The sequence below is a fragment of the Tympanuchus pallidicinctus genome, unplaced genomic scaffold (assembly GCF_026119805.1).
Source record: "Tympanuchus pallidicinctus isolate F22 unplaced genomic scaffold, pur_lepc_1.0 scaffold22, whole genome shotgun sequence".
In the NCBI taxonomy this organism is placed as follows: Eukaryota; Metazoa; Chordata; class Aves; order Galliformes; family Phasianidae; genus Tympanuchus; species Tympanuchus pallidicinctus.
The window spans coordinates 27515240-27777558 of record NW_026294739.1 but is presented as its reverse complement, the minus strand read 5'-3'; the positions used below and the strand labels follow the sequence as shown (position 1 = coordinate 27777558).

The following is a 262319-nucleotide window of genomic DNA, read 5'->3' as shown; positions in this document are numbered from 1 at the left end:
CCAGCTCAGCACTGCTGTGGTCAGCAGCACTGAACCATTCTGTGCAATCGAGCATTCAGCTGCCAAACCCCATGCTAGAATGGAAACAACAGTCTGTCCTCTTTGCAGGAGGGCAAAGAGGGGCTCTCATAGCAGGAAACTAGGAGATATATGAATAGTAATTATTTTATTGCACAAAAAATAAGAGTTTCAGTTTTCTAGTGCTGAAGGGCCACTTGGTCCAGGAGGAGGGTTTCTAAGCCTGGTGTATATTGAGCACTAACTGTGGTAGAGCTGCTTCTGTAGGGAGCACACACTCTTTCCTCCAGTGGCGATGCAGAGTTGAGGCTATTTAACTGTCAGCTAGGTGAAGCTTAAGGACTCTTCCAAATACGCTTCTTCTGACATCAGAATGACTGCCTGTTCTTCCTTACAGCTCTTCACTTGCACAGGCATAGGTAGGAAGGAGGAGGAGCTGGCTGTGCCAACTGTGAAGTCTCTTTTCAAGACTTAGATTCTGTATCAGAAATACAACTTTAGATCACACAGGATCACATGTGGATGAGGTGATCCTTGTGACCACAATATGGAAAGTAGACAGATTCCTTCCAAGGCATTAAACATCTTCTTTCTACGTTGGCTAACATATTTACCAAGCAGCCTGATTTAAGAAATGCTCCTTAGTCTAATGGAAGGCAGACAAAAAACATTTCAGTTGTAGCTGAGCTGACTTTGCCTTGGTAGCTGTAGCACAAGTGGGGCAGTTGGAACAGGCAGGAATGGCCAAGAATACTGAGTTCTCTGTCATTTTCTCTTGATCCAGCCCCCTGCAGTGAAGAAGGGAGAGGGTGATGGCTGAAAGCAGAAGTACACACGGGTTGCAAGTGCTAACTCATCCTCCTAGCTTGTGGATTGATTTTCATGGCTAGAGAAAGGTAGAAGTGCTGTACCTCCATTAAAATAGCCTCTGAGAGAAAGCCACTCAATAGCATGAATAATTGAACACTATAAACAAATGACAAATAAAACAGCCTGATAGCAGGGGATGTTGGATGCTTGTACCGCATTAAAATAGGTTGGGTCTGAAGTGACTGAATTATGCTTTGTCAGGAAGAGAGGGATATCAATATTGTAAGGGAAAGTATCAGTGCAGATACCACAGACTGCATTCCCCTGCCAAGGAGCTTCCCTAGGACTGTGTCCCAAGCAGCCTGGGGAAAGTGCAGCAGAATCACACTGAGGACACTCCTAGGCTGCTCTTACAGTTCATCTCTGGCTCGTGCCATCTAGAAAATTGTGTGCAGGCTTACTGAGCAGGCTGCTGTTGGCTTAGTGGGAGCCATCACACTTGGAACTTGGTATAAAATTGCAGACTCAGGCTAAATGCCTCACCTCAACAATCTGACAAGGGTGGCAGGATGATGGGCAAGATAAAATGAGTGGTACAGTTCTGTGAGGACTGCCTGTAAACATTTCCAGTGACAATTTTCAATATTTCGATGTGTTTTCAGGCCTTGAAGTTGCCCTAGGGAGCCGGCAGCTGAGTCACTGCGGTACCCGGCCGCTTGCACGGCTCCGTTGCTCCATCTCTAACGTGCTGAGCGCCACCGCGTGGGTGAATTATACAACTCCTCCTTTGAGAACGATAAGATTGAGATTGCCCTGTAGCCGTCTGATAGCCTGGAACGCTCCGTTCCACCTGCTGGACAAACTGTGCTACCATTCCATTAGGCACCATTCTTAGGCTTCCTTCTCTTCACCCACGTTAGCAATGCAGGTGCTGATGTTTCCATTGGCTCTTGCACTGCAACAGAAAAGCCTCGTGTCTTTAGTTGAAGAGCTGAGGGTCGCTCTGGAACACTTATTGGTGCAGTGCTGAGGAACCAGCCTACAGAAAGATCCCAATTCCTGACCCATCAGTACAAAGCAGCAGCAAAGAGACTCCTGACTCACTGACTGCAGAACAGCAGCTCTCTGGAAACCCCAGTTAAGGGGAGCATTAGAAACTGAGATCTGCCACTCTCCTAATCTAATCACGAAAGGCTTAGGTAATTGTCCTACAGCTAATTTAATGGCAGTGAAGTTCACATTGTCCTTATTTTGTGTTCAAAACAGGCTCCTGACAAATTAGAATGATATTTTCATACAAACATGTTTCCAGCTCTTAGGTTAGCATTATACCTAGCATACTATTTAACCTTTCATCATTACTAAATTAGATGATAGCTTGCTAACAATGCATAATAGTGCTTTGTACTCCTGTTTAACATGGCGTGATCAAAAGTCACATTAACAATCTACACAGACAGCAGTACTGGAATGTCACCACCTCAAAACACCTATTATTATTATTTATTATTTATTATTATTTAAGTGGTCTTGTTTTTCCAGCTTAATACCATTTGCTTGTATTTTTCTCTCTGTTCAGAGTAACAGATAATTTGCACTCATATGCACAATGGGTCACGATTCAGATGGAGAGGCAGCAATTCACTGTGGAAAAAAAGCAAATTTTGAGATATGCAGTCTTTTCAGATAAAAGCCTTCCAAAGTAAATATGGATTGAAAAAAAATCCAAGTTGAACTTATATGATAGTGCTAGATAATCTGAGAGAGAAAGGGGTTGGTATTTGTGAAGCAGAAAGGAGATATGATGACATAATTTACTCCTATGATATAAAGAGACATAATTATTAGTTGTGGGAGAAACATGGAAATCATGATTTCCCATAAAAGTCATCTTTTCAATGGGCCTGTAATATTTAGTATCCAGTACTTATGAGTGCTAAGTTCTGAGGATCAGGACATAAAAAGCCATGTTTCTGTAGGAACATGCTGGTAAGCATGTTTAATTTCTCCCTCAATTTGCACAGCATTTAGTCATAGTTTAAATCTAAAATACACTCACCTCATTTTATTTTGAAGAAAGGCATTCATTACAGATCTATGCTGGCAAACTTTGAATTTATGCTGCTGCAGTTGGGCTCCAACCAGTGCCTGCTGGCCTAACTGAAGCTTCTTCCTGATGATGGATGCAGCAAGGTTGTGGGATGACTTGAAAGCTAGGAACTCTGCTTGAGTAGCATACATCAAACCTCCAACAGAATTCCACCTGTGTCACCCTGTGTGGATTAATATCCCCCTACTTCCCTTCAGAGCAACTAAGAGGCACTTGGTTTTCTCTCCTGATTTGTGCTTGGCTTCTGATCACCGTTTTAAAATCATGTTTTAAAAAAAAGCTGTACTCCAAACCTCTGCTGTGCTATTATGGTTTTGTAAGACACAGGTCTGCACCACTCAAACTTACCTTTAGACGTCACATCAACATCGACTACGTGATTGTGGAGCCATTAAGGTCAAGTCTAACATAATTAGTTTACTGGTTTGCAAAACAAAAGTTTTAGTTTCATTCATTCAGTGTCTGTCCTCATGACAGCAGCATGCCTCCATGATCTCAAAGGCACACATGACATGACATGGCATTATTTACTGAAGTGTTACTGATCACACGATAGGCACGTGGTGTAGAATTCCCTGTGACACATGCAGTGTTCACTTAGTCCAGACAAAAGAAAATACAGCCTAAACAGTGCACTCAAGAACCTAGCTAAATGATCAGTGCATGAGTTTTGCGTGGTAAGAAAGCGCAGTAAGTCAGAAAACAAGGAGCATACCTTTGTAAAGGCAGAATTATTTGAATTTATTAGTTCTTTATGTTTTCCTTCTTTGTTTTACTATGTAAAGAAGTAAAAAAAACAACATAATCATGCAAAGAGGTAGTTGGTGGTAGTTTTTTTGGCATAATTCTTGCAACTATAACTAGGTCAAAGTATTAGGAGGTTAGGGAGGCACTGGGTTTTTCTGTATCCCAAAGTTATTTAAAAATCAAGCAGTCTAGAATAAAAATCCCTTACAAGTGTGCACATGTTAAACATTTTATCACTGCAATTATTTATGGCATGTGTATGTGAACATAAGTGATACTTTTCAGCTTGCCAAAACTCAATATTCTCTACTTCAGTGATCGATGACAGACTACAGTGAAATATTTTATATGGGTTTATTTCATTATTCCAGCTCAGTCCTCAATGGATTTTATGTATTTCTCATAAGCATCTTCACTCATCAGTTCATCAAGTTCAGCAGGCTTTTCCACAGTCATCTTGATAAGCCAACCTGCAGTTTGGAAGTTAAAAAGAACAACAGTTGCAAACAGCCTGCACCAAGGGTTCATCCACGACAGCGCCGAGGAACAGCAGTCCAACCCTCATACAGAGCTCTGTCACTGTTAGAATTAAGGGCACCTCCTCTGCAGCAGAACAGCATTGCAATACTTTAAAAGCAAACACAACAACAAAACCAAACAAATAACCTGAAGGTGCCTCCTGAGTCAGAAGGGTTAGTTCAGCACTGCCTCTGACAGTGGCTTTAGGAAGGGACTGTCAAGGAAAAGAGCCTGACCACCCAGGATCATGAGTTGTTGCAGAATCAAGAATGAAAAATATCACAAGGGAAAGAGATTTAAACTAAACCTCAGTACCTTTGGAAAGAACACACTGCAATGAAGTTGTCAGCAAAGGCAAGACTACAATACTATTATTATGCTATAAATTTTATTGGGCTTGAACTATATTCAACATATTCAATTTTAAACCTCCATACCGTTAAATTTGAAGAACTAGGAATGACAGACCTATCTGTGATCACAAGCAACACTGCCAGCATCCAGGTGGCACTCTGTGTTAAAAGATAAAAACAACATCTTACCATCTTGATAACAAGATTTATTGACGAGCCCTGGGTTGTCTGCAAGGGCAGCATTAATGTCAGTCACTTCTCCTGTGAGAGGAGAGTAGAGTTCACTAGCAGCTTTCACACTTTCCAGTGCCCCAAACTCATCTGAAATACAGAATAAGATTTCACACTTTTAAGAGGAATTCACAAAGCACTCGAGTTTCAATCAGACATTGCAGCGATGACCTGTCTGTGCAGCAGTGCCTTTACACTGAGGGAGGAAAGCTATCAAAGAGTGGAAGTCGCCAACTCAGTATCACTGAGCAGCAGCACTGAGTCCTGCAGGGCGGTGGCATAGCACTGGCTAGCTGGCTATTACAGGAGGAACGGAAATTTCTTGTTTGGCTAATTCATTGGCTACAGCCCTACAGCATGGTCTGACGCAGGGTTAGAAGGAATCCCATTCAACTATTGCTGCGAGACTTCTAAATAAGCTTTCTATTTACAATGTAGACCTTTTTAATGCCAAATCTGGTTACAAAATAGACCTTGAGGAGCTGGCTTGTTCTTCAGCAGCACTATCAGCTGCTACATTGCACTCACTGGAAAACACTCATTAGTATTCAGAAGCAGGGTGCCGGAACCACCCAGCTGCTCTGCTCTCCTTTCTATTTCATATGCAGTTATGGAAACAGGGCCCGGAGCAGCATTAGACAAGAGCAGCTCTAAACCATAAACAAACAAAGAGGCTGGGCAACGTGGAGCAGTCAGAACAGCAGAGAGGAGACAGAGAACAGCACGTTCTGGGAAAGCCTGGGATCAGAGTAGTGCTGCAAGTGGTAGAAAAGAGAAGTGGAAATGAAGTTCCTTCAGATAACGCTACAAGTTGGTTAATTAGAACCCTAAACAGAAAACTTCTGTAAAGCATTCACCATTCAGTGTGACAGTAACAGCTGTGGCCTCAGCAGCCTGATGCAGAAGGATGGGAAGAAAAACTGCTGCTTCACCTCAGTATGTTTACACTCTCGTTCTGCAATGCCTGAAGCTAATAACAATCTTTTCTCAGTGCTCTGTGTATAAACAGGGACAGGTTTTTCCTTTCTACCCGTTGATGTTCACACCTCTTTAACACAGAAAATTACCTACCTGAATGATTAAGAGGGCAATAATTGGTAAGTTGGATTGATACAGCTGATACACAGAAATTACTGAGCGTATGTTCATGGAAAAGTTAGAGCTTGGTATCAGTTAAATTTCATTGTTTTACAACATGAAATACGTAACTGCAAAATCACAAGTAAGCCAGCCTCAACACTGCTAAGTCCAATCTAAGCATAAATGTGTTTTAAAGCAGCATATAGGTATTACAAAAAACATATCTAAAAATGTTTGATTTTAAATAAAGATCTTGAAAAGTAGATACTTCCTGCTATCATGCATGGTAGCATGCATTCAGAGACTTCGAAACGAAAGCTGTCATCTCTATTCATAGAAATATCTGCTTTTATTTTGCATCCAGATGTGTAATGGTGTTAACAAACATAAAGATTACTTAATAAAATTCAACTTTGATAAGAAGCTAGAAGTAGAACTAGAGCTGAAACTTACCATCTTTATTCAATTTTGTCCCAATTTCTGGAAGACTACAATAAACAACGTCTCCTAATGCTTCCTTAAAAGAAAAACAAATGCATCAAAGCTTACAATAAAGAAACTGTAGGTAGGAGTTATCTGACACAGTAACTCTAGAAGCAATGCAAACAAGTCACCTCCCTGTGTAAATGCAGATGTTATTTAAAGATTGTGCATTTTTCACTTTTTAAACACTTAACTTGAAAGAAAACCAAAATGTTAGGTTAGAGTGACCCAAATGGCAAATTAATTGCTATCTATTATGATGTTAATAACCCTCAGGCTGTGCTGCAAGGCATGTATCTACAGATTTATTCAGGCAGAACAAGAGGAGCATCTGCTTATTTTCTCAGCGCCAGCCAGCACAGCCGTGTTGTGATGGACAAAGTTCCCAACAATTTTAGGGAATTATCCCTCTGGCACAAGGCACAGAAACGTCACTTGAAATCAAATGCAGCGATTCCTCTCCAGTGTCAGCTCAAGAGCTGTAAGCATACAGCCTGTCCTTCCTGACTGAACAGGAGCCTTACCACCAGAAGAATCAGCTCGACTGGAACAGGCTCCTGCCTCTTCAGTGGCAAAGGTACCATATTTCACAAGAGCCCACAGATCTGATGGAGCAGTGGTGGCATTTACAGAAAGCAGATTACAGGAAATGCTGCTTGTCCTAACGCTAATTCCACTTCATTGCTAACTTCCCATGCTAGAAGTTTCACATGCAGTAAATCTCCATCCTGAATTTACCTGTGGCTACTCCAAATCACATGCTTGCACCAGACCAAAACAAAACTCCAAAGGGTCCCCCTACCTCCACTATTTTATACTGAGAAATATACACTGTGTTACACTTCTGTTTGGAATAGCTTTTTAGCCAAAGGAATTGCACCACAGTCACGTTCAAGTGGAATCTGACCTGAAAAGTGCACGGCAGCCTCTTACTACAGCCACACACTCCCAAGGCCTACAGAACTGTGGTAATAAATGCAGTTTTAAATTCAGCTGACCATTAAGTTTCCATCACACTCAGCTTTCCACAGGCTTGATCTAAACCGATTAAGAATCTATCAGAATGCTGAAACAACGTGCACTTCTCAAATAACGTGACAGTGCCAAGTCCAAAAATCTCATCCTGTGTGTATAGCATATGCAATTACAACAATAAAACAACAGCAGCTATCCAAAGAGCAAGGACAAGAGTATGGGTAAGTAAACATTGCAGGCTTGGGTAGGAAAAGAGAGGGTTGATCAATACCTGTGCAAAATTGCTGATTCCTACTGTTCCAATGCCATTTTCAACTGATATCCATTCATGCTTGTCTGTGAATTTGCGGGCTACAATGAAACAAACTTGAAACTTCAGAAATAAGTGGCAAGTTGCTGGCTTAAATGCAGTACATTGAAGTTACAAACTGCTGGTTTGCTTTGCTTTCCCCTGAGGTTGGTGCTTTGTTTCCCCACACCCCCCTTGGAAAATACTCTAAACAGCAAATGCAATTTGCAGAAGCACTTTGTTCTGCTCAGGACACACGTAGTGACACAGCAGCAGCTCACTGTGGGGTTCTGCCTGACAGCCTTCCTGGTTCCCGTGCAATCATCCAGAGACTGATCAACCACGGGGGAAGTGAATAGTTCTCATTCAAATGTAAAATACTAATCCAAAGCATACATGTTTACTTCACTCACAGTAACAAGCTTTTCTATGATGCCTTCAGGTCTTTCCCAGCGTATTTTGTGCTTCTTTCCCAGGAATAACGAAGCTGCTGGCAGAAGGCCAGCGTTAATGACAGTTAAATAGTGTCAGCATTGCAGCATCTCATTCAACACATGAAACAAAGCCACCAGGTGAAGCTGCAGCCTGTCTGCTCCGGGCAGCTGAGTCCCTTCCCTGCCCTGACATCTCCTCTACAGTCTATTCCCATTTCATGTCATCACTGATATATATAATATCAGGCACAATAAGTATAGGTGAAATTAATAGGGCCATTCAAACAGGAAACAGTTACCTAAGAGAATTTGCTGTTAATACTATTAGAACAACACTCATTCTGAATAGTTCTAACATGTGTGTATGTAAGACTGTTAAATCTTTTCCACAGCAATCTTGCAATTCTGCATACAGTGTAGGTCTGTAGGACTCAGGGCTGCTCATACTGTATTTTACCAGCAGCAGTTATTTTTATATTCAAAAGAAGAAATTGAAACAGTTTTCTTCCTGATACATCACACCAAGAGCTTCCAGCCTGCTTTGTCTTTTTCCTCACATGCAGTTTTCCTCAGCAGTTCTTCGGGTTTTCTTCAGTTTTTAAATTTCTTCTCCATGTTCCCTTCTTGCACCCCTCCAATCACACAGGGGATGTTCCACAAGTTGGGGAAGAACTTAAACAGAGTTTCCTGGGAGATAAGTGCCAAAGCTGGGCCCTCTTTTCGGGTCCCAAATCCTCTTGGGCTCCTTGCACCTCCTAAAGAAATTCAACTTCCAGAAAGCCTTATTTCTTAGGCTTGCATATGACAAAAAGCAGAAATCCTCACTTCAGGTGTGTTAAAATCCTCACGCTAAGTCAGTACCATTCTGAGATGTTTCACTTATAGTGATCCATTCACAAGAGCTGAATGTGTGGAAGAGGTAAAATGGTCTCTCTCCTATGGCAGCTCAAGTTTTACATTTGTATTTATTGTGGCAGCACAATATACAGAAGCAGAGCACACAAAACAGACTGAGTAAAATGCTAATAATGCATTTTCCCATGCAGCATCGCTCAAATAATAATAAAAAGACCACAGAATTTCATCTAGCGTTATTAATATCTACATAAATCTCTCTGGACATGTTTTAATGAACAGAAGAAACCGAATCACTTTAGGTCAATGCATTAACCCCCAAGTAATAGGGATTTGATTGGAAATGAGTAATGAACCATGAGAACAGAGAAGAACGCAGAACCTCAAGCCCCCACTGAACATTAACATTATGCACATCACAGTGGAGCCAGCCAGCACCTTTCTATGAGGGACAATAATATTGTGTAAGATTTGTTTTCAAGGGCAAGATTACAGGGAAGAAAAAGACAAGAGATAAAAATTTCACTGCTTTGTTAGAAATTGACACGTTCTTAGCCGTCCGAAATGCATGTATGCTTCTTGTAGGATATTTTTCACAAAGAAAAAGGTTAAAATGAGAAATTCTAACCATGCGGCAAAACCCATGGTAAATAAAGTTCAGGTCAAATGAGAAAGAGTTAATAAGTAATCTCAAAATTTGAACTTTGAGCTTACGTGACTGGCACGTGAAAGAAATCAAAATAGGTGAATATATATATCATATAGGAATACGCTCATATATATTCATAAATAATGTCAGAGCACAGCAAATCTCTTCCGCGAGCGTTCTTTGCCACAAGAGCATCTCCTCGTACTCCAGCTTCATTCATTTCAGCACGGCTTTGGTTTCAGCTTAACGAGCACATCCTAAATTCAGACCTGCCTCTATTTCGGCAACGGACACCTGCGAGACACCACCTGCTGCACAAGTGCACGAACACAGCACAGCAGCTCACGGCACACGCACACCTCCACACCTCAGCGGCTGCACTCGAGCGCTCAGACCGATCCCGGCTTCCCTTCCGGCACGGCTCAGCTCTGCTGCCCGCTGAGGGATCGCTCCTCTTTGCGCACCGGGAATCGGGAGCGCATCAGCAGCTCAGCGCGGAGGTTCTGCCAGAAGCACGGCACAGCACTGCTGCTTCCAGCCATCTTGAGGCACCCTGCCCGGGCAGCTCTGCCCTTCCCGCCTGCACGAGGCAGCTAAAACACAACACAAAGCGCTTCTGTGCACGGTGTCCTTGCAGGCCCGCTATTTAAACGCGCCGCGCCGGGACAGAGGAGCCCCGGCAGACCTCGCGCCCGGCCGCAGCGCTCAGCGGTAACGCGCAGCTGCGCGCCCGGGGCAGCCAGGGGCACCCGCAGGATTTGCCTCCGCTCCTCACAGAGCGCCGAGTTGCGCCGCGCGAGGACGAGCGGCACCTCCCCGCGGCCGCCGGGCCCACGCCGGCGCTCCCGCACTCACCGGACAGCAGCAGCGAGCCGGTGCCCAGCCTCCGCGCCGCAGGGACCCGCGGCCGTAACGAGAGGCGCGAGCAGCGCGGCGCCAGGGCCGGCCCGAGCCGCCGCAACGCCAACCACGCCATCTTTGCCGGCGGCCTCGGGCGGGGGCGGCGCCGCGCCGAGCTCCCGCCTCACGGCGGAGGCGGCCGTTGGAGCCCCGCGGCGGGCGGGGCCGCCGTGTCGGTGCGGCGCGGAGCCGTTCGGCTGCAGCGAGCGGGGTGGGATCGAGCCCCCCGTGCGCCCTGCTGCCGGCCCTGCGCTGCCCTGGGAGATAACGGCCCCGGGGGCCGGCACCGGGCTGCACAGCCATCTTCCAAGGGTGCTGGGCAGAAAGCGAGCGCCGTGAGCCGAGCGATGCGACGCACGCTCGGTGTTGAATCACTACAGGTGCCAAGCCCGCAGGCGGTGCGCATGGGATGCTTTATTTCACGTTTCGTGCGAGTTTTTAGCTACAAAGCATCAGTCTGCAAGAGTTTGTTGAAGGCTACGTACAGCGTTCTAGTCAGAAGCACAACAGCCAAGTGGCCGTTGCAGCTGGCAGTTACAAAGTACGATCTTTTGCACGCTAACAAAGCAGCTTTTCGTTATGGTTGTCCACTAATTGCTGACGGGTTGCTTTGGCTGATCGTTACAGCCCGTCTTCTCTTCCTGCTTACATTTAATCCCAAAGAAACCGAAAAGTTTCATGAGCATTAAGTCCACGATTTCCTCCTCTTCTGAAGCCTGAAATAAGGACAAGAGATCAGTCAACAGGCAGGCAGGCCAGGAGCAGATGCAGCTCCTGCTGGAGGTAGAGAGAGTTGCAGGACTAGATCTGCACTCCGTACCATAGAGATCAATTTTTACTCTAGGCAGAGCACAGATCGCTGCCAAAGCCAAACACCATTCAGCTGCATTCACCAAACAGTCTCAGGTAGCCTGAGGGTGTGCATGCTGCTGAAGAAATATTGACTCTGTCAAAGGCTGTGAAAATGTTGCTACTGGAGCCTGGAGTTCACTAGCTGACTGCCGTGCAGGTCATAGAATCACAGAGTCATTAAGGTCAAAGAAGGCCACCAAGATCAACCCACCCCTACCTGCCCATTGCCCACGTCCCTCAGTGCCCAATCCCCATGGTTCTTTAACACCTCCAGGGATGCTGACTGCCCAACCTCATGGGGCAGCTGTGGCACTGCATCACCACTCCTTCTGAGAAGAAATGTTTCCTTATACCCAACCTGGATTTCACAGAATGCTATCAATACCTGAACAGATCAGGAGCTTGGTGATGTTGTTAAAATGAGCTGTAAAGTCCTTATCAATTCTGTAGCTGGTACTGATTCCAATGGAGCTGGGGCTCTGGATTTAGTATGTGAATGCCAGGCTACAGTTCTTAAAGTCTGAACAGAGACTCATCTGAACAGGAATGGACAGTGTAATTCTGGAAAATCTGAAGCATGCTTTATGAGTAAATGTTGACTTCTTAAAAGTAGGACCGAGTTTACATAGTTTCATCGGGTGGTGGAATACCTACACCATGAGTAAGCTCTGCACAACAAATGTTAAAGAACAGCAGGAGAGCTGAGATGAACACACCTGGTAGTGCTTCTGCTCCTCACTGAAAGCAACCAGAATCACTGAAATGAAGAGATTCAGCACCACGAACGTCATGAAAACAATGCAGGATCCAATTAAGAAGGAACCTAAAATCGGATTGTAGTCCAAGATCTGTAGGATTAATAAGGTAAGACATGACATTCTGATTTTTAAAAAGGAGCATATGTACAAGCGGCTATCACACAGTTTGGAGTTTGTCCCGTTGAAAGTCCTTGTGGGTAATAAATAACACTATAGTTATATATCATATGTATGTAGATAAACTTTCTCCTTTTACTTTAGGGCTTTAATACAGTATTGTACAAAGGAGATGAAATATTTCATACATATGAAACATTAATATGGGCAGTCTCTGTTTTTTGCTGCTGTTTTAAGTGTTTGCATTTGAATGCACTGGTATGGAAATTTGAGTTGAAAGCTGACAAACCTGGAAATTTGTTTAGCCACGTAAGTACCAGCTGCAGCTCGGTCAAGTCCCAGCTTTCAAAGCAGAAATAAAATCCCTGTGTGCTTTTATTTAAAATGTCATTACACAGAAGTCCAGTCAGACTGTCACGGAACGTATCAAGTAAGGGTTGCATAGGAATTAAAAAACATAGGAGTATATTTTTGGGATTAACTACTTGAATGGATGTAGAGCTGAAAAGCGTTATGCCCAATTACTGATTTTACCCTGCTCGATTTGTGGTCTGAAAACATAGAGAGTCATTCCAAGGATATTTGAAAGAACCCAGTGAAAAAGTCAGTAGTAACAAATTATATGTAATGAAGATCCCTTGTGGAAGGTGTTGTCTTTCTTGAGAAGTGATGGGTGCGTGTTCAGAGTAAATGCCAGGACATCACTCACATATTTATATCTCTGTAGTGCTCTAAGGAAAACTGCTCAAAACTTCATCTGTAGTCAGTAATAACATACCCAGTTAAAATGTAAGCAGCTTTCTCAATGAAATATTCGTTATGAATCTACCAATGTTTAGGGTGGGATGGGAGATATATTTCACTGCTTTTTTTATTGCTTGAACGAGTAATGAGGGCTCCTTCAGGAGGCTGTGGCACTTGCAAAATACGATTCACGTCTAGCACTAACCAAGAGTCCTTCTATTTGCTGATTCAAAGCATATATGAAAACTGAGGTGTTAATTGCACTGTGATGAACTTTTCAAAATCAAGAGGGAGTACCTCCTCGTAGTTGAAGATTCCCAGCTGAAGGCTGACCATGGTCTCTGCTGAATCAGAGAGAGTTTTGTAAGAGCAGAGCTTCCAGCCGAATATCAAGTTTGTCTGCAAAGGAAAGAAGGCATATCTTGCATCATAATCAGAGTCCTTGCTGCAAATCAGCTGATGACTGATAATTGAGAGAAAGCTCTTCCAGTCTGTCGTCAGCCATGAAGCTTTTTTGTCTCTTTGCTCTATTGGATTTTTTTTTTCTCTATTTGTTTGTTTGCTTTGTCTACGGAGGTGTGCATGAGCTGTAAGACATTTTATCCTGGATTTAAGAATTATAGAATTATTTATGTTGGGAAAAAAAACTTTTAAAAAGACCAATAATTATTTAATCTCATTAGAATGAAAATAATATTTTATTTGCATCTTGAGTTTTACTATGATAGGCATAAAAATAATTATTTCCCATCTAAAAAGAAGACAAACAGAAAATCATACTTTGTGCACTCTTCCCAGTTTGAGCTTTACTCAAAAAATTACTTTTCCTGTACTTTGCTGTGTCCTTTACACCTGTTACACACAGAAAATCCTTTCTTGTTTGTTTGTTTGTTGTCTCCATCTTTGATTTTTGTACTGAATTTCAGAATTTCAGTTTGCAAAGAAAGAAGCAGGTGGATATTTTAACTGCCTTCACATATATGGAAGAATTAGAATCCAGTCTTCTAACGTAAGGTTTAGATGGGCAGCTTTGTTCAGTTTTACCTTTCAAAGACACGTTGCTCTCCCCATTCAGAAACAATTCATTTAACCTGGCAGTGCCTCAGTGCAGACTGAAGACAAGAGAAACCACAGTCATACTCACAGCAATGGAATAGGCGAGAAACATGATTGCAATAACAGTGATGAATCCAGAGATATCACCCCATGCTCTCCTTAGAGTGGAGGTGATCATGTGTAACTTAGGGTTGAGCCTCAGTAGATGCCACAGTTTCACTGTGGAGAGAAGCACGAGGAAAGCGATCAGGTAGCCAAGAACTGCATCGGCTCTTGCTGTTTCATTAAAGCTTACAGAGCTGTTAGAAACAGAGAAAAGATGTATCAGACCATCACACAGAAGCCTGGGAATGCATACATTCTGGAAAAGCCAGTCACTCTGAACTTGTTTTCAGTGGAGAGCGAACTTGAGTTTTTGCTTGGCTGTTTCTGTCTCTGCTCCCTGCTGTGTGCACACAAAAAGCTCAGCTGTACATGACTGTGCTTTGTTTCCCTAAATTATCCTGTGATTCTCTGAGCTTGCTCTTCTATGGCCATTTTCTAGCAGATGCTATTATTTTCCATTCGTGTTAAATATTGCTGTCCTCTGCCCTATGTTTCTTGATGGTAAAGAATAAAGCAGATGATTTACTAGCTTGGATGTCCTGTAGCAGCCAGGGACCTAGAAGCTCAGTTAGTTCTTCCTAGGGTTATTGCTTACTCCTCTTTGTGCTCCTGGTAGTAGCTGATGTCTCGGCTCCCAAGGATTGTCCTCTTCACAAACACTGACAGGGCACTCCAACTAATCAGTATAATGGCCACCTCCAGGAGATTCCACTTGCTGTGGAAATATCTCCATTTCAGAGTCTTCATCAGTTTTCCCTGTGAAAACAGAGCCTTACTTTTGCAGCCCAACACTGTATCACACAGTAAACTTCTCAAGATTAGGTCTCTGTCCTCCACAATAAAGCAGACTTCTGCACATCATAATTTCTCATCATCTTTGACATTCCTGCCAAACAAAATGTCATCCTCTTGCTTTTTAATGAAGATACACGATCTGATTCAGTCTTCCACTGGTGTGAGTCAGCAGCAGCACTACTGAAATCAACTACTGAGCTAAAGCTTTCACAAATGAAAGACAAAAGGTAATGCTGTCAGCAGGATTTTCCAGTGTATCTCACCTGAACGATCATGTAGTACCCGATAAAGAGGAAATAAATTACTTCTGCAGCAACAACAAAAATGTGAAGACTGTTGGTGTACGGGTAGAGCCGGACACTCTGCAGCACTGCACTTGTGAAAAAGGCCCCTGGAAAATAACAGTGGTCAGCTCAGTGCTGTAATAATTACATCCTTCAGTTTTCATTCAAACAATTTAGTTCATTAAGAAGAGCTCCATATGCACATTCACATCAGCGTCAGTCCGAATCCAGTTATACTGAGATTTAAGCCCGACTGTAGGAGTAGCCCTGTAAATGTTCTTTGAAAGTTTCTTCAAATTTCGGACAGTCAGTGGCTTTTGAGATGCTAATGCCCTTCTGTGTGGCAGTATGATATTAAGCCCAGCAAGACTGAGTTTGGATTAGACTACAGATGTTAACTGAAATAGGAAGGACTGCAGATATAAATCTGAATCTCATTCTGAAAAGAAAATGAGCCCAGTTTTGTGGTTTGATATGGGCATAGGTTCTCACCTAAAGCGTTGGTTTCAAACATCAGGCTTACAATGCAGAACAGGTTCACATTGGCATTGTAGACTGTAAATTCAACAAACACTGCTCTTGTGAAGGTGTCCAGCCAAACGTTGTTGAAAAGGTACTGGAGAATTCTGCCAAAAAATGTATAGCCAGTGAGATAACTCATACAGTATCATGCACTGTCTCACACGGAGGGTAGAAGTGCATCATTTCATAGAGAAGCAGCACACCCAAGGTAAGATGTTTACTATTTCTTTAGCATTATGTATTTCTGCAGCTATGTGAATATGGAATCCACACATGCAATTAGGAAAAACAGGTTATAATTTTTGATCTGGTTGTTATCTAACATGGAAAAAGATTATAAGAATATAAAGTACACTGAAGTCATCACAGTAATATCTTCAATATTCAGCATAATCCACAGTAGCAAAATTCAGAATGCAATCTGAGATGAATCCTAAATAGAACAGAGAAAAGAGCACCATTATCACTACAGCACATTCACTAATATTTTACCAGGATGCAAGCTTTACCTGGAGGCATTCTGAGGATCAGTTCCCAGGTGAATCACATATCCCCCTCCCCCATAGAAGGCCAGTTTGCCCCAGACGGGCTGCCCTCTCAATTTGGTCTGGCTCTGATAGTGCCAGGCTGAGCTCAAGTCTGAGGAGATATCAAAGACCGAAGTGTTCCAGTGTTCTCCATAGTCTGATGTGTCTTCTGTTTGTAGGGAGTATGGAGCATGGCATTCCTGAATCACACGCTGGAGGATGGCTGAAATAGGGCAGGTGTCTCTCTTCACTCTCACTTGGCGAATTCGAGCACTGCCCACCAGCTTGGAGTTCCCATCTGTAATGAACCCTAAATGGGAAATGGAAAAGACAGAACTATGATTAATATTTCTTCTTTTCATTTATCCTTCTGATATGCATTAACATTTTCCTATAGATTAAAAACAAAAACAAAAACCACAACAATACTGTAAGCAAAATAGTGCTTGCGTTGATATAAACTGAATTCTTGGAGAACATCCATAGACAACAGTTTAGTATCATTACCTGTCTGACTTTATAGAGAAGGAAACAGAGGTCTGCAGGAGAAAAGAGACCTGCCTGGAGCAGAGTACCCATGTGCAGTGCTCACACTTGATCACAGCTGGTAGTGCCATGTCCAAGAGTGAACCATGCCATTGTATGCTCATAGGTGCTCTAAAATGTGAGCTTGAACATGGCTCATATTTGTTCATGGGTATGGACAGATGGAAACATAGTGATGTTGTATAATTATCCTTCACAGTGACCTAAGACAGAGTGCAGAGCTCTCCTGATGGAAAGCTTTATAGTGCCATCTATCTGCCATTCTGCTTTTTTTCTTAGCGGTGGAAAGAAGCTTAATTGAAACTGAGACATGTACCTGGAATGGGTAATGTAAAATGTGAAAAATTAAAAAACTCAGTGCAAAACTTGAGTTTTGTATTAAAGATAATGAAAATGTCAGGGCAGGTGGTACTTGGGGTCTGGATGTGGGGCTTTTGTTATCCACTAGTATTCAGTTTATGAAAATTCACATTAGTCTTACGCAGTCACAGTGTCTTCCTCCAGTCAAATATGCATGTACAAGTTGGAGATAGATATAAAAGATAATGTTTCAGAAGCTGGCAAGCTGAAGTGAATCAAGGTGATATCAAAACTGTCTCTGCACCTTTATATGATCCATAAAGATTTTTTACTAAAGTAGTTTTTGCCCATGTGAAAAAATCCTCATAACTGTAGACATCACGGAATCCTTCTGAAAAACTGCTCTCAATATGCTTGTTTAAATAGTAGGAATTGGGATCTCTTTGCCCATAGGCAACCAGTAACAGCATCCATAAAAACCCCAGATAGGCTGGAAAAAAAAACAACAAACACAAGAAGAGTCAGTACATGTGATCTCAGAATTTTGAACTGCTGTTCAAAATAGATTGTGTGAATGATTACTGCTGTCACCACTTATTAGGTTAAAGAGATGCTTTGCAAGAATCTGACTGACTAGTGCTAATGAATTTACACAAGTTATGTCAAAGGGCTGCAGTTTCAGCATATCACATCTGAAACACAAGTAGGAATCTGGGAAGTGATTGAGAAAATAAGCATGGAGGCTGGCTGAACATTAGCAATAATGACAGCTCTAAACAGAATGAGTAGCTTAATTTTGTGTTTAATGTTTTCACTGATGTAAAAGTCCTGATGAATACGGCTGAATAAAACAAGATAAACTACATATGAGTAATACCCAGGATTTCTCTGATTATGGCAAATGCCTTCTGCTCCTTCATGCAGTTGATTTTCATTTTCTCAACATCAGCTGCAGGAGGTGGCTGGTAAATATTGCTTCTGCTGTCCCGTCGGGCTCCAAAGAGAGGATTTGAGTCGCCTGTGGGTGCGAGCAATAATACCTGGAATCAGTCAATAGATCATTTGTATCCTGCTTTTCACTTTGGCCACTGTAAGGGAATACTTCTACTTAATGCTTTCCCGTAGGAATTCAGGTGATGTCACTTCAAGAAGCAGTATGGTAAGGCACACTGGGGAATGACTGAGGTCCTGAGCAGCATGTCAGGTTTAGGTACAGGTGTCTTTCTCTGCCCATTCGGGTGTATAAAGGTAACCAGTGAATTCCTCACTATGAATCACATACTGGTGCATAAAGCATTCAAAAATCTAAGAGAACATTTCACTTTTTTAAATAATTTCTCACTTTACAGACAGTTACCTGGTGTAGGTAAAGGTCCATCAATGGCAGTGTTTTCTTCATCCTCATGTTCCACCTTCTTCAGAACCAGAGCAAAAAAAGCAGCAAATCCCAGCACCTGCAAGAATTAGCTGTAGACTCATGGCATGCCCATTAATATACGAAGCTCAGGGTTTGGCACACACCATTTTGGGTACAGCTACTGTAGAAGAACAACTGTCCTTTGGCTTTGTGCAACTTGTGCAGCTGAAGCTTATAAACAGTGCACAAACCCTAACTCAACTGCTTTTGTTGTATGACATATCTTCTTTGGTCACCTCGTCTACTATTAAACTCTACCAAAATGAGAGATGAAACTAATGTAATGCCAACAAATGACAACAGAACTCTGTAATACATGTTAGCTTTTGTTTTAAGGGCAAAACGACTTCAATTTCAGATGTTAAATCCTGTGGTTCTTTTAAAGGTACTATTTTCCTGTAATGATAGCAGAATGAGTTCATATTGGCCAGTGGTTCCATTTCTGAGGATCTCACCTTTAAGGGCTGAGTGATGAAAAGACTTTCAAAGAAGGAGATGGCCATGGAGATCAGCCATTTGATGGAGTTCTCCTTACCATAATGCAGCCCATAGAGCATGGTAAAGAACCCAGATACACCACTGGTGGCTGCAACAAGGAACCAAGCAATGAACACAAACCACCAGGGCAGCCATTTTGAAGAAGAACTTTTCTTTTCATCACCAGAGAAGCTCGGAGTAAGTGACCACCTTCAGAATCAACCAGAAGAGAAAAAATCATTCAGCACTGGAACAGAAACCAAAATCACGTTCTTCAGGTTCTGTGACTATAGGCAACATTTTGTGATTTAAATTCTTTTAGCTATTTTCTTCTTTGAGCTAATGTAACTACACAGAATATATGGATGGCAAAAAGTACAGCAGGCAAAGATACGAGAAAGTGTGCAGACACCAGCGAAAATAAAAAGAAATACAATGGTCTTATTTGCTTCTCATGCGTTATTGAAACTCCAGTAGAAATGTTGACCAAAGAAAACCAACCATGAGTGCCTTTAGGTGCTGGATGCATCTCATGATCACCACAAAGGTCAGAAAGATAATTAGTGGTATTGTTTTCAATTCTTTCTGCTTAATTATCAGGTTTCCCATTGCCTGCTTATTCATTTTATTTTCCCCATGCTTTATTAGAGACCAGAGAGACTTCCAAAGCTCAGTGATTATCTTCAGCACTTCACAGCCATGTAGCACTGCACTGTGACATTCAGTTTTGAAAGCAAAAGTGACAGAGAGTGAGGATCTGTCATTACTGCTTTTATGTGTAGTTCACTGCATTGAAATTTCTTTGTTGCTCCTACAATAGAATAATAGTAAGGCATGTTTCTACAGCTATTATAATGATTATCTACAACATATTAAGTAGTAATTATTTTCAACTCACCGCTTTTGAATTCATGACCTGAATTTACTTACACCGAAAATGGAATGAGAATTAGGTTACCTCTCAGTGATGGATGCTGACGTGCAAATCTGGTTCTGCAGGAGGTTCTTCATGTGCTGAACCTGCCGAACTGCTTGAGTATAACTCTGAGGTATCTGAAATTTATGGGGCCCCAGTAATTCGAGCTCCATCTCTACCTGCTGGAGTTGCATGTACAAGCAACGGCTGTAATCGCTGCACTTGAGTCGCTCACACATTCCCTTTTCAGGACTCGGGCTTCTTGTTTTTTCTGCAGGAAAAGAATTTACCTGTGAACTCTCCATCCTTGAATGATCATGGAAAAGACAAAAAGAAGTAGGTCTTCGTGAAATCAGTGGGACCAATGCCTAAGTTAAAGTTGGACTGAAAGGAACAGCAGCAGCACAGGGCCAAGAAGAAAATAAACAGGACAAAAAAACTGATATTTGTGGGTCTTGATAATATATAGTTAATAATTAGATACTAATAAGGCTATTAGCTAACATTTCATTCTACAGCAAAAGAAATAGAGATTTCAGTGTATTTACTTGAGTGGTAGAAGGTGCACAGTGAAAGGAGAAGGCAATGGGCACAAATTGAAACTTAGGAAATTCCATCTGAACACAAGAATAACTTTTGTATTGGTGTGATTGGACACCATGGAGGGGTTGCTCTGAGAAGCTATGGATTTTCCATCCTTGGATACTCAACATTCAACTGGATGCAATCTTGGGCAATCTGTTCCAGTTCACTCTGCTGGAGGATCCCTTCCAACCTCAACTGTTCTGTGATTCTGTAATTGACTTTGAGTCAGAATGTAAAAGCTTGGCTCATCCCATCCAGAGTCACCATCAATTTCAATTCAAAGGTTTCAGTAAGCGTGTCACATTAGGCTGTTTACCTTGTATATCCATAGGACCTAGTGTGACAGTTACAAGGTCATCCTTCTTTTTGTTTTCATCATAAAACTCTTGCCCAGCTCTATTCTGCTGGCAAATGACATCTTCAACCAACGCCAAAAGCATGTTGATGTTAGTTGATTTTCCGAGACCTGATACTGAGGTCAGTGATGGAGCCTTCAAAGCTTTAAAGAGCGAGTTAGCAATTCTTCTTATGTCCTAGAAAAGACAGCAGCAATATGACAGTGACTCAGACTGCAGTGACTTAAGCTGATGTGGTCAGGAGGTGCCACTGGCTGGGAGCTGCATCTATTGCTAAAATGGCTAAGGATGGCATATCCTACAGGGCTGGATAGAACAGCTGGATATGACTGCTAGATTTCAATGAGTTCAGCAATTCAGTTTTCAGGATTCAGTAATGCAGCTGACCTGTCTGTGGGCCTAAGCTGGGGAAGACAGGGTCTATGATACCTTTTCTCTTCATTGTCTTGCTTGATGTTTGCTTTGAACTCAGTGAACACAGTGGTTTTAATCACTGTGCAAGGGGATGAAATGTACATAGGCTAATCTTGCTGAAGTTGAGGATTCCCTACATGTGGAATATACTGTGAAAGTGGATAACCCTTTGCTCATCCCATGGCAGTATAGGTGAGTAACTGAGCGTTCTGCACCAAAGCACATTTGGCTCATCGTGCCGGACAATTTGAAAGTCTTCTGGCAGGGAAGATTTCTGCTCTTAAACTGGAGGCGTCGAGTAGCGCAGGACAGCAGAGGGCAGTGCAGGACCCACCGGGAAGCAGCCACAGGCGCTTACCTTTGTTACAGCCTCTGGAGTGAGCGAGATGGCTGGGGTGACCTGTGGGGCGGGAGATAGGCTTGGGGACACTCGGACATTCTTCCCTGGCTTCTTCTCTGTGCCCTGCATGGCTGGCCGGGGTCGTGTGTTCCTGAAAATCTGCACGATGAGCAGGTTGATGGGGAACATGAGGAGGGAGCTTTCAAAGCCGATCATCACTTCCTGCCATGTGAACTCAATCTTACCTGTCAAGATCAAACAGGCCAAAGGAATAAAAATAACCTCAGCAACCATCAGATCTGTCTCGTGAAAAAGTCCATTTGCTCAACTGTTCCTCTTCTAGATTCTGCTGTCTCTCTATTTTCCTGTGCAAGTAATGAAAACAATTGTTACCCAAATCCATTTTCTGCTCAGCTGGATCCTTTGGCACTCCCCAGAACATGATGCTGGTCAGCATGGTGCAGAGCAGCAGTGAGAAGCAGCATGACACGCGCTGGGCTCGTGTGAAGGAGCTTCGTGGGGAGCGGCTGAAAACTGAGTACCAAATGTGCCCATCCTGGAAACCCTTGGAGGTCTTCATGAAAAACAGGTTGCTGGGAAGGAAGAGGGGGAAATTAAATGAATGCTTAGGAAGGAGAGGAAAGAATAAAGCTGTATTTCAGGGTCCTGGCCTGTTCATGCTAGGCACAGTCAGAAGACATATTAACTAAGAAAAAAAAATCAAATATCATGGCTTGATTTACATAGAATGGTCATAGCTTCTTATGTACTTTCTTTCTGGCCACACCACAGTGGTGAAGATAATCACGAGCAGTTTCTATATACATTTTTAGGGAAATTACACTGAAGACAAGATGCTTGGGTTTCCACATGTCTCATTAAAGCACTCTTTAACATCAGTATTTCCAGTCTGATGTAACCGTTAGGGTAATAGCCAGGTACTGTTAATCATCTTTCTTCTTCTCCTCATTCAGAGCCCTTTCAGAGCAGTGGAAACACCCCACTGTTTTCTTTTTGTCTAGAGAGTTAGTGTTTGCATACTCGCTTCTCTAGATTGATTGCTATTAGGAGTAAAAAAGCATAAAATAGAACTTACCTGAACTGCTTCATGTCTTGCTCTGTAGCTACTGGGAACACTTTATCTAGGACACATTCTCCAATATCAACTGCTAGCCAGGAATTACACAGGAAGTACCATTTCTGGTCCCATGCAAGGTCATGTACCAATACTCGATTCACATACCTGGTGGGAAAACATACAGGGCACAGTCATGTTAACTGAGTGGTATGAAATTCAGGACTCAGCAGAACTATGGAGGACAAAGTCTGACCTCTGACTTCATTGGCTGTGTCTGAATGGTGAGGCACAGAACACACATCAGAGTGCCCTAAAATAAAGTTTTTCTGAATACTTAGGTTGGTGACCTGATCCAGAGCACGTTACAGCTCCCATCTGATCACTGTGCCTTCGTTTCATGCAATATTTTCTATAGTATGTTTGATGAAAGTCTTGCACTAACTCAGAATCAACTTGTAGTATAAACTGCATATGGGAAGTATTCCTTGTCCTGCAGTTTAGACCATGATGTGATCTATTCATCTAGGGAAAAAAATAAAGGCGAAACTAGTCCTTACTTTCTAGAACTGTAGAAAGAATAACTTCAAGTGCTAGGAAAGGAAAGCAGTTGTCATTGTAAACATATTTTTGAATCTTTATTATTGCCTTGTATGCACTTACCAGGATGGATTGTCCCCTGAATTATCATGCCACAGTCGAATACTCTGCAATTCCCCTAGAGGAAAGAGGGTACAGAGTAGGAAAACATCCACTCCTCCACGTTCAAACACTGGTGTCTCAGGATCAGTTAGATGATGTGGCTCACTCTCTCCTTCTAGTCCATAGAGAGTGAGTGTCACCTGCAGAGTAAGATAGCGAAATGAAGGATCACTCATCTCAGAATCCTATATGTGATTATTCCTCTGACACACTCTGCCCACTGTCTAGCTTAGAAGTTGCATTTGAGCTGTGCTGTTCAATAGCTTGGGTGCTCCTTTATTGCTCCAGTTCTCTAAATGAGTGCAAAGCTCTCTTACTACACAGTACAGCTGATACCTTGGAGGTTGTGGCTGCCCCACGGCGATGTCCTGTGAAAACTGTCACAAGATAACGATACTGAGCAAATGGATCATTGTCTTCCAGCACTGTGATTTTTGCCTGCAGAGTGACATGATACAAACAGGGCATTAGCAGCTCTGTAAGTATAGATACTTTAAAGCTGTGGGTAGGAACATATCATCTTCTGAACAGTGTGAATGGGTTAGGGTTAGATGAAGACTTGTGTTAAAGCAGGACAGTCAAAAAGGTAATTGGCCTACATAGTTTCAGTCTTTATTAATGCAAGACTTACTTTAGCATCATCCTGGATGTCTTTCCTTCGGGCCCAAATAACTACAATCACATATATCAGAAAGATACATCCTACTGTGGTCACCACGATGGGGTTGTCCACAAATGTACCAAATAGCTGTGCAGTTCTGCTAACATCAACAGCATTAGGCATGACAAAGAAGGAGCTCCCAAAGAAGGTCAGATGGTTGCAGAGACATTGTGTGCTTCTAGAATTTGTTTTTGGTCCTACCTGAAAACCAGAAAAAAATTCTGGATAGAAGATTTTGTTTCAAAGTATTGGATAACTTACCAAACAAATGAAGACAGTGCTGAGAATGGTGAGTTAGTACAGAGAACTGCTGTACAGGAACAAGTTGTTATTAGGTATATTAATTCTGATGTCCAGCCAGAAAAAGGCATTAATAATATGATACAAACTTGTCTGAACTGCTCTGGTTCTCTTTATGTAGGAGTGCATCCCAAGAAGTGTAATGGGAATGCAATTTGAAATTTAGTCATAGTGGATTAAATCTCACTTCTTCATTTTACTAAAACGTCTGAGAATTATGTTATTTTGTGGTATGAATTCAATGGGGATCACGGGGGCTGGCTTTGGCATATATAATATAAAGATTTCTTTATTTCTCTCTACTTACCTGACATCCATAGCTGTTCCAGTTCCCTTGCTGCTCATCCCAAAATACACAGCGGGATGCAAAGCAAGTGACAGCTATAGCTAGCCCGTCATAGACAGTGGAATCCATTCCCACGTCTTGTGAAACCATCAAGTAGTAAGTTCCCTCTCCAAAAATGAGTTCTTCAGGGCTAAGAACCCAGGTGTTTGTTTCACCTCGAACAAAAATATTTATTTTCAATGTACATGTGGAAATGTGTATTTTGAATACAGCTATATTGCATATAATAAATAAACTGAACAAAATAAAAGAAACAGGTACCAAATAATCCTTTGCAACTCATTGTTCAAAGCATCCCACTCTTTGCTCCTGAAGCACAATAAATTGAAACTCCTTTGAGAAGTTTCTTTCCAATTAGATGTCGGGCTCATTCTGCAAATTTGTGGTCATAATGACCCCATAAATTTGTCTGTGAGCACTCCATGATATCCGTACTGAACGCCCTCAACTTCCCAGTAGTGAACATGTACAGGGCTAAGTCTTTTGGCTACATAAGCCCAGAATGCAAAAGTTAACTCATCACTAACATGCTGTCTTACCTCCAGTAGTTTTCTTATAGAACAGATGACTTTTCATGTCATAGTTAGTTTCATTTGGCCGATAACCATATCCTAAGTAGAGTATTAGTGGAATGTCTTGTTCACATTCCAGCTGAATCACTATTGATGTGTTTTCTGAGGTGATGTTTACTTGGAAAATGCTAAAATTGCTCAGGTTCAACTGAATTTTATCTTCCTGGGGTGCAGAATGCCTTGGTAATATTATCTGGTTTTAAACAGAAAGACAAATACAAATAGAGTCCAGCATCTTACTTCTCTATAAGCACTGTGAGTTTCTATAGGTACAGCCACACACTAGATAATCTTTTCTATAAGTATGGCTGTCAGAAATATTTTCTTTGAAATTTTTTTCATGATACTGTCAGCTAACTTCTGAAAAGTCTTTTTCCAACCTCTTATTGTGATTTTTCATCACAAAATTGGTGATCTTCAGTGCATTTTTTGACAGAAAGCTGAGATTATTACTGAAATAGTGGTCACATGAAGTACATAAATGAATTGCCTAGATGTCAGTTTATAATGGGCTAGGAATGCCAAACGTAAGCAATATGAGCATGCAGTTGTTGGGTATTGAATCAGACATTACTTTGTGTTTCAAGGTCACTGTAATCTGGAATGGTTTTCCCCAACCGTTATCGTTGTCACAACCATTTAATTGAATATCATCTCTTTTCTAAGAAATATCTGACATTTTCTTCTTCATATCACAAAAATAACTCCATCACAAATGCACACACCCGTTATATATTGAAGTGAATACAGTTCCACCATTTGTAGTCAAAGAAGACAGTAATATACAAGACAGCCTGTAAACAGAAGGAAGAGAGAAGAGGGATAGAAAATAGTGAGTTTACCTCAATGTTTTCTTTAAGATTGCTGACTGGTATGATCAAGCCATCCAGACCAGTAAGACTTAGACCTCCCACTGTTCCACTGATGTCAAAACTGGTGTCACTGGAGAAAAAGGGATTCATGGCAAAGCTCACCATCTGTTAGCAAGACATTAATAACAATCTCTGAGTTACTGTTAGTATTTCACTATCTTAAAAATTAAATTGGGGAATAGACCAAATAAATTTCTCGACCTCAGACTTAAACAGTACTCAAAAGAAGCCCAAGTCCAGTTTTAAATACATGCCTAATTTCTGTGATAGGCCAAACAACTCCAGAAGTGATTTTGATTCTGAAATGCAGTTTGTATACAACAGTGTGAGGTTCCATTCACTGGAACTGTTTTGTTTTTCAGGTATCAGATATCAAAATGCAATTGCACAAGCCTTTCTGAAAGAAACTCCATCAAACCTGTGTCACTCCTCTTGGAATTAGAAACAAAAAATCTGTTTTTACTATGATAGCAATGCGTGGAATTGTGTGTCAGAGTCATTATTTCAATAAGAGGATTCACAAGCCTCTCCTAACACTCAGGTGGATATATTGCTGTTGTTATAAGGAGGTTCTGGTCGTTTTTTGACAGAACTGGAAAAGACACAATGAAAAAAAATTTTTTACAAGTATTATAGGAGTTTCACGAGAGTGTGAAATTAATCTGAGAACCCTTTGAAAATTTCTTATAAAAACACCACAGTATTATGCAATCCATTGCTCTGAGGGTTAAAAACAAAATCTCCTAACTCGGATCACAGTTGTGCTATGATCAAGACACTTGCAGACCTTCTGTCTCCTGCAGGATCTGAGTGCCTCAGAATCGTTTGCTTCTAGCTGGGATGAAAAAGGTCTGCTGCCTGTTAGTTTGAATGTTGAAGGGACTCTGAGCTGTTACGTACCCCTCAGAGCATTAGATGTAAACAAAAATAAGTTTTTAGCATTGATTCCATCACCTTCTCTAACCATGCAAGTTTAAAGCAAGAGTGCATTTGAGGGGCTGAGGGGATGGGGAATTTAAGTTTGCTCAGCCAGCTTCCTGCAATTAAGATAAGTGAAAGCTTCTTTGAGCAAAAATGACTGGAGGGATGACTTGTGTGCTTGCACACTCATTGTAAAAGGAGAAAGGACTCTAAAATTGCTTGACCAAGAATGTAAGTTGGAGGTCAGATTGAGTCAGATTAAAGCTGTTTACTTGCCCTTATATCCACTGTTTCATCATCAACTTCTGAAATGCCAAGAGAGGAAGCAGTTGGGAGAGTAAAACTGGCAGAGCTGGAAGTGGAGATATTAATGGATGTACCATCCATATTTTCTGTTTGTAATCTATCCAGTCCAGTTGGACACAAATGAAACAGAAAAAAAGAGAAAGAAAATAAAAACTCAGAAAACAAACAAACATACAGACAGTCAATAGTATGAACTTCAAATACAGAGAAAAAGCTCTCTCAAAAAGCATTCTTTGTGAGTATAGTTTATCTGGAAAATTATTTCTGACTCTGCCAACAACTACCTTAGCACACTGTCTCTGATGTAGTAGTCCACATAACACTACCACACAGTGTATATATCAGGAAAAGGGGTGGAATTGGCATATCTGTTTTTTGTACCCAATTAGATGTACTTATGCAAAAGGTCCACCTGCTCCAGGCGTGAACATGATTTCTACACACAGTTAAATGTGAATGAAAATCAGACTCTCAGGGATGACTGCTGGGAGTGGAGAATGCTCATCAGGCTCCTTATGATTATATTTGCTCTTGTCAATCTAGTTACAGTTTCATATATCATGTATTATTGGCAGCTTGGCCACTTGGAAAATAACAAAGAACTTACCTTTTAAAGGCAAGCAGCTGCTAGTAAGTTCTTCTTTGGTCGAAGAAAGCACGACATGAGAATTTTTAAGATGATGTTACTGAAGTTAATTGGGGTCCAAGCTGTTCTTACAATTAATTAGCAACTTCATCATGCTGTTGAAGTTATCATTATGCTGCAGCATTAATTTGAGTGGTAGGGGAGTTTCAAGGATAATGCGATGACTATTTGAGGAAAGTCTGGGTGCCTATCAGGAGCTTGGGGGGGTGGTTGGGGAAGGTAGAGAGACAGACAGACAGACATTTGTTACTGTTACCTGTTTATATACATTGTGGCAGAATGAGTGGTAAGGACCATGGGTTCATCATCTGGTTCCTTCCCAAACAGAAGTGCGCTCTGCAGATTTTCAACTGTATTCAGGAGTTGGTGGAACACCAAACTCTAGACGAGCATTAGAGGAGGGAACATGTAACAGAGCTGCTCAGAATCAGTAAGTTGCTCATTATTGGCCCTTAGTTCCTTTTATGATGAAATATTGTTTTCACTGTGTCTTATAAAATTGCCAAACTCAGTGATGTTTTTGTGAATCTCAGAGAAAGTTATACTTGTCAGCAATTCAAGTTCTGTAAGTCTCATGAAAACATAACATACTGCAAATAAATGTCTTACAGTAAGTGGAAATCTAATATTTAGAACTTCTGTGCACTGAAATTTGAAGACTACAAACATGATACCATTTTCACACAAGACATTTATGTGTTTGTGTATGCTAATGCCCTTTCACTGCACTTTTTAGTGTCTGAAAAGCAAGAGCTAATTACCTGCTAGCTGTGTTACTGTTGTGTTATCCTGGGGGAGTCTGAACACTTTGTAGCATTTTATTCAGGTTAGATTTATATCATACTCCTTTGCAGGACTGACAGCTAAAGTGTATTCAGTCCAGGAATTACACAAAGGGAAACAATTCGCGTATAAATAGGAAGGCTTAGGACAAAAGAAACACATTGCTTAATTCTGAATAGAAAATCAGAGTGGGCTTTCTGAAAAAAATGTAAGCAGAAACCTGAACAGATTTCAATTCTGAAGTAATGAAACAAGTCATGAATACTGAATACCTGAGTCTTCCTTGAACTGAGGGGAATTTGAAAAAGGAGGGGATAGAACCAAATCTGGAAAAAAAATTTATTGCAATCCATCTACTTGTCATCCCATAGAGGCCTTAACACTGATCCTGTCTTCTACAGTGCACTGTCCTGTGCCCCACCTGATGCCAGTTTAAAAATGTGAGGCAGCAAAACTCTTTAAAATCTTCTGAAGCAAGTAGGTGTTCAGCCACAGTCTTCTATAAACAGGGGTGAATCAAAATTACCTGCTCTGCCTCAGACACTGTAGTGTTCGTGGCTCTGTTTTGTGTGGAGGCTTGAAGGACATTGCTCACTGCATTAAATAAGTAGCTGGCTGCATCCGTTAGTTTCTGATCATCTCTGCTGTCCTCTGTGTTTACAGTGAGCAAGGATGCGCTGACATCCTTCAGTGTATTGCTGGCTTCCACCTGCATGGGAAGTAAGTGGAGAAGCGTCTGTTTTATTACTACCAGTGACAAAAGCAACACATTGTGCCATGGAGTCTTTTACTGAGTATTGCAACATAAGTAATCCCATGGGACTATTTGTGGCTAAGGCTGTTTTACTGTAATTACTTGTGCTGAACTAACACTTCAAACACTAATAAACATGGTATACTATACTAGATAACATACTAATGTGTAATACAGACCTGAAAACGCAGCCTGCTTCCGCAGATTCACCCCATAAAAACAAGGTGAATAATATTTGAAAGAGGCTTATCATTCAAACCCTGGGCCAGGGTACATTTCAGATGTACAGTAACGTAGTAAATCAGGTTACATTTCAGAGTGACGAGTCCAAAAGATAACCACACTCAAATGCATGTGCATTTCAATCTTAATTCCCATATAGCCTGCTGGATCATCAGCAAGTAATACCTTTGGCCTTGTGCTATGCTAAATGCCTAACGAGAATGAATCTTACAGTTTTTATTTTGTGCCCAAGCAAAGCTAATGATTGCTTTGTGATTGCGAAAGCACTGGCCAGCATAATAGCCCAGGGTGAGAGAGCCAAGCAAATTCAGTGCAAGCTCGTACACGTCCATTCCCACAGTCTGCAAATGCATAGCAGCCTCCTGTACAATGAATGCTGAATCTGAGCTATATTCTTGTCCTGCTGAAATTAAACACATACTGCTGAAATGCTCCCAGGCCATTGTCTGGCTATAGCTGTATAATGTATCAGAAATCAGGACAACTCTCATTGCCAGTTTATTTGTAAAATTTCCACAGTGACAGTTTATTCTGCTCTTCCATGTGCTTACTTTTTACTCCTTAAACACAAATAGCATTATCTGCTAATGTCATATTGTATTCAAGACTCAAGGAACACTTTTGCAAGGCCAATCTTAACATTTGTGCTTGGTTCCTCTGTTTGTGCTGCCATGTTCCTGCCATGCTGCCTGCTCACTGGAAGTTAAGGTTTCCATCTTAAAGATGTATCAGAGAATGTAACTGGCTGGCCAGACATAGCCAGCCAGTTATAGGATATAACCATAGGATTGTAGTGGCTGCTGAGTCAGTGTTTGTGGTTCCAAATTTGCTTACTCAAAACAGTAAAATGTATTCCCTGCTGGTCAAGACATACATGCTGGTACAGTTATAAAAAGAAATGAGCAAAGAACAGATAACTGTAAGGCACTGACATTCTTCCAAGGTTAAAAGGGTTCAAAAGAGTCTGTACTTCTAGTATGTGGAGACAGAGGACGAATTGCTTCTTACCTGTGCTGAGACAGACAGCTCTTCAGTCCTGTAAGTGATTTCTTTCAGTACTTCTGACATCTTAAGAGCAGTTTGTACTGATGTTACGTTAACAGCAGAGAGAGTTGCCAGCATTAGCCCTCGGAGCTTGGAATGGAAAGGGGTAATTAGGTGAAAGATTAAGATGCTAATTAAGACCGTGCAAATAGTGCTATATATTGACAGCCAGCCTTGCTGTGAAATATGTGGTAGAATAGCACTCCTCAAGGATCTTGTGAAAGGATGTTAGGTCTGCTGAGAAGGTACCACTTGCCTTAGTAGCTGTGTAACCACATGAGTTTTGTGTTTCCTTCCAACACAGAGAATTTTTACATTTAACATAGATCAGGAGTGAGCAATTTTTACTTCTCAGATGCGTGTGAATTACCACATAAATTCCACTTCCTGAGAAAGCAGAGCCATGTTCAAATAATAAATCATAACTGAAGGATACGTTGCATTTATCTAGATCTTTTCACCTGAGCATGCAAAGCACAGTGCAAATATAAGCTTGTATCTGAAACATAAGCTTGTAGCTGAAAGGAATAAACTAAAATTACTTGCTGCCTAGAGCTCCAGGGGAAATTTTTAGAGGAAAGGCAATTTATTAATTTTTTTTCAAAATCAAATTAACTGTAAGTTTAAAAAGACTTTTCCAAATTAGTTTAAGTGATTGCAGTAAGAATTGTGAATGTGTTCCTTTACTGATGGATGATAAAACAAATTTTTTGCTTGGGCAAGTAGTGATTAACAGCCGAAACCCATGCCAAACACTGAGATGGATACCAGAAACTTGAAACCTCCGTTGATTTAAGGAGCTGATATATGAGGTTTTTGTTACTGAAGAGTTGCCAAAGAATATGAAGAGTCCATTATAATGCACTGTACTGCAAGAAAACAAGTGTCTGGCTCACCTCTTTTCGTGTGTCTGTCTGTAAAGATATGTTAAAGTTTTCCTCTTGGGTTTCATGATTAAGGACTGAAGTCACTGACTTAAACAGCTGGAAAAGACTCATGCTGTTGTTCCCATCTTTTAGGATGGTGTTTGCCTTCTCAGATACAATGGTCTGCAGGGTCAGGTTCCCATCGATTGTATCTGCTTGTATAACCTGATGAGGAAATCAGATACGCTCTTAACATCACTAACAATTGTAGTTGTCATTGAACAGTTTCTGCAATCATGTCATTGGCAGCCTAGTCAGCATGGGACAGAAAACTATGTTACTGGGGTTTTTTTGTGTGTTTTATTTTGTATTAAATTCTCCAGACAGCTTTGCTGTCTTCTTGGGTCCTTTGACTAAGTGCTGAAGTCATGGACTTGCACAGACGGAACAGATTCATGCTGTTGTTAAAACCCTATAGAATGTTTTTTGCTTTCTAAAATACAATGGGACATCTTTAGAAATGTCCAAATGTAGGAAAACACCCAGTTCTCAATCTATGACAAATTTCTGTCATTTTAAGATGTGAAGCATGGGGAAAAGCATAGACTTCTACCAGCCTGATAGGAATCTGCTGGGCAGGCAAAAGCAGGAGTTTTCTGGGACCTACTAGAGAATAACTCCAGACTCTCTAAATACAGCTTTTGTTACCCAATGTCCAAATAGGTCATCTTTTAAAACTCTGTCCTAGAAAAAGAACAGTGGAAGTGTCTCAACTACTTTGAGTCCACTGAGAATAGCCTCAATTAGACAGGGAAATGGCGATTATTGTACAGTCACAGACATATAATAAATACAAAATAGGAAGAAGTTCCAAAAGCGATTCACAGGTTAACATCAACTTGGAACACCTTGAAATAAAGTATTTTTTGTGTGTACCTTCACCGAAGCATTGGTGTGAACCGTATCACCAAAACTGTTGCTAATAGTAATTGTCACGTGTAAAATGAAATTATTTTCCTCTTCTCCAAGTGGGAGATAAACTGGGAAGAGTTCAGGGTCTGGGCCACAGTGAAGGAGAGAATCTGAAATAGGAAAGATGTTGTTACGTAACAGACATCACACAGACACCTCCTGCTATCTACGAACAGGGCTTTGTGGGTTTGCATTGTGCAGACCTGACTGGCTTATATGTAGACAAAGAGCAGAAGCTGGCTGTGCCTTTGCTCTTACTAACAGCAGTAACAGTGCTTGCCAGAAATGTGAAGAAGCACTTAGTCAAACAGTTCACCTCAGGACTTACTTGAGTTCAGATAGAAGCAGTAGTTGAGCTGTGTGCTATGACTTGATTGGCACGAATCCACAGAGCATGGAGTGCTGCAGGAGACTGTGAAAGTGGTGAGCACAGATCCCTGCTTGGGAGACACAGCACAGCTGGGGACCTGGGGCGGAGGCACGGTGCTGACAAGGTAGGTTTGTTCCCCGTAAGCACGCTGAGTCAGTGCTGGGAGGGGAGGGAGCACAACATCAGCAGTGATCGTGCTGCGGCAGCACTGATCTGTAGACATCTTACCTATCATGGCAATGATGTGGTTTGTTCAGGCTCCACAAACCTAATAGTGGGCCTAATCAGAAGTGGAATCCCACTACTGAATCAGCCATAAGAAGAGAAGAACTGTTAAGAGCACAGTAGTTTTTGCATTGTAACTAAAATTCCATTATTTGATCAAGTATTCAACATAATGTTATTTTCAGATGAGCCTTAACAAAATTATTAACAGCTTGGAGAGAGAGAATGGAATTTGTCCTGCCATGTAACAGCCCAGAAAAAACTGAATTATTTTAAGGAACCCATAAGTAAAGTAATAGCTCTAAACTTGTAGAATTGCTTGTCAGCGAGGCTACCTGTATGTAACATCTGTATGATGTCATGGTGGCAGAGACTATCTCAAAGCAGTCTAACAAACCCTGCTTGCCCCTACCTGTTACTTTAATCTGAAAAGCTTCTCCATGCGTCTGCAAGAAGGAGCTGTTCATTATCAACGTGGATGTGTTGCTTTGAAGCAAATTCAAAGAGTTCTGACGGAAACCAGTCAGGCTGCAGGCTGGAGGGAGGGGTGCAGACTGGAAAGCCAGACAGAAAAGAAAACATGACAGGAGAGGCTCTTTGCTGTGATTTCTATTGCAGCTGGGCTGCAGAAGTGGAGTGGCAATTTGATGCTATTATAACCGCTCCCAAACACGGCACCACAATGCCTTGGTCTTCCCTGATTTCCAAAGCTCCCCTGTGACAAAGCACCACTCTGAGGCTGTGTGGCTTTTCCTCTCAATGGATGCTTATTGGTAGTATTTCTGACAAATCTGTTGCTCTCACCTTGCTTTGGAACGTGTTATCTAAGTACCAGTTATAGTACATGTCCTGGGAGTCCTTCTGTCCAGACACACTCAGAACAACTTCCTCACTAGCATTCACTGGCTTGCAGTTTGCCTCACACCTGTAGGGAAGTAAGACAGTAGCTACAAGTAGTAACTGGATGAGAACTTGATGTCAGTTGTTTTAACCTTGTTTAATGAACATCTGCAAAATCCCCATGATAAATATACAAGTGACTCACAAATAGTGAAATACTTCATTTTGCAGCAAGAGTTTTAGAAACCTTCATTTTTATTTTCAGCACTGACTGAAGAGCAGAATCCACACACTCTTTATGTTCATTCAAGCTCTCAAGTAAATCCTAGCTCTATTTAACCTCCTGAAAGGATTATGTTAACAAATCATTGAAATGCCATTGATCTTCAGTGAGGCCCCAGATTCCCAAGGACCAGATTTTTTAAAGCATTATTGTGTCTCTGGGTGTCTAGTAGGAATTTCATACCTATTTTTTACTTCTATTTCCATCATTTCAATTAAGTTTGCATATGGAAACCTCCAAAGCTGATAAAAGGTAGAGGGGGTTAAAATGCCAAAGTGGTTTGGGGAGGAATATTATTCAGTTTATAAAGGGATTATGTGCAGAAATGCAGCCTGGAAAAATGCAGCTAGGCCCATTATCTTTAATTCCTTCGATGGTAATAAATAAATTTGTAATAATCAATAAATTATCATAATTGTAATTAATAATGATACATGTGGTCCTGCACTAGGTTTGTGTAGTGATATTAAGTAGTGAATGCTCAAGTTTGAAAACAGACCTGATTTCTAGGTGTAGATCTTGTTTTGCAGTCACATAGAGGCATTGCTCGTCCTGCCTCTCTTCATTCCCGTGGCTTCGCACTGTGACCCTCACAGTCACTGCTGACTTCGGAGGAGGAAGGCAGGAAGGTGGGATTTGCACCTCTTGTTGGCTGGTAAGGATTATCCGGTGCTGCACACATTCATCCCATTCAGGCCAGCAAGCTCCTGCATGAACATTTCTTTTATAGCTTGAACAGTTATAACATCCCATGTCACTTATAAGGGTCTTACCTGGTACAGGTTTCAAAGACCTTTATAGAACCACAGGTTTCCTTAACCCAGTTTATAGAGGGGGTAACCAAAGTTCAGACTGATTTATTTGTAACTATATAAGAGATCAAGGAAAAATGTGAGGACAGAACACGGGCGCTCTAAATCCAGTTTTCAGCCATAAATGTTTTTGCATCATGTTTGTTGCCAACTATTGCTGTTCTATTGAGACATATACCTTTCAAATACCTGACTATGTAAGTCCCTTGGAATTAACTCTTGGCTGTGAGAGTAAAGGCTTAGGATGGGTAGATCTTGTCAAATTCAAACCTCGGATCTATCTTTGGGAAAAAAACAGAACTGCGTACCGTGCAGCATTATATAACATGATTAGTTGGGTGTTAAAGCCAGAATAAGGTACAGGGGCATTCTTCATGCACAGTGAATGGCAAACTTTTAATGCCAGGCAGAAACTAAGCCATCAGTCAGAATATCACAACTTGATCTGGCCTGACAGTAAGTTTGTCACTCATGAAATAAAAATTGGTGGAAAAACTTCAGGAAATTCACATACCACAGGACCAGAGGAAACTGGAATTATCATTGTTATCTGGCCAGCCAAGAGTAATAGTTGTGAAAGGATCCACGTGGCGGCTCGGTTTAATATGTATTTTGTTTTTTCTTTGGTGACCCTAAAAAATAAGTAAATATACCAGCTAGGACAATGGCATGTATAAACACATACATTATTTCATAAATAAATGAAAAAGGTCTGAAAATTTAGACACCGGATCACTCTGTGTGCATCTGTGGTTTAAATGCTCTTTCCTTAACCAGTCGTAGCGTGTATCTGCTGTAGGAATTTCAACAGATGGCATAGAAGAATGACACGTGGCTAAATATTCCCAAACTCTTATGTAATGCATTTCAATTTTAAGGAAAGATCTTTAAATAATACTTACTTTGGTCATTTGGGTATTTGTTTTAGAGGTGTCTTTTTCCTTTGCAGGATCTGTTACAAAAAACAGTCATTGTGATAAGCAATTTAGTTTCAGTAGGTGAAACTCTAACTAGGTAGTCACATACTGTAAGTAAGATCATTGCTATTCTTCAGTCATAATGGTGTAAATGAAATTCACATGAGGTGATGAAATTTAACTGATGTACAAAGAAGAAATGAGGGAAAGTACTGTAAAGGTTTCAATGGGATTAATTCTAAAGTCACTTTATTCCTGGTGTATTCTGCTTTTGTAAATGTAAGGACTTGCCATCTGGAGATGTTTACTGACAGCAACTGATGTGATTTGCTGTGATACAGATATTTCCTAAGTATATCCCAAGACACGCACTGCACTAATTAAACTTGAGGACAAACAGCAAATGTGCAATGTGTAATACATAGAGAGTAGTGCTAATTAATGAGCACTTCAAAGCCTGGGAATTTGCTGTCATCAGGAAGAAGCCTCCTCAAAAGTTTCAGCACTGTTGCTGGAAAGGAAGAAATTACTAGATGCAAACCATAAACACTCCATGAAGTGCTCTGATTGCAAAAAGACGTGTGGTCAAAACCAGCACTGTCAGATTAACGCAATTACCTTCTTTATGAGAACTGTTTGCCAGCACATTGATGAACCCAATATCCAGACTCACATTTGAGAAAGCATTCATGGCCACCACTTTCACTAGGAAAGTACCTAGGAAAGACAAATGTCCAAACTAGTATGTCAATGGACCGTACCATCACGTTTATGATATAAAGCTCATAAAGAAAATTCTATTATTTTCTCTGGTTAATTTTGTTTGTTTGTTGATGAGTTTTCCACTTAGGAAAGCAGCTGTCTTGTTTGAGATTTTCTACCTGAGGGGATGGGATGTTCAAATGGGTATAAGGAGGCCCAAGAAAGCTTCTAATGTTGAAAATCTTAAAACATAAAACAAAATCATAATTAGCTTCTGGTGTGCCAGCTTTTGCATGGAATTTGAATAATTCATTGAAGGAGATTTTTTTTTTGTCTTCTGCCAGTGAATTATCTCTTTAAGACAATCTTGCTAGTCCTATGTTTTAAAGGCTTTGATTGTTTAATAATGGGAAGAAAAAATGCTAAAAAGCTCATTCCTAAGTCCAATAAAAACTATGTGCTGGAGACTGATGTAGGTGAGGATGGAGCTCCCTTTTTTTTTCTTAGCACTCCTCTCCTTCTGAGGAGTGCTAAGAACTCCTCAGAATTTCTATCATAATAGTGTGAAATGAGGTATAAACTTGGAAAGTTATATATATGAACAAAAAGGAACATCTTAGAAACACACAAGTCAGCATCCTGTACCTTCAGAGTGCATGGGAATGATGTATGTTTGAGGTTCCCCTTGAGGGCAGTCTTCCTGGTGAGCATGAGTTTCATTTGATCCAACCACTTCAAACCTCATCTTAGCTGGGGCACCATGAGACACAGAGACATTTATCTCCAAATTCTCCCCCAGCTGCAGCGTGTGAGAAGCTAATACAGCCTGAAGACCAGACACTGGCTCAACTAAGTGAACAGCGATGCTCTCCGAGATCTCTGGTGCAGTTGTGTTGCTGGACACTCGGATTTCCAGCTGATGTACCCCAGGGCCTAGCAGCTCTTGAGCAGCACTGTCAAGTGTCAGGTTGTGAGGGGCAATTCCTTCCTCTGCACTGGACTCAATAAGAGTCATGTTATTTGCTATTACATTGTAGGTCACTCCGCTACCTGTAAAAAGACAGTTCAAAATTTCTCACAGCTTGCATAATAGGCAATCCCATTCTGTTTCATACAAAATGTAAGCATTTCTAGAGTCATAACAATACTGCAGCAATGCAGTTATTTTGGATAAAGTCACTTTCAAGTGTTTTTGTGCCCATCTAGGCTCGCTATGGAAGTCTGTCACATTTTCTGCTGTGAGCATGAAGGCAGTCAAGAGAATTCAAATGTTACTGAATTTAACTTTTTAAACATGCAAATTCCAGGAGCCCAACGTGAGAACAAAATATACAATAGCAAATATGACCTGCTTAGTGTGAAATCCTCTTACCCTCAGTTGGAGAGGCATTTCTGTGGATTCCTAACTTCAAATGCAGAAATATTACTACTGGCTCCATGTCGATTCATGTGACTAAAGTCGAGGTCATGCTTTGTTGGATTTGTGGAGAGGGAAAAAGGTTTATGTTTATGTTCAAAGTGGTGTAATCCCTCTGGGAAAGAATCCCTCCAATAGTGCTTGGAGCATTCAGTCGCAGAAAGGCAACAATTAGAGGGGGAAAAAAAGAGTGTTTTCTGTAATGAAAATCCTACTTCCATTCCATGGTTAGGTTAGTATCTAGGTTGCTATTTAAACCACACAGACTAATTACCCTTACCTCCATTGAGTTCAACTTGAATCCACAACAACTCTCCATACAGCGTTCGGCAGTGAGAGCCGTTCCCAGACTCGTGGTGGCTGTAGCAGCCAGTAATGCTTAGTTCATCCATCTTGTCCTGAACCATCACCCGCTTCTGTGCTGCCACATGCCACTCGCTGGTGCTGCATTCCACAAAAACAACAAACTCCCCAGGAGATGCATATCTATGTGTGACACTGCTGAGCAGTCTAGAACAGAAAGAGAATGGCCACTTGTGGAAAACTGTCCTGGCAAGTCTCCAGCCTTATGTGGCAGCAGTAGTCACAGCTGTCAAATTTCTGACCTGACTCATGTCTCCTGCACTCAGGAGGTGGATGAGGCTCTTCACACTAAAACAACGCCCTTAATTTTTCTGTTCTATCCAGGGAATTTGTCTGATGATGTATAAAGGATATATCTTACGTTAGAGGGTAGTAAGGATCCACAGTGTGGCCATCTCCAGTGCTAATGATGCAGGAAAGGTTGCCAGAGTATGGAGAGAGCAGCCAGTTCAAAGTGATTGTGATGTTTTCAAAGATAAAACATGTGTCTGTTACAATCAGCTGCAGACCTGTAAAACACGACAGAATTCACTGCCATTTTGTCTACATTTCTTGCTTAAATCAGTTGATTTTCATGCATTGGTGAGAACTGGCCTTCTTCAAATTAGAGTTGACACTGCTGTCAATTTGAATGCATTAGTGGAGTGATCAGGAGCTGATTCTTCTCCGTATCAGCTGGTCAATATTCATGTTGGAATACAATTTTATTTGTGTATTTTATGTGTATGGATTTCCTGGCTTTTTATCCTATCAAAAACCCTCTAGAGCTGTCTGTAAGAACAGAGAAATTACATTGTTATGTCTTCAATATTTTGAGTGTTCAAGGAAGAACATTCCAGGCTGGAGGATGGAGCAGAGATTTTTGAGAAAAATATTACACTCATAGTGTTACAGCCTAGTGAAGAGCAGGTATTGATACTGACAGCCCTCTCACACTTACCCTCCTTGCAGTGGTACTGAATGGACAAGTAGTTGCCAGAAGCTGGACACGGATCTCCAAAGAAAGTGCCATCTGCTGCCACCTGGCAGGCCTGGAGACCATGACACTGTCCTGGAAGGAAGTTTATATGGTTTAGTGTTTTTCTCTGTAGCCATCATAATTTAGGTGAGAGACAATCACAGAAACAAAGGTAGAAATGCATTAGTATCTTGTTCCTGAGTTCCAGACAAAATCCCACAGCAAACCTCCATGCCATAAGACACTACCTGCCACTTCTTCTTTGACACTGATCCAGCTACATTCTTCCTTCGTGTCATTCTGGGGAGGAGTCTCCAATACACAGTAGTGAGGGGTCTTCCTTCCGTAGGATGACTCTCCAATCTGAATAACTTCTCCTGATCCACACTGTATGGTGGCGTTGTAATTATCGCAAGCAATGCTCTGGCCATTTTCTAATAGGGAAAAAAAATCTGATTTCACTTTCTGAATTTCAAAAACAAAATCTTACGGAGTTCTCCTGCATATTCTTTTTTTTCCCCTTTTGTTTCTCTTTCTCTCCTTCTCTCCCTCTTAAATTAAGCAATACTGAAAGTGGAAAAAAGAAGAAAGCATCAAATACTTCTCCATTTTTAAAATCCAAAAGAATAGATTTATGCTTTTTACCACCTTAAACAAAAATTTGGTAACATTTTTAATAAAAGAAAATATTGCCATTGAAAAGAGTAAATACACATTTGTGAAAAACATGTAGCATTTGTTTGACCTGCAGTACTGGCAGGTTTCTGATCACATCTTACTTCAGAAAGCCTTGTGGCAGTGTGTGATTTGCATGATATTCAGGTAATTGCATCAGAAAAGTGTTTGCATATAAAGTACAGGACCTGATCCCATTTCTGTTACAAAGACATCTTTATTCCTTTCTGATATTCAATGGACTCCATTCAGCAGAACTGTTCAAATGAGTAAGGTCATATTTCTAAAAGCAAACACCTCATTCTTGGGTTATTCTGTGGCAGTTAATTACCCTTCAGATTTCTTGGGATCCTTTAGCAATCAGGGTATGTAGTACCTGAAGAGGAGGATGAAAAGCTCTTACATGAGAGTGTTGCAAAAGAATGTTTTTGTTTCAGCTGTCTCAGGATTAAAGACATTGTCCTCCAACTGCTGTTTTGATCATTCCCCTTAAGCACCTTGATTAACAGAGCCAGTATTTGCACACTGCAGTAATTGTTGCTCCTGTTATTTAAAGCTAAATCTAAGCCTGGCTGTAGTTATAGCAACATGATCAGTTTACAGATTAGAGCTCTCTAAATAAGCTTGGAAAATTATTTGCTGTTAAATTATAATACAGGCTATTATCTCTTCCATTTATTTGTTCTTTACTTGGCATAGAGAGTTCTCATAGTATTTGCTGTCTTAGTAAATCTACATATGAAAATGCATAGAACCAGATGTGTGTTCCTTTGTGCTGGTTCAATATGTATACTTTTACTACAACAGACTCCTAATTCACAGAGCACCAGTTGGTAGGGTGAAATAATAAGAGCAGTGAATTGAACTAAGGAAGACTTCTGCTTAAGTTGAGAAGCACACATCATTCTAGAACAGAGTCAAAGAATGAAGGTAGAATGCTGTCTCTGGTTACATGCTTTTAGAAATATATCTCAGGTCATCAGATGTACATAGTTACAAGGAATCACAGAGATTCAGTTCAAATAGTGATACCACTATAGGAGCTACCTACACATTTCATATGAAGTTTCATACTTGGTGTGAATGAAGCCTCACCGTACCTGGGTGTGAGGGACTTAAATATCACTATGGCCATTTTACAGAGGCAAACTGAAGCAGTGAGGTTGCACAAACTTCTAAACATTCAGCACCCAGAGGAATTAATGATAGAATGTAGTCCCAGTTTCTTTAGGGTTGTGGTTCAAATTCCTTGCACGCAAAGCTAGTAAAAGAGGAGTCTACATTATTATTGAAACATGTATGTGCATTAATGGACATAGGCTGTAGATACTGAAAACAAGGCTGTAATTACCTCAATCTGTTCTCAGTTTCCTTGGTAATGAAAAGATGGATGTAGGGCAGGGCATTGTTGCCCAATAATGCAAGCTCTCATTGAATTTAATGGGCTTTAAGTCAGATCCTATGGTAACAGATGGTAGCTTCCTTAAAAACAGATAGTTGTCTACCGTGGTTGTAATGGAAAAAAATAATTGTAATCTGTTTTTGCAAGGAAAATCAGCTGAAGGAATTGTACTGTCTGCCAATTTCCACTCCCCCAGTCATTTTTAATGTTAGTCATCTTCAGCCAAATTTGATGTATAGATATAAACCCTAAAAATTCACGAAAACCAATAGTTAGATGAAAGAGAAAGAACTGCATCAGTGTCTCTATTATGAGTAGAAATTATACCCCAATTTATGATGAGGGCCAGCAGGTACAGCTGATGCTTTGAAGCTGCTGCAGAGCCATGGGGACAGAGGGAGAAGTATTTGGAGAGACAGGAAGTGCTGGGGATATAGGAGTGAGCAGGGGGACTGGGGAGAAGGATGGGGTGGGGATATGGAACAGAAGATCAAGACAGGAAACAAAGCATTATTCATTTTGCTGTTTATGGAATGACTCGTTAATTATGTCAGACCATTGCAATAGTCCTGCTATGGCTTGTGGTAACCTGTACTTGTATATTGGATTTGAAGACTGTATTAATGAGTCTACAGCCAGACTTGCCATCGAGTGCTTGTGACCTTAGATCTAGTTACAGTTTAAAGTACTTGGTTTATGTGCAAAATGCAAGAAACACAAATTCCCCTCTTATCTATATGTCAAATGGGATAATACTGCCAGCATTCCTTTCCAGGACTGTTTGTTCCAAGCAGTTTAAGGGATGCAATGACCGTACTTTTTCAGTCTGAGCACAAGGAAGAACAGGCTCTTGTCTGTATCCTTGGCCCAGGGAAGCCCTTGAACTTCAACTGATGGAAGGATCTGAGAAGAAACAAGAAAAACTTGCTCTCACATTTGCTTACTTCAGACTGCTAGAACGAGTATCACTGGAAGCCTGGCTGTATTTTTGCTTCCGTGATGAATGGAAATTATTTGGATGGGCTTGCTTTGGCCCATATTTATGATTAGGAATTTAAGAGCAATCACATAGGTAGGTGAGTTCACATTTGTAACCATTCTGAAACCCGGTGATTTTAGGATTCTTCTTTCCTTCAGTTCAGATCTCCAACGAACTGGAAAAAGAGCATTATTGGGCTTGTATGGTTTTTTGCTTGCTCACTTTTAATAAACTTCAGGTTGTTGCTCAGCCACTTTGAAAGAAGCAAGACAATTAATGCACAATTGTGAATAGAGTAAGCTCACTTCTTGGTTCCATCTTACCAAACTCACAAATGAAGTCAAATTCCTGGCTGCAGTTTTCAGTCACACCCCACTGATACTTGGCATTCTTCAGGATGTATCCACACACAGATGAGAAAGGAGATGGCTGATCCTTGTACCAGTTACTGTAGCTTATATTTGAGGTGTCTAGCCAAATAATTGACCCTGTCAACAAAATATACATTTCCTGAGTGTTTATTTCCCACAGGAAAACAACTAAAGGGTCAGTCTGCAGAACAAATCTGCATCCTCGCTCCTACTGAAGGAAAGGCAGTTTTGTCTGAATAGAGATCTTCAATTTAGTTTTACATGAAATCTGACATAACCACTAAAATAGACACTGCTGCTTCCACCCAGACTCTCAGCCTCAAGATTCCACCATTTCCCTTGCATCAGATCTTGCAGCATTTCCCAGCATGATGCTTAGCTTGCTCGTCCACTGGAAAACCAACCCAGCACATATTTTTCACTGGGTCAGCAAGCTGATCTAATGTGTGTTTACAAGAGCAAGATCAAATGCAAATGGTGACAGCATACAACTGAGAAGTGAAGCAGACAATTAAAATATCTTAATACAAATCTAAAGTTACAGCAACAAAAGACAGTGGCTTTTCAGCAGACATCTATAGTAGGATAGATTGCATTTGTTGTCACGGTAGGTAAGCATCACAGGCTGATAGTTCTAAAGAAGACAAGATTTTAAAATCACCTACCGTCAGTAGTTTCATTCAGCAAGGAGTCTGAAATCAGTCCTATCCACCATTCCTGATCCTCAGCAATATGTTTCTGCAAGAATTCTTGAGTCTCCTCATTTTCAATAAAGACAAGGTGCCCCCCTCCTCTCTCACACCACCTCTGGGCACTTGTGAATGTACGTTGCAGTCTAACAAACTCATAGCATGAGTGGTTGAAAGCTAGCTGATGTTTTGAGCAAGGGATTTCTTCCTCAGTTACCAAACATACAGCAAGAGAAATTAGAACTGTGATCCCAAGCCACATTCTCAGCTTAGTGCCCGGTGCGGCACCGGTTATGCTTATCACATCAACGCTCTTTTTGCTGCCTTTTTCAAAAGCTTGAGTCGTCACGTCATCAGTATTCCTCCTTCCTCTATTCTGTTTGCAACAACAGCTGCAGCAGTACATGGAACAAATGGCCTACATAATGGCGATTGTGTCTGTGGACACACACACCAAATGTTGGTACTAAATCACTGCAGTGGCCATTGTGAGGCCTGTTGTATAAATGTCATTCCATGTAAAGTCAGTTTGAAGAGAGGATATGATAGTATTGCTTTCTTCTTGAGCAAAGAAGATAAAGTTGATGTATACTGTTACTGGACACATGTGAAAGTGAGATAAAGCTTATCCATCAAAGATATCATTGTATGAGCATTAAAACCGGAGGTCTTTACAATGACAACAGAGACACAACAGTAAGAATAAAGAAAATGAGAAACACAAGAAGTCATTAGATGGGAAAACACACTGTGTTCCTCTAGATACATTTAATAGTTTTGAATTGCTTTGTTTTCAATAATTATTATTCTTTAGTGTGATTGTTTGAGGTCATTCTTTTGGAGACTAACATGATGCCTGCAATTATTGTATCATACTCATCCTGCCCACCTGTTTACATACACCAGGGTTAATCTCAGCTATTCCAAGTAGACCTAATTGTTGTGTTTGTTTAAAGTTCCACACCCATATGAAATGCTCCCATCAGCCCTTAAAAGCTAAGCTGCTTAACTATACGGAGCTACTTCATACCTGCTAGTAAGTGGAAGAGAAAGCTGGAAGTTGATATAGTGATCTGGAAAAATGTAAATACTGCCTTTATCACCAAAGCCAGTTGGGAGCCTTACTGCACCAACAGCTGATGGACTTTGCGAAGCCAGTTCAGCAACATTTAAGAGCTGAAATCCCTCAGTGCTTCTGAACTTCTTTACAAAAGATACCCATTGGATTTATAAAGCCACTGGATTAGCAGAAACACAGCACAAATAAGGATCTGTAGCTACTGTGATCCTTCTGTCCTTGGTATCAGCTCCACTGAATTTGATGCTCTTTACATTAGTTTATACCGTGATAGCCTGACAGTGAAAGAACACATGCTTATATTTGGACTTAGGAGCTACATAACAGAGGTGCAGGAAGCAGTGATCTCTGAATTCCCACATTGCAAAAATACCATTTGCATTACACTGTCACCCTAAAAGCAATGCAGTGTGCCAGTCCAGCTCTATCTCTTACAGCTTTCTTGCAGAGTAATGTGTGCGCACTGTATCCAAGAAATGTTTAACAATGATCTTTAGCCTGAAGACCTTTCTCGACCTTTACTCCAGTCACCTTTCTCAGCTGGATAAAGCAGGATTATGGTCAGGGTTTTCAAGAGAAAGTTTGCGGGAAAGTGTTTAATGGATGAGACAATAGGAGAGGAAAGGGAAAGAAAATGTCGTGCGGGGGAAGGATAATCACTGAGCTAGATGTCCCCTCTCCCACTGCAATTGAAAACTGAGATTTGTCTCAGCTATGGAACCCTTGCTTCAGATCCCACATTAATCACTGATTGATAAAGATGGCTGTTGTGGCAGATGAGAATGGAATATTCAGTCTGGGATTCCCACCTCTGAGGATGGCCACTCCGTACTCCAATTGTCTGATGTATCTGGCCCAGTCACTGTCCACACATCCCTTTTCCTGGGAGAGAAGAGAAATATGTCACTGCATGTTTTCATGACATTCCCTTTTAGAGTCCTTGCTTTTCCTTGGGCCATGCTGACTTGCCTGTCTTTGGAGAAGCTGACAGATAGCCCTTCTGTTTTGGTTTCATAGGTGAGAAATGTAAGGATGAAGAAGGAGACTGTCCTTAAATGTGTCTGACTCAGTGATACAGACCGCATTGCCAGTAAGTGCCACTGACTCACATGTGTGATGGATTAATTCTGTAGCATCATCCAGTTCTGACTCTGCAACTGAAAACTTGAATACATGAACACACTGCTACAAATGCCAGAGGTGCCACAGGCTGTCCCCTGTGGATCTGCTCCAAAGTAATTGAAGTTAATGGAAATCTTGTCTCTGACTTTGATGGATTTTGAAACAGGCCTCAGAAATGACGAGCAATGCTTGGAAATATCTACAAATAAAGCCAAGCTCTTCAAGTGAACATACTGTTAGCAATTTCTACAGCTTGATGATTTTTTTTTCCTAACCTACACTAGCAGTAAATGACTCCTCAACTGCCTGCAGCAGATGGGGAATGGAAGAAAGATAGTTTTCTCTCTTTTGCAGTTTCTTGGTTTCATGCATTTTAGTGTCATTAAATCAGTCTGGCCATTTATTTTGCTTACCACGAGGAAGAGAAAAGCTTTTACAAAGAAGAAAAAATCTGTTAATAGCATCAAAATTAGCAAATAGGTTCCTCAGGAAAAAAAATCCTGAAAGCCTTTTTCACTCCTAACTAAAAAAATGACTTAATTTCATATAAACGTTGCTCCTGGATTTTTTCATATTGTAGGAAACAAGTTGTTTGCATTCTGCTTCAACAGAAGTACATTTTTAAAAAGAGTTTTCTTAATGTCAGAAGTCCCCGTGGAAGTTTCCCATCGTGCTGAGATTTGTTCATCTCTGTTCAGTTGTAGCTGTCCACCTGAAAGGCTGTGTACCTTTATAGCACATATTACATACCAGCAGCTCCAACTAAAACACTGTCCAGCAAATATAAGGCTTACAAAACTGTTATGTTTTGCAAGCTTCGACTAGAAATTAATGACAAAGCTTTCTCAATATTTTCACACCCTCACTCCAAGCTGTGATAAAGCTGTACATAACTCCTTTGTTTATGAGCTCTGTTGCATATGCTGGAATAAGTCTTTCATGTTCCACAGAAATGTTACAGGGAGCCCTGGGGTTTTCTGAGGAAAATGAGCTCCAGAGTATCACTGTGCTGTTGGTGCACAGACAAGGAGAGGTGTGGTGTCCACACTGACTTTGTGGTGGTCCTGATTTGTACCCCAGTGCAGCCTCACATCATCCTGTGCTTCAAAGGACCACAGCAGCCCAGCAAGACATCCTGACAATCCTCCCCCACCGGCCAGAAAGAATTAGATTGGAAGAGTTAAGGAAGTGAAGAGCTGCCAGTAAGAAAGGATAAATCACATCCTTCTTCGTTTTGGCCATCGTTCATTTGCCTGAAGGAAGAGCAAGTTTACTCTCTATAGGACATCCCATCTTTACATTTCTGAATATTACTGGGTGTAATGTATAGATTTTATCTGAAATAGAAATGTATCTCTGTTCTGTGAGCATCATATAAATGAAAAACCATTTTATATTACCCTGCCATTTAGGTAGGAAAAAATATGATTTTCAGGTATCACTAACTTGAGTTTAGACTGTGTGTCATATGCACTTCCACCGTGTGCCAAACTGCTTCTTGAAAAGGTCTGTTTCATTATTACCCAAGAAGGAAGTAATGAGTATGGAACAGACTGCCTGGAAAGGTATGGAGAAGAGTACTTAAGGACACATAGATCTTCCATATCCGCAGAGTGCTTTAGAAGAGTCCATTTATCAACTGCTTTTAGAAGGTGGGTCACAATCAGGCCTCCTTCCTTGTTGATCTCTGGGCTGGGTGTCCTGATTTGTTTGCTGAATCAAAGGGATTTGTTTTTGCTGTGGTTCTAATGTCTAATTTTCCATGTGGTAACAGTGAACTTCCCAGTGAGTCTTGCCAATTGTGATCTTATCTGGTTAAGAAAAACAGAAAATAATTCTTATCTTTATAGGGTGCAATGATTAATTTAGATATGCATACCTGGAATGATAGGGTCAGAGTGCAGATAAGCTGGACTACATTCAGGAGCTGCTGAGTTGGACATAATTTGTGTTTACAGGTTACCTTTTGGCATAGCTGTTGTCTGGATAAGTTCCTGGAGGTCTTCTGAGAAGTATCTTTATAGAAGCATGTACTGCTACCATAGGGCTAGTAGCTCGACTTCCTAGCTTGCCATGCAGTTGATACATGTATACCTCCCCCTCTCACAGATAGCTCCTATGTTTTATTGCTGTCCACAGCAGAATCTGGACTATTGGGAAGAAGAGTAAACGTGTGCCACGTAAGAACATTAATCAGGCTAGGGCTATTGATAGCTAAGGTTAGACTTGAATTCACATATAAAGTAGCAGAGCTATCTGAAACATCTGCTGACATCTCATGTGTTCTTACTATCGTAAGTGGCACAATTTAGATGTGTATGTTAATGCAAGAAATAGTGATTAAAGGCACCCTATCTGGGTAAAACATTAACACTGGTAGATACAAATGGGCTGAACTTTTCCTAGTACATATACTTAGCAGGCAAAAAAATGGCTTAGATATAAATTACAGCCATTGCAACTTCACTCATATCTCTGCAATCTCTTCAGATTTCTGTGAGCACAGGAGATTTCTGAGGCAGTCCTACGTCCATCTTCTGCTTGTTTTGCTCCGTCTTGACACAAAATATTTCCGAGCTTATTGGACAAGAACATGGAAAAAAAGCTGTGTTACACATTTTCATTTCTCATCAGCAGATTTCAAAGAACCTTACCAAAGAGATCAGCCCCACAGTCCCCATGTTGAGAAGATGTCCCAGAGGCTGTTTGGGACAGTGCTTTCATGTTAAGCAGCCTGCACTCAAATACCACCTGACTGAAACCAGAAACCAGTTCTTTCTCACTTTTGATTTGATGTTGTCCCAAAGATGTGCAGTAGGTTAAAGGTAGGACAGTGTGCAGCAACATTAACATTTCTCAGTTTGGATGCCTGTAACACTATTTTTACAGCTTCAGTCAAAGATGAAAATGCTGTCCTCCACACTGGCAGTTGGCCCACTTGAGAACATGTTGCTGAACAAGTAAAAAGCTTTTTACATGTATTTTTACATTCTTGTTTTAGTCAGGTGACATCTGAGTGTAGATTGCTTAACTGTGTCCTTAAATAACAAAACATGTAGGTAGTCTTGGGATGATGATAAGTGCAGGTAGGGTCATGAAAGTCTCATGATGAGGAAGTTTATGTGGGTATTGTGATATTTTACTTATTTGAATGTCTCACATTTAAATGTTTGGGCATTTGAATATTTGAGCATTATAACAAGTGGGTGAGCTCAGTCTGGTTAGGTACGAGTGTGGTTGTGGCAGCAGTTCTGTGCCTCAGTGCTTGAAGAGTCTTAATGCTCAGTTACAGAATATTCTTATCTGAATGATTAAATCAGTGTTTCTGGTAATATTTGTACATGCTATTGTAAAAAAAAAAAAAGCTTTATTTATTACAAAATATATTGAAGTTTCACAAAAATAACTCACCAAAACCAGTAAAAATAATTAGTTTGATCCAAACAAAGCCCAGTCTGAACAATGTATGGAAACTACTGTTGTTTGACACAAACGATATTAATTGCAATTGGACTTCGACAGTACAAGAGGATTATTCCTCAGTGGTGCTGGCCAAATGTCTTTTGAAATGAGATGATGTCAATAAGAGAATATTTAACAGAGATGAATATTTAACAGAGTTGGAGCTTACATCTCCTGGTACAGTGAGATAGCAGCCAGTATGATTTCAGCAAGAGCAGCCCTAAGTTCCTATCAGCTTTACTGCTGGAGCCTTTATTTGGTAATAACAGATAACAGTTATTAGTTGGAAGTTCTTAGCACAGCCTAAAGATGTAGTCAGGTAATTTGATCTTTGTAAATGGGCTCTAACTATAATCTGAATTTTATAATGGAAAGGTTGTGATTAAAGTAAATTGAATAAGTACTTCTATTTCAATATCAAGATAAGGAATAGGATCGGTCTCTCCCTGATTCAAAAGGCACTGATTTGCTTCTTGTGTAAGCAAACCAAAAGTACAAAGGTAGACACATGGCAATTACATTATTGTTATAAAAGAAGCTTAATTAACTAACAATTTGAGCTGTACAAATGTTCAACTATTTATACAGCCAGAAAGTAAGCACTGCCCTCTTCTCACTTCTTTCCTTCAATGCAGACTATTCCATTAAGCAGCTTCAGCAACATGCCGAAAATCTCACCCTACAGAAAACCATCTGTTCTTCATGCAGACAGCACAGTCTGCCCACAGTTATGATGGTCTGGAAAATACTGGGTGTGTGAGTTATCATGTGTCTGGTAAGCCCAATATCAGAGATAGGCAGTCTCTCCAAAATCCAGGAGGGCTTCTAGTTCTATAGGCCCCCTAAAGGCAGCAGCTCCCTTTCTAACCTCTTTCTGTTGTTCTGTATAGGAGTTTTGAGCCAAAACCAAAAAGCAGACATGGAAATATTTATAGGAAACAGTCTCAGATTCATCATAAGGATATGCAATTTCGTGCTGACTAAGAACTTCAGCTCTAAGGGAAGTTGAACTGAACTTCTGATAGTTGAACTGAACTTCTTTGTTCTTGTTCAAAATAGATGAGAATAAGGAGAAGTGGAAAAGGTTTCTATGCTCTCTAGAACATGGACTTCTGTAACCTCCTCCATGCTCTCCCATCAAACACATCTTTGCAAAGGGAGAAGGAACACTGTGAAACAATGAAATTAGAGAAGTCACCTCATCCACACCCCCTTCCTCCAGCGGTTACACATTATAATTGTAAATAAATACTTGGATGTTAATACAATAGTGTAAAAAGAGGAAAATTGCACAGTTACCAGTTCTGATTTTTTTATCACTTGTTTCCATCAGTGCTTTCCAAATGGTGACAAAGGCATGCTGTCCTGGTGACTTCTCAAGGTAAAGATAAATCGGCAGACATGGGGTAAGGATGAGAAGAGCAATGTGTGTGTATAACAGGAGTCTGAGCAGTCACCTGTGGCAGAAATAGTGCTTTCAATACAGCGAGTGTGGATATTTATAAGTGATCTATTAGACTTAGGAATGGATGTTCAAACATTTTGGGAACAACAGTGATTTAGCAGGAAAAAAAATCGGATTTTAGGGTAACCTCACATAAAATTGCATAATATATGATTGTGCAAAGAATCTTTTTATCCTTCATGTTCAATGGAGCCTGTGATTTCCTCTGCAATCACATGCTTTATATTGAAATAATTCTTTTCCTAGAGGATTTTAAAATTAACAACATTGAACTCAGTTAAGTACCTTATCTTGAAAGAAATGCATGAAGTTAAAAATCCCCCTTCTTCTTAATTATTCCTGCCATACTTTCGCAGAGACTTCAAGGAGCTGATAACCAGGTGGAATCAGGTCACATATGGGAGAATGTATAATAGTGTCTATTTGTAAACAGGTGTTTAACCCAAAGGTGTGCTGCTTAGTTTGCTCTGGAGCTGTTTGTACTTAAAGAAAAAAATCTCATAGTTGTTCAGCAGCGATATTTTGTGAGTTAATAGAACAGCCCAGGTTAAATTTGGCAGAATGGAAAGAAACCGATGACACTCCATTGTCTATCGCTCCCAACAAGACAAATTCAGAACGGTGGGTAGAGCTTTCTTCTGTTTTTCTCTCTGCTCCTGCCAAGCAGGGCAGGCACCCCTACAAACAGCTCTGATTTTCCCTGCAATGCTGAAGGTGATATTTCAGTTTCCTTTTGCCTTTGGTGTGCCTGGCTGCTTGAGCAATCTTCACACAGAGCAAACAGGTGAGCTGTGCTCCTCTAACATCAAACTAGTGAAAGAGTTAAAGGAATGTGCGAGAATTATTGTGTATGTGTTAGGGATTAAAGATCAACTGTTATAAGTTGTCGATCTATAAGCCAGCAGCCATTAGCTCGTGTTGCACTTTAACCTCATCCTTCTATGTAACAGGAAAGAGCTGTTCTTAGCCCGGAGAGGAGGGAACCGCTACGCCTGCAGGAGCAGCTGGGTGGAGGACGCAGGAACTGTTCGGTTACGTGAGCAATGGAGACAATATTTAGCAGAAACAAAGAAGAACATCCAGAGCCCATAAAAGCTGAGGTGCAAGGTAAGTGAATGACAAACTCCTGTGTTTTCAAGCATATAAAACATTGAAACACTTGCTCCCTCAAAGCAACGCAGAAAAGGGAAACGGGAAGTGAGAAACGTCAGTGAGTTTTGTTTAAAGGACTGAGCTCAGACCTTATTTGTGCCCCTGACCATGGGATTTTTCTCATTTAATGGGTATTTCTACGTGCTTTTTCAGAAAGTCTGTCTGATCAGGATTCACTGAAGTTGGTGGTGAGGGACAAAATCTCAGCATTTAATCTGGTGGCACTCCCTCCCCCATGGTTCCGTACAGACTTTCGTTTTCTCCTCTCCGTAACCCTTCACTACCCTCTCTAGGGTACAGAAGGTACTTTTACTAGAAGGCATTCTAGCAAAAAATGCAGAGTATACTCCATTGAGATAGCCAGAAGTGGCTTTCTAGGTACGAAGACTTGATCGATTTAGCCTTTTTTTCTGCTTTTTTCACCTTGAAGAAGAGGGACTTAAAGAGATTTTTGCTGCAGCTACAGGAGAGGTTTGTTGTTGAGTACCTCTTTCTAGTACATATGCATATAGCAGGCATCTAAGACCAGTTTTAAAGTCAGTTCCCAGGTAGGTCATATCAGGTACATAATTACATGGCTATGTTGTTGTTGTTCAGCTTGGTGGCTGAATTGAAAAAGATTTTGTTTCAACGTGCTTTGTTTAAATTGGAGGTGATTTTATGCCTTTCAAATGTTTGTCACTCAAAATAAAAGCTTAGTGTTAAAATACATGAATTTGTTTGCAAGCAACAACTTTTACTACAACTTATATGTGTTATGGAATGGTTTATTTGAACAAAAACTGAACAGTTGAGTAAATTAATATAATACTTCAGTGGTAATGGTCATTCAGTATTTACCAGTAGTGAAAATTAAAGAGAACTCTGACCTCTTCACGTGTACTGTCCTGCCTGTGAACTGTCTCCTTGTTACTCAATATGTGCACTGTAAATATGACCCCTTAACGCCAACGTCAGACATAAAACTCTTGTTGTCCAAAGACTGCACAGCCACATGAACATCCCATCCTCCACCGCTGTGACAGCTCGTACTCTTCCAAATATTTGGAGATTTTGCTGTCATTCTCGTGTCCTCATGTAGTACAGAAAAGCTTTATTATTTTCACTGTAGATAAAAGCATGAGGCAAAAAAGAGATGCAGTCCAGATCTGTAAAGCTGTTTAAGCACTTAAAAATGCTGACTGGTACCTATTGTGATTTGCAGATGTTCTTAATTCCCACTTACATGAATTTTCATCTGAAAACTTCAAAGTATGTCAATTTTCTTTAAGACTTTTATACTGCAACTGTGTCAGAAATTACACTGAATTACACCAGAAGATTCAGAAGCTGCATCAAGTCTACGGTGCCTTAAACAAAAGACTACCTTTCTTTTTTCCCCATTATTCCTGTCCTGGAATTCCTTGTGCATCTTTCTTCTCCTTTAGGGAATATATCTCTCTATTAGACATCTGTATAAAGAGAGGCATGCCTATTTATAGATGGATAGATAGATAATATCTAGAGACATCTAAATATATAGATAAAAATTTTTAACTCTGACACTTCAATTGATGTAATGAAGACCAGTACAAGTCACACATCCCATAAAATATGTTGATTTCTGAGAAGCTCTAGCTTTTCCTGGCATGAGTAAAAAGGATTAAACACAGATCTGTACAAACTGAGTGCAGGAAAGAAAAGGCCCAACTCTATTTTCTTCCTGGCTTTAAGCAATTTCCAGCAGTCTTTTGCTCAAGTGATAATGTCATATCACAACATTTATGCAGAATATTGCTAGCAACATTTTTTAGCAGGTTGTGCTTTAGTTATCCGAAACGGAAACATAATTATTTGCTACTACAGATGTGGACTTGCATTCACAACCCATCTGTCTATGAAGCCTATGCCCTTAGTAAAATTGTCCTGCAGCATGCTCCTTTCCTAAAGGAATGAATACTGGAATGCTCCTTTTGTTCTCAGGTCAGTTGCCCACTTGGTTACAAGGAGTACTTCTCCGAAATGGCCCAGGGATGCATACAATAGGGGACACTAAATACAACCACTGGTTCGATGGCTTGGCTCTGCTGCACAGCTTCACATTTAAAAACGGTAAGTTATTGCACGTCAGATCACAGAAAGATAAACAAACCAAACATTGGTGTTGCCAATTCTGTTCCGAGTTAGATTAGCACTAATTGTATAACCAGACATTGCAGCTGTCTGGTTATAACCCTGCAAAAAAACAGCCATGTAGGCGCTGTGTGCTGGTGAGTCTGTCACAGCCAGCAGTCAGAGCAGGTGAGCTGTTCCTTGTAAGTTCTTTGTGAGAGAGGGCTGTGCACACATCAGTGAGGAGAGCCTGTGTTTCCAATTCTGGCACTGCTCTGGTTAGTGTGTGTTAGGTGCCCAGTCACAACACTGAGCTCTACAGGGGCTGCTTCTTGATGCCAGGATCTCAGATGTAGCTGTGTCCTCCAGTTACAGCCCTTCCCTCCTGACATAAATGGAGATGGAGAAGAAACTGTTGTGATGGTTCAGTGGGCAGTCCTATCTCTGGAACAATTACATGTTTTAAGACCAACTTCACAAAGTCATGCAAGCAAAACCACAGTTCTTTGGCTGTGATAACTGAGGCTAAAAGTTGTTTCAGCCACACAGTGTGAGCAAGGGCCAATTTCTGCCTCTTGTCTGCAGAACGGAGTGTCTGAAATGATAACACACAGTAAAGTGTCTCCAAACGTACACTCACACCTCAATCTCCTTAACAGCAGCTGAGGTGTCTCTCCAGGGCTGTTCTCCAGGGCAGATTATGTTGTCCTTCTTTCTGAAGAGCCAAAGTTCAACGCTGTCTGCACTGTGGGATGGCGTGCAGCCAGCTCTAAGCAGGTCACCGCAGGGCAGCATTTGCTTTCCGCACGCACCAAGAGGGCCATTTCTCATAAACATTGAAGTGAAAGCGTTTTCTGTTGCTTCAGTACTTTTCAGTGTGAGGCAGGATGTTTTACATCTATTCTTCCCACAGAAAGTACAGTTCTGTAAAAGAACTGAGATCACCCTTGTCGTTCTCCATTCCTTTTTAGTTTTCATTTCTGTAACTGGAGGCTTTTGGTGCAGCTGCAGGTTCTCCTAGCCTGACCAGGTCTACATCACCAAAAAATAACATAAAGTAATGAGCAGTGTTTTTTAAATTGCTACTTGTTTTACCCCCCTGATGCAAACAGAGCTCAGCTAGCTCAAGTATATCAGTGCATTAGATCACTTAGTGCCAAAGTTGGTTCCTTTAAGCAGTGTGCTACTCTGACATCAATAGCAAAGTATAAGTTTTGCCAGTACTAGAGATTTACCACCACCCACACATTGCTGCACAATTAATCATTTTTACACTGATTCCTTTGGTTTACTGGAAGAATTTATCCAAGTCCGTTCTTTCTTCACCCTAGACCCCAGTATTGTCCAAGCTTGATGGTAATTGAGGAAGGTAATGAAATTGTTGCTGATCTCAGCAGCCACAAGAACAATCCTTGGTTCCTCTAGACATCTAGACAGCTGAGATTGCTTTCCATAGCAGGGATTTAGACAGCCTGATCCATTGCAAACTTTTCTTTGCTAAAGGACATCTGCTCAACAGATTCTTTCTCTATCTTTGTGCCAGTTTTCTAAAAAACTTAGCATGAAATGTGATTGAAGTCCATTTGGCCTTTGTCAGGTGAAGTTTACTACAGAAGTAAGTACCTCCGAAGTGACACATACAGCTGCAATATAGAAGCAAACCGAATTGTGGTGTCCGAGTTTGGAACCATGGCTTATCCAGATCCATGCAAAAACATATTTGCCAAGTAAGCAATGCTTTCCCCAGCAGGGTGCTGCTATCTCTCTCTCTCTCTCTCTCCAGCACGGCTGTCTTTTCTGTTTACTCTTGACAGATGTATACAAATACGAATTTTGTTTTGTAAATTTACAATTTCCACATAGTGATAAGGTCAGGAGTGATACCCGGTACCGTATGCTCTGTGGATTACTCTAAGGCAAACATTATAATTCCACTTTGTCAGTAGTGTTGTCTGTTTTATTCACCAGTGCAAGTAGATTTTGTTGTAGTTTTGAACAGGCAAGTACTTTCTTTTCTTTCTAATATGACATTCCCCTCAGGGCATTCTCATACTTATCTCACACCATTCCTGAGTTCACGGACAACTGCCTGATCAACATTATGAAAAGTGGGGATGATTATTATGCTACCAGTGAGACTAACTTCATCAGAAAAATTGATCCACAGACTCTGGAGACACTAGAAAAGGTATAAATGTCTGTGTGTCGTTCTGGTTCCCTGCCTGCAAGTTAAATCTGCAGCACACAAAATTGGAAAGATGTATTTCCTCCTATGTCCAGGCTAGCAGAGTAGACTTGTTTGAAATTGTGGTAAAATGAAATGGTGAAGATTCATGTAAGAACTGTTCACGTAAGAACTCAGGAGTTCAAAAGAAAATCCCAGGCAGTTTAGAGAAAAGTGGGGCTTTGGGCAATTGCACAGCTGTACACAGCGTCGTGAGGCTTCAGGCATAATTCCACATATCGTGCTTATGATGTGATTATTTTGGATGATTTCCATTATAATGCATCTGTAGTTCTGAAGTGATTTACGTAATTAACAGTTTGGTAGGTCATTTATTTGATGACTTTTCAAGTGCCTTATGCAAGCTATTACTTAATTATTAAAAGCAAATGTGGACATACTGAATATTGATTTTTTCCTGTCGTACACTGTGGTTTGAGTACAGTTTCCTTAAATTGAATAGAAATAATTTTGTTCCAGAAAACTGTTAGACTCATTGCCCTGTTAAATAACTGCTCTCAGAATGAAATGGGCATTTTCAGAGTAATGCCTTTAGCCAACCACCCTGCTGTATTGTGTGGCTACAACAGAGGGGTGAATTCAGTTTCTGTAGTTTGTTTAGCCTCAAATTAGGAAATGATTTGAGAACCTGCATGAGTTATGTGACTTAAATGATGAATTTTCAAGACCTCCGGGGGGCACCAGTATAAGGCTACCAGTGCAGAAGGGCGGGTGGATTTGTGCCATTAGCTATGATCAATTTTAATGTACTTACACATCTCTAAATTCTCCTACTGTATCATCTTCCAGGTAGACTACAGCAAATACGTAGCTGTAAACTTGGCAACTGCTCACCCACACTACGACAGTGCTGGAAATATTCTCAACATGGGTACTTCAATTGTTGATAAAGGGAGAACAAAATATCTTCTCTTTAAGATCCCCTCCTCTGTACCAGGTAAGATATGGCTTTTAGCAGTATTTCTTAGAAACTTGTCAACATTTTCTTTTCTTCTAAGGTTAAGGGGTGAAAACACAAGATTTTATAAATGTAATTTTACTTTTTCTTATTTCTGTTCAGAGAACGAAAAGAAGAAATCTAGTTTTAAACACACAGAAGTAGTATGCTCCATCCCTTCTCGCTCCCTGCTCCAACCAAGTTACTACCACAGCTTTGGAATGACAGAGAATTATATTGTGTTCATAGAACAGCCATTCAAGCTGGATATTGTCAAACTGGCTACTGCCTACATCCGAGGTGTGAACTGGGCTTCCTGCCTTGCCTTTCATAAGGAGGATAAGGTATTCTGTCTGATGCTGAGCAATGGAGTCGGCCAGGCCAGTAACCTGTTGTTACTGTTGCTGCTCTGTTTTTTGTCAAGTTCATTAATTTCAGTAATAACACTTTCTTTAAAAGCTCTTACTGTCATGTTGCACTTTTTTCAAACTAATGTTGTATTTTTTAAATATTATCTCCCATCTCCAGAAATTTCACAAATACTGATGCTGAAGTGACAGTTTGGCATAGTCAAAATGTGTGCAAGAAGAGAAAATAGAACTGCTCTAACATCCCAGGCATGTACAGCTGCTCCTGCTCCATACAAAATGCTGTACAGTGTGGATGAAATCTGTTCTAGATCCGTTTCATCAGATTAAGTAGAGACAGATTCGTGGAAAAGCCTGAATTCAACAAAAGGACAGTCTGTTTTGTTGAGGCAATTAAGGGGAAAAAACCTCTTTCCTAAGGACCTGATTTCCATATTTTGTGACCCACAACTTGGGGAAAGTGCTGGAGAAGAGGGCACCGACACGGAAGAAGACAGAGACTCAATGCTAGGGCAGAGTTATGTAAATTAAAAATAGGCCAGGGGATTTTCCAGGTTTACTGGAAAACTTCTACCTTCAGCTTGGCCCAAACAGCAATGTGCAACAGTGACATGAGTTTGGAGCACTTCCACACTCATTTTCTACTACATTTTTTTGGTCTCAAGATTGGAACCTCTCACCTCCTAGCAGCAAATCCCGAATTTGTAATATGCTTCAGTAGAAACAGGCAGTGGTTTAGAATGTAGATGGCTATCTTAGAAAAATAATTTCCTATGTAACTGTTTGCTGATCATTACTGGCTATACGTAATGTTCGCTGTCTTTCAGACGTGGTTTCACTTTGTAGACAGAAAGACAAAAAAAGAAGTATCCACCAAGTTTTACACTGATGCTATGGTGCTTTATCACCACATAAATGCTTATGAAGAAGACGGCCATGTTGTTTTTGATATCGTTGCCTACAAAGACAATAGCTTGTATGATATGTTTTACTTGAAAAAACTGAACAAAGACTTTGAAGACAACAACAAGCTTACCTCCATCCCAACCTGCAAGCGGTTTGTTGTGCCTCTGCAGTATGACAAGGTAGGAAGAAAAGGGCTTTTTAAACTGCTCTTTGTTCAGTAATGTCAAACGATCAATTAGGAAAGCGGGTGGATGAGCTGCTGCCAGCCCTCTTGTGCAAATTTTTAGTTCTTTAAAAATAACATATTCACAAAGTGTTCAGGAGTTTTGTTTTTCGTATGTGTTGTGAGTAATGGCAATGAGCAGTTGGACCTACTGTTACACGGGTGGAGGTTCTGATACCATCACTTATGGAGATTTATGGAGGGTTGTTGAGCATGCATCATTTCCTTAACAGTGCAATTATTTGTAAGATGCTGTAAAATATGAGCAGATATATCAACTTGACATTGGTTAGAAAGGTATTCATGAGATTTTGCACAATATGATTTTTTCACTTTACTGGAAGCCTATATAAAATATATTCACACTCCCCACTGTTGCAATAGCTTTATTAAAATGAGAAGATTTCAGTTAAGTGCAAGATTTACTAGCATGAGGAATGATCTTATCTTTCAATATAATTTAAAACATCATTTTACAGCATTGTTTGCAGCAAAGATTATATACTGGCCAGCAACTTGGGCAAGTTTCTGCTTGATTCCTTTGGAACAGATAATACTTCTTCCTCCTACATCCCAGAATCTTGCTGGCTTTTCGTGTCTCGAAAACTTATGTGGCAAGGGCAAAGGATCTGTTGGATCTCAACTATCCTACCTATGCTGCAGTGTTAAACATTCAGCTGTAGTATATTAAAAACAAGAACGCACCTTAACTTTGGTGATTTTTAGTGTGAATTTTATCCCTAACATTTTAAAGCCTATCTCCATTAATTAAATACACAAACTGTATCATCTATTTATTGTGCTTCTGGAACACAGCCATATCTCTCTAAACCTTTCTAAATGCTCACTGTGATTCAAAGCAGTTACACAATGATACATTCAAGCCCTCTGAGTATAATCAGATTTCTAAAGAGAAGGTCAGAATCTAATGTTACAGGATAAATGGAGGAACTTCATGAACCTGGAATATCTGTGTTAATCCCAAATTTGTCCATGTTAATATCAAACCTGATGAAAGTTCTAAATTAGGAACACATTACATTTTCAGCATACCTCTCTTTCAGGATGCAGAAGTAGGTTCTAATTTAGTCAAACTTCCAACTTCCGCGACTGCTGTAAAAGAAAAAGATGGCAGCATCTATTGCCAACCTGAAATATTATGTGAAGGTAAGAAATGTCTGTTACACAGATCTCAAGTGTGTTCCTTTACACACTTACACTTAGATGTATTCTAACAATGCCTAGCAGCTGTATGTCAGATCTTTATAAAGCTGAAAGTAACAAAAGCTTTAATTAATATGTTTTGCATAATATAGACAATATCTTTCTTATTTCAATCCTTGGGGTCCATCCATTAATATAAGACCCTGAACCTGCTCAGGAATGATTCAGAGGCAGTATTTAGAAGCTGAGTTGTTAAGCTAGGGAATAAGTGAATTGTTGTGACTTATAATGGTACCCCAGTTCTAGAAACATTTATATTTAGAAAGTTCAAAATACCACTGCATCAAAGACAGAGAGCTTCACTTTGCAAGTGACAGACAGATCTGTGCCTGCTTACTGGAGATCTGCACAGCTTTTTAAAAGGATTGCAAGAGATCTCCTAGGTCAGGTAAATCCTGGTTCCCAAACAGCATCGCTCCGAAAGGTGAACATCCGAGCACTCTGAGGAAGGGGTTGCTGTCACCTGGATACGTATTCATCAATCATGAAATCTTTTAAATGTCTGCAGTTATATCAGTTTTATATTGCTCTGGGGTCCCAAGCCTGATCTTACAGCTATTAATGTGGCTTGCAAATCTACCTGTACCGAGGTCTAAAATTGGTAACTTCAGTTATGTGCTGTATTTTATGAGTTTTACCTCTGAGAGTGGATACTTAAATTTTATGAGGGGTTATAACAGGGATTTGTAAAGGTATGGATGTGCTTAAAGAGAAAGTTGTTTCTTAGAATGTTGCCCTCCAATTATATCTCAGAAGCTCACATGTAATGTGTTTATGAAACAAATGACGTGATACTAATCATTTCCAGTATAATGGATTCCCAAGAATGAAAAATTACCATTTTTGAACAAACTGCCTTGGCTTAACTGGGCTCTGTTAATACCATCATTGGCTTTTTAGAAATTCAAACATATAAAATCTGTTTGAAATGCTGTCAACATTTTTTTTCACAGGGTAAGATTAATTGGCCTATGTAAGTGTATGCTCAGAATTGTACTTCTTTTGTTCCTAAGTCTTGGGCTTTATTTTACCTAGGAATAGAGCTGCCTCGTGTCAACTATGACTACAATGGCAAAAAATACAAATATGTCTATGCAACAGAAGTCCAGTGGAGTCCTGTTCCTACAAAGGTATCACTAACATTTACAAAGTCAGCAACAGTATATATATAACACAAATCAAATGTTAGCAGTTATATGTAGACCATGCTTCAGTCTGGCCCAAAATACAGTGTCATCTGCAGTCATCAATCCAAATTGAAAGGGGGGGCTTCTGAGGACAGAACTGAAACTGATAAAGCTTCTAAATGACAACAGTGCGGCAGTGTACTGTGATCATAAACTTCAGCACTTGAAAGCACTGAGATTAAAAGTTGGGCACATATGTTAGCTTACTGGTATAATTGAAACAGCCCCACCGGGCCAAACTATGGAAGAAGTACATCCTTGTTTTGTTAGTTGAAGCTATGGAACTCTGTTGCCAGCTGTTCATAACATGTAGCTCCATGAAGAGCAAACAAGTGTTTTTTTAGGTATGTGACTTGAGATTGGATGCTGTAATGTTCAATAGAGAATCAGTTTCTATTAAAACTTTTCCCATTTGTGAGTCATCCACACGCAAAGCAATAGGAAATGGCTGAATTCTCATAAGGGTGAGCTCAAGTTGTATCATTTCTCTTGTGAAGTATGGATAAAGTCAGGCTTCTTTATCCATTTTTTAATTTCCAGTCTTCTGAATACAGCAGTTACAGAGACCCTCACTTTTCTGCTCAATTTGACTGAACTTCTGTCATGTGCCAATACCTACAAAGGAGAGAGTAGCAGAAAGGAAGAGCATTAGGCAGACACATATCTGTAATAATTATGTTTGGTTTTTTTCCCTTAGGAAACTCAGCTAAAACAAGAAGTTATTAAAATACTATATAATTTTTCAGAAAGCTTTTTCCTTTGCTAGAGATCTAGTTCTGTGTAACAGGATAGCAAATGTGTATGGCACTCTGTGTATGGCAGCTTCTTAGGAGAAAGCTTTGAATTACCAACAGATTAAGGTGAAAAGTACTGCTAGTGAAGGAGTATTGCACACACAGACTCACACTTTATAATTACTGTACTGAGAGCAAATTGAGATCACTCTTGGCTCTATATAATTACCACCTCTGATTACAAAATAAAGCTGGATTTCTTCACTATGCAAGAAAATTTATTGCAGAACATTTGACATTGAGTAAATAAGCACGTTTGTGATTTCCAGTGCAGATAATCTCTGCCTGACTTAAAACATAATCTGACAGCAGTTTATATTTATATTGCTGCTTATTCACATCAGTTTTTCTTTAATGAATGCGGTCACAACTACAACCATGTATGATCCTTAGGTCATTGAAACTGCTGTCATCTTGGATATAAGGGAAAATTCTTTCTCCAATGCTTAAATGCTTTCATTTTTGTTTGGAGTTATTTTTTGGAGTGAACATTAAAAGGGAAACAAATAAAACTGCATCTGGATGTGGAGAAAAAACACTTAACTTACATGGAAGTGTGTCCCCAGTGGAAGGTGGCTTGGGCAGGCGCCTGAGCCATTAATGAGATGAAAAGCTGTGCCCTGTTCCTTTGGTTAATGCCAGTGTCTGTGTGGAATTCTTGCTCCATTGGTTTAACCTTTACATCACTATTAATAGCCCTTGTTCTGGCATATATACCCCAATTAACAATAGAAGGCCTTGAGGAATATTGAGGTCACAACAAAAGGAAAATAATTCACAGGATTAGAAATTGGAAGGTTTAAATCCTGTTTCCTGCTTTACAGCAGAACTGCAGTCATTTGGGGCAAGTCACTTCAAAGTGCTGTGCTGTGCACTCTTCTCTGTATGGGGAGGATGTTATTTAGCCATGATGCAGGGTAAGCAAATCTTACCACCTATTAGGATTTGTCAAATACTCCACGCCCAACAAGGGAAGATGTAATTGCAATGTAATGAAGTGGTATCTATGCCTTTTTTAACACTACTAAAATAGTCTCTATAAAATCAACCACTGTCACTGACACTTTTCTGATCACAACTTAGATTGCGAAACTGAACGTCCAAACAAAGGAACTGCTGCACTGGGGAGAAGAGCACTGCTGGCCCTCAGAGCCCATCTTCGTTCCCAGCCCCGGTGCAAGAGAAGAGGATGAAGGTAAAATAGCAACATTTCGAAAGCTGGGTTTTGCATTAAGTCTTAAAAGTTTCATTGTTGTCAGTCAGAACAAGGCAGCTAGGCCGATGTTTCTGCAGATCAATTAGAATTACTGCCAACCGTTTTACTCCTGCAGACTAAAGACAGATCAATGACAGAGCAAAAGGAACTTGCATAAAGTCCCACACTATTCATAAACAGTAAAATCCATGCTTAGGACTTTCCAGATTGCCACTGGGAACTAGACTTATCAAGTGAAGAAGCTGGAGCTGTGGAAGTCATTGCTGTTACAAATGAGAGCACAAAGTGGCATTGCAAGTCTCCCTGTAATCTGGATCCGGTTCTGTTCTGAGGCGGCTCCTTGCAAAGACAAATGATAAATAGCTGAAAGGATGTGTCCCAAGCTTCACTACTCAGTTGCCCAACAAGACTGTCAGAGACACAGTTCAGTGTTTGCTTGCTGCAGGCAGGCCAGGTAAAGGAACAGAAGAGAACCATTCAGTAGTTCCTCAGCTCCCCCAGTCAGACTTCATCTAGTAAGCACTTTCAGTTTGTGTCCTCAGATTCCTAGCAAACAGGACTCATTTCCTGACAGTGTTATGTTTTCAGCTTGGTGTAACCAGTATGAGCTTCTAATTCTCCACTTGTATGTCACAGGTGTTGTTTTGACCTGTGTTGTGGTGTCTGAGCCAAACAAAGCACCCTTCCTACTCATCTTGGATGCTAAAACATTCAAAGAATTGGGCCGAGCCACTGTTAATGTAGAAATGCATCTGGACCTGCATGGAATGTTTATACCACAGAATGATTTGGAGGCTGAGATGGAGTAAAGCCCTATTCATCCCATTACACAAACTGAGACAGCTTTCTACTGAGCGTGGGATAATATCCCTTTTATCATTCACGAACAACCATATTATGACACAAAATGACTGTATATAATCTCTTAAATAATAGATACAATCCTTTTAAGACACAGCAATGACTTTTACTACAGGTAACGAGATGCACAACTGGCACATAACTATTCCAAAAGAAGAATGATTGGTATTTTAAAAGTGCTAATGTTGTACATAACTGTGGTAGAGGGAACTGGAGAGAAAGGTAATGAGAGTATTTAAGTAGAATATAGATTTCTGAGCAAATGAAGTACAGTATTTATAGTGTGATGCATGGCATGAGTCACATAGGTCTGGAGCTCGTGCATCTTTCAGAGATCATTTCAAGATTGCAGTTTGTGATGCAAGTTTTCTCCAGACAGAAAACCTCATTTTAAACCATCTGCTACTGGTAATTAATACCAATGCATTTTCTTGGTGCTTAATTTCCACTTTAACCAAAGTTAAGTATTACATTCAGGTGCTACAACTTTCTAATTTAAAACTGAAACAAACAAGCAAACAAAACTTGCTTTGCTAATAATCCCATACCTTTCCTTTTTATGATGACAAAACCAAGTACATATGTAGCATTATGTAGCATTCAGTTATACTTCAGTGCTATTCTATCCTAATGTTGTAAGCAATTTGTACTTAAATCAGTTTTCCTTGATAGTATCTAATATAACATTTCATGTAATTAGATGAGTATGTTGTCTAAAGATGAATAGAAGCGTATCTTTCATTAATATTGTTATTTGTGTTACTAACACAATGCGTATGAATGAGAGCAATATATTTCTAGAATAACTCAGATATATGTTCAACAATTTCTTTAGGTAAAAGTTTATTTTCTGATGGAGGTTGAATCATAATGAGTGAGAAAACTGTGTATCCATCCATCCATCCATCCATCCATCCATCCATCCATCCATCCATGTTAGGTGTTCACTTGGTCTGTATGTGTCACCACACTATTTGGATATCTCTCACTTTCACATACCTGTTCTCAGTGTTTCTGCTACTCACTGTATTTTGCAGGAGGGAAACAAAATGGGATCACTGTCATCTATTGCCCCATCACATGAGAACAACTGGGCTTTGGTGACTTGTTCATGGTTACATAAGATGTAACCATGCAGAGCAGCAATGGAACCAACACCATCCACAGTTCTTGCTTGCTCTGCTATGACTCCCTTTGCTGTCTTTATAGTTCGCATGTATAAAGAATACACTGCCTAATTTTCATGTTAAAAAGTCACTGGGGTCAGATCTAGAGCTGAAGTAAGCAGTTTGGGGTTTTCAAATGTTTATATGTTCCCTAAAATGGAAATAAACACTCCTCAATATGTGTATGCAGAAATAGTGATCATCAATGTTTTCAAGGCATGCTACCACCACCCTATATGAGAATTTTATAATCTAAAGAAGAAACTGAATTCCGTTTTGTATGTAACATAGAAGTAGTGCTGAAATGGCAGACCGACCTTTGGTGCTGGGACAGTAGAAAGGCTGCTCCAAAAGCAATGCCTCCTGTATTATTATGTTGGCCCACGAATCAGAGGCGGATGTTGTGGTACGACAGTAGAAGCTGAAGCTTCCCGCCGATATTCCATTCCATTTTGTTGCCTTGTGACAGATGGCAGCAGAGGGGCAGTCTGGCAGAATGACATCAGACGAGAAAGCGTGTATGAAGCAAAGGTGTGTTTCTGAATTCCTCTGTGCAGAAAAAAATGGCACCCACTGACATTCATCGCTTGCTGAACATTTATGGAGACCAAACAGTGGAAGTGAGCACAGTGAGGCGGTGGGGACAGTGACAGTGGGTCACCTCTTCTGGTGAAGATTTTTATGAGTGTGGCATGCAGGCTCTTGTTCATCACTGGCAAAAATGCAGTGCTAATGGTGGTGGCAATGTTGCAAAATAGTGATTTGTAGCTGAGAATTTGCTCTATCAAGTAGTGTTATTGTGCTCTTTGCATCTCCTGTAGTTTCCATGGAAATAAATAGGAGCTGATACTTTCAGACTTACCAAAATCTCCACAAATATTTCTGAAATTATAAGAGGGACGTCAGTCAAAGGTCTAACCATTATTATCTCATTTTAAGAGTTTATCTCCAGAATTCCATCTGAGATTTTATAGTGTTACATGTTTGGATGACCATGAGTTTGGATACAGGAGTGACAGGATTCTGGGGAGTTAACTCATACCACAGAGAAGACATGAAAGGGGAATATTCATCATAAAAACAGATCAGATTGATTATCTACAGACTACTATTTGCTAATCTCAGTATTTGATCCAGGTCATCCTGCACCACAGACAATACAGATCAGACCATACAGCTAATCACAGATTTCTGAGACTATTTTTAGTGGCTGCAATGGTGATCTGATGAAACATTTACCACAAGTACAGTGGCACATAGTATAATTTCGAGTCTGACAACAGCAAGAGGGAATGCACGCGTGCTTTGCCAAGTGGCTGCAAGGCTTGTGGGTGTTTTGTTGTGGTAGTACAACACATGGTAGGCAAGTTCCTAATTTGCTTTGCTTCCCTGACGCCCTTCACCATGAATGAGATCCTGAGGGTCATAAGGGCTGGATTTTTGCACCAGTTCCAGTCTTAAGCTAGCCCCTAAAACTACTGGGATTCCTGTAATGGCAGAAAAAGAACCCACACTCAGTGGCTGCAAATAAAAATAGTAAAGAGAGATTGCTCCCTCAAAGGGAAAGAACAGCTGAGCGAAAGCTGAGCAGAGCGGGATGGACACAACTCATCACTTCAAAGATGCTGCAAGCAGCCCTCTAGGAGGCACAGGTTTGGTGCATTGTTGTTTTTTATCAGTGAGTTTCATGAAATGAAATGAATAACAAAATGTAACCATTAATTTGTTCTCTGGAAGTGGGTATTATCTGTTACGCCTTGTCCCAGTGCCCCACATACACAGCAGGAGGAAGAGCTAAAACCAGTAACACAACTGTGTTTTCCACCCTTATAGCCCATGCAGGAGGCACAGAAACAAACCCGTGTTTGTCTTTTCAAATAACCAGGCCACTCAATGACAGCTTTTGCAATAATTCAAACCACTGCTCCCTCGGGTGTGCAATTACCCAACAATGAGCAAAATACACCTTCCACCAGCAGCCCGAGAGCTCTCCTTGCTCAGTGCTGCGGAGACGTGCGTGAAGCCCTCCTGCATCCTGCCGGTCTGGTTCGAAGCAGAGACATCTGACATTCCGGATAATTACACCCAAGCCAGAAGCGACCTCCACACGTTCTAACAGCGCCGCCAGCCCTCCTGCATCGCCGCTCCGCTCCGCTCCGCGCGGGGGCGCTGCCGGGGCAGGGGCGCGTCGCTCCGCCGCCGCCGCTCCCGCCCAGATGGGCGGCGCGGGTTGATGACGTCAGCCATGGTGCGAGGCACCGATTGAGGCGGCCGGCGCGGCGCGGCTCGGCACAGCGCGAGGTGTTTGCGGGCGGCGGGGCCCGGCCGGGCAGCATGTCGGGACCGAGCGCCGTGTCGGATCCCCAGCACCCGGCGCGGCTGCTGCGGGCCCTCAGCTCCTTCCGAGAGGAGAGCCGCTTCTGCGACGCGCACCTGGTGCTGGAAGGCGAGGAGATCCCGGTGCAGAAGAACATCCTGGCGGCCGCCAGTCCCTACATCAGGTGCGGCGGTGCCGGGCCGTCCCGGGGCGGTTATGTAACGGGGAGCGCGGACTGCGGGCCGCCGCTCTGCCTGCCGGCCGCTGCGCATCGGAGCTCGGGCAGCGCCGGCCAGCGCGGCTCCGGGCTGCTGCGGCCGGGCCTGTTGGGACGCTGGGTGCGGAACGTCGTGCCTGTCCGCCCGCCCGCCTGCACGCTGGGTTGGCGCGGAGCGCGGGCCGGGCGCTGCCTGCTTGCTGCTGCCACATCGCGGAGCGCTCCGCGGCTCTATTTCTGTACGCTTTTGGGGCGGCGCGGTATTTTGTGGTACACCCGCAACGTTTTCAAGCGTGAAAACAAAGTAAAAACAAACGGAGTGTGAAGTTGGTGATTAACTTCTAAATGGATGTTGGTCCAAAGGAGCACTTCTCCCTGCCCGTAGCCATGAGCAGGTGCGGCTGAGGCCGGGAGTAGGGTGCTGTAAAACTCACCGAGATGGAAGAGCAGGAAAAAGAACCCTCAGAACGGACACTGAGGTGCTTCAGTACTCAGAGTCAGCTGTGGAAGGCTGCTTTGAAAGGCAAGCCGAAGGCATGAAGTAAGGGTGAGCAGTCAATGAAATGTTCTTCAGATGCCTGAATCCTTTTTTGGTTGTTGTTTGTCATTTTGTAGATGACCCAATGCCAGATCCAAAATCAAGACTGGAGGCTTGCTGTAAGTGGGAGATGCTGTCGTTCTGCTGCAGCAGCAGTATAGGCATACACAGAATGTGCGACTTTTGGTTGCACAACCTCTGTAGTTCAAGGATACTATAAACTACTCTATAGAAGGGCGCCTTTTCACAGATGTTCATTTCAATGTATTGCATTTTGTTCTTGATCTCTGAAAAACCAGCTGGGAAACACAAGTTAGGTGTCCTGGAGTTAGAGCTGCACTGGCTCCAACAAAACCTGCACTCCTTGGAGTTGTGGGTATTTTTGTAACTCGGGATTGCTCAGGCTCATATCCAAGAAGGAACTCATTAGCTATGTGGAAAGTAGGTTACCTGCATTAGTACATAAATATGATGTAGTGTTGGTCCCTTTGTTTCTTTTGGTTGTTGTTTTTTTTTTTTTTTTTGAGCTTACTCATCTTTTCTCCTTGGGCTTACAAGATGTGACAATACATGTACCCAATTCTGCAGCACATTAAGAAACATGTTTGCCTTACCTGCCTTTGCAAAACCACATTTTTACCTGTGATGCTTGTCTCTTCTCATCACTGTAGGATCCCTTTCTTACTCCAGCTGTCCTTTATTTTGGGTGGAATGGGTCAGGTGGGGCACCAGTATTGGAGAACTGTGGTTCCAGCTGAAATGAACATCTCAGTGGCTTTGGTGATAAAATGCAGCTCTAGCTGTACCCAAACTTCTGCAAGTCCTATTTATTCTGAGTGTTTTCAGAATGATTGATTTATGTTTCTATATAAAGAGTTACCAGGAGACGCAGGAATTCAATGTCATGTTATTTTAAAGCTAGCTTATTCCAAAGCATGCTATGTTACCAGAGTCTGAAAGTCCAACTGCCAATTGATTTGAGTTACATTTATTCCAATATGTAGCTCCAAAAATCCAATAACTAATTTCAGAAGAACATTTGGAAGAAAAATGAGTGGATATGTGGAACGTAGCAGTGGAAGTATTAGCTGGCATTGCCTTTCCTGGCTCTGTCCTTATATACTGTGGCTGTGGGCAAGTTCAGAAACTTCGTATGGTTTGCATGAATGCTGAATTTAGGGTGTGAGCAGGAAAATAAGTAGGCATGGATGTTCTGAGGGGGTGGTTGGGTGTGAGCACAGCACTGTGTGCTGAAGGATTTGTGTAGCCACAGAGAGAGGAGCGTTACCTGTTTTTGAGTTTTGCATGGAAGTTATTTGGCTGAGTGGTTATGAGTAGGACATTTATAAATTGCAGTGATGTGGTTTTCCCTGTTGTTACTTGGCAGCTTGAGTATCCATGCAGCTCAGAAATGGCAGCTGGGAAGAGGCAGAAAGACGTGAAGACAAAGCAGAGACACACGGAAGATCTGCTGATGCTGTGGACCCCATCTGCCTTTGTTCATTTGCTGGCTTCTGCAGGGGCAGGAAAAAGCACCAGCTTCAAGGATGAGCTGTCAGCCCTTGGGCCAGTAAGACTGCGTTTGTGTGGTAGCTTGAGGTCTTGCCCCAGCTGCTCAGTGCCAGGCTGCTCATAGTCCTCTTATGGGCAGCAGGGCCTTGGATGGCTGTGTGAATTCCTACAGGATGGACGTATTTGTGCAGCTTTATTTCATCCCTTAGCCTGCCCCAGAGCGAATCTTGACATTTAAAAAGCAAACAAACAAACCAGAAGTCTTCCTGCATATTTCTAACATCTCGTGGTATGTTTCTGAGCCTGAGAAAAGGAGTTGTCCTAATGAGGAGTCTGCCATAGGGCAAAGCATGGTTTGGCTCATGGGCACTGCTCTGCTCCCCAGAGAGGTTTGGTTTGAGCCAGGTTAGCTCTTGGCTTTCTCTGCTGTAACAAATCAGCCACAGCTCTGCACTACTGCTTTTTTCTTCTGTGCTTTTGTCCTGACAATAGCTGTAGCACATTTTTCCCAAGATGGTTTCCTTTGGCTCAGTTTGTTTGATTTGGGAACCCAGAGTAAATTACTCCAGCATAAGAGTGCTTTTGACAGAATAAACTGCTTACAGTAGCATGGTCTAAGTTGTAGCATTCATCCAGAACCCTTTTATAGGATAGGTTTGGTTAAGTATTGTGGTATCCTCAGCAGCAGGTTTCTCATCCAAGCAGGTCTGTCGCTGTCTGAGCAGTTTGAGGCCGGCTGAAACTTGCAGCTCTGGGCGCCTGGCAGCTCTGTCTGCTCCCCGGGTGTCAGGGCACACAGAGAGCAGGGGGGGTGTAGGAACTCAAGTTTGTGAATGAACTTCGCACTGTTACGTGGTGATTGTTCTGCTATCTTAATTAAGTGCTGTGTTTAACAAATCAGGAATTTTTTGTTATCTCAGTGTGTCTCGTCTTTGGTTTTCACACATCTGTGTGAACAGATTGTAGATGGGTGTATGTACTCTATGCTGTTCCTCAACATTTTTCTGACTCGATAACAGACCAGTAACCATACTTGTGTCTTTTCCCAGACAAGCATAATATAGCCAAAATAAAAATAAAAGGTGAAGTTCTGGTACTTTACCTGTAGATCTGTTTTGATTGGAAATAACACGACAGCATTTGCACCTTCTGAGCTGTGCTGTTCAGCCTTCTGGCATGCCTAAAACATGCTCACAAGCCCACCTTGTGAGACCTGTCTGCAAGACCCTTCTGCAACTCCCAAACCTCCACAGACCACAGTGGATCAGTGCTGTGTCCTCTGTCACCTGGCTCCTTTTCTCTCAGTGCCACCACTGGTCCATTGGAGTTACCAGGAGGCAGCCAGTAAGACTTTTTCCTTTGGAGAGCAGCACAAAGTGGGTTCCAGTGCCACTTGCTCCCACTGCTTATTTCCAGATCCTTGTTTGGTTTTAACTGGCATTTATGGGGACTCTGTAGTGTTTTAGCACTGTTCAGGACTGAGACAACTAACAGCTGAAGCTGGGTGCTACTTTGGTGATGAGGGCTCTGTTTTCTTAAGCTGTGCTTTAGCTGAATTGCTCTCTGCTTCTTGCGGGTTGAAGGCATATGTCTGCCCATCCCTCTCCGTTTGTCTGCTCCCCGCTGCAGAGTGCTGTTGTAGTAAGTGCTTCTACAAGCAGGAGTTTCAAGCCGTGCCGTAGCAAAGCTTTCTTAGGAGAGATTTGTTTCTGTCGGTCTCCCGGGGATTTCAGAGGCTGCCCTGACAGTGTGAACTCTTGCAGTAAGGAAGGAACAGACTGTGACAGGTTTTCCTCCCGGACTTTTAAGGCTGTTTTGCAAATTATGCAAGACTTCTTTCCAAATGATACTACAGTGTTACTGGTGATGCTTTAGTGATACCCCAGTTGTAGAGTCTCTGCAGCTTTGAGGAGCAGTGAATCAAAATTGTGGCTGCATCCAGAAATTCTTTATCTGGCACAGCCCAGAAGTGTCTAAACATGGATTGTGTTTGGGTAAGGAGTTGAGGGGCAGCAGCAATATAGGTATATTAAGAGCTTATGGTTTAAAAAGGGCTATGCCGGGCTTGAGTGGGGAGTTACTAATTACATTCCTGCTCCAACAAGCCCCTAAACACAGCCTGGAGGGAGGAAGCAGTAAGGTTCCTGCCCAGCAAGGTACAGGCAGGCAATGCAGCCGATTGTTGCTCCATGTCAGGCAAAGGGGGAGCATGAAATCAGACCATCTTGTTTACAGAGGAGATCTTGAGGTGACCCTTTGTGGTCTCTGTATTGAAGAGGTGCAATTCAAGCACATGCTTGGTTTGAGGGAGGGGAGCAGAATGCAGCAGTTCAGGATGTCTGGGTCATTTCCACTCTGCAGGTTGTGTGTCCACCTCTGTTAATTGTTGTTTGCCCAAAGTTTTGTTGTTAACAGGGCTTTTTGTATTAACCTTTCTTTAAATTGTACTCTGTGTGGAACAGGGCTGTTCTGATGGTGCTGCTGCGCCCCAGGGAAAATCTAGACTGAGTTTGAACGCTTCGTTCATTGTGTTTGTTTGCATTGATCTCAGCTACAAACAGAGAAGGAACTTCTTCCTCATGTGGGCTGATAGATAATGAAATGGGAAGTAACTAATGATCTCACAGAGTTTTTCTTTGCTCTGTGTAGACCTTTTATGTCACGTGTGTACAAATCTTCCCCTCTCGATCCTGCTGCTGAGCACAGTGCCACTTGTGTTTCCATGCTGAAGGCTCCCCTGTTCATCTCCCAACAGTTCCAAGCCAACAAACAAAATTGCTGCTGTGGACAGCTCTGAAACTACCAGCTGCCTATCAAGGAAATAGCTTTGTAATACCATGTAGTTGGTGGCGTATGTCCTTAGGCATGTTGCTTTTACATCTCCTGAACAACTGTAAGCTGCCGACTGCGACTCTTGCTGTTCGTTGTGAATGTAGCCCTTTGACTTGCAGACTCTTGGCTCCTTGTGCTGGCGAAGTTTATACTTCACTTTCCTTTTTCCTCTTGGCTGTTTTGGCTTTTCATCACAGCCTTGCAGACTATGATTTTCCAGCTTCTGGTGTTCTCCACAGCTCCGCAAGAGTAAGAGGGTTAAAAAACCCACCTGAAAAAATCAGGTTTTCTCAGCAGGCTCTTTGGTGTTTTTCCAGTAAGTTTGCAGTAAGTCGCAGTATGTCTAGTTTATTAGAGATGTATTAGATGGTGTTACAGTTCATAAAGACTTTATTAGAAGTTTAGTGGTGTGAGTATGGTACTGTTCTCGCTCCTTCTTATTTAAAAAAAAATTAACACGTTTAAACACAGAGTTAATTTAAAAGAAGACTTTTCAATTAAGGTACAATTCAGTTCTTGGTTTAAAGCTGTAGAAATGCCTTCCTTGCTCTTCCAAGGAAGACCTGGCTCCAGGCTGCTTCCTGTTTGGTAGAAACTCAGCTCTAGTGTTCAGCTGATGCTGAATGGAAGTCTCATGAGTCATCTGTTCAGTGGGTGGATGTGAACATGCTCTGGAGCGCCGAAATGGTGTGGATGTGACACTGAAGTTGCTGAGGAACAGCCTTGATGGAGCTGCATGGAACTAGCCTGCTGCCTGCTGAGGAACTGCAGTTCCATATTTCTTCCCACCTTTTAAAAGGCACAAATGACCTATCTGAAACAATTGGTACAGAAATACCACATTTCAGAGGTATTTCTTTTACAGGAAGGTATGTGATAGTCATTTTTCCTTTGAGGAGGTGGCAGCCAGGCCTGCTCCCCTCAGCTACACGACCCGGTGAGGCCTGGCTCTACGCTGCTCCTGGGTGAGCCCTAAAGCCAGGAGTCCCTGCTTGGAGGCTGTTCTAGTCAGGTGTGTGTTCTGTCTGCTTAGTGCTAGCCTTGTGTTTGTGCAGGACGTGCTGGCTGAGGGGAGGCTGCCCACTGAGATTGCAGCCTGGCTCTGGGCGAGCTCAGCATAGTCAGATGTTTGGGGTAAACAGGCAGTTCACTGGGGGAAGCCCACCAGCTGTGAACACACCCTGTGCTGCTGTTGAAGGAGTCGCTTCTTGTTTTGTTTCACTTTTCTCTTATAGAGGGAGGGGAAAAAAGCCTTAATCATAGAATCACCAAGGTTGGAAAAGACCTCCAACATCTCCTAGTCCGACCGTAAGTTAAGTTTTTGCCTGAATTTTTCTTTGTTGGAAAGTTGAGGTTATTCCTCTTTGCTCCCCTTTAAACCAAAGGAAGCAACTTGTGCGGATCTCTATGCTGAGCTGTTGGGTGGAATATTTTGCCTTGAGACCAGAAGTTGCAGTTACAGATGATTTTAAAAAGAAAGACCTAGTGAAGGCACAGCCAAAACGCACTGAGAGCTGGCACCCTTTCCAGGGTGTGGTGAAGACAGTCAGTCTTTTATGTGCACTGCTGAAGGCCTGGGTGCAACCTCCAGAAGAGCCTCTCATTTGATTGTAAAGTGCAGTGTTGGAGGAGGGCAGTGGGTGGAGTGAACTGCTGCATCATGTTGTTATGTGTGACCTATTTAACGGTGTAATTATTAAAGTTCTTTGCATGCAGAAAGATCAGCCTGGCTGGAAGGAAAATGTTGCAGATAGAACATTTCACACAGAGGGTGGTGACGCACTGGAACAGGTTGCCCAGGGAGGTTGTGGATACTCCATCCCTGGAGGCATTCGAGGCCAGGCTCTGGGCAGCCTGGTCTGGTGATTGGCGACCCTGCACATAGCAGGGGGGTTGAAACCAGATGGTCTTTGAGGTCCTTTTCAATCCAGGCCATTCTATGATAGAAGGGCAGATGTGAGAAAGAATTGGCCAATGTAACAGTGAAGTTAAGCAGGGGTTAGATTTAACCCAGTAAGCTTGTAGTGTGAAGACTCAGCTAGGGTAAGGAAGAGATAAAATGATGTTTGCTGATGTTATGTTTGCACTGAAACCAGAATTTGAAAGTTTTTTTTCTCTACTGATGAGGAGCAATGATGTACTTAACTTGGCATTTCTGCTGCTCTCTGGCATCCTATGGCCATCTCCTTCTGGCCTGGGGTGCAGCTTTGCCAGAAATTTTTGTTAGAGATACAGCTCCATTTGAAAATGCCTTCCTGTGAAGGTCACAGCACTAGTGCAGATAAGGGATGTGTCAGCACAAATGGATTTTATTGTGCCTTGATTTGGAAGGATAGTCTTCTTTCCTTAGTGCTGAGATGGAGTAGTGTCCATTGGCAGAGCCTGTGTGGCGTAGGCTGGCCCTCGTGGCTAATCTGGAGTTAATCACTAAATCAGTAATCTGGAAAGGCAGCTTCTTTCAAAAAGAAGAGCATTTCCCTCTTCCCTCCTGGGTTCACTTCTCACAGCTGTGTAAGCAGCTCTGCAGAGCTGCATTGTTAGCAGTGTGGTGATGTCCAAGTAGGCAAAAGTTTTGTTTTGTTTTAACCTCTGCAGAGCACCAAAACCAAAGCAACTAGCTTTGTTTCCCAGTTTCTGATTGTTCTTCACTACAGATATTTTAAATCTACTCAAGTAACTGCAACCTGAAGCGTTCTCTTTGGAGACTGCATTGCTCTCATTTACCTTGCTGGTGCTATTGCTCACGTCTCAAGAAGAGATGTTGGGGTGTTTTTCCTTGCTGTGCATTATGCGGTGACATCTGAGATGACTCATTAGGACTGTGCTCCTTAAGTGACGTGGAAGAGCAGATTCTAAATTTGTCTGTGACAGCCACACAACATCAAGCACAGCACAGCAGCGCTTGTTTGCATGCATGGAGTCAAACTGTTCAAAACTGAATTAGGTGAGAAAATAAGGTTAAGAAATTCCATTGCTTTGTTTTCCCCTAGCTCTGTGTGCATCTGGGCTGTGCTCTGTGCCGTGAGGTTTTATTTCCTTCCAAATCTGGATGGTCTGGTCTTTCATCTGAGATGAGGAAGACCGAGGCAGCTATTTATGCAATGGTTTGGCAAATTAGAGTGCTTTTAAAGTCATCAGAAACGTTGTCCTTAGTAGGAAGCTCTCACATGCATGCATTAGAAGCAGCCGTAGTGCATCGCTGTTCGTTGTTGGATTCCAGATTTCATCCATGCAGATCATAGGAAGAATGAATCACTGTGGAAAAGAGCATGCTGGCAGGGAAAGCAAACATCCTTCCTGGCATATTCACAGACTGGAAACCTTTGTTCAAGCGTGGTTTGGAAGCTTTCTTCTAGATTGAAGTTTAATGGAGAAAACCGGGGTTATGTGTTGCTCGTGCTGCTGTCTGCTCTCTACCTGAGCTGGGAACAAACGTGTTTGGAAACTTCCCAGTTCTGAGAGCTGAATGTGCTGTGACCAGGATACCTGAGCTCTCTTTTTGCTGGTGAGGAGTGGATGCAGGTGGTGCAAGAGGAGGCATGTCCCCGTTCCTTCCTCTTACATACCCTGTTAATTTCTCCTCTCCCAGATTTCTCTGAACTGCTACACTCAGTTTTCTGTCTTAGCCTTTTCCAGCCCTTAGCCCCGCTATCTCATCCAGCTGCTGTTTGGGAGTGGTTCTTGTGTCATGGCTCAGATGGAGAGCCTCATAGTTCATTAGCTAGCAAATTAAGGCTCTGAGACAGATGGATAACTGCTCCTATCATCTGAGAAACAGCAAAGCGTCGTCTGAAACTGAGTGGGCCGCAGTTGCATACTGTGAGTGTTTGTCTGCACACAAGAGTCTGTAACTGTGCAGACTTCTCCATGTGCTCTCAAGTTTATTTTCTCTGCTCTGTTTGTTTTGGGCATCTGCAATTGGTTTGTTACTTTTCAGGTTAACAACTGTTGTACCCTGAAGGAGTACACAGGAAATAGAACACAGAGCCTGATAAGACCCCAAAGCTGTGGGCAGTGCTTCCTTGTTACTAGGAGGTGTCAGTGTAAAGTCCGTGCAAGGAGGTGATTTAGCTTGGGTGTGGGCTGGTGATGCTGAGATGAAAGTTAGTGATAAGCAGTGCTAGTCCTTTCCCTAATCTCCCCATTAGTGCTGCCATGCAATGTGTTTATTACATGCTTGCACTTGGTTTAAAACCCACACTGCATTGGCTGCCCTGGTTTGGTGTGGTTCCGTAGCTGCTGCACATAGGTGCTTGGTGTAGAATGGATCCCATCTGGCTGCTGTTCCTGGGAAGAAGCCAGACACTGCAAATGTAGATCTGTTTGGTGTTACTGAACAAAAATGCCATTTTGTCCCAGGAAATAAGGAATAGCTTTCATTATCAAGCAAGAAACCCTGAACTCAAGTGTAACCAACATACATAAAATTGAGGTAATTTGGATAGACTTGAAAAATCTGCGTATAGAAACCTAACCCTGGAATTGGGAATGGATGTTGGTGTGTGTGCATATGCTCTTTCCTTCATTTGGAGCTTGTAGGTGTGGGAAATGCCTGTTTCCCATGGGCAGGAAGGGGTGGGTTGGGAGACAAGTTGCACGAAATTGCTTGAGCCCTACATTTGCTATGGAAGTTTTTAGCTGGCAGTTCACAGATCAGTGTCTGTTCTTTCAACATGATTGGGAGTCATGTGGGCCATTTACAGAAGGTGTTTAATTTTCCTAATCTCATTCCAGGAGTTAGGAAATAAGCAATTTGCTCATCCAAATGATGTTGTTGTTCTGTTGCTTGTGCGAGGTGCTACACAAACACAGAGCGAAGCAGTTCAGTGTCAATGCTGTTGCAGTGATGTGCATGAATTGGAGCAGTTATTTCTGACAGAGTTTTGCTCACAGCTTGGAAGAGCAATGTGAAAACAAGGCAGCAGATATGGTGGAGGGCTGAAATTGCCATCTTTATTTGTACTTCAGAATAACTATTCATAACTATTTGTAACTCAGATTTTATTTGATGTGAGTTGCATGTTTTGAGATGATTAATTCTGAGTGTAAGTGAAGCAGCATCTAGCCCTTAACTAGGTCGTATCTGCTTGGTGCGAGTGTAGATAACAGAAGACAGTGACAGTGTGAGGTGTTTTTCAGTTCTCTGTTCTATTCAAAAGCACATCCAAACTTCCTGGGATTTTTGAAGAGACTGCTCACCAGTAATGTGTCTGCTGACATAGATGAATATTTACAGCTTGACTGACCAGAACATGGTCTGTTTCCTGGAACTGTGAGCACACAGTGCAGCTGAAAGCCAGTCGTAACGTTGATCTGATAACATAATAAACCAGACAGAATGGTCCTGTTGTGCTGCCAGTGTACATTTGGTCACCTGTGCTCATTCCAGTGTGGGTTTTTTTTTTTGGAGGGGGAAGCAACGGGGGCTGTTTGTTAGTTTGTTTCACCTTTACCAAAGCAGATTCTTTTTTCATCTGTCAGCAGAATTGCCCTTCTGTTTGAAGCTTTGAGTGATGCTTGTGAATGCTTGGGATGAGTGAGCCAGGAGAAAATTGCTTTGGCTCTCCAATGCCATAAGTAGTTTCCAAGGCTAGCCTGCTTGTTCTGTCTGCACATATGATAAGCAGTACCAGAGAGCATGCGTATAGTCTCTTCTTGCCAATTTTCAGATTATGTTGTAAGGTTTTACCATTTCTGTTTCAGCAAATGTAATTTGCAGCTTGCCTGCTGTCATTTTTCTTTAGAAAGAAATGCTGTGCCCAGCTCATGAGTGCTTCTTATTTATTGGTTCATCTTCCCTTCTTCTCTTAGGACGAAGTTGAATTATAATCCTCCAAAGGATGATGGCTCAACATACAAGATTGAACTTGAAGGGATATCTGTTGATATCATGAAAGAGATACTAGATTACATCTTCAGTGGACAGGTATGGTATTAAAAAGAACTAGGTGGAAATTGGATTGCTTGACAAAATAATCTGGGTTTTAACAGTACTATACTGAAAGACAAATCCATCAGGAGGCACACTTTAAAGATTAATGTTGAAGCAACTGCAGAGTGGTACATCTCACATAGGCTCTGCCCATGAAATAGAGGCAGCAAGTTCTGCAAGGAGTTCTTTCTTGTTGCACCATGGAGGAGGACTCTGAAAAATTCCATTTTGAGTACTTGTTTTTGTTTAGTAACTTGTGCTTGTTCACTGTTTAGTAACCTGCTTTAAAACAGACCACTACCAGAAAACTGGATTGACAGCAATGGAGGCTGAGACACATCACTGACCCCATGTATTGAAGTACTGCAGGCATTCTCATGTCTGGTTCTCCTGCCATGTGCCCGTTGTGTCTTTATTCCAGTAGCCTTAGCAGGAATCAATGTGTGCAGTTCATTCAGAACCAGAGTTACTGCTGAACTGCTTAAGCTTTAGGCAAAAGCAAAGAAGCAGATATGCCTTGAGATTCTTTTCTGGACATTCACTTTTTTTAAAGACCATTAATTTATTGCAGAAAAATTCATTACAGGTTCTCAGATGAGAGTAGCAATTTCATGGTTCCCTAGGGTGCAAAATCCTGCAGTGACACCTTCTGTCAATCCAATCCCTTCCCATTCCTTGATTAATTTATATACATGTAGTAGTCATATTGATTTCTCATAACTTTTGCAATGCTGTTAATATTCCATTTCCCAGCCACTGAGAATGACTGTAGTGAATATGGACATGTCATGGAGCAAATGGGTGATAGTAGCATAACTTCTAAATTAATTCTTGCAGATCAGGCTAAATGAAGAAACTATCCAAGATGTGGTACAGGCAGCTGATCTCCTGCTGCTTACAGACTTAAAAACTCTCTGCTGTGAGTTTTTAGAAGGTTGCATAGCTGCTGAGAACTGTATTGGTATTCGGGACTTTGCACTGCACTATTGTTTGCATCATGTTCACTACCTTGCCTCAGAGTATCTGGAAACTCATTTTCGAGATGTCAGCAGCACAGAGGAATTCTTGGAACTGACTCCTCAAAAACTGAAAGAAGTGCTGTCGATGGAAAAGCTCAATGTTGGAAATGAAAGATACGTCTTTGAAGCAGTGATTAGGTGGATTTCTCACGATTCAGAATCGAGAAAGGTCAGGATACTGAAAGGTTTATTTTTTGCATGTGACTTCAATCAGTATGCTTATTCTAATGGGTGGGAACTTCAGGTAGCATCGTAGAGTCATTTAGCTTGGAAAAAACCTCATGTGATCATTGAGTTGAGCCATCATGTAACACTACCAAGTCTACCACTTCAACCATGCCCCCCAGCTTGATGTCCACGTGACCCTGAAATACCTCCAGGGCTGGGGATGCCACCACCTCCTGGGGCAGCCCGCTCCAATGCCTAACAACTCCTTTCATAAGAAATTCCCCCTAACATCCAATCTAAACCTCCCTTTGCACAACCTCAGGTAGCTTCCTCATGTCCTGTCGCTTGACTCCTCTGCTGCAGCCTCCTTTCAGGTAGAGCAATGAGTTCTCCCTTGAGCCTCCTCTTCTCAATACTAAATCCCTGCTCTCTCAGCTGCTCCTTGTAGGTCTTGTTTTCCAGGAATGTTATTTGCAGGGCTAATCTGATTTTTATAGAGTTGAATTTTGCCAGAAATGCAGACTGTGTGATTGTAGTAAAAACATGAAAGAAAGCTGTGCTGATGATATATTATTTCCTGTCTTTATTATTTAATAGGCATTAAGAAGAAAAGAGAAACCCTTTGACACTTAATGATATAATGTTGATCTCAGAGAGAGAAAGCAAGTAGCACATTTCTAGTGAGACTTCAAAGAATTCTAGTAACACTGCAGTAGATCTTGTTACTACTTCCAAATATCAGGAATGCTCTTTAAAGTTTTTGTTAATCTGTGTGTGAATGCCTTAGTGTCATTCCACGGAGTGTTGGGAATGTTGAGTTGGTCTCTTTCTGTAGGTTCACATGAAGGATGTCATGTCAGCAGTGTGGGTCTCAGGCTTGGATGCGGCGTATTTACGTGAGCAGATGATGAGCGAACCACTGGTACGGGAGATTGTGAAAGAATGCAACAACATCCCTCTCACACCACCTCAGCAGGGAGAGGCCATGCTGGCCTCCTTCAAGCCCCGTGGCTACTCGGAGTGCATCGTGACTGTCGGTGGGGAAGAAAGAGTGTAAGTATTGAGTGGCAGTGCAGGTTGCTACGAATGGTCAAATAGAAGCATCTAGATCTGAGAATGCAGCGTGGAGTCAGTATTTGCACCTCAGTGTGCTTGTTACCCTATCATTTGAACTTGGTTTGGAGTTGTTCAGCCACGCCTGAGATATTTTTTGAGTGGTTCAGCAGTGAGTAGTTGTTTTGTGATAATCCTCTGACTTGGAGTAGGATGTGGTGTTTGTTTGGTATCAGTATGTGCTGGCTGCTTTGTTGGTGTTTTTCATTTTGTTTCTTACTCAATAGATTGTACTCAAAACAAGCGCAGAACTTTGGAGAAACACTTTTCTAATCATCTTAAAAAGCATCTATAGTAACCTGAAAGATAATGAGCATATAGTTTAACTGCTGCATCTACGACAGCTGTGGTTCTAAAGTAAAGTCACCATTGGTGCACCTGAGGTGCCAGGTGAAAATTGGTGTGTCACAGAATAATCCCTTTCTGTGCCAGAGCAGTTTTAGTACTTGCAGCACTCTAAAAGATAGCTCATTATTACAATTCAAATAACATTTTGCTCATCAGTTTGTAGGTCACTTTGCTGAGAGGTTACTGATAATCTCTGTCCATTCTTTTGTTCAAATTTGCTCCTAAAAAAATAATACAGGTAAATGCAGTATGAATGAGGAGGGCCTGCTTTTTATGTCTCCAGTGTGTAGAAAACTAAACCTACCTTATGAGGGAAATGCTGCTCTTTATGAATGTATGTTGTGGACAGCATAGCTTTAGATACAAGTGGTTAGTTAATGGTGAACTTGTAAAACTGTGCTTTGGTTTTGTTTGTTCCCTACCTTGTGTTCAGATCCCGGAAACCAACCTCAGTGATGCGGTGTATGTGTCCTCTTTATGATCCCAATAGACAGCTCTGGATTGAACTTGCTCCTATGAGTATTCCAAGGATCAATCATGGAGTGTTGTCAGCAGGTAAAGGGGAGCTTTGTTTTTGTAAAGGCAGTGTTATGGAAACTTACCAGTGCCTCAAAATATGAGATACAGTTTATATATGTTTTTTCTTTAAGATTACGTTGCACTGGGCTTATTTCATGCTTCCCCTTTGTCTGCCCAAAACATCACTTTATTCTGTGAAAATCCCTGTCATATGAGTGTCTTATAGTCACCATCCCCAAAGTATCTGTTGGAATCTGCTCATCTGTTTTTCCAGGAGTGTATTGTGTTTTGTGTGAATTCTAGTTGCTGCATCACTGAAAGTGTTGAAGAGTATTTGCAGTGGTAGGCTTCAGTGTGGGTAGAACTTTACTTCTTGCAGTGACTGATCCGAAACTCTCAGCAAACGCAGGATACAGCTCACCAGTCTTGTTGCCTTGCTCAGTGAACACAAGTCCTGTTTTTAAGATCACGTTGCTTTTTGTTTTACAGAAGGATTTTTATTTGTGCTTGGTGGTCAGGATGAAAACAAGGGAACGCTGAGCTCTGGAGAGAAATACGATCCAGACACCAATTCCTGGAGTTCCTTGCCACCGATGAATGAGGCAAGATCATTGTTTAACTGTTGGAGTTGATTTTTTTTTTTCTACTTTGGCAAAATTCTGCTTCTGCAGAATTATTATCTGAATCTCTGATCATTTGCATCTTATGCATTCAGAGTCATGCTAGGGATTGCTTTCTGCTTATACTGGCAAACACAAACTGTTACTGAAGAGCTTGCCGTGAAGTTGAACTTCAGGAATTCCTTGCTGTCAAGTGCCTGTACTTGAGCTCAAAGGAAATCCACATTTGTAGTTGTGATGCATTGTGAGAGTAGAGACTTGAAAAGCAACAGCTTTGTTTTGGAGACCACTGCTGTGCAAACTGAAATATGGCCAAGCTCTGTTATTGGATTTCTGCAGCGTCGCTTTTGCTACTCTGTTTTTTTTTTCTTTGAATATCATTTATATTCTTTAATTGGAGAATATAATAATCTTATTTGTGAGATTCAGACTTCATTGTATTTAATATATATATATATTAACATATATATATATATATATATATAGGAAAAACACTGTAGTAATTGATACCAGTATCATTGGGCTGAGAGACACGAGAGAAGATTGTATTGAGTGTTCACAGTTAGCACTTATTTTTTACAGTGCTAACCTCATTGATATTCCTTAGGCACGGCATAATTTTGGTGTGGTGGAGATTGATGGAATTCTGTATATTCTGGGAGGCGAGGATGGTGAAAGGGAACTAATCTCTATGGAGAGCTATGATATTTATAACCGTACCTGGACCAAGCAGCCAGACTTGACTATGGTTAGAAAGGTAAGAATTACATTGTATGTTACCACCTTCCTTGCTGTTAAACAGTTGCAACCATCCTGTGTATCATGAAGCTTTGCTTCAACTGGAAACTAGTAAGTAGCATGGGAATGAGAGCACATTCCTTGTTTATGTATGTTAGAACCATGACTGAAAACATTTGTGCACAATACATGTAAGTGTACATAAGTGTGTGTGGTTAGTTTTGAGCTCTTGGTATAATGCATTTGTGGGTAATCTTGTGTTCTTCTCTTTTTTGAGATTGGCTGCTATGCAGCTATGAAGAAGAAAATCTATGCAATGGGTGGAGGCTCCTATGGAAAGCTCTTTGAGTCTGTTGAGTGTTACGACCCCAGGACTCAACAGTGGACGGCCATCTGTCCTCTGAAAGAGAGAAGGTGGGTGAGGATGGAACTTGGAGGGGGAGAGGGATGGCTAGACTGCTGGAGTCTATTCAGTCAGAGCCCCCCAGAATAGTCACTGAAGCACCAGTTTTATTTTTGTTTTTAAGTAAAGGAAGAGTTGACTGATGATGTCATCAGTGCTGTGTCAGTGTGTGTTTGATAACGTGCGTGGCCTTTTTAACACTGAAGTGCTGATGCTCTGATGAGTGAAAGTTGCCTTTATTCGAGGGGTAAATCCCTCTGTATTGCTGTTAGAAATCACTGAGGATTTTACTGTCTTCCTGATCATGGTGGCCTGTAATTGTAATGCCAAGATGTGGCTGAGCAAAGAGAAGTATCCCATCAATCAAAATGTTTCCGTAGAGGTATGCTCAGCATATTACAGGCAATGCTATCCTGAGGCAAAGTGAAGAGTAGAAATCATAGTTCAGTTGGAACTTCAACATTTTCTCTAGAGATAAATGCATAATGTAGTGGAAAATGTGTATATGTGTATTTTTCATCAATAAATGGTATATCTAAAAATACATGTAAAAAAACTGAAAAAGTTCAGAAGGATGGAATGTTTTAGTATATCTTCTGATTGTGTGTTTTTTTGTATTTTATTTTTTTTTTTTCATTCTTAGGTTTGGGGCAGTGGCCTGTGGAGTTGCCTCTGAGCTTTATGTGTTTGGTGGGGTCAGGAGTCGTGATGACAGCCAAGCCAGTGAGATGGTGACATGTAAATCTGAGTTTTATCATGATGAATTTAAAAGGTAACTAATTATAGCTATAAGCCTAGGGAATACATACAAATCAACAGTCACAGTTGGCTTTTGAAACAGTGTAGATTCTTGTCATAGAAAAGATGCTGTGGGTGCTGTTCAGTCCACAGTTACCTCCACCACTGTGTGTGGCTGATCTCCTCTTGTTTGTTTTGAATCTGCTTCTGACAACTTCATTTGTTATCTCTTGACTCTTGTTTTAGAATCTACTTAACTGCCTGTGGTAACTGTTTAAAACATTGCTTATGTTAGTCTGAATTTTATGGATAAGTTACCTTATGCTCCGGGTGTAATTGGAAAACTTTTGTACCTCCAGTGTTTTCTTTTTGCATTAAACTATAAATTTCTTTTTGTGTTTTCTTTTTAATCAACCAAATTGAAATAAGACTCTGCAGTCAGATATCTCAGAGAGAATTGACTGTGGTGGAGTTTACTAAATCTGTTACGAGATCACATCTTAGGATGTGACCTGTATAAAGGCATATAAAAATCGTATAGCAGTGGGGAATTTGTTATATAATCTTATTCCAAGGTGCAGATGTAAAGAGACTTTAATCTCTGTATGAAATTGACTTTTTGTTGTTCAAAGTGATGTCCAAAAGAGCTCTAACCAGAAGAAGCTGGAGAGGTAACGCACTTCAAGGTGGTTATGGGAAGCAGACAGATGATAAGAATCCTGCTGATTCTCCCTGGTGTTTTCTGTTCCTTTGGGGGCATGGGGAAATGTTAAAAGTGAATAAGCCTTAGGGCAGGAGAGTTTGCAGAAGGTAAATTCTGGAAATAGATGCTGTCCAACAAACTGCCTCCTGCTTTTAGTTGATTTGATGGAAATGTTTCCAGACTGATGCCATTCTTCAGGTGCTCTGAGGCTCACAATTCCTTACCAGTGACTGTAAACTTGTTTCACTGGTTGGTGAAGTTTGAGCACAGGTGAGTTGGTGCCACCTGCTGTCTGCAGCACAGGTACCTGCCAGGCAGCATTTCTGATGCCTGCATTTCTGTTTTTGCTTAGTGGCATCCTAGGGAGTTACAGGATTCGACTAAAGATATAATACAGTTCCAGTCACTTCAGCTCTTGATCTTGCACCCCTTCTGTCATGTGAGTGCCACAAGGGTGTGCTGGCACAAGGTGAGGTAGCAGTAGTCTGACTGTCCAGCTGCAGCTGGAGGCACTTGTAGGGAGCTGCTCAGGTTGTCTCTTTATCTTCTGCCTTGCCAGTGCATGTCATTTGTTTTGGAAATTCGTCTTAATGTGACCTTGAGTTAGGGCTGTAGGCAGCAGACCTACCTTTGCACTAAGCACTTCTCTGCTCTCTGCTTTTGGGAGAGCCCTTTGTCATCGTTGGAGCAAGAAGTGATGTTCGTTACCAGAAGAGGGTGCTGTGATACCATGGTCTGTTATAGCAGCAGCCAGCAGGGACTGGTAGTTATCTCCAGGTCCAGACACAGTTGCACTTTGCGGGATGAGTGCCATCTGTCAGAGGCAAGACAGGGCTTGAGGAGCCTGAGCTGGGCCTGCTTAGGGACAGTTCCTCCTTTTCCTTAGTGCATAGTTAACGTGGTACGTACAGAGACTGATTCGTCATCTTAATGTTTTGCAGTTATTACAGATTATTTATTATTGAAAAGCATGTATTTCTGCAGTAATAGTTTCTAAAACAAATAATAGTAATCGGTCTCCTTCAGACCAGCAACATCAAGGAGTCAGGAGGAGGGAAATGAGCACCTCTGAACTGCCAAGAGCTTATTCATTTTCTAGTCAGGATGAAGAAATAATACTGGAACTGTCTAATTAAACCTGAAATACCACATTGACTGTGATGACATGATTGACAAAAATCTAGAAGCATTAGGATAAAAGGGAAGACGTGTGGAAAGGTGGTATACGTTTGCAAGACTGTTTAGTGACAGTGAGCCAAAAGCACAGCATGTAAATTCCAGCTGTGTATCCAGAAGGGTTCTGTAGCCAAAATTCCTAATGACTTTTCAGTAGTTGCATGTTGTTATCTCATTCTTCCTTATGAACCACAGAGTTTTCTGGGTTTAATTAATTTCAGAACTCCATCTTGTTTGCTTTCTGAGTGTGAAGCACTTCTGGTTCTCTGAGTTCAGCTCTCAGATATTGGTGGTTCACAGCTATGGGCAGCAATAGGCACGTCTCATTTATGTGTCATAGCTCTTATTACCTGTGAACAGAGGATGTAGCATCATCCTAGGAACCCTAGAGCCCATGAGGAACTGAGTTACAAGTTTTGTTTAGTGTATGTGAATAAGCATATGCAATTACATCAGTGTGTAAATCTGCTTTGGATTGGGTAAAAAGGCGGAGGCTTAGCTTTATTCTGATGGTAACTGAGTCCAAGATAATTCACAGTGCATGGTCTTTGACAATTGTAGTTCTTAAGTACAGTACAGACTCCTCCAAGGACTGGGAATATGCAGAGTTCTTCACCCTAGAAAAAAACAAACATTGAGTCCTGCTACACTGCGCTACATAAACAAGTAGTGAGATAAATGAAGTGAGATGGAATACTAACATAAACATGAAATATAAACAGAGTACTGTAGTAATTTATATTGTACTTGAAAAATTTCTGTAACTGAAATGTTTCAGTTAATAAATATTTTGTCAGTTTGTCTCTAGACTTACATGAGTGAGCATAGGTAAGAGGAATACAATTGGAGTGCAGCTTTCTTGAGGCTGCAGATGCAGATTTTAAAGGCAGGGGTTGAGCTTTGTGTGCATGCATCCTCTCTTTTAAAACACTACTCAAGATAAGAATTGATTTTTAAAAGTGTGAAAGTGGGAGATGTGCAACTTGTGCCAGAGCTGTTGGTGTGCCCTGTCCTTGGCTATAGCCACAGGTGGGCTGTCAGTGCAGAATGGTTTTCTAAACCATTTTTGTTTTCCTTAGCTCCTCATTCAGAAGTTTGCTGCTATACTGGGGAGTAATGGTGAGGGGTGCTTGCTCTGAGACAAGTCAGTTAACAACTGCTCTGAACAGTCAATGAACAACTACTTAAAATATTTATTGTGCTGATGGGCCATCATGGAAATAAGATATTTTCAGTGATACGTGAATGGTAAACCAACTGATTTTGTAACATAGTATTAGGAAGAGTCTTACATACAGTATCTTGGAATCTCGTTACTAAGAAATGCTTATGCAGATGTAATGAGAAATCTGACAGCACTATCAGTCAGCCAGTTAAGAGGAACACAGAAGAGGTTTTCATTCATTTGTAGGCTTCCTTTCACAGCTTGTGTTAGCTTACGGTGACGTGTATGGAATACATGGGCTCTGTTTTGCGCCTCAGCGTGCTTCCCGTTTGGAAATAAAAGTTACCATCCTGCTTACAGCTTACAGCGGTTCAGATGAATTTATTTGTCTGTATCACTTTAAGACAGAAAGAAAAAAAAGATTTCTTCTCTTTTTAAAAGGTTTCAGTGGAAGCATATTTCAGTTTGATAGTAATTGTTTTTGTCTCTAGTTAGGCGCCGTCTCCTCCGCTGCTCTCGGGTTGGGTTTGAGGAGACCCATCCTGGAGAAGCATGTGAGAGTTACGTTCCAGAGAGTGTTTTCACATTCCTTTTTTATGGTGTTTTTTCCATACTGTTCCAGCAGTAGGCACAGCCCACGTTGAGCTGGAGCTTCGTCAAGTGCTGATGAAATGTGACCCCTTGCCCTTCCTGTCTTTGTTCCTTCCTAGTTCTAACTGTGAAAACTGCTGTAAGCGTTCCTGAAAAGTTGTGGCTGTTCTCTTAAAAGACGTGTTGAGAAAGGCTGAGAGTGAATTTTCACAAGCAACCACAGATGCTTTAATTTCTTCTCTCTTTTCTGAAGTGCAGCAGTAGTAAAATGGTTGGGTCCCACACTTTTTCCTTTAAACTGGAGCCTTGGGTTCCTAGTGGAGCCAGCCCCCAGAGTTCGTGTGATTTCTGAACTTGATGAGTAGCTAAAATAACCCATCTAGTGTTATGTGTTTCCTTCCCTTGACATAGGCCTGTATTTACCACTGGAAAGCAAAACAACCCCTTCCTCCCCAACAAACCTACAGTCTTCCTCCTCCATCTCTCTGCCTTTTATGCACCCTTCCTAATTTGAGGTAACTTGGTGCTAAATGTGAAGCTACTGTATCTGTTCCTTTCCTGCAGCAAGGGAAGGGAGCTACTGAAACTTGCTGAAAGGTGTTCTGTGGTGTAACAGAGCTACAGTGGTCCAGAAAAAGATCGCTTTCCTCTCATCACAGTTTGGTTGCTGTCCTTTGCGACAGCTGCAGAGGACAACATTCCCCTGCTTTTCCCATTCCCATGCTTTTCCTAAAATCCCAATCATTTATTGTATAGCACAGACACAAAGTTGGAGGGAGAAAGTTTTGAAAGCCAAACTAAGGGATTAGCTGTCCCAAGACAAATGGTGTGTAACAGCATCTCCTTTGGTGCCAGAAGGGAGGCTTCTTACTTCTGAATCATGAGTTAGGGCAATACAGGCTTTTCAAAGGTCAGCTGTGAGAATATTTCTGAACTTTCCCCTCAAACTAACCAGGTGTGGGATTGGAAATTGATGGAGCTGTTGGCAAGGCTTATCCAACTTTCCTGTTCTCTTTAAATTATTAAATAATAAAAGATCCAGGAGCGGTCACCTGAAGCATCATTAATTTGTATTGTCTTCAGTAACTATGACAGCTGCTCAAGTGCAGTGGCAGAAATTTCGTTCAAAGCCATAGAGAGGGAACTGACAGCTCCAGACAGGGGACATCCTTAAAGGCCACCGTGGGTAAAGAGTATGTACTCACTTGGCTACCAAAGGTTTCAGCATGGAAAAGCGTATTTTGCTTGGTAGGAAGGTCAGGCTGTTGTAATGTTAAGATGTAATATCTTAAATGGGAACACGGGAGAGTTGTAAGATTACAGAAGGAGCTGGGAAGTGATTGAGAAGAGCCTGATACCTGATTGAGCTCTGTTTAAATTCTGAGGTGAGGAAGTTTCTGTCTCCAAATCTCTTACAATTTTGAGTTCCAATCTTTATGCCTTGTTTAAAATGAAGCACTGCCAAGCGCTGCATTCCTCTTACTGGGCAAGGGGATTCTTGCAGCTGATAATGTGCAATTGAAGAAGTTGAGGAACTATAGATGGGAAGGCATTGCTTCATAACAAGCCCTTGCTATAGCAACATGTTATTTCCTGTGCTGTGGACTATTACTATTATGATTTTGATTTATTTATTTATTTATTTAAGATAAAGTTGCTTGAAGTTGTCTTTGTAGGGACAATTGATTGTTGCAGCTGTTGCAGAAAGGGCTCTTACATGATTGCTGTCTTCATAAGATTACTGGTTGTGTGTAAGAATTTGTTTCAGATTGGGTTATAGAGTGAAGCAATTCTGAAATAAAGTAACTTCAGCATGAAGCATCAGAACTTGACAAATAGCAGCACTGTGTGGGCTTCCCAGCTAGGAGGAGCCAGGACTGTCTTGAACTGGACAATGTTCCCAGCAGTTCTTAAAGTCACTTGTGCCCTCTGCTTTTGACTCAGGATGTTGGCTGGAAAGAGAACCTGGATTTTTTTTTTATGTGCTAGATTAAAAAAAATAAATCATACTCTGTTATTATTTTCTTACAGGTGGATTTATCTAAATGACCAGAACCTATGCATCCCAACTAGCTCTTCTTTTGTGTATGGAGCTGTGCCTATTGGAGCCAGCATTTATGTGATTGGAGATCTTGATACAGGTCAGAATTAAAACTAATAACTTCTGCTTATTTTCTTGTAGTATGTTTTTTTTTTTTTTAATATTATACATGTAGAATAAGAACCTAGAACTTCAGTTCTCTGTGATCATAGATCAGATTACATTGTTACTGTTGTCTTCAGAGTTAATGCTAGATGTTGAGAGATTTATAGTGGTTTGTTGTTGTTGCTGTACCTCTTCAAAAAGAAATTGAGCACTGTAAACATTTGGTTGATTTGTTGCTTGAAGATTGGAAGAAATCAAGACTAAGAGATTGTTAATGCATTCATGTAAATATGAATTAGTGCCAAAATTAGTGCCAGGGTTGTTCATCCCATCTGTATGAGAACTGTTGAGCCATGGCCTGACCCACTGATTGAGCACCTGGGGAAAGAACCTGGCCGGCCCTGCAGGCACAGGTGAAGGCAATTCAGCTGTGTGAGCAGAGGGGCTGCAGCCTGGCTGCACCTCTCTTAGACCTCATTTAAGGGCTGACTGCCACTGGGAAGGATCTCTTTCTGGAGATCCCTCCTTGGTGAAGCTTTCCCCTGTGAACCTGGAATCTTCTGATACAGGTGAGCAATCTTCTTCCCTTTCCTCATAGCACCTTTCTGTTGTGCTGGTCCTTTTGTCATCCTGCCTTTGTTGTAATGCCTTTCCCATCGTATTGATCTGTCCATTTGCTGCACCATCCTTGCAGCAGTAAGCAGATGGTTCTGCATTTTGGGCCCTCATCCTTTGCTGTCCCTGGCTGTGGTAGTGGCCCTTACCTCTAAGTCTTAACCACACAAGTGTACTGCCAAACACATTTGTAATCCTCCCACACAGCTGTCTGCATCTGGCCCTGCTGTAAAAGATGTCTGAGAAAGTACGTGTTTTATGGCTGTGTGTGTGTAAAACAGGGCTTTCTGCAGAATATAGAACAGCAGAAGTCCAAGCGATGTGTGTTAGGGTAGAAGAAGTGTCACAGTTTCCTTTTGAGAACGATTTCAGCAGGGTATCCAGAAGCCGAACTGCAGTCCTGTGCGTGCTCTTGTTCCCACATCTCCGTTATTAGAGGTGAAATGTGCTGGTGGGTCCAGTATGTCTTTAAGCATTCTCTCTTTCTCCACACGTGGGTTTAGGTACGAATTACGACTACGTGAGGGAGTTTAAGAGAAGCACGGGGACGTGGCAGCGCACCAAGCCGCTGTTCCCGTCGGACCTTCGCCGTACTGGCTGTGCAGCCTTGAGGATTGCAAACTGCAAGCTCTTCCGACTGCAGCTCCAGCAGGGCTTGTTCCGCATCCGCGTTCCTTCCCCGTGATCCGTGTGCTGGCAGTGGAGGAGACTGGAAGAGTTCTGCGCAGCCCACCATATGTAGCTCTATATAAAGGAAAAGCTGAGAAATTACAACTGAAACTTACACTGTATGCTGTGCTTTGGTATGGTAACTGTTTTTGTTTTAAATGCTTAAAAAGCTTGAGTCTCAGTTCTTGTTTCGGGAACAAATAACTTACGTAAACATTAAAAAGAAGAGGGGGAAAACGAGGGGGGATCGAGGAAACACCTTCAGTCGTAACCATTTGGACTTTACAGTGTGTTATTGAAGGAGATCTGCTGTGTCTGGAACTGGTGGGAGCTGGTATTCCTTTGGTGAAGTTTATTGGAAAGAGAGAAAGATTTAAGGTGCGTTTCCCTTGGGGGGAACCGATAAGAATAAATGTGCTATCTTGCACCAGATAGCTCTAATATGCAGAATATTATGAAAACTATATGAAAACCAACCTCCCTGGTGTACTGCAAAGACTGCTGCTTGACTGTGATGCCACAGGAGGCGTTGGTTGTTGCACCTTTCACTCCTAGTCCTTCCTCAAAGCTAAGGTCTGTGCCTAAAAATGGTGGTGGTGTGTACATATGTTTTTCATTCATTTGCAATGTTTTCATTCCTAAAAATATTTTTAATATATTTAAAATGGACTAATCTAAAATGGATGCAGTATACTACAGAGAAGTAAACTGTGGTTTTTTTATGCTGACATTTGGATAGCCTGATGAACTGGTATATAGATGGGCAGCATGCGTTTCTGCATGGGGTTTTGGAGGTTGTTTCCTTGCAATAAGAGGAAATGGTTTTTGGAATGGTTCATGACCACTGCTGCTCTTGGTAGAAGACAACGAAGCTTGAGAAATTGAAGAGAATAGGTTGTGTTCCTTCCTACTTCAGGGCACTTGAAAACTAGGAGGATGTTGTTTTTTTATTTTTAAGACTGAGGATTATAGAAACATTTTATCTCTGGAGCAAAGGTGAAATATGGCAAGGATACATTTGTTTCACAGAAATCAGATTTTTGTATTATCACTTGCAGGAAATTTGTACGGCTATTTTAAATTGGGATCAAAAGTTGGTGTGCTAATGATTTCCATGCTAGGGCACAGAGTCTTGTTTACTGCTGTTTGATTTTGAAAGCTGGGCTTTACGGTGTGGTTATAGTGAGGAATTCACTATCTTGCATTTTATTTCCTATTGAGTCGTGTTCACGTCAGTAGTGATTTCGACTGACTTCTGTTCTTGGTAGAGATGGGCTGGTAGAACACTGTACCTCACTTCTTGATTTCACTGTTGTTTATAATGGGTGGGATGCAACTTGTAGTTATTTAAAGGTTATTTAAAAGTAATACAATGAAAGAGGTAGAAATAGAAATGAGGCCTCCTGCCCTTCAGAAAAAGATTTTGTACAACCAGTATTATAACTAAGTACAGTACTTTCCATGCTGCAACTTCATGGACCTCAGACACCAATCTGCCCTCGGTTGTGTTAGCATCAACCCTTGTCATTGTTGTTGAATCTCCTTAGATCTGCTGAAATACAGTCCTGAACTCACACAAGAGTTACATTCAACTAAAGGTTCCTTGACGAGGCTTTCTGAAACTTGCTTTTGCTCAGTCCTTCCACAGTGCTGATGTGTAGTGGGAATTACTCCGGTTCTGAGAAAAGGGGTGGGGGGGAAAAAAGAGGCAACAAAAGAGGGCAGCAATCAATCTGTTGGCCATTATTTATTTATTTTTTATTTTTTACAATGCTGAAGTGCTGCAAAACTTGAACTGTAAACATCAATTTTCTGACCTCCATTAGATGGCATATTAAAAAAGTTTATATATTTATGCATTGCGGTGAACTTGATATGTGTGTATATATAGTCTTTAGGTTTAAAATTTATATATAATGCTTTACTACAGAAATGTGAACCACTATTTCCATCTTCAGCCATCATGTGAAATAAATCAAGTGCTGTTGGCTTATCTATAAAATCTCCCCTCTTCAAAAATTTCACGTTAATTTTGTTTCTTAGGCAGAGTGCTGAGATCCTGTATTCAAAAGTGATTGAATGTTTCTAAGTATTTGAACTTGGTTTTCTAAGAGCTTAGAAAACTCTCAGAAGCTGTATGTAGACTTTTGCAGGCTGCTATCTCCTGAGTCCCTGTAGCTCCCCAGTACACTTGAGGGCATTTAGTGTCCAGAAGGCCTAAGTAATAAATGCACATAACAAATCCAAATCATATATGCATTAGCAGTGTTTTGTGGTTAAAGTTATTGAACAAATGTTTACAGTTGAAGTAGGATTAACAGTAGGTATTCTTACTTTTTTTTTTTTAAAAGGTAAATAAAGCAAGCAGTTCTGCTCTAACCGAGCTGTATTGCAAATGTGCTCAGCTAGATTTGACCGAGAAGCTTAAGTCTCTTCACCTGAAACAGTTAACTTTATTTCCTAGCATGTGGCTGGAGGTCAGGGACCAACCCTGTGCCAACACCTGCGCCTTGAGTTTCAGGTACGTTCTCAAGGCAAAAATGTAGGCGCTCCTGAGATCTCAAAATTGTCTTTGTTGGCCTTGCCTGGAAATGTTTGCGTGTTGTGGTTTTGTGTTACGTTAGTGAGCGGTTCCTGGAGAGCCGCTGGGCACAGAGGAAGGTGGGAAGTGTCAGTTGGTGTCAGTTGGTGTCAGTTGGCATGCTCAGTGACCGGTGCCTCTCTGGGAATGTGAAATTGTGCCCCTGGTTGGAGCTGGGCCTGGAACACAGGGCCCTGCTTTCCTAAAGAGAGCCCTGCTGTACTGCTGATGGTGTGCGAGGTGGATGGCTGGTCTCTGTGCAAGGTGGAAGAGATGTTTGGCTTGATAGGGAGGATTTGATTCCAGAAGTACTGACTGGAAGGCACTCACCAGCTTCCTGAGCCACAGGGTTGAACTGGGTTCATTTGTAGGTGCTGCCACCCAGCCCCCTGTGCTGCCCTGGCACCAGCCTCCGCTGTACAGGGTGGCCAAGCCACGCCTGAGGCAGCTCCTGCATTTTCTCAGCTTGCAATCCAGGAGTTTTCCAATGATTTGGCAGTTTAGTAACTATTTAAGTTGTCCTTGCTTGGCATGGTGCTCTTGATAGCCAGTCCAGCTCAATTCCTTCTAGCTTGAATCGGCCTTCATAAATCTGCACGGTTGCCCCACAGGTAACTCGTTGAGCCGTCCTCTCAGTGAGCTGCCAGGGCACTGTGCTGCTTTCTGGGGATCATGGCAGCAGGCAGCCATAGTGCTGAAGTCCTTGGGGCCAGGATGTTCATCCCTGTGCCCCCTGACACTGTGTTCACCACTGCAGGTTTGGGGTGGCTGTATCCTGGACTGAGCCCAGCATGGTCCCGCACAGCGGCTGGGCCACACTGCAGGGGTGGCTTTTTCCCCTTCACTCTGATAGGGTTGGACAAACTGGTAATTGTAACAGAAAGCCGCCAGTGATGGAGTGAAGGCTGCAGAAGACAGGAGTCATGGTGGTGTTTCTTTTCACCCCTCACTCCACGTCCTACCACTGTCCCCCTCCCAAAAAGAAAAGACTTTTATTCTTTTTCCTGGGTCTGAGAGATTGTTTTTGGGTAACAGAACTCCTGGCCTGGTTCCTGTTGCTCACCTGTCCTGTGTGGACTGCTCTCCAGCCCTGGGGTTCCAACTCTCATCCTCTTCCTCAGTTGAAAAAGGGATATCCTGTGTAGAGCCTTGTGCTCTGCGCTGTTCCGGACTGCAGCAAGGTCTGCACATCTTTAGATAATTCATCAGCTATTCCTCAAGTTTTCACTTTTGTGGAAATGCTATATCAGCTCAACTGTTGGGGTCAAGTGGCTTTCAGTAGCTTTGACAGTGCCTCATCTTTAAATTAAACTCAAATTAACGTGAGGTTACGCGACAGGCAAACTTACCAAGCCGGCTCAATGGTGAGAGCAGACAGGCTTGCATCTCTTTGGTGTTTGACAGCACAAGACTTGCGTGTCGCAGCGTCTGCTTCTGAGTCAGACTTCTTGCTGAAGGTACAAGTGTTTCCATCAGAGCTCCCAAGTGCCTGGCTTTCTTACCAACTCTCCTTCCAGAGAACATCAGGCAGCTTAATTAATTTTTTTGTGCAGTATTTTTTGTGCCTGCGTGACTTGGTAAATGCAGAAGAACAAGAAGCGAAGGGTTTAGGGAGTGCTTTCCCTGCTTTGGCTGCAGCATCTCTGGTGAGCTCAGTAACTGCACTGTCTGTACTGCCTGCCTGGGTTTTGGTGATGCACATTTGCCATGCCAAGTGCAGGATGCAATAACAAACAGTAGTTGTTACAAGTGCCAAACTTCTGTTTCCTCTGTGTATAGCAGTAATTCAACTCTTCTGTTCTGTGTGGAGGTGCTGAAAACTCACTGTGCTCCAGAAAAGAGTAGCGGTTCTTTTTTCTTTTTTTTAAATGAATGTTACTTAAAACACTGTAAATCTTTAGGTTGTTTTTTTTTTAAGTACTGTTCTGCAGTTTTGTGTTACTCCTCACAGCTGCCTTCAGCCATCACTCCGTGTGGTGCATGCAGACACTGCTCTCTATTAGAGCACTGATGCCATGCAAGTGTATAATAAATGGCAGCTGACAATAGGTTTTAATATTTAAAAAGATAAATACTTGGGTAAAGTACAATTCAGTTGAATTAATCTTCTTTGCAGGAGGAAGGTTGTCTCTGGGGCGATGTGGAGATGGCAAAGGACACGGGCATACTTCAGATTTTAACCGAGGAGTGATTTTGTGCTGCTCAGTGACGCTTTCAAAAGGCTTTTATTTGATGTAGGCCATGGATCCTTCCTGTAATAAGCATCAAGGTTTTAGGGTTTGTGTTCTCTTTACTCCTTGGAGTAATTAACCAGCTTTTTCAGAGCGTGGTGTTAATTATGTGCATACTTGTTTTTTGAGGCAGAGGCTACTTATTCTGTGTTCACTTGGAGTACTTTCCTGCTGAAGGCTGAGCTGGGGCTGTGCTGCAGTCACTGATGCTGTAGCTTTTTGATATTTGCCATCTGCTGCTGTTCTTGTTTGCTGTTGGAGCCTTGAGCTGGGCTGGGTGTGTCTGCTTTTCTGTAGCACATTGCTTTGGCAAGAAAAGGGAGGAGAGATGTCTGAAGGTGGAGAAGCTGGGCCAGTAAAGCTCACTGGGAGATATAAAGTGTAAAGCCAGTAAGATGGGGGTGAAGCACTGCTGTGAAGATGACATCTGTGTGCTGTGAATGTTACTGACAGGTCATCTTATGATTCAGTTCTCTTTTTTTTTTTTTTTTACATTTATTCAAATGGGAGGGATTGCAACCAGGCTTCAGAGCAACAACCCCAGTCAGCTTTGTCCTGTGGGAACTGCAGCCTTATGTTGCTGTGCTCCAGTAACCAGTTTTCTCAATTCCTTATTAACAGGTACCCTGAAACAATGCATTAAAACCATTCTAAGTGCCTAATGAATTAGATGAACATCTGCTAGAGGCTATTTATAGTAATGGGGGTATTAAACAATAACCTGCTACCAACAGCTGATAATGGTGTAAATTTGTTAGTGATGCAAAATATTTTTTTAATAGCTTATTCAGGATAGCTGCTCAGTAGTTCCAGAAGTTGTCATCTATGTGTCAGACTTGTTTAGGAGAAGCATTTAAAGGTTATTTGAAATAATGTGCTGAAAGTCTGGAACTTCTCAGTGCAAACAGTGAAACCTTGCTGCCCGGTGTCTGTGCAGGATTTGCGTGTGGCTGCTGCACGCCTGCCCCACACCTCAGTAGATGAACATGCTCAATGCCATTGCCTACCTGTGCCCTTGAATGTTTGTAATGAAATGAGGCTGTACCGTAGGCCTGTAAAAGCTGATGGATTTGATTACAATGATAGGATAGACAGAAGCATCCCTGCTGTAAGGAACATCTATTATGTTACTGATAAAACACAAATATGTATTTTTTTTTAATGCTGGGTGCTTCTGAATCACCACGTATTGCCCTTTTTTTTTTTTTTCTTTGTCTTCCTTTCTTCATGTCTTGTCAATTGATGCTAGGATGTCCTCTGGTTTTGTCAAGGGCGAGTTTCTTCCATCTGTGCTCCTAGCCCCAGTCACAACCTGAGGGATGTTGTTAAGGTGGGCTGTACTGCAGGCTGCCTTTACAGCATCATTCCTGCCTGTCTGCATTGTCAGTGTGCTGCCGCCTGCCTGCATTTCAGAACAGAAATCAAAAACACTGTGGAACAAAATTGCACTTGATTAAAAAGCAGGAGCCACTTTGGAAAGCCTACGTTTTTGCATGGGGTAGGCAGTATGCTGTAAAGACTTATCACTGTGACTCTTCCTGAATGTCTCAGCTTAATGATCTACACGCTATAGCTTCAGCCTGGCAGCATCTGTTCAATTAATTTGTGCGTGAAAGTGGGAAAGCGTTCTCATCTGCCACGTGTTTCACCATTTCTTAAAAAGCAGAGCCTGTTTCCATCTTGGAATAAGTGAAGCGGTGTGCTGGAGGGCACGACAGGGTGGTCGTGTTGAACAGACATTCCCTGAAGCAGTGTGGAAGTTCTGTCCTGATAGGGAGCCAAAGGGTAGCCCTGCAAGTGGTGCTTTCTCATAAACTCTTTGAGAACAGGTCTTAAATTACTCCAAAGGGCTCTTCAGGATTGCTCACAGTGGCTGAGATCTGTTCTAGCTTTTGTTTGCATGGACAAACACCTGCTCAGCTAATTTTGAGTGTTTCTTCCTCTCTCTAGCTTCCCAAACCTAAAGTTTTGCTTCTCCCAATTGAAGCTTTCTGTATCTAAGGGTTAGAGGTGACATTTTGCAACTTCTGATATTCTGTCAGTACCTTAGTTTGATTGATTTAAACAGTGAGCTGTGTTCTTGTGGGCATCTCAGGGTAGTATTAATATACCGCCTGGTAAGCAGTGAGGAAAAAGAACAATAAAGTGTCAGTGTTTTTTTATTGTGCACAGCATTAGCTGTACTGATCCGATGGGACGAGGCTCTTTGTGGCACAGAGCTGGGGTGATGCTGCCCGTTGCTGCCTCTGCTGTTGGGAAGCAGGGCTGGGATGTGTCAGGCCTGGTGCCTGAGAGGCTGTCTGAGGGTCAGCCCAGCCAAAGCCTTGACCCAAAACATCTGGGTTCCTGTGCATGCCCTCAGTGCACTACTGCTTTCTGGCCTTGGTTGTTCTGTCTTTCAGTCTTACTAGCATGCCTTTGATTTCACCCTTGTCCCAGATTTCCATTTGGATCAAGTGCTTTTGCAGATGATACTCAGAAGTGCTTCGGTGGGTCAGAGAAGGTCTGCACAAACTCGGTGCTGCTGTTGCTGCTTTCTGCACGTCTTGGCGTCCCCTGACAACCTGCTCAGAGCTTGTGGCTAACAGATGATAAAACGGCTGCTCATCAAGCTGGTGCTGTCTGCAGGTTAATCATCACCTGAGCTGCTGTGAGCAATCCTTGATGTGGGACATGTGTATCACGCCGTGTGTACTCTGTTCTTTTGGGCACACGTTTGCCTTTGGTCCATAGGGGGGAAGCCCCTGTTCCCAGCTACCTCATTTTTTTTTCCTGCACTTTGTCATATCCTCTTCTTTTCTTTCATTGCATTTTGTCCTTCAGTGAAAACCTGGACCCAAACATGAAGCAGGGCAGAGTGATGCCGTTGTCCAAGGACAGTTTACTTTAATTTCATTTTAAATGCATGTTTCTGTAACGAAAAGACCAAGGTTGACCTGCAGCTGCTGTAAAAGTAAATCAAAATTATGACTTGAAAGTAACTATTATACTTGTAAATGAGAGAAGCAATTGAAAGACTGACCTGGTGATTTTTATAAAGAGAAAACTCAAAATAGGGATGTCAGCTGTTTCTAAAGGCGGATCGGGTTTTTGCTCTGCCTCTGTTCTGTGCTGATTTGCCTCTGAGCTGGAGCCTCTGTTTTCCTAACAGATTCACAGTTTGTTCTGTAATGCGAAATGTGGGCTTACATGGGGTTTCCCATTTACTGATCCGCAGAGAAAAGCTGCCCAAATGAACACCAACCTGCCATACCTGGGGTTGTATTTTTATCCTTTTCTTTGGGACCTTCAAGCATGTGGGTTTTTGCTTAGCTTGAAGAATTTTAGGGGAAAAAAGCTTCTCTCCCTTCCCTCTTTTTGCCTCTGCAGGTGCTGCTTTAACATACTTTTGATTTCGTTATGCTGTGCTTGGCTCCACAAAGCAACAATGTAAGCTGATTTCAGCTTTTGTTTGTGCTTTTACTGTTTGTGTGTACTCAGTGCTTTCTTAACAAATAATCCGTTTTCATTAGACAGCTTCCTAACAGCAAAAGGCCTTAATAATGCAAGGTGCAATGGGAAAGTGCTGCCTTTCCTTCCTTTCTGTCGAGACAAAAGGAAGGAATGCTGCACAGGAACTCTTCTGCAGAAACGTTTCGTGGCAGCTCATCCTAACATTGAGGTGAATGTAGCAAGTGTGGTACTGGGCACGCACAAATAGGCTGAAAGAAGGGGCTGCTGGTGCTTCTGCTGACTGTACCAAGCAGGAGGCTCTGGAATTAGCAGCTTGGCACTGCGGTGGCTGTTCAGTGAATTACAGCGCCCTCATGTCATGGGAGGATGGAAAGGCTTTTGGGCTGTGTTAGCAGAGATCCAAGGAGTTCTTAGTGCACTGAGATCTGAAAGCTTGGAGGCTCTGGAACCTTTTCTACAGGGTGGATGAGTACAGATCTCAATAGCCTGGGAATGCCTGGCTCCTGGTTTTTTTCTTTTTCTTTAATTAAATAAACAAACGTGTAATTGCTTCCCTCTTTGTATACTTAGCATTTAATGGCCTGAAGCAGCAGCCTTGACAGTTTGAGATTTTTCTTTTGAAGGCGAAATTAAAACAAAGTACCATTATTCAGATGAGTGCTCTGCCTTCAGAGTTTTGCCTCTGTATGTTGCTTTATTGAGTCCTAGGAATCTTGCAGGATTGGACTAACAAATTAAAATGCACAGGTGAATGCTGACTAATGTATTCAGTATAATTTTGTACTATGAAAATATGTTTATTTTAGCATAGGAGAATGAAATAACCGCCTTGATTAACAGCTAATGATACCTGTATTCCATGAGCCAGGCAATAGGAGGACGATGGGGTGTCATGCCGTTCCAAGCACTCTGCTGCTGCTCGTGAAGGCTCAGCCTTCTGTCAGATGTAAGATATTAGTGACTGCCAGGATATGGTCAGAATTTATTGTTGCCTTTTCTACAGAAATGTCAGTGTGTTGTGGTAGAAACTCTCACTTTTGTTGGTTGCCATTGCTGGCATGCAGTGGGACAGCTCGATTTACTGCCGTCATCCAGCTGTCACGCTTTGACTACTGTGCGATGGGTGTTTGCTGTTACAGGCTTTCTATATGCATGTGTTCTCTGTGTCTTTCTGTCCTGTGTGGGAATGAGCTTTTGCTTTTTTTGTTGTTTGTTTTTTTGACGTGCCTATCCCCAAATCTTTGCGTTACCTCAAAAACGAACCCAGTCATTGCTGAGGGCCAGGCCTTGGGATGCTCTGACCTGAGCGTGCAGTGTCTCTTCTGTGAAAAAGTGGGGAAAAATAAGAAGTGCTCTTTGGCTTCAGTCAAACTATGCAACATAGAGCCCCAGAGAGCGGGATTCCTGCTGGTACAGAAGAAGCACGGCTCTTGTGTCCTTCCTAACCCAGTCCTTGGTCCAAGGTTAGAAGAACTTGTACTAAATGGCTGCCCAAGAATTCTTTGTCGCAATCAACTTGTGTGCTCTGGTTTTCCTCCTTCTCCCCTGCCTCTCTCTGTCTGGTTTGCTGGATGTTCCGAGTCTGAATGGCATGGTGTCACAGTGTACCCCCCTGTCAGTCTCTTGTTGTTGCAGTTGGAGCTTGTCTTGTAAATCCACCAGTGCAGCTCACCCACTTGGGTCAGTTGGGGCCACTTCACAGTGTTTGCATCTCTTTGCTGTAGGATTTTTGGTGTGCTGCACACTCCAGGTAGGTCTGACTTGCTCACGTCCCCCATGTTGTCCTGTTGTGGCGCTGGTGCTTACAGTGACAAATACCTGTCACGTCTCAAATCCAGTTGTTTTGTTTCCACTGCTTGTTGCATGTATGTGCGCGTTTGATTTTGCTGCTTCCATCACCGTTCAGGGATAAATGCTCATGTGGCCAGCACTGTTGAAAATCCTTTGTTCTCCCATTGCATCCGTTTTCCAGTGCAGGTTGTTCCTTGTGTTCCTCTTCTTGCCCCTGTTCAATCTGTGTGCTGTTCCCCTGGTCCTGTGTCCCACGAGTCGCTCGTCTCTGTCATGTCCTCTCACCTCTACATGCCTCCTTCTGAGCAGCTCACTTACACGTGGCATTTACTCACCCCATGGTACCTCGTACTGCGTCTCCTTCCTAACTCCACTTACTGTTTTGTCTCTTTAATTCAGGTTGACCTTTATTTATTTTCCCTAATTTCCATCTCTTCCGTAACTTGGGAAACAGCAAATCTCCCTTCAGACATCTGTGTATATTCCCTCCTAGCACATACGGTGCGAGGGGTCCACGACCTCTCCGTCCCTAACCCCAGGCTCTTCATAGCACTAGGAAGTACCAAGTCTGAAGGTGGTGTTTTATTTCTTTGGGTAATTGAGAATATGTGGCAATTTTCTTCTTTGGAAGCAGCCAACGCGGTGAGCAGTTGGTCTGCGAGAAGTTCGTTATACTCAGTATTCTTAATTGAGAAACAAATTATTTATTTTGGGGAAAAACTGTAAATTTTTTTGTATTTGTATGTCAAAGTGGCCTTTATAGGAAAAGCACATAAAATATTTAGATTAAAATTGTTTAGTTGTGTAATTTTAGTGGGGATTTTTATATTGACAGGGTTTCTATGCATTTTTCAAAATCTATTTGCTGTTCTGTGTTAAAATTATTGGAAATGTTTTTAAAATGTGCATTACCACATTTTCCATGGTTGATCCCTTCGCAACCATTCCTTTTAAATACTGCAAAAACTTTAATTAACCCTGTGAATTAATTTTTCCCCCGTAACTATTTGCATTAAGTCAATGTAAGGAGTTACAGCATGAGTATGTAGCTGTAAGGGAATAATCCCAGTAATGTAGCTTAATTGTGGAGAGACTTTTGTGAGAAGGGCAGTATGCAGTGTTTCAATTGCACTTAAAAGGCTAAGTTAGCAAATCGAGTTCTTGCTGTACCTCACTCATGCTTTTTTAATATTATTTTTCCATCCTATAGTGTTTACATAAGCATCATTACATATGTGCTATTTTATGCAGTATGCAATTCTCCTTCATTTTGTTGGGATAAAACTGATGTTACCAGATAGGAACAAGTTCTGAATGCGTGTGGTATCCTAATGGATCTGATGTGAGCTTGGGGGAGGGAGAAGGCCAAAACAGGTCTGTCGGTCTGTGGTTTCCATTTGGACACGTGCACATTTTCACTGAAGCTGAAATAATGAAACTTATGATGGGATTGCAAGTAATGTTTGTGCATTGGGGGGGGAGGGTAGGGGACAAGCGAGGGGCAGAAATACCTGCTGAGTTGTGCTGCGGCGCGTTGCAGTGGCCTCGCTGCCTGTGCAGCTCTGGCCTGAGCTGGGTATGTCAGACCCTCCCGTTAGTGCTCTGATTTTACTTTCTGTTCTCGAGGTGTGATTGTAAGGTTTGCTAAGTCGGAACTTCCTGGGGATGGTTGTCAGCTGACGCCTCCATTCCATCATTCTCAGTATGCCTTTTGATTTTTGCTCAGTGCAGTTTAATGAGAGGTGCCACGTTGCTCATAGGCGAGCATAAGTGCAAGCTTCTGGGCAAACAAACACTGCATGCTACTGTATGTTTTCATAATTGGAAAAAAAATGTGCAATTTTGATGGCACTTTGACCTGTTGCTGAAACGCTGGGTCTTGAAATGGAACAGACAGCAATTGAAAACACTCTGTGTCTGTTAGATGTCATGAAGATGAAAAAAAGGCAGTTCCTCAAGTTGTACCCACAGATCATTCGGTATTGATTTTGGTTTTTAAGAGACTTATGATTTGTTCTTACAAAAAGCAAACGCAATAAACATGCTTATTGGTTTACTTTAGTTGCCATAAATTGCCCAGTGCAGAGTCTGGCCCACCTCCACCCGTTTGTTTTCATGGAGTGGTCGCAGTAAAGCTGTAACAGAAGCAGAAAGCTGTTTGCTTACACACCCGTAACACGACTTGCAGAACGGCTTTGTGGCTCAAACACACAAAAAGGGAGGTGAGAATTTCCCTGGATGAAGTAGCACTCGCTTTGTTTACGTGTTGGGTATAATGTTGGGTGACTAAAGGGAGGTTCCCTTCTTCAAGTGTTTGAATTGTGCTTTGGAGACTTAGTGGCCACTGTGCAAATTGTGCTGTAATATTGTACCAAGGATCAGTGGAAGTGTTTTATCTTTTTTAATGTCGTTTGTATTTGACCGGGTTTTATAAATGTAAGAAAACAGAGTGCTGTATTTTGATCTGAAATTTGCGTATGGTAAAGTAACTTTGCTTTATGTATTGGAGGTTTGTTCAGAACTTGAATTATTTTCTAGAAGGGTACAGACCAAAATTAATTGTCTTAAAGGTGTTTAATAAACTAACCAAATAAAACATTGATGGTTTGAAAACTTGTCAACTGCTCATATGATTTTTTTTTTTTTTCTTTCTGTTTTTAAAAGAAAGGAAAAACGTGGTTCAGGATTGTCTCTCAAGGTCTTACAAGGAATGAAAGAAATGCAGTAGATTTGATAAATATCCTCCATCTCCCATGAGTTAGCTGTTTTATTATGGAGCTGCTACATACCAGAAATTTAATCAAAGAGGAAAACCCACAGGAAATAGATGAATGAGGAAAGGTGAAGGAACTAAAGTGAGAGGTGGCAGTGCTCCCTCTCGGGCTCTGTGAGGGCAGTGAGTGCTGGTGACAGCAAGTCCTGATGGCCGTTCCAGGGGCAGCGTCTGAGGGCAGAGGCTTCTGCTCACCTGTAAAAGCTTGGACAATTGCTTGAAGGTCTTCATCCTCCCCTGCAGTCGCCTTTGTTAGCCTTCTTCAAGCACTGCTGCTTTCATGAGACCTTTGAAAACAGAGGAGGAAAATATTTGAAGCAGAACAGCTCCCAAGGACAGGTACAGAGTGCTCGTTCCAGGGCTGCCAGATACTCAGCAGCCATCAGTTGCACTATGGCATGTGTACGTAAACTCGTGGAGCCCAGGGAGCTGAGCTCTATGAGATGTCAAACGGCTTCCTGGAGCAAAGGCTGTGGGCTGAGCAAGAGGGGCACAGCTGTGGGGGCTACGAGTGGGAGTACAACAGGAGCAGGGAACTCAGCACTGCCGTGATGTTCGTCTTCAGGAGAACTCACGACTTCACCAAGAGCTCCACCTGCTTTTTCTTAAATGAAGGGACATGGAGGTAAGGTCAAACATGAGGTAGGTGGGATACGAAATCCGAGGTGTGGGGCTGGCTGAGGGAAGTGAGAAGGCTCCAGAACACTGCAGAAATGGGTGCTGTACAGGCTAAAAGGTGATGGTGTAGGATAGGAAGGAAAGGTAGCTATGTCTGCTCTGTGGAAGCCTCCGTCTGTTGTGCAAGAGCTGTGCCGAAGTGAAGCACAGGTCCTGGACTGCCAGCCACACTGGTGCAGAGCCCAAGGCCTCCAGTTCAAATGTGATAGGGAAGCTGGTGTTGGTTTACTACTTTTGCTGGTGTTTGCGTGGTTGTGGCTGTGCAGATGGGCTCTGCCATATCTCCTCTGTCTTACTGATTCTTGGAAACAGAGGAGGGTGAACTTGGATTCCACAGCCTGGAATGCTGTCTGGGGGAAGAAGGCTGCTGCTTGATTTCCTTTAATTTCTGTGCACAGTGCAAATATGAGATGAAATTTCTCTTTATCCCCCTGAACTTTCTTCCTAAAATAACACAAAACAAATCCAGAAAAACTTCCTTTATCAAAATGTTCTCCAAATATTTAGCTGAAGTTGCCAGTGCAGGGGAATGAGGCCTCTGTACTTCCTCACCTACAAAACGTGTCACAACAGGACCTGGGACTTCGTGATGCAATCCCTCAGGAAAGGTCTGATGCCCACAGTTGTTTGAGAGTAGTTGACAGAAAGGAGCTTTTACCCTGACCTGGGAAGGCTGCATCTCACTGGCTTTCTCCTGGCAGGAGTGTGCTAGGGGACATGGCACAGCCAGCAAGAGCGGCTGCAATCTGAGCTGCTGGGGAGACACCGGGGAAGGAGGCAGCCTTGGGTTTGCAGTGCTGGGCTCTGTGTCACTAAGGTGCCATCTGTGTTCTTTGCAGAGCCCAGCCGTCAGAGCAGGTTTCCACCAGGCCAAGGTTTCCAGGTGAAGAAGAGAGAGGTGTTGTGGGGAGGAAGAGCACCCAGCTGGCAGCGCAGTGTTTTGCAGAGCAGGTAGCTGGCTCCTGTTCTCAAGCAACTCAGATCAAGCAAAGAAGCCCCGCTTCTTGCTAAGCTGTTTCTAATTCGGCCCTTTGGCACGATGACCACTGGAAACTGTCAAACTAACTGAAGAATGAATTGCTGTTCAAAATTTGTATCCTTCACCTTTTGTCCGGAAGCTGCTGCAAAGTCAGTCAGAACAAATGCAGATTCCATAGGGAAGGGAGCAGGTAACTCGGAATGAGTGGCGTGGACAGATTGTGGCTGCTGCTCCAGGTGAAGGCAACGGCCACTGGATCAGACCTGTTATTTTTACTTTTTCTCCAGTGTGTTTGGACTTGTGCAAGCTGGGCTCTGTCACATGTGGTCTCCGAGGAATTGTGAACCCCAACACTGTGGGCCGGGCTGAAGGAGTTGGCTGATGGGGAATTTACGGTAAGAGCAAATGTATTTTTAACCACCAGGATATGCTTATCGTCAGGAAAGGGCAAGCAGCACTCCTATCTCTCCAGGGAAGGGGAAGTGTTGAGCGTGGCTTTAGTTTTTTCCAACTCTTTCCAAACTCTGAAAGGTTTTTTCTTCCTGAGACGTGTTGTCGGATTAAATCGGGGAGTTAAATAGACATGAGTCTTGGGTCACAGGTGAAAAATGCTAAATGCCAGGCATGCAGTGTTTTTCCATTGCATATAACATGTTTTTATCCCTTTTGTGTTCAGGAAAGACCTTCGGAAAGACTGCTTTGAAACTGATTTTTTTTTTTTTTTTTTTAAACACACTGAGTGTCTGTCCAGAAGATTTTCATTTTTTAGGGCAACTTTGATGTTTTCTGTCTCAGAGAGGGAAAAAAACTGCCCTCCTTGCAGCCTTCCACCCCACCCCACTGTCTCTGCAGAAGCAGTGCACCAGGCAGCCATGATTTCAAGCTGCTTTTTGGCTCGGTCGCTTGACCAGAGCGGGGCTGCCTGTGCTGCCCTCACTGCTGCTGCCTGTGCTGCCCTCACTGCTGCTGCCTGTGCCCTGTCCCGTGGGCTGTGGCCCTGTGTTTGAGCTTTGCCACCCGGGAAAGCAGCAGCTGTGTGCAGGTGGCTGTGCTTGGCTGCCTTCTTACCTGCACGCAGGGACACGTGGCCCAGCTCGGGGCTCATCTCCCAGCAGTGGGGCTCTGTCGTTTCCCACTGGCTGCGTTGCTCTCACCAGCCCTAATCCTGCCTCAGGAGTAGGAAAGCCTTTAACACACCGTGTAATTTTCTGGCAAGACAGATGACAATAATGATCCCTTTCAGGGCACCTGGGCAGGAGGGGTTTTGCTGATGCTATAAATACATCAGGTTGGGGTAGGAGTCACAAAAGGAAGGCAGGCTTTGAAGTGCTAAATGCTGCCTGCCTACCAGGTGCCTTGTGCTGCTGCTGTCTGTGCTAAGCAATGCTGCCTGCCTCCATGGGGGAGAAATCCAGTCTCATCTCCTGCAATCTGCAGCCTTCATCAGCTGCAAGTCCTCCTCCCATCCCACTTCCAGCCATTCTACAGCATCCCCTTCTTGTTTAGGGGAGGCTCAGGTTCGTTATTAACAAAAATTTCTCTGAAAGAGCGATGATGCAGTGGCACAGCTGCCCAGGCAGATCGTGGAGTCACCGCCCTGGGAAGTGTTAAAGAGCCATGGGGATGTGGCACAGGGGGATGTGGGCAGGTAGGGGTGGGTTGATGGTTGGGCTTGGTGAACTTAGTGGTCCTTTCTAATCTTAATGAATCTATGACAAGAGAGAGTGCTGACAGTGGCCTGTGCAGTGAAATGGAAGGATGACCTATAGCCTGCTGTCAGCGCCAAACTTGGTTTCACCTTTGTTTTTCCTTCACGTGTTGACCTCACAGGGACAGGGAGGGCTGTGCTGCTGCTTGTGAGCAAGTCCTGGAGTGTCTTTGGCCTTCATCTCTTGCTTGTAATACATTTGCGTTGGAGGATCCCTTCAATAGGCAAAGGGCCTGGACACCAGGCGGGGCTGTTCTCTCAGTGCAAGTCTCACTAGACAGCAGTTGAATCTTCTTTTTCATTGGTTTAGTTGCCCTTTCAGTTCCCCATCCTACTGAATAATGCCGCAGAATCCATTTTCTGTCTCTCAGCCCATCTCTTTGTTTCAGTTATGCCTGTGCTGCTCCCCTTGCTGCTGTAGTGCGAAATGTTCAGGGAATAATGCAAAATTCCCTCATCTGAAAGTCTCATACCACATCTTAGAGCTTGCCATGAGGCACAGAACATTCCTGGTTCTACCTGCTTTGAAGAGGAAAGGAAAACTGCAAGCACAATGCTGTCTGGTCTCAGCAGAAGCTTTGGAGACCAGCCTGTTTTCATGGAAATGGGGTTGTTGCTATTAGTTTGGTTTTATGTCAGGACTTGAGTGATTCCTAAATCGCTCTTCTTTTCATAAAGCGGTTTGTGAATCACACACATGAAGTGACAGAGTAAGCAAATCCTGCTTCCCTTTGATGCACGGTCACCAAACCTTCTCATTTTTTACTAACTGTTCCCTGGAATTTTCTGGCTTATTATTAATATTTCAAGGAAAGTTATTAAAAAATAACACTACTACCTTGTTTTCGTGTTTAAAGAGAACAAGCAAGTTGTGTAAGCTAAAATGAAAACAAAACTGGTTTGCAGCTGAATAATTGTGTAACCTGCATGTTAAGAAATGAGATGAGGAAAGGGCTGAGGAGAAACAGGCCGGCGTGAACCCTGCAGGTGCAGGGCATTGGCTGGGTTAAGCAGTCGCAGCTCAGTGCTGCACTCACTGCAGCGTGGTTTGGTAACAACGTTACGCCATCGTAGTGCTTCTCCCAAGTTGGGCAGGAGGCTCTGAGTGCAGAAATGTCCCATCTGTCTCCAGTCAGACGTGTGACGTCAAAACCAAGATCCCCACTACTTGACAACTTTTCTATCCTTGCAGAATGGTGCTTTATACCCTGCAGGTATTGGGCTGCTGAATGATGCAGAAAGAAATCACTACATTTCTCTTTACCCGCTTTACCCAGATCTTTCTGGACTTTTATTTTTCCCTTTTTCCCTTAAGCTGTCCTGATCAGTGGTGCAATTGCATTGGCACTGGCTCTTGCTTTGAGATGGGAGAGGCTCTTCAGATTTGCACTTTGTTGTACACAAATGTAGTGTTATAAAGGCCCTACAGGTTCATGTTTTCTTGCCTTATTAGCTGCTGTGAACAGTTTGGGGGTAGCACAGCTATTGCCTAATTTAGCTTTGAGTTTGAAAAGGAAGGTATAGCATTATCCTGAATGTTTTGCTATCTGTAGAAGTGACTTCAGCTGAAGTCTTTGCTTTTTCCGTAGTTCCGTGTTGAGACAACATCTTCTTGCAGGATTTCTCTGGGACATTCAGTTCTGTGGATGTGGTCTGGATTTGTGATTAAGTAAATCAATGTCTTTTCTCCGTGATTGAATTCAACTCGGTTATCTGAGTTGAGGAGCATCAGAATAGTGTGGTTTAACTGAGAGAGCTGCCATCATCACAGCTGCAGGCATCTGCACCTTGTGCTCCTTTCTACAGAAGTGGACTCTTCCCTAAAAGTTCACACTGTTTCCAGCACACAATGCAACCATTGCTCTTGGGTCTGACCCTGGGTTTCACATGTGGAAATAGCATTAAATTTGCAAAGCAAAAAAAGGTTCCAGCCCAGCAAATACCTGGGGCTGTGGTTAGGTTTTGTATCTGCAGAACTTTTGGTCTGACTTGCCAAGGCCCCTGTGAGTACAGTGGGCTGGTAGATGTGAAAGTGCTGTGTAGAGCTGGAATGGCACTGAGTTAAAATGAATAGAGATTGGGAAATCTGGAAATTTGGAGAACAAAGGGGGGGTCTGATCAGCAGAATTTCCCACAGATTTTACCACCACACTCACTGTACCAGTTTATTAAAGAGGCCTAAAAAAAAAAGCCTTACTTCTTGCCAGCCTGGGTGACTCCTATCACAGCTATGACAGGTTTATTCTATTTGCAAGTCAAAACAAGTTTCTGCTCTCTCTTGGAAGTACGCAATAATCAAGACAATCCTTATTGCTACACCAGCTATCAATGCCTATAATATTTGGTATTTGCACTTTCCTGGCACCATCCTGATTGGCAAGGCAAAGCTTGCTTGGGTGATGAGTTTAGCATAAGAGACTCTCCTCGTTAGCTATGGGTGCCATGAATCAGTATGATTAAGTGATTTGTCCAAAGCAGAAAACAGATTTAGTGCTTCTGTACTGCAGTCTTAATAAATCATGAGTGTCATCAAAAAATCATGTGTCAACAAATTCACAAATACTACCTAAAAATATTGCATTCTATCCCATAAATACGATCTGTTTCTATTTATACTATGGGCCTCAGACCTTTACCATTTATTTTTTTTCACAGAATGCCTAGAAACTTGAAATTATGGTAGTTTAAATCTTCTCCATGTTGAGCAAATGTCATCGGTGGCCTGAGCTCTGGTCCTTGCTCTCGTCTGCAGTGAGTGACTTGCAGGATAGAGAAGGACAGATAACCTTTGAGGTGCCAGAAAATCACTGAAGATTGTCACCTGTCCTCCTGACTTCAAAGTCAGTTCTTGTGTTGGAGGACGTGCCTCTCTTGTTTCCTGTTTTGAGACAGGAGGAACTGCCACACCACAGGCTGCTTGATCCAAGGCCCTCGTCCTCTTGGCTGAGACTCTCCCCCTCCTTAGCAATCTGTGTTGAAAAGAGTCATTTGGGGAGCAGAGCCCTGTGATGGAGTGTAGAGCAGAGGAAGGAGGAAAGGCTGTCCACACAGGTAGATTGGAAGGACTGTTTAGAGCTTCTTGTGTTCAGAAGTGCTTGCTGTCAGCTGACTTCTTCAGTGGGATGAGCATAACTTCTACTCTGCTCCTGCTCAGAAACTCTTCCCTAGCTGCAGGGGCAGCCTCCTTTGGCCACAGGGCTCAACATGATCAGATCTTGCCTTTAATGCCTCACTGCACAGTGATGCTGCTGGAAGGAGGAAGTATGAGCAAGGCAAAACCGCTCCAGTACCTTAGCCCTGCTCCCTTTGCTCTTCTGGTTATATGAATGCTTTTCTGCTCCTCAGCAGAAGTGTTGTGCAATGTTCTGCAGGAGAGGAGCCTTGGCTGTACACCCCTGTGCTTCTGCTGAGAGGAAGGCTGCATCCATTCCCCTATAAACTTAAGAGCTACTTCAGCAAATTCACACACTTGAATCTGCTTTCACAAGGCTAACTGGTGACAAGGGACACCAGAATCTCTTCTACCAGAATCTCTTCTGAGACTTTTCACCCAAGTATTATGCAAATTGTATGTAAACTTCCTCTCACCTTGTGAGATGAGCCATGCCTGAATGCCATTTTTGTAGATGGGTTTGGTGCTGGAGTTTGGAGTTGCCCCATCCTACCCTGCACCAATCCTGAAGCATCCCCAAGGGCAGCCCACCGATGAGCCCAGAAACTCCCAACGTTTTCTGGGCTCAGGCTGACACTCTGAAATCCCTCCCATGTGACTTCCCACCGCGTAGCCAGTGGATTTCCCAGTGGCTGGGGTCAGGGTAACTCCTTTCTGGATAGAGCCATGATGCTGATGTGGCAGAACCAATCTCTGTGTGGCTGCTGGCAGAAGTGGCCCGCACCCACAGTTGCTGGTAGGCAGCTTTGGTAAGTGCTGCTACCAAAGCTTGGCCAGGACCAGACGTTCTTAGGGAGGCAGCAGAGCTGCAAGCAAGCATGGCCTTGGTCATGTACCACGGACCAAGCTCATCAGGCTCCCTGCTGCATGCACACTGCCAAATCCTACTTCCTCTGATGCTCTTTCAGTATTAGCACACCAGGTCATATGTCTGATGGGTGCAGGGACAGGGAAGTCTCACCAGAACTTTAAGGTTTGTGGGCATCTGGCTGGGGCCAACTTTGTTTCTGTCTCTCCTGGCCTCTGTGTTACTCATTTCTTCGTATATATATATATGTATTTAATTCCCTTAAAATGACTCAGCAGGGCCATACCTCCAAATCCCCTGTTTACACTGCATTTGAGCGGATTTACGCACTGTGCATTCAAACCTCTCTTTGCTTTGCACTAACCTCTCTGTGCAGGCAATCCCCAGTAACTGTGTTGCCCAAAGCAACTTGCCCACTTGAATCGGGATAAGTACGTGCTTCCCAGCGGGTCCATTGTTCTGCTGCTAAATATCGCTGTTACCCTACTGAGCCAAGCCTGATTTGTATCTGTGGATTCTGCAAGGCAGGCTGTGGAATGCAAATTATTCTGGTGTATTTGCAGGTCTGCGCTGAGGAGGAGCACAGGAGCTTGATCCTTCTATTTCTCAATGGCTCGTTATTGTTATGTAAGTTGTGTTGCCCCACCGCTTTGAGATACATTGCTGGGGTTTCGCAGGTCTCTGTTCTTTTGTAAGAGAGCCCGGGATCACAAAAATTGTGTGCATATCTAGCAGGGAACCAGCATTCCAGTGGTGATCGCACTACTTGTATGCAAACCTTTCTTCCAAAATCTCACCCAGAATCTATCTCCAGGCAAAGGTGGTGTCTCCTCAAGCACTTCACAGCGCTCAGTTGCGTAGAGAAGAACTCTGACGGCAGATAATGCTGTTAGCATAGCAGTCTAACGTAAGGCAGACTGCTTTCCACCCGCTCTTTTATCTCAGGTAAACAATATAATTTTTTGCTTTCACTTAATAACCCCAACTACCAAGAAGTAGAGGAATAATTTGGTCATTGGATGTTCATTTGGTGGAGAGCACAGAAGTGGCTGCAAATGCTTGCAGGTTTTAATAACTCTACAAAGTTACATTCCAGTCATTCTGGCTACTTGTCCCTTCTGCTCTACTTCTGAACAAAAGAAGCAATTTTATCAGCTGTCCAAATGAGAGTTTTAGGGACTTTCTTGCACAGAACAAGGCAAGATAGGTTAAAGCCCCCTTGCACACGCTTGCTCCCTCTCAAGCAGCTATCCCTGCTCTTACAGGCAGGCTGGGTGGATTAGCTGCGGTGCCAGGAAAGAATGATGATCCCACTCAGCACTAAAGTGCCCTGTGGGGAGGGATGACCTAGAAGGGAGCTGTGAGAAGGGCTGGGAGAATGGTGAGAGGAGGCACTTCTGCCTTACGTGTGAATTAAAATGTGTTTGATTACTGGATGGATCTAGGGCATCAGTGTGTCTCTGAGTCCTGCACGTAATGTCTCACAGATGAAAGGACTGTCTGGATGCAAGGATCTCGGAGCTTTTGGCAACCTCGTCCTTGATCTGAGTTGGCTCCTGTGCTGCTGCACACCGCTGCACTGACACCACCGCCACCACCACCAGGCCAGTTTTGTCACAGGCTTTGGTTTCTACAGGAAGCTCACCTCCGAGTTTCCTCCATTAGCAGCGCTCCATCCCACCTCCCCTCCAGCTGCTGTACGGGGTGCTTTCCTGCGGATATCCACATCTGGTTTGTTAAGTGCTTCTCTGCACCTCACAGGCAGGACCTGTCTGGGGATACCTTTGCTTGCATTCAGAGCCAGTATTAAAAAATGCTGGCACTAAACAACTCAACGCTGTCCACTCGAGCAAAGCCAAGACTCATCTTGAATACATACTTCCTCTTCTGCTTTCTGTAATTTCGTGCTCTGAGTGGTTTCTGACTGACTTCCAGCAAGGTAATGGTCGACCTAACTGCTGTCACCTTCTATCAGTTAAATACAATTTGGATTTTATTTATCTCGTGTCTTTAGCAAGCTCTCTGATGTGACTTCTTCCTGGAAAAAAAAATTCCGCCTGTTGCTGTCCTTACACAAAATAAAGTCTGTCTGTGTTCTTGCCACGTTTAGCTCTATATATATCCCTGGTACACAGAGGAGATATCAGCTTGGGAATTGGCATGCTGAGAGTAAATAAATGAATTTACAGTAAAGCCTGGTTATTGTTTTTAAAGACCTATTGAAAGGAGAAGACTGTTGTTAATTTTCTCTCATAATCTCATTTCAAGATGTGCAGCCTCCACTGGTCTGTCGGAGTGGGCCTGTGCTGTTATCTTTGCTCTCCAGTTGGAAACCCAGAGGACGCTGGCTCCTGGCTGTGCTCAGCAGCAGAAGCCCTTTCCATCATGGGCCGGGATCCTGAGGGCCGCTGAAAAGAGCTGTTAATCCTGTGCTGTTTGCTTTGCACACCACACCCCTGCTTATTGCCCACAATCTAAATTACAGGGGCGGCCAAACTTGCTTCCTGTTAAAAACAATAGCCCTGGCTGACACATCACATCGTAATGCGAGGAGTGGGGGGGAATGGTGCGGTGGGTTTTATGGGCAGATGGGTCCTGGCCCTGCTGGGGGCTGTCAGCAGGGTTACTGCAGTGCTGGACAGATAGATGGCAGCTGGGGAAATATGTAGGGGGTGCTGCTGGTGGTCTGCCACAATGGGAAGTTGCTTGGAGGATGTTAATCAGGGCAAACCTAGCTGGGAATGTGGGGGAAGCTTCCTGAAAAGGATCATCTGAAGTTGATGAATTCAGTAAGAATTACTGTAGGAAAGCTAGTGAGTGTCCAGCTGTCTTAAAATCTCAGATGAGCTCTTCTCTGTAAGAAGAAGGATACTATTTTATTGCAGGAAATATTTTCATTAGGCAACTTTCATCTGGAGTATGTTACATGGGATATTAGACTTAATTTCCTCTGTTTCTTTTACCTCCTCTAGTCAATGTATGTAACGGTCAGAGCTGATGTTATTGGTGTCTAATAGCATGATGGGGAAGAGTTGCACCGGGCAGCAGTTGATCCCTCTGCAAACAGGGACTTTACAGCAGGTCCCAGGTACTTGCCAGGTACTGTGCTGAATCACAGCCAAAATGTCACAGAGGACATAGGTAACATACCCAGCTCTTTGTGTGCAAACGTTTTTGCATTCACAGCATTTGGCCCACAAAGGCCAGGACCGGCTGGGTGTGAACAGGGCTGCTGTCCTTTGAACACGTGGCCACCAGTGCCAAAAAACTGTGAGGTTGTTTTTTTTTCTTTCTGATGTATCAAGACTTTCCTAGTGAATGTGCAGAAAATCCTTCACTTTCATACAATCTGAAGATGTGCAGCACTCTGAAGTAGGAATTGCCTTTTTCTCCTTTGAAATAAAGAACATCACCTTCTTGCACACAGGGCCGGGTCCTTGCACGCTGCTGCTGCCCCATGTTTACTCTGGTGAGGTGCCACCGAGGTTGGCTGTTTTTGCTGCAGCTGAGCTGGCCCAGCACCACAGCAAAGGGGTGGTGAGTCAGGCCCACAATTGTTGAAGTGCAGGAAAACGAGCTGTATGTGCAATGTGATCTGGGCACTGGGGCTGGAAAATCTGTAGGAACCCTTTTGCTGATGGTTGGAGGAGACTTATGTTATGAAAGTGTTCCTGGGCCATTATTGAGGCTTATTTTTCAAGGGATGTTGGCATGTTGGGAAATTGTGCTTACTTCGATTTTAATGTTCTTTTGTTCTGCATTCTGACTCAGAATAATACCTTTCCCCTACGAGCCAGAATTACAGCTGGAACCAGGTTAGGGGTTCAAAATGAATCCAGTTTTCCACAGATCTGCCTCGATAATTGGAGTTAGAAGTAATTTTCCCTATCTCTACCCACAATTTCCAAGGGAAAATCCCAGGTGTACGCTGGGAATCCTGGTTGTGCTCTGGGAAGGTTCTTTGTCCCTGCTTTTGTTCTTGCTGTGGGATCAGATGACGTCTGGCTCCATCGCTTTGTCAGCCTTTAGGTAATTTACTGCTTCTATCTCTCATCTACCATGATCTATACGATCCTCCCCTGAGACATGTTAATGTCTGGAATGAACTCCCCTTTCTTCCCTGGTGAACACTAAGGCAGATGATTAACTGTACCCAAGTCTACCCCTTTTTCTCCGTAAATTAGCCTTCACTGTCTTCCCCCTTCCTTTCCTTGGCTTTCGCTAACAACCTCATGAAACGTCTGACTCCTTGTTTTTTTTCTAGGGAAAAAATTTAAACAAAACCACATTCAGGCACACAGACATACACACGCAGAATACGAACAATGAGCATTCACAGACACCCAACAGCATGCTCACAGAGATGTGCTTATATAGAGATACGATGACGTAAATCAACACCCAGCAGCATTTATTAAATTACCCAGTTATATACACAGAGGCACAGGCAGATGGGTAAAGACTGCATTTTTTCTGGTGGATGAATGGAAACTTTGCTTCGGTGCCCACAGGAGGATATTTTGGAAAGCAGTGGCAGCACCACATATTGAAGGCGATACCTCTTTATTCACTCTTTTGGACTAATTGGCTTATGCCAGGACATGGCAGCTACAGCTGCATACCAAGTGTGAACCCACACGGTTTCATAATCAGTGTGAAAACAGGGCAGCAGACTTTCCTGAAATCCTCCTCTTCCCAGGCAATGGCTGATTCCAGAGACTGCATCCTAAATTCCTCCTTTGATTGCCCTGGGCAGCCTATGTCTTCCTTCTTTCTTTCTGAAGAACTATGAAAGGAAACTAACGAGCCTGCCATGATTTCCATAACTCTCATTTGGATATTCATTTACAGGTGCTAGTAACAGAAAGCTAATTCTTGGACCCTAAAATGGCTCCCTTCCCAGCTGTTTGTGTGGTGCTGCTTTAGGGTACAGGGTTGCTGTAGGCCCTGTGTACAATTAGGAGAAGATTTATTCCCAAAAGCAGCTGCACAGTTCCAAATAGGCTTCCTTCTTGCATGCCCACTGTCCTCAAAGTGTGGGGCACTGGGAAACACTGAGGTTCATTGATGGCTTATACCTGGGTACCCCCACACCCACTTAACTCAAACAGCTGCCTGCAGTAAGCTGGCTCTCTAGCTGAATTTTTTTTTTATGGCTCACATACAGTTTTTTTGTTTCTTTTTCCATTTAAAAATGCTGCTAAGCTAGCTGTAATCTCATTAGATGTGCTTGAACCATGAGATCCACTTGCATCCTCAGTCTATCATTCGTATTTAGCATGATGCCTCCAAACATTCCAGCCCTATGATCCCTACTCACACTCTCCTGTGCAGTACACCTCCTGCTAACTTCACAAATTTTATTTCTTGTTTCACTGTCAAAATTCAAATAGTGTTTAGAACTGCTCTGATTCTTTTCTCTTTCGACAGCAGAACAAAAAAGAGGCCAAACTCGCATTGTTTGTGCTCACAAACAAGACCTGCTGCACACAATGCCTTTATTCTGCTGCTGTTGTGATATACAAATGTAAATTGATACCCACTGGTGCATCCTGCTAATGGAGGAAACCAATTTGCAAGTTGCTTTTCAGCTGTGCCATCCATAGTACTCCCAAGGTTGTACCGAAGAATTGAAGAACTGGTGCTAAATAGGTGTTTCTTTCCTACAGTGCCCTTTTTTACCTGTCTTTTCAAACTTAATGTAGCATTAACAAAAACCTCCAGCAATATGTGTTCTTTTTGGCCTTTTTCCTATGTTATAAAACACAGCCTTATACTCTGACAGTACACTGAAATGCCTCCCTTTTGCAATAGTGTGGTTTCTCAGAACCTCTGATTTCTGTGGTCAGTCTTAGCCACTACAAAACCTACGTGCATCATTATTCTTTTTCATGCTCTTTTTTTTCCTTTTTCCCCTAGTTGTGATATCCGATGCATTTCTTTTAGGTATGTAGTACAGTTTGTCTATGTGGGTGAAACCTGCCATTACTGACCATCTGTTCTTTTCATATAAATCTCTGGATTTGTCATCATCTTGCTCTGTTGCATGTCAGCTGGGGACTGACCTAAACAAATCATTGCGATTCTCTCATTTTCCCCTTAGATTACCAAGACTACAAGGACATTACGCTTTCAAGAAACCAGCTGTGCTTTGCTGGTAAAAATAAAAAGGTGTGTAGTTACCAAAGCACGTCCCAACAGCTGATTTTGTTAATTGTATCTGGGAATCTGTAAATAATCAAAAAATAGAAGTGTGTTAAATTGATGCTCCTCTCTGCCCTTTGTATTTGTTTTCTTAGAATTTGTAGTCCAAGGACTGCCTTTATATTTATTTAGAAGGTGCTCAGCACAACAAAGGCACTAGCACCAGGTGTGCACTGTTATCAGGTGAGAGTTCACACCTCACATCAGAACCCTGTTCACATAAGTAACATTAGGGAAGGACGGAGAACCAGTGGGAGAGCTGCAGCTGCACTTTGTGTAACACTGCATTTAAACAGTTGAAACACACGATTTAGTAATAAAAAGATAATAAAAAGAACAATCAAGGATGTTATTTAGTCTTTTCTTTTGTCCTCCCAGACACCTCTGCACCAGAGAATCTGTGGATACCAATTCTGCTAATACTCCTGACACTTTTACAGTCTGTTTTTTTTTTTTTTTTTTTTTTTTGTTTTTTTTCAGGTCATTTGAAAACATCCAAGACTTTCAGCATTTCTTCCACTTCTCATTTCACTTCCCCAGAGTGTTGGTTCAGTGACTGAAGATACACTTCCCTAATCTGTGGACTACCTTTTTCTTTCTTAGTTGCTCTTCCTCTGTTTTGAGGAAACTTCACCTTACTGTGGCAAGCCCACAGCTCTGCATCATATCCCATTTGCTTTGGACTTTTAATGCTTCTTCTGTGTTACAGTGATCTTTTATGAGTGTTAATAACAGTGCCTTTTTGGATTGATGAGCACTCACAGCTTGGATGTGACCTATTGATGGAATAGGAAGTATTAGCTGGAGGTGGGAAGATGAGGTAACAGTAATGCAGACAGTTCAGCGGAAATGGTGACTTTCCACAAAATGCTGCCAAATAAAAGCTTTTACGTGCATCTTAAAGGAAAAAGGCAGCAGCCTGATGAATTTTGTTGGAAGCCTTTCTTTTTTCTAGGGCTTTTTCCATGCCTAGATATGTGGTGACCCTACAAGAGGGTAGAAAGATGCACATGAGGGAGAAATTTACCACTTAGGGCTGCTGTCACTTAGAAGGGTGATGCAGGAGATTGATAGCTGGTACCATCTGCACTGTCTAATTGGGTGCAGCAACACAGAGAAGAAATTTTAGGCCCTTACCTCTTCCTCTGTATCTTCTGCTGATTTCCTTCCTATCTACTTGTCACTTTGTTTTAGTTGCCTTTTTGTTTCTGTTTGTCCTATTCAGCCTTAGACTTGAGAATACTGACTTGAGACTTCCTCTTTCCACTTAAATAAATTCCTCACCACAGCAAGTCTGTTAATGCTGGTTCAGCTCAGACATTTTTTAACCTTCACGTATAGTGCTCCATCCTACTAACACCAGGTAAAAGTCAGACTGGAGCACTGTTCAGATCAGCAGATGGCAGGCTCCTTCTAGCAATTGATACCACCAGCTTCGTCCTACATACTCCTGCATCAGAACATCTGATGGTGACGGGCAGTAAAAAAGCAGTGATTTCTGCATCATGCACGCAAAAGTGTGCATTGTGTCAGAGAGGAATCAAAGGTAGATGTGTTACCAGAGTCTGCGTGGCACGCAGTTAGCAACATACTGTTATTGGCATCAGCTGGGAAAGCGAGAACACAGCGAGGGAGTAAAGTTGAGAGGAGCAGAAATCTGAATGCCAGAGATGGAGTCTGGAGACTGGAGTCTGATTTCCCCCTTTAGACATCACCTGTGGAGGTGTCTGCCAGAATTGATGCCAGGCTTAGAAGTGGGTGATGAGAAATTTGGGTAAGAGATGCTTGAAAATCTTAATTGTATGCATTTGTGATTCATGGCCCTAATCAAGCCTGTCCTTCCCTCAGGGGCAAATACAGAACTGCTCCTTTCAGGGTGGTTTCTTTAATCTTTATCTAGATAGGTTTTAAATGTCCATCACTCTTTTTGGGAAACAATTCTGTTTTATGACTTGCTGTAGCTTCCTAAGGAGCCACTGCAGTGATTAACTCAAACTTCAAATGCAGGACTTCTAGCATTATTGATACAGCATCTCTTTTATGTTTCATATGTTTGCCTGAATGTATTGTATTTCCCAGTTTCACCGAAGAGTGGTTTAAAAGTATTTTTAACAATACAGCATTGTTATGAGAATGAGCTGACTACCCAGTCTGATAGCAGGAATTTGCAATTTGCTCTGAGTCAACAGTGGTAATTTACAAGCATTGACTAACAATTCCATAATCCACACAACACCTCTGTGAATAAGGGAAGAAAGCTCCATTATCTCTAGTTGCATCAAGGATTAAAATATGAGTGGGACAGCTGCTGTGTAAGAGTCTGAACGGATACTGAATACGAGTTGGGAATTCCTGGTGCTTGCTTCTCTATTTGGCAAAATCGCCTCACATTTCTGTGCTGATATCTCTCAGGGACTTGTTGAGCCTACAATAGCAGTGGGGTTCTTGTTTTGTTTTATTGTGGTTTTTGTTTTTTGATAGCGAGTATGAATGCAGTAGGCCTTTACAGCCTCCAACTGTAAAAATTTCAGTGAAACAACAGAAGCAGGTTTGTTTTCTTCCTTCTTTGATTGGACTGTAGAAAGATTTTGCCTGAACCATTATTATCATATTATTCTGTAAAACAAATCAGGAATCATGCAAAGGTGGAGGAAAGAGTTATCTTATTCCTCCTTCTAGCTTTACCTTTGAAATCATACTACAAATCCTGCTAATCCTCTTTGGGGAGAGTGCTCTGGCCCTTGTTCCTGTCTCCCCTCCTTTAGCTTGTCATACAACACTACTGCATGGGTATACTCTCATACAAGGTGCCTTTAGGCAACCGCTTTTTTCCCTGTGTACATTTTGGCACCTCAAGTGTTTTCTCATGGGTTTTCCAGGCCCCCCACTGCTCTACAGCCTGTGTTATTGGCACTGAGCAGTATTCACAAATTACCCATCTTCTTTTCCTTCAGAATGTCACGTTGTTTTTGTTCTAACACACTGATGTATCTGCTCACAAAAATTAGATTCCAGAAAGAAAATTAAAAAATACCAACACAGTGACCCCTGAACACCACTTTGCAATACTGTGATACATGTACAGCTGAGATGTCTGTTGGGCTGCATGGAGCCAAAATGATAGAACACCGAGGTTGGAAAAGACCTCCAAGATCATCCACTCCAACTGTCCACCTACCACCTCCACTTCCCCACTACACCATGTCCCTCAGTACCACATCCAAATGCTTATTGAACACTTCAAGGATGGTGACTCCACCACTTCCCTGGGCAGCCTGTCCCAGCACCTGGCCACTCTTTTGGAGAATAAATTTCTCCTAATATCCAACATGAACCTCCCCTGCTGTGACTTGGGGCCATTCCCTCTTGCCCTGTCCCCAGTTACATGTGAGAAGAGACTGACACTCCTGGTCACAACCTCCTCTCAGGTAGTTACAGAGAGCAATAACATCTCCCCTGAGCCTCCTCTTCTCCAGACTCAACAATCCCAGTTCCCTCAGCCACTCCTCATACAACCTCACCAGCTCCATTGCCCTTCTCTGAACGTGCTCCAGAGCCTTGATGTCTTTTGTGTAGTGAAGGGCCCAAAACTGAACATAGTTTTGAAGTGTAGCCTCATCAGAGCTGAGTACATGTGGACAACCACCTGCCTGGTCCTGCTGGCTATATTATTTCTTATATAAGCCAGGATGCCATTGGCCTTCTTGGCTACCTGGGCACGCTGCTGGCTCATGTTCAACCGAGCATTGACCACACTCCCAGGTCTATTTTGTTCATACAGGGAAGGCCAGACATCCGGCTTCTGCTTGGTATAATTTGTATGGAATGTGAGAAGGGGTTTTAGTTTTAATGTGCTCAGCCTAGGGTCACATTTGCTGCAGGCTGGATGGCTAAAGCACATTTCAGCAAGCAGCATGTTTTGATTTCACTTGTCAGGGCTTTTGGTTGCCCCATGTTGGCAGGCAATGTGAGATTTCATACCTGTTCTGTGTTGAATTTCCTTCAGAGATCACCTGCAGCCTAGAAGGGTGGATTCAGTGATCCGCAGACATAGCACCGCTATGGAGCTGTGTCCTTGGCTTGCTAGCAGTGGTGCTGCCTGATGTGCTGTCCTTTTGCAATATCTCAGTGAATTTCAACATCAAGCTGCAGATTTCAAGTGAGGGCCTGGATCTTGCCAGCTAACTCATGTGTTGGCTGCTGCAGACCACTGCTTTTTTTGTTTCTTTCTGTAATACACGAGTTGAAAACCTCTACTCTGATTTGCAAGGAAATTCACTTGAAATCATCAAACTCTCTTTGCATACTGCCCTCCTATTATCAGACAGCTGTCAGCGATGACAATTCTGGTAGATTTAAAGCAGTGGTTTGAGCAGGTGGCTAGTTTGCACGAACTCGCACCAAAATAGTCTCATTGGTTACAGTTCTGACTGATGGAAGTGTTGCTGTAGGTGAGTGTGTGCAAACAGTCCTACCATTGAGACCATTATTGCGAGAACTAGAACAGTGCAGTGGGTCAGACAAGAACATGTCTCCCTTGTATCAGCCCATCGTAGGAACTCCTAGAAACAGAGTTCCTGCAGAGAAAAGCTTACATCTGAACAAAGCTGTCCTTTTAAAATTTAGTTTGGAAATCTTTTTTTTTTTTTTTTTTAAAATTCCCTTCTACCTTCCCTTCCCTTCCCTTCCCTTCCCTTCCCTTCCCCTCTCTCTTTTCTTAATAGGAGATCCACACAAATTTACAGGTATGGGTAGATCTGATTTAATTTGTGCAAACACATGTGTCAATCACCCCTCACAATGTACGGTATACAAAGCTCTGTGGGAGCTGCTTGTAATAGTTAGCACACAGTGGCTGGTTGGTTTAAGTTCAGGAAGAAACCAAGGCTTTTAGATATGGACAAACTGAACTTCTACAAAAGAGGTTTTTGTCTTCCTGTTGGTTGTATCATTCCTGTTATTAAATGAGAGTCTTTCTGCTAGCTTTAGCTAAATTCTGCAATTCTGTGCATCATTCTAGAAACTGGTATTTAGAAGCACTCTGGCAACTTCCTAGCTTTTTCTAGATAATTTTGATGCTGACATTCAACAAAAGTATTCACAGAGTTTGCTAGTATTGATAGGTTACAAAATCCTTCCCCGCTGAAAGTGTTTAACTAGCAATTCTGCTGTCAGATGCAAGCCGATTTCAACAGAACGGCTTTACAGCAACAGTCACGATGGACACGCTCAGAATTGTGCACCATGCAGTCAGGAGTTGTTTCTAACAGCCGCCAACACAAAAGGCTGGACAGCAAAAGCTCCCAACCCTTCCAGTCGCAGCTCACCTCTCCACTTTGTAACTGTGACTCCCGATGTGAACCTAAGTTTCAATGGGAGTTTTTTCCAGGGCAGGTGATGGCTCTGCTGGAACTGCACCCCTGCCTTTCCCATTAACAATGAGTTTCAACATTTAAGATTTAGATCTCCTCTGACTGTTGTGCTGAAGCAGCCCAGTATGTTTCTCCTCAAGTCCTGACCTGGGCTGGGCCTAGCACGATGCATCCCAACGTTTAGTAACACGTGTGTGTATTACATGATATACATGATATGATATATGATATACATGTTATTGGTCGTGGCGTAGTGGTTCAGTTCAGGAAAATGGGAGCAAGATCCACAGCCGGAGACTTCCTTGGCCTTTGGATTGTCGGGTCATCGCCCAGCCCTGAGGCAGGGCCGCCCCCACCCTGGGGCCTGCCCCGGGGCTATCTATCGTGATTGAACACAACAAAACCCCTTTTTCTTCCCTTTTCCAACAGCCTTTTCCTCAGGGCGGAGGGCTGCCCCCCGGGGGCGCGCAGGTGTGCCCACACACCTCCGCCCTTCCCTGGGCAGTTTCCTCAGGGTCGCACCGCCCTCCCCGGCCCCTCTGAGAACGGGGGAGGGGCGCAGCGACCGCGCTGCTTGCGCGGGAAGAGGCGCGCGCGGCCGCCAACGCCGCTGCCACCGCTGCCCTCGGCGGCTCCGCGGCCATTGACGTCAGGGAGGGCGGCACGTGACCTCGCCGGAGCCAATCGGCTGCGCCCGGAGCGGCTTCGGCGAGAGAGGCAGTGGGCAGCGCTCTCTCCTCTCACCGCCTCCTCCCGCGGTGGCGGCGCGCGCGGGGACACCACACACACACAGAGACACGCACACACACAGATAATACACACAGAAACCCGCCCGCCCGCGCCACACACACACAGACACACACACACACACAGACACACACACACACATACACACTCACACGCGCCCGCGCCCCGGCCACGCGCGGGCACCCACGCACCCACCTACATGCACACGCGCGCCCGCCGCCGCCCGCTGTCGCGCACACGCCCCGGGGGGAAGGAAGGAGCCGCGGCCGGCCACCCCGCAGCCCCGCGCCGAGCTCCCGCCGCCGCCTTTTGTCTGCAGCCCCCGCCGGGAGCCGGGCGTGGATGTGGCGCTGCGGGAGCGGCGCGGGGCCCCGCCGCGGGGCGGAGGGGGAAGTTTGAATTCGGCTTCTGATCGCTTCCCTTGAACCCCGCTCCCTCGCCCTCTCCGGCGGCTTTGTGTTTTTTTTTTTTCTTCTTTTTTTAATTATTATTATTTTCCTCCTCCTCGATTTAAATTTTTGAGCCCGCCGCGTGGGGTCGGATCTCCTTTCTTTTCCTCTCCCCGCCTCCGCCCGCCGCCATCCCCTCAGCCGCGATGGATCGCAGCGGCGGCGGCGGCGGCGGCTCCGGCGACCGCGGGCAGCGCGCAGAGGACGGCAGGGCGCTCCCCGCAGAACCGCCGCCGGGCCCCGAGGGCACCCGCCCCGCAGCCGCGCCGTGCCGCCGGGCCCTGCTGCACTGCAACGGCATGAGGTACAAACTGCTGCAGGAGGGGGACATCCAGGTGTGCGTCATCCGGCACCCCCGGACGTTTCTCAGCAAGATCCTCACCTCCAAGTTCCTGCGGCGGTGGGAGCCGCACCACTTGACCCTGGCGGACGGCGCCGTCGCTTCGGCCACGGTGAGTGGAGCGGGGGACGCGGCGTTTGGGGGTGAAATCGCGAGGTCGTGGCACCGCGCCGCTCTTCGGTCGTTAATTCGGGCTTCGCCGCGCCCCCCGCGCCCCCCGGCGATCAATGGGCCCAGGGCGGCGCGCGGGCGCGGCGCGGGAGCGCGCTCCAGAGCTCCGCGTGCGGCTCCGCGTCGGTGGGGATCGGAGCCCCCCGATTCGGGCTGACGGCCCTGGGCGCAGCGCGCTGCTTTACGCGGCTTCTGACCGGGCGACGCTGCCGTCGTGCCCCCCTCCTCCCTTTTTATTTATCTTTTTCCTTTTTTTTTTTTTTTTTTTTTTTCATCACATGTGAATGCTTCATTTTTTCTCAATGATTTCCTTCTGGCCTTCCTATAGGACACTCATGATATCAGTGTGCATTGGCTTTTGTGTGGGTTCCCAGGGAGGGTGAATGGAGATGGGCTTCATCTAGAGGTTGGATTTTTTCACGTCAATGAGCAATCCCTGCATCTCTCAGAATCACAGAATCACACATTCTGCAAACGCTTGTCCCTTCTGCATCGCCCTGCAAATTACACATCCTTTTTGCATTGCTTTGCAAATACAGATTCCTTCTGCATCGCTCTGTAAACGCGTGTTCCTTCTGCATCATCCTGCACATACGCTTCCCCTCCTGCATTGCACTTCAAATAGATGTTCCTTCTGCATCACCCTACTGATACATATCCTCCTGCACCTCCATGCAAATAAACGTCCCTCCTTCATCACCCTACAAATATCCATCTATCCTGCACGGCCCTGCAGACAGGTGTCCCGCCGTGCCATACCCTCAGGTAGGCCAGCTGCCTGTTCTCACGACACTCCTCGTGCCACACTGACACCTCCGTACCGCCTGCACTGATGAGGGTGTTTGCAAGGGAATGTGGTTCTTTGCTCGGTGGAAGTGCTGTGTGAAGGAGAAGGAAGCCTTGGGTGAGTGTTGCAGGGGGAAGGCCCCAAAGGATGTGGGCATGAGTAGTTTGTTTTTTTTTTTTGCAGTTCCTTGTTTTAAGGAGATTCCGTCAGCACAGAGGGAAGTTGGATGTGATGGGGATAAGGTGATTTCCCAGCAGCATCCCCAGCTGGTGGTTGTCTGAGCACAGAAGGATGTTGGTGAAGAAGTGTTATGGTGCTCCAGCACAAATCTCTGTGGTGTAGCAATACTCAGGCATGAAGTTGTGTTCGTACAGGAGACGCCAAGCTCTGCTCGCTGGCAGAGCTGCCACCCAAGAAATCATCCCCCAAAAGATTTCTCAAGTCCTGCAGGGTGGTGCTTTAATTAATGCGATGGCATTCCTAACTGTTGTAGGCACAGAAGGAGCAAATAGATAGCAAAGCATTGCATGTACCTTTTCAGGCTCCATTTTGTTGAGCAGGGCTCTCAGTGCTTGGTATTATGCCTTATCAATTTTTTTTCCAGTGCTGGGTCTGAGTAAGTGCTGTGGTTCACAGGGATATCTATGCTTTGATATTTGAAATGCTGTCTGTTTTTTGTAGGAAGTAACTGGAGGACTGGGGTGTGATTTGTTCATTTGTTACCTGAACGTGTACACGGTGCGCTCAGCAGGTGTCTTGGTTCCACGTTATCTCCATCTTCCTCTTTTTTGAAGATGAAAAGATGTGACTTAACCAAAACATGTGGTCCCCCTGCGGAAATGGGGGACGGGCACAAGGCCAGAACCTCCTGGAGCCGTTGGTAGATATCGAGATGCAATTGATTTGGTTTTAGAAGGCTGAGGAAAAATATCCATCCCTTCCATTGACGGTGAGCACTGGGAGTGCTCAGCAGCTATGATAGCAAGGTCATTTTTACACATAGGGCTTTCCATAGCCAGGGTGCTTTATGAGCAGCTGCTAATTAATCTTCACATCGTCTCTCTGCAAATCCTCTGGCACGACGAGTTTTACTGCATTCTCTATAACATGAATAAAATTGAACAGGAAAATAACATCACTTTGTTTTGCATTTGAAAGCTAAAGTGGTGATGACACCTAAATCCAGATCTGGGAGATGGTGTCTGTGAGAATGGTGGATGGGTGACTGGGTGATTCCAGGCGTTTTCTGTCCTTTTCAGTGTCACCTGAAATGTGTGTTTGAATGGAGGTCTTCTCCACGCAGACTCCTACAAGTTAGTTTGGGGGCTGTGGAGCAGGAGCTGGTGTGTGTATGGGTTGTTCTGCAGCTTTTTCTGGTCTACACAGTATGTTCCCACATCTCAACATGAATACTGAGACCCTACCTACAGCTTTTTTGCAAGAGATGGCTGCTTCCTGGCCTCGATTCAGCAGTGATGTGTTTTGTGCCTGATAGAATAGCATTCTTTAAAGGAAGCTCCACGCAAGAATGCAGTGGAACAAGTGTTTGGGGCATCACATTTTAGCAAAGCGTAGAGAGGAAAAATGAATTTTCTTTACGAAATGTTTTTTCTGACATTATCACAAGTGTCTTTCAACTGAAATAAGCCGATGCTCATCTAAGAGCAGTACTGACAGCGGAGTTCTGAATTGTTAGGGGGCTCAGTTACATGGAAACAGATGAGCTTGTGGAGTTCCACAGTGGAGGTGATGGTGCTTGATGTGATTTACATCCTTTCCTTTGGGTTTCTCATTTCTCAAAGAACCGGTTACTAAAACGCAATGCAGTTTCACCAGTAGCCTTCCATCCTGCCCAGGCTTTCATTCCTACACTGGTTAGGATATTTCTCAGTGTAGGTAAAAACAAATCTACATTGCTTTGTTTTATTTTATTTTATTTTTTAAATTTAATGCCAAAGGCCCAGCAGGAAATTTTGATACTTACAAACTTTATATGCTTGCTTAGGGATGAATCTGACTTTCTTCTCCATGGGAGGAATAACGTTTATTTTATAAACATTTCCCAAACCCCAAAGTGTTGCCCTTGCTAATTTTTTTTTTCACAAAGATCTGTCCTTGCGCAGCTTGAAGGGCAACGATAATAAAAACAAAGGAATAAAATCCAATTTAATATTCCTTCTGTGACTTCTGCTGTTGTTGTTGTTGAAGAACAAACTACTGCTATCTTCAGCAGCGATGTTACAATTTACTGTTCAGTAGTTTAAAGGTGGCAGGTGAACCTGAACTTCTGACGTCCTTCTGCCCTGTCCCTTTCATGCCTCTCTTCTGCTTTTTCTTGCCCCAGCAGGGCAAGGTGTTGAGGACAGTGGGTTTTAAGGTTCTGGATTGGCAGGAGGCCCTGCGGTGTGTATGTACGTGCAGCAGATGAGGAAGGAATAAATAAGCAATTCACTTCTGCTGGCTAGGGATGACCTCTCTAATTCCCATCTGGGAAGATAAGACATAATTAAAACCATGAAGTTACTCATTAATTTCCCTCAAGGAGGAGGAAACTTTGGCTTTTCATGCTCATTTCAGATTTCCAGGTTCGCCCCTGGCAGGTAAGTTCAGTGTTATGTTCAAAGCTGGTGGCAAACCTGAAAAGGTTGGAGTGCCTCTTACATTATTTCCAGGGCAGAGATGATCTATGAGAACAATGGTTTATTGACACGATAGCTAATGGGAAATGTACTTGACTCGAAAACGTGAGTTAGGGAGCTGCATTTAATGTTTTCTTCTAGAGAAAAGAACATACACAATTAATATTAAATGAGGCAGGGCAGGATGATCTGTTTCAAATAGGAGAAGTGGAGTAGAAAATTGTCTTCTAATTGTTTTTTAAAATTCAACGATTTTGCTGCTGCATGTGTTTCAGCCTGCTGTTACATGGCTTTCCTTCCTTCTGTTATAAAGATAGAGCAAAAATTCCTATCAGGCCAGACTCATTGTTTACTTTAGTGCAGGTTCCCATTAGTTAGGAAAACACGCTTTTTAAAATCAAATTTCCCTTGAAAAACAATTAGCTCAAGTGGGAAGCATTATGCAGAACTCTGAAGTTTCAAAACAATCTTATAAGGAGAATTCTTCTAAGTCTTTCCTGGAAAGGGAATGTCATACCATTATCCAGGCTGAAAACAGAATGATAATGAATTAGCTAGAGGAATAATAAAAGAAGTAAACTTGTGTTCAGTAAACCAAATGCTGGCCTTAGTCATGAGCTATCGATGAGGCTCTAAGAATGTGACTTAAAATGAGCCTGATGGGCCTGCCATCATTATGCACGAAGCAAATATGAGTGCATAAATAACGAAGCAACTTCTTTGCAATCCGGCATAGCAATGGAATGTTAATTTACGTTCTGAGATAATATTTAGCATTGTTTCATACCGGTGGTGATTGTTTGCATTCAACAACAAGTGGTAGCTGTAGGTTGGGGTCGATGTGTTTCTGCCCATTGAGATTTACCCTGTTGCCATTGATCAGGTATTTTCTCCAGGCTTATCAGGAAAAGCACTGAATCTTTTCATTTGCATGCCACAGGGATCATTCAGAATTCTCTGCATATTGAGGACAAGTTGCTCCCTGTTATCTGTGCTGCTGAAAGCGAGAATCTGTGTGGTAAAGGCAGGCATGTGGCTGCATTACCAAACCCCACATTTCTCTTGGTGATTTAATGGGGTCTTACTCTGCTGTGAGAAACTCACTTTACTCAGTCCTCAGATAGGCATAAGGAAACCTAAAATGGTATTTCTTCAAAGTTGTTTAGTGCCTGTCAAACACACCTTTGAATATGTAGTTCCTACAGTGGTTAAAAAGCGTATTTACATGTCAGTAGTGTTAAGGTATGCGTTAATATGTTACAGAACTTGTATAAAATATGAAAACAGAAGCTACATTCATCGATAGAGTGAGAGCTCTTGAGGCTGTTAGTGTTAATACACAGCCAGGAAATTTTAGGTGTTTAGGAGCATAAGTAGAAGGGATACTCAAGAATACTTCTGCCTCACTTTTCTTTATGGCTGGGGAGCAAAGATGCGGTGCTCAGCACCGTGTGGGGCAACGGTGCCCTGCAGGAGCTGCTCTGGTTCTCACTGGGGACCTCATCCTGCATCTGCAGGGACTGGCAGAGCTCAGCATCCTCTGTGGGGCGGTTGGGCGGTGAGATCAGCCTTGTTTGTTTTCTGGTGGCTAGAGGTGGAAAGAGCCTGAGGGACCATCAGAGCCTGGGTGCAGTCCTTCTAGGAAAGGATGTGCAAAGCACAAAAAGAACATGTAGTTTATCAGAGGTCCTAGGCTCAGCCAAGCACCTGGTCTGTACCAACCTCCCAAGTGACAGACTCAGGTTTGTGCTGGTACAGAGGCTGAAGCATTGGTCTCCATCAAAAGCATTGGTAGAACTGTGTATGTTGAGAGAGGTTTTTGGAGGAAGAAGATGGCAGGCTTAGTACACAGGGAGGAGTGATTCTTGGAACTGTTTAGTTATTGTACATCGTTTATTTATACATTTGAGTTTCCTAAATAACAGGTGAGTTTTAACGTGGTACAATAAAATGGTTTCTCTCATTTCCTTGTGTCTTCTGTGTTAGTAAGCATAACTGGATGGATAGGATTTGCTTCACTCCCCACATAGGATTTATGGAAGACATGATCTACCTCAAATAGTTGAAGCATTTTGGATCCTTTAGAGGTAATTAGATTGTGGGTTGCATGGGTAGGCTGTGGCTTGTTAGTGTTTTGAGCACTGCTAGTTGCATTGGTTTTGTCCTGGGTCTGCATGTGTTTATAGGTATGTGTGTTTAGTTCCATAAACATTTGCATATCAGAAGGCGATTAATACCTTAGTGTGTATAACCCATATGGAGCACTAGTGCACATGTATGCCCTCAGTAAAATAACCTTTCCTTGGGGTCATGTTGAGAAAACCTGTGTGAACTGGGTTGGAGAACACTTGCTCTATTGGAACTTTTTTGCAGATTTTCTTGTCTTTTTTTTCTTTTTCAACTGGGCTGGGGAACCGATCTGTTTCAGTGCAGACTTCCACCAAACTGCTGAGGAAGAAGAGAGGGAAGCATGGCAGGCTGGAGTTGCTGCCAAAAACAATGTATTATTAAATCATTGCGTAAAATTTTCCTGTTTTGCACAATATTGAAGAATGCAGGGGCAATACCAGGAAAAGGAAAAGACAATTGAAAAGCATACATTATAACCAGGCACGTCAGTGGTGAGTGAAGTTGAGCTCTTGTGGTTGCAGAGAAAAACATGAAGTCAGAACCAGATGCTAAACTAAAAGGCCTTCACTTCATGGGCTTAAAAACTAGGGGAATTTAAAAATACCCTCCACTTTTGGGAAAGGGGTTCCTAGTTCAAAGCCTGGGGACACCTGCAGTTAATAGTGCTTTCCCATACTTACAGTCATTTCCTGACTTTGCCCTTGGGCTGTTGCATGACTGATGGGACAGAGCCATGGAGTGTGAAATGCAAAAGCAGATGAGATGCCAGGTGGCAGATTGAAGAGTGGAGTTCAATGTGTCTACTAGACACATACCTGTTTTTAATGGAACTTAAGAAGCTCGTCAGGTTGCAGTGACTCAGATGTGAACTGGAAGTATGCTCAGTGATGTACATTCTTGACTTGCTCTGTTGGCTTTGGTTGGGTAATGTGAGAAGGAGGATTACCACTCACTGCTCGTGGCATCTGTAGTAGGATGTAGGGTCCAAGCAGCATGAGGGGCTTCATGAGGCCCACGTGGGGCTGTCGCATTGGGTGTCTGCGCCAGTGCAGCTCTACAACATGGAGCCCAGTTCTTCGGCTGATGGACTGTAGATGCTGAGCAACCTGCACTTGGGTGGATGGCTCTTCTGTGGGAGACAGGCTTACTGGAAATACCCTTGTGAGATAGAAGCATATGGAAACTGCTGCTGTCTGACCCATTTCATGCCATCAACACTATCTTGGAGGGAAGTCAGTAACGTGACTCCCTTCTAGGGGAAAAAGATGTGGCTGAGGACATGAGGACTGCTCACTACAATCTAATAGCCCTGGTAAGGACAGTACTGAACACATCCTTCAAGGTGTGGTAGGCCAAAGATTTATTTTGGACCTTCATATCCTGCGAAGCTGGAGGGGAAAAAAAACACATGGAATCTGCTTCATTGTATTAGCATTTAATTATCCAGTAGGGTTGTGGTGCAATAAACATTGCCTGAAGAAAGGTGAATGTAATTCTTTTCTGTTTTTTGAGAATCCATAATTCATACATATATTTTTAAGCCTTTAGGTTGTGTCTGCAAGGTATAATAAGAAACGTTTTTTTCTCTTATCAATCAGTTAAACTCATTTTTGAAGGGTATGTCTGTACGAATAGGAATGTGTCTTTTCTGGATCAGATTTCTGGTGATGTCAACCCAAATATAAGGCAAGAATTTTGCAAACAAAGAAGTCATCTCATACTTTATTTGTTTATAAGCATATAAATTAGCTAAATGCATGTGCAGGATGGTTTTAAAAACAAAACTTTTGTTTTCCTAAACCGCTGGAAGGTACCCATGGTGTGTTTCCAACAGTACATTTAGAATGATAGGGAACAGAATTTTCTCAGCATTGAAACTGTGATTTTGCTGTGTTTTGGAAGACAGAGTTCCTTTCCTCCCAGCCTGTGTCTGTTTTGGCTATTTAAATATAAGCTTTTGGGGTCACCAGGTGTCTCCTGCCAGTCTGGTTCCTGTTGTAGTGGGGTTCTGTTGCACCACAAAGGTTTCTGTTTGCTGCTTTAACACAGTTAGTGTGTACTGTGAGCAGGCTGTGTTCTTGCTTTATCTGTGCAAACACCTAAAGTAAGACTAGAATGACTTTGTTATCCCTTTTCAGGCATAGGCATTATTAACAGTGAAGTAGAAAATGTTATTATTATTATTATTTTTTAAAACAAAGCACTTCTGTGGCAATTGCCCAGTGAAATCCAAATTTTCAATCAAAATACTAAGAGTGTCTAAGTTTTATTTCCCCAAAATGTGAATGTTTGACCTTCTGTGAACAAGAAAAATAAAAAGTAAAGATTGTTTTTGGCCCTTGAAACAATCAGAATATATGATTTTTGAATGTAGTGTAATGCTTCAATTCTGCAAATCCTTGGATTTTGACTTTGCTGTGATCGAATTGTCTCCAAAGGCATTCTGGTCAGTGTTTTGGGGAAAACAAAGAGTCAAAGTCCACACTTCTCAGACATGTCTGCTGCTATTGATTCACGCTTCACCTGCAGCTCCTTGAGAGAGGTACACCTGTGGTTGCCCCTGCAGCATCCTAGGTGGGACTCCAGGAACCCGTGGCATCTCCTGCTAGCTTTGACCTGCCGTAACGCTTACGATGAATCGAGTGGGGTTGGAACAGAAATGAAGAGTCTTTGGCCACCAGGTCACGTTGTCTCTTCTGATGTTGATAGCCATTCATATTCTGAATGGTTGTAAATGTCATAAAAAATCAGTGGAGGTGTGAGAGAGTGGCACCAAAACGTGGCCCATGGGGTTGTGCTTTTCTAAGTGCCTTTCAGTCTTCCTGCAGAGAAAGTACCTCCTGGGGAGCCAGGAGCAATCAGTTCAAGGTTCTTGCTGCATGTATGCTTAGTGCATTATTGTAGTAGTCTCTTCTGGCAATCTACCACTGTACTTCTACTTTAGGGGATGTTAAGGTTGATGTCAGAAGAGTAAAGAGTAAGTCAGGGAAACCTTGACTGCACTCACATTGCGAAGTTTCCATAGAATCAGTGTTGTGGTCTGTTTTTGAAAAATGATCAGCAGTTTGCCCTCATGCATTTAATGCACAGGCATCCTCAGGTCGAGATCTTAAATTTGGGAACTGTTTGAGAAGAATATGATTGCAGAGGCATCTCAAAACATGTTTCCCTCTACTGTGCTATGAGCTGTCAACAGATAGGAAACTGAGAGTGGAAAGTTGTGTGGCCTCTTACCTACTGGGTCTCTGCAATGGGCTCAGATGGTGCAAACTGATGCAAGTCTGTAGGCTTTTCCCCTGGAGCTGGGATCTGTTACTCCAGTTGGAAATCTGAACATTGAGTTGTTCCTGGCAGCCTGGAGAGACTGTTGGACAAGGAAAGGTTTCTTTGCCCTGGTTGTTATGATGCCAAACCGGGCATTGGATGTTGGTGATGGAGAGCTGTGTGGGGCTCTCTAGGATGCTCCATCTGCCCCAGTGGCGTTCTGCTATCTGAGCATTCCTTCAGTGCCCCAACTCTGGGAGACAGTGGGAGGAGGGAACTAACTTACAAGAACAGCAGCATTTACTTTTGCAGCATAGGAGATTTCCATCTGCTTCGATGGACTTTATTGAATGAGATCCACCATTGTCTTTGCTGTGCTGCTTAGCAGCCAAATATCTGTATTTTGGGTACAAACTGACTGTTGATGGCTTTTGGAAGATGTACCAAGTACCGTGTACCTTATCTGAGAACAACATAGACCAGGGAGGGCTATTTGTATGTCTGGGGAAAGAGAAAGAAACATCACGTTGCAGACATAATTATGTCATTGTTTAAAGCAGAAGAGAATCCATACAGTTGCTGTAAACTGCTACGTTTAATGAAGATGTTGTGGTGGAACGAGTATAGCATTGGAAAAGGAGCTAAAGCTCTTCTTTTTTGTTTTTAGTGCAGGAGGACTGGTGTTTCTTCACATCCTTCTTACAAAAAGGATGTGCAGCTCCAGCTGTGTACTGAGGGCTCCGTGTACAATTCCTAGTCCTTTCTGTTTCAAAACACAAGCAGAATATTTTCCTTCCCAGTGTATGGAACTGAGGAGCACTGATGAAAGACGTTACAAAAGAGCAAATCGCTGGTCATTACTTTGTTTAGTTCTTCTTTCAGCTCTTTGTTGTTATCTTAGGTCCATCTTTTTCATCACCGCTACTGAGTGACTTTTGAGGAAAGTTTTAACATTTTTAGTGAAAGAGCCTCTGACATCCATGGGTGAGGAACGGGCTCTTTATCCTCTTGCAAGGCACAAGAGGCTTGAGTGGAGCTCTGGCGCTGAAAATCACTTCTACTTTGCAGCAAAATGATGTGGACATTGAAAAAAGCATAAAACTTGTGCTGGCACAGAACTTTGTTACTGAAGGTGAAAGTACGGACACAGTCAGCATGTCTCGTCTGACTGAAAACACATTTTCTAAGGTCAGATAATTCGTCTTTTGTGATTGCAGTGATTGAAGCAGGAAATAAAGCTGGAAAAGCTTGAAATGAGGAGCAGTGTGCAGGACCAGACATGCACTTTGGTATTAAATATTGACATACCCCTTCTAGGTAACCGCTTTTCCTTTGGAACCTGGTGTTTGTCTGAAGACCATAATGCCTTCTTGTCACACGTTTATGGAGAAAAAGTTGCTGGCATTTAGAAATATTCCTAATGTCCTCTGTTCTAACGCTAACGTATGCTTCTCTCAGTGCTACGTCACTGCCTCTCTTGAAATTAATCTCGACTGATTTATTGCAAGTTATTTCGAATGTCCCCAGTGACTTGGATTGACTAATGTACTTTAAATCTGGGGAAATCAAATCTGCCGTGGGAGCTGACCATGTATGAAGCTGCTTGCTCACGGAGACGGAAGACATGGGAAAGCACCGAGCCCTCCCTGGCGCGCTCCTGAGTAGGGCCATGCTCTGTTGGTTTGAACCCAAGCTGTTTCTAGGACAAGGCCTAGGTTGGTGGGTTTAATGCCTGGGTTGGTGGGTTTAATGCCTTGGTTGGTGGGTTTAATGCCCGGGTGGAGCTGGGACTTGGGCAGTGCTAGCTCTTGTGTACTGCCTGTACATTTGGTATATCCAAGTGGGTTGAAGGTGGCAGAGAGTGCAAGGAAAGGTCGATGTGAAGTGGCTTGAAGTAGGTCTGGGATCTGTGTGGTCCCACTGAGAAGTCTCTGAGGTGGTGGCTGCCTGCACCTTTGCCCGGCCGTGGTGGTGGTGATTCATAGCGCAGGGCTGAAGTCAGTAGCCCAACTTCTTCCCCTGCTGCACAGCCTGCAGCTGCAAGGCCCCTGCTGTCTGCCAGCTCTTCTGAATGCTGCTGAAAAATGATGGAAGTGCTTAAATGTAGTGGATTATGCATTTCCTAGTGCCTCTTCACTTATCGTGCTCGCTCCGACTGAGATAAAGATGCAATGTTGTGTTACATTATCTAGCTTTAACGTCAAGCATTTGGGAGGTTGTGTCTCTTTACTTGTCAGGCTTTCTTAGCAGAAATAGGAAAAATAAAGCACCCTGTGCATCTTCCTGCCTGTACAGTGTGTACCTGCAGATCCTGGGAGAGCTGCTGTCTTGAGATCCTTGTATCTGCTCTGAGGCTCTTGCTGTGCTCAGATTTCACGTTGCCAGATTTTTTTTTGCGTTGGTAAGAAAATCCTGAACAAACAATGCTCTGCTGTTTCCAAACACTGCAAAGTTTTCCCCTTTGCTTCCTGTTTTTGTAGTGTTTGTGAAAAGACCTTGTCTTTGCATTGGAGTTAGCGTTAATGTAGATGCATTCAGCATTAGCTACTGTGTTCCAGCACACAGGGGCCTGAGCTTTTCTTCAGCAAATGTTATTACTCTTTATTAATGGTAAGACCAGATTAAGAAAGACTCGTGCATGTAAAAGCGAAAGCACAGGCAGTGTTAAATTGTGCAGTCATGAGCTTGTTATTTCCCCTCCCCCCAAGCATGCGAGCCAGTTAGTAACCTAGTGATCCATACATGTGGCTTTAATTGGATATATGCCCAGAGTGCAGATTAATATGGAAAAGCTATAAAGGCATGGGTTCACAAACTTTATTTGACCACATGAGGACCGTCTGCATGATCCCATGTGGAATGTGCGAGGGATTCTCAAAACAAAGAAATACCTTCATGTACTTAGGCAGAGCTGCATGCGAGCCACAGGCTGTAGAGGTGATGTCTTGGCATGGAAGTGAATAGGCTGTTGATGAAATAGCACTTCATCAGCACAGTTATTCACTGTGTGCTTCATGCTTTAAGCAGGGCAGAGGTGCGTCCGGGGCCTCTGTTGCTTACCTGCCTTCATTTTTGAAATTGTTGAAGTTTTTTTTTCTGATTGGATATAATCTTGGCCTCCTTTGGAAATGAGGGGGGAGAATCTCCCTGCAGTGAAGTGAAAGCAAGCAGATGTCTTGACTGCAGCTGGCTAGAGATGAATCATTTTGTGTAAACTTGCCTGGAGAACATGATCTTTTTCCTCTATAAACCTACACTCCAGAGGGAAGGGAGAATCCTCATTAGTCAGTGACACCCTCCTGGCCTAAAATTCCAGTGATTCTAGTTTGCAGATCACATGCACAGACTACAAGCTGTATTCAGCAAAGACTTTCTTCAAGTTGTAACACAGATTTTCTTCCTCATCTGGCAAAAATACTTCTAGGTGAGAATTATGGTATCCCTGAGTGTATGAAAGTGGTGACAGACCACCTCTGTGACCCCTAGAGCAGTTCAGAAGAGGCCTGTCTTAAACTGGCATAGCATTGCAATGAGGAGTTGAGTTGCGTGGGAGAGCACTGACCTGTGAGTAGCTGATGTTCTCTTTTGTGTGACTGATCAGTACGATACATATTGCGTACCTCAAAGCTCTCTTCCTCCCTTTTTCCATTTCTCCCTGACTTTCTGGAAAGGACTGACGTGTTCGGAAACAGCAGCAATGCCCAGGGTCTCACTGCAGGATGGTGCTGAGTTTGACTGGGGTCCCAGGGCGAATGGTGATGTTGTCTTCTTCAGCTTTTGCTGTTCTGTTTCTGCTTTGTCTTAGGATTCGTTCTGTGCTCTAACCCTGGGCCAGGACAGCTTTGCTGCTGGTTTGAAATGCAGCTGAGTGCTGGGGGTGTGCTGCTTGCAGGCCTCCTGCCATTCAGGAGCTGCAGGTTATCTCAGTACTGTTTGTTGTTCTCTTTGCCGTACTCCCATGCGAAGGACGGCACGCTCTTCAGTTGCTCCCTGAAGAAGGTGGGATGGGAGCGTTATCTCCTGCTGCGTAAGCCCAAATCAACATGAGGAGTGGAGAGTTGGAGATAAGTGTGCTCAAATAGTTGCAGAAAATAAAGTAGCCCTACTTAATGCTGTGTGCAAGTAGTTTCAGCCTTTGATTCCAGCCATTGCCTGGCTAACGAAGACTGGGGAGAGTCCTTTGCTCTCTGCCCACAGCAAGAATATGGGAATTGAAGTGACTCATTCTCAGGGAAATGGTGGTGAGAATGAGGCACTGCCATGGTTGCAGGGCCATAATTCCCTGGAAGTCTCCGTTATGCATAACACATTAATTGAAGAGATTCACGAGTTGCTTAATGTCACATCACTTCATTTCCTCATCCATATAGGTAGAAATGGCTTAGTGTAAGTCTTAACCTATGTGAAAAGAAGTTCTATAGATTGTGTGACAAGTTGTTCAATGCTGAACCTGTCTCTGTGCATCCTGAGTGTTTCTTGCTGTGCTGCCAGCTAGGGGCAGAGGCAGCAGCATGAAGACATGCATTTCTGAGTGCACAGAAGTGAGCAGTGGAGATGAGGAGGGAACTGTTTGCTGCTGGTTGCTTCAGTGGCAAGCATCAGAAGGATGGGTGCTTCCTGTTTATAGCTGATAACCATCTGCAGCAATTACACTGGTCTCACAAATGACATACCTCTACGTTTGTGTGAGCCTATGTGGCACAGGATACCTGTACAGAGAGCTGGAAATGCAATGTGATACTGTGTGGTCCTTGCCTGTTCCAGAGTGGATAGCAGCATATGTATCACGGGGAGCACGCTCCTGTAGATAGTAACGTGTTCCTTGCAGGCAGGTCTGATGTGTTGTGTAGGCAGCAGAAAACAAACAGTACAGCCCAGTGCTTGCAGATTTACACTGGAGAGGGAGAAGTGGTGCACTTACAGACATCTGCCTTACCTTGGGTGATAGTCCTCAGGATGTACCCTAATTCTGGCTGTCCCTCAAGGCCTGTGGTTCTGGCTGTGTTGCTCATTCCAGGTGAGCGCTGGACTATCATGAGTTCCGTGGCATTTGCCATAGTCAATCATGTAGCTTCCTAAGGTGCTTCTTCAGCCTGACGTTTTTATCTCTTTATTAGTTTAATGACATGGGAGATATTGCATGAAAGAACACAGTTGAACGCTATAATAGCTGCTTGTCAAAAAAGTTGTGCTTTTTTTTTTTAAAACTAGAAAGTGAGTCAAAGACTGAGTCTCCCATATGGTGATTGAATTTTCCAAATGTATCTTTTGACTGTTGATCTGATTTTTGACTAAGAGGAGCTGGCTGAGGAGAGGAGATGCCTTTTTTGGCAGCTCTGTGCTTTAAGGCAGTGGGAGAACCAGGACCTTAGGGCTGGACTCGGACACCCTCTGGCTTGCTAGCGTCTAATTCCACCAGGAGCTCACGATGGTTTTGGTGTGTGGCTCAACGCTGCGCTTACCAGGAACAGCTGTAATGCCCTAGCTACATTCTTTGTTTGTGGCATGCTGCTTAAGTAATGAAGAGTACCTTTCAGATCCACTAATAAATGAGTTTTCCTTCGTCTATGCCTTTGGGAACATTTCAGTACTTTCCCTGGCAGTGTATCACTGCTCTGAATTGTGTGTGGAAAAATATCTGAAGCAAATTAAACAGAATGACTTGTGAGTAAAAGATGAAGTCAAAACATTGTCAAGACAGAGATCACAGAAATGATGGCTGTGGTCTGTGTGTGACTGGGAAATACTTAATGATGCCAGGAGCAGAAAGCTGACCGTTGCAGACAAAGTTGTGCTTGAGGTTTCTGCGAGTTTCAAAAACCCCTCTTTATTCCTGTGATTTATTATTTCTGTGGTCACGTGGCACATTGTGAACACAAAGAGGCTTAGTGGATGGTCCGGTGAGCTCCCAAGTGCAGCAAAGCCAGCGTTAAGAGCAGGTCTAGAAAAACGAAGGTGGACAGAATGGGAGTTGAAAGAAATAAAACTATTTTTCTGGCATTATTTGTGGCTTGGCACATCGAGATCCTGGGAGTCCGTTCTGTTTTTAGTCATAGCATCCTTCTCTTTGTGGGGAATCACTGAGAGTGATTTGGCATCCATACCCTACTAGTAAAAACAATCGTAACTACTTCTAATTAATGCATTGTGTGAGCTGATTTGAGAGGATGGACACAAGTCCAGTGTGAACTCTGCATCGACTGTCAGAGAAAGAGCTGCCCTATATTTCTGATGCTGAATTGCTTGAATGAGTAGACTTACAAATATTCGGTGCTTTAAGAAACTGCATTTTTTTTTGAGCTGAAGTATCTTCACTGAAAATTTGGCGTAATTTTGTATCATTTGTGTATCAGGATACGAAATGCTTATTTCACGTAACGCTCTCATTTTTCTCTGGTGATTTTAATCTGAGTTTCCTCAGAAGGAGGATAAACCATTGGCCTCAACTGCCTGTGCTGAAATAACCTTCCTGGGCCTTTTTTTTTTTTTTCTCTTTCCCAAATTAGGGCGCTTTAGCGTAAAAACAAAAACACCAGATTGAGATCCAGCAAATGAAAGAACGGCGGTTTTCAAGAGTGGGCATTTGGTTTTGAGTTTTTGTTGTTCTTGATGGCGAGAAAACAGTACTTCTGCAGTTCCTTATCAGTAGTTAATCCACAGCAAAGCTTTTAAACACAAACAAAAAGTTGTTTGGATTCGGTTTTGAAGAAAGGATTTTATTATTATTATTTTTTTTTTTTTCAGACTTGGTTGGTTCATTCTCTTATGGCTTGGTTACCCTGAAGTGTCTCTTCAGGGTGGATGTGTATGCTTTCTTCAGACAAGAATTAGGATAATATTCCTTTTGGTTCTCTTATGTTGTGTTTTGTTTTCCTTTTTGAGAGCAGTCCTCCCTTCATTTGGGGTCTTAGAAAAGGTCTCCTCTGTGCAGAGAGGAGCCTTTGGTGGTAAGCCGATGTTCTGGGCAGTGCAGCCGGGATGACTAGAGATGCTAGAGAAGGAGAGAGAAGCCTTGGGAACAATGGAGAGGCTGTAAAAAGCTGTTTGGTTTGTGCCAAGCTGGTTCTTTTTTAAGTTTTTTTGGTTGTCATAGAAATGTGCCAGTCCGTGTCTCTCACAGATGAGCTCACTAAATGAATGGCTGTGCAGGATGAGTCTGGTTTCAATGAAGATGTTTATACTTGAGGAACACAGATGGACTTAAACCACAGCCCAGAATCTAAACACCCCTGAGCTCCTGGGGGAGGGGAATGATAGGAAATGAAATCTGGGTTTATAGAGCTCAGGCCTGCATCTGTCTTCCTCAGTTTGGCTTTTCTGCTTTCTCAAAAAGGAATATTGCCTGCAATAAGGATGCCTTGATGGATGGTGGATGATGGGGATTATTTTCTTGTGGGCCTAGCTCCTTTGGGTTGGAAGAACTTCACTGCCTGGCTCTGTGTGCAGGAGGTTAGTAGGATGCAGAGATGTTCCTCTAGTTTGCAACCTTCAGCAGGTATCTGCTTGGTTGAAACTGTACTCCTAACACTCTTTGTGTTTTGCAATAACACCTTTTGAACGAGGGCTGACTATTTTAGTTCCTGCACCACACGTAAAATGCTGTGATAAGGCTGGGAGGAAGTTTGCATTTAGATTTCTCTGTTGCAAATGACTGCAAATGGTAGAAGCAGCATCAGACCTATAAAGCGCTACAGAACTTTTAAAGGACGCAGCTAAGAGTGTTCAGTGGAATGTGTCACCGAGCGATGAACAAATGTAATGCCGTCACCACGGGGTGCTGTGTTGGATGGGCTGGTGCTCTGTGTAGGCAAAAATGTCCTTTGCAGGATTTAGTCTCCGGGCTGCTTGCGTATGAGCATAATTCTGTGATTTATCCTTACTTCCAAGAAGCCCATTAATTCTTGATTTTAATCTACATTTGGCATCATCAGAATGCCTCAAAGGAGCTTAGGTGTAAAGGGACAATAGCTGCAGTATCTCCAGGGTTTCCAGGTATCCCAGAGATCTGTTTATCTGGCTGCCTTGCTTTCCTTGGTTTTCTATTCCTGGAGCCGGGCTGCCGGAAATGATGCACACTGCTGAATGCAGAGTAGTCCTCGCTGTGCCAAGGCGTGCACTTAGAAGAATGGGAGACTGTGTCTTATTAATTGGTATAAATAATCAAGATTATGGAGCGCGTTGATTACTGGCTGGCTAAAAAAATGTACCCCCAGCAAGCAGCAGGTAGTAGTGAAACCACCCCCAGCAGTTTTCACAGTGGGTGAGTCCTTTAAGGGGGAGCTGCAGGTGTGCATAAAGCCCAATTAGCTGATTGACCAAAGGTAACAAAAAGGGCCGGAATGACAGCGTCCACTTTTGCCATCTGCAGAGCTGTGTTTAGAGAGCTCGAAAGCGATCGGTGCAGCTCCTGCCAAATGCGTGGAGTTAAGAGGGGAATAGTGAAAGGACCGTTTTGCATTGAGATTTTTCATTTATGTCCTAGAACATGACTGTGATATTTCAGCCAGAAGGGAGCCTTCCTGGTAGCACTGCTGGTTTTGGTGTTTTCTGGATGGGTCAAACGTCAATGTCAGAAGAAGAATACCAATGATCAGAGGCCACGCTTTGCAGCACGCTTGCTATCCTGGCAGGAGAAGCTTGCAGTGGTGCATTATTAGTGGAAATTACCACTTTCACTGTAGGATTTCATCTGAGATCATTACAACCTTGTTTTTAGTTTTGTAATTGGCTTAGGTCACCCTTCTTTGGGGGAGGGAGGCTTTGAGGGTTTTGTAGGTTTTATTTTTTAACTTTTAATTTGAAACAGTTTTAGCATTTGGATTGTTTGAAACAAAAACAAGAGAAGTCCCAACACGAACAGAATATTTTTAAAGGTCTTTATGGCTCTAAGTTCCTAACGCAGTCCAGATGTCTCCTATCTCTGCTCTTTCTGTAGCATTTTCTGGCTCAGTGTCATTTTGTGTTGAACTTGGTCCAAGCTGTGTGCCAAGTTCTGAAATAAAGTAAATCAGTGAATTGTTCTTGGACGTTTCTCCTTAATCCAAACCAACCCAAATCAAACTTTAGCTCTGACCTCAGGACTGCACATTCAAATATTTTCCTTTGCCTCCTCAGTTTCAAAGTAGCAAAAGCAGGAGATTACCACTTTGCAATATTTAAACAGACGGCTTGTGTGACATCCGTGCAGCTGAAGTAACTGCTTTACTTGGGACCGGGTGCCTCTTAAACACCAGTGATGTTTGCCAGGCCTGTGATTCTTCGCTGTGATTCCCATTGTTGGGTCAGGATGCGCTCGATGGCCGCACTGGAAAAGCATTTCTTTGGAGGCATGCATCATGTCAACAGATAGTAACCAAAGGAACTGTTTTGCAGTGCTCTTTTGTGAATGTTCCTGCCTAGATGTCTTAGAAATTATTAATAGGAAAAGAAACATCAGAAGTGAGTTTTAACATAACTGACTGTCATTTATCTTCCCTTATGCAAGCAAGCATCTCCGTTGTAATTAAACACTCCACTGAAGTTGGCCTGTCATGCACATAAGCTGAATTGGTCACCTATTGTTGTTCTAGTGATTACAGGGCAGCTTGTGCAGAAAGAAAGTAATGGGCAGTAATGTTATCTTTAACAGCAGGACAGTTGCTGGCCATAAGGAGATTAAAATACGTGACACATTTGTGGCAGAGCGTCAGCAAGTTTGAGGTTTGCTAGTTTAATTCTTAGCAGGTTTGAGGTTTGCTAGTTTAATTCTTAGCTTTTGTCTTCTGGTTGGCCAGTTTCAGGTAAGTTAAATTAAATCTGTTGTCCAACCCTTTGTTAAACCCAACTTCCACTGAAAGAAATGGGAAGCTTTCCTTTGACTTAGTATGCTTTGCACTGGGTCCTCGAATGTTATCTACCAGGTGGTCTGGTATAGCAGGTACCCTCAGCACAGGTGATACTCCCAGGCAGGATGCCAGACTGGGGGTGTTGCAGATATTGCTGCCTCGCCGTGGGGAAGGAGCTTCCAGCATGCTCTATGTGGGCCTCTCCTGTTTCCCACTCTCTGGTTTGTACCATGCAAGATGATTTAGGAATCCTGTCCTGGGCAGAGCGATTGCCCTCAACACAAATTAGCCACCAAAACATATGTTGGAATCATCACAATTACTTTAATTACTTCTACCAGCACAAGCTTGCCCCCAGCCATCGGTGGATCAGGGTTTGTGCTGTGGGTGTAGAATACGTGGTCTCGGCCTTCCTGCTGCAGTTGTCTGTCATATTTGACTATGAGGGAAATAATAGCATAAAGCTTTTCTGTAGAGTAGAATAAAGCTCTTTTTAACAAGGAAGTAGCAATGACTTTATTTGATAGAAATACAGTTAGGAATGTTTGCTTGCCTGATTGCATTGTGTATTATCTGGGCTACTGTGATTACTTCCTTTGTTTTTATTAATCAGCTTTGTTCCCTCTGGTCTTCAAGCCTGTATGTGTCTTTCTGGCCAGATTCTGTATAAACATGAACTGGGTAAGTAACAGAACTTGCCTTGGGACCAGACAGCACAAAATTGAGCTCTCAGGAGTAGCCTGGATGGCCACGTGCGTAGAAATAATCCATAATTTTTGTGATGAACTCTCTAATCTGAGGTAATGGTTCATCAGCACTTTCCCTTGCTCTGTGGGTAATTGGACATGCAATTATGAAGTTATTATGCAGCAATGAATACCAGGGATGGTAGTAAATGAGATCTTTTACAGAGAAATGCCATAAAAAAGACAGATTTCTGCCCTGGTATGTCTTGTAATTCTTTCATCACTTAGCAGAGTTTTTGTAGACACATGAGTTTGTGTTTTCTGTGCACTGCCATGTTTGATGCTCATCTCTTGTTGCTCAGGACCAATTTGTATCTCTGGTACATCAGGAATGGAGTGACTTGTCACTCTGAGTTTCCCTTGTTTGTACACTGAGCAAAGGCTTTTCCCCCCACGCACGGACCTCATCTGAACCTCCATGTCAGGGCCTCTCTGCTCTGTTTATTGGCTCCTTGTGCAGGGGCCAGACCTGGTGTTTTGAAGAGTGACCTTTCTGTAAGGGCTGACCATGCAAGCTCACTTGGTGCAGGACCAGAAAACTGATTCTTGACTCCACGCAGCCTTCTGCTCCTGGTAACTTTTTGTAGCAGCCTCATCTTAAGCACCGGGAGCTCGTAATTGACCCTACATGATGTCAAAGCGGGTTGCTGTCTGTCGTATCGGGACGAATATGGAGGTGGGTCTTGTGCTCTTTGGGGAGCAGTTTGCAGGAGCAGGAGGCGTGTGCCCAGCTCACCAGCAGTTTCTGTCCTTGCTTGGAACTTCTCCCTGCAGACAGCTGAGCAGAGATGCTGGAAGGAAGGCTGTAGGGGTGCAACCTTTGTGTGTTTGCAGATAGATAAAAACTGCTTAGGACATCTTAAGGGCTTTGGAAAAGGGGTGGTTGGAGATAAAGCTCTGTCAAGGGACAACGATGAAAGAGCTGAGACTGAAAATGAAAGAGCTGCTGGGTGATAAGAGGAAGCTCCTGTGTTTTGAGAGCTGGACTTCAGCTAGATAAAAATCTTAAAAGCCCTGTGCAGATCAGCAGAATAATGGACTCGCCGAGGCTTTGCTTAATTTTCCTTCTGCCACCCAGGCTGTGGAAGCAGTTTTCGAGCGTCCCTGGCAGGGAGATTTTTGAATGTGGGAAACCTGATAGTGTGTCTGCTTAGCTACCAGACGTTGGCCTGGTGCCCTTTCTGGTTTCCTTATGGAGTAAGTGCAGTGATGGGAAGAATGTGCTTCTTACACATGCAGTCATCTCGGTGATAGTAAACTGTAACAGATACCCTGCTTAGCCTACCTCTGCTGTGGTGCCTGGGGTACTGATGTGGTAATGAGGATCTGCTCCGAGCTTTGAGTGCCGGAGAGAAACCAAAAGGGAAACTAATGCTTTTTTTTCCTATCTTATTTTTTGGAGAAGCTGTAGATGTTTGACCCAACCTTTCAACCCAAAAGCATGTCAATCCAATCTACTATATTGACAGTTTTGCAGTGGCTTTATACATTTTGCTGGATTTGATTCAGCATAAATGAGTGAATGTGTTGCACCACCAGAAGGCCTCACTTTACTCTAACAGCACCCTTCACAAATTTTAATGTGACCATTTTGCCTGCAGAAAATATAGAAGATGTGCTTGGATTTTTAAAAACCTGTGCTACCACCATATGAATGACTTGCAGTAGCCAAGTAGGCAAAAAAACACAGCAATCTTGGAGGGCTTCACTTGCAGCTTTACTACTGCAATATTGTTTCAATATCATTTTGCATGATTTTCAGGTCAAATAGAAAGGAATTTAAATAATAGGAGTAAGGACAGCAACCCACTAGGAAGCCCCAGCCTGTGTATGTGACTGCTGGCATACCAAATTGAATTTGTAAAGCCTGCCAAGCAAAAGCAAAATGTTTTGAATTACAGAAATATAAACTGAAAATAGGAAGGCAGTGAGTTTACAAGGGAGACAAAGGCTCTTCTGAAATTATGGGAGAATGGTTTTATTCTGTTAGATTTTTAATGTTTATGTATGTATTTTTTTTTACTTTATTTAATGTGGGATATGTGTTTAGAGAATCAGGTTGCTGTAGATGTGTGCTAAATTCAGCCTTGGCTTTCCAGAAGTCCCAAATGGAAATGAAACTGCAGGTATCAAGCATTCTGAAAATGGCTTTAAGATCCCAAGGAACCAACAGCTAGGATACTTAGCACTTGTCAGTGCAGAATAGGGCATGCTCTGAAACCCTGTTGGAAATGCAAATGTCTTTCTTATAGACATCTTTGGTGATAAAGGGTTTTCAAGTTGAATTACGTTTTAATTGTACAAAGAAGCTGATATTTTGAAAGAATATTCCATCCTGGAAATGCTCAAGGAGTTTTTTCCTCAATGGTTCCAAATCTCCCCCCATGATCCTGAGGATTTTTGTGAAAATTTAGTTTCTAGTACTTAGTGACAGGTTTGTATCTCCAAATCTGTGAGCAAGCACCGAGTGTTTAACTACGTGCTGGTGGAAAATAAGGGCTGGTGTTTAAGTGTAGAGTCTCATTCAGCCTTTCTCTTTCCAGTTTCACTGACCAAAACATGCTAATAACAGCATATTTCTTAGTTGTTGGTGAGTTCTGTTCTGCAGTAGTGAAGGTGTTCTGTAAGCCTGTTTGTGTCTTATGTGGCATTATTGTTTTCCCACTGTAAAGGTCAGAAAAGTAGGTCTGCCTCAGTCAGCATCTCTGTCCGATGGCTGCTAGCACACCTCACCAAGTTGTGTAACTTTCTTGTTGCTGCCTGTTCCTTGTTTCTTGATTTCTGGAGATCAGAGATGAATTTCAGAAAGCAGGTTTTTTAGCTTACTTGATGAACACGTTGCCACTAGCTTCCATACGGTACCGGGCAAGCGTTGCTTTCATTAACATCACCACTGACTGTTTCCTAAAGAGTTGTACTGCTAAGTCAGGGTTTCTGTCCTTCAGGGAATGAATAAAAACACCCCTCATAACAGCTAAGTGGGAATGAATAGCATCCAGCACTGAAGGGAGAGCAAGTGTTGCATGTCTACCTGAAATTGCCCAGCTAGGAGCAACCACTGCAAGCGACGCGAGAGGCTGGAGCTGTTCTTCGTCTGGTTGGAGAAGTTCTCTAACTCACAGGATAAACATCAAGTCTGTTTCAGTGAGTCAGATTTTAGTTCTGTTTGTCTGGGTCTTTCAAACAGATGCAGAGGAATGATAAACATCAGGACTGGGACTTTCTGAAAATGAAGCCGTTTTTTCTCTGGGAGGAATTGCACTGCACGTGGGTCACTGGCTCTGCCCAGAACTGCAGGCACTCAGTGGCACTGCATTATTTGGTGAATCGAGGGCATTCATTCTCTTTCACCCTAAGCAGGGCTTTGCTGTACTTGTGGTCATCCCGGGCCAACCCGTGTGCCTTTATTGGTGTTGTGTATGTTTTTCTGTTTTGCTCCATTAGGCCAGTAGCATTCTAATAAACAATGTTAACTTCATGTAGCTGTTAAATACGCTGACCTTTAGTATTGGTTTGCACAAACTGTACACAATGCGAGTCCCACTGAAATATCAAGGCTGATTTAAGCAAGTATGTCTGCTGCAATCAAAATAGGACATTTTTATTACTGAACAGATGCTTCGTCAGCCCCAGCTCTAGCATTTACCAGAACTAGTTCTGTCTTTCCATCTTTTAATGCTTTGATGCAGTACTGTTTCCCTTTCAGTCTGTTTCCTCGCCTGAAAAACAGAAATAAAAATTCTGCGTCCTCGGGAATAACCAGGTTAATATTTGCTGAGTGCTTTGAAGCAGTATGGTCCCATGATACGCTGTACGGGGTCAACGTGACTATTGCTAAATCACACTGTAGTCAGAATTACAGTCATTAATAGCTCTGAGTCTGGGGAAAGAGTCACTGCAAATACTGTAACAGCTACTTTAACTGTTTCCTTTTGAGCAAACAAAACCTCTTGACGTTTCTGCTGAGCAAGTTGTAATGGCTTAACTTATTAAAACGTTGCAGAGCGTTGCTCCTTACTGGCCCCGGTAGCCTCTTTTTCTTTTCATTGAACCAACTGATTAGTGAAATTCCACCAAAAATGATGGCAGTTCTTCAGCTCAGTGGATTTGGAGAAGATCTTCCATGCTGTTACTCAAGTTTTTGCCCTGAATACATGCAAGCTGCAGTAATTCAACAACAGGAGAAAAGGGGAACCTAAACTCAATGACGCACATTTGGTAATTCCACTTCCCACTCCAACTGTCTTGGCTTTGGGTTTTCAGCACATTAATCAGCTTTATGGGGGGGGAATGTCCTGTTTCCACAGGATTTAACTCTGTGATTGCCAGTGGCTTGATGTTGCTGCTTGTGGAATCATTTAGGGATCAGGATGGGATGCTTCCAGGTGAGTGCTTCCCTGTGGCACCCACTGAGAGCTGCACGGAGGTCTCATGCTTCCACCGTGGCAGAGATGGCAGAAGAAGTATTTCTGGATTTTGCATGTTTTGCACTCCCTCTGATATGTGCTGTGCCTCCTTGAGACGAGGAAGGTGAGAAAAATGGGAGAGACAAGAGCAGAGCAACCTGACAGCTCCTGGGTCCAAGTTCTTGGCTATAAACTGACTTAACATAAATTATTGGTACCTTGATTTTGCCATCTCTGAAACTGAGGCATTTTCTCCATGTTTGATTGCTTAGTAATAGATACAGTGGAAAAACAGAACAAAACCACCCCAAAACAAATAGCAGAGGAAAATGAGGTTGGAGAGGCTATGAAGCTTCTTCAAACTGGTTCCAAATTCCTCAGTCATCCTTTTCCTTTGTGTTTGTTTTTGCAAAACAGAAAGTATTTTTGTAGGATGAATGAATGAAAACGTTACAAATAAAAAATAAAGCTCTGCAGAAGAGAACTGAAATTTTGGTGTCAAAAATGGTAGAAGTATGGGATGATGTTCTCAGCGGATGACTGAAAAAACCATTGAGTGGTGATGAGCCGAAGGGATGTTTGTTTGGTGAGCATGTTTTGCAAGCGAGAGCTGCTGGGACAGGGGGAAGTGGGTTAGCCCTGCTGGCCAGTTCTCATTCTGTGGGTCCCCGCTTTCTGTTCTGCGAGCTGCTGTGTGAGATTTGCAAGGTGAAAGGTTTGATGGGGCAGGAGAGCCAGGAAGCAGATTCAAACCAAGAGGCAAATGCTGTTCTCTTTTGCACAAGCTTGATCGTTCCCAGGGTTGAGGCAGCTCCATTTTGTTATGCCTTTCCTCTCTCTCAGCTGGAAGCCTGGTAGGGCTCAGGAATGTAATTAGGAGGACTTAATTAGGAGGACTTTTCTCACAAATTGTTTGGGACTACAGTGAGCTTGGAGATAGCAGGCTGAATTACATCCCATTTAGTCATTCCGCTGGGTGGTCAGAACCAGGCCCAATACTTGGTTTCTAGGGTTAATGCCACCTTCCATTTTCTTTTTCACCCTGCTACGACGAATCTGAAACAGCACTTGAATGAAAGCTGGTGCTGGCCCAAACCTTTTCACCCAAGCTTCCTTACAGAGCTGGGTGTTGTCGCACTGTAAGGGCCAGCAAGCAGTATTCTGAGGATGCAGCTCCATGCTCTGGGCCTTCATCCCTGCAGCTCCCCGCATTCCCACTCCTCTCTGCACACCTCACACAGCTGCTAAGTTGCATGAAGGATGTGGCTGATGTGAGCGATTTTTATTACTTTATGTACCATAGGGTTAATTCTTAGCCAGATCTGTTCTCCATTTAAACAGCAAAATGTAAGTCTCTCAAATTCCTTGGTGAGTGGGAAGGAGCTGAGGGTACTCAGCCCTTACAAGAAGCCCTCGGTGTTCTGCAGGATGAGACCACAAAGTGTTGTGGTGATTTGCATCATGTTCATATTTAGATCAGTCTGAGATATTTTGGATTGAAGTTTATTTGGGGAAAAGTGGGGGAGTTCCTGCTTTTCTGGTACAGGAAAAATTCATTTCTCAGAACTCCAGGCTGTGAAGGTTTTGTTTTAGCAGCGTGCATGTGATGGGTGTACCCAGTGAGGAAAGAAATGGTGTTTGTCTACGATGCAAGGCAGTGAATGACAGGACAAAGGTTAGGTGTGCGTTGAAAGGCTGGGTATTGATTTCCTAAAGAGGCTTTTTGAAGGCTTTAGCTGCCTGGGAGCTTGAGATCTCAGTCTACGCAGCAAGGCATGTTTTGATGGAAAAAATCGCTGAAAAGGATGCGTCAGTCTCACTCTTGATCTCTTTTGCAGAGATGACAGTACTGTCAGCTTTCTGATACTTTGCTGAAATGAAGTGTTGTGCTAAAGTCTGGCTCAGTGATTTTGCATGGACTTCACCCCATATTTAAGATAATTGCTGCAATACTTTTCTTCCCGAGACTAAATTGATTTCTGAATGGCATAATTATTTCTTCACTGCTTATCAGGCTGGTCTCTCCAGGCAGTCTGTTTAAAGATCAGATCCTGTATGCTTATGGGGCACTGTGGGAAGCTTTGTTGATGGACTGGCTGACAATTACAAAATCCAAGATCAGAAAACACCAGGCTTCCTTCAAGTAAAGCCTGGTAGGAATTTATTTTGAGTGTCAGGTTTAACTAAGCTTTGAGTCCCCTCAATTCGTGAGAGCAACATGTTGTTAAGTGGAACCTTCCGAGCATTTAAGATGCCTACAGCAGTCCTGTCTGCAACATCTGCTCACTGCAGCAGAAGGATTGCTTAGTTCCTGCAAAAAAGCCACCATATCCCTCTGCTGTGTATGCCTGTTCCATTCCAGGCATGCTGAGCTGCCTTAGAGGAAAAACAAAAGCAAGGGAGAAGTGAGAAGTGGATCTGTTGACAGCAGTGACAGAGATCAAGTTCCAAGCCAGGCCATGGGATTCCTGAGAAGGGGCTACTTAAACAGGACTCTCCTTTGATTAATTGGAGATAGGGTGACACCTTGGACGTCAGACCTGTATTTGAGCTTGGAATCAGACTCAGAGGGTCAATGAGATGAGATGCTTAAAGGCTGAAATGCAATCCCCACTTCCCTCGCTCCTTCTCCCCTTTACGGCTGTTGCAGAGACCTGCAGGTCCTGCTGCTGTGGCTTCTGTTTATGTTCAGTGCTAGTTCTGCTAACCATGGGTTCATAAATCTGCTGCAGAATCAGCTTTTCTCCACTACCCGATGTTTTCTACCACTGTCAGTCTGGAAATCAAACTTCCTTGCAGCCTCCTTGGTGCAGGCTTTGGAAGCTTCCATCTGTTGCCCAGCTCCATAAACACTGGCTTATTTTGACCTAAGCAAGTTTCTCATGGAGGACAGTGTTTTTTTGAGTGGTTAGTGACTTCTGCTTATCTGCCCCAGTAGCCTGTTCCTTTTTTCGAGTGGTGATCGCCAGTATTAAAGAGAAAAAAGGAAGGAAGGAAGGTTGATGGAAATCAAGATTTACTGTATTCAGTGCAGGGCAATGCAAGAAAACAACCTGCAGTATGAATCTCAGAGTGGATTCTTGCTATCTCTTCTGGAAGAATATTTGGTCTTTTCTTCTTGCCCTCGTTCTTACCTTGAGATGTGGACTTTAGCCAGACTGTTGGACCAACATGAAAAACTCGGGATGGTGTTCAGTTTACTTGAATAGTTGAAAGCTAGGCGTCTAATTAAACTGCTCTGCTAAAGTGCTGTTGTTGTCAGCTGACTTCAGTAACTGCTGAAAGTAACTCATACTCCTCAGCTTTAATTGTTTTGTGTCCAAAGGGCAGCCAGCCATTTCATAGGGACTGAAGTCAGTCCTCTATGGAGCAATGATACTCTCAGGCAACACTGATTACAGAGACTGCCTTTCTACCTAAGTATTTAGGAGCTAGCTGGTGGGGAGCAGAAATTACTGCGTATTCCTCAAGCTGTTTTTGAGCAGTGTCTTATGAGCCTTGTCTGTGTTTTTGTTAATTGAAGAAATACAAGCCCAGTTCTACACTAAACTTAGTCAAAAGGCTGACAAATGATTTAATGCAGTGAACAGTGCTGTTGGTATCAGTAGATGATGGACTGCTCTCAATAAATTTGCCTGACCTTGCTTTTAAAGCAAGTGAATTAATTGAAGTGATCCTGGTGAGTGACTTGCATTGAAAACTTGAAGATGAAAACTCTTTTTTGGAAAAAAAGAAGCAAACAACATTTTGTTATGGCCAGAAGGGCTCTGTGTGGTAGCGTACCCTTCGGAGAAGAAATAATTATGCAAAGACACATGCCAAAAACAACATAGTTTAGGAATTTGATTCATTACCTGACTCTAATGACCAAAGTTTGAACCCAACATGCAACCAAGAGGCTGTTTAAAATAATTACTTTTTTTTAAATGAGGAGACATAAAAGGGAGCAGAAGTGTAACTTCTCTTGTAGTTTACCTGTGTCCAAAGGCCATTTCAGCTCTATGCATGCCATAAGAGGAGCATCGTGGAAGTTGCACAGGGTGCACCCAGTCTTCAGAAGCTCACTGCAAGACCCCAGACATTTACTAGCTGTGCAAAGCCTTCACTAAGGTGGGATTCAAAACTCAGGGATGACAGGATGAAGTCCTGAGTGTTCTGTGGCCTAGATGCCCTGCTGCTGTCCTCCTAGGACCTTAGCAGCAGGCTGTATTTTATGTATTGACTGTTGGAAGGGAAGAGATAATTAACTCCATCAGCCTGTTTACAGTTGTTTTGAGCATTACAGGTTCGACTGATAATGCTGAACAAAGTAAAGACAATATGAAGTAGCCTGGTTCGTAGCTTTTGAGACTGACCTTAGACTAAGCTTCAAGTGGTTGCTCTTTTTGTGGCTGGATCGTTATATCTGGAAATGAGCAGTACTGCAGAGTTACCATGGAAGCAGTGCAGATGGGATTTGAGGCACACGAGTTGCAGTGAGAGGGAGACAGGACTTTTAAAATAAACCCCTCTTTTTAGCTGTAAATGGCATATGTTGTTGTTTGCATAAGTCATCTATGGATATAATAATTAATGTTTGTTCTGTAGGTTGGGCAGTCCCTTGTACAGTTAAAAATCTGAATATTTGTTAAATGGTTTTGAGGTCGTTGGGAAAATCTCAAAACTGAAATTGTTTCATAATCCCTCAGTCTCCCACAGATGGATTTGGCTGAGACTTTGGCTTTCTCTAGTGTGTGTTTCTCAGATTTGGCAGCCCTGTAGTGCTGTTGTTCAACTAATGCAACAGTAGATTAATGTGAGGCAGACTTGCATGCTAGAAATAACTAATTTAGTTGTCACTGAAGCCCTTGAGATTTCCATACGCTTCTGAGACATGGCTACTTGTCTTCGGTGCAGTGCTGTCAGTGGGAATGCTTTGTCAGCTCACATTTGAGCCCCATCCTGGAGTGATTCTCTGGTTCCCCATTGGCTGTGCAGATGTAGAGCACGAGGGTGTCTTCTCCCAGAAGCTTTGCAGTCAGTGTGAGGAGTCACCTGGTCAGTTTAGCCATGAGTCACAGGAAAGTTCTTTTCCTAGCCCTGTGTGATAGATCAGGCCAATACAATGGCCTTGTGTAGTATTTTCACTGTTATTTTAACCTTGGTTCTCTTCCAAAGTGTGGGTCTTTTTTTTTTTTTTTTTTTTAATGCCATCAGCTTTTCTTTCACGTTCACTTCTAAACTGTGAGTGCTTGCCATTTGCTTGAGTCATTATATTTATGGTAAGTCATGAAAAAGCCGTGAGGATGGTAGTGATGTTGGATGAGTGCCTGCCCTTTTCTTTCCTTCATTTTGGAACAGCAATAGACCTTGGGTGGGCGTCCTCCCATTTTTAGGCAAGATATTGTGGTCATTACACAGTTTAGGTATCCTAGATGAAAATAACGTATTACCTAATATAGAACAGTCCAGGAAACAATATGATGCTGATGCTGCGTTTTCCCAGTTGTGTTTTGAGGTTGGTTGTTTCCTTGTAGATGAATATGTGTCCTTGGATAAGGTTGTTTGTGCCACGTAAATAACCGAGCACTTCAACTTCTAGGATAATTCTCTGATCAGAAGATAGTCCTGGTTGTTACTATTTTAACAGGGGTAGCCACACCATCTTACACCACTCCAGGATACAGTTGTAGACAGCAGACCAACCTTTGAAATAAAACAGAGCAACTTTTTTGCTGATAAGAAGTAAATGCAAGATTGCTAAATTGTTTTCAGGGGCAACCTATTCCTCTGTAGTATTGATTACTGAACAGGTCTTATGTGACATCTCAGAATGTGATTCATACATATTGACCCACACAGTAACTTGGCAGGCGGCTGAAAAACAAACAAACCTCGCTGCCCTGCCCCTCCACCCCTGCAGTCTCACATTTGTTCCTTTGCCATCCTAATCCTGATTTCTTGAAGCTGTGTGCTCACTGAGCACTGTGGGTCTGCTCCTAAATGAGCTGCTGTGCAAGTGATGCTCAGGCAGAGGGGCGTCTGATTCCCAAGTCTTCAGCCTTGCTGGTTGCTTTTGACTCCAGCTCGTACTCCTCAGGCATTGAAGGGTCTATAACAGACATACATGTTCATTATTTTCTGTTTGATTTAATTTCAGATGAATCAGAAATTGGGTATGAATTCAATGAAAAACAACGCCGGAGGGATAAAGAAAGAGTTGTTGAGATGCATGAGGAAAAACAATTCTGTACCAAAATCCTCAGCGCGTAAGAAGGATTAATCATACATAGTTCCTCAAAAAGGGGCAGTTCTCTGTTCACCTTTCTGATGAATGGATTTTCAGTTAATCAGTTGTCAGTTGTGCTCAAACACGAACCCTTTGGATAGGTGTTTACTTCTGGGCACTTGCAGCAGCTCTGTTGTGACACAAGTCATGTTCAGATGTTGTATGATAGCGCGTTTCTGTTTAGCTGAGTGATACGTGAGGAATTTGCTTTGCAGCCTACCCTATGAGTAGTCTTAAGAAACATTTATTCTCCCTACCTTCGTTTCTTTCCTTGTAAAACACTATTAATCTTTAACACTTTGCACAATGGCTTATGAAAGCATTAATCATCGGGTGCTGTCGCAGTGCCTTTTTGGGCTTGTCTTCAATGCAGTCGTCACTGAGTGAGTGCATGGTGCTGTTGTGCTGGAGCTGAGCAGTGAGTGAGTGCTGTGTGAAACATGGGGAGCGGGCAGGGAGCCGGCCGAGCAGAGCGGCTGGCTCAGCAGGAAGTGGTTGATGAGTTACCAGCATTACAGGCTTAGGATGAAACTGGAGTTACGTCTTGAGCTTGCGAGTATGACAAAGAAAAGCCTTCACAGGTAGAAGTGGAGCTTTATTTCTGTTTGCTTTACAGAACTTGGCTTGTTCCTGTGTTCAGAAAACAGAGTCCTAGCCTAAATGTAATAATGTAGTCAGCTGTTCCTAAGTTAATTTCAGGGAGGAAAAGGCAATTAAAAAAACAAAAAAGCAGCAATAAATAATAATTTGTATTAAAAACAGCTTCTTTTGGTCAACCTTGCCATGTTCATTTGAAACCTGCCATTTTTCCAAATGAAAACTCTGTGCTGGGAGTAGAAATATGAAAACAGAATGGTACGTTTTCATTTACTGCCTGAGTTCTTTCAGTACTTGCTGGAAGCTGTGGATTGCTTCTCTGCACCATTTCCAGGTTATGCCAGGGGAATTGTAATTCCAACCTTGAAGAGGGATCTGCAGCCAAAGGAGGGAAAAGGGCCTTACAAATGGAGTGTGATACTGAAAAGTAGCTTTTTGTACCTTGATTTTTATTGTCACTTCCTTAGTTTTTTGTTTTTTTTTTTTAATTAAACTTAGTTTGAGGAATTTTGCGATGGACCTGATTTACGTGGTTTTTCTTTCCAGAAAAGCTGGCAAATTATTATAGGGAAAATCACTTTGTTTCCCTGTTCGTTCGTTCTTCTCCAGAAGTCCATTGGTAGGCAGTGCTGGAGGCAGTGACTGACTAAATGGACATTTGGGCTCATCAGTAGGGTCTCCTTATGTTCCCTCTGAGTAATGGAGGGCGGTTCTAGGAGTGGATACTTGGAAAGATGAGGATGTCATTTGGTCAGGGTACTTTGCTGACGGAGTGAACCTGGGCTTTGAACTTCTTTCTTCTGAGGACATTTCTGCAGAGATAAGTTTCCGCAGAGTGGCTGGTGCTGGGAAGTACAGTTGAATAGCTCCTTCTGCGTGATCTCATTCGTGAACTATTGAGACGTTTATCAAAGAGAGAGCAACCCTTCAACCTGAATCTCCACGTTTTCATCTGGAAGCTCTGATTTTAAAGATGTGCTTGGCTTGCACATCTGTACTTTTCCTCAAGGTCTGAGAGAAGGAAGGCAAGATCATTTGTTTGCTTTTACATAGGTTACTCCAAAAGTAATGCATCCTATTTATTTTCATGAAAACAAAGAACAAAATATTGCTGTTTGATAGAGCAAATTCTCACCTACAAAACACTATTTTCCAACAGTCACCACCATTAGCTGAGCATTTTTGCCAGAGATGAATGAGAGCCTGCATGCTGCACTCGCAAAAATCAGCGTCAGCAGAGGCGACCCACTGTTTTGCAACTGTTATGATGGTGTCATTGCTAGAAAAATGTTTCCCCTACACAGGCTATCTTTCATGGGTCTGAAGAGATGGAGGTCAGAGGGTGCCAAATCTGGACTATATGATGGATCTGGTAGGACAGTCCAGACAAGATTGACAGTGTGCACTACAGTCTTCAAGCTGGTATGGGGCCTGATGTTATCATGTTGGAAGAGATGTTATCATGTTGTCTTCTGCTCTCCCCTGGCACTGGAAGTTTGAGCCTTAGTTCAGTCAGTGTTGCCATGTAGCAGTCACAGTTGGTGGTTTGTCTGAGTTGCAGGCAGTCTGGAAGGATCAGCCCTTTCCTACCCCAGCATAATAAAATAGGAGGCAGTACTTGTGGAGCAGCCATCCTATTTTGATCGTATGTTACTTATGCTTATTGTGGACACGAGGCTACTGTAGAACAGTTCAGAACTGAAAGGTGGGATTATTTGTGTTCAAAGGAATACTGTTTGCACCTCCTAATTAAACATTCTTGAGTGAATTAGAATTCTTTTGAGTGAGAGCAAGAACCAAGTGGGCATCCTTAAACCAGTGCCGTGTTTGTATAGGAAGGGGAGAGGAGAATTTCAGGGAGGTACTGGCTCATAACTCACAATTCAGTTTTAACTTGGAGATTCTTCAGCTAGTAAAACAGTCGCCAAACTCCTGATCCAGATGGAGTCCTGACAGTAATTACTTGTACGTATGGTGCAGTTGTCGCTACTACTTGCACAGCTATTCTTGAAGAGTTGGGTGGTTTTGTGTTAAATATCTATTAGTGCTCCCTCTGCTTTCTAGGCATAGCATAACAGTGTTTTGTGGGAGTATTGATCTCTACTGGCATTGATATCGCCTGTCTGGCTTCTAGCGCAGCTCAGGATCCAGCAGAATTGGTTGTCATTTCCGATGACAGAAAGACACATTTTGGATATTTTTTTTCCTCTTTTTAAAAACTTTCTCTATAACTGCCCAAAAGACTTTAAAGGATCGAGGATGCAAGTGAATTAATGAATCTCAGAGCTTGGAATACCGTTGTGTTCTCACATCTGTGCACATCAGGTCACAGGGATGTAGGATTTATTCTCTCCAGGAATGCACGCAGACATCTCTTGGATAGAGATTGTTGAATCTCTGTTGTTCTATTGCCTGGTAAAGGCCTGGAAACCATTAGGTGAGTGGGCCCAGTGCCTGGAAGCTGGGTGCTGCAGGGCCCCATTGTGCATCTGTCCCCAACTATTTATGCCGTGTAAAACTCAAACAAAATGTCACATAACTGTGGTTCCACAGCAACTATCAGTGTGCTTGTTGGAGGACTTGGATCAGAGACCAAAGAGCAAAGTATCACTGATGCTTAGAAACAAGACTTGGTCCTGCCTTGACTGAAGGCCATGAGCTGTATTGCTCTTTTGTTGGGTCTTGGGTGGTGAAATAGGGTGGTGACATCACTGTGAAGCCTTTCACCTGCTCATATCTGCTGCTCAAGTTCACCTTTGGAGCCAAGTCTCCAGTCTGAGTTTTGCTGTGACAACCAGGTTACAATCAGCCCTTGTTATTCTCTGTTCAGCAGCAATGCCAGACGGCTCTTTTATGTCAAAAGTGATGGTTTAAGAGCTTCTCTCTTTTTCAAGTGTGGCACACCAAAGTTCACAAGTAGTTCAACTGCTGCAGGGGCCAGAGGAAGAGCCTACGTGACAAGAGTTTCAGGTGCCCTCCCAGTCCAGTGCTGCCGGTGGAGCCTGTCCCATGGAGAGAATATCAGCATCTTGCCAGGGGTGCATTGGTGAACTCTGGGGCCAAGAGCTGACAGAGCTCTGGGGCTGTGCCTGTAAGGTGGGGAAGGAGCAGTGTAAGCCAGAGAGTGTGGATGGAAAACCACAGCTAGAAGAAGTATTCCTCTGATTTCCCTGTCCTTCTGGCAGAAAGGTAAACCCTAAGTTTTATACAAAACTTGGGCAAAATATTTTCATGAATTGCAGTTGAAAAACAAAACAAAACAAAAAGCCTCACAAGTATCACTGATTTTAATTGCATTTTTTAGATTCTCAGTGCTGGGTCATGTGCTCACATTGAACCATTTTGAGCAGAAACTTACCAGACTGGTATCATGCATGGACTTGGAAAAAGCTGGTTGTATTCTTGGCATTCAGGTGATGCCAAAGCCTGGCAGTCTACTGCTAGTTCCTGCTGTAGAAACAGAAAGTTTCTTTAGATTTCAGTGAACGTTGCGATAAAGTTTTATGAGGCTCTGGCTGTTGAAACCGCCGTACTTCTGTTACCCATATTCTACTTCTTGTTCTTCATCTCCTCCTGCAGCTTGTGGGTTGTAGGGTCTTTGCCACCTTGAGCCCAAAAAAAGTAATTTTGCTGCTGGAGCCCAAATAAGCAGAACTTTACATCCACTAACAGTTTATATTGATGATCATTAAACAGTAAAAAACATTTGCCCTCTGCCAGCCCTTGTGAAGCATATGCCTGTATGTGCTGCCACTGAAGTCAGTAAGAATGTACATCTGAACCTCTTTATTAACTTGGACCGTGTTTCTTCGAGCTGAATATCCCAACATTTTTTTCTAATGACCTACTATGATTTGTTTGTTGTTTTTTTTTTTTCCAAGCATGACTACTGCGAAGTTTTGTTCCTTAGTTTCTTTACGTTGCAGGCTTGTGCTGCAATGAGATTTCTGGTATCTGGGTGTCATTGTGGAGATGCAGTTTTCTTCTGTCTCCACTCATTTAAACTTTTTCTGTTGGATATAAAAATGCAAAACTGATAAAAGCAATTGATCTTACGGTTCAGATTTTAAATAACACATTGTACAATACTCCCAGTCTCTTCCTTCCCTCCACCTCCCAGCTTATCTTACTATCGGGTAAGGAAAGTACCAGTATCTCATTTATGCAGCGGAGAGGTTATTGCTTTAAATCCAAACACTAAAATTGGTTTATAGAGTTATGTGCCAGCAGAAATTGAAACAGCGATTTGCTGCTGGTGTGGTATTTGCAGCTAATTGAACAGTGGATACAAAGAAAAGAGTAGCTCAGTTTGACTTCTTGGCACTTCGGAATTCTTACTCTGGTTAGTAATTTTGAAGACTTGCTTGCAAACAGTGGTTCAGTGGGCACACTCACAGAACTGTGTGGGTAGCGATGTCAGAAAAAATGTACCAGCTGCATGTTACCCAGAAACCTGAATCTTCTGCCTCAGAAACATGGGGAGAATGGGAATGAGAGCCGAAGTGATCTGTGAGCTCCGTAAGAATGCCAGTTAGGAGTGGCTGACGGAGATTCTAATTTGATTTTTTGCTAACAGAAAGCTAATGGTAGAAAGCTGAATGACTGGATGTATTTTTAATAGTTCTCTAAATCCTGACCAGTACATTATATTCAATGAAAGGTACATTCGAAATGATTTGGCTTGCCATTATGTTCTATAAATTTGAGTAAGCACACTAGCAGTTAGCTAACACAAATAAAATAGATAACATGGGAGTACAGGCTAGTAGAAGCATTGCCAGCAGGAAAAACACAAGGCAAAAGGAAAAACATAGAAGTAAATACCTTTAAAGTTGCACTAGGAGCTGTTATCTTCTGTCCTTACTGACTGCTTTGCTTTTCCCCCTATTTGGAAGTTTCTTACCTCAAAGGTAACTTGTTTCATGCTCATCCAACATTAATGGTATTCATCTTTAATTAATTTAACAGTAGCATTGTCCATCTGTCAGTGCAAACCTAATCTGTTAAACAGATAAAATCTACATGTCTGCGAGTTCATTGTAGGTCAAGGGGCAGCAGTTGTGTATATGCATTCAGGGTTCTCTGTTTAATAATGCAAACGTTTCTGTACAAATACACAAGTGAAGAGACTTCTGAAGCCAAATGTGCCTCAGTTTGCTAATATAAAATGTCAGATAAAGTGTCCTAGGTTGTGGTTTGAACATCCCTAAAGCTGGTTAATCTTGGCCAAAATCTGAGGTTGGTCTCTACAAATGTTTTTTCAGCAGCCTGTTGCCCTTTGGAGATGCTGGTGAAGAACACTACAGAGTGCTCAGCGTTTCTTCTATGTAGCTTCTAGTTCAGCATCCGTATTTGGAAACCCCATTTACTCCATCCTCCCTCCCTCCCCCCATTTTGGATCACAAAAGACATTCTGAATGGAAACAATTGCTGGATGTGCTTTTATTTTGCACTTTTTAAAGATGGTTGTCTGGTTGTGAACAGGGGAGCGTGTGTGTGGATCTGTGAGAGCACTCAGCTTCTGTGGAAATACAGCTTGTGCTGCTAAGGGCTGAGAGCTGCTCTCTGTTAAAACAGTTTGAAGTAAGACGAGCATTTTAAAACTATTCCAGTTTCCTGTTTGGATACTAAAATGTGCTTTTGAGTAACAGTTAAATATAACAGTGTGTTTCTGGTTTGGACAGAGATAAGCATCAGCAGCATGAGGAGAGCTGTTTCCTTTGCTACACTTCAACCTGTCCTTATGAAACACCAGCCAGCCTGCTGCTGTGCGCTCAGGTACTGGGGGGGGCTGTCTCAAAGTGGGCAGGGGTTGTATTCCTCAGGAGCTCTAACCTGCACAAGAACCTACTCCAGCAGCCACTGAAGTGGGGCCTTGCGCCTCGCTGTGCTGTTGGAGCTTTGAACTGTGTTGATTGACCAGAGAGCCTTGGGCAGAGGTGTCACTCGCCTTCATTGCTGGTGTAAGACAGGTCCTGTGCTCTTGGCTTTTGCTGGGTTTAGGAAGGATGAAACACAGATCATTGCTACTTGAAATTCTTTCACAGCCAGGCCTGGCTGTAGAGGAAAACAGCTGCTTTCCTGTGTGGCTTCAACAGCCTCCTCACAAAGATCATTTTGCATGAACTCCGGGCTCTGGCAGTGGCTTTGAGTCGCTCTTCATCATTTGTCTAAGCAGAGCTCTTCAAAGCTGTGAGCAGGTTGCGGGTGCTGAGCGGTGTGGGATGCCCTGGTGCTCATTTCCTGCCTGTGCTTCTGCACGGAGCTGGGCTTAGTGCATTCACATTAGTTCCCAGTTTTTAAACTGGAACTCTTTAAAAAAAAAAACAAGCCAAAATGGAGGGAGAGGCAAGTTGATAGGATTGGGGGATTATTCTGTGTGTTGGGAAGTGTGGAATCGAAGCTGAAATTACTCATTGGACTTACTACACTGGATCAGTAGGTTTGAGGAGGGGTGAAAACTTTAGTTAACTATACAGCTTCCATCACAGTTGGTTTAAAATATGAATAGTAAGGAACAAATCTTGCTTGTTTTAATTTGAGTCAGAGTAGCTGAGTAATTAGTTGAAACTGGTGTCCATAAAGCTGCCATTGGCTAACCAGCTGAGTATGTCTTATGAAGCCAAATCAGTGTCTGAAAGGAAAGCTGTAAAAGAATACTAGACTATACATAGAGATAGGTCTTCTCTAATGTAAATGTTGCTGCTGAGCTGGTGCGGATCTGGTTCATCATGCTGGCAGAAGTTGTCCCTTTAAGTGTGGGCTGGAGCTCTTTGTGTGTCCTGTCCAGTCACTCCTGCCCCCACCTCTCTTTAGCTTGGGTGGTCCAGCTGTTTGCAGGCAGCCTGGCGAGTGAGATCAAAAAATTCATCAGAGCTGGAAAAAAAACGAGGGAGATTATTTTTGGCCTGGATCAGTTCCCTGATCCCATTTACCTTCCAGGCCTGTGAAGGATTGAACTAGCCCAGCTGAGCGGGTTGTGGTAAGTCTGAAATGGGATGGAGGAGGAGGGAAGGCGTTAGGTTACGACTCTGCCCAGGAGAACCAGCCCATTTTCACTAGTTGTAGGTTAAATAAAGAACTTCAAGGTTGGCTTCTCAGCCTGGGTTTATTTTATGTTGTGCTGGCTCACGTAATCCAGAGAAGCAGCTCTATCACATTCATTTTCCAAGCATTGGATTCTCTTTCAAAATAAAACCCATTTAATCAGCCCAGTGAATTTCAGCCCTAAGCCGTTCAGCAGGGATGAGGCTTTGATTACCCTCACATTCATCGTGTTCTGGCTGTGTTAGGACAAATTCAACCTTAGGAACTTCAATATAGGTATATCTTCTTGCCACACAGTTCCCTTAAAGATTACGGATTAACTAGAGTGCTGTGATAACTACAGTTTTATTTTATTATTGGGCATTTTTAGAATGAAAACTTGAATTCTCCCTTACAAAAAAAAAGTCTAACAAAAGAAGAGGGGTTTCTGCTCCTTGTTCTGTCTTTTCTGCCACCATTTGCCAATGGGACACACATAGCAGGGACAAGGCAGGGGGTGGTACTAGTAGGTTACCTACAAGTGTGCTGCAGAGAGGCATGCCCCTTCCATTGCATACTGAAATTCCAGGTATGTTAAATTGTACGTCTCCTCCCAGCACCCTGCTGCTGGGAAAGGTGTGGTGCAATCTGGAGTGTGTGAGAAGGATTTTTTTTTTCCCTTTGTCAGGTAATATACTAATTTTGGAGGCAACACTGCAATTATAGAAGATTAACTTTGTGATGTCAGCTTGGTTTTCTGGGTTGCCATTTTGCCAAGTCTTGAGTTACGAAAGTAAAATGTAAAGGTGGGTCAGTGACCTTGTAGCCTAGGGAAACTCTCCCTACATAAAGCCGAGCTCATATCAGGCCAAGAACTCAGAGCTGCAGAGAAGAAAATCAGATTCTGCCCGCCTCTGTAGTTATGAATCACAGCACCAGTTGTAGATTCATCCTAAAATACCCTGTGTGATGCTTAAGAGCATCTGGCATGTGGTGCTAGCCTTTTAGATCAAGAGCCGAAATTTTGGTTTTAAATCTCAGATTTCTTTAACAATTATATTGCCAGACACTGCTAACCAGCTCTATTTCTTTTTCAAAAGAAATGGCTCTTCTTTTCCAAATGATGCTTCCAGTTCCATTACAGAGCCAGGAGCCATTACTTTTATCAGGAGGAATTGCTTTCCACCATGCATCGTTTGGAAATGAATTGCTTGTCATCGCAAATTCCACTTTGAGAACCTCTACTGAGACCAGCAAACTTTCACTGATACGCAAGTCTTGCACAGGCAAGATGATACTTGAGCTCACTCACTTGCTAACGCAGATATTGTGTTACATTTCTAAGCCTAGGGTCATGTTCTGCACAAGGGTTTGGGAGGTTATACTGTAAATAGGTAAATGGTTGGCCAGTAAGCACATGTTGAGAAGGAAGATTTCTCTTCTGGTTGCTTTTTCCAAAATCATTGTTCTGTCTTGTCCTGTCACTATCAAACCATGTTAAAAGTTAGTCTCCATCCTAATTATAAGCTCCCTTTAAGTACTGGAAGGCCACAAGGAGGTCTTCCCAGAGCTTCCTCCATGCTGAACGAGCTCAGCTCCCTCAGCCTTTTTTCATAGCAGAGGCGCTCCAGCTCTCTGATAATCTTTGTGGCCTCCTCTGGACCTCCTCCATCATCTCTGCGTCCTTCCTGTACTGGGGGCCCCAAACCTAAATGCAGGAGGAGAGCCTGTGAGCGTGATGCTTCTTGTAGCAGAAGCTTCATCTGGAGGCTCTCCTTGGGCAGTAGGCCTGTAGGAGGTCTGATCACAGTGTGATCTTTAACACCCCACACTAAAAGAGAGTACATGGTAGATCTCAGTCCTTCGTTCCAGTGTCTAGAATGAGGCAGTGTTGTGAAGCTGAGTCTTTGATGAAGTGATTTTACTTATAAGTACTTTGCTCAGGCTTGCTTGGTGGCTGTAAGAGGCCTCACACTGGAACACTGCAGGAGAGACAGCTCAATTTATCTGGCTTTACTCATCCTGTCTTTCGCTGAGCTGAGAAAACTGGCATCTGTATTTTGTCTTTTGGTGCCAGCATCAGCTGCCAGGAACTGCTGCCTCACTGGGCAGGGCCCTCTGCTGAGTGGAAAACCAAAGGAGCAGAGAAGAGCTGTTAATTGCTGCAGATAGACAAATCAGCTTCTGAAGGACCACCCATAGCCTAAGCACACCAGTAAAGATAAACTTGGGCAGGGAGTATTTTATGGTGTCATTGACCCTATCTAGGCAAGTGAATAAACTTCTCAGGCTTCTTTGACACAGTGCTGTGTGTGTCTGACTCCTCTCTTGGGAACTCTGGGGAATCTTTTCATTGAAATATGAGCAGAACATTTGTTTTCCATTTTTTTTTTCTTCAGCATCTGCAATACTCCAGAAGTGTTCATTGTCTTAGAATCATAGAATATCCTCAGTTGAAAGGGACCCATAAGGATTGAGTCTTTTCAGTACTGAATGAAGTTTTCTAGTGCTTTGAGAGAAAGAAGCAAAGAGAAATGATGTGGATGCTGAGATGTGGTGTGGCATTCTGTCATTCTTATAAAGTGGATTTTGATAAAAGTCTGGGCTGATGAAGGTCACAACCTGCGTAACTGATCTGCCAGCAAACTCATGCACCAGGACTATGAAACTCCTCCATCAGTTACGTTCCAAATACCGCTCTGCATCACTGTCTATGTAATTAACTTTTCCTCCTCTACTTTCTTTGTCACGTGCCATTAACCAGTTCATGGCAAAGGGAGGTGAATTTGACTGCTGCAGGGTGCATCTTCCCACTTGTGAGGAAGGTTTTTTGATTTTCACAGAGGTTGTTTATGGACATTGAACTGCGCTTTTTTTGGGCATGGTGCTTCTGTTGTAGCATATAGGCCAGAGTAGAATGCAGTCTCGCACTCATGTGAACTACTTTGCCTCTCAGTAGAAGGAATGGCAAAGGTTGTGTGTTTTTGGTAGGTAGCTGAGGGTTCATGTATGCACCTGAGGTGGAAAAGCTTATAGCTGTGCGATGCGTACAAGTGCAGCTATTCTTATTATCTGGCTGGTACTTTGTTTCAGCAGTGACTTTGGTTTCAAAGGAAAATCAATTTAATGATGACTTTACTTCTGGGTTACCCACTGAAAAGGAAAAATATCTTGGAAAATTTAGAGGGAGAGACAGTGTTCTCTGCCTTTGTGGTATGAACTACTCAATGACAGAATGTGTTGTCCTTTCTCTGCAGAATGCCCTTGGAAGTATTGCAGGATCCCAGCTTGTTTTTTCTCCATCATCGCTGTATTTCTCCTATAGCATATTATTAGGCCTGCCAGCTCCTTGACGTGTGGTCTCTGTTCAGACAGCTGTGTTTAATGGAGAGCATTTACCCAGAGTGACAGCATAGTGTGAATAAGTCTCTGGAGCTGGAGGGGAAAATAAATAATAAAAAAAGGCTCTTGCCAGGACTGTCAACCCTTTGGAGCAGATTGCCATTCTTGTACAGGCTGTGAGCTCAGAGCCCAACCAATTGTAGAGCAGCAAGCAAAGAGTAAAGAATGTGGAAGCAAGTGAACAGAAATACTCTCTGATTGCTAGAGACATCATTTGCTCAAGTTCATCAGGAAATTTGATGGTAGGACACACCATAACGTAAGTTATACTTCGTAACATCCACTTCTTCCCCCAAACCTCTGTACCGTTTCCTCTGACTTTTGTCGGGGTCACAGTGCTGACTCTGGATGAAGTATGTTAGGAGTAAGTGTAGGAAGAATCAGTATTTTACGCACGCTCAGGGTGTGTGGCTTCTGTTATGACATGCGTTCCCAGTTCAGATGGGTGGGGATGTTACCGTCGTTTCACTGCTTGACATATAAATAGTAATTACAAGTAGAACTTGAACAAATAATCATTTCTTATAGCATTGTCAGAGTGCTCTGCTTTTGTGACTGTAAGGATAAAAATTATGCTGAAGATCTCTCGTCTTCCAGAATCCTTTGTGTATGTCTATATGCATGGGCTGTACAAGTAGGAGAGAAAATTGCTTGCTGAGATCTGATCTTGGTGTTCTTGGTGTAAATATTCTTGTAGTCTGGTTTCCCTCATTGTTTTGCTAACAGCTGCCATCTTCTGCAGAGGGAGCACTGGAGCATGAGGCAGGAGGAGAGGAAATCTCCCATGCTATGTGCAAATGTATCCTAATTGTTTACACTGGTGTTTAGTTTGATTGTGAGTGCAAATCTTGTAATTCCCGCATCTGCTTTGGGCACTTTCATCCAAGATTGTGACAAAACTTTAATGAATAGCTCCTTTCACAGTTTAGATTTAATTGCCTGGCTTAATTGAGGGGAAACTGATATGCTGAAAGATAAGCTCTTAAAGTGGCTGGTTGGTTGGGTGCCTCCAGTTTTGGGTGAGTGGGTTAAGATTACTAGTGAGTCTTTTTCAGACGGGCTGTGTTTCTGCTGCTAAACTGATTGTGATAGGGATTGCAGGCATCTGGATCATATATGGCTGGTTCTGTAGGCTGCACATATGTCACCAAAAATTAATGGGAAATTCCAGAAATGTTTGATTGTAAGAAACTTGGTCACATCTCAAATATCTGGTAGATCGGAGAGTGGAACACAGCTTTGTGCGTGAAATACAAATGAGTCTTTCTGCTTTCTGTTGGAGTTTTTAGTATTTGTTTTAAAGGATTGAATGAACAAATAACTAGCTGTTAACCCTGAGTATTCTAGTTTCTTCTTCATGTGCATACATGCTATTCTCTCTCTCTTTCTCTCTCTTTCTCTCTCTTTCTCTCTCTTTCTCTCTCTTTCTCTCTCTTTCTCTCTCTTTCTCTCTCTTTCTCTCTCTTTCTCTCTCTTTCTCTCTTTCTCTCTCTTTCTCTCTCTTTCTTTCTTTCTCTTTCTTTCTCTTTCTTTCTTTAGAAGCTGGTAGTTATTTTCTAGTTGAAATTAATTCTGAAAGTTGAGGTTTTGGTTAATTGCAGGCCTAGGAAGCTGATGTCCTGGGATGTGTAATCTCTCCCTCCTTCACACTTGTTACTCGTTCGATTCTTCTTCGTCCAAATCTCGTGTTCCTACTGGGATTTTTAACATACGGAATTTGAACCTTGTTTATCTTTCACACAGAAAAGTTAGTTAACATTTTGCTAGAGGCTGACAGCAAGGACAACAAAAATAATCTCCAGTCAACAACTTCTATGACGAGTGGAACAGGAAGCAACACCCATGCTGTGCATTTACTGACTAGCCCTCAAATTAGAGATGCAGCCATTTCCCATCAGCGATCGATTTTGCTGAGAGGCAGTGGCTGTGTGTGAGCGGGAATCCTCCCGCGAGTCCCTGTGCTGCGGGTCTCTCTTCCATTGTTTGCATGCAGGCAGTGCTGACCTTCAGATCATCTTTCCCCTCTTGATGTTGAACTCGTAGGATGGCCACGTTTCAGGATAGAAGCAACCCGAAGATGTCAAGCTAGACCCAAATGCATGGTGCATAGCTGGTGTGTTGGGCCTGAACTTCTGCAACAAGTGGTCATTTCTCACAGCGGATGGGTGGGATGTGGGACATGGTCAGACCTACAGGCAGGCTCTGCTCGTTCTGCCATGCCTGCTCTTCTGTAGTGGCAAGAGTACTTCTTCACTAGCTTTGCTTTGAGTTTTTATTTATTTGTTTAATCTATCTTTGCTGTAGTGCTCCTGCCTCTGGGTACTTTGTACTTTTTAAAACCGAGGCAAACATACCTTGTTAACTACAGTAGATAAAGCAACTGTGTAAATACACAGTGGCCACACTTTTGAGGCCCTTTATTGGAACAGCCACATTTATGAATGATGCCTGTGTTCCTCAGCAACCAGCTGAGGATGTCTGCCTGCAGGTCAGCTTGTGGGCTGCCCTCTACCTCTCTGATTCTACTTTCTGGCAGTGGGTAGAGGAGGGCAGGATGCTGCCCTTGCTTTTTAGTTCTTTTTTTTTTTTTTTTAATTGGTTCTCTACTTCCATAGTGTTGTGCCGGGGACAGACTGTTGTTGGCTGATCTTTGTACACCTGAGTTGAGTGTTGGGAAGTGCCCATCCTCATGGGGTGCAGCACAGAATCCAGCAGCTGGGGTGTGCATAGAGTTGATCAGATTGGGTTTCTTGCTGGTGCTCACCAGTTCTGCTTTTTGGACTAATCTTCCTCATAGGGAAGTGGAGCTCTTAAGAAGCTGGAGTCCTGGATGCGAGTCCTGGAGGCTCTGTGCTGTGAGGATTTGCATTAATGCAAGAGGCTTTTTCTGATGTGTCCTTTTCTTTGAACTAAAATCAGTGTTTATGACTTTGGGTAATTTTCCAAAGTAACTCATCAGGGTGTGACAGCAATGTTCCTGTGAACTTCCCTGATGTGATGTACTGAAGCCCTGCTTCCATCTTGGCCAGTCAGCCACTGGCCTAAATGCAAGAGATCAAAAGTGGCTGACCAAAGTCCAGTCAGAAGATACTTAGCATTTTGGGGCAGTATGCAAGACAGAGATCACCCTTATTGCCTCCTGGCTTCTGGGAGCAGCAGTGGGCTGTGCCAAAGCTCCTGTGGGGCAGTGGAGATGTCCTGACTTCTGAGTGCTGTGTGGCAGCTGGCCATGCATGGTGCTGTTGGGTTGCTGCCGGCTGCCTTTTCATCTCCTCCTCAAAGAATGTATAAGTTGACCACAGTCACACACATGATAATGTCTTGGTTACCCATGTTTGCAAGAGCTGCAAATTTTTTGTTGTTGTTTCTTGTCTAAACACTAACAGATGTAACCAGTGGACTCCATGAAAGATCGACGTGAGTAAGGGAGCATTTGTGTTTAAAACTCATCTAAATATATCAATGCAAATAAACATTTAAACGAGAGTCAGTCTGTAAACAGTATTGGGAGAACGCTCTGCCCTTTAATGTGTCTGCTTTTCTATTTTTCCTATTTTGTTCTCTGACAGAAGCCAATTGTACAAGAGGAGGATTGCAGTGGTGGTTTGTGCAGCTGGTGGATATGGCTGTGCCTCTAACAGGTTATTTTTCATTTCCCTTCGGCCAACCCTTTGAGGAAAGCCTTTTCTCTCAGCTTCATTTTGGTTTTATGTTCACTAGAGTTTAATAGAATTCAGATAGGGAGGAGAAAAGAGAGGGCAGCAGTTTTACATAGTTGTATAACTTTTTGTGTTACAGGATGTGGTTTGGTTACATGCATGTAATGTGTAGGACCATTTATATACTTTAAGGAATGTAGGACGTACAGAATGGGCTGGCAAGTGGAACAGCTTGCCACAGACCTGTGCCCTTCTGGATCCTGCCATGTGCCAGACAGCAGTGGACATCTGCGTTTTTGGGGAAAAAAGTCTGGGACAAGTTCAGTGGTAGAAATTGCAGCATCTTGGGCACCTTTAAGCAAAGCATTCTTTTAGCCTTTCTCCAGCTTGCTATGTATGAACAGAGAGGACTGGTTTCTGCCTTAGTTTCCCAAGCAGGGAGGAGACCACAGCTCATCAGAGGGAAAGTTCTTGTCGACCAGAAGTGAGACAGACCTTTTCAGTTTGTTACGAATTTATAGACTCTCCATCCTTTCAGCGAAGGGAAATTAGGTTTGCTCTGATTGTTTAAAGTGGTTGGCAGGATTTGCACCTCATTGCAAATCATAAAATAAATTCACTTGTGGTTATGTTGCTCTTTTTTACTTAAATGGTCTTCTGCTGCCATTTAACCAATAAATTCAGTAACAGCTGACATATGTGAGATAGAGGAGGAAAAAACCCTTAACGTTTAGGGCTCCAACAGAGACTTTTCATTTTGAGTGTATCATCTTGATGTGACTGGAGATCGTCCAGGCTAGCATTAACCCTTCGGGTAGCAGAGAAGATTGGGCAATTATCTGCATCTACTTTGTCACGTTTCCAATATAAAATATCCTTTCCTATGCTTTTGCATATGGAGTGTACCTCTGGATGGTGGCATCAACCTTTGCTTTGTTGCATACTGGGGAGCAGGAGAGGAGCAACAAGAGGGTTGTGTCTCGTCATAGGTGACAGTAGTTCCGAGAGCATCTACAGTTTCAGTCTCTTCCCTGCAAGAAGTTGCCAGTCTCCATCCTGAGTTCAGTGAGCAACCAGAGCCCTCTGCAAACATACCAGCTCTGTCCTGCACAGAGGTATGCAAACAGGAGGGACCGAGCGTCCAGATGAATCAAATGCCAGCCGTGCACTGCTTCCCGCACTCCTTCCCTCTTCCAGGAGCCAGGGATCCCTGTGTTTGCCCGCGCTGTACTTACACAGTGAAAAAGCTCTGGGCTTCGGTTTCCACTTCAAAGGCAGCATTGGCTGCCGCGTTGGAGATGGAGCCTGATAATTTTGGTTACGAGTGGCTGGTATGTTCCTGAGGCTGAAATTACTGCTGATGGAGGAGTTGCACGGATGGCCTCGCGGGGTGATGTCATCTGCACAGACAGGGAGAAACCTGAGCTGTGGCTGGACCACCTCTAAGCGGTCCCGTGCCAGGCGTTCTGGGCTCCTCCACCGATGTTCTTTGAAAAGGAGCCAGCTGCTGCCAAGTGGGATGGCGGTTTGTGTGCTGCTACTCTTTGAAACGGGGAAAAAATGTGGGATGTGGTTCCATAAGAAGAAAAAGGAAGAAATGTGTTCATTGCGTTATCATTGCATTCCATTCCAAAGCCAGCAGATTGCTTGTGCCGTTTGAGGGCGGCCATTTGGAGTGACTGGCTGGGACGTGTGGCTGTATCTTTGGATATGGTGAAGCAGCACTGGAAGAAACCCACAACTTGGGTTTTGGTTTGGGTGCTGTATGCAGTGGCTTGAGCAATAGTGCAGCTACTTAGAAGGATCTCTTGAAGTGTAACTGTGCTTGCTCATGCAGTGGTTAGAGTACAGGAAGTTTGTGTCGGTGTTGTTTTTTTGTTGCTGTTTTTTTTTAAGGGGTTTTGGTAAAGTAATGGGTCATAGGAAATGACGCCACTGCTGGCTAATCCCTAGATTTGTCCTCTGCTTTCTTCTAAACTGCAGCGTTTACTCTAAAAGCTTTTGCACGGCAAATCAAAGTGTAAATGTACCACCCTGTCTGATTTTGAACAGAATCTTTGAGAAAAGCAATCTAGATTTTTAATTACACTTTCCAGTCATGTAAATTGCAGAGATAATTGTATACATCACTGTCTGACCTAGTTCTGCTGTCATGCCTTTCATCTGCGGATCTCAAAGTGCCTCACAAAGAAAATTCCTTTGTATTTGAAGATGAGGAACCTTGGGGCGTAGAGCAGCAAAGCAAATATCCAGCCCGACGGGGAGCGCACCTTGAGGGGAAGCAAGTCCTAGTGCATGGAGAGCCCTTGCTCCTTGCACAAGCACCCACTGCTCGGGATCACTCACCCACTCACATGCTACCTGTGTTGTCACTGCGTGCCTGCATTTTTCCAGAAGATTTGCCTTGTGTTTTTTCTCCTAACTGAATGAATGTTGTATGTGATTTTCTTCTAAGTTTCCAGAAGAGTTCGTAGTTCCAGAGATTGCTGCTTTATGTAACATGTAGGTTTTCCGTAGGGTTTTCTGTTTCTTTCCCGGCTTTTTCTAGAGTTGATAGTAGCATAGTGAGGGGAGCAAAGACAGTCAAGTTGCATTGAATTTTCTGCAGCAGTGGCTTTCTGACGCCTTTTTTTCAGAGAAGGGCTGGTGGAACAGTGGCTTTGCTGCCCTACAGCTGTGTGACGTAGGTAGATAATCCCACATATGGTTAGGCAAGGCTTTGCTTGTCTAACAGGAGAGTGGTTTTTAGCTGCAATGCAATTTTGCAGCATCTAAGCTGATCTTTTTCTGAAATTGAAATCAGAAGGGGGCTTTCTGATAGGGATCAGTGCCGTTTGCACACCGCTCTGAAAAGTGTCTGTTTTAGTCCTGATGAAAGATGTTTGCTTATCTGCTTCCAGAAGTAAATCTTTTATTTATCTACAGAACTGGAGTATCAGCAACAGCATCATCTCCCACTGCAGCACATCCCATCCCTTGCTCCCTGGGGACACTGGGCGAGGTCAGAGTGCTTTAACACTCCCGACCCAATTTATTTTTGCCTTTGTTCCCGCTTTGCTCGTCACTAACAGCTCACGCCAAGTGCAGTTGAGCTGGACAGTAGTTATTACCAATCCCTTTCTACAAAGGCAGACCTGCGTTGGCTTTTTGTTTGCTGTTTTCCACGCCTTTAGCACAAAGAAATTAAGTGGGATAGACAAAGAGATTTTGAGGCTGGATGACGTTGCTTCCCTTGTGTTCACTGACAGCCAGCTGTCACCTCACAAAGCCTCAGAGCTGTGTTGCAACAGGCGTGCTCAGCTCTGGAGCAGGAGTGGTGCTCCATTCAATGCAGTTCGTTTTTCCCTTATTCCAGCAACTCTCTGTGCAGCGGGGAAACGTCCTTCATGCTCTCGTGTGTGCTTGGGTCGTGTTATCCTGGGAGCTTGGGGATCAACTGCTGGGTTGGGGAGCCAGTAGGTTAGCTGCTGCATTCTGAGTCAGACCTGTAGCATAATCTTGTACTGCACCGCATGCGAGTGCTGCTGGTCGGGTTTGTGCCAAGTTAATTGGGAGGTTTTAGAAAGCAAACTGAGCTCAGCTGTTGTGAGCTGCTTTGTGATAAAGAAGATAAAGCATCTTCTGGCTGAAATGATTTTACTTGGACAGACTCTTCTAGTTTGAGGCTGTGCGCTTTCCACTGTTCATGCAAAGTAAAAGCAAAGCGAATGTCTGTGTGACAGCAAATGGGTTTGGGTTGTCTATTTTTATTCATTGCTTTGACGAACTTGGTTTCCTTTGGCCAAGAATGAAGGAAACACTGAAGAGAGAAGGCAGGTTCTGTGTCTGAGACATCTCAGCATGAACTAAGCTGGTGGAACATGGAAACCATCAAGAATCTCAAAGGGCAGAGCAACCTGATTGCTGGAAGCTGGGCAAAGCTGCCAGAAAGTCAGAACCATGCTGTCCAGCTTTGCTGACAAGGCTCACAAGGCCTGTCTCTCCCCACCCCAGCCTGGAAATGGCTTGCTGTATACAAGGTCGCCCTTATCTCAGTCAATTGCAGGGCCGGCGGAGATCGAGCAGCATTTAACACACAACCTGCAACAGGGCACTTGCACTCAACAGATTTTCTTGGCTTTCCCAGGAAATAACAGCAAAAAGTCCTGTTGCTGACGTATGTCAGCCCCTGCTGAAGCAATCAGGGAGTGCTTGGTGCAGGGCTTGCAGTGCCCTGAACCTGGAAGGCCACGCAAGGGAGGAAGCCGCTGGGTTACCGGCGGTTTCTTAATCTTTGATGGGAAGGCAAACGGCGTCACGGCCGAGAAACGGCTCCTGGAGCCAGCATCACCCTGCTGATACCACGTAGTAAACACAGCTTCTACCCATGTGCTGGCTCACAGGGCTGATACTGCAGGAATGTGGTGGGGGAAACCTCATTTTGCCCAGGGCTGGGATGTGCCCCTCAGGCAGGGGTGCTGCTGCCCCACATCCATCACTGTAGCTGCACCAGAGCACCCACCTGATAAGCTTCATCTTATACAAAGTGCTTAAAGGATAGGCTGTGTTGCATACAGCCATGGAGGGAAATTTTAGGCTTGTTCTCTTCTAAACATAAAAATTTTGCAAAAGACTGGCATTTCATATTCTTTTCTTTTACTTCTGTTTTTGCTGTTTGGAGCATCCGAAAGCAAATATATCTGATTTCAAAGCTAGTTGTCCAACATTGAACTCCTGCTGCCTACTCTCATTGCTTTTGTTGAACTTAGCACAGAAAATTGAGGGAGAGAAAATTGAGATGAGAACTGGTAAATCAGAGCAGCAAGGGCAAAATGCTGCTTCTGAAGGTGATGGGTATCAGTTGTAAAAATCATGTTGTCCCTTGTGCTAAAAAAGAGAAGTAAAAGTCAGAATTCAGGAAAAAAAAGCTTTTATTTAACAAAATTAAAGCTACTGTTTAAGTGTTAGTTTTAAATGGGAAGCAAAGCATGAAACCACAGGCCATTTGTGTGTGTGCAGTGTTGCAAAAGACACAAAGGAGATTGCCAAGCACAGCAAACTTAAGTTGAAGAAGTGAGTGTTCAGAAAGACTGTCCAAAACAGTACAGTGAAATCTGACAAGTGTGCTGCATTTCTTTTCCTATTCTTTTTCAGCATATAGAGAGTGGATGTTAATCTCCCGTGTGTGTATTTAAGGTCACCATCTCAGGCTCCCAGCCCTGTGTACAGGCACATCCTGGTTTGAAGCAGCATCACTTACTGGAGTGTATTCAGAGCTGAGGCCCTGCCTGAGTGTTGCTGAAGTTTTGCTTGCTGGCTTGGAGCATTTGTTCATCTGCACAAAGTTCTGCAGTTACTTATCTTCTGACGTTGCAGGCGTCACGCTTCAAAGGCTTTCTTGAGTGCCAGGTAGAATGCTGGCACCTTTTTATTTCTAATGGGACCTAAAATAAAAGAGTGTTAGAGGTTCTGAGCTGGAAGGAGTAAGTTTTGTTCACATTGGACTACCACTGAAATGAGAAATCTCATTTGTTCTTTGAGAATAATTTATCAAGAAGTTCAGCGGAGCTGGAAAGGCAACTTGGTTTTCTGTTTTGCAGCGTTGAAATAATTAGCCAGTAATTGAAAAGGGAGCCTGATTGTGCAGACACATCATTGCTTTGTAGCATAATACAAACACACTGTTTTAACAGAAGAGGACTGGAAGAATAAGCAGGGGCTGTGTTCAGTTCTGCTCCTGTACGTCATACAGTGACTTTTCAGTTTCTGCAAATACGGGTGAGACCTTCGGTGCAGCATTGGATAGAGAGAGCACAAAGACCTGCTGTTGTGGTTGCCAGATCAGTGATTGGAGTTTTTTGGTGTTCTTGCCCTGCTCAGGAATTTAAGGCTTGTGTTTGAACAGCAGTTGGAGAGAGCTGTCCTAGATTACCTTCCTCTGCAAGTTTCTGATGAATTCCTGCCAGCATCTAGGAAAGCGTAATTTCTGATCAGTCCCACTGGATTTTCAATTTCACTCGTCTGTTTGCTGGTGATGCATGTTGCTAGGAAAGAAAAACAGCAGAGAGATTTTTTAATTTGATTCTTTATTTGATTCTTTTGGTTGGCTTGATTGTTTGTTTGTTGATCTCTTACCATTTCTGCTGGGGGGTGATGAACTCGTCTCTCAGTACTGTTTCATATAAATGTAGTGAAAGAAGAAACCTGTACCAACCGACAGGTTCAGTTGGCAGGGTTTCGTGTTTTGTGGGCTGCAGAGCCTTAATGAGAGCAGCTGAGTGACCTCTGCTGTGGCTACCATTAGCTTTGGGTCTCCAGGGCGTTGCACAGCACTAATTAATATTAAATACTACTAATAATCTGTGCCATTTCATAAAGTTTTTCAGTCAGGATGAGAACACAAGCGCGGAGGGAGGCTCGGGCCAGCAGGCTGTGTGCAGGCCTGGCCAGCTGAGCAGGTTGGGTCAGAAGGGCAGCTTTCCCACCTGGGTGTCTTTTCTGGACCGTGATCTCGCTGGGCTTGGCTGCTGGGCGGCAGGGTGAAACACAGGGACTGGGACATCCTGCAAAACCAGGGCACCCGATTGCAAGGCTAAGCAGCCGGTTCACTGTGTGCTGTGTTTCCCTGGGCGTGGTGGGATTGCTTGTGGGAACTGGGCAAACGAGGGCTCACTTTGTCGTACTGAATTCTCAGGTTTTGTGTGTGGCTTAAATGATGTTCCCAGAGCACTTTGGGGCCATCCAGGAGAAAAAGGAAGATGCAGGATTATGTGCTTCTTGTTTTCCATAATGCAGCTGCATGTGGCTGTACTGGATTTACTCCGCTCGTGTGTTTACGTAACTCAGAGGGATGTCTTGAAGCCTCTTCAGTTCTGTCTGCAGTCTGTACTCACGCTTCTCATGCTTCTCTTTGTGGAGGGCATTAGAACTGGTAACAGCTCAAGGCAAAAATGATGATCTTAGTAAGTCACACCTGGCGCCATGGAGACAACTCTTGGCCTTTCAGTCTGCGCCTTCTCGAAGATGTTCTTGCTTGAACTGCTGATTCCTGTGTCCCCTGATGACGTCGGTGTGTATTAATGACCACTGTAAATTGATTAAAATAGTTCATGAGACAGTTAAGATCCTGAGAAGGCCCAAACTGAGTATAATGGCTTAAGAACTGTTGATGGTGGGCAGGTGACTTGGATGGCAACTGGAGTCACCTCTGAGAGCAGTTGTGTGATGCAGATTGTTAGGGAGAAGTGAACTCCATAGAGCTTCAATTGTGGGACTGCTGCTTTTCTTTTCTTTTTTTCCCATAGACATCATCAAACGTGAACTGGATCAGAGTACTCAAAACTGTCAGTGCTGATGTCAGTGCTGTTAAGAGGTCCAACCAAGTCAAGGGTAGCACTCCTCCTGCGGCTAGTGGTGAAATGTATGATCCTTTTTTCAGTGTGTGTGCTTTAAACAGTTTTTGGCAGTAGCAACGTCATCTTCGGCTCTTCTCACTCATCACTGTAGAGGACTGACATGGCTGTTTATACTTTTGTGTCTCAGAAGGCTGATGGGCAGTTCTGGCAATGTGCCTTGTCAATAGCTGTGTGTGTGGTGGCGGTGCTTAGCGCTCCGGAGGCACAACGCAGTTGCCATTCCTCATCCTGTTGTGATTTTTTTTTTTCCTGCTCGGAAAACAGAATGAATGCAGCATGTAGTCAAAGACCCTAGCTTGTAACACCTGCCAGGAAACACTGTGATTGTCTGCTCTCAGGTCTTCAGAACCTCATCCAGTGAGTTTTGCATTGACTTGGAGCTGACAGTTAGCTTTTCTTTCTATTCAGGACAGTTTGAAGGAGCAGATGACAGGGCTGAATCTCAGCTCTGTACTCGTTTGACGAAGGTTGTTGCAACCACCGGTTGCTTGACTCAGAATGCGTCTGCAGGATCCAGGCTTCTAAACAAAGTGCACCAATAATTTGCCTAATGACTTATTCAGGCTATTGAAGGACAGAGTCAAGTCTCACTTCGTTGACATCAGTGAAGCCAAAGAAATAACCAATTTGGCTCTTCACAATGCAGTCTGTTGTTGAAAGTACATAGGCTGGTATTCATCCTCAGAGCAGAACTCTATGTGCAATGCTATTTAATATTGTGTGCGTATCCAGCTGTATATTTAGAGGCCTATAATACTTCTCGACTGACAACAATGCATTTAATCTAGCACGAGATTACTGCCAGGATTACACGGCAGGCTGTGTTTCGAGAAGTGCTGTTAGAATTCAGTGACATCTACAGTACATGTGCTGCCACTGAGGCATGACTGCTGCGCCGTGGGCTCTTGCAGAGGTCACAGCAGCAGACTGGAACATTGTGTTTCCAGCTCCCTGTAAGGACCTTCTGAATGAAGGATATGCTGGAAAGCATCTGAAAATATTGATGAAAATATTGATGATAATATTGATGAAAATATTGCTACAAATAAAAGCATACAGGGCTTGGTGACTAGGTATTGCTCCTTTGTAACCGGGCATGTAGAGACAGTGTGCTCAGAGAGATGAGATAAAAATGAAAATGGGAGACAGGACAAGAATTTCAGAGGTGTGGCATGTCTGGCACTGGTGGTTGTGGCTGTGCTCGTAATGCTGTGATATGCAAAAGATACGCTTCTAGGCAGTTACACCTCTGAAAATCTGATGCTCTCTTTCTCCATGCCTAATCCTTGCATCACGGGAGAGGCTCTGAACGTACAGTAAAGCCTTTGATCTGCTTTGAGAGAGGTATTGGCAGAAACTTTTTAGGACTGGCTGCAGAGCTGTTAGGATGTGGGTCACAGCAAAATGCTGTATTGATACCCTGGAGGAGAGTCTGAACTTTTTATTCTGCACAGAACAGAACCTGAGATTAACTGTCTGCCTTACATCTGGATCAGAAAAGTGGATTCCTCAGTTGTTCTCCATGTTTTTGAGTTGGGTTCAGTGATCCAAGATCTTGCAAAATGTTGCAGTATTTGGAAACATTGTGCTGCAGTGCTTATACTCCAGATATTGCATTTGATTTTGCTTTCTGCTTTATGCATTTCCAGTAAGAATTGCTTTGGGCTTTTTTTTTTTTTTCCCCAAGGAAACAAGAAAAGAGTTAGTTTTGGAATTCAAAGATATGTGTTTTTAGGATTAAATATGTTTCGGAACCAGGAAGAAACGAGCTCTTTCTCAGCATTATGAAGGCTAGAGAAAAAGGCAAAGTTTATCATGCAAGCTTTATGTTTTCCTGCTATTAATGATACTTCCTAAAATGCCTCGAGAAGTTCCAGTTGGAGCTTGCCAGTCACTGGAGCCTTTTTCAAAGGGTAACATGGGTGCTGTACCTTATTTTCAGATGCTTTATATTTAACCTGTTTATCTCTGAGGAAACAATTGATAAACAATCTCTATGTTAAGCATTCTTCTGTAAATGTCACCGGGGAAAGTGCAGGTAGGAAAATGAAGCTAATGCATTCTCAGTGCTCTACCCTTCCTACTAATTCTGCCCTGGTGTTTTTTCTGATAAGCCAGATTTTTCGCTATAGCTGGAAACAGAGCAGTGCTGTGACATTGTGTTAATGCTGCAGTAACGTGTAGCCAAAGCAATTAGAAGGAAGAAAGCTGATACCGACAGTAAGTTCACATATACTTTTTGTTCAGACATGTTTTGCTGGAGTTGAGTTTATCAAACAAAATGTTAAGAAAGTGAAAAGTGAGAAATAAGCCTGTGTGAGGCTCAGTGCAGGTGGCTGTGCCTCAGGGCCCATCTGTCGTGTCCTTGCTCCTTTGCTTAAGACAAAGCTGCTCTGGACTGGATGGGGCCCAACCTGCGGAGCGCGGATGTGCAGGACGTCCCTCTGTCACCGTTACGCTGCGTCTGCAGCGGCGATGATGCACAGTGATGTGGTGGCATTTGTGGATTTCAGTTACAGAGGAGAGGGCAGGAATGGTTGTCCTTGTTTCCGTTCCTGCTGTGGGTAGAGCTGATGCAAGCAGAAGTGGTCAAAAACCTTCAGTGTGTTCAGGTACAGAGTTCAAACATACCTCTAATTTGGAAGCTTTTGTATTCTGCTGAACCCAAAATGCCGTAGAGGAGAAACAAGTCATGTTTTCATCCAGGTTTGGGGCCCAAGCCATAACACTCAGTGGTAGCTGCAAGTCCATGGTGGTTTGGCTTCAGATTCACGAGTACATGCTAAAGCACTTTGGCAGTATTGGCTTTTTGAGAGCTTTCTGCTGGAAAATCTGCAGCTAGTTTAATTCTGGGCACACGGCTTGCTGAAAACAGTTCAGATTTTCTTGGTAGAGATTTCTTCGACTAATAATCATAACTCTTTGGTTGTTGAGGTCAAAGCTCAGAAGCAGTACACTTAACTTGCCCGTTCCTCCCTGGGTGGAAAACTCAATGTACAAAGTTATGGTTGCAATATTTAAGGATTTATAAAAATGAGCTATTTCCTTTGGAGACAACAGTTAAATTAATAAAGTAATCTTGACAGAGGGAAAGGAGATTGCTTCAGGAACGTGAACAGGAAAGCTGACTCGATGGCATATTTGAACTTGGAAAGCCAAAACGTGATTTCCAAGGGTGGGGGTGAGATCTGCAGCTGTTGAAAAGGTTAGAATTATTTTAAAGCAATTTCATTTATTTTATTTTATTTTTTTCTATTTAATGAAATGGGGAGGGGAGGTGTTGGGAGAAAATTAATCTATTGTAGTCTGCCAACCTGTTCTGCTGGGAGGGTATTTCTTTCATGGATTACCTAACACACCTAAGTGCTATTGTATAAGCCATCTCTATGTTGATGTATAGGGCACCACATAATGTTTCCCTTTTAAGTGGTAGCACTGTGGTCTGGGGATATAAGTAAAGCCAAGTAAATAGGGAGAGTAAATCAAGGAAGCTGAGTGACTTTTCCTGCAGCCTTACTACCCTTGTGTTGCATCTCACCTTCAAATGTGCAGCAGCAGCTGCTGTCTGGGCATGGAACTGTTTTTTCCAAACGTGCATCACCCAGAGAAGCAGTAGGGGAAAGCCTGCTGGTGTCCTGATTCAGCAGCTTGGAGCGTGTGATCCTCATTGCCTGCGTGTGAACCATCTATCAGGGAGTGCAGAGGAAGTGAGTGCATCTAGTTGAGGGCTGAAACATTTAGTTCAAAGAGAAATCATGTTGGAGGATTCAGGCAGCTTAGTCTTCCAAAAAACAATGTAAGATAGAATATGATGGATTAGTTTCTAGTAAACAAGGCTTCTCTGGAAGCATATCTCACTGGAGCTGTGGTCAGCACGGTCCCTGGGGGAGACTATTGGAGTTCCTTAGAATTCTCCTCTGGCCTTTAGAGAGCAGCCTGGATGAGCCAGTTTCACAGAAGATGATGGCAACGTTGCTCTGTGTTTTTCCTTTCCAAGTGTGTCTGCTGAGATGACCATAGCAGGTGCTCTCACTTCATTTTAGGCACTCTTACTTCATTATCTTAAGAAATAATGTGCCAGGCTAGTTAAGTATTGCATCGGAACAGAACAGTTACCTGTTGAGCATGCAGTTTCATACTGCTGCATCCTTCATGAGCACAGTGTTCTTAGGATTTTAGTAAAATATTTGGTTCATTTACTTATTTTTAAACAAAAGAGAAAGTATCACTTTAAATCCTCCAGTGTATCCTTCATACTCAAGGAGCTTATGGAGGTAATTTAGGTTCTGTGGTGCACTGCGTCCTCTCCATTACGTGTTTACCATTCAACTGACACTTTTCTCAAATATTTGCTCTGCTGTTTCACTGCAGTTGCCCTCTCCTTCTCCATTCCCTCACCATCTTTTTCCATGGAGGTATCGCACATATTTCAGTCACCCTGTATTTAAATAGCAGCACTCCCTCCCAGAGCAAACAGGCAGTCGTTAAAACAATGAGGAAGACCAACAGTGGAGGAGGCTATGGGTGAGGCCAGGAGTGTGCAAGCACGGTTTTGCAAGAGGCTTCCTTCTGAAGGAAAACTTTCCGTTAGTAGCAGGCTGTCAGTCTGTGCTGCTTGGTGAGACTGAACAAAAGGGAAATCAGTGCTGCAGAGAGCTGGGCATCACTTAAGCTTCTGGAGAGTTGTCTGAATTATTGCTCAAGGTGAGACATAAAGCAAAACAAAGGGACCTCCATGTTTTCTTACCTCCGCCTGGAGCAGAAAGAAGGAGGAGGAGCTGCTTGTCCTCAGGAGGTCCCTGCTTCTTTCTCTTGAACAGCAGAGAGCTTAGTGAGACTAAGAAGAGCACCTGGGGCTTTTTTGAAGGATCCTGTATGCGTCAATTCTCTTCTGTAATCCAGAGCAGACAGCTGTATGCATACTTCACTGGCAACTCCAGACCTGTGCATCCTTTCCCTGAGTGGAGAATCCGTTGTTGAGAATTAAGCAGCACACTTGGGTTACTGCAATCTCTGTCCTATGCCCAACCATCAGGCTGAGATTGGATGTGGTGTCCTGGGAGTGATGGGGCTAGAAGTGCATTAAAAATAAAGGAAAAGAAAGCATAAATTGAAATTATTTCAGCTTTTCAACTATTTGTGGTGTTTAATGGTTTTGTGTCTCTACAGATAAAAAGCATGAATGTGAAAAGTAGTGTTGGAGAATTCTTGTTCAAGCAGAAAACAAGAACTTAATATATGGCACATTTATACTTTGTTTAGTTTTGCAGTTGTTTAGTTTGTAAATAAAAATCAGTTAAGAAAGGAGCTGGGATGTGCACGATGAAGGCAACGTGAGCTGGCAGGATTGCACTCTGAGTCAAGTCCTACACTTCTAATGGGATGTGTGATACTGGGTTATCTTAGCTTCTCTGCCATTCAGTGTTTCATACGTGGAGCAACTTCCAGGTTAGTCTTTGTACTGACAGATAGTGGAGATGAATGCCTTGCTTCCCTTGCAGCTTCCCTAGGCCTTTTGAATTTTCAGCTAAAATTTTCCATGGGAGCTGCAGATCCTTGTGCAGCGGATGTGACCTTACTGATAACAGATGTGGTTTTCCTTCTTCACCTTCTGCTGACCTACTAGAGGTAATGAACAGCAGGCCCTTGGAGATCTGCAAGCCTACAGTGAAAACCACTGTGTGTGCAGGCACAGTGTGCAACACAAACATGCTGTGGTGCTGTTACCTACATCAGTGATTTCTGATTGTTGAGTCCAGTCGTGAAAAACTCAGCTGAGCAGAAGTTTTCCTTTTGCAGTACAGATCAATAAAGTTCCTTAACAGACTGACTATTTCCCAGGTGCCAACTTTGTATCTGAAATCAGCTGATAGTCTTGCATTTCTGGCTCTCAGGGCTGTCCCTGGTTCAAATAGTCATCAAAGGGTAACATTGTTTTAGCACAGATCACGCCTGCTTTGGTCCTTTCTCCTCTCTCTGGTTTGTCAGCTTTGTTGCATTTCATAGCATGCAACAAGGCTGATACATTGAGAGAGGATTGAAAATAGAGAGCGGCCTCCACTTGTGAACAGTTTGTGGATACAGTTTTGTTTTCTGTCACATCATAGTTGCTATGGTGACTTAGCAAAGATCTCCTTAGCAGTCACGGGATGCTTCATGTTCTGGGCAAAAGACAGAGTTTTGCCTGTATTCTCCAGTATTCTACTAACAGTTGTTCTGCAGAAGAATGCGTGCATATAGACCAATGCAGTAAGTCTGTACAACTCCCATTGCTTATTCCTGCTGCTGTAGAAAGGTGTGTACCTGCTGTGCTGTGCCTGTTCCTTCCTGAAGTAATTTCAAGGAAGGCAGAAAAACAACCTATCCATCTTGCCAAAATCATTGGGTATTTCTTCCAGAGGAGAGCAAAACTGCTGTAAGTGACATATGAAAGGGAACATGAAGCCTGATGGAGAAGGGTCCTCCTCACAAGTCGGTTGTGCAATTTAGGAGGAGGAGGAAGCATTTGGAGCTGATTCACATGGTTAGATTCAGGAAGTCTGAGCTGTGTTCCCACATCTCCCCGAATTCTCATGTCACCTAGGGCATGATCAAGAACATGATGCAGCTGCAGTCTTAACCGAGATTTTCTTCTAGGTCGATAGGTGGGGGATAATAATCCTTCTTTCAGTTTTTCTACGTGGGGGATAATAATTCATCTTTTCAATTTTTCTAAGTTTACTGGGAGGCTCAGATTTGCAGTTATTCATGCTTTGCTCTCCTCTGATGGTGGATACTGTGCAATTACAGAGTACTTCAGAAATACGGTCTGTGCAATGTAAGAGTGCATTCCTAGGTGATGAGCAATCTGTTTTTGTCACTGTGCCCTTCTGATCTGCAAAATGCTCTGCCCCCAGCACTGATATCAGCAAAGGCTGCAACAGATGCTCACAGAGCAGAGGTGTTCCACCTGGTGCCTATGGAAGCCATGCTGTGCCAATAGGTCGTGTTAACCAACTCTGTCCCCTTCCTGTCCTGGTGAGGTGCAGCTCACAGCAGTCCTCGTCCCTGTTAGCAGCAGGTTGGAATAGGAGACAAAGCTTGTTGGACTCCAGTAGCATTTCTGCTGAGCATCCGGTATTGCTGTGAATCCCAGTCCCTTTGACATGTGGGGCTTGTAAAAAAAAAACTACAACAAACCATTGATCTTTTGAGGACTCTCAGATACAGCCCTCTTGATGATGGGCATCTTCAGAAAGTCTGGAAGATATAGGTTTTGTTTTAATCCCAGAAATTCAAATAGTTCTGTTGGTAAAATGACTGAATATGTTTAAATGCTTCTTCAGCTGGTTTTGACAGTGGAAGAGAAGTATCTCTATTAAAAAAAAAAAATCCATATGCATTTCAAGGAGTATAATTAATGCTTTTTTCCTGCTTATTTGACTTGCTTGTCACGATACATACCCCATCACATGACCTTACTTTCTCATCTTCTTAATGACGAGCCTCCGTTCTGTTCTTTAAACATATTTCAGACCTGAATTACTTTGTAGTTCTCTCTGCCAATGCCTCATGCATGGATTTCTCAGATGCTGGCAACTGCATGTCTTAGCGTGGAGAGCAGTTCTTTCCCACCAACCCTTCAATGAATGGTTTTGTCTTGTCCATTTCCTGTACCTCCACAGAATTAATCAGCCCACTACAGTTCACTTTTTTTTTCCTGCACAGCCTGGGATAATCTGCTTCTTCCTGGCAGCGGTTACATTTTTATCAGTTTTGTAAGGTTAATTAATGTAGCAGCCTTCAGTCCCAGTCCTCTTAAATATGTAGTGGAAGAAGCTGCAAAAAGCTAGCTGCAAAAAACAAGCTGCAAAGCCTGACTTGGTTGAATTGCTGTTGAAGTTCTGAGTTGCATTCCCAGCTTGAGGTTTTCCTCCAATGTGTTCCTACTCACCATGCACAGGACGAGTGAGGTCTTTTCCTATTGTGAAACATGTGAGACCTCCAACTCAGCAGCAGGACGGGAGGCTGATGGTGACGATGAGCAGGCCAGGGGCTGGGAGGCATTCAGATGTGGGAATATTGCTCCAAGGGAGCTCAGAAATTCCTTTCTGCAGCTCTGGGACGGAGCTGGATGTCTCACCACTGTTAGTCTTTCTGTCTGTCTTCTTATCAGATTAATCTCCATGAGATTAACATTGACTTTAAACTCTTTCAAGTCATTATGACAAGTGTACACGGCAGTAAATTCTTCCATATCAAGAGTGAAACAAATTGCCCTGCGCTGCGTATTATGGTGCAGTACTGCTAATTGCTTAACTTGATAAATGCCTTCTGATAGGTTATATAGTTAATGAATAAAGATGTTAATTGCTCTTATCAGAAACAGCTACATTTGCAGGGGCGTTCTCTGGAGCCATGGATGTCTCCTAGGAGAGATTTATTTCAAATCGTCCATTGTGTTCAGCAGTTTCAGAGTCCAGGCTGAATAGTCTCCACCCCCATCAAAGTTTCGAAAGCAATCAACTCTTCCTACACATTATTCAGCAAGGCTAAGTCTTAGTTGGGTATAGGTATGGCAAACTTACTGCAAGTACAGCATGCTCGTGTTCCCACTGTACAGCAGCATGTTAAGCCTGTTGAGAGCAGCCAAGGGAGAGCTAAGCACCTGAGAGTGGAAGAACAAGGGCCTGGAACATCCCTATTTCCTCCCATCAGCTGGAGTGCTTAATTGGAAAAATCATTCTTTATTGTTGTTGTGTTGGTGGAAGCTGTCAGTCCAAATATACTTTAATGCAAATAACCATCTATAGTTGTAGAATTCATATTTTCTAGATGCTCTTTTTGGAAAATATGTAGCTGAAGGTTTAGTACACGATTATATGAGTAAGTGCCTAAAAACATCATATTAACAATGGACGTCATGTTTATTCTTTCCCTTTTAGAATTTCCCATGGAAACAAGTGGGCAGATTTTTGCATTATTGAGTAGTCTGCTGCTGCTGACTTTTCCCAGAAATGCTGAGAGAAAGCTACCCTTACACGTGAGCCTGAATGTTCTTCCAATTTTGGGAGCACTGATTCCCCCAAGATTTGATTTATAGTGGGTTTTGGTGCGTGGCTATTCTGGAACCAAGTTGTTTCAAAGCTGTGTGATTAATAAATCTTTGCAGAACTAAAAAAAAAAAAAAAAAAAAAAAAAAAAAAAGAAGAAGAAGCAAAGTTCTCACTGAGTTTAAAACATACCTGATTTCCCAATGGAAAAAGTTGCGTGTTTCGTTAAGAGGCTGAAGGCTAACGTGAAGGGAAAAATGATTCCATGTCTTTGGGTTTTTGTTTGTCATAATAAATTTCTTTCTCATTTATGAGTCTCTTAGAATTCTTCAGGACTTGTTCAGCAGCAGGTAGTTAGCCAGAAGTTAGAGCTGTAAATGGAAATCTGGAAATTGACACGTGCAGGTTCTCTGGACAGAGTTTTCTAAGTCAGGCTTAATTCTGTAGAGTGAAGGAGAAGGGTGCATTATCTTGCTTCCTTTGACAGATTTCAGGCTTTGCCAAGAAACATAAATTCCCTCTTCAAAAAATGACAGCTATAAAAATAAGAATTATTATTTTCTTAAATAAAAACGTTTTCAACTCAACTTGATTTATTGCTCCTTAAAGGTGCTGTGGTTTTGGAATGTGAAGTGTCTCACACTGCTCATCAGTGGTGCAATATTCTGTTCCCCTATGTTATGTTAATGTGCACGTTTCTCTTTCATGTTACAAATCAGATCGAACCAGCTAAAAAGTATTCTGGTAAATGTCTGAAATGTATTTTCAAATGTCTGAATCCACATTTTTGGTCTTCTGTGTTATGGTTTGGGTTTTCCATGGAGTGAGCTTTGGGTGGAGATGCAGCTCCTTGAGTTCATGCCAGTGAGACCTGCTGGCAGATGGGGAGGTTGAGGACTTGTGCTGCATCTTCGTCAACTGCGGTGATTCAGTGATTGACATGCACATACCTGAGCAGCAAAATTGCCTGTGTTTTAAGATGAACCGATGACTCAGTCTGCAGTTTTACCTCAGGCCATTTCCTGATAAATGGCTGAACTGTGCTCTGTCTTGTGAAAGCACAAGGAGCACCCCTCTGTCCTCGCTTCTGTGAGTGCCCAAGGCTCTGGGAGGGGACACTGGTGTGGGGCTGACCTTTGGCCTCTGCACTCAGCATCTCCTCGAGCTTCTGGGTCTCCTCATGCTCCGGGGCAGCTTTTGAGTATAGGACAGCAAACAGTTGAAGTAAGGCTTTGTGTGAGGTGTAGCTGGACGCAGAGGATGGAGATCATATCATGGAGTCATCTAGGTAGACACCTCCAAGGTCATCCAGTCCAACCATCCACCTACCACCAATGTTTCCCACTAAAGCACGTCCTTCTGTACAACATCTAAATGCTTCTTGAACACGTGTTATACGAAGGACTCCATTGGCTCCTTTCTCTGGATTGAAGCACCGTGTCATCTGTATAGTACCTGTTCAACAGCTCAAATTCTGTGAGAATTCAAGTCTTCTTCAAAGTTAATGGAGTGTATTAAGGGCAGTCAGCACCTTTGTGAGAGAGAAATTTAAATTGCCTTGATTCATCTCATTTTATGTTTGCATCGTTCGATCTGGGATTTCTCCCTTCTCCAGTCTTTCAGGGCATGTTTTTGATATCTTTGCCTCCTGAGTATACTAGATTTTCAGCTGGCTGTTTTCATATTTTTCCCTGAGTGTTGTAATGCTGATTACCAAAGGATCTTGGGCCTTTGGCTTCCTGTGAGAACAAGATAATTACTCTCCAGTAGGCAACGCGTGACGTACAGTATCAGCATTAAGCCACTGGGATTCCAGTTACTAGTGTAGAACAATATTGCGGTAACGAATAAGCAGAAGTTTATCATACTTCCTGCATAACAAGGTTTTTGTTAAAGAGACAGTGAAAATTGTTTTCAGTGAGGGCTAAAGCAAAATGAGTCCTCCTGTAGCAAGCGTTGTTTAAAATGATATTGAAGTTCAGTTTGTAGGCTTGCTGACTGACTTTGTTGCAGCAAAGTTCTGTGGTGGGGTCACCAGGTATGTTTTGAACAGTGCAGTTCATGGCCTTATGACCATGTATGAAGAGAACTTAAAAGTCATTTCCAGCTGTACCACCCACATAACTTACAGAAGAAAGCCATGCCAACAAAATGTAGGGACCTTCCAAATGCAGCTTGCTAATTTCACACTCGCCCCCAGAATCTCGTGTTGTGATGCTCAGAGTTGGTCCCATTTGCCCCCAAGCATGATGTGTTTTTTCTTTTGGTTTCTTATTTTGAGACCATCAATTAAAAAGAATCTGTATATTGGGCACAGTGGGAGTAAGTTTATGAAGTTTCAGTTAGATGTAAGCCAGCAATAATAAGAACATAATTCATAAGCGTAATCAGCTCCATTCACTTGCAAGATGTGGCCATCACAAGGGCTTATCCACGTGGGGGGATTAATCAGCATTCCTGCAGAAGAGCAGTTAACTCTGCCATAGCAGCATTGATCAGTTTGCTTACAGTGTAGTGCAGTGAAATGGATGTTGTCTTTGAGGGCATCTGTTAAAACAACACAAAGTGCAGTGTGTATGTGTACCCAGCACGTACACACCTATAGCTCTGTGTATTTACTCATGTGTGGGATATAACTTTATGTGAGCTTGTGTATATACATTATTTCAGCTTATCTCTACTTCAGATATAATTGTACTTCTGCAATGCTGAAGAGCTATCAGGATGCTAATAAGGAGTTTCCTTATTTCCTTGCTGCTATCAATGTATGTTGCACATGTGACTGCAGTGTGTGCTTATGTATGCTTTAATTGTGACTTTTGCTTGAAATTGGGTGTCAGCGGTATCTGCAGTTTGAAACTGGTACTTGCATATGAGCGAAGATGAGTGGGTTGGGTGCTCTGCTTTTGATTGTGTTTTTATGAGATGAGGGCAGCCAGGGAGAACGAGGATGTTTGGAATAAAACCACCTAAACACTGAATACTGCCATCTGTGTGATCAAGATTGCTTCTTACATTGCTTCTTACGTTGAGTGCATGAGTGTGGCCAGACACCTTCACAGCTCAAGTTGGTGGTTTGAGACCCAAGTGAAATTTAGTTAGACGTTTTAGTATTCCATGCTTTTGAGTCTGATCTGTTTGGTTTTTGTTTGTTTATTTATTTTTGTGGGTAATCTTACTTGAACAAGTTGGATGAAGTTGATTAGGCAGATCTCTCTGCTGAATGGCCAGTGTAGGTATTTTATTTCACAGTTTTACAATGTATTGCAGCTATTTTCATCATCAAAAATAACTTTGATGGTGCTGTTTATACTTTGAAATTGTGGATCTTCTGATGATAAAGTAAAACTTTTTTTCCCCTTTCCTTTGTTTCCTTGCAGCCAACTGGGTACATGGAAAACTCCATTTCCTACAGTGCTATTGAAGATGTTCAACTGCTGTCCTGGGAGAATGCCCCTAAGTACTGTTTACAGCTCACGATCCCGGGGGGTACTGTCTTACTTCAGGTACAGTAAACACAGAAGTAAATTCTCTTTCTTTAACTATGAATCTCCTTGATTTTTTATTTGCTGTTTGTGAAATCTAGTCCTAATTACCTGGGCTCAGAAAAGGCAGAGAACTCTGTGCTGTGAAGTTCTCTTTCTGCCACAAATCAGCTCAGTGATCGCTCTGGAATGGTCCATGTTGGTTGACAGTCAGAGTGAGATCTGTGGGGCACGATTTAATCTTCTTGTTCATCATACGGATCAGAGTAGTGCTTTATGAAAAGGAACACTAATTTGAACTTGGAACAATCAAAAGTCAAGAAAGATCAGCTTGTATAGGAAACCTATATCTGGCAGTGGAACAGACACCACGTATCCTTTTTTAAAGATATTTGATCTTCACTGAAAGATTTCAGATGAGGCTGTGTATTGCAGCCTGCAGCTTCCTCGTGAAAGGGAGCAGAGAGGCGAGTGCTGATCTCTGCTCTCTGATGACAGTGATTGAGCCCAAGCAAACAGTGTGGAGCTGCTCAGGAGAGGGTCAGGTTGAATATCGGAAAAAGGTTCTTCACCAGGGAGTGCTCAAGCACTGGAGCAGCCTTCCCAGGGCAGTGGGCATAGCACCGACCTGCTGGGGTTCAAAATGTATCTGGACACTGTTCTCAGATATATAGCTTGAGTTTTGGTTTGTTCTGTGTGGAGCCAGGAGCTGGACTCAATGATCCTTATGGGTCCCTTCCAACTTCATCTGCTTTGTGATTCTATGATTTGCATGGGACACTGCATTTTTGTTATTCCAGGTTTCTTCATCCATTGGTGAGGCTATACAGGGCTCCTTAGGTCACTCCATGTTCTAGTGATAGAAGAGCATTCCACAGCTCTGACCTTTGGAATTACTTCAGATTAAGAAAAGTGACTGAACACCCAGCTGGTTGATCCCCCCAAAATTACAAACAGCCATAACTTGAAAAAGACTGAAGTGACTCCAGCTTAGCTCAGAGAGTGTTCTCAGCATTGTTGCAAAGACAAATTGTTCTGTTTCCCTTTGTTTTTTTAGATGAATATACAGTCACAATTGTGTATATGCACTTTATGTGGCTAGGATGGTAAACAGACTGTGGAGTGATTTCTGCAGAAATGGTGTAGAAAGATTAATTTAAACTGTGGGAAATCAATACGAGTAAGACTTGTAGTGCTAAGATGACTCCAGCTCTCCTCTGCCTTTGTTTTGGATGGCTGGTGGGCCCATTCATACACAGAGCTGTTTCCCAGTAGCTCAAGGGAGCACAGAGCTTGACCTCAGCCCTCCAGGGGGGATTGGGATTGTTTTGGAGTGTCATAAAAATATCATCAGGTTGTGATGACTTTCAACATGGCAAACATGTGGTCACTCAGAAATGGTTACATGTGTATGTTGAAACATCCATGGCCACATCCTTTGTGGAGGATGTTTCTGGAGCTCCTTTACCTTACTGGTGTAATCATAGAATCGTTTGAGTTGGAAGAGACCTTTAAAGGCCATCTAGTCCGACTGCCCTGCAGTGAGCAGGGACATCTGCATCTCTGTCAGATTGCTCAGAGCCCCATCCAGGATGACTTTGAATGCCTCCAGGGATGGGGCACCCATTGCCTCTCTGGGCAACCTGTGCCAGTGCCCCACCGCCCTTATTGTAAGAAACTTTTTCCTTTTGTCCCATCTAAATCTCCCCACTTTTAGTTGGAAGCCATTTTCCTTGTCCTGTCAGAACAGATCCTGCTAAAGAATCTGTCTCCTTTCTTACAGCCCCACTATAATCCTGGGGTTCTACTGTCCTGTGAACGTGGGATACAGAGCTTCCCCTAGTGCAGCTCTAGTGGGTTCAGGATCACCTAAGGATGTCTAATCCTGTAGGCTCTCCTGGTGCCAGGGTAGCATTTGCACAGACGCGTGTCCCGTTGCATACAGCGCATGCACACGTGCCTCTGCTTGATGCCCAGCAAACATTGCTGTGGCTCAGAATGAATTGCTGATCTGAGGCGTTTCCAGGGAGTGTATGGAGCCTGAATTTCAGGCAGGCTGCTGCAAGTCCACCTAAGTTCTGATTGTGTGGTAGGAAAAGCCTCTATAGTGTGTGACAGTGGGGAAGGCAGGCAAACAAACCATGGTTTCCCAACAGCTAGATTAGGGTCCTCATTATTGATAAAATCTTCCTTGCTTAATTCATCAATTGAATAAATTGGAGAGAAACTCATTTGTCAAGGTGGACAATTTTGATTTTTTTGTGAGATAATTCTGATTCTTCTATAAATTTGCTTACTAATGCTGGCATTTGTTTGTATCCATTTCAACAGCTGGAATGGTTAAATTTGCCTTTCAAAATTCTGTCTTTATTGCATAGCTTATGGTGGCTGCCTTTACTGGCCTGCTTAATAGGAAAGAAGATAAAATGTGAACCCACAGCTCCCTGCTGAGTTTAAAGGCAGTGTGTTAGGGCATACAGAATTGGATCTGGAGTGGCCTGCCATGTATTTCTTCAAAATAAACAAACTCCACAAATAATTATGTTCTTTTAAGAATGAATTAACTTTCTTCAAATAGATTGATGCCTTTATGTAACCTCCTAGGAACTGATACAGAAATGCAGTCAGCTCTTCTTCAGTTAGGTTTTTTGTGGACTGTCCGTGCAGAATGGATCAGTTACTGTATGACTCTGTGGGAATTTCAACAGAACTGAAAACACAAGCTTTGAAAATGTTTTCAGTATTATTATTTAATTCCCAGCAGTGTCTGGTCATCAAACATGACCAGATCAGAGGGAATGTCAAGATAGATTTCTCATATACGGCTATAATGTGTATTCACAAATCTAAAACATTATTGAAAATGATACAGTGTACTTAAGAAATCAAAATACAAGAGTGGATTTCTCTAGTAGTTACGTTCAGCAGACGTACTCTGGTATATGTGACACTCCTGAGTATCCAAAAGAACTGTTCAGTGAGGCGCTGAGAAATTGAGATGCTGAGAAATTAGCTCTTGCATGCTCCAGTTATTTTCAGATTTCCGAGACGCTTCGATATATTTATGGGAAGTTGGGACTTCAGATCTTTTATAAAATCATTCAGCCCTGCTTGTCTGAGCAGCAGCACTCTGATGTAACGTCAGGCACCGCTGTCAGGAAGTGTCTGATGGTGGAACAAGTCAGACAGGTCCAAGTGTGTTCCCAAGGTTTCTTCTGAAGTGCACTTGTGAAATCTGTTTGCTGCTTTTGTTTTTGTTTCCCCTCAAAGACTTGATCTAAATAAGATTTATGTGTAAGAAAATGTTTAAATGAATTCTTTTGACTTCTACTCCGTGATTTATTGCATGTTGCTGATTAATTTTAGTTCTGTGTTATGTCTTTGTTTGTGCTATGTTTCATGAACTCGTTAATACCACAGGATACTACTGAGATAATTCGACATAAAGTGAAGCACATCAATAGTTACGAATCACAGGTTTACCAGATTAAGGAGAAGTCTAGAATTTTATCTTCTGTTTTACTGGTTTGAAGCAGAAGCAAACTTCAGGTAGCTGGAAATTCCCTCAGAGTGGAAATTCATTCCCAGCAGTTCTTGTGGGAGGCTGTCAGTGTGTGGCATTGGGACATCCTCTGTGTGTGTCTGCGGTAGGCATGAGAAATGCCACCAGAGAGACTTGAGTCCGTGTTGGAGCTCTCATTCCTCTATCTGCTATCACCAAGGCCTATTTCTGGCTTATTACTGCACAGCAATGAGTCAGAGAAGGAAGAGTGCCATTACCTTTCCTTACATCATCCCAATGTCCTCCCCAAGCAGTACTGACCCATCCCAACCCACCTGAACACGTGAGATCTGACAAGTAGTGCCGGAGGTGATGCAGCTCTTGGGAAATCAGATCGTGATAATGGGACGCATCTACCTGGGTTTCAGGGGAGGATTTGGTTCTCAGGCAGCACATGGCTTCATCTGGGCTGGGCTGGTGTTGGAATGTCAGCATGGTGGGTGTGCTTTCTGCTTGGGTTTGCCTGAGCATCCATGTATGCCATGGGTTGGCAACAGCACTGGGGAGCTCGGCCCATCCATTGTGTGTGCTGGGACTGCAGGGACAAGCAGGGATGGTCAGAGACAACTTCTTCACCAGTGTGTCATGCTCTCCTTCCTCTGGCCAGCTGGTTTTGGTCCCTGGTTCTCCCAACATGAAGCTGTCAGCTCTCGTGGGCTTTTTCTTTGCTTTTCTGCAAAGAAGATAGCAGGTGTGACAGGGCTGGAGCTGGCTTGTCGCACACAAGCTTTTTAGAATAGGAAATAAGAGCTAAATAACTGTGAGCTCTTCAGTATCAGTAATAGACTGTCCTCTTCGTGCTGTTTTCTTGCTTTCTGTTTGTAAGGCACGATGTGCTTTGTGGTGCTGCGTGAATGCTAATGAAAGCGATGCTGCTATTGATAGTGGAATAGCTGCAGCAACCTATTGAAAGTGACTGAGAGGGGGAGAAGCTTATAATTTTACAAGCTGTTTAGCAGCAAATGTAGGAAGAGTCTCAGAAAAGAGGCTTTGGTATTTTGGCTATGATGGTGCTCTCCCATAGTGTCATCTCTTTTTGGATGGGTTGTGAATGCTGTGGACCTTCTGCCTCCATCCCTCTGCTCGTGGTGTATTTATGTCTTGGGGTGGTCAGAAGGAAGGGCAGGCAGGGCAGGAAACCCCGATGGGCACAGCAGCCGCATGCTCAGCTCAGCCCTGTGTTAGCCAGAGAGTCCCCATGGTAAATATTTTCACTGGAATTTTTGATAATGTTATGTTTCAGTCTCCTTGGAGGCCCCTGTCTCTGTTTAGATGTGATGAGGAAAGCATGACAAAAACTCATCCTGTGATGACATAAAACCATGAAGCCAGGACATCCTGCTGACCAGAGAGCAAGCGAGGGGGAGAAACAGAAATACAGAGTAAACCCAGGGAGAATGAAAAACAGAATCTGGATCCTCAAACCCTGCTTATTGCCACATCTCTTCAGATGGCAGAATCCCATGGACTGTGTGTGAAGGGTGCTGTTGTAAGGAGAAACATGGGAACTTTCTGCTATGTGGACAAGCCTGTTCTTGCATTCTGAGTAACACACATGCCTGTAATGAATGATGCTGTTGTACTGACTTACTGTTAGAGAGGCTTGGTAGCATGGCACTTGTAGTATGATGGATGGGATGTTTTCTGCTGTTGCTGGCTGCTGCAGGCACGTTATCTCAGCAGAGCTGTGAATATCTATATTGGCTGTAGGTCTTCACCATCGTTCCTCAAGTGCTTGCTTTCTTGCACAGGTTCAGATGCTCTGTTTCTCAGCAGTGCACAAGTTCCTGCTTTGTCTGTTTTCACTTGGGTGGAAGTTGCTGCAGGGACTTTAGTACTGGCATGCAAAAAGAGTTGGATTTCTTAGGAAAAAAATCTCTACTTTCTAGAAGTTCAATGCTTTTTAATGACAAAGTGCATTCTTACTCACTGGCTAAGAAGTGAGGTGCTTTTGGTGCAGAAAAAAATACTTCCCCTTTTGAACAGAGGTGCACGCTTGTTTATGTTACCAAAGCTCAGTATATGCAGGTATTTAATCTCCTGTGCAGCTTTCCTTCTGTGAGCAATCTTTTCTAAACTGTTGAAATGAATGCTGTGAATGATGCTGGCACTGCAGCTGGTCCCCAGTGCATTTTCCTCTCTATCTGAGCGTTTGCACCTCAACGATTGGAACATAAAACCCTTCAGGACTCAGTTCCAGGATGAACTCATCTTTGAAAACAAAAAACAAGAAACCCCACCATACAGAAGTACCGCTTACAGCAGGCTTTCTTCAAGCAGCTGTTCTTGCTGCTCATTGGGATCACAGGTAGACAAAGGAGCTACGTGTAGTTTCAATCTTCTTGCATGTTCTACAGATTTTACTGCCTAATTTTCCCGTTTTGTAAAGTTCTTCCCTATGAGAGAACAGTGGAGGGCCTTAACTATGCAGACAGCTCCAAACTATGGGGCACCCACCAGCCTGCTAAAGCCATTGAATTTGGGATCAAAATTTGGAGCAGAACTGGGTTCTACAACACACATGGTATCCAAAGTGTCATTTTATGTAGATAGATAGGAATGAAGTACACTGTATAGTTTGGAGCTCACTGTCTTCAACCTCAGAAAAGTACAGTAACCTGGGACCCCTGGGTGAGTGTGGTATGTGCCGTGGTGGCCAGTGAGCATCCAAAATTCTTCCAGTAAAAAAGAAATATTTCTGAATGCTCCCTTTGTTGGTGCAAACCTGGAGAAGAGGGAGGGATGTGGGATGCTGTGCTGGTTCGTGTTGTTGGCTGAGCCCTGCTGAGGTCAGGTACTCCCTGCAGCCAGCTGTGGTTTTGTGGCTGGCCGGGCGGAAGGCTGTGCAGCAGGATTAGTGCTCATGGGGGGAGCTGATGCCAGGCTGCTCCATCCTGATAATGCTGCTGAGGTTAAAGGAGCTCTGCCTATCTGTGCTGAACACTGTTGAAAGAGCTGCTGAAGGAACCACTGGTGTTCTAGGTTCCTCTTACTGTTGACTCCCGATCGCTAATAGAAGAGGGAATTCCCTAAAGGTTTGGTTTTTTGTGTTTGCTTTGTCTTCTTTGTTTTCCTTGGAAGTGATCTTGAAAAGATGCTCGAACTCTGGCAGGTTCTAGTTTGAGAGCTGTTTGTGTTGTAACATGTATCCAGATGCAAACTTCCTTGCAAACTATCACTTTCCAATAGCCAGTGTGTAGTCTACCTGTTGATGATGCATTGTTACTTTCCTAATTTTCCTTTTTAAATGCTATTTGAAGGCCACTGCTTTCAAGTTTCAACTCTTTTCCAGTTTGTTTTGTGGTCTTTCACATTGTGTTTCCTTTGTTTGCTCTGTATTTGCATTCCACTGTTGTCTCTGACTGATGCTGTTGTTCTCTGTAACAGTTTCTGTCATCCAATTTAAGGCTCCAGTTGGTTGCAAAATCTATCTGTATATATCTACAAATTCTATTTATTTATGGCATTCTTACAATCTGCAGATAATGACATCCCCAAAAAAGGAGGGTAACTACCAGTTCTCAGCAGTTCCCATCATAGGGCTCTAGCATTTGCTCTTTCTTTAGGCTCAAATGACTGTTAACTCAAGACATGTAATGGTCAGAGCAGGGATTAAGGCAGGGTGGCATTTTGCTTGATTAAGAGAAGCACTGCTGGAATACGAGGGTTGGTGTAGGAGTGGGGTCCAAGAAGCACTTTGGGGGATGTTGTTTCTTGGCTTTGCACGGGCCAAAAAGACAAGAATTTCTTTCAGAACAGAACATTTCTGACTTCCTAGAGGAGAGTGGCTTAGTCTGGTGGCAGGAGGAAGTCACTGGCAGTCAATTGCCCAATGGCTTGTGGGCTTCTGGCCTCACTTGGATTACTGTGCTTAAAAATACGAATATATACCCTGACAAAGCTGTTAATGGACTTGTAGTTCCGGACAGAGCACTACAAATACCAGCTGTTGCAGTTCTTGAGAGTCTTACTGGCAGTGACGATGGTTCCAGCTGACAGTCTGTACTTCAGCTGTGGCCACTTCTGTTCCTCCTCTTCTCCCTGCAGGCTGACAGGTTTTTCCCATGGGTAACGATACACGAAACTCAAACTAGCATCGTCATGAGCACTCACTTTGACAGGGATGTTTGTCCAGAAAACACAGCTGGAGTTTTTATTCCCCTTCAAGAAGGACATTTTTTGAGAGAGGGAATGAGAGCGTGTGTTGGAGAAAGAAAGTGCCTGAGCGTATTTACTTTGTGCCTTTGTAATTGTGTCCAAAAATGATCTTCATGGCCTATTGCGTCAAATTATTTTGGACCTTTTTGTTATATTAAAATAGAGTAAGAGCTGCATTAAATGAAGTTCAATCCTGTAACATATTTAGGGAAAAGATCTATCTTGAATATATACGAGTGGTAGCAAATGTGTGTTCTGAAGTGTCGACATTCTGCACAAGGTGGAAATTCTGTGTTTGATAAATGCTGTGATCAGCCCAGACCGTGATAGATTAATTCTGCTGTGGTGCCTAGAGATCTACTGGGGAGCAATCCATTGTCATCTATGTATAAAAATAAATAATGTGTAATACAGACGTAAAAAGAGCATTACTGCATTTAGTCCTGAGAAATCGGTCCAAATTTGTGTCACTGTGAGATCAGTATCTGACCTTGGGATTAAACACAGGTTTGGTAACCACGCAGCGTTTTTCCTTCTAGTATTCTTGACGTTATCAGTGAGCTTTGTCAGGAAGTGAAATCCATTCTGCAGCGAATACTTATCTAAAAAGGTGTTGGAGAGCAAAATTGTTGAAGGATGCTTTAAATTGCTGGAAGCATGTGGTTTTTCTCTAGCGAAGAAACCTTACCCTTTTAATACAGACAGACGGGCTGTTCTTTCTCACCGATTGTGTAAAGCATTTTGATTTGCAAGTAAAACTTGCCCACTGGCAGGGACAAGATAGAGCTGGAAAAGCCAAAGGGCATCTCTACCCACTCAAATATTTCAAACTTATGTCACCTTGTTAAGGCATGCGTATTTACGTCACTGTGGATGCTTTTATATTTTTTGATACCGAGCCTTTTGACCTTTGGGAGTGCTGAACTGTTCCTTCGTTGGCTATGAACACTGGGAATTTCTGGCAGCTCTGCTTAAAACGGGTGATCCCTGGGAGCAGTTATTGCAACATTTGTGCAGTTGCTGCGAGCAGCCCATGCGTGTGTGTGCATGTCTGCCTGTGCTGTGCTTTTCCCTCTGTTCTAATATCACTGAAAGAGCTGAGGTGTGATGGAAGCACGTTGTGGCCAGCTGGGGAGCAGCGCAAGGAGGGAGGCTGTGAATGGAAAAAAACAGTACGTCCCCAGTAAAATGTCAGCCTGTCTTTTTCCTCTGTTCGCAGTGATTAATGGAGAAAGCGAATGTCCTGCAGATATTAAAGAGCTGATCAAAACCTGATTGAAATCACTGAGGTTTTTTTCACAGTCTTTGGTCTGGACACCATTTCAAGGAGGTTAATGTTTCATACGGTTTTGGTTCAGTGTTTTATATTTGCAGCAAGGTCTTCATGTCATTGCTTTCTATGAAAATAAATTGGTTATAATGTAAAATTGGAGCTCTGTGCAGAGTTTCCCTCAATCCAATTAGGCTGGGGTTGGAGTTGGCCAAGGTCACAGAGTTCAGATGAACAGGGCGAGTGCAACCTTGCTGCTTTTAGGCCACACATGGGTGACTTGCTTAGCTTTGGCTCAGTGATCTGAAACACTGATAGAAACTAATGATTCTATTTGTAACTTTTTTTATTGCAGGCTGCAAACAGTTACCTGAGGGATCAGTGGTTCCATTCTTTGCAGTGGAAGGTAAGTTCTGCACTTTGCAGTTTCCTTGTGTATCTTTAAGAATAGGTTTTAACAGTGCTCTTTCCTTGGTTGCAAGAGCCAGGAGTGTCTCTTTTCATCCACAAACCCTAAATCAGAACGTCTGTGAGTTTCTTGGATGAAGTGGACACATCCGTTTGTTACACAGCTTGATGTTATCAAGATGTGATCTCATAGATAGTGAGTAAATTCATATAGAAGCAGAATGGTTTTGGATTTGCACTGTGAATTGTAACACATTATGGAATGACTGCAGCCCTGGCATATGGTCAAGGCTCTTGGTATACTTGGGTTTATATATATTTTTTGTTTTTGTTTGTTTGTTTTGAGAAATTTTGGAGGAAGAGCATCTCTTAGAGTTACTTGTTGTAAGTAACATCAGCCTGTTATGCAGAAATCTGTGTCCACACTTTGGAATTATTTAGTTCTCAAGGCAGTTTCCATTGCAGAGGTCTCAGCCCTTTCTTGCGCTCTACCAGAACAATGAGCTGCTTGCTCTGAGCAGGGGCAGTGGGTCACAGTGACAGCGTTGTGTCTCGAAGCAGAACATTCCTCATCACAAGCTGAAGCTGCTGACCTTTGGATGGAATCTGTATGGATGTGAGATGCAGCTGTAAATCAGCTGTGGCCAGATGCTGAGCACGGCTGTCCACCATCCTGTGGTGCAGTGCCAAAGAGCAGCTCTGTAGCTCAGGCTTCTCCTTTCAGGGTTTCAGCGAAGTCAGCCAGGTTAGCTGCACAGTTTATCAAAAGTTCAGCCTGCTGACAGCAACCACATGTGAAAATAGAAGGAAGTCCCTCCCACCAAATTGATTTTGCTGTGGGTGTTTCTGATACTCCTGCTGTTGGAAAATACTTGGGTGACAAAAGTGCAGTGTCTGTGTGCTTTGCATAGCCATCAGTGTCTGTCAGAATTGTGTTCTGAGCAGGTCCAGGTTCTTATCAGCAGGAGCCAGGTGTCGACAACTTCTTTTCCAGACCACTGGCAAATTCTGCAACCTGTTTCCCCAGTTGTTGAAATGAGCACGGGACAGTGGTACTGATAGCAGAAGGCTGGGCTGCAGTGTGGCACTGTATTTTGGCTTCTTGACAGCATCATTAACACAGTGCTGTTCTGGTCTTGCTTTCTTTGCAACTCCTGAGGATAACAAAGAGGCAATGAAGCTTAAAGCGTGCAGAAAGTATCTCCCTTAATTCCCTTGTCTTTCGACAGGCAGAGATGATCAGAAAAAGGCAGAATTTCTTATTCTACATGGTCACCAAGCAGGACATACGAGGCACTGGTGTGATGCCAGCACATGCTTCCCTCTTATAACAAAGCAAAAATCAGGCTTGGAAGCGCAGCTCTGAAAAACGTGAGGAGTGTAAAAATGCAGCCTGCTCACCCCCTGCCCACCCCCCAGTTCCCATCAATGTAATGATGAAGAAAACGTCTGGGCAGTGACCTGGTTTGCTCACATGCCTCTTGGTTGTGGAGAGGGAGCGTTGCTCTGTGGGAGTTGTTTTTAAAAGAGTATTTCTTAAACTTTCCAATGCTTCTGACCAAGCCTCTAATTTTGGGAAACTCTGAGTGATTTGACTTGTTGCAAAGTAGATTTTATTTTTGCTTCCTTGCTTCCCTCCCCACCCCCAGTAAGTTCACTTTTGAAAAACAAGTGAAACATTATCTTGATTTGAAAGACCTTCCCTTTACCAAGAATAGCAAGTAGCTTTTTCCCATAAGAACAAGGACAGGGTTTAGTCACTGCTCAGGTACTTTACACTAACAAATTCCTCTTTCCTAACATGGAGGTAGTTTTGATGGGTTTTGTAGCTTAGCAGCGAGAAGGAACACCTGACAGCTTTCTCCTCTGTACTTTGGAGGACACTGGGCAGCTGTAAGTAAAACCACTGCAGAACTAAGAGGCACGACAAATGTTGTGCCTAGAGAGAGACCAGAGCAGCGCAGTTGCATGAGCTGCCCTTAAGAAGCTTGCTGCTTTAGCCTATGGCTGTAAGAGCCAGGTGCCCATGAAATTTGCATGTTTTGATGATTAAGCAGGTAGTGAGGGAACCCGCACAAAGCTACGAAGCCTATTCTGCTGGAATGAGTCTGTTTACACAAAGCACCAGCTGGCACAGAGATTGCCGCAGCTGTATTATAATTGGGCGGTTGTGCTGATGAATGATATATTTGTCCAGTGGTCTTGCAAATAATAGGTCAGAGCATTTCTGTGGGGATGTAGAACACAGATGCAAAACGGTGCAGATAACTGTAGCGTAGTTACTTGGAGGAAAACAAATACTCAGCAGAGATGAGCTTGCTGTTGTTTGTATTCCTGGGGTGAAAGAATCTAGTGGGTCTGGCTGAGCCCAGCATCGTTCCCTGTGCCCCGTGTAAACAAGGCTGGAAGAACCCATTTCATAGCTGGCAAACCCATATGCAGAGTTCCCAGCAGTGAGGACTAGCCTCCAGCATACCCCTCTGATCTCACAACAGGAATACTTGTGTTACAGCTGTGGGAGCAGACTGGCGTTCTGTCAGTGTCCTTCCGCCTCCTTTTCCTATGTGTCAAGCCTTTGGAGTTGGTTGTGGTTTGCACATTGTCTGAGCTACCAGGAAAATGGCTGGGTCCAGTCAATAGCTGTATTGTTACACATTCGGGGAAGCTTCTTATGTTCAGATATTTTCTGGGTATCCCTTGGTCTCGTAAGAACGTGCCAAAGTCAGTGAGAGCTTTCTTGTGGCAGTTTTAAGGATTGTGGGATGCTGTGGCAATTCAGTTTGCCAGCTTGCACCCTGGAAATCATTTTTGTTCCAGAACCAAACATTGAAATAAAAATGAAGAACAACTTCTTTCTGCAGCTTAGGGAATAATAAAAGAGATGCTTCAGATAAACAGAACTAAAAGAAAACCAAACACGTAATTATCCATGTTTTAGATCCAGTTCCAAGAGGTTTTATGTGTCATCCAGCTAACTAGCTGTCAGGATGCTTACACAGCTTTTTAGGTGTGACTCTCTTTGAATGCTGCGCTCCTTGAAGAGAATCTTGATGTCAGGGCAGTCTGCTTCTCATCGGCTCATTTTCTCTTTGCGTTTTCCATTTCAAACCCTCCCACTAAGAGCGATGCATAATTCCTTTTTTAATCTGACTATCAACAACTCCTAGAGCCTTTTTGGCCACCTCAGCCTATTTTTAGAAGTACCGATTCCCTTCAGGTCATAGCTAAGCCAAACTGTCTTTGTCCTCCAGAGAATAAACAGAATAGGTTAGCAACTGTCCAGATCCTCAAACATAAAAAAAAAAATGGTTAATCTGTTGTGTCAGAAGTGTTCCTTTCAACCAGGGAGGTTGGTTTGAAACCGTGATAAGTAATCTCTGGTACTTGGAAGCTGATTAGTCATTACAGTGTATCAATAAAGATAACAGCATTTTCTGTGGATATACAACAGGGAGTAACACACGCGGTTCACTGCCCGTTCTGGATCTAGGCTTAGGTATGGTGGCAACCAGCCATTGCTGTAGGGGATGACTATGGCCAAGCTTGGCTTTGATTGGTGCTGTTGTAATTTTGTGACGCACAAAGATACCCAAGTATGTACCCTGGCATTTTCCCAGACAGTATCCATCTAATTGGTTGGCCATTTGTATTTTGCTGTCTTTGGGGTAAGGTCTGTTTCTACGTACTTGCATAATGTGTAGCACACATAGGTGCTGTCCCCTGAAGAATCCATTGAGTCCTGCTACAGGGTGCTTCAAGTACTGATCGTGGAAAGACCCACCTTACTATTTTAGTTCCACACTGTGCTTGAGTTCAAAATGACAATCTCCAGGTCTTCTCATGTGGGGTCTGGTCTTCTGGTAGGCAGCACAAGTCTAGATTTACATTTGTTGGAAATGCACCTGAAGGTTCTTTTTAGCATTCTGGATAGTAAACTCTGAACACCACCTGCGCTGTGAGATGTGGGTTGCTGGTGTTTCCTAGTTAGCTGAATGATGCAGCAATGAAACACGTCAGTTGGAGGCCTTGGGGGAACGTCCCGAGCTGACACAAGACACAGAGCATAGAGCTGGGGCTGAAGTATGACTCAAGCTGGGAGCTTTGTGTGCCTGTGACCTGGATCTTCTAGAAAGGCTTGCCTATGTCTTGTGTTTCCTACTGATGCTATTAACCAGTCCTCAGTTCTCCTCTCATGCTGCTTTGTCAGAGATTTTACCCATCTGTTAGCAGGTAACAGACTGTATTTCACTGTAGGTGAAAATACACCAACTGCAGAATAGTTTAGGTTGGAAGGAACCACTGAACATCACCTGGTCCTCTCATCACCCACATCACTTTCCCCCCATTGCAGGCTGTGCTCCTTGCTTGTGTGAGGTTGCTCAGGGCATGCCCAGCTGTGAAGCCCAAAGCAGAACATGAGGTCCACATGTGGTCTCAACTGCTGAGGGGAGCAACTTCCTCCCAGAGCTGCCTTTGCTGGTGCAGCCCATTGTGTCATCAGCAAGCACAATCTCTTTGTTTTAAAATGACTTCTCTGCACAGACTCCATGTTTTGATTCCCATGAATTAGGAACTGGAACAATGCTGTCATCTGGGATTTGCAAGCATTTTGCATCGAATGCTAAAACAAGAATTGTTGGCCCTCATTCAAAAACTTTAATTTTGATTTAATATTTCTCTGGTTCCCTTAGGTATTATTTGATCTGTGTCTTCAGGAAATAGATACTTCAATGCACAAGCGGCCCTATTAATTGCAGAGGGATTGCTTGTCATGTAAAATCATACTTGACCTGAATAACGATACCCTCTCTGCTTTTTACTGTGTGCAGGTTACAAATTCCCTATCCATTAACACGGAATATTTTTATACAGTAGGTGATTTACTCAGCTATGTGAGAGTATCAGTGTCTGTATCTAACAGGGAAAGTTCAGAGGGGTATTTTTCTGTGCTTTAAACCTACGGAAAATTAAGAGAAAGTGTTCTTGAAAGTGTGGTGAAGCTTTCCTTGTGTAGAAGCACCTTTACGGTTTTGTCACCATGGTAATGATTAAAAATAGTGCTGATACAGGAGTGGGGCTTATATAGAATTTAAATTATGACATTAAAGAAATTTATAGCCTTAAATCTCAGTAAATCATGCCTCAAAACTATGAGATCAGGAAAAAAATCACATCAGTTACAGCTAAAAATGCCCACATCTGTCATTTGTATTTAATCACCTGATTTACGATCTGAGAGAGGAAGCCTTGATACACTGCAACAACTCAATAGCTCAGTGCTGTACTTCATACTGAAAGTATTATTCATCAGCACACTTCGGAGCAGTGGCTGCTGCTCTGTAGACCCTCTCTGTGGTGGGTTGCACAGCACACACAACTCCTTTTTCTTGACCATAACTTTGCTTGCTTTAGCCAAAAACCTGAGGTATTTTAGTAGGGTACAAAATTTCACATTTTCTGTTACTGGGAGGTGAAACAATAAATCATTCTTATTCAATTAGGCTGATGAATGTTCCTCCTCTCTGCCCCCCCCCCCCCCCCCTTTCTGTGTCTGTGTATGATTCAATGACAAATTGGTGGGAACCCAAGCTGTGGAATTCACTTTTGCCTCTGAAAGCCTCAGGGCATTAGAGAGATAAAAGCAGGCTACAGGTGTGTGCTGGTGGTTTTGTGCTTCCTGTGGAAAGGCAGCATGAAGTGCTATCATAAGTACACCTTTTGTTTACGTCATGGTTGGGATGTGCTGCTAGGTGCTCTCCCCCACTGCTTTTGGCTTAAGGCATTTATATAGTGCATGAAGCCTGCTGGCTCCCTCACTTTGCAGGTTTGGCCAGTCTCAGGCTGTATATTATCAGGTGTCACTCAAAAAATCTCAAGTGTGGCTTCTCATTGCTGAGATCTTGCTTTGCTAGAGGTGCTATCAGCAGCTGACGAGCATCACTCTCACTTTGGGATGTGAGATTTATAGAACCATCAAGGTTGGAAAAGACCAGTAAGATCACCTAGCCCAACCATCAACCCATCCCCACCTTGCCCACTAACCATCAGTTGTCCCTCAGTGCAACATCTACCCTTTTGTCAAACGCCAGACTGTTTTTTGAGGAGGCAGAGCTCAGGGCAGTTCATCAGCTAGTAGGGAAGTTCAGGTAGAAGCTGGATAGTTTTCTGTCTTGCTTTAGCAAAGTCAGGACCGACTCTAAATTTTCAACTCTGGACTTGGGTGCTATCCTATTCAAACTAATATTAGGTCTGAAGATAGAAGGGTGTCAAAAACAGCTGAATAAACAGGCCAGATTGTTATTGTGTACTTAGGTCTCAGCTCTGAAGAGGAGTAAATACAATTGCAGGAGTATGCTGCTTCTTAGGAATGCTGAACTACCAGCCAAGGGGATTCTGATTTCTGTCCTGACAAGTCACTCTTCAGCATTATTGCAGGGCTGCCCATACAGCTAATTCTTTGCAATTCAAGATTTCCAGGTCAGGGTGACCACTAGTTTCACTGAATCACAGCTTCTCCTCTAAAGATGCCATAGTGCAGTGCTGCACCAACATTAAACCCTCGCTCAGGTTCCTAGCTGTAGAGGAAAGCTAAAAATCGGGTGCTCAGCAGGTCTCTTACAAACACAGCACTGGCAGTCTTTCCCAGGAGTGTAATTATCCTGCTCACACGAGGCACTGGGTGTGAAAGCCTGACTCCGGGAGCTGGCATGCACTGAGTGCCTTGTTAAGCTGCTGTATTGGGACCCAGTTCTGCATTATTGATGCTTTGAGGACTCTTGCCAATTACTTCATGAGTATCTGGAGAAGACTTAAAGGAGCCTGAAGCAGCAGAGGAGATCTAGGTGTTGTTTTAGATTTCTCTTTCCTGTCTTGCACATTTGTTTCTTATTTGTGTATCCAGTGCATACGCATGTGTCTCTTTACTATAGTATTTGAGATGGGAAGCCTCCATTATTAGGCTGTGGCCTAATAGGTGCATTAAGGGTAGCAGGTGGTTGTATGGCTTGTTTGGATCAGCCCCGCTCTGAAGTGGTGGCACCTCACAGTCTGGAGTCCCCTGTGAGGACGCTGGCCTTAGGGTCACGCAGGCTAACTGCACACTACTGGTCTTGGTTGGGTCTTGCATATCACACAGTGTTTGTACAAAGTAGAATTAAGAACACAAATTGCAGATCTGGTGGCATTTTAGTAGGCTAAAGGACTGCAGTAGATTTGGTGATCTGTGCTGATTTGGTGCAGTGAGATGGGATATAAAAATGTGGAAAATGTGGATATAAAAATATCTCAGATGCAGGTGCTGTTCTAAAACATGGTATTTCCCTGTGAGAAAGTGGGAAATTCAGAGCTCTGAAGCCTAGGGATCTGAAGCCAGAAATACCCTGTTTTTTTTCAAGGTCCTTTTAAGATGCTTGCAAGCATCAAATCAGTATCCAGTATCCATGCTCTCCCTAAGGCTCTGCAGCAGCTCTCTGACACAAACACGCTCCTCGAGCCGTGCACATCTCTCTTGCTGACGACATTGATGATGCAGGTGCACATGAGAGAGAAGCCAATCTCAAAGCCATTTATGGTGCTGGAGTGCTAGAAACTCAGCAAAATAATGCATTTGCCAAGGAGGAGAGAGTGAAAAAGGTGGGTAAGCGTCCATTTGGAAGGCTTTGCTGACTGGAGAGTGGGGAGGAGGGCAGGCAAAAGTGAGGGTGCCCACTGCTAGCAGCAGAAAGTAATAATGAAAGGGGATGATGTGGCTTTTTAATCTGATTTGCATATCTGGGAAGAAATAATTCTCTCATGGTGCTACCAAAGCTGACTGGCATCTCCCAGAAGACAGAACTGGAATGGATTCTCTTCCAGAGATTATCTTTTGTTAACAGTTCCTACCACATGTAGCATTAGCAGCTGCTTAATCCTAATTTGAGGTGGTTTCTCAGGTGGCAAGTTTCCCTGATCAGGGTGCCTCTGTGCCCGAAAGGACTTGCATAAATTCTGCAGCTGTGCAGTAAGGCAGTGCCGTGCTTTCCCGGTGAAGAATGGCTCTTGTGCTGCATGGAATGGGAAGGGTGCTGGTCAGTGGGGTGGTTCTGCACAGCAGGTATGTGCCTGGCTGTTCTCCACGGTGGCCTTGTGCACAGGTTTTTCTCTGGCAGACCTGGCCAAAGTGCAGTGATAAGATTGTGCGTGTTCGTTTTTTTCCTACGCACTATCTCTTCTCTGCAGTGGCAAAGTCATTTATTCCCACTGCAGCCTGAGTGCTGGTGGATGTCAAGGACCAGGCTCCACAGACACAGCCATCATGAGTGGAATATAAAGTGCACAAATAGGTATTAGAAACCTGGAGCAGTTCTGTTTGGTGTCAGGGGCGTTCTGTAACACAGCTGGTTGCGTTAGGGCTGTGCACAGCAAGTGCTGCACCTGTATAGCAGTCTTAATGTCACAGTGCTTTGTGACTTTTGATTTCTTTGATTCATGCTAAGCTCCTCAGTCAGGCAGTGCCTGCTGTAGTTGAATGCTATTTATTTTCCACACACACTGCATTGCAGTTAGTCCACTGCAGGTTTGGGAAGGTGTATATGGTACACACATAGTCTTGCTTTTCACCTGATAGCTTATTTTATTTTATTTTATTTTATTTTATTTTATTTTATTTTATTTTATTTTTTTGATGGAATGTGATTGTGCTGACTGCAGTGTGTGATGCAGAATCTCAAATGCAGAGGCATGTCAGACTTACCCCAGTCTGCAAGCTGTGGGTTGTGTCCGCAGCAATCCTGATGCCCAGACAGGGTACAAGCCAAGCAAGCTGCTCTGGAAAAAAAGGGCCAAAAACACTGCAGCAGGGAGCAGTGGGGTCCTGCAAAGGGGGAGATAGCTGTGCCTCAGTGCAACTGAACCTTCCCCCTGGTGATGAGTCAGAGGCTGTCACAGAGCTGCAGATGAAGCAGGTGTCTGGCTCCTGCCCTAACTGTGCAAATCCTGCAACCTCTGCTTGGAGAATTTTCTCACTCTTTCTCCTTAGGATTTTAAAGCAGCTCAGGAAGGGTTTGTGGACCTGACCAGTCTGCAGCAGAGCAGAGCTCTCCAGTACATGAGGGGCAACAGTGGTGGTCAGTTATAATGAAGTTTTTCATCCTGCCCAAGATTAGGAGGAAAGGTACCATGCAACTTAAAACTTAAAAACAAAAGAACAACCACTACAAAGCTCATCTTCTAAAACATTTATTCTTTTGGGGAGACGTTGCATGGGGTTTGCAATCCAAGACCACAGCACTGTCTCTACTAATGTTTTTTTGCAAGGGAGGAGCATCTTGTGCTTCTGCTAGAAACCTATCTGCAGTCATAGTGAAATTCTGCATAGCCAAAGCAACATTAAAAACAAACCCTAGCTTGGCTCCAGTATGAGAAATACAGAACAGCAGTTGCTGTGTGCAGGATGAAAGCTGATGTTTTGCCAACCTGAAGTGTAAAGCTGATGCTGGAACCGTGGCCTGAAGAATGGGAGTGTTTGCCAAAAGGAAATGGAAGCAGGGATGGAGGGTTTCGGGGAATGCATCAAAGTGGGCCCTGCCAAAAGCTCTCCCGTGTGGACAGGTCTGGTTACGAGAGTAACCGCATTAGCCCATGCAAAGTGCAGCTGCAGCTGCTGTTGGCCTTTTGCGTTTTCTAGCTGGGGAACAGCATCTCAAATACACAGCTACAGGACTTGCTTTGGGATCTGCCAGCTGCGCTCCTGCATCTTTGTGACAAAAGGCTTCAGGCAGGGATTTGAGAGAAAGGCAAGAGACCAGTGAAAGCAAAGCCCAGATCCTTGCTTGCTCGTGGGAAGCTCACCACTGGCATGCTCTTCCTTCCCCATGTGGGGCTAGAAGGAAGCCACGGTTTTTCAGTTGCCTTCAGTTTTTGGAAGCACATAAGCTATATTCACATGCAAATTTGTTTTCAGTGGGGTCTCTAAATTTGAGACCTTTGGTAGGCTATCCTTTCCTTCTCATCCTTTCATCCCTCCTTGTTGATGAAAGGTATCTTTGCAGTGGTCTTGAAGGCATCAGAGAGCACAAGCCCGGAAGCATGGTCAAGCAGGGGACGGTTCTGATCAAAGGAGGTGCGTGTGTATGTAATGCAAAGATAATACACTTTGGGAGGAAGTTCTTCAGCACGTGGACATCACAGCTGCAGTGAGGAGCTGCCCTGTGAGCCCCTCAGTCCTTTTCTTCCTTTCCTCCAAGCTGAAATGGAATCTGTGTTTCATCCTTTTAAGATTCTGTTTACTTCAGCATTCTTCTGCTCCTGCAGTGTATTGTCCCAGTGGTATCTGAGCAAAGGACAAGCTCTGTGCCTGTGGCAAGTGCCCATTCAGTTGTTCCAGCTTGTGTATTAGTGACAACTCAACCCATGTCACCGCTTGCTGAACCCGTTGAACTCAGGTAGCTTTGAAACAGTGCTGATTTGGGTGTCCCGGGTTTCTTGCCTGGGTTAGCTGAGGTCTGGAGCGAGGTGGTAGACACCAGTGTGGCGGGGGAAGGGAGGAGAAGGGGAAGAAATAGGAAACAAAAAATAAGAGGTTAATGAATATAGGCTGAAAAGAGGTTTCCAGGGAGATGTTGCAATTGGGAAACACAGCAAGGGGATATCAGCTTTCAGCTCGCTCCCTGCTGCCCAGTGCTTGTTGGTGGTGCTTTTATTTAGATGTGAGTTAGTGATTAGCGGGGAGCCAGAAGACTTCAGTCTCACTCTGGAAATCACAAGGAGGTCATCTCAGTGTACTTGCACTGCTTCTCCTTCCTGCCTTTAATCATCTAGACCATGAGCTGCTCAGGGCAGAGACTGCCACTTGATGTATTTATTCAGGGTCTAGATTGATGGGTGCCAATCTCAGTGCCATAAATAATCTCAATTTCTTCAAGAATTTTTAATGCGAATTGGCAGAAACTGAAGAATTATGTAGACCTTCACTGAGTGAAGATCAGGAAGTGTTCAGCTTATGAAACTTCAGCTGCAGTAGGGAGCAGTGCATAAGTGTTGCTGTGCAAAACCTTCAGAAGGTCAGGAGTTTGCTGCATTAAGAGCAGTCCGAGCTCCCTGATTTGTGAGGCTTTATGTAAATAGCCTCAGCCCTTTACCTTGAATGGAACTTTTTGTGGACTTAGTCAAGTAAGTTGCTTTTCTTCATGTTGGTAGATCTAGCTGCTGATTTGAGTCTATCCCTGGATAATGGGGAAGCACGTGTTAGCGACAGGTTATTCTTATGTTGTATCAGAATGTGGATCTAGCTGAGTTCTGGGGATGCCATCCTTGTTGTCCTCAAGGTATTGGGTTAATAACCAAGATGCCAGCAGATGGTGCTCAAGAATACTTGGTATAGCTCCTGGCTTTTGTAGGACAAGCCAAAATGAGTGTTGAACATTGCCAGCAAATTTTCCCATTTCTTATTATACAGCATTTTAACAAAGTGTTCTGCAGCAGAGGGGAAAACAGTTCCAGTTCTCTGTGCTTTTTGTTCCTCTGTACACTTGTGTTCAGCCAGAGATACCTGCATTTCACATAAGCTCCATCCAAATAAAGCTATATTACCAGCTTGGCTCTGCCACCCCTCACTCTGCCAGGGGACCTCTGTGCAGGAGGGTGACCTTTTCCCTTCTGCTGGAACTGCCCTCGTTGCCCAGCAAGAAATAAACAATTGCTGGCACACGTGGCCCTCAGAGCCATGTACATCCCTGCCATAGCTCCTGCTTGGCCATAAAATGAGTGATTAGTTGGGTGTCGTGTGGAAAAGGATTGAAGAACAGAGAACTAAAACTTAACTGGCTATTAAGGATTAGAGTTAGTTATTTTTTGTAATGTTATATATTTGCTGACAGGAAGACTGGATCTCAAAAATACAGAATGTGGCAAAGCAGGGATGAGGTTTGGTCATCAGGATGGCCGACTTCATCCTGTCCTTTTTGACTCAAACATGCTGGCTGCTTTAAGGTATTCTTTACATGAGTATTCATGTATAAAGGTATTCTTTACATGAAAGGTCTTCTTGGGGTCAAGAAAAGCAGCTGTGCCATGCCTTACATTTTTGTGCATTAGAGTTCCTATTTCTTAGTTCTCAACAATACAGTATTATCATCCCTGTCTGGGGAAGTGGTGAATGAGCAGGGGCTATAGATGAGTCCATCATGGGATAGAATAGCATATAAAGATGTCATTTAAAAAAGCTGAAAGTTTCCTATGCCGTAGACTTTACTGAGCTTTCTGTTCATAGCAATGTTCAAAAGCTTTTGAACACTGATGGCAAAAACCACTGCCTACAGATTTTTGTCACATGCTTGCTTAATAACATTGGAAAAGTAATTTTTCTCATGTGGGCTTCAATTCCTCCTCCTCTAAAAGAGGATTTAGAGTTAGATCCTTGGGTTTCTGCAAGACTTAATTAATTAGAGTGATTTGAGAATGAAGGATGCCCTGTCAGTGTCACTTATTCCCTATGCTGCTGCTTCTTCTGGATACTTATTAAATTCGGTGGTTTTGTTTTAAGAGTCAGCTTAGCAAGGTTTTTGGAATGACGTTAGCTCTGTGGTTCTGGCTGGTCAGTAACTAGAAGGGTCAAATTCCAAGCTGGCATGTGTTATTTTTACTCACATAAGTGGTCTCAGGAGCTGCTGCTTTTAGCAAAATCCGTGTGAAGCTGGATTCCCAGCCCAGGATTTTTCTTGCACACATTAATCTTGTGATGAATGCCGTGTGAGCAAGTGAAGGCATCTTTCACACTGTGTTCAGGGAAGGAAGCTCCCTGCGCATGTCCACATGCCTGTTCTCCACTACAGGTCTTTGCCCAGCAGCTTTGCTTTTAAGCTCACGAGCAATTGTTTCTCCCTCACTCCGGAATCAGCGCAGGTAGAATAGAGCAGATGGCTCAGTGTTGGCCAAGTGCACGCTGATACAAAGCAAATTGCTTCTGTATCTGACTGATAGGGTTCAAGCTTTAATTGAGGCTTTCAGCAAGGCACTCAACAGTGAAAAGCGTTCCGCTGAGGAAAACAGTGGCGTAACCATGGGCAAAGGTTCAGGACAGCAGAGTTCAACCTTCTTCAGGACAGCATCCCTATTTATTTATTAATTTCCAGCTGCTTTCCCACCATCACTCAAAAGGCTGTGTTCCTTCAAGGCTGTAGCTTGGTGATGCACTCTGATGTGCTGAGATCCGGAAGCAGAGGCTGTGAATTGTGTGGTACTTTTTGCTGGTGTGCACACAAAGGCGGTTTTCCCTGAGCGTTGCCTGTGAGTGGCTGTCTGCTTTTTGTAGGTCTCCCCAGCTCAGCAGGCAGCACAGCTCCTTCTGTCTTCTCTCTTATGTGCGTCAGCATCAGGAGAGCTTTAATTTTTCGTGGCTGTCTCTAAAAAGGAAAGGAAGCCTCCCTTGCCTTGGATACTTGGCTTTCTTTTGTGCTGGAGCAGATCCAACAAAAAGACCCTGAAAAGAGAACTGTGGATAAGCAAAATCGAGCTCTGTGTGATTCAGGTTTCCTAACTACTCCAAGAAGTCTGAGGTGATATGGAAGCAGTGCTGGCAGCTTAAAGCCATCAGTGAATTCTCCCTGCCCCAAGGAGCTTGGAAGTACAAAGTTTTTTGGTCTGTACCGAAATCCAAAACATTCAGTAGTGTCCACAGCATGTTTTGCTGTTCCTCTGCTTTGTCAGTGGCTTAAAATGCACTGGAAGTGTGAACTGCTGCCAGCATGCTTTTGTACTTGCCTGAATTCAATTAAAAAGATAATTGGATTGCTTTATCAGCCTTTACGTGTCAGCCCAATGCCAGCCTCTTCCACCCCATCCAACAGTGCAGAAAAACCCAGAGCATCCAAAATCTGTTTTTCTGCGTTGTTCTCTTTTCTTGTGTTTCAGATGGGGCACAGAGGTGGCTGTGCTTTGTGTTGAGCATTCTTAGAGCTGCTGTTGTGCTGGGGAAGGAGTGAGCAGCCTGATGGGATGGGCTCAGCAGTGAGGAGAAGGGAAAATGCATGTAGCAAAGCCCCAAACCAAAACTGATCAAAGCAGGTCAACCCTTTGCAAAGTCTGCATTATCACATTGATGATTCAAGCTCAGCCAAATCTTCGAGCTGCATGAAATGGGCAGTTTTTGTGACCCAACGTGAGCCAACGCAGTCCTGCAGGTCTTGAGGCCCGTGTCTTGGCAAGCCCTGCTCCATGTGCTTCGTGCTGTCATCAGGAGTGGTGTTTGGACTCCAGACATCGCTTCTTTGATATTCTAGAGTTTCATTAAGTCACCTCTGGGGATTTGGGTGGGTGGACTTCCTCTGGGCAGCACTATTTATAAGAGCCAGCAGCCTGCAGTGCAGTCGTGTGGCAATGTGGCTGCCGAGGAGCTGGTGGAAGCTGCCTGGAGCTCAGAGCAGCCAGCAAGGAGTGAGGAATGATGTTGCTGGGCAGCCTGAGCATGGAAGTGCTGACATGCTGCTGCAGGGAGGGCTTAAAGACCCAGCCAATGTGTTCCTGTCACCACTGGAGAGTCATGAAACTGCTACTCTTGACCTTCAAGGAAAGGGAGAAAAAATGACCTGTGGATCTGTGGGAATTTGGCACCGTGATGAAGTTCATTTTTATTTGTTCTGAATGCAAGTTCGTCAATGAGCAACATAGAATAAAACATCTCTGGAATGATATTTTGACCTCCTCATCCCTGTGATTAGCTTCCTTAAAAAGTCCTAGAGCTTTGGAACCAGTGCAGTAGCAAGTACTTGTGGTTAGGCTGAGGAGTAAGGTGTTCTCAGGAGAAAGTGGTGGAAAGAAATGCTGTGGAGTTTAAAAACTGGTTTCAAAATCAAAGGAAACCATTGGTTTTATTTTCCATTTAAAAGTGTTTAAGTACAGCTTTTTAGCAAACAGGAAAGGCAAAACTTAAAATACAGAGCAATCCACTTGAAGGTCGAACTTAAGTATACATCTAAATCAGCAAGATGCTGTTGACACGAGCCTTTCCTTTTCCTTGTAGAAGAAGATATACAAGTACAAGAAGGTGCTCAGCAACCCCAGCCGCTGGGAGGTGGTGCTGAAGGAGATCAGGACACTGGTGGATATGGCGCTGACGTCTCCACTCCAGGATGATTCAATTCACCAAGCACCACTGGAGATCGTCTCAAAACTGCTCTCAGAGGTATGGCCGTGCTCCTGCAAGGCACTGTCACTTTAGATGAGGGACAAATAGTTTAAAAGTTCATGCGTGGGTTTTATTTTAACTTGGTCTTTCAAAATTCTTCTGCTCGTGATTTGAGTGGAATTTGTACTTGTTAGAGAAAAAGAGAATTTGATCCATGTTAGGTTTATTTCCAGAAACAATGTGTTTTCTCTTGAGGCTATGGGGTTTTGTTTGGTTATTCATGGTAAATTTGTTATGGATCTGATTCAAGCCTTATTTCAAGTAAGTGGTGAAACTCCCCTTGACTTCTATTCCAATGGCTTTGTTTGCATGGCTGGTAATGCCTGAACAAGGCCAACAATATGTATTTGCTAATAAATTCATCGTGCAACTTTCTATTACAAGTTATCTCAAAGAAAAGTACCCTCCTTCTTCAGAGACATTTACATCTGTTTCAGATAATTAACTTTTCATGGATAGGAAGTATAATGCCAGGCAGGTTTTCGGTGTCCCAGTTCTGATGTGCAAAGATTTGTGATAACCATAGAAGTTGCTAGCTGGTGTTCTTGCAGTCAGCTAAGATCTTAACAGCCTAAAACTTTGTGACCTCTGAATGGATCATGCTGTGGAGAGAGCCAAAACCACCGCATTAGTCAAAACCAATGACTTCCAGTAGGTTTATTGGCTTGTACCACGTCCATTTTAGAAGAAGGAACTTCAGGAAAACTGTAGCAGTTATTTTACTACCAAAAATGGTATCCAACAATTCTTTTACTAATTTTCTTAGAATTGTACAGCCTGGTGGCAGAAAACTGCTTAAGAAGTTTATCACTAGCTTTAGTTTTCCATTTCATTGAATTCTATTCTGGCATCCTGGTGCTTGCTCAGCTTTCATGGCTGGGGAGCCTTGAATCTGATAGTGCTTAGGAAGAAGTGGAAGCTTGTACAGCCTCTTGTACCAGGTGGTATAAGATCTTCCTTAAGAGAATGATTTTAATAAGATTAATTTAATTCTGAAATAAACAATTGCAGCCTTGAGCATTTCTTCTGATGCCTGATGGTAGCAGAGTACAGTGTATGCTGGTGTACCAGCTCAGTACTGTTTGCTCACTCATTTCTTCTGTTTAATCCCTTCAGAACAACAACTTAACCACTCAAGACCATGAGAGCATTATTGTGGTGAGTAACTTTCTGTCTGTCCAGATCTGGGGACAAATCTGTTTTGGTTGATAACACTTCTCTTACTGCTTAAGCCTCTGTCCTAGAGAAGTAGGGGAAAGCACTTCTATCAATGTCAATAAGTTTTGGGTGGATCAAACCCACTTGGACTATCGGTTTTCATGTGGCTTGTTGTTCCTCTTTTAATGTTTCATGGTAGTTTCCTTGTATGAAACAGCACAGCATAAGTAGTGTTAATCCTCCCTCAAAATGGTCTTGTTACTGGGCTATAGAGTGCTATGTTTGTATGTGTATACGTACTTTAAATAGTCAAAAAAACATCATTTCCAGATGTGCCCTATAAAACCCTTAGGCTTAGTAGTTTCCTGAGGGGCTAATGCTGCCATACACAGAATGTCTCAATTTCTGGTGGTATGTGAGCAAGTGCTTGTTTTTTGCAAGTGTAGTTACATGTATGCACCACTGCAGTTTAACCCCCTGTTCACTTGGTTTGTAGTAATGCCCTCCTCAACTTTTATCTCTTCTGTAAGTTGTGTTTATTTAAGCATAGAAATAAGTGAATCAAATGGCAACCTCAGTGTAACAAAATACAGAATCTCAACAATTTATCAGAGAGGTGGAAATTGCTTCCCCATCACTATAATTTAATTTCAGTCACTGGCAATTTCCAGGAGATTTTCCCAGTAATCAAATCTAGAACTTCACCGCCTGATGGTATCACATCTCCTTGGATCTTTCTGCAAAGTGACAAGGCAGCATGGTGCTGCCAGTAGGTGTGAATTGTGTTTAGCTGCTGCTTAAGATACCGTTTTAGCTGTGATCAGTCACTGAGATAAGTTTCTGAGGTGGCATTTACTTCTCTTTGTGATCTGCTGTAGCTTTTGTTTTCCTCCAGTTCAGACTTCCAGTCAGAGCTGTGTTTTGAGGGAAGGACTTTTTAACAGAAGATGTCAGGTAGCCCTGCTGTGAGCAGGGATCTTTGGCTAAATGGCCTCTAAAGGTCCTTATAGCCAACATTTATCAGTGGTTCTGAGAGCTGGCTGCTTCATTCAGTCATGCCCTGCTGCAGGTTGTGCCCAGCCATGAAGGAGTTGGTATTTTCTGCTACTGTGCAGCTAAACTGTGTTATTATTAGGAAGTACTGCTGTTACTGATATATGTGTCATGTCATAGAAGTACACAGTGATTTGCTGTGCGGATGAAACCATCTTTCCTTCTCTATATGATCCTGGAACAGATCAATATTACTAGTCATCCCTTCCTGGTAAGGGATATTGCTCACAGCTGGGTGATGTGAGACAGCAGGGTTGTGCCTTTAACCACAGGGCACAGAAAGAACACGGGCTTCTCTCACGTTGTCCCTCTTCCACAGTGACTGTACAGGCAGAGTTGGGACGCGCTTGATAAAGTCAGTTACCTACATCCAGTAGGGACTGGGCTGAACAAAACAGCTCGTTTTTTCGTAGGCTGGCAGCCAACCAGCTCCACCTCTGAGGCAGTGATCCTCTGGCAGTGGTCACACAAACACAAAGATGTGGGGTTTTTGCATTGCCTGGCTGGTGGAGGTTGGCAGGCGCTATGACTGACGCTGCAGGAGGTGAATTGAAAAACGTTCTTTAGTTTGGGTGTTGGGTGGGTAACAGAGATGCTCTAGTCTCATTGCACAGCGTTGCCTTCTCCATCGGGCCACTGTTGCTGTGCTGCCAGCAGAGGTAGTGACTAGTTACATGTAGTTGGCACACCAGAATGGACAGAAGCTTCACAAATATTACATGGTTTCATGGTTTACATATGGGTTTCATTGTTGAAATTCACATTAATCTTAACCTGTTTGCTTGTGAACGTGGCTGTTGTGAAACACATTTTGAGCAAACTCACTGAGGCTGAAATACTGAAGAAGATGAGAGGGAGAGCACAATGCAAAATAGGCTACCATAGTAAAACTGCAGATAAAATATCTGGTGTTCAGTTGCTCAATACAAAATGTCCTAGCTGCTATGTTTAGAGTCTTTTAAATGGGTACTGGGAATCCCTTTAGCTCAAGATTGGAAAAGCCCGAAGGCACCATCATGTAGAGAGAATACATTGTTCTAGTACTGTTTTCTAATTTACAAGGGAAGTAACAACAAAGTAGGCTCATTATGCTCTCAGTGCCAGGTATGACCTCCAATGTATTTGCTAAGCATAACCACATTGGTTTTGCACAGCAGCAAAAGAGGAATGATTTCAGAAAGTTAGATGTTTGATTTTGATAAATAGGGTCTTTCCAGGTAAGATGAGTGCTATATTTCTTTTCGTGATTTGTTGGCTGTGTGTGAGCTTGAACTCTTTCATAAGAGACACATGTTTGCTTGAAGTTTTTCTGTTGTATCTTTTAGAGAGATGTTATTACTGAAACAGTGAAGCAGAGTTGTCCTTGCTGTGCTACATACCAAAACAATGGATCTGCTCTTGTTTTCATTCAAACCCTTAAAAAAAAGTGTTGTGGGTTTACACTGGTGTATTTAAAAGCAAAGATTTCCAGAGGGTTCACAGTAAGTGTAAGCTTACATGTAAAATGCACGGCCCATCTCTAATTTCTGTATAGATACTTTTGTCCTTTTTTAAAAGTGAAGTGACCTCTCTTTTTGGGGAAAAAAAAAATCCCCTTCAAAAAGCTTACTGCTGTTGTAGTCTTCTAATTAATTTACTTCTCTCTTTTTCTATAGGCAATTGCACCTTTGCTGGAAAACAACCATCCTCCTCCCGACCTCTGTGAATTCTTCTGCAAGGTATAAAAACAACCTTCTGAAATCTCCTGCTTGTACCTGAGTGTAGTTCCCAGAGGGGGTTTTGGTTTCTTCTTTAAATCCTTACCTCATGCCCAAATCTTCTGGTCAGCAATCAGTGATATTGAAATAGCTGACAGCAGCAGTCTGATAAATGGATCCATATTTTTACTGCATCAGCCTGCATAGTACTGATAATTTATAAGAGTTCAGATCTTCAGATTCCTCCACCTCGATCAGGGTATATGAATTGTCCTACTGTGTTCTATTTAGTTAATGCAAAATCACTGAAGTCAGTGGGTTGGTAATGTGGTGTGTAACTTAGGCGTAATGGTACTGTGTCATTGGGTAATGTCAGCAGAAAGATCCTAAGGACTCGTCCTCTTTCCTGGTAAATCCATGCTTCTGCTTGCATCTTTTCTGTACAGTTTGGAGTATTTTGGATTGCAAAGCTTTGGAATTTGTAAATATTACTTTTCTTCTAGGTTTCTTTGTGTTTCAGATTTAAGTCTGCTTTAATCTGCTTGCTGATGAGTGGATGTACATTTGTCAGACTGTCTGGACCTTGCTTAAATTTCCTACCCAGAGTTACTTGTTAGCAGTCACACTGGAAATTAGGTCAAATTTCAAGAAACAGCACTGACTTTGTTTCACTTTTGTAAGTCAGCCTTAGGGCTATTTCTAGACTCAAACTGAAATACCTCTAAGACTCTTGTTGCCTGCCTCCAACCTACATGGCACTTTCATATTTTTTCATGCCTTTGGTCTCCCTTCAGAACTTAATTATCTTTAAAGGTATGAGACAGGCTTTGTACAGTTGCAGCAAGGGAAATTTTGATTACAGTCTACGAACTCTCCTTCCTTAGAGATAATCAGAACTTGAGTGGGCAGGTTTAATGAGCGGGCTCATGTGTCTTCAGAACTAGCCCTGCCTTGAGCAGAAGTTTGGACCAAATGACCTTCAAGAGCCCTTTGCAGCCCAAATTATTTGGACTGAGGGAGACCCACGTTGCTAATTCTGCAGCTCACTCAATGACTTGTTCCTTACAGCACTGCCGAGAGCGCCCACGGTCAATGGTTGTGATAGAAGTGTTCACACCAGTGGTACAGCGGATTCTCAAACACAACATGGTGAGTGCGTGCTTTACGGGAACCTGGGCAAGTTAGAGCAGTCTTACTGCGACGTCTTGTGTAATGAGCAACTGCTGTTTTGTCCATAAGGCACGAAGCAATGTGACACCAAAAACCAACCCCCCCAGTGTGAATGTGGCATGTAATCACGTATTGCTTCGTAATACAGAACTAATGAGCATGCAGTGGCATTCAGACAAAGCTGTGATTCGATGAGTGTTTCTCTGGGCAGCAGTGCCAACTCGTTCTGCTCCAGCTTTCTCCCACCTGGCTCCTTGTTTACGCTCTGCATGTCATCCTTACTGTTATATTGGTTTAAAATCAATTAAAAAGCAAAATCAAAATAGGGGCTTTTTTGATTTTTGAACTGAGACCCTGAACATTTTATCTTTAAGACAGTACTAACTCTCTGCAATTCCATTTTTCCTTAGACTCATGTCCAATGTATTCTTATGCAAATTTCCTGAGTTTCCTTCTGTTTTCCTACTTGTTCTCCATACTTCTCATTCTAGGCATTATGAACTCCTGTCATTTAACTGTTCTCTCCTAGGCTGCTTTCCCTCTTCATGTTGCCAATCAGTTCCATGGTAGTGATTGGAATAAGTGCTGGGGACTGCCCAACCAGCCTCTCTTTCCACCCCCTTCACTGAACACTGAATACATTCTTGCATGATCTGCGTTCCTTTCCAAAGGGAGATTGGAGTGCTTACTGGTCCTCCATTCTTTGAGGCATATTAAATTTCCAGCCTTGGTTTTTATGTTATGCAAATAAATTTTACTTCACAACGCTGTGGCAAAAAGTTAAAAGTAAAATATTTAAAGCAGTCAGTCTAGCTGTGATGTCAGGGATGGGTCTCATCCCTCTGTAACTACAGAAGCAATTCCATTTCACTAACTGGTATAATTTTGGAAACCATCCCGTCTTCCTGTGTACAGCATGGATCCAGTAGAAAACAGTTCTTATTCCTTATTTTTATAACAGTATTATTTAACTCCTTGAGTTTACAGAACTGGCTGGGAAACCTAAGATGGCGAAAAGGTCATATTCCTGGCTCTGTGCCTGTGCTCTCCAGACATGTAAACATTTTTGAATATTCTGTAGCGTTCAATGAAATATTCTGTAAATGTTATTCTTGGATTTCAGGCTGATTTTTTTTAAAGAATCCAGAGCTCTTGAGGGGTCTCAAATAAAATCTAAATGCATAGTGTAATGCTTGTATATGGTTAGCTTCAGAGAATTGGGTATATTTACTGTACTTAACATTTGCAGATTGAAAATCAACATGTCTGTACCGCAGTGTGTAGTCAGAGAATTTACGGTGTCATATATTAATTGGAGTGGATTTGGGCACTTTACTACTCTCTGGGGATTTCTGTACTGAATAGTCTTTTAAAGAATGTGTGTGTGTGCATGTAAATAAAGTAATCCTTCAGGGAGACAGTGCTGTTGGCAGTAAACTTCATAACCTTAGGAGGCCACGTGCAATTTAGTGTGCTTAAAGCAGGAAAGCTGGCTGTCTGCTCCAACCTTTGCCACTACTTTCCTCTGTAATCTCTGGTAAGTTGGTGGCAAATTCTGCTCACATTTTCACACTTATAAAACAGAGAGAGAGCGCTTTATTTGTCTATCGTGCTGAAGTCCCAAAAGAGTAAGGATAGCATTTGTCATGCTGATGCTCACTAGTAGGTGTAGGCTGGGGATGTGCTGAGTTGCTCTGGAAGTGCTTGAAGCCTCTCTGCCTTCTGATTTCAGCTCTTTGAGGGCTCAGCCCAAATACAACCATTATTGCTTTATATCTTAAGAATGAACAGTATGGATAGTGTGCATCATTTAGCACCTGATGTGGTGACAGAGCATCATATTATTTTTGGAGGTATTTTATTTTAGAGCTTCCAGCAATGACATCCTCTTTGCAATCTCCTGGGCTTTTGTTCCAATTTCAGTTATAGGGCACTTACGGGGTTGCAAATATTCGTACACTGTAACTGCATGAGCTATCGTGTAAGGAGTTCCCATGAAGTTAAATGGCACCAGGGGAGGTATGAAGTCTGTGTGATCTCGTGCTGTGGAACCAAGTGCATTTGCACTGCCAGGAGGAGCTGTTAGATATTCAGTGGATTTAATTATAATACCAACTGTGAAATCACTGACAGTCCTTTTCGTGTGTGAAGTTACCACGTATCCATTCAGCAGTGGCAAAGAGCGACATGGAGATTTGAAGGGATCACTGTTCTGTCTAGGCTTGCACTCACATTTTTGGTAATTTTCTCTAGTTGTAAAACCTATCAGATGTTATGCTCTAGAAGTCCCTGAAAGCAAGATAAGTAACAGAAGCTGTCGGCACTTTGGAAGCATGTCTTCTCTTTCACAGAGCCCTGGCATGTTAACAAAGGTGCCATTTAGTTTTTCGTGTTGACTCCTCTTCCCCATCCAGGTGCTGGAGGGAAAACTAGGAGGTATGCAGTGGGTCCTGCTCAACACTTAGAAATTCAGTTCTGCAGCTCTGTAAAACCTATATCATAAGGTTGCACCTGCAAAAATGTGAGGAAATGTGCTGAGGAATAGCACTTATCAGACAGCAGATTGTACTCCTTTCACATCTCAAAATAGCATGGAAGGTGAGGAGACGTGAGATTTCAGTTAGCAGGTGCCTTGCTGACGGCAGGACTGAAAGCAAGCAACTGTTGAGCTCACCTGTCAAATTCATGTTGTACCTAAGGTAGAGATCCCTAGAGAGAGAACTGATCTGCGTTTTATACTTAATCACTTAAAGGTCATGTGTCAAACAAGATTCTCACTTAAAACAGAATAGACAGTATGTCAAATATTGAAGTAAAAATGCATACATAAGTTGCCTTTCTAAGAAACTCCCCACAGCCTTCTGTTCTCCGAGCTAGAGCTCAGCTCCCTCAATCTGTCTTCATAGGAGAGGTGCTTCAGCCCTTTGATCATCTTTGTGGCCCTTCTCTGGACCTGCTTCATCAGGTTCACATCCCTCCTGTTTTGGTGGCCCTGGGCTTGGGCTCAGTACTCCGAAGATCTGAGTGGAAAGAAAATTGCAAAGCATGCCATTATTAGGGAGCAGCGCATTACTTCAGCGTGCAGTGGTACTGTGCTCCTGAAGCTGTCAGCATAGCAACAGAGTGAATTCAGTTGTGTTTGAATGGATTTCTTTTGAAAACCCACAATTTCAATGTACATTGCAAGCATGTTTCACCGTCTTCACTGAGTCTCTCCTTTTTGGACAGGATTTTGGGAAATGCCCTCGATTGCGTCTGTTTACTCAGGAGTACATTCTGGCTTTGAATGAGCTGAATGCTGGAATGGAGGTGGTGAAGAAGTTTATTCATAGGTTAGTTACATTTAATGTTACGCTGTATTTTCCAGTCCTGTCTGCATGCTTATTTCCATTACTTCTCCCAACCCCGCTCATCTCTGTGCTTACCTGTGAGTAGCTGGTTCAGTACTGGCAAACAGCAGATAAGTGAGAGGTGTCCATACGGAAATGTTGCTGAAAACTTTATTTTAGCTTATTCTCAAATATATGAGAATATATGGGGTTTTCTGACTGTATACACACTGGAGGTGAATGGACACCACTGTATGTACATTTCCATTATACATTGTGACTCAAAGCCTTTATAGAGAAATTCCCATCAACTTTAGACCCCATAATGCTCAGTCATGTGAGCTTTCAGAGGAACTGCAGAGATACCACATTGAATGAACTGAAGAAGCAACTCGGCCTTCGTCTGAAGTAGACTATTTGATGTCGATTTACAATGTTAAAATAACTCTCTTATGACCTTCCTTATGATTCCCAAGACTGCCTATTCCAGCACCTCCTTCTGTCTGACTCTTTTTGCCTACAGAAATCTTCATTGCAGTGATGTCATCTTGGCTTTTGTTTTTCAGCATGCACGGTCCAACGGGACAATGCCCCCATCCTAGAGTTCTGCCAAATCTTGTAGCTGTCTGCTTAGCAGCCATTTATTCATGTTACGAAGAGTTTATCAACAGGTCAGTATGAATTTTCAGCTCACCCTGTATTTCTCACTTTCAAATCCTTGGCATCAGAGAGTTTTCATTCAGGCTGTAAACAAGGTTGCTGTGAGCATGGGTGTGTGGGAGCATGTCTTCATTCTCACTCCACCCATTGCTAGAAGGGGTTGTGTGTAAATCCCTGCATATCCACAGCTTTGAACCTGAGCTGGTTTCATGATACTGTCTCCATTATTGTGGAAAATCTGATTCCTGACTTACCACAAGATAGGTGCTGCAGCTCCTGACACACGAGCCAATTTCCAGTAGACACGAAGGGTTCCTGTCTGCTGTGTTTCCTGTTTGTTTATGGCTATCTGACTTTCCTCATGGTAGAGCACGGACAGGGGCTGCGTAGTGTCCAACAGAAATTCCAGACACGAGGGCTGCAGACAAGTGTCTGGGCATGCACTGTAGCCAGATACATACTTGGGCATGGATCCTGTTACAGCTTTGCTCAACTTCGATGGGAAAGTTCACCTTTATACTAAACTGGCATGTCCACTGGACTAATGAAAAGCTGAAATCTTTGTAGCATAGGGGCTGCAGAGTAGTGCTGTTACAGCATTTTACTATTTATAGTTGATTTCAATAATCCAGTCACGAAGGAGAAAGCAGTATGGTGGGCTAGGGTGAAAAGCAGTGGGAAATTGCGACAGATCTTGGTTTCTCCGTGTTTCTCTCTCTGTTCCACTCTTCACTGTTATGTCTGGCTATTGAAATTATTTGTTTATTTTTAAAATTCAGTCGAGACAATTCGCCAAGCCTGAAGGAAATTCGGAATGGCTGCCAGCAGCAATGTGACCGAAAGCCTAATCTCCCCCTCCGCCTTCTTCACACGAGTCCTGACCTGGTCTCTCAGGAGGCTACCTTGACTGAATCCCGGCTCAAGCCAGTCATTGTCACTTCAAATGAGATCCATGTGGAAGTGGAGCACAACAACAAGGCTAATCAGAAGATGACAGCCAACGTGGGCAATGACAGCGAGCCCAACCTGATTGACTGCTTGATGGTCAGTCCCACCTGCAGCACCATGAGCATTGAGCTGAGCGCCCAGGCAGACAGGATCCTTGGCTGCTATGTGGAAATACTCAAGATGCTGTGAGTAACTATTTTAAACAGCTTTTTGAACAGTGTCATCTTAGCAATGGGGGAGCTTTTCCCACAGGCCTCTCTTCTTCAACATCTGTGGCCAGCAAGCACACGGTTATAAATCTAACTCCAGCACTGGCGTCTAGCCTCTGAAAGAGACATCTGGCACTGCCAATACATTCTAAAAATAGCATTAGGAAGATGAAAAGGGAAAGCTTATTTGTACAGTGAGCCTCACGCATGTTACAGAAGACAGGACGTTGTTGCCAGTGGTTTCTGTTTTGTTCTTAGCTGCCAAAATAAAAGATCCATTTATCTCCTCCAGGGCTCTTGGGATTGCCCAAGACAAAGCTCAAAAATGTAGACCCATGTTAGGCATGTGGCTTGTGCAGCAATATGCAGCACTGCTGCCTTGGCTTCTTCAGGAGCTGGATGAGGACAGTATTTGTCATTTAGGTATTCTCCTTGCATGTTTGTAGAATTTTTATGGCCTGCTCAAATTTACTTCTGTTATAATAGATCCTCTGTTTGTTGTTCGATTGCTTTGGTACAGCAAACCTGTATAATGAACGAGTGCTCAAATAACCTTTACTGTATGATGGCTTCATAGTTTCCTGGGAGGCAAATCTTCTGAATATGTTCAAGAGGAATGTAAAATACAAAGTTCTCTGGGAAACGCTTGCTTATCTCCTGGATAAATAAATAAATGAAAGAAGGAGTAACACAGAAAGTGGACTGCAGAATAGAAGCTTGTAATAGAACATATGTTCATGCAGGAAAACAACCTGAAACAGTTTTGTTGGCTTTGACATACAGCTTTCCTACTGTGTTGCAGTATGTCTGTAGGCAAACACTAATGATTTTTAAACAATGAAAGGCTTAATGAAGTAATAGTTGCTTTTTTTTTATTTTAATATTACACAACAGTGGGTAAAATTCAGACTCCTCTGTAAACTGTATTTAACTACAGTGTAGTCAAGTGCTAGCCTGGGTGCACATTCTCCAGGAACTGCATGAAGTCCAAATGCCGTAATGAAGGATTTTGTGAAAGTTTTTTTTCCCCACATTTTCAGTATTTTCAGAATATTTAACACCAATTTTAATGTAATTACTTCACTCACCGTTGAGCTGTCCTGCAAATACAATTGTAAGGACAAACAGAGTTGGAGACAGGACAAATGAATCCAAGGTACCGTTCCCATTAGGTTCTTGAGCAGGAGGCTGCTGAAGGATAATTTTTGTTTCCTTACCCTATTCTCTACCTTCAGGAATGTTAGCATTTAGAATTGCAGGGCATCTGTCTTTCCTCCATCTAATGGTTTCTAAGTCTTCATGCACTGAGACCCAGGTGCTGCATTAAACATGTTGTGTATTTATTCCTGTCCCCATGACTCTAGATGTTTTCCATAAACACTGTGAACCCTTTCAGTCCTGATGCTGGCTTGGATGCTGACTCATTAAGCACTGACGGTTTTGGTTTCATCACGCAGCTGACACACACTTACAAACACATTTGCGAACAGGCATGTTTGTCCTCACAGTCTCTCTAAATTTTCAAAGTTTGATATGCCAGCTCTCCATTCCCATATTACTTCCTGCACCAAGAACTCTGTATTTCATTCTGTACCTTAAAACAATTTTTAATCAGTTTTTATTTTTTTCATTTTCACGATCACAATTGATGCAACTTCCCTTAGACTGCCTTGCTGGAACCCACACCCTGCTTAAGAAATCACAACCTGTGAAAATACAAGGCAGTGTCTAAGCCAGCACCACAGCTGGTATATATTGTCACACAGCTCACAGTTCCACTGATTTGGGTTCCATTCCATTCCTGTTCGTCCTTGGATTTATTTTTTATTTTTGGTCCCAAAAACATTCATGCACAAATGAGTTCCATTCGTGGTTCTGCTGCTAGCTTACTGGGAGGTCTTAGATGAGTTGCTTTTTTCATGTGCATCATTTTCTTTATTTGTAATATAATGGTAAACTAAATAAAGCATTGGAAAAGCACTGTAGAAGGGCTAGTACTTACTGACAGAAGTGCTGGACAGTCCTGTTACGATGCTGATCTTTTTGCATGCCCAAGCTCTTCTTGAACAAAGCCTTTCTGAGGTACTAAACACTGTTACTGTACTTTGAAAAATGGAGAATTTGAAGAAAGGGAGTTGAAGATCATGCCAATAGGAAGAAAACATTCATTATGAAAATAACAGCTATCCAGAAGCTGAGCTCTCAGCGGGCAGCCACTAAAATAATGTTCTTATTAATAACAGTGGTAAGCCAAACATAAATAAGTTGCTTAGCATTGAATTTAATTGTTCTTTTAGGTGTCTGACTCAATATCATCATTAAAACAAGAGAGTCACCAACAATGGTATTCTTTTTTGCATAATTAACTTAGGGCAGCAGGGAGTAATTTATTTAGGCAGATTTTAATTATTGAAAGTCTAGCAAATGAGAATTCTTAACAGTTTTCTTCAGCAGAGGACTTTTTATTGTTCACCTAACGCCTACGTGATACATACTTTTGAATAAAAAGCTTCTAATAGTGATTAAAATGTAACAGCAATTATTTAATAGCCACTGTAAGGCCTCACTTTTTGCACAGAAGACTAAATGTGCAGATTAGAGAGAGTTTGGCTGTATTCACAGCACTAGAAATATCTTTGAACCTTTTGTAATATGGTTGAGTAACAATACACAACTATTGCATACTACAGGAAAACGTGAAATCATGGATTGAGAGATGTTGGCAAAGGAAGGGCAGTCTTTAGTGGAATATAGTATTTTCGTCCTGCACTCAGAAGTAGATCAAACTCCTGTGTCAATATCCCCTAATGCAGTCTGGATTCTGATAAGGTTATTGATGCCAGCCTGAATGCTACGGTCTTAAATTGGTGCTTAGAAAATGCACTAAATTAATTGAAATCTTTCCGTGCATCATATTGAATCTGGGGATCTGAGAGCTGCTTAGCATTGCCCAGCTCCTTACTTGAATGCTAATCTGTCTATGCATTAGGGAATTTCGTGTACAGTCGAACTTAGGCTTGAACATCACATCTGTGGTTAGAAAAATTTGTGGTAAGCAAGGCTGTGTGTCCTCTTCTATGGAGTGAATAGCATCAAAACCTGATGTGGTCCGAAGAGCTCCAGATGGCACTTGGTGCTGTACCTAACAGAGGGCCCGTGGGGCTGTATGCCTGCCCCAGCCCTGAGCTCAGCCCCGTGCAGTGTGATTCAGAGGAGCTGGACCCAGGGGCACATGTGTTGGAGGACTTGGCCATCTTTTTACTGCCAGGTAACAAAGAAGTTGCCTAAAAGATGTTTGATCTTGCCAAGCCTCTTGATCTAGAGAAACAAGCTATTTCTGTGTAGTTGCTCCTTGTCTCCTTATTGTGCTCTAAAAACGAAGAGGATTTGGGGCTTACCGTCTCTGGGCGGTAAGACTGCCAGCCTTCCAAATGCAAGTCTCTGCCGGAGCTTCCCCTGCCTTCCCCACATTCCCCAATAGGTCAGGGGCATGCTCTGCATATCCCAAGAGGATTCTCTTGTGTCATGTTTATCAGGGTTGCCCCGGGCTGCTAATATGTTTTGGATTGTTTGTGCCGCACATGACATATGGGCAGGTTTTCATTTTGGTGAAAGGTGATCCCTGGCAAGGAAAATGTATTATGTCGACAGGCCGATAGCAACGATGGCCCGAAGGCGAAATCACTGTGGAGGGGGATTAGGCCATGACAGGTTGGCCAAGGCTGCGGGCTGTCCCTTCAGAAGGGCTGTTTGTAAGCCCGGTCATGGGGTTTGAGCTCTGTGCAACTTGGCACCCATTGAGGGGCTGTAATGGGACTTTGTTCTCCAAGCCCTCCCCGTATCTCCGTGCTCCATCCCCTCCTGTGCAGCCTTAGGGCCAGGCTTCTCAGCTGGGGCAAACGGTGGCCCTCCCTCACTGCTTCCAACACCTCTGCTATGTGCCAGAGCTCTGAATGGGCCGAAAAGAAGACAAAAGAGGCAGCTGTCTGAAATGAAAGGAGAAGTCAGATGAGATGAGCACAGACAGAAAGAAAGTGTTTTTGAAAAGGGAATAGGTGGGAGGAGGAGAAACACCGTAGGCTTTTAATAAGTAGTTTAGTTTTATTCTTGTGCTGTGTTTGTTTCATGTTTCCTAGCATAGATTGAAGGGATTACAGGTTGTGTAGATTTTTTCTTCAGGTCCCACTCATGTGACCAAGTTGTGTGTTTTTCACAAGAGACAGATTTCTTCCTTTCTTCTGCTAGGAAGATACGCAGTGGTTGGTTCTCTCAGGCTTTGCTCTGCAAATGGATGCAGCACGTAACTCCCAGCTCTCATCAGGGTGATGCTTTCCAATTCTGTCAGCAGCGTTGGTCTATTACAAAGCAGCTTTTTTTCTGCTTGTTGCAATTTCCTTTGAAGAGCAGCCAGGAAAAATTGATTGGTTCCCATTATTACTAATCACGGTTCTTCAGATTGCTCAGGGAGGAATTTTAGTGGTGTAACACTTAAACTGAGATGTCGCAGGAGCTAAGCCTCAAAGTGCATCTCAGGAGAGATTGGTGGATGCTTTATTTCATGTGATGTGAAACACCTTGAGCACCTTCTGAATTTTCTCATGCAACCTTTTGACATTTGGGTCTCTCCTGCTCAAAATTCTGCCCATGAAGTTCCTTGCACTACACGGAACAAAAAAAACCTGTCATTTTTGAAGGGAAGTCAGGTGCAGTTTTAGGAGGAATATTCAAACGATAACGATAATAATAGAATGGGTTCATTAGATTTGTCAGTTCTTTGAGGACACAGACTCAGGAGCTGAAGTCCATTCCCAAGAGAGCATCATCTTAGAGGAGCTAGCTCAGCACCTCTGCAAGTGTTTCGTGACATTCACTTTACACAGGCAAAGTGGGAAAAATGGTTCCATGTAATGAAGCCCTGCCTCGCCTCGGGCTGCTTGGAGGCACCAAACAAAATTGGTCATCTTCACAGTTTGTTTAGCATCTAATGATAGTTGGACCAGATGATCTTAGTGGTCTTTTCCAACCTTAATGATTCAGTAATTTAAGTGGGTAATGGGGGTTTTTGCCTCTGCAAAGAACTGTGTGATTCAGCAGTCAGTGCTCGCTGCAGGTAGGTGTAATTCAGAGTTACTCCTAATTTAAACCAGAGGACAAAATTTTTGAAGGAGGAGAAAATTAGGCTCAAATAGCTTTTAGACCAACTGGCATGGGCATGAAGTTTCTTTTTTTGGATTACTGTAGCTTGACATGCGTTATGCTTTGGTCCCTCCAATGCTAAAGATAACATGAGGAAAATAAACAAGTTGTATTTATCAGGGGACATAGCCAAGACTCTCAGTTGTTATTTGTTTAGTGTTTTGAGAAGAACCAGCACTAAGATTTTTGCCTTGCAGTGCCTCCTCATCTGCTGGCCTGACTGCCTTAAAGCTCCAGCCTTGTCCCTAAACTCATTTCTGGTCATTTAACCAGTGCAGCTGCAGGAAGAGACAACCCCTTAACTCAGCACGATGTTGTGGTTCTTACATAGCCTGTTGGCAGAGGAGTTTCAGGAGGAGGGTGGGAAATTACATGCTAAAATTGTCTGAGAAAGCACCTGTGAAAAGGGCAGGGCTGTTTGCTACAGATAGCTACGGAAAGGCAAATGGCATGGGAAATAAAAGTGCACGCACTGAACGCAGAACTTCTGTAGAGTAGTGAGAACAAAAAGCTAACTCATCTCACAGTGCTTTTGTACAGCACTCATCTCCTCTTTAATATAATAAGCTACTACCAGATCCTAGTTGTTCTTCTGAATTGGTTACTTGCATGAGATATTATATATTTTTGTAACCTGGAGTCATACCACTCTTGGGCAAGCGATAATTGCTCCTCTGATTGACTTTTTAAATGCCAGTTATTCCTTCAAATAAAATCTCTCTGTACATTGCTTCATAAGAATTAGAATGCTCAGGCACATAAATTGTCTCTGTGTCCATGAACATGCCTTGGTGAACTGTCCAACTTCACGTCTATTAACCTGCTCTAGTTTATGGAAATCACTGTTTCATGTCATTCAAAAAGTGATGAGACTTTTGGAAATGCATCCATCTAGAACCTTCTCTTTGCAAAAAATGCATCATTTTGGAATGGTTCCTGTGCATATGTTGTCTGTTTGTAATGTTATCAGTTGTACCGTCCATTTGAGAACATTACGCTTCGTTCCTTCCTAAAGAAATATCATACTTCTGTGCCAAGTTTGCAGCAAGCTGCAGCCAATAAGCTAGCTTTTGAAACTGAAATCCAAAGGGTAACAGCAGTGAGAGGAGACTGTAGGATCTACTTAACTATCTTCTACAGCCATTCCAAAGTATTTCATCCCAAGAGATGACATGCTGCCAGGTCGCTCCACACTGCCCAGTGTGTGCTGTAAAACTGGATGTTCTCTTTGCCCTATGTCAGGCAAGCATCCTCTTAGGGATCTCCTCCTAGAAGGGCAGTCCTGTATATTGAAAGCAGATAGTAATAAATAATACACAGCTGGCAGCTATGGCACTAACGCACCAGAGACATCCCTTTTGAGGTCCTTTGGCCTGAGCCCTCTGCAGTGGTTATCCCCGTCTGTCCTCTTGCACTCTTAATTTTGGCAGTGCTTCCTTCTCTAATATCCTCTCAGCCGAGCAAAGGTCTCTGTCCTGTTTAAACTGACCTGTTCCCTTGTGCCGTGTTTCCTCTCCTCTCCTCTCCTCTCCTCTCCTCTCCTCTCCTCTCCTCTCCTCTCCTCTCCTCTCCTCTCCTCTCCTCTCCTCTCCTCTCCTCTCCTCTCCTCTCCTCTCCTCTCCTCTCCTCTCCTCTCCTCTCCTCTCCTCTCCTCTCCTCTCCTCTCCTCTCCTCTCCTCTCCTCTCCTCTCCTCTCCTCTCCTCTCCTCTCCTCTCCTCTCCTCTCCTCTCCTCTCCTCTCCTCTCCTCTCCTCTCCTCTCCTCTCCCTCTCCTCTCCCCTCCCCTCCCCTCCCCTCCCCTCCCCTCCCCTCCCCTCCCCTCCCCTCCCCTCCCCTCCCCTCCCCTCCCCTCCCCTCCCCTCCCCTCCCTCTTCCTGTTCTCCCAAGCTCTGGTTCCTGTTACAGAATTGCTGCCCATTTTTTCTTGCGTATTGCTGTGCAGGAATATAGTAACAGTAACTGTTTTTGAAGCAGGAGGAGAAAAAGGTTAATGAGTTGTGAATGTGCACAGCAATCTTTAGAAAAGTTCTGAGTGAAAGCATACAAAAGCAAGTAGTACCAGATGTATGTCATGTCATTATTTTATAAATCAGACCGTAAAATTGTATTTGGTATGTGTAGGTTAAAAATGAGGGATTATCTTTGTTTCCACAACTGGACTTATGCCTTCTAGCAAAAGAAAATAAATTCCAATTAAATGCAGAGCAGAGCTGTAAATAGCAATGGCCTGGTAATTGCTGCACCAACTTAGATGAAAGTATTACTTAGCGATTAAATGTCAACAGGTTTCATAAACAGCAAATGTCTTTAAGTTGACATAAAGAAGACCTCTCTGGAGGTCATTGTAAATACCAGATTTATTGTGCCTCAGTGGAGAATGTGCTGAAAATGGAAAGGGCAGTGTCACTGCGGATCTTTGGAGCAGTGTCTCACTACAGCAGAAGAGCTGTTAGTGCCTGCAGTAAGATAGTTTTTATTCCTCAAACCAACTGTTGACAAACCATATTCCATACATGCTATCTTATTGAGAAAAATGTTCCTTTTTCAGGTCAGACTATGATGACTGGAGACCAGCCCTGGCCAGCTTGCTTCAACCTATCCCATTTCCCAAGGAGTAAGTTTGTTCTGTCTTAGCATTTACTTGATTATTTGCATTCCTGTTGTTTTATAGTGCAACATAGTGTAAAACATGATGATAAGAAGAACTTTGTGCCCCAAGTATAAGTTTAGATTATAGAGTTGAATTTACTGATATAGAGATACTTGAAGTCTTCCCCATCCTCATTTCTTTAAGAGGAACCTGAAGAGCAAAATGGTTAACAGGCAAGGAAGAAAGGAGAGCGGGTGAGGAGAGCTAAGTGAGAGGTGTAGTAGAGGAAGATGCTTTACTGGTGTGACAGAGACTTGTATCATTTATACTTAGAATTATGTGAAGAAGCTACCCTATGGATCAGCCTGGCTCCCTCAGAAACCTGTTAATGAGCAGTTGTGTTCATAAAATGCAGACCTCCACGGACAAACATTACAACCTATAATTGTACAATTTGCTGGCTTATCACATCCCCTAATGACCTAATGTCTTGAATCAGAGAAGTCTAATCCTCTGTGCCAGGTTACCTGGGCTACAGCAAGAGCTTGGAAGTAGGCAACAGAGGCATGATTTACCTAAGTAAAATTTGAGCCCTGGGAGAGCTGTAAGCCACACCATGAGCAAAACACCTCATAGAATGACCATTACTTGTTTTCCTGATGTATGATGTTAATTAGGTGTGACCATACCTTAATTGCAGTGCAGTTTGAGTATTCATCTGGCTGTTGGAGGTAGCCAAAATTCTGTTTATAATTATGTGGCTGTTTTGCTAGTCTTTTGTTTGATTCCATCTGACCCTGAGGTCCCTCAGATGCTTTACCTGATATTTTTTTTAAAGATTATTCTTTTTGCCTTTTGTGTTGTGTTGTGTTTGTGTCTAGTAAGTCCATTTATTATCTGGAATGAACTGAAAAGTGTGTTGTGTTTTGTTTTGTTTTGTTTTCCCCCTTCCTCTTCCCAAATTCTCATACCTATCTGTTTTAAATTTCAGGGCACTTGCACACGAGAAATTCACAAAGTAAGTTGATGCTTGTTTGTTTTGTTAAGGGGAGCAATTATTTAAAAAACTTGTTCTAGTCAATAGCAGTAGTGATGTATTATTCAATATTGTATCTCTGAGGTTTGTTATCTGTGTGGTGCTGTGAGCATGTTCTGTTAGCAATAAAAAGATGTACTTTTCTTTGTAATTTACTGTGACAGCAGGAGCCCAAGGTCTAAAGGCACTGGATTCTGATAGAATTTACAAACCAGTTTGTCACTGCACATCTCTGAAAGCTTTTCTAGACTGTTTTGAATAGACTCTCTTCTTAGTGATCACTTTCAGACTTCATATTTCCTTCTGTGGAAGCAGCTTGACTTTTATCTCTCTAAAGTACATGAATATATATTGTGTAAAGAGTAATCCAAGGGAGCTGTGACACTTGTGTGAATACTGCAAGCAACAGCTGCCTGTACTTGTCCTTTTACGTTTCTTTTTTCTTTTTTTTCTCTTGTAGAGAGCTGAAATACGTGATTCAGAGATTTGCAGAAGACCCAAGGCAAGAAGTAAGTTTATTGCCCGTTTGCCCAGAGCATTAATTGGAAGGATCTCGTTCAGAAGGTCCTTCCTTAAGAGGTCTGTTTCTAAATGTACACTGTCTGCAAATGACCGTAATTCGCGTAAATCAGCAGGAGAAAGAGGGTAGGAGGCACGTTACTGGGATGGCTGTGTAGCTGTAGCCTCTCGGTGGCTGACTGCTTCCTAGCTACATATGTAACTTGTTTAACGTGAGCAGCTTTGGCTGAATCAGAGGGAACCTCTCATCTGCATTCATTTTTGGTGTCAGCACAAAAGAGAGAAAGCTCGCCTGAACGGTGGGTGAGGAGCCTACATTGTCGTCATGGCCCAGACTCAACGTGTTCAGTGTTTCAGCTTTTGTGAGCAATAGTCACCTGTGTTGGATAACAAAGACCTTCTTGTTTTAGACTGACATCAGGATTTCATCTCTATTGTTGCATACCCAAGTGAGGGTGCGTGGACCTTACCCCCACCTCCTCAAAAATTAGAATGTAATTTCTGTGTCCCTTCAGGGAAAAAAAAAAGGGAAGAAAGCTTCATGGTGATACTTCTGTTAGAATGTGAGAGTAGATATAGTAATCATTCTAGTGGGCCAAATTTAGACAAATGATTGTACACCAGTTTATATGTACCAGTTCTTCTGTGCAACTTCCACCTTACGTATTCCTGTTGAGTTTTCTGTGTTGGCTTCCTTCATCCTGACTCTAATAAGTCTTATTACAGCAGGAGAAATGAGAACTGTACATGATTGGAATGAGCAAGCCATCCGCCACTGCATTCAGTATTTGTATCACGTCAGAAGTGTAGACACATGCTAGGAGAACAGGGGCAGAATGGCAGAAGCTCAGAAATCTAGGCTGCTTTTTTTTTTTTTCTTTTTTGTTGCATTTTTATTCCCAAGTAAAAGGAGCTGTTCTAGATTAGACCCATTTTGTGTTTGATTCCTGTACAGCAAATAAAAAAGGGCATGCGATTAGCAGTGGCATAGCTTCCCCCCTTCTTTGTAGTGGAAAGAAAGGGTTTCTGTGTGTGAAGACTTCCTAACGTGTAAATTGTAATATTAACCATGAAACTTCCAGTAGACCCCAGGTAGGCAGGGTTACCTCTATTGGTGCAGTGTGGGAGACACTGGTGATTACTGACAGGGTCTGTAACCTTCCCAATGTCTTTGCTTTTTGGCAGGTCCACTCATGTTTGCTGAGTGTGCGGGCTGGCAAAGATGGTTGGTTCCAGCTCTACAGCCCTGGAGGAGTGGCATGTGATGATGATGGAGAGCTCTTTGCCAGTATGGTACGTGTCTGCAATAACATGGGCTTAGAAACTTGTTTGCAGTAAGTAGGTAATGCGTAGCTGGCAACAAAAAGTTTTACTTGCATTTAAAAATATATATGTATAACTCATACTGAACATTTTAGGACATGCCTGTTCTCTTAAATTCAGATTGACCTGTGAAAGAGTGGGCAAAGACTGTTCACAGAAGGGTTCATCTGTTTTCACTTTTCTTGTTATGTTTGCAAAAAAAAAAGATATATATATATATGTCCAGAACTATATCATTTATCCTGAGAGCTTTTGTGGTCCATGATATTTATAAGCATCAGGAGGTGGTGTGCATGAGAAAGCACAATGCTAACATACATTAATATGCAGTATTCTGTGCCTTTTGCAGAGATGCTGATAAATACTTAAAGAGCTGCTAATGACTAATCATAAAATCCAAAAAACATCCTGTTCTGAGATGGGCTTTATATTAATCTTAGCATCAGTATTTTCCATCACTTAAGAAAGCCTCCAAAAATCTTAATGCTAATGACTGCATAAAGTAAAATCTTTCTTAGCTTGAAGCTCACTTCCTTAAAGGTGTTCTTCTAAAGGCCTTCTTGGTAATGCTGGTAGTGCAGCCATAAGGAAGAGGAGTTGTGTGATAACACTTGATCTTCTTTAGAATTGACCTCATCATGGAATGATGGATTGAACATAGCCCAGGCAACACTGTGGACCAAGGAACATGATTTACAAGCTTTTTGTAGTGGGGTTCTGGTATTCTACATGGTGGACTTCTTAGTGCCCAGGTCACTAGAAACTACACATTATGTTCTGCCAGCAAGCTGGTGAATCAGCCACCTGGGCCATAAAATGAAACTTTCAGCTGGGAACCCAAAATCTTCTGAAATTAATCTCTAGGGTTTTTAAATGGGAAAGAACATTGCCATCCTCCTGTGAGATGAGACTTCGATTGGTATGAGTAGCTTTGCATTTCAGCTATGGATGTCACTGTGCGATATCTTCCATTCTATCTGGTGCCAGGAGAGTGTCTGCAGAACACTTCTGTCTGCTAGGAGTCTTCCTGAGGAGTTTTCTCAGCATGTCTTTCCTTTCAGGGCAAATAAAGCAAAAGGGAAAGGAAGACAGTGGCCCAGGTAGAGCAAATGAAGTTCTGACTTACAGGAACATAAGGTTGAGGATTGCTGGATTTTCACTGGGCACTTCTTCCTTTCCTCACCAGTTCCGTTTTCTTCACTTTGAGAGATGATTTTCTCCGTCACCACTCCTTACCCAAGGCTAGTGCTCAGCCTGCAGATTGCCAGCACCATTTTTACATACAGCCCTTACAACCCTTGATTTCCAGCTGGCATTTCCAGAGAAACTGAGCTGCAAACAGCAAGGAAAACAAATTCTCCTGTGCTTCCCCTGGAGCTGGGGTCATTGTGTTGCTAGGGATGGGATGGGGACAGTTGCACAGCTGCTCCGATATTTCCTGCAGAGATTTTATCAGGCTGTCAGCTGGGCTGCTTTGCAGAGGAAAGCTACCCATTCCCTCCCATCATTCCAGGCATTACCTTGTTCAAAAACTGACTTCTAGTCAGCTATACAGCTACAAAGAAACTGCAGCCCTAATAACAGTGGAGACCTCCTTTTCTTTATTTGTCACAAGTACTTCTGTTTGTTTGAGTGCATAACAGTGTTCATTCTAGATATGTGTTTCTTAGGCTTACACTTCTAATTTAAGCTATTTGTTTCTCAAATAGGTTCATATTCTAATGGGATCTTGCTATAAAACAAAGAAGTTTCTGCTTTCACTGGCTGAAAATAAATTAGGACCTTGCATGCTGCTGGCCTTGAGGGGTAACCAGACGATGGTAGAGGTAAGCCCGTAACATACGTAATCATACAGTTTATGAGCAGCATTAAGATTCAGTTTCACACTGCCTTCTCCAGAATTAGATCCCATGGAACTAGAGAAGCTGAGTTCAAGTCTGTCGTATCAAACACCAGTAGCAGGCAGTTGTGTTGTGAAATATTGTTGCTGTGCAGATATGTGTGAATTACATGAGAGGTGAGTGCAAGAATTTTTGGACAAAGGGATCGTTTGCTGTAACCCACTTGGAGGGACAGTGATGGGAAATAAATGGCAATGAATGCACAGGCTGCAGCAGGGGATCAGAATTCAGAGCAGTGAGACTTTCTGTGACTAAATGCTCAATGCTTGTCCTGCCACCTGCAGAATCAGCACTGAAAGAAAGTGCATTTATCAAAAGTATTTACTTGTATTTTCAGTGTTTAGGACATGTTATTTTTCTTGCATTAATAGCAAATACTATTTTTTGCATTCCTTCAGAGAAGTTTTTTAATAAATGCCAAAGGGAAATTGAAATTGATTAACTGAGTGGAAGAAGTCACAATGTTTTGCAATTTAATGTTACTTATCTTCATTAAAAAGTACCTGCAATTAAAATGGAAAGCTTTTATTGCCTCCATAGCTTCAATGACATAAGTAGCTGAAAATGAAGGGCAGCATGGAGAGTACAGGCTGTGTCCCACTGTAGCATCTGCTGGGGTCTGCCTTGCTTCTGAGGCATCAGGCACAGTCCCAGTGATGGAGGATGTCTGGCTGCAACATTCAGCTCCCCGTGCCATTTTCACTCAGCCTCTCAAACCTCTCCCCATCGTATGTTGGGTGCACTCCACATGCACTTTGTTGGTACATAAAGCCCAGCTCTTAGGGGCAGAAAATCCAGCACTTGGCTGGCTGCTTGGCTCTACTGCTCATGCCTAATATCCCAAATCTGCTACTCAGCAGTCCAGCCAGTGTAGCTGGGAAATACCGAATCGATTGTACCTGTTCTGATGAGGGCTGTGGCATGAAGCCATCTTCCAGCACTGATGCAAAGTAATTGCTCCTCTTGGTCAGAAGGAATGAGCACTAATGGAAGCCAGGATAGATAGGGTGACTTTCAGAGACTGGAGGTCATTCTTTACAATAAAAAAATGTGTTTCTTGTACTGGGAAGTCAGTAAATGTTAAGATCTCCCCCAGTCTAGCCTCTATAATGCATCCTCTAAAAACATACCCAGTAATTTAAACTGGCATGCCCAGGTGAATTAGAATATTTGGAAAAAAATGAATGCAAGCACTGCAGTGACTGCTCTTCTTTCATTCTGCTGCTAGATTCTGTGTTTGATGCTGGAATACAACATCATCGATAATAATGACACCCAGCTCCAGATCATCTCTACTCTGGAAAGCACAGACGTGGGAAAGAGAATGTATGAACAGCTGTGTGACAGGCAGAGGGAGTTAAAAGAGCTGGTATGTCACCCTGCATGCAGTATTGCCATAGCACACTGTGGTCTGTACTCGCCAGAAATGGAGGTACAAAAGAAAGACAAGCAGGGTGTGAAATTCCTGGTTAACAACAGGATGGGAGCAGTGTTCAGGGGATCCCATTGTGAATGTATATGCTGTGTGATATTTGCTGAAGTATCTGATCCCATACTAGGTTTCTGAGTGATAATCAGGAAGCTGCTTGGAATCTGTGTGAAATAAAAGGGGTGAAATCTTGCTGTCTTAAAATCTTATAAGTCAGCTTGTCAAATTCTGCCACCTTTTGACATGCGAGTAGCAAATGGTCCTAGTGCTGGCTAGCATTTCTTAATGCTTCGACATTCGGAACATTTCTCTGAGGTCTAGTTCACATCACAAATTTTTCCTGATTTTAAAGATGGGGTCCACAGGCAGTAGATAAATCTGCTCTCGTTAGCACTTCATCTGCAAATATACCCGTGGTCTTCCTCTTCCTTTTTTCTTACTTGTATTTCTCCTCTTGGACCCCCTGCTTTCAGCCTGTAAAGAATGTGTTTTTTATAGTGAAGTAAATGATTTTATCAGCTGCACAGTCAGAGGCTGAAGCAGAGATGCTGACCCATGGCATGAAGACCACTGGCTGTGGTTAGTTGTGGTCCCCGGGGAGGCATCCGGCACACACAGGAAAAGTCTGTTGGTGCAGAAAAAGCAGGGAAGGGGTGGAAGGGCTGGCAGGGGGCTTTGAAATCAGAGCAGGGTTCATTCTAGGGAAAAACTCCCTCTGCTTCAGTTGGTCTGAAATGTAATTTGGCAATCTCTTTGACCAAAATATCTTCTCTCTTGCAGCAAAGAAAAGGTGGTCCCACGAGGTTAACACTGCCATCAAAGTCCACAGTAAGTTAATCTTGCCAATAAAAAAAAACAAGCTTTGTCTTTCCATATTTAAACACTTGATTTATGTTTGCCATGTGGCACAGTGGTTTTGGTCAGTGAAGAGAGGAGCCCTTCCACTTGCTCTGTCAACATGACTGGGGTTTACATGAGCAAGGGCACATTGCTGTTCTTGCAGCAGCGTGCAATGCCAGTACAAGCAGCAGGTCGTCAGGTTTACAGTGGTGCACAGGCTTGGAATGTGTAATTCAATCAAAATATAGGTCTGAGAACCAGATTTTGCATTTAAAAAAGCAGACTTAATAATGTGCACTTCTACATTTTACACACTGACTTCTGCTGAAAGAGGTCCATCTCTGGTGCAGTTTAAGGGCATTGTAAACCCAGAGCAGCATCACTGAAACCCAGGTAGCGTATCAGAGCCCAGTGTGGGTCTAGGATGTGCAGTGACATCTGCATTAATCTGAGAAGCTCATCTTTGGGGTTAGTTCTGAAACTCATGCCTTGGTGTCTCGTAAGGATACGCACTCCAAGAAGATTTCTGTCCTACTGTCTGGATGCATTTTTCCCAGGGTGTGTGAAGCAATGCTGCCACAAGAGCCCAGCTGCTTGCCAACAAACAGAAACTTCTCTGTGTGGTTCTCTGTTGCTGTAAACAAGTGGTGGAACTGTGCAATCCGTGCTGGTTAGCAGGAGCAGCGACACCACTGCAGATGGTTGCAGGCTGAGGAGTTGATAATCTTGCTCATCAATCTGATGTTTGCTTTCAGGATGCAGACCTGGCCCGCTTGCTAAGCTCGGGATCTTTTGGAAATTTGGAAAATCTCAGCCTGGCCTTTACCAATGTAACAAGTGCTTGTGCTGAGCACCTCATTAAACTGCCTTCACTCAAGCAGCTGAACCTGTGGTCAACCCAGGTAAGTGCTTTGCAGACTGAAACTCAGAGCAGGAACCCGTGCTGATTAATTCTGAGATTTCACGTTACGTCAGCATGAGACAAATGTGTGAAGAGGTTTGCTTGGAATGAGTTTGCCTTCATGCTGTTTTTACAGGGCCTATAAAAAATGGTCTGCCTTATCCCCAGGGTTCATTTTTTTGTAATTTTTATTTTAAATTTTAATTCAGTTTTAATTATTAAAGGATTGCATTTGTCTGGGTTTGGAAGCACCAGTTTGGCATTGTTGGAACTGCGTAGTTCACAGTACGTCTACTGCTGTTTGTTTGTTAGAGAAGAGTTTATGCTTTCACCCATTCAGGACACACAAAAAAAAAACCAGCACAAAAAAAGATCACTGTGCAGCTTAACTGGTCAAGCAAAGCAGACAGGCTGTGCGTTGTAGGTAGTGAATGGCCCTGAATGCTGGTCAACTAAAATTTCCTCAAAAACAGCAAGAAAATAAACTCAAATAATGCATAAATATAAGGAAACTGTAATGAGAATGTAGTTATTCTGTAAGCAAAAACAGGGCTGCTTAACTGAATAAATCATTGAGCAGTTAATGGAAAGAGTTTTTAAAGTAAATTTGTTCTTCTGCAATTCCCTGCTGGTTTTGGTCTCTGAGATCTCCCCTCAAGAGTTTTTCCCCGTTTTCTATTAGCACCTATTTGTAGTGCTTACTGAAAATATGAATGTTCCCAGTGCAGCCACAACAGGCAGTACTTTTTTTTCACTGAAATGTCATGTAAATATCTTGCCTTGTTTTCCTAACTATTTTTATACCTCAGAAATTTCCCCTTTTTGTCTGAGGAGTAAGAAGCAGAATCTGATTCCTTGCAAGTTTCCAGACTATCTTGTATCTGTCTCCTCTGGATTTGTCCCAGCAGTGTAACTTCTGCATCTGAAAACAGTGTGATTTCGCTTGGCGCAGAGCTGCGTTTTGTGTGATAAAAAAGAGCTGAGATTCCATTTTACTTTGTGATATCCTGGTTTCCATTAATCGAGAATTTAGAACCAGCAGAAACGAAGTGGGTCAATAGAACAATTACTAATCAATAGGACATTGTTCTTGAGACCAAAATAACTAATTAATACCACTTGCCTCTTATGCTTTTTGTGATGTGGTTGGGAGCTGGCTGGGACTGCCATAGCCATCTTGTATAGCCTGGGAGGGAAGGAGCCCTCTCATACAAAGTCCTGACTTCTAAGGCACTGCTCTAATTAAGTGGTGTCCTGTGGTTAAGCACTGGGTAGCCAGTAAGCAGACCTGTATTCAAACCCACAACAATTATCTGCAACCGTGCACAAGTTAATTTTTCTATTCCCCATCCACAAAATACGAATAAAACTACCTGCTTGCTCTCATGTTGCTGGAGATTCCGGTAAACAACCTGAGCTCAGCCCCGGTTCTGAGTGTGCGTTGTCTGCGCAATGATGTCTGTGCACTGTTTGAACACAACTTTGCTTGCCCCTGCAGTTCGGAGACGCAGGGCTGCGGCTCCTGTCTGAACACCTCACGATGCTGCAAGTGCTCAACCTGTGCGAGACGCCTGTCACGGATGCTGGGCTGCTGGCCCTTAGTTGTAAGTGACCAAAGCGAGCCGAAAGCCACGTGGGTGCAGGGGAATTCACGTGGTTCAGACAGCAGCTTTAGTTCTTGGCTGCAGGCAAGGAAAGGAGCGCTGTCGTCTGAGCCTGCTGTGGTGCTTTGTGGTTTTATTTTTTCTGTCCCAGAGTGTACTCTCCCTCTTGCCTCCAGCTGTATTGATGTCATTTGTCTCCATCTCGCAACATGACCTGTGCCCTGGGACTTCCCAGCCATTTTCACACTCCCTGCTCCAGGCAGGAGCCACAGACCATCTTTTTAATGAGTTTAGCGACTGTGTGCGGCAGGTTCCACATCTCTGACATGTTTTGCTCCTTCTTTCTGAGGAAGAGGCTCAGGCTGTTCTCATGTGGTTTAATATCAGAGCTAAGTAGGGCAAGGCAGACTGGGGTTGTCTGAGCAACATTCAGGATTCCCCTCTGTACCAAATGCTGCGTCATGTGCCAGAATAAGACTCTTTCCTATGTCCAGCAGTGAATTATAAACCTCTCCTACTGGGTTTAAAGGGCTCCTTTAATAGGCTTGATCTTACACAGACATGCCAGACAGGCCAGTAGTTAAAGCTCCTCTTAGGAAACTATTCTGCTAAGTATTGGAGCCCAAAATGGAAGTAGGTCGGGGGGAGAAGGGCTGCTGGACCAGCGTGCCCCCTGTGCACAACAAGAAGAGCACTGAGAACTGCTCAGAATAATGTGCAGGAAACTGATGATGAGAAGTTCCTTGAACTCCTTTGAAGTCAGCAGACTAAAGCATATGCTTAATAGCCCTTCCTAAGTAGCGACTTTTTCCTGGATGAGGGCCCAAGCAGCTGCTTATCCATTTGTAGTTCTATATTTTACACTATTCAGCTTTTTCTGAGACACACAGTCATGTTTTGTTTATGCTTTGGCCTACTGTAAAACTGATATTTTAAGAAAAGGCAGCATGATTCCTGAATACCTGTGTATTTTCTCTTTTAGCCATGAAGAGCCTGTGTAGTTTAAACATGAACAGCACCAAACTTTCAGCAGATACCTATGAAGATCTCAAGGTATTTCTGACTTCTATCTGCTAAAGATGAGCAGTGGCTTGCCCGGGAGACTTGGCAAGCGTGTGTTGGTAGTGCCTAGCACAGAGAGCACTGGGCTGATGGCATGGGTGGCCATCATCTGAAGAGGAAGGAGTGGATTATTTTGGGGGGATAACGACTGAGAGCTGCGTCCTGAGGTTGCTGGCTATGATGGACTCGGGGAGTGCTTAGTCTGTTGAGTCAATGAGTACTATGGAGAACAGGGAGCAAAAGCCAAGTTCTTTTTTTTGCCAGAGCTATAAATTTTAATAAGTAAGAGCATAATGGTTGTTTCCAATGGGGATGCATAAAGAGGGAAATCTGGTGCACACCTCCAAAGTCATCTTCTACACTATGAGCAGGAACAGAAGTAATGTTGATGAGCGGCACTGCGAAGCTTTGATTCACAGTGCAAAGAGGGAATGAAAGACATTGGGGAAGGTGCAAGTTAATCTTGACACCTCTTGGGCTGGAACCGTGCTTTAAACAGAAACATCTGCACAAGTGCCTGTTCCTTTGGGTGTGAGATGTAAGAAGTCTGGTGTTATCATTTGTACCATGAATTTACAACTGCTTCAGTGAGATGGTAAAGAACGAGAACAGCTGTGGGAGGGGAACAGCCCCAGGTGGTTTCAGGCAAAGACTGACTGAGATGTGTTGGCTTTCATGACTTCCCATGGACTTTTTCTTCACTCTGGTGTTACATGAGTCACGTCTCTTACCTTACCAACCTGAGTGCTCAAGATGAAACTCTAAATTATATTGTCTTGTGTGTTGAAACCTGAGATTGTGCCAGGTTTACTCAAAAAGGTCACAGCCTTGGGTCGAGCTTCAGACTTGTGGCAAGTCCTGAAACTGCTCTGCTTTCAAAATTCACTGCAAATGTATATCTTCAATTCTGGCTGTGGAGCCTGGTTTTCTTCAGAAACTCAGTTGCAACGTTGCTAGCACTGATTTTTCAAGATGAAGTGTTCAAAACTTGTGTCACAATTGTATATGCAAAGAAATCCTTGGAATTAACAGCTGGCTTGCAGATGGGTTCACACAATGGAGCTTGTATCGGGCGCCAAGCTTTTGCAGACAATCAGGGTCAGTGCTGCATTTGGTCCAGGGCTGTGGAGGGAAGTCTACTGAAAGGCTGGCCCAGCCCTAGCCTGCTTCTGAGCCCCTCTGCTGCTCACTTGAGGCTGAAGCTCACATTTTCCAAACTGCTTCCCTTTGCTCTGATACTGCATGACCCAGTCCTCAGCAGCAGTGAAAGAAAGTGACTGCCAGGGCAGACAGCAAAGCCAACAAGGAGCAAAGCCCGGACAATTGCACAGATTTAACGAAGCTGAGAGAACAGGCGCGTGTCACATTTCCCCCCACACCCTTCTTTCACTGAGGTGAATATTGGTGGTTATTGGGAGTGTTGCGCGTGCTCAAAGGGAGGGAAATAGCTTTTCTCCCTGGGCCGTGTGCTTACAGGTCTGTTGAGAACAAGTTGGCCTTCAAAGAACGCATTTTCGATACAAATCTTCCCTTCTTCTCCCTTTGGTCTGTGGGAGCACCGGGGCACGAGCCGGGGTTGACATTTCCTCCCTGCCCCACCACACACACTGCACACACAGACACCCCCGTATGTACCAGGCGGGCTGAAACAGACAATAAATAAACACCCACCGCTGAAGTCATTATTGCCTAACTGAAAAATTATTTGCTGGCAGTGTCTGTAGGATTATGACTAGCTCTTATCAAAATACGTGCGCACATAAATCATGGGGTGAGGTAATAATGACTCCTGGAAACTTCCAACTCCTCAATTATGCCCCAGCCTAATTAAACGTGTTTGGTTTTGGAGACTTAGCTGTATGGATCTGGACAGGAAGCAAGGAAGCGGCACCAGCATGTAGGAGGAAAACAAACAGCCAGTGGCCACCCAGCAGAGAGCCTGAGTGCTCTGGAGGTGTGGAAGGGAGACCATGGTGTACTCGTGACAGGACAAAACGGCTTTGAACTGGGACGGGGGATATTTAGTTGAGGTGTAGGGAAGACATTCTTTACTCGGGGCAGCGAGATGTTTGCACTGCCCAGAGTGATGTCTGCCCATCCCTGGAGGTGCCCACGGCTGTGGATGGGCCCCGGGCAGCCTGAGCTGGTGGTTATCAACCAGCCCATGGCAGCGGTTGGAACTGGGAGATCTTTAAGGTCCCTTCTTCGAGCCTAAGCCATTCTGTGACTCCGTGGCACCAAAAATTGTTAGCGTTTGTGTAACAAACAGAGGGAGGAATCAGGCAGTGATGCAGCACGGAGCATGGCTGTGCGCTTTGGGTCTGCTGCAGTCACAGCTGCAGCTGAGTGCTTGTAGTAGAAATAGGGGCTGGGCTCTGCTCACTGCTGCTGTTGTAGCAGAGCTGGAATCCTGAGCACACGTTATTAACTCTGACTTTCTCCTCTTGCCCCACACAGGCCAAACTGCCCAACCTGAAAGAAGTGGACGTTCGTTACACCGAAGCCTGGTGAACTCTGCCTGCCTCCGACTCTCTTTTGCTTCTGATGGGAAGGAAAAGATTTTTAAAACAAACAAAAGAAAAAACAAACCAGAGAAATAACTTTTTGGTTAATTCCTGTAGAGCGGCTGAGCGCTGGGACGTGGTGGGAAGGTCGTGGTGTGAGGTGGAGGAGTTGTGTGTGTCGGGACATAGCAGGCCTGGACCCGAATCCTTGCAGCTTTGTGATTTCGGAATCAGCATTATTTAAATTGAAAAGGAGAAAATCTTTAAAAAAAAAAAAAAAAAAAAAAGAATTAAAAAAAAAAAGAAAGAAAAATAAAAGGACTTTGTAGCAGCAGCAAAGAGGATTATAAAGAGGAAAAAAAAAAAACACCTTTGTGGATTTTATTTGCCTTTGTGTTTTATGCCGTGTGGAGAAAAAAAATATATATATTCATTTGTCATTATTTACCTGGGTTTCCTTGGCTGGCACCCATCCAGCCCAAACTCCTCTGTGACCAATTTTGCTCCAGAAAAATCAAACTTAACAAAAATCTCCAGAGAAGAAAACCAAACGCGATCTGATTTCCAGCCCCTCGCCCCGTGTCCTCACAGTTGTTATGCAAAGTAATTTTGTTGTACATAAGATTTACATAATGCACCTATTTAAGAAAATGGTTCACAAATAACAGGTCTGGGACCTGTCTTTTATTTATGAATTGTTAATTCTTTTACCCTTTTTTGCGTATAGTACTGTATAAACTAGTTTGCTGTCTTGTTGTTATTATTATTTTTTTTAAAGGAAGCGTCCTTGAAGAATTGCCTTTTAGTAACGCAGACTGTATTATAGCCCCTCTGTCACCACATCCATCGCTTGTCTTTTTGATTTCCAAATGTTATCAAACAGGAAGGAAGGTGCCCACCTAGAGGATGCTGTCGGGAGGGGCACAGGGATTAATAGAGTCAGCTTTCCTTCCCAGGTCCGCACCGCTCTCTTTAGTCTCTTCAACCCCGTCAGATTTACACGCGGGCAGTGGGGAAAAACCCCGCCGTTCCTTTTGCCGCTGGGGGACTCGCAGGACTCTGCTGACTTGACAGAACTCCGTCGTTTTCTGTTTGCGTCCAGTATTTCAAAACGAGGAGAAAACAAAGCTCTCCCTCCGTGCTGAGCAGCAGCGTTTCGCTCCGACGCTTTCCCCTCTCCTCCTGCGCTCAGCTCCGCGTGCTCCCATCGCGCGGCGCCACGTGGACCCACAGCTCCGACCCCTCTGCAGGTGGGACGGCCAAACCTTTGGGATTTGCCTTCCGGTTCCTTAGAAGATGATTTGATTTGATTTTTTTTTAATGGGGGTTTCTTTTATAACGACGCTGTTGACTTTTGGTTTTGTTTTGTTTTTTTTGTTTTGTTTTGGTTTTTGGTTTTTTTTTTCATACTGAGCCTTGGTTGTACAGAGCTGCTTATTTAAAAAAGAAAAAAAAAAATCCCAAACACAGGTTTTTCCTCTGTTTAACACCTTTGTTTTATTCTTCAGCACCTCAAGGTTTCACATACAGCCAATGTAATTTTTTATATATAAATATATATATATTTAATCTTATTCAATGGAAGCCAAGCTTTTTTTTTTTAATTTTGTTGCTATGTAGATGATGGCCCTTACCCAAAACTTACGTTGTTTTCCTTTTGTTTTTTTTTTTCCTTTTTTAAACAAATGAAACAAAAATTGAGTCTTAACTCACGTAGTGTCCCAGGTTGGTTTTTTTTTTGCCCTTCAAATCCCAAACTGTACGCAGATACAGCATGGGGAGAAAGAAGAAAAAAAGTATCTATAAAAAGGAAGAAAAATGACGCCAACGTTTTCCTTAGCACTGTTGCTTTTACCAATGGTTTACTACTACTGTTCTGTAGCTGTGTACAAAGAGATGTGAAATAATTTCAGGCAAAAATAAACTGTAAGCGACTATCTTTTAGCTGCGTGCTTTGTGCTTTCTTTGAAGGAAGATCTCCAGCCCGGCGCCGTGGGGATGCAGCAGGAGCCCAAGGACAGCATCGCACTGATACGTATTTTTGGACTGCAGAGATGCTGAGGTGTGTTTTGGGACAGTGTCCCCGTGGGGAGATGTGCTGCACTTGCATTGCCTGTTGGCCATGGTGCACAAAGTCCAGCTGCAGTGTCCCAGCTCTGCTGCAGTCCTTGGGACAGTTAGCAAACTCTTTGAGCTCTTAGGTTCCACTTGGAGCTCTTGGGACTGGTTTCATGAGCAATCTATGTTACGTGGTCCATATTGTCATCCATGTTTCTGTGTTTCCAGACAAGGTAAGAAGTGCTCACCCCTTGATAGAGAGAATCAACTGTGCCTTTAGCCTTCCCTCTGAAGTGCTGCTCTGCCATAGCTGAGGCAGTTGAGGCAGATGATCGTTCTGCTGTTCACATGGTAAAGGCTGGAGCGTCTCTCCTATGAAGTTAAGCTCACAGATGCCCATCCCTGGAGGCATTGGAGGCTGGGCTGGATGGGCCCTGTGCAGCCTGGTGGTGGGGCAGGCAGTCCACGGTGCAGGGCTGGAACTGGGTGGGCTTGCCCAAGCCATTCTGTGCTTCTCTGATGTCTGTGTCTGACTTCTGACTTGAAGTGATCATTACTCTGCCCTGCCAGGTGCCTTTGGCATCCAGCCAGCCCCAAATGCTGAGCACTTCATTAGGAATTTCTAATGATGGCATCGGACAAGGGGTTCTCATATTAGTCACAAAATGTGAGCATTAGAGGTGGTATAATAGGAGATGCTGCGTCTCAGCTTGTGCTCAGAAAGGTTTGTCTGAGTTCTATAGTAGAACGCCTGGGCTTGTGGGGCACCCTGGCAGTTCCTCCTGGATAATGATACCTTTCTGCCTTCCTTTCAGCTGTAGCTTGTTGAAAATAGGGGCCATTAAAAGCTGCTCAATTTCATTTGGGAGGTTACTGCAGCGCATCTTCCTGGGGACTGTGAGTACCGGGGCTTTCGCTTTCAACCCAAACTACCACGGTGGCTTTGATGCAAGTCCAAAGTGCACAAAGCAGCAGCACTACTTTGTTTCTGGGGCAATTTTCTCACGTCCTCATTAAAAACCTGCAGTTGTGCTGCCTTCCTATGGCTTCCCCCACTGCTCTCAGCTACATGTAGAGTTCTAGAAGGCCAAACACAGAGAGGAATCTCACAGAGCGCTGGTTGCTTCCAGTTTCCTAAGTGAATGGATACTAGTTAGGCACTCAGAAGCCTAAAATCCTGATAATTTATGGCTGCTTTTGGTGTGAAGTGCAGGCATCCCAACAGCTGGTGAGTTGGAGAGCTGACCCGTGTTTGTACCAGGAAGAGCTCGGTGTGTCACATTTGTATGGCTCTCTTACACCAGGCTGAGCCCAGCCCTCCAAACCTTGAGGACCTGAGCTCTGCCCAATGCCGTGAGCCCCATGGAGACAAACAAACAGCAGGATGGTTTGTCTCAGGATTGCCACCCCCCTGGTGACCCACATCTCATATATGTATACATGCATAAATGTATCTCATCTGGAAAAGAGCTCCTTGAAGCCTTCCATACATCTATATGCAGTGAGGGCCATGGAGCATCTCCTGTTCTCATGCTGCAGGCAGTGCTGACCTCTCCCAGGCTCTGTGAAGCCGACCAGATGCCCCCATTAGAACACATCAGTCAGCTATATTGCTGTCTTGAATTTTTAATGATTTTTGCCAACTCAATACAGTACTTGCTTCAAAATATTTTAAGTGGATGTTAACATCCAGTTTTTTTCCATTCTCCTTCCTACTGACTGGGGAATATTAAGTAAATATTTGAGATGAACCATTTTTATTAGAAACAGATCTTGGGATATCCCTATTTGAGAGGAGAATTAAAGATGTGGGTGTTTCTCCTGCTGATCCAGTTCCTGGTATTGTTTGTTGGGTGATCTCACTTCTCTGCTTTTCGCCTGTCAGGTAGAACAACTACTGTCATATATTTGTCCTTATAAAATAGATCCCATCAGATTTTGAACACATTTGCACACAGATCTCACTGTGACCCACTGGTCATGAAGGACCCATTGGTCAGTGTAGCTGTCAATGTAAATATGTGTCCTCTTTCTACGAATCTTTACGTGGATGGAACCAAAGGTCTGTATATGGGGTATAGCTTACAGCTCATTTCCAGTTCATTTCTGTCACTCACTATCACAGAATTGTCAAGGTTGGAAAAGACCTCCAAGGTCATCCACTCCAACCCTCCATTCCCACTGCCAATATTCCCCAACTAAACCGTGTTGAGTTTGCTTCACATATCCAGCAGTTGGTACAGAAACCAGCTTCTCCTTAATTCCTGTTCCAACCGGGTGGGATATCAAAACAATAATCCCTTATTTGTATCACAGTACACACTTTGAAGTTGAGTTGTTCACAGTAGCTAAATGAGGTGCTTTAAAATCTTAAAAGTCTCTCCCTCCTGAAAACTCCCATTCTTAGGTATGCTTTTACTGTAAACTCAATGCTTTTGTATTGTTGCATGAAGTTCTTGGGGGGGGAGGGAATGAAGCTAAAACACCAAAGAAAAGTTTGCTTTGAATGTGGGTCAGAAGTGTGCTAATCGTCTCACTTCTGTTCCTAGTGTCTTTGGTATGCAGTGTGTCTCATACCATACAAAAACCTCTGTTTTGGGATACTTTTATTCCCACATTTTACCAATTATGAAGACATTAAGGATAATTAATGTTACTGACTCATTCTCCAGGTGCTTTGAGATCTTGGAGCTAGGTTTTGTTGTTTATTGCTGCGCTAAGATTCAGTGTGAACCTTGGAGGCTGTATGAGCACATTTATCTGGAATGCTTTGAATTTGGGTTTAAGCATTGTAATGTCAGAAGGATGCGAGTTCCACTTCATGGTTCTTTACTTGCAAGAGAGAAGAAACATTGCAAAACTGATCTCTTTATTGGGACTTCATGTGGTTTTCTGATCTTATTTCCCCAGCCACCTCCCTCCCATGGTGCTTTCTCCAGTCAGGCTGGATGGGATGGGTAGCAGTGGGGTTGGATGAGATGGACTGCAGTGAGGTTGGATGAAATGGGCAGTGATAGATGTAATGGGATGCATGGAATGGACAACAGTAGGGTTGGGTGGGATGGATAGTGGTGGGTTGGATGGGATGGATAGTGGTGGGTTGGATGGGATGAATAGTGGTGGGTTGGGTGGGATGGATAGTGGTGGGTTGGATGGGATGAATAGTGGTGGGTTGGATGGGATGGATAGTGGTGGGTTGGATGGGATGAATAGTGGTGGGTTGGATGGGATGGATAGTGGTGGGTTGGATGGGATGGATAGTGGTGGGTTGGATGGGATGAATAGTGGTGGGTTGGATGGGATGAATAGTGGTGGGTTGGGTGGGATGGATAGTGGTTGGGCTGGCTGAGCATCCCCAGAGCTATGCAAGGTGATGACAACCAGGAAGATTGCTTTCTTATTGATGCATATGTTGAGAGGATAAGCGCCTTGACGCTTAGTATGGAGGTTGGGTGCCTGCTAAGTATTGGCGGTGGAGCAGATCAAACCTTGGTAGAAATCCCAGTGACACCTGAAACAAACATTCACCGTGGTGCCGGCACAAGGGCTGTGGATAAGGAGAGCAGTCAGAAAAATTCAGTAGTGCGCCCTGAGCTCCTCCTGAATTGAATAAAGAGAAACTCTGGGCTGGGAAGAAAAAAAAAAAAAAAGAAAAAAAAAAGAAAAAAAAAGTTGTGCTTGAGGTTAGCGCTGCTCTCCGCCGCAAAGCCGATGACATCAATGTTGCCATGGAGACAAAATCTTCACTTAGGTATGGTGAGCCCCGAGCCTGCGGCTGCCAAGGAAACCCGCCGAGCGCCAGGCAGCCCCGCGCTTCCGCACATGGCCCCGCCGCCTTCCTCCTCCTCCTCCTCCTCGCCCTGCCCCATGCCAGCACTGCCGCAGCTTTCTGCCACCCGGTTGTTGCCCTGTAACCCGCTGCCCTCAGCCAGGAGCAGTCAGTAGGCACCAGAGTGAACCGCGGGCCGGAGGGAAGGAGCGGGGCAGACGCCCTGCCTGGTGTTTGGTGGTCTGGCTGAGCATCACCATCGCCAGCAGGTCCCCTGCTCCTGGGGCTCTGCACAGCCTGGCCAGGAGGATCCCAAAGGCCAACCCTGCCCCAGGGGCTGTCAGTCAGTCTGTGGGCCAGGGCAAAGTCCTGCTTTGCATTCACATCCAATGAGCAGAAGCCAAAGCTCCAAAGGTGGTGAAAAATGTTCTTTCTTAGCTTATTTTAAGGCCGGCCTGAGCGTTTACTAAGTGCCTGAAGTTTTGTGTTTCTTTGTTTTGAAGTGGCCACTGAGCAGCAGAGGTGCTTTGCTGCTGTGGCCCCTGGTGCCCTGCATCGCTTCGGTGCTGGCTCAAAAGCGATGATTTTGAGGGAGAAAGGATATGATTTACTCAGAGGCAGATCCAGGTTAAGCCAACCCTCTCCTTGAATTCCGAAATATATTTTAAAGTAAATATCCAATGGTTTTACAGTGAAATTATTCATTTTTATTTTAGAGCTGTGGTAGGGGCAAGGGGAACTAATAGACAGCAGATCTCCATAGCAAAACAAGGCTTTTTTAGGCCTGAATTTTTAAGGTTAATTATTGATATCCTCTGAAATCAGAAATTTTACACAGGACCAGATCTCCACTGCATGATTTCTGGTCACAAGAGATGAGCGTAGCCAAGGGGAAGTGACTCATGGCTGCCTGTGGTTGAAATTAATGAGATTTTTATCTGGAAATATTCCTGTGAGTGCCTTCTTCTTTGTAGTGTGAGTCAGGACAATAGCATGGAAATCATCCTCGAGGAAAACGGCGACCTCAGTGTGATGGCTGCAGAGCCACGATGCTCGCCATGATCAGCGCTGGGACAGCTGAGCTGTGGGTGCAGGAATCCCTGTGATCACCCACGAGAAGCTTTATTACAGGCAAAAAGGAGAATATGAGGGAAAAGGAAATTGGATGGGGGAGTTGAGGTGGGACTTACATTGCATGTTAACTTATTTATTGCAGATAGGAAAGAGTTAACTGCAGATTTCCAAAATGATTCCAAAAGCACTTTCATGTCGTGCATCATCATCTCTGCAAGGTCTTACCAGGCTGTAAGCAGCCTGATGGAGCTGTAGGCATCCTTGTTCATTGCAGTGGAGTTGGACAGGATGACCTTTAAGGGTCCCTTCCAACTCAAGTGACTCCATGATTACAGGAGAGCTCATTTTAATGGAGGGGAAATCCTTCCCAACCTGTGCTGGCTGCTGCCTTCCCAGGGAGAAACAGCAGCAAGGAGGAACCATGCGGCCGTGCGGTGCTTCGGATCCCAGCCCTGCCAGTTTGGTTATTGATGGAAAGCGGGTGGTGGTGCTTTGGGAGCCTCCCACGAAGGCTTGGAGGCCTCGTGCTGCACGTGCGTCACTGAGGCTGTTTTTATCTGTGGGTTTTCCAGCACGCTGAGCAATGTGGGGTCGCCCAGGAGGGACCCTGGTGGGATCTCCCCTCTGTGTGACTCACAGTCGTGCCGTGGGAGCACTCCGGCACGCTGCACTCTTCAACTGTGATTCATGGCACTCTGGGAGAATAAATAAGACGGTGCCGCACGCAGTGCAGAAAGGTGTCAGGGCAGTGGCACCGCCAGCAAACAGCAGTGGCTGTAATGCAGCTGGCAATGTCCTAAATAGGGCGGAATGCCTCGCCGCATCCATGCAGAGATGTGGTCGCTGCTCGGTCCTGCATGTGCCAAGCAAAGATGCTGGGCTGATGTCATTGCACTTCGGAGCGGGTTTGCTGGAGCCCGAGGATGTTTGTTAGCAGTGCAGGGCTGGCACTTCTCAGGCTGAATCTGCAGGGTGATTCAAACGGCAAACAGCCTCGTTTGTCTGGATGGCTCCCAAAAGCAGGGTAACCCGGGTCACTGCTGCAGAAGGTGTTGGTGATGCTGGTATCCGAAGCACCATAGAGACAAAAATCAAGAGCGGATTTTTTTAACAGGATCCAAACGAATTATGTCTCTAAAATCGGTTGTTTGGGGGAAAAACTTCAGCTGTCATTGCTGGTACCTGAGTGCTGGTGAGTCATCCAATTACGTCCCTGAGTCTGGGAAATGGAGAACGGGAGGCTCGCTGCCTGCTCAGCCAGGGAAGCAATGCTGCTGCAAAGCCTCACGCGTGGCTCAGGTTGTCTCTTCGCTCCAATTTAATTGTGGCTTTGGCCAAAGAATGTCTCCAGGTGCTGCTATGGCTCTGCCCAGGTGGGCTCCTGCAGCACCGTGGCCACATGGCCCTGTGAGCTCAGTGATGCAGCGGGAGAAGCACTGCAGGAAATGTGCAAAGGGGAAGAGCTTGGTGTCTGCTGGGAGCTGGGTGTGAATGCACACCTTTCATTCAGTCTGCTCCGTCATTAAGGACACCATGCAGGTAACTGTCTCTTCTCAGAGCAAGGCAACACTTCAGGTGGAGATGCACACAGGTCAGCCAAACAGAGGGGCAGAGGTGAATGAGCGAGTGTTAAATGAGCTGAGTGCTTAATTGCCAGTGCATGTCTGTTCCCCCCGTTCCTTGGGCTTCAATCTGTCTTTTTCTCAAACCTGCAAGAGAGAAATAGCATAGGGCAGCATAATTAGTGAGTGCTCCACTGCATCTTACATCGCTGTAATGTTGCCTTTCTTTCAAAATAAAGCAAGAAAGAATTCCCCTCATTTGATTACATGTTCTGTTCTTCCTTTCAAGCTTGTCAACGTGAAGCACGGAGCTTGCCTAATCCCTTCTTGTTATTTAATTACGTGGCGACGGTGCGCTGCTCTGGCTTCTCTCCATGCCTCAACACTTTTGGCACTGCATTCTTCCCCAGCCTCCATGTGCTCCAAAAACCTGTGGATGAGGGACACACATCCCCGCACCCCAGCCTGCAGGGTGTCACTGCTGATTTGCAGTGGCTGCAGCTCTGGAGAGGGCCAGTGTCTCCCTCACGAGGCCCATGACCTCTGCATTGACATTTCATCCTCTGTGGCCCTCAGCAGTTTAAGTGTGATGCTGGTGAGGAAAGGAGAAGATCATCCCCACGGCGTAAAACACCATGAGTCAAAGGAAGCAGGTTTCCATCACGATGGTGAACATGCTTAAAGCAAAAGTGTTCTGGGTGAGGATGTGCTGGAGGTGGGGTGGAGGAGTGATGGTACATGGATCAGCTTGGATCCATGGCTTCACACACTCTTCTTTAGCCATGAAGTAAGCACTGCAGAGGCATTAAATGTTGTGTTTTTCACTGCCAGCCTCATTGCCTGTACCAACATAGCTTTGCCTTGGTGCTCATATGGACGTTGTGGGGCTGCCACTGTGGTGCTGGAAGTCAATGCTGGGCCACAGCACTCTCATGGGAGAGCTTCAGAAAGGGTAAAGGATTTTGGCTGGGATGTGGTGCTCATATTTTGTAGGCTTTGGGCATCCCCACCTAAATCTGTGGGGGATGGAGATTCTGTTCTCCTCTGCTTCCATTTCATTTTGTTTGCTTTATTTGGACCCCATCACAGCATTTCTCAGGCTCAGGCCCAGCACTTAGCAGCAGTAGCACAGGAATTGATTTCAGCAGAAGTAGGCAATTCCCTAAATTATTAATGCTAATAGTGGACAAACCACAGGGCATAGGCAAAAATAAACAAGACAAAGAGCTGGAGAAAAGCAGGAGGAACAAGCATCTCACATGCAGGAATCCGCACTGTGAAGACATGCTTGATGCATATCCCAAAATCCTGCTTGGGGTGGGATGCCACTGTGCTGTCCCCATCCCTGAGGCTGCCCGGTTCATACAGGCCATGCAGCTCAGTGTCAGCTGCCTGCTGTGTCCTACTTGTGCTTCTCAGAAACCCTCTGTGTTTTTAGCTGATTTGCTTTGACATCAGCAGCCGGCAAGAAGTTCTCTGTGTCGGGGTGCGTGGGAGTGCTATGTGACACCTTAATCATGCTAAACAGGAACACACATTCAGATTTCCTCGGTGTTTCAAAGAAATGTGATTTCCTTTGTGCTGCAAAGAAAGAGTTGAGTTGATTGCGACTGGCAGAGGAGATGGGCTGTGTTGTGGTGAGTTAGGGTGCCAGGGAAATAAAGGACCCTTTGCTTCCTAGCTGCAACTCTCAGGGTCTGGAATATGGGATGAAACAAAGGTAGGGAGGATTTGCAGAGCAGGAGGTGATGTACAGCGGGCAGTGTGCTCCTGTGAGCTGTGACATGCACACAGGTGAGGCTCGATTTTCTGGTGTGCTCATGTTGCTGATGGTTTTGCTCGCTTGGCTGTGCTCACCTTGAGGCACATGACCAGGTCCCATTTCCATCCTATAATGCTATGGTGCTATGACTCTCTGGTTCTGTGATTCTAGGTGTGTGCCCCACAGCCACGTGCAGTATTGCCCACAAGGCACTGCCATGGGACAGCTGTGCTTCCCACCAGGTTCACCACCACGTGGCAGCTGTTGTTGCAGTCCCTGCCCAACCATTTGAGCTTTCAGCACCGAACTAGGAACTGCCCAAAGCTGCATGCAAGAAGTAGGTCAGTGGAGGCAGCAAGAAAAGGCACTGCTGCAGTCTTGGTGCATCATCAGGGTCCAGTCCTGCTCCTTCTGGCAGAGCCAGGTGTCCATTTCTAAGCCTGGGGGGACTGATGGCATTTCAGAGCAGTGGGTGAGCACTCACATGAAATCACCTGTGTGAAAGTGCAGTGCAGGCAATGCTAAGCTGTGCTGCACTGAGATCACTGCAGACGTGTTATTTTGGGACAGCATTCACACTGTGCTCCTTACCCAGACAAAACGGCGATTGACGTCATTTTTTCCATAATGTTGCTTTTATTTGAAATCATATCTATACATCTTGTACAAATCAACCTAATAATAAGCGCTCGTGACAGATTCTACTTATGGATTAGTTTTGGAATTTAGTTTCTAGACGTGATTTGACTTCAGTTGGAATTACATCCATAAAAGGGCTGCAAAAACAGAGGGCAAATGCGAGAAAATAGGATTTTGTCTATAACTCAACATATTTGTTTGTGGAACCCTTAACGATGTTTTAATCTTCCATGTGAAAACTGCCTCATCACCTCTTGATTTACAGCATTTTCCCTTGCCTTTCCTCTCTTCTACTCCGTTGGTATTTCTTACAAGGCAGGTATTGTCAAACCTCTTTCTTCAAACATATAATAACCACCTTTTGTATGGAACAGGCGTATAAATTACTCAGCTTATATGACAGAACAGAAAATAAAGAGCTGAATATCTGGCAGAGATGCCAGAGAGTGATGTTATTATAACCTTCCTATGGAAGATTTGCCAACAGCAAGTTACGCCTTGGTGCAATAACCAATGACAATGTTTGCAGGAGAAGGCTTTATTACACCAAGTATTAAGAAACATCGTAGTATGTTGTACTTGCAGACCAATCTCACCTCTCTCATCAAGATGTTCAATAGCAACCCTTGCTCATAATAGATGGGATTTATTGCTTAAATGGACCACAGGTGTAGAAAGACAAAATCACAGGGTTTTGCTTGTCAGTTCTACAGCCTGCTTGAGTACACCTTCATGGGAATTTTCCTACGTTGCATTTTTGGTTCTTTTTCAAGTGAAAAATTTGAAAATGTGCAGTTTTTCAGTTTTCCCTTAAGCAAACGACACCAGGATCAGAGTAGTTCCAAGGCAGAATGATCCAAAGGAAACCAAATCACAGTGCTTGATGTTGACCAGTTTAAAACATCTGCCCATCTTTGCTGGTGCTGCCATCAGACATGCGGGCTTCATGCCCAAGTGCCTTGCCCCTAGAGCTTCTGCACTTCCCCCAGTAAGCTGTAGGCATCTTTTGGCCGGAGCAATGCAGCCCGTGCCTGCAGCCAGCAGAGAGCCCACCTGCACCATGTGGTAGTAAGGAGCAACATCAGCAGCAGCTCCTTCTGCTTAGTTTGCTGGCAGGTGGCAGCAAGCAGCTGACCTGGGGTGGATGGAGGCTTAGGGTCAGCCTGGCTGGAGCAGAAAGAGCTGGGAGCTCTTGTTGGTGCTCGGTGGTGATGTGCAGTGGGTGCAGTGCTCCATCTCCTGGCAGCCGCTCTGATATGCAAGGGAAGAGCTCCAGCTGCGGTTTGGCCTGGTGAGATGCTGCGTGGCAGCGTCTCTTTCTTCGTAAAATAATTGCTGAATCCAACAGGCTGAAATTCGTTGGTCAGGTGCAGCTGAAATCTCAGTGCTGAGCTCTCTCTGACCAAAGCATGGAAGCCCCATGAGGGTTCTGGCTGCTCTGTATCACTGCCCCCTGGTACAGCCACCCAGCCCTTCCTGTTTGCTTATGGTTTTCATGCCTTTATAAATATTTGCTCATCTGTTTTAGGGAGGATGAAAACGTGCAGGCTCACTCTTTGCTTTAGGTAAACTTTCTGCTAAAAGTCAACCGGTGCGTGACAACAGGGTGAGAGGGAAATCAATTCTCAGGTAGATTTTCAAACATTACCATTTTCCTGTTCACCTGCTGATGTTCAGTGTGGGAACGTGAAATCGGTGGCGGTACTCGAGCTGCCTGCACATGGCCAAGCACAATCTCTGCTGCCCTCACACGGCGCAATCGGGGAAGGAAACTGGAAATGGAAGCTTGTGAAAGGGTTAGCAATGTGAAGCACCCAAATGCCAAATCACCGTATCGTGGGATATGGGCCGTGCTCACAGATAGGTCACATATGCAAGAGCAGATTTGAGGAGATAAGCTGCTAACCTAGCCTATCTCAAGCTGGCAGATTGGAGAAGCTGAGCTAATAGCTGAGTTTGCTCTTTAATCCATCTTTGCTGTAAACCATCTTGAAAGATCACCAAGCAGTATGCAGGCTGTGAGCATGAGCTAAATGAGAAACACTCACCAAGTCACTGAGAAACACAGGAAGACAAGATTCCGAAGCCCAAATAGCACAGTGCTGGCATGTCTGTACAAAGTGCAAGGCAGAAGGAAGGCAGCCCTCACTTTCTGGTGCCAGGCAAGCAGAAAACTGGGTGTTAATCTGGATTAGTTCCTGATCCAATGCACTGTACAAATGCTGTGTCAGGGAAGGCTGCTCACAGCAAGGGAGAAAGAAAACCAGCTTCTTTCTGTATTTTTCTTTCTTTTTCCAGTTTCAGCTGAGCTATTTTGCACAAGGAGATACTTCAGTGTCTCTTGGGGTGTTCAGAGGTTTCCAGTTTTCCCCCAGAAGATCTTATTTTAAACTGAGCTACCAGAAAGTGATGGTGTGATGCAAGGGGATCTGTGATCCTGAGCTGGCTCCAGGGGAGGCTTATCCACCTGAAGGTGTTGGCTTAACACAAACCCAACTGCTGGGAAGGATCTTTCAGCAGTTGCAGGCTTGGGATGCGTGCCTGGCTGCCTCTGCTCTGCAGCCAGAGAAGACCCTTGGGAAGAGCAGAGGTCAGTGGTGAAGGTGGGGTGAATGTGATCATGTCGTGCAATTCCATCTCTGTGGGTGTGCCATGGAAGGAAAGAGTTTGTTTTGCTGGCTGCTGTGAGGCTTTCCAGCTGCTGGAGGGCTGGCGCTGACCCTGTGTTGGTTGCTGCTGAGCGTCTGGAGGTAGAACTCCTAATGCAGTTACACTCAGCTGCTAAATTATGTGAGCAACTAGTCTGAAAGCACAAATAAGGGTGCTTAGAAGACAAACCAGTGACTTGCAAGCTTCTGTTGAGGTAGCAACACTTACACTAGAGGAATTCCAAGCAGAAAGTCTGCTAGTACTGGATGCAGGCAGTGAGTGGCATCGTGGTATTGTGGATGGAGCAGTGCAGCAACAGCAACTGCTGCTTTGGACACACAACAGAGGCAGAGCAGAAAAGCAGCTGTGCTTTCCCCTGTGAACTGAGCTCTGTACCTTCTCTGTTCTTCTTAGAAATGGCCAGCACAGGTCGTGAGTGTGTCTGAAGAAGGACAACAGAGCTGGTGAGGGCTCTGCAGCACAGGTCTTATGAGCAGTGGATAAGGGAACTGGGATGGTTCGGTTTGGAGAAAAGGAAGCTCAGGGGAGACTTCACTGCTCCCTACAGCTGCCCGAAAGGAGGCTGTGGAGAGCTAGGATTGGCCTCTTCTCCCAGGTAACAGTGGCAGCACAAGAAGGAATGACCTCAAATTGCTCCAGGGAAGATTAAGGCTGGATATTAGGAAACATTTATTCTCGGAGCAGTGATGCAGTGGCACAGCTGCCCAGGGAGGTGGGGGTCAGCATCTCTGGAGGTGCTCCAGAGCTGTGGGGATGTGGTCAGTGGGCAGATGGGGGTGAGCTGGGATTGGACTTAATAATCTTAGTGATCTTTCCAACTTTAATGGTTCTATGAGCCTGATGATGATCGCCTGGTGCATTTGGACTCACTGGTTTAGCATTAAAAGAGTGACTGTAGGAGGTGCTACAAGAATGGGTACGGATTCTGGTGCGTGTAATAAAAGAAGTGTTGGGGTGTGTGCACATAGCACTTGTGATACTTCAAGTACTGTGGGTAGAACTTTATGAATCTGAATCACGCAACGTGTTGGTGAAGGTGATGATGGCAGAAGGGAAGGGAACCTGAGCTGCCCACAGAGACAAACGGGAACTTTGGCCCAGAGCACAGAGGGGTGTCTTGGATAGTATTTATCTGTGCATCTCAATTTTATGGCCTTGGTTGCAGAATATTTGCACAGTGACATTTTTCAATGATTTTTTTTTTTTTTGGCCTACATTCCTCTCCTCAGTTCAGAAAGCCAAACTCATACCAGTGAAACAAAGCAAACACCTTTCCTCTAGGAAGAGAATATGGTAAGAGGAGCTGTACCTGAGAGCTAGGGGCAGGAGGGGCTGGGCTGGAGCACGTCTGCTGCTTTGGGCTGCCAGGACACAGCTCATAACTTCTCATCCTAGGAAAAGCAATAGGAGGGATGTATAAATGTAATGGGAGATAGATGAGAAGGAGCACGACTTGGACAGCCTCCTTCTGTGTTGTATTCTCGATGGCAGTGCCAGCATATCATCCCCTCTGATATGTTTTATTATCTGTAAGTACATGATAAGGCCTGTATTGTTTTAAAATTCAATTTATCATGGTAATTTCAAACCCCACTGCTTAATATTGACTTTCTTTTTATTACATAATCCTCTGCCTTCAGGAAACCAGCAAAAGCAACATTGAAGTTGATATAAACAAGTAATGTTTTAAAACATTCTTTTTTTTGCTAACACGATTCCATCGTATGGTGGCTGAGAAACCAGAAACACAGCTGAGTAAGCTGGCATACTGGCCTCAGAACTACAAATGGTTTCTGCAGTGTTGTACTCTCTCAGATTTAGTTTCAAATGAGCAAAGAAAATGAGCCTAATGATGTCTGCCCCAATGGGCAGCAGTGGCTCCATGGTGGTCCTGGATCTGGCAGTGCTTCCAGTCTGATCTGATGCTGCAAAACCGCAGCACAGCCTGAGCTATTGCTCTCAAGGACCCTAGCAAACCCTACAGAGATGGAGTGCTTGTGTTTGAGGTTTGAGAGTATGTTTTCAGAACAACAAATCAGCTGCTGAAACGTGCCTACAGTTTCTAAACAAACTTCCTCTGTGAGTAAACTAATATTGTAGCCTTGGCAGATCTCTTTTCTCCCTCTGTAGCAGCCCAGCATTCAGTGCAAGAAGCATGGCCCTTTTGTCCTTGCCTTTTCTAAACAAAAACACATCCAGGAGGATTCTGTGATTCTATGATTCTATGACTGCTGGCCTTCTCTGTCTCAAGAGAATACTGATTACAGAGCATAGTCATTGTGCCCTGCTGGAACAAGTCTGTCCCCAAACCATTTGTCTTTGCTTCAAACAGTAAAAATGAAAAGAAGGAAAGGTCAAAGCAGCATGACATGGGAGCTCTACACACACTGAGAAGCAATTGCATTTTGTTTTATCTTCAGCTGATGCAACTTCTTCTGTAGAGCCTGACTTTCGATACAGTGATTAATTAGCACCTTTCTTTTTCTCCTTGCAAATCAATTGTGATGTGGCTTAATTCATTTTCAGGTATTCATAGCTGCCTTAGCAACACAGATTTTCTGTTTCCCTCCACTACAGTAAGAACCAGCCTCCTAACCAGGAGGATTCTTCACAGATGAATTTGAAAGCACACATTGCTTTGGGTAACAACCAAGTCAGTTTTCCAGCTTCCTCATCAGAAGTCAGACGTAACCAACCCGTGCCACAAGCAGGTTGAGTTCCAGGTATCTCAGCCAACCATGCTGCTCAAGGACTATTGCTGAACTCTTCTGTGTGTTTTTATTGCATTCATTTTTCATGAGCACCTACAGCAGTAAAGATTATCAGCTAGCTAAAGGTTAATAGCTAACGATCATGAAAGGACAAATTAAAAGTTGTTTCATTATTTAAAGACATACAGCCAATCCTCTTTTCCTCCACTTGCAGTGTTCTTAATGCCAGCTGTCAATCTGTGTTCTCAGATACCTTCACCCTCTTCTTATCTTCATGAGCCAACCCTGAAACTGCTTCCTTCTTTGCTGCATGTTTGCGTTCTGGCAGATCAGGACGATTTTATGGCACTTGCACACACTTGTGCCAGCACCAGACACCAGGGCAGAGCTGCAGACAGGGGCAGCAGGAGAAGGAACTGCCTGTTTCCGTTACAAGTGCTGGGTGAAAGCTCCACTCCAAGTTGTATTCATAGAATCATAGAGTGGTTTAGACTGAAAGGTGAGTTCTAATTTTGCATGTTTTTAATCTAAGAGAATGGTTTTCTTGCTTGCGTTTGTTTCCTGAGAACAACACATAATAAAAATATCTGTCTTTTAAATACCCAGCCCTAGACTTCCTGACTGACCCACTGCAAACCTCTGCTGCTCTGCACTCATTATTTCCTCTCTTTGAAAAAAAAAATAAGAGAAAGAAAAAAAAAGCACAGACAAACCCACGATCTGGCAGCACCTTGCTCTCCCAGTTAGCTCACCTCTCATTTTCAAGCTGCTCTTAACAAGACAGAAAGCTGAAGAACACCCACTTCTCCAGCCTGGGTCCTGATCTCCCCACCAAAGAACTCTCTGATATTCCCTGTAGGAGGAGGCTGAAAACCTTCTGTTTTTCTTTCCCTGTTAATAGGAATTTCCTTCCGCTGTATTTTTTGCTTGGCTGTTTTCTTATCAAAATCCATCCTTTCTGCAACAATACTGCTCTTGCAATGCTAGGAGTGACAGTGGAGTTTGTTTTTAATCTGTTCAACAGCTGAGATTTATTTACAGATATACCTACGTATATGTGTTTAC

The 262319-nt window shown here is 43.3% G+C and overlaps 5 protein-coding genes and 1 long non-coding RNA gene across 9 annotated transcripts; 3 read left to right on the top strand and 3 right to left on the bottom strand.

The window, feature by feature from the left end:
• Window positions 1-4025: 4025 nt before the first annotated feature.
• Window positions 4026-10551, bottom strand: GCSH (glycine cleavage system protein H). The gene is made up of 5 exons (XM_052687265.1): window positions 10409-10551; window positions 7598-7677; window positions 6322-6385; window positions 4747-4878; window positions 4026-4155 (listed from the first exon to the last, which is right to left on the bottom strand). The coding sequence occupies exons 1-5, from the start codon at window positions 10527-10529 to the stop codon at window positions 4058-4060; spliced, it is 495 nt and encodes a 164-aa protein (XP_052543225.1). The 5' UTR covers window positions 10530-10551; the 3' UTR covers window positions 4026-4057.
• Window positions 10552-10847: 296 nt separating this feature from the next.
• On the bottom strand, window positions 10848-43927 carry PKD1L2 (polycystin 1 like 2). Of its 3 annotated transcripts, XM_052687259.1 has the most exons (43): window positions 43607-43926; window positions 42894-43058; window positions 39763-39948; window positions 39497-39607; window positions 38918-39065; window positions 38474-38703; window positions 37422-37826; window positions 36693-36791; window positions 36060-36109; window positions 35672-35789; window positions 34845-35052; window positions 34027-34147; window positions 33635-33776; window positions 32956-33156; window positions 32592-32737; window positions 31686-31880; window positions 30754-30879; window positions 29275-29457; window positions 28222-28346; window positions 27290-27416; window positions 26063-26197; window positions 25188-25413; window positions 24610-24803; window positions 23973-24203; window positions 23678-23779; window positions 23303-23481; window positions 22661-22807; window positions 21958-22157; window positions 21583-21809; window positions 20771-20987; window positions 19912-20140; window positions 18932-19163; window positions 18417-18513; window positions 17937-18077; window positions 17364-17549; window positions 16196-16523; window positions 15657-15790; window positions 15144-15271; window positions 14681-14841; window positions 14069-14279; window positions 13222-13323; window positions 12022-12153; window positions 10848-11169 (listed from the first exon to the last, which is right to left on the bottom strand). In XM_052687259.1, exons 1-43 carry the CDS (start codon window positions 43890-43892, stop codon window positions 11044-11046), a joined length of 7437 nt encoding a protein of 2478 aa, XP_052543219.1. In that variant the 5' UTR covers window positions 43893-43926; the 3' UTR covers window positions 10848-11043. The 3 variants fall into 3 exon arrangements, with proteins under 3 accessions (XP_052543219.1, XP_052543221.1, XP_052543222.1); XM_052687261.1 differs by lacking the exon at window positions 23973-24203; XM_052687262.1 differs by lacking the exon at window positions 10848-11169 and having other exon boundaries at window positions 12022-12128; window positions 43607-43927.
• Window positions 43928-50624: 6697 nt separating this feature from the next.
• Window positions 50625-64773, top strand: BCO1 (beta-carotene oxygenase 1). 2 transcript variants are annotated; one of them, XM_052687264.1, is made up of 12 exons: window positions 50625-50673; window positions 51708-51864; window positions 53872-54000; window positions 55598-55727; window positions 56041-56188; window positions 57035-57182; window positions 57306-57526; window positions 58378-58635; window positions 59744-59846; window positions 60939-61033; window positions 62968-63079; window positions 63737-64773. In XM_052687264.1, the coding sequence occupies exons 2-12, from the start codon at window positions 51801-51803 to the stop codon at window positions 63907-63909; spliced, it is 1581 nt and encodes a 526-aa protein (XP_052543224.1). In that variant the 5' UTR covers window positions 50625-50673; window positions 51708-51800; the 3' UTR covers window positions 63910-64773. The 2 variants fall into 2 exon arrangements, with proteins under 2 accessions (XP_052543224.1, XP_052543223.1); XM_052687263.1 differs by lacking the exon at window positions 50625-50673 and having other exon boundaries at window positions 51673-51864.
• A 2597-nt stretch (window positions 64774-67370) lies between these two features.
• GAN (gigaxonin) lies at window positions 67371-103875 on the top strand. The gene is made up of 11 exons (XM_052685884.1): window positions 67371-67628; window positions 78355-78469; window positions 79313-79663; window positions 80498-80715; window positions 81557-81678; window positions 82132-82244; window positions 82870-83019; window positions 83278-83414; window positions 84047-84175; window positions 89808-89917; window positions 91041-103875. Exons 1-11 carry the CDS (start codon window positions 67462-67464, stop codon window positions 91220-91222), a joined length of 1794 nt encoding a protein of 597 aa, XP_052541844.1. The 5' UTR covers window positions 67371-67461; the 3' UTR covers window positions 91223-103875.
• On the bottom strand, window positions 102010-124628 carry LOC128082067 (uncharacterized). The gene is made up of 2 exons (XR_008207532.1): window positions 124535-124628; window positions 102010-104322 (listed from the first exon to the last, which is right to left on the bottom strand). It is a non-coding gene; the product is annotated as an uncharacterized LOC128082067 (long non-coding RNA).
• CMIP (c-Maf inducing protein) lies at window positions 123683-246953 on the top strand. Its single transcript, XM_052685880.1, has 21 exons — window positions 123683-124604; window positions 189218-189343; window positions 198668-198718; window positions 213716-213877; window positions 214997-215038; window positions 217747-217809; window positions 218857-218937; window positions 222187-222290; window positions 222854-222958; window positions 223727-224080; window positions 231849-231914; window positions 232882-232908; window positions 233387-233435; window positions 234631-234738; window positions 236478-236594; window positions 237898-238038; window positions 238879-238926; window positions 239694-239840; window positions 241338-241443; window positions 242426-242496; window positions 244963-246953. Exons 1-21 carry the CDS (start codon window positions 124299-124301, stop codon window positions 245014-245016), a joined length of 2328 nt encoding a protein of 775 aa, XP_052541840.1. The 5' UTR covers window positions 123683-124298; the 3' UTR covers window positions 245017-246953.
• The last annotated feature ends 15366 nt before the right edge of the window (window positions 246954-262319 follow it).

Coding starts and splice junctions, on each gene's coding strand:
- CMIP (XM_052685880.1), top strand. CDS start 124,299: ATGGATCGCAGCGGCGGCGGCGGCGGCGGCTCCGGCGACCGCGGGCAG. Junction 222,291..222,853: donor GTGAAGAAGTTTATTCATAG/GTTAGTTACATT, acceptor TTTGTTTTTCAG/CATGCACGGTCCAACGGGAC. Junction 224,081..231,848: donor GTGGAAATACTCAAGATGCT/GTGAGTAACTAT, acceptor TTCCTTTTTCAG/GTCAGACTATGATGACTGGA.
- BCO1 (XM_052687264.1), top strand. CDS start 51,801: ATGGAGACAATATTTAGCAGAAACAAAGAAGAACATCCAGAGCCCATA. Junction 51,865..53,871: donor CATAAAAGCTGAGGTGCAAG/GTAAGTGAATGA, acceptor TTTTGTTCTCAG/GTCAGTTGCCCACTTGGTTA. Junction 57,183..57,305: donor GATCCCCTCCTCTGTACCAG/GTAAGATATGGC, acceptor ATTTCTGTTCAG/AGAACGAAAAGAAGAAATCT.
- GAN (XM_052685884.1), top strand. CDS start 67,462: ATGTCGGGACCGAGCGCCGTGTCGGATCCCCAGCACCCGGCGCGGCTG. Junction 78,470..79,312: donor ATTACATCTTCAGTGGACAG/GTATGGTATTAA, acceptor TAATTCTTGCAG/ATCAGGCTAAATGAAGAAAC. Junction 83,415..84,046: donor TGTCCTCTGAAAGAGAGAAG/GTGGGTGAGGAT, acceptor TTTCATTCTTAG/GTTTGGGGCAGTGGCCTGTG.
- PKD1L2 (XM_052687259.1), bottom strand. CDS start 43,892: ATGTGGCTTGGGATCACAGTTCTAATTTCTCTTGCTGTATGTTTGGTA. Junction 39,608..39,762: donor TGTCAAAGAAGAAGTGGCAG/GTAGTGTCTTAT, acceptor ACTTCCTTCCAG/GACAGTGTCATGGTCTCCAG. Junction 29,458..30,753: donor AGCTGTCTGTCTCAGCACAG/GTAAGAAGCAAT, acceptor CTTCCCATGCAG/GTGGAAGCCAGCAATACACT.
- GCSH (XM_052687265.1), bottom strand. CDS start 10,529: ATGGCGTGGTTGGCGTTGCGGCGGCTCGGGCCGGCCCTGGCGCCGCGC. Junction 6,386..7,597: donor GAATCAGCAATTTTGCACAG/GTATTGATCAAC, acceptor TTTTCTTTTAAG/GAAGCATTAGGAGACGTTGT. Junction 4,879..6,321: donor GACAAAATTGAATAAAGATG/GTAAGTTTCAGC, acceptor TCTGTATTTCAG/ATGAGTTTGGGGCACTGGAA.